General features: G+C 42.3%; 7 protein-coding genes, 1 long non-coding RNA gene and 1 pseudogene across 21 annotated transcripts in view; 3 read left to right on the top strand and 6 right to left on the bottom strand.

Annotated features, from left to right (window-relative positions):
• LOC138763107 (interleukin-17 receptor E-like) overlaps nucleotides 1-22802 on the bottom strand; it is an 88217-nt gene extending 65415 nt beyond the window's left edge. The window contains exons 1-3 of the mRNA XM_069936764.1: nucleotides 22423-22802; nucleotides 3939-3954; nucleotides 789-932 (exon numbers count right to left, since the gene is read on the bottom strand). Of these exons, the coding sequence (XP_069792865.1) occupies nucleotides 789-932; nucleotides 3939-3954; nucleotides 22423-22539 (277 nt within the window). The 5' untranslated portion in view covers nucleotides 22540-22802. The remainder of the gene's footprint in view (nucleotides 1-788; nucleotides 933-3938; nucleotides 3955-22422) is intronic.
• Nucleotides 22803-49093: 26291 nt separating this feature from the next.
• On the bottom strand, nucleotides 49094-60652 carry LOC138762624 (uncharacterized). Its single transcript, XR_011356979.1, has 3 exons — nucleotides 60436-60652; nucleotides 49311-49435; nucleotides 49094-49183 (listed from the first exon to the last, which is right to left on the bottom strand). It is a non-coding gene; the product is annotated as an uncharacterized lncRNA (long non-coding RNA).
• Nucleotides 60653-74446: 13794 nt separating this feature from the next.
• On the top strand, nucleotides 74447-87783 carry LOC138765276 (lipid transferase CIDEC-like; annotated as a pseudogene).
• Nucleotides 87784-88015: 232 nt separating this feature from the next.
• On the bottom strand, nucleotides 88016-116092 carry LOC138763106 (mitochondrial mRNA pseudouridine synthase RPUSD3-like). The gene is made up of 10 exons (XM_069936763.1): nucleotides 115974-116092; nucleotides 112125-112253; nucleotides 109323-109483; nucleotides 103291-103335; nucleotides 99289-99379; nucleotides 97448-97555; nucleotides 94136-94220; nucleotides 90935-91061; nucleotides 89786-89925; nucleotides 88016-88689 (listed from the first exon to the last, which is right to left on the bottom strand). The coding sequence occupies exons 2-10, from the start codon at nucleotides 112250-112252 to the stop codon at nucleotides 88462-88464; spliced, it is 1113 nt and encodes a 370-aa protein (XP_069792864.1). The 5' UTR covers nucleotide 112253; nucleotides 115974-116092; the 3' UTR covers nucleotides 88016-88461.
• A 4191-nt stretch (nucleotides 116093-120283) lies between these two features.
• ttll3 (tubulin tyrosine ligase-like family, member 3) lies at nucleotides 120284-197830 on the bottom strand. 6 transcript variants are annotated; one of them, XM_069936746.1, is made up of 17 exons: nucleotides 197773-197830; nucleotides 178465-178603; nucleotides 175277-175397; nucleotides 172942-173058; nucleotides 169014-169112; nucleotides 166110-166214; nucleotides 163458-163567; nucleotides 157967-158153; nucleotides 155515-155573; nucleotides 154434-154553; nucleotides 148579-148693; nucleotides 144815-144940; nucleotides 141646-141835; nucleotides 138375-138523; nucleotides 134252-134495; nucleotides 130733-131168; nucleotides 120286-123367 (listed from the first exon to the last, which is right to left on the bottom strand). In XM_069936746.1, exons 6-17 carry the CDS (start codon nucleotides 166180-166182, stop codon nucleotides 121763-121765), a joined length of 3414 nt encoding a protein of 1137 aa, XP_069792847.1. In that variant the 5' UTR covers nucleotides 166183-166214; nucleotides 169014-169112; nucleotides 172942-173058; nucleotides 175277-175397; nucleotides 178465-178603; nucleotides 197773-197830; the 3' UTR covers nucleotides 120286-121762. The 6 variants fall into 6 exon arrangements, with proteins under 6 accessions (XP_069792851.1, XP_069792849.1, XP_069792850.1 ...); XM_069936745.1 differs by lacking the exon at nucleotides 197773-197830 and adding an exon at nucleotides 197031-197352; XM_069936748.1 differs by lacking the exons at nucleotides 163458-163567; nucleotides 197773-197830 and adding an exon at nucleotides 197031-197353 and having other exon boundaries at nucleotides 120285-123367.
• LOC138763104 (uncharacterized) lies at nucleotides 197199-200231 on the top strand. The gene is made up of 3 exons (XM_069936760.1): nucleotides 197199-197398; nucleotides 199091-199616; nucleotides 199696-200231. The coding sequence occupies exons 2-3, from the start codon at nucleotides 199103-199105 to the stop codon at nucleotides 200103-200105; spliced, it is 924 nt and encodes a 307-aa protein (XP_069792861.1). The 5' UTR covers nucleotides 197199-197398; nucleotides 199091-199102; the 3' UTR covers nucleotides 200106-200231.
• Nucleotides 200232-203252: 3021 nt separating this feature from the next.
• Nucleotides 203253-206907, bottom strand: LOC138765275 (putative nuclease HARBI1). Its single transcript, XM_069942326.1, has 4 exons — nucleotides 206894-206907; nucleotides 206037-206146; nucleotides 203908-204014; nucleotides 203253-203799 (listed from the first exon to the last, which is right to left on the bottom strand). The coding sequence occupies exons 1-4, from the start codon at nucleotides 206905-206907 to the stop codon at nucleotides 203383-203385; spliced, it is 648 nt and encodes a 215-aa protein (XP_069798427.1). The 3' UTR covers nucleotides 203253-203382.
• A 481-nt stretch (nucleotides 206908-207388) lies between these two features.
• arpc4l (actin related protein 2/3 complex, subunit 4, like) lies at nucleotides 207389-220448 on the bottom strand. 2 transcript variants are annotated; one of them, XM_069936762.1, is made up of 6 exons: nucleotides 220425-220448; nucleotides 217294-217409; nucleotides 212990-213101; nucleotides 212382-212477; nucleotides 211352-211522; nucleotides 207389-208870 (listed from the first exon to the last, which is right to left on the bottom strand). In XM_069936762.1, the coding sequence occupies exons 1-6, from the start codon at nucleotides 220425-220427 to the stop codon at nucleotides 208865-208867; spliced, it is 504 nt and encodes a 167-aa protein (XP_069792863.1). In that variant the 5' UTR covers nucleotides 220428-220448; the 3' UTR covers nucleotides 207389-208864. The 2 variants fall into 2 exon arrangements, with proteins under 2 accessions (XP_069792863.1, XP_069792862.1); XM_069936761.1 differs by lacking the exon at nucleotides 220425-220448 and adding an exon at nucleotides 220210-220411.
• Nucleotides 220233-270677, top strand: tada3l (transcriptional adaptor 3 (NGG1 homolog, yeast)-like). Of its 8 annotated transcripts, none has more exons than XM_069936752.1 (10): nucleotides 220637-221031; nucleotides 226896-227085; nucleotides 239288-239522; nucleotides 242577-242827; nucleotides 244014-244119; nucleotides 245535-245670; nucleotides 251254-251351; nucleotides 257056-257165; nucleotides 265331-265516; nucleotides 268729-270677. In XM_069936752.1, exons 3-10 carry the CDS (start codon nucleotides 239316-239318, stop codon nucleotides 268919-268921), a joined length of 1287 nt encoding a protein of 428 aa, XP_069792853.1. In that variant the 5' UTR covers nucleotides 220637-221031; nucleotides 226896-227085; nucleotides 239288-239315; the 3' UTR covers nucleotides 268922-270677. The 8 variants fall into 8 exon arrangements, with proteins under 8 accessions (XP_069792856.1, XP_069792858.1, XP_069792859.1 ...); XM_069936754.1 differs by having other exon boundaries at nucleotides 239285-239522; XM_069936755.1 differs by lacking the exons at nucleotides 220637-221031; nucleotides 226896-227085 and adding an exon at nucleotides 220233-220561.
• Nucleotides 270678-277216: the final 6539 nt, after the last annotated feature.

Genomic DNA, 277216 nt, shown 5'->3' with positions numbered 1-277216 from the left:
CATCCCGAGCATCACCCCTCCCCCCAACCCCATACAATGGTGGTGATGGAGGGGGCTGGTGTGGTTTCTGAGCAGAGTGGGGGTGATGTAATGGCAGCACTGAGCAGGGTGGGGAGGGGTTAATGCTGGTGCTGAGTTGGGGAGCTAGTTTCGGCTCTGAGCAGGGTGGGGAGTTAATGTCGGCACTGAGTGGGGGTGGAGGGGAAACAATGGCGCTTTGAGCAGGAGGGTAGTGACACCAGTACAACATGGCGGCCACTGAGACCAGCTCTCGCGAGAACGCCTTGTCGCTGTTTATTTTGCTCACTACTGCCACCTTAATCCTGGTCAGAAAATTCGTGCACTGGCTTCTTCATTAAACTTTGCAGCAGACGGAATTATCGCAAGACGGAAGGTTCAGAACGCCCCCTTTTTCCACCCTGCCCCCTGACTGTCACCTTATCCTTCACCGCCCCCTTAGATCTTTCCAGCACCCAGAGTGGGGAGGGGAGCACCCACTTTGGGAATCACTAATATACAGTCTCATTATAATACATCTTAATCCCAAGTGGAGATGAGAAGACAATTGATTTATGCAAGTTGTACAAACTTCTCTGCCAGAACATAATTAAATTGCAGGTAATGTTTCCAGGCCGTATGTTAATATTTTAAATATCACTAATATTTTTGAGGCTCCTAAAATGGAGATCAAAATATTCCAAACCAATCATTCCTCAACAACATTGAACATATGGGAATATAAGATCCCAGACTCAGACAAGGACGTTTACAGACACGTCAATGCCTACCTGTGCAGTTGAATTTAATAGCCACCCGGACACAGGGCATGCATTGTGATGATGGGCAGTACGATACTGTGGATATCAGGAGCCTGGACGAATTCAGATTGTATCCAGCAGGAGCTTCCACTTGCTTGTAATACATGAAGTTCTCTATAAGAAATGCAGGAGAACAAATTTGCATTTAAATCTTGCTGGAATTTTCAGGAGGGAGAGAAAGCACAACGAGCAATCTGAAAACCAGGCTGAGAGTAAAAACAGGACCATGTACCTGTGGACGAGGCCAACTGGGTTGTGTAGGATGGCATTGAACAGGAGACAGACACTGCCATCATCTATTCTACTAGGGCAAAGGCTGAATGGAGGAGGGGGGAAAAAAGCCATGGCAAGAAAAGACCGAGAAGAAATCCATAGCAAATCCAAATGAAAGAAACTGGAAGAAGACAAAATGCAGTGCACAGCAATGGAGTATCAGTGGAGCTGAGCTCAATGGCAGCCATGTCATCCACACCCACCCCCCGATAAAAAAATGCAGCTGTCTCTTATGGTGGGAGAATCTCCAGCGAGGTTACAAGTTTGGAGGGTGATGATTTCAAACTGGAGTGTTCACAGACTTCTTCCAGTGAGTGTATTTTTAGAATTCTCTACCCAACCCCCCCCCCCCCCCGCCCACCCAAACCCCGATGGGGCAGTGGAGGCCAGATCACTGTGCATATTTCAAAAAGAAGTCCATATATATTTGAACGATCTAAGAATTGAGGAACATGAGCTGTCAGAGGTGGAGGGGTGAAGATTGGAGCAGTGCAGTGATCTCAAAGCAGGCACAGGAAATTCCATCGGGTCTATCAGGAAATGCCTTCTTCCCTCAGGCTGTGAGATTGATGAATGATGTCCTGTAACCCTGGGCTTCACAGAAATGAAATAAGCAGATTATTATGAAATATTTACATATTTATATTAAATCTTCAAGGTATATATATATATATGATTATTACATGCTGTGTATTTTATGTGAGTATGTGTGTGTACCGTGGTGCAGAAGGACACTGTTTTGTCTGGCTGTACATGTTGATGATCAATTTCAACGAACTTTAAATTAAATCAAAGTAAGAGCTTTAAAACGGGATGATTTCCAGACCAGAATTAGACAGAGGGGTGAATCATGGAATCCTGATCACACAACATTCTGATTTGAATGGGAACAGCATTAGCTCATAATCACAGCATTAATATCCAGGAATTACTGAAATGATGTCATAAAGATCATTGCAATAACATACAATTACTACAATTTACTTGGTGAACATTAGGACACAGCTTGTCAGGGTCATCAAACCCTCAGAAAAAATCCAATGTTTTTCCATTAAAAAAAAATCAATTATCGATTGGGGAAAAAATGAATTCCATGATGCTTTGACTCAAGACCACATTACCATTAGAGGAAATAATTTTCGTTTCTCACCCTGTGGAGATCTGAAAACAGCAGCAATGAGCTCTTCGATAGACCAACAATGTAAATCTGGAGGTTTGATGCTTTGCCCAATTTGCAATGTTTTATTAGGACAACTGAAAATTGGAGGGGTGCTTTGTGGGTGGTCTTGCTGTGAGCAGGGTTTATGGGTGGAACTTTAAGAAACCCCATTATATCACAAAGAATTCCAGAACCAACTTAGATTTGATGGGGCCAATCTACTCCCTTCCTTAATTGTGTAAAGCAGGGGCGGCCAAACTGTGGCCCCCCCCAGGTTAACTGCGGCCCATTGTCCATTTCGAAGTGGCCAGTTCACGCTGCCAGAGCCACTGGTATGGATCGGCAGAGCACGAGGAGCAAAGTCTCAGCCCTCCCCAGTGGGGTCCAACCGCCCAGTCCAACTGCCATCGGCTCTGTACAGGCTTTAAACGGCACATCAAAGGAACCGAATGAGGTTGAAAACTGCTGGGCTTAATATTGTTTGGCTTATGGCTCCTGACATTTTCTGGTTTGTGGCCCACAAACGAAAAGGTTTGCGCACCCCTGGGTAAAAGTGACATTAAATATACGAAATGAAGGAGGAAATATTAAGCGAAAGAGAAATGAAAATGTAGTAGTAGTGAAATAGGACTGTCTTCAAGTATCCCGATACTATCACATTCAGGTTTAAATTCTAGAACCACCACTCCAAACCATTCAGAAAAAAATACATTAAAGTGAACTGTTTCTTTTAAAGACGTAAAAACTGCTGGAATCTGGAATGAACGAAAAGCAAGTGGAGGGATTCAGCAGGTCTGGCAGCCCTGGATAGAAATGCTTCTTCCATCCTGCTTGGGGAGTTGGGAAGCTGGATACATTTCCTTACCAGCCATCATTGTATTTGACCGCAGTACTTCTGATCCCCTCGTTCATGCATACGTACTTGGGTCTTACAAGATTAAATCCTGGGAGGAAGACTGCAGAGGTGATGGCAATTCACATAGCCCATTGTGTCTGTAACCTTTTGTAATTGCAGTTAGTGCCAGTGGTGGATCTGCGCCCACAGGCGCTGTGGCTACAGTCCACCAGCACAGCAGCAATGCAATAATGGCAACCAGCAATACAGATCTCGAGTGGACACTAGCCTGGGAGATTGAACAGGGGTTAGCATGCCCTCCCGAGTGTTTGGGCAGAAGGGAAGCCTGTTTTGTTCATTTTCATCCCCACATGCTTCTGAGCGAGGACATTACTCTTTCCAAGGTAAGGTGGCTGACCTGGGCGATTCCTGGTTATTGATGCGTTGGGAAATTTAGCGGCTCAGAGATCACTCTAAGGTGGGACAGACAGTTCTCCTGACCTGCTGGCAGCCCTCAAGTTGGATGTAAAGCCTCCACTATTTCCCAGATGGTAATCTGCCTCTGCTTGCACCGGCTTCCTCATGCCCTCCTTTCTCCACTCTGGGGGAAATCACTCATTTGGATGTAGGCAACCCTCTCACCCTCCATCTCTCCACGTCCTGCGTTCAAAAGCTGTGTGAAATCATCAGTCCTGATGCAGGATCTCAACCTGAAATGTCAGCTAGCCCTATACTGTAGTGCCTGACCAGCTGAGAACCTTGTCTATTGGCATTTATAATACAAAACAAAGTTAACAAGAGTAATAATTTGAGTGAGGAAATGAACAGAGAATAAAGTGAAATAAGTACATACCCATGTCCAACTCTTCCTGTGGAAAGAGCAGAATATTTGCTTTAATCAATTTGAGATGACTCATTATCCAGACATGAGAGCAACTATAATCAATGTCTGATTTATTTTACCATATACAATACTTCAAAAGTGATACGTGTTTGTGCCTATTTATGAAACCATCCTGTCAGGGAACCTGACTGTAGCCTGCTCCACCCAAGACTGCAAGAAACCGCAGAGGGTTGTAAACGTGGCTCAGTCCATCACACACTTACACACAAAACCCTCCCCCTCCCCTCCCACTTTTAACTCCTGCAGCCAACGTGTTAAAAACTCATCACACCCCAGCCACAATCTCTTCACCACCCTCCTCTCAGGATGAATATTCACAAGTATGAGATCGTGCATTTCTGGATTCAAGTTCAGTTTCTTTCCCACTATTATCAGACCCCAAAATAGCTTCCTCTCTCAGTAACTCCACACTTTTGAGTTTTTGTACTGTCTTACTCGTTGTACTAGGTATGAGCTGTCTACTAGTCCACTCACAAAACTAGCTCTATCACTGCATTTTGATGCATGTGGGAATAAACTTGAATTTGAGTTTGTATGCTTGATCTTTATGTGGGTGGGAGTGTGGGGGGTGGGGGTGGTGGTGTACACAAATTCTCTTTCCTCTTACTTACTCTGATCCTTACTGTAGTACAGAATCACACACAGGGCTAAGTCTTAAGGAAATAATCCTGATTCTGCTGAGTGAATCAGAAGCCCCAAGCAGTTACAGTACTCACCGTTTATTCACTTTGTGCTACTAAAAATAAACCAAAGCACTTCACAACACAACATGAGAATGGCCACAATTATGACGCAGAAACAATTCCTGAAGCTAAATGTTAATTTCACTGGTCTTATTGAACTAATTTGGCAGGTTCCTACTGCCACTGTAATCATTCTGGAACGTTCAAACTGTTTAACAAGGATACACTCGCTTGAGGCAAAAATGCAGCTGGGAAGCTAGATGTAAAAAGAGGAACTATTCATAAGGTCAGGCAATGTTGATGAAGGAGACACAATTAATGTTTCAGATCAATGGCTGCAAAGCCAGTCTTGAAGCTGGGAGCAATTGGGCCAAACCTGGATAAGAAAAATAAACAGCTCGAAATGGATCCAATTTTGAGTAGACTCTGTCCAAAAGTAAGATCATGGAGAGGGAAGCACAACCAGGCTGTGTTTTCTAGGATAAAGCAAGCCAAAGAAAAGGAAAACTGGCTGCATTTCAGTCATCTGCTCGGAAAGTGTTTGGCATGGAAGAGAAGGGTCAAGTTGGCCTGTTTCTATGCTGTAATTGTTATATGGTTATTCATGGTTATAAAATGGTATGGATAAAACACTAAAGTTTATTAGTCTTAATATTAATGGGTTAAACAAGTCAGTGAAAAGGAAAAGGGTTGTGGCATACCTAAAGAAATTAAAAGCGGATATAATCTTTCTGCAGTAAACTCAACTTACTGAATTGGAACATGATAAATTAAAGAGGATGGGAGGGACAAATAATATCGTCTTCCTTTTGGTTCAAAGACCAGAGGGGTGATTATTCTAATTAATAAAAATACACAAGTGTTAATAGAAGACACTTTGATTGATCAAGCCAGAAGATATGTAATGGCACATTGTAAAATTTATGGAGAAGTATGGATGTTTATGAATATTTATGCTCCAAATTATGACAATGAAGCCTTTATTAGGGGTATCTTCTTAAAAACAGCATAGGGAATATATTGGTTGAAGGAGATTTTAATTTTTGCTTGGGCCCAATACTAGATAAATCTGCAAGAACAATAATGAGGGCAAAAGCAGCAAAAACCACAATTTCATATGTGAATTAATTCTTTATCAATATATGAAGGCAATTAAATCCCACAGAGAGAGATTACTCCTTTTACTCAAGGGTGCACAACTCACATACAAGGATTGATTTATTTTTAATGTCTGACCAGTTAAAAAGTAGAGTGATAAAAACAGAATACTTTGCGAGGCTTCTATCAGACCACTCACCACTAACATTAACTATTGCAAAAATGGAAAAGCAAGAAAATGTATACAGATGGCGTCTTAATACCACACTACTTAAAAGAAAATACTTCTGCAAGTTTACAAAGAGACAGTTAGAAATATTTTTCAAAACAAATCAGCTGTCTATTAACAATAGCTTTTTGATATGGGACACACTCAAAGCATATTTGAGGGGACAAAAAGAATCTAAACAAAAGAATCTTCAGAGAGAATATATGGCAGAAGTAAACAGCTTAGAGAAAGATATTTTTGAATTAGAAAAAAAAAAATCAAAGAACAGGATTACGAGAAGAAATGGATTACTGGAGAATAAAAAGATAAGATATAATACAAACATATAGGACAGAAAAAACTATATTTAAACTAAACAACAATATTACAAGTTGGGTGATCAGTCACATAAAGTCTCATCTTGGCAGATTAAAGCAGAGGAGTCATCAAAAATTACAAAACACTATAAAAAAAATAGACAGACACTCTAGTATACAAGAAAATGTAAATCATTGATATCATTAGATAATATTACACTAAATTTTATAAATCAGAATTACTAGATGAGAATGAAATGGAAGAATTTATGTCAAATGTTGAACTTCTAAAACTAGAAGAGAGAGAAAAGATAGAATTAGACACCCCCTTTACAAGAGAAAAAATTGAAAAATCCCTGGGCACCTTACAGGCTAATAGATCACTAGGGGAGGATGGATTCCCACCCGAGTTTTACAGACAATTCAAAGAATTATTAATGTATCTGTTAATGGATATTCGAGGCCAAGCAGTAGAAATACAGACCCTCTTGGAATAATTCTCAACCATGATTATTAGTGTTACCAAAAAAAATAACCCATTAAAAACTTTGTCATTTAATCTCTCTGTTAAATGCCAATTATAAGATGCTAGCAAACGCATTGGCTAACAGATTAGGACAGTATCTACCAAAATTGACACATACAGACCAGGTAGGATTTGTTAAAGGAAAACCTACTTCAAATAGTCTAGGAATACAATACACATGGCAAAATTCAAACAAATTCCAAATTTAACAGTCTCCCTGGACATGGTAAAAGCATTTGACCATTTGGAATGGCCATTTTTATTTTAAAAACTGGAAAAATTTTGGCATAGATAGAACATTTATAAACTGGATAAAAACCTTAGATCATAAACCAGAAGCTAAAATTATGACCAATAATCAGGTGACAGCAGTGTTTCCCTTGAGTACAACGAACAGACAGGGATGCCACCTGTCCCCAGTGGTTTTTATTTTGGCGATTGAACCACTGGCAGAGATAAGAAGAAGGGATTTGGATATAAAGGGCTTCAAAGTTGGACAAGAACATAAAATTAATCTATTTTCCAATGACATGCTTCGATACCTACCAGACCTGGCTAAATCTTTGGAAAGAGTACAAGGAACACTAGAAAAACATGGAAGAATATCAGGTTATAAAATAAATATGGATAAAAGTGAGATAATGCAATTGACACATTTTGAATATTAAAGATACCAACAAGGAAGAAAATTTAAATGGAAGATAGATGGAATAAAATATTTTACAATAGCAACTGATAACAATTTACAAAATCTGTACAAACTACTTTCCTCTTTTGAGAAAGATAGAACAAGACCTGCAGAAATGGAGAGGCTTACCAATTACTCAAATGGGAAGGGTTAACTGCATCAAAATGAAAGTGATGCCAAGACTGCAGTATCTTTTTCAATTGCTGCCTATTCCATTATCTAAGAACTTCTTTAAACTACTAAACAATCACATTAGACTGTTCCTATGGAATAATAAGGTAGCAAGAATTGCATTGAAAAACTAACATGGGCTATGGGCTGGGAGATTTTTTTTAAATTACCTAGCTGCACAAGTTCGATTTCTCACAGCCTTCCTTGTGGAAGGCAGCCCCCCCCATTCTTGAGTTCAAATGGGAATGCACTCAATGGAGGAGGGGGAAGCAAAGGATTTTATCTATAAATGGAGTGTCAAATCTCTAGAAAAAAAGACAGATAATCCCATATTAATATATATATATATATATATATATATATATATATATATATAATCAGAATGTGGCAAGAAATTAATGAATGTGGGGGCATGGAAAGATGGCGTAAGGATCAGATGTGCCTTCCAGTCCTCTCCTGACTCTATCTTATTGTTTTGTCTAGAAATGCCCGTTAAAATTTTTTTTAAAGTTTAGATAATTTCAGTGCTGTTAATTTAACTTATGATGGTACAATTGGTGAAAAAGAGCAAAAAAACATGACAACAGATCATCAAAAAACTACATTTTCCAAAAGTTCAAGTTTGGAGCCTACCCACAGGAAAGACACCGGGACTCAGCATGAAATGGATCCCAGGAGAGAGGTACAGTGTTCAGATGTAGAGCTCTATGTTACATCGGTAGAGCCCCCTAAAGAGGGCACCAAACAGCCTTTAGAACAAAGAGTTACTCAAAGGCATTTGTCAACTGTAGAGGTGGCGCTGCAAACTGCACCTCTTGAGATAGAAGAACCTATACAACTTGATGTACTGGGAGAACTTAATATATTATGGACTGGGGAAAACCCCAGCCAGCGTCCTCCAGTCACTGCTGGAGAGGCTGTGGCTGGGGTTTCCACACGCAGTCATACTACAAGGAAGGCAACTAGAATGAAGGAAGGAACAGAAGATCCTTTGGTTATGCAGAAGAAGCAGGAATCTGTTGAGCCAAAATCTCTTCCAATTGAAAAGATTTTTGTGAATCTTGAATCTAAATTATCTTATACAATGCAGGGATTATCCAAGATTATGACTGAACTTGGTACTAGGTTTAATATTCTGGTGAAAATACATTCTCAACAGATGGCTGAGTTTGGAGCTTTTAAGCTTGAAGTGAGAGATAAATTTAATTCGTATGAAGAAGATATAGACAAAATACAGGATCAAGTTTTTGATGTGACCAAAATGGTCGAAGACTTACAAACTCAAAATAAAAATTTGGTGAAAAAGATTGATTATTTGGAAAACCAATCCAGACGGAACAATATAAAGATTATTAGTTTGCCGGAAGGTATGGAGGGACCAGACCCAAGAAAATTTTTTACTGAATGGATTCCACAGGTGCTGGGTCAAGAACATTTCCCGGAAGGTATAATACTGGAACATGCTCACAGAGCCTTGCACAGAAGACCTATTTCAGGTCAAAGTCCAAGACCTGTTTTGGTTCGTTGCTTGAATTATTATGACAGAGAAATAATTTTACGAGTGGCTATTAGAAATGCACAACAGAGAAAATCACCCTTGATTCAAAATAATCGAGTTTTCTTCTATGCGGATTTGAGTCAAGAAGTTATGTTCCAACGACGGGAATTCAATCCTGCTAAAGAGTTGTTGTGGAAGAAAGGTTACAAGGCAACCTTTAGATATCCAGCTGTTTTGAAGGTTTTTCAAGATGGTTACCAACCAAAGTTCTTTGATTCTCCAAAGGAAGCTATAGCATTTGCTCAAGAGCTGCCAATTACTCAGTTTCAACAGAGACATAGTCCGCCGCGATCTCTAAGGAGACAAGAGATGGAAGAAAAGAGCCATGCTCCAAGAAGGAATGGTTGTAATGGTGACTCGGCAGTTGGAGCTGATTAAAAGAAGAGTTGTCCTTTTTTTTTCTAATGTTTTTTTTTAAAAAATAGGGATATTAAATAATGACGATGTTAGTTTAAGATGAAGTGAGAGTTGGGGGAGAGAACTGGATAGGCACTATTTCCTGAAAGTCATCTGCTACGTGTGAGTTATCTCACACCCATTTTTTTTGGGAGTTACCGCATTGCGCGGTTTAGATGGGAGGGGGTATTTTTAACCTCCTACCAGTTTTTTTTCCTTTTTTGTATTATTAGATTAAAGAGTGAAGGGGTTTTTTTTGTTTAAATATAAAAATAAAGCATAAGAAAGTATTTGATTGTTTAAAAAACTATAAATTGATGTGGTTTTTTTTGTAAAGTTTATTCAGTAGATAAGGAATATCTGAAATTTAAATGTGAATGGGATGGATAAGTTTTTTTTATTTTTTCTTTAACTTTAAGGTGAAAGGAGTGGTAATTCTGGTGTATATTATTTTGCTATTTTAGTTATAGAACGAAGGGAATAATGGTGAAAGTTATAAATTGAATTGTACAATTCTTAATGAGGCTTGAATTTTGTTTGTGGTTTATGCTCCATTTGTTGAAGATATAGATTTCGTTGTAGATGTGTTTTTATTATTTGGATATCTGAATTTTAACGTAATGATTGGAGATATTTAAATGTGGTATTGGAGCTTTTATTGGATAACTATTCAAGAGTAAAAGGGAAAAATGGTGGAAGAGTACTAAAATTGAATTGTACAATGCTTAATGAGGTTTGAATTTTGTTTTAAGATGGTGGTTTGTGACTAATATGATGATAGATGTGAAGTTAGTTGATATTTGGTGAAGGTTTATCTCTATAGAGAAAGTTTTTTTTCATCTTTTTTTTCATGCTACAATTTTTTTTAAAGAATTGATTATTGTTTAAGAATTTTTGATAGATAATGTTACTAACTTTACTAATTTTTTTAATATTAAGTTTGAGTTAAATATATGTTTCATCTTAACTCCGTTTGTTAAATATATGCATTTAAGTTTGATTTAAATATGTTTTTTTAAGTCTGATATCTTTGTATTAATTACTTTTCTTTTTGTTAGTATTTTAATTGGTTATGTTTTTGTTTTTTTTTGTAAGTGGGTTTTTTTCTCACATATATTATTCACTTTATTAATTCTTCACTCTTTATTTTGGGGGGAAAGGGGGGGTTGGACTAATTTGAGTTGGGTTATTAATGTGTAATAATTATTGGGGAGGGTATAGTTTATTTAGATTACTGATACTGTATTGTAATTTTATTATTTTATTCTTAATTTTTTTAAATGTAATCCTTTATGTTATTCATGTTATAAAATCTTAAATAAAGTTTAAACAAAAAGAAATTAATGAATGTATAGGAAAAAAGTAGAGATATCAATAAAAGCACCATTGTGTAAAAATATGCTATTGCCTTTAAAATAGGAAATAGAATATTAAATTTGTGGTCTGGCAAAGGTATAAGATGAGGACTGTTACACGAAAGGAACTCTCATGTCCTTTGAACAATTAAAACACAAATAAGGAGTGGCCAATGGGACCTTCTTCTGTTTTCTCCACCTTAGATTGTTCTTAAGAGAAAGATGGGAACCAATGTTGACCCCACCTAAAATTAGTGAAACTGAATGAATGGTCTGGGTGGGAAATACACCCAAATTTATAACAAAAATGTACTACGCCCTCCAGAGGAAAAGTGCAAAACCAGGGTTGCAGAGATGAAGGGAAAGATGGGAGTTGGACTTGGGTGTGGCAATTTCAGAAAGAAGCTGGTCAGATTGATGGAAGGACAGCATGACATCAATTATAAATGCAAGATATAATTCAGTATAGTTTAGTATAATTTTTTTAAAATACTAATTATATCTCACCCTTCAAAAGTTACACAGATCAAAAGCTAAAATTTTAGAGACGTGTTTCAGATGTGGGATCGAAACAGGAACTTTTCTACATGCCATTTGGTCGTGCGTGAAGGTGAGACCATTTTGGCAAGAAATCGCAGAAAAATTAATAAGGATAACAGGAGTGGCCTTCACGGGCAATCTGGAGCTATATCTATTAGTAATTTCCTGGAAATAAATGATGAATTGACCAAATATCAAATCTCATTTATAAAAATAGCACTGATGGTAGCGAAAAAAATGTGTTGCGATCACTTAGAAGTCTGACTTCCCTCAACTTGTAGCATAACAGACTGTGGAAATGAACAGCTGTATACCTATGGGGGAAAAAAAAAAATCACAAATAACTTAATAAATATGTCACTTTTTTTTTTAAAAAAGGTCTGGCAGCCAGATGCAGTAATAAAAAAAAGGATATTAAATGCAACTACTATAATTTATTTAAATGTTATTTCCCCAATTGTATTCTATATATTGAAAAGATATGCAAGATCTGATGGTGTGCAGATTCGTATGTATGGGGGGGGGGGGGGGAAGGGAGGGAGGGACTGTTTTGTTTTTTTTTGTTTGTTGTGTTTAAGAAAAATTTAATATATTGTGATATTGAAGATGTTATGTACATTTTTGAAAAAAAAATCAAAGAAACATTCAGTAAAAGGAAGGTGCAACAGCGACTGCAGTTCCTGAGAAGACTGAAGCAGGCACGACTACCAGTCACCATCATGTCAACCTTCTATCGAGATCGTCCTAGCAGCAGCATCACCGTGTGGTACAGTTGCTGAAGAGGAATTGATTGGAGGTTCCACAGAATCATAAGAGCAGCAAAGAGGATCACTTTCCCTACAATCGACATGATCTACCAGGATTGTTGTCTGAAGAGGGCACACAAAATCATTGAGGACCCCTACCACCCTGCACACAGCATCTTTCAGCTGCTCCCATCAGGGAAGAGATACAGGAGTACCAGAGCCGGCACCACCAGGCTGAGGAACAGCTTCTTCCCTCGAGCAGTGAGATGCTGAACGACCAAAGGAACTGCTCCCACTAACCATCCGAGACTTTCATGTTCACAAAATAATATTTATTTATTTTTCTATATGAAAATTTGCCCTGCTTATGTATTGTTGGTATGTGTATTATGTCTGGTTGTGTGTCTGCGTGTTTTGCATTGTTTCATCGGGTTGTACTTGTACTATCAGATGACAATAAACTTGACTTCACTTGATTGACTGATGTGGTGTTCGTGAGTCACCAATTTTCATGCTTAAGAGGGAAAGGCATTTAAAACTGAGATATAAATTTAGAGCATAGCTGAGTTGTAAGCAAATTAGGCAAAATCTCTGGTTCTTTACAGTTCATCTGCAAGTTACATTAATGTGTAATGTAACTCCATTTGTACATTCATGGGGCTTTTATCTCTTCTGCCTTATTAAGGAGGAGATTAAAGAGCTTTATTGCTCTGTAAATTTTGTCTCGAGTCAAAAAGTTATAGGTTTGACACCCAGTGCAGAGACTTAAAATTGACACTGTGGTACTGTGGAGAGGGAGTGGTGCATTGAGAAAGGAGTTGTTTCCAATGAACTCAGAAGAATGTAAAAGATCCACTGCATTAGTTCAAAGAAGTTATTCCTGATTTTTTTCCTAATTTCTGTTCAACAACCAACCTCTCAAAAAACTGGCCATTATCAGTGTTGTTTGTGAGAATTTGTTATATTAGAAGATAAATCACTACAACAGCACAGTATAGGCCCTTCAGACCTCGATGTTGTGCCAACTTGTATTCCTAAAAAAAACCTACTAAACGCCCTCCCCCCACCCTGCAACCCTCTATTTTTCTTCCTTTCAAGTGCCTGTCTAAGAATTTCTTAAATGCCACCAATGTTTCTGCCTCCACCACCATCCCCAGCAGGCACCCACAACTCTGTGTATTAAAAAAAAGCACCCTTGATGTCTCCCCTAAATCTCCCTCCCTTAACTTTGTACATACATCTGCTGGTGTTTGCTGATCCTGCCCTAGAAAACAGGTGCCAGCTGTCCAACCTATCTATGCCTCTCAATCTTGTAGACCTCTATCAAGTCTCCTCCCATCCTTCTACATTCCAAAGAGAAAAGTCCAAGCTCTGCTAACCTTGCCTCATAAGACAGGTTTTTCCAATCTAGGCAATAACCTGGTAATCTCCTCTGCACCCTCTCCATAGCTTCCACATCCTTCCTACAATGAGATGACCAGAACTGATTACAATACCCCAAGTGTGGTCTCACCAGAGATTTGTAGAGTTGCTACTTAACCTCTCTACTCCTGAATTCAATCCCGCTATTAATAAAGCCCAGCATCCCATAGGCCTTCTTAATTATCCTATCCCTGACCAATAATGCTACTCCCCTCCCCTCTCTTATCTCCCATCCTATTCCTTTTAAAACTTTTAAACCCCGGTACCTGCATCACATTTCCAACATTACCAAAATGGCTTTTAAATAACCTTAACCTCCTGAGCTTGTGAAAGTTGCTGGATAAATTCAAGTCTACTTTGTGCTCTGGCATCAGTTGCGATCTTCGTTAATACACAGAGTTCAGTGTTGAAGGCCCACTCCAGGAATTGAGCACAGACGGGGGGAGAGCTGCATGACGAGAAAGGGTGATACACTGATACTTCATCTGCCTGTTCTGGTAGCGCACAGTGTATGAATTAAATTATTTAGTAAGAAAGTGGGTGTTTTTCTGTTGTTTGCACCTCAACTAACACTACAAATAAATATTAATACTACCAAACTTCATGCAAGTGTGTTCTAAATTTAACTAGACTCTAGTGAACGGCCTTTAAAAGAAACTATTAACTGCAGAGTGCTATGTAAAATTTAAAAGGAATAAAATATATATAACTTTCTTACCAAATTCAGCATATCAGCAAATCAATTTCTCTCTGGAGGCTGAAGGGCATATATTGGCAGCAAATATATAAGCAAAAGGATAGTGAGAGGTAAAATTGGTCCCCTAGAGGATGAGAATGGACAGCCATGCGTGGAGCCAAAGGAGATGGGGGGAGATTTTGAACAGTGTTTTTTCTTCAGTATTTACCACGGGGAATGATATTGATCTGTGGGAATAAGTGGGGTCATTATGGAAACGATGATAATTAAAGTAGAAGTCTGGCGCTTTTAAGGAATATAAAGGTGGATAAGTCTCCAGGTCCTGACAAGATATGGCCTAGGACCTTGAGGGAAGTTAGTGTAGAAATAGTAGGGGCTTTGATGGAGAGATTTAAAATGTCTTTAGTAAGAGGAATGATGCTGGAGGATTGGAGGGTTGTTCACATAGTTCCATTGTTTAAAAAAGGTGCTAGGAATAAATCTAGTAATTATAGACCTGTGAGTTTGACGTCAGTGGTGAGCAAGTTAATGGAAAATATTCTTAGAGATGGTATACATGAATATTTGGATAGGCAGGATTTGATTAGGAACAGTCAACATGGATTGTGATGGGAAGATCATATTTGGCAAACCTTATCAAATTTTTTGAGGTTACTAGGAAAGTTGATGAGGGCAACGCAGTGGATGTTGTATATATGGACCTTTGATAAAGTTCCTCAGGGAAGGTTCAATCATTAGGTATTAACATTGAAGTTGTAAAATGGATTCAACAATGGTTGAATGGGAGATGCAGAGAGTAGTGGTACATAACTGACGGTCAGATTGGAAACCAATGACTAGTGGTGTGCCGCAGAGTTCAGTATTAGGTCCATTACTGTTTGTCATATAGATTAATGACCTGATGATGGGGTGGTGAATTGGATTAATAAGTATGTGGATGATATGAAGATAGGTGGAGCTGTGAATAGTGAAGAAAGGTTTCAAAGCTTGCAGACGGATTTAGACCAGTTAGAAGAGTGGAGCAGAAAGATGGCAGATGGAGTTTAATGCATTCAAGTGTGAGATGTTACATTTTGGTAGGGCTAATCAAAATAGGACATACACGGTGAATGATAGGGTATTGAAGAATGCAGTAGATCAGAGGGATCTAGGAATAATGGTACATAGTTCCCTGAAGGTGAAGTCACATGTGGATAGGGTGGTGAAGAACGCTTATGGCATGTTGGCCTTTATAGATCAGGAGCTGGGATGTTATGTTAAAATTGTAAAAGACATTGGTGAGGCCAAACTTGGAGTATTGTGTACAGTTTTGGTCACCAAAGTATAGCAAAGATATCAACAATTTGGAGAGAGGGCAGTGAAGATTTACTAGAATGTTGTCAGGGCTACAGGGTCCAAGTTATAGGGAAAGGTTAAATAAATTAGATCTTTATTCTTTGGAGCGTAGAAGGTTGAGAGGGGATTTGATTGAGGTATTTAAAATTATTGGGGTATAGATAGAGTTGAGGTGGATAGGCTTTTTAAGAAAGGGGGAGATACAAATGAGAGGACACAAGTTGAGAGTTAGGGGGCAAAAGTTTAGAGGAAACATGAGGGGGGACTTCTTTAGTGATATTATCATGCCACCAGGAGGTGTAGAGAGAATGTTAACAAGGCAAAAAAAATTGCAAAATAATGCAAGTTATGTAAGTGCTAAGAATAACCACTCCTGCTGGAAATGCTAACACGATTACAACAAAGCATTTGGTTTTTAGGAGCTCCATGCGGTTGATCAGCAGAGTAGAGGTGCTCGTGTTTCAAGCAATGGAACGTGTTTGACTTCTCACTTTGGTCAGGGCATTACAATTGTGGTTAAACCTGCCTAACAAAGTGTGATTTAATTTTTTTTAATATATGTAGACATACAGCACCGTAACAAGCCATTTTGGCCCACGAGTCCATGCCACCCAATTAATCAACAGCCCTAGTACATTTTTGAAGGGTGGGAGGAAACCGGAGCCCCCAGGGAAAACCCACACAGACACAGGGAGATAGTACAAACTCCTTACAGACAGCGTGGGATTTGAACCCCGGTCCCGATCACTGGTATTGTAAAGACATTGCGACAACCTTTACCCAGGTGACCTACAGGACCAAACCTCTGTCATGAAATTTCACCCTGACCACGGCGCCCCACATAACCAAGCCTCCATCACTGCCCTCTCTCCCTTTTCCTTCTCACCAGGCCCCTGCCTGAAATTGGCTTATATCCAAAACATCAATAATATATCTTTACCTCCTATGGACACTGTGAGACCTGCAGAGTTCCTCCAGCATTCCCATGTTTTTACTACAATCATTGCATCTGCAGATTTTCCTCTTTCACTTTCTTGGAACTGTTCAGCTCCTTGGGGAAACCAGGCCTGTTGTATACAGTTTTTTTTCCTCCTTCCCTTCGAGGTTTCACAAAGGGAGTGGAACCAAGGCCCACTGGTCCAATTCCACAGTTGGGAGGTCTTCCTTCATTGTTTCTTTTAAGAATATCCATAGGTGTATCTAGGGTATGCAGGTGGGGCACAGAACCGGGCACCATTTACAGGGAGATGCCACTGTCCTCGCCTAATATCAAAATCCTTAGCCCAACAATGAATCTTCATCCCAGGAATGCAGTGCTGTTAGGGCTCCCTTCAGTGCCTTGGAGTGCCACTCCAGGCTGGCATCTCATCAGGCTGCTTCAGGGCTGCTCCTCATTTAGTGCAGGATGAATGGGCAAAATGGCCATCTTCCTTTCCCATAATCCCCCATGAGGCTGGAACCGGTTCATCCCACATTGAGCAGAGCTATGGTGAATGGTAGCGATGCTGGCGCATGGACAGTGAATGGTAGACATGAGTGCAGAGCTCTCCACGGCAGCTGGCTCCCCACTACCTTAGGCAGTGGCATCAGTGGACAAGGCGGAAGTGCCGGCAAAGAAGCAGCAGCAGAGGCCGGGCAGCACAAGATGTTTGGCTGCACGGTGGCCGAGCAGATCATGAAGGCAGTGGCCATGACCAAGATGAGGAGCGGCGTGGGCTGTCAGTGGCTGCCATGAAGAAGATCCTCACAGCCAGAGGCTATGACCTGGAGAGCCACGATTCCCGGGTCAACAGATGGCTGGCTGCTGTACCTCGGGCTCAGTCAGGCTCGGCAGCCACCCGGAGGAGTGGGCCTCCCGCCACTTGGTGTGGTGCCGGAGGCCAGGCAGCCGGTGGGGCTACACATCTCACCCCAGCCATGTGCAGACAGTTTCGCCAATTTCCTTGCAGCCAGCACATTGTCACACAGCTTGCTTTGCCCTCTGAACGGCTGGCTTCTGAGGATTGGTGCACGGAGGGAGCTGCCAAGAGATGGAAGCCAGCAGGCTTTGGAAATGTTTCTGGGGCAATGATGGGGTGGCTGCTGTCTGTGTAGGTTAATGGAAAAGGAAGGGGGTGGGGGGGGTCAAGGTGTGGGGGGGGGGTTGTTGATTGGATTGCTTGGGGGAGGGGGGAATAAATGGGACCACCAAAAATCTTTTCCAGGCAAGCAGCATGGTTGTGAAGACTGGCCTCCTGCCGCATGTCCCACTCCTCAAACAGACTTTCATCGCCAGTATGTGGGCTCCCAGTGACCAGGAGGAGGAAAAGAGTAAAGACCTCTCGCAACCTGTGTGTGATGGGTGCTTAAAATGGAAACTATATTGGGCAGCAGTGGTACTGTTGGTGTGTGACAGTTTTTGGTGACTTTTTTTTAAATATATAATCGGCGCAGGTGCTGATGTCAGTGGCAACCCTAGTGGGCCACTTTACATAGAAATGCCACTGTGCACATCTCTTGAACACCTTCCTCCTGCATGTTCTCATTGAGCTCCAAATTACTAATCTGTTTCTCGTTTTTTTGTTCATTGTTGTGTGAAAGAAGTATCAATGGAGTTCTTATTTTGAACTTTAATCCCAACAAGAGGGTGCATGAGAAGGGTTGTGGCTGTCACGTGACAGCATTATCCTGTAACTAGTCAGAGGACACACCAGCTATCAAGGTTTGGTCTTTGCCATTGACCCATGTAAATGACCTGTACTGGACTCTCCAGTCTGCCTGTACTTGGACTTGGGCCATTGGCTGTTGTAATTGGATTAACCCTCCTGGCACGGAGTCATTTTCTCTGCTAATGTCCTGGGCTGGTACATACAACGATGAGGTAAAAATCACTATGATGCCCCCACACCCCTTGACTCAGTGCAGGCACGGCTCTATGCTACAAGGGACAGTAAATGCCCCCGCCTTCCATTTTTGGCCTTACAGGCTACCGCTCATGGCATAAAACCATATTGGATAAAAACAGGATGACTAACAGAAAAAGGAGGGGTCCCTAAAGAAACTTTGTACCCTCTGATGAAATCCCTCTCAAAGGCCCTGCGAGAACGTTTCCAATCCATCTTCGTATGTGTCACAAATCCACTCTTCCTCGACGAGTGTGACTTGCTAACCTTTTAAGGGTCGCATGGTTGATGTAGCAATTAGCACATCACCTTTACAGCGCCAGCGATCGGACTGGGGTTCGAATCCCATGCTGTCTATAAAGAGTTTGTACGTTCTTCCTGTGTCTGCGTGGGTTTTCCCAGAGGGCTCGGGTTTCCTCCCATGGTTTGAAATATACCGGGGTGGGGGTGGGAGGGGGGGCAGGTTTATTGGGTGTAAATTGGGTGGTGTGGACTCATGGGTCAAAATGGCCTGTTACAGTGCTGCATGTCTAAACTTATTTTAAAGTCCTTATTTTAATAGGAATAACATTTGTTCTGTTATTCAGAAGTGAAGTTCTCAAAACCACACACAGTATTTGCAAAGTGACCTTACGTTGTGCATTTCTTTCTCCCATGATGTATCTTTATTCAACCTTATCTTGTAAGTTTTCACGTGGTCTCCTCCTTCCTGTTTTCTGACAATTTCCTCACCGTGACATTGCCTCAGCCCACAAAGCTTTTGCTGATTTTGGTAAATGCCTCTTTAAATATTTCTAAGTGGCATTATTCAACGTTTTAGTTCATTTTTTCCTTCTCTTCACTCTCACTCTGGTAAACAAAATTTCAAACCTTCTGTCTTACTGTAGGGCAGTGAAGCCTTACAGTTAGCAATATTTAACCACGATCAATGCAAATCTATTTAAGCATGCCTTGACTTTGAACTGTAAAATACAGTGTATGCCTCCAGGTCACACAGGAAACTTTCACACTCTTTCCACCTGCCTCCAATCAATGAACACTGGGGAAGTCTTTAATTATTTAATGATTTTACAGAGCATCCTGGTTTTGGTGAAGGTTTAAGAATCAAGTTTAAGCTTTTGACAACAGAAGTTACAAATTTTGGGTTTTTGGCAAAATGTGGCCAAGATTAGTGGAGTGAATTTGATAGAGGTCAGCAAGAAAATGTGTTTTCAATTAGAATGCGATTTGGAAAGAGGACAAATCTTGGGAAAAGACTCTAAGCAGAAACATTGATGTGGGTCTATTAAGGTAAATAGTTTGTTTCTGTGCTGTCAGTACCATGTATTATATTTTGTAATAATACACAAAATTCGTCAACTTTTGCTGCCACAAATATGTGTAATGAGGCATCATTAATATCACTGGCCACCGTGACAGAGGTGCACCAAAGAAAAGGTACAAGGACTGCCTAAAGAAATCTCTTGGTGCCTGCCACATTGACCACCGCCAGTGGGCTGATAACGCCTCAAACCGTGCATCTTGGCGCCTGACAGTTTGGCGGGCAGCAGCCTCCTTTGAAGAAGACCGCAGAGCCCACCTCACTGACAAAAGGCAAAGGAGGAAAAACCCAACACCCAACCCCAACCAACCAATTTTCCCCTGCAACCGCTGCAATCGTGTCTGCCTGTCCCGCATCGGACTGGTCAGCCACAAACGAGCCTGCAGCTGACGTGGACTTTTTTACCCCCTCCATAAATCTTCGTCCGCGAAGCCAAGCCAAAGAAGAAAAGAAAGAAGAAGAATATTGTTCAGCACTCCTAATGATGAGAGAGAACCAAATGAGTCCCTTCAGAGACACTGAGTGACTGGATTTACTGCAAAGCTTCCCTGATCCATTAGTGAATCAGAGCTCCCTGATCCAAACTTCCGATTCAATCAGAAAGTTTCAGCAGTCAAAGACCCTTTTTGTCCTCAGCTCCCTGTCATGTCCCAATACCTGGTTACCCCCAGCCAGTCTGTGTCAAGTTTGAGTCCTTCAGCTACCAGTCTTCAGTCGTCCACAGCCTGTGTGGGTCCTTCAGCTGCTGAGTTCCTCACTGATCTGCTGTCCTTGGGCATGAATCTCCGAGGTTATCAAGGTGTTTTAAAAAAAATACCATTAGCCCATTTAACAGACTGTTTAAGGTTTGTACAGGGCCGTCAGGAGTACAACTGGCCAATAGGACCTCGCGAAGGAGCTCTGTATTTCCATTCCCTGATCTCTTGGATCCACACCACCAGCAGCAGCACAGCCATTACAGCATTGTCTACGTCTGATTCCACCTGCATTGAATTCGCCCATCATATGCCTGAAGAGGGTGCACAAAAATCAGTGAACCGGTGCGGACTCGAAAGGCCAACATGGCCTGTTTCCGCTCTGTAAATGGTTATATGGTACATGAATTTCTTCATTCCTTTAGCATAAGCTTCAGAACATTCTTTAATGTTCAAAGAATTTTTTTTGTTATTTATATATCACACACCATCACATTCCTTTAATATTGAAAGCAGAGTTTGATATTCCCTCAACAAACACTGACAAATTCCTTTAATGCACATTCCATTTCTTTAATATTGAAAGGAGACACTTTCTTCTGAAATCTGTTGAAGGACCACCCTATTGCTTCAACGTGCATAAGAACCTGTCTTATCTCTTGAATGAAGAGTTTTTCTCACCTCCAAGTATTCAGCAGTGGTTCTCAACCTTTATCCACTCACATCATGCTGTGCCATGGATGCTCTGGGATTAGTAAGGGATTGCTTAAGGTGGGATGTGAGTGGGAAGAAAAAGTTTGAAAAATACTGTTTGAATCGTCCCTCATTGACTCGTTATGTGCACAGTTTCAGAACTCCAAAGGAAAAGGGCCAATGACAATTTTTCTCAAGCAAACTATTTCAGTCACAATTGTGTTTCAAGCAGTGGTTCTCAACCTTCCCTTCTCACTCACATCCCACCTTAAGCAATCCCTTACTATTCACAGAGCACCCATGGCATAGGGATTACTTAAAGTGGGATGTGAGTGGAAAGAGAAAGGTTGAGAACCACTGGTTTACAGGATTGAAAGACCTTTCATCATTTTTGCCTCTGTGGATTTTCTCTTCCGCCTACACAACCCCTCCCAGCCGTTCATTCACCACACATCTGGATCTCTTCAACAACTGTCTTAACCAAAATTTTTGACTCAGTGTGATTTTTGTTTGCTTGTCCTGTACAAGTGTCTGGGGGAGTTTCATTACACCAAGTTTTTCCTGTGCATACAGATCTCTCTTTCCATATTATTCTGTACATGCTCAGGAGAGCCCCCCCCCCCCCCCCCCCCCCTCAATAGCAGAGATGAGATTATCCCATGAACTGAAGCCACATGTGTTTTTTTTAATCGTGACACAATATCAATGCAATGACTGTTTTAAAGAGTCATTCCATGTCCTATTTTGTGCAGAAATTGAGTGGAAATTCGGAACATGCGTGCAGAAGTGATTCTATCGCCACAAAAAGAGAGCCAGAAAGTAAAACACAACCAGAGGGGAAAAATCGCCAAATCTGCAGCTATTTGAACAAACAGTGACCTGCTGCAGGATCCCAGCGGGTCAGACCACATCGGCGGGTGGAGCTGGTCAGGGTCAACTGCTCAGGTCGGGAGCTCGGATTCATAGAGGGTCCCGACCTGAAAAGGTAAACTGGCCATTTCCACCCATGGACGCTGCTCTCCTCCTGATAGAATCAATCCTGGCCAAATGTTTCCCGGCGCTATTGTCGCTCCATCATTTGCTGCACCAAGTCAGAGCTTACCTTGTGCCCCGCCAAGTCGCCAAAGGCTCTCGTCTTGATCACCCTTCTCATGCCTCCGCCACTGAGGGCACTGCTGACCAAAAGCAGGGAGACCAGCGCTCTGGAGGAAGAACCCATGGGTTTTAGAAGCCCCCGCTGACTTCGGGTCAGGCTCACTTGCAGCTCCACGGAGTCTCGGGAGAGACTGAAGAGCAAAGCCTCGGGGCAGTTCTGCTGCGAAAGTCGAGAAACCTGAACTTAGCACCTGGTCATCAGTGGGCGGGAGAAAAAGTTACACTTGCCACCAACTTTATTTTTAAAGGGGCACCACTCGGCTGAGAGCGAGCCCTTCAAACACAACTGTCCAACTAAAGAAGGAAGTCAGCTCAGAAGCTTCTGAATGATGGTCTGAACGTGGGATGAATGAATCATCGATAATCAAGGGGTGTAACTCGGAAACTGGGGTTAGAGGGAACATTTTACTTAAAGGAGAAAGTCAGCTCTTCAGCAATTTTTTTCCATTCTTTAAATAGAGTGGATGTTTGTTTTATCCTTTTCTTTTTCATTCCTGCTCTTCATTCTAAAGTTTCCCTTCTTTCATTGCAGATGTCATCAAGAAAGGTGGTTGAGGAGGAAATAGATGATAGATGAGGAGAAGGGGCAGAGAAGTGGCCGATGGGGAAAGTGTACCGTCATCCATTTGGTTGGAGGAATAAAAAGGTGGACTATTATTTGGATGGGGAGAACATTCAATTTTCGGAAGTGTAAAGGAGTCAGTGTGCAGGCGACCCAAAAGGTTAACCATCCTGCATCCATCAGATCGAGTTGGCGGTGAAGAAGGCAAATGCAGTGTTGCCATTCATATCAAGAGGAGCAGGAGACAAGAGCAGGGATGGAATGGCGAGGCTTTCTAAGGCACCAGTGAGGCCTCACTTGGAGTACGATTTGGATGTGCTGGCATTGGAGAGGGTTCAGAGAAGATTCACACGAATAATTTCCGGAATGAAGGGATTAGCTCATGAGGAACGTTTGATGGCTGTTGGAGTGTGCTTGTTCAGAAGAAAATGGGGGGAGGGGATATTATAGAAGCATTTTGAATGCTGCAAGGCCTGTGCAGAGTAGATATGGCAAAATTGTTCCCCATGGTAGGGGAGCCTGGGACAAGTGGGCACAATGTCAGGATTGGAGGGCGTCCATTTAAAACAGAGATGAGGAGGAATTTCTTAGCCGGAGAGTCTAGAATTTACTACCATGAGCGGTTGTGGAGACCAAGTTGTTGGGTGTATTTAAGGCAGAGATTGATAGGTATCTGAAGAGTCAGGGTATCAAAGGTTATGAGGAGAAGGCCGGGAAGTGGGGCTAAGTGGGTGAATTGGGCAGCTCATGATGCAATGGTGGAGCAGAAAGATGGGCTGAATGGCCTACTTCTGCTTCTATATCTTATGATCTTAATTGAACCACCTGACTTGTTAGGTGTAACCCAACAAAGTTATTCAGCCTTCCCCACCCCCCCCCCCCCCCTCCTCCCCATTCCATTACAGAGAGAGAGAAATTCACAATATCATGGTACTTTAACATTGCTTTGTCTGGAGGCAACCAGGTATTTGTGTGAGTGAGTGAGTGAGAGAGACAGAGAGAGAGAGAGAGAGAGAGAGAGATTGCACATGTAAGTGTCTGTGTGATTGTGTGTGCATACGCATGTGCATTCCTGTAATGTCTGTGACGGGGTGTGGTTCATATGTATGCATGTCCATATATGCATGCACGTGAGCAGTGTATGTATCAGTGTGTTACAGCTTTAAGGAGAGACGGGGAAAATGTTGCTAAACACCTCCAAAGCAGAATAGTGGGAGAGAACCAAACATTAACTCATAAAAAGCCCAATGTTCAAATCTCATGAGTAGGAACAAAGCCACAGACCTCAACAGGAAACCTGGTCGCCCAAGAACTATGGTAAAAAGACCAAGTTTGCATAAATCAGGTCACAGTTTTAAGTGACTGCTGGAACTAAAAGAAAATGTAAGATCATTTGAAATGTGTAAGAAAAAAATATTATCACATTATTTCAGAGTTTTGGATTTTGCTCACCATAATATCATTGACATTTTTTTAAAAAATTCCACAAAGTTGTGCAGCAATTTTCTTTTATGCGTAGTCAATGAATGCAAGGCCTAAATTTTACTGCTGAGTGGTGAATTTAATTATATCCCTATGCCCCAGATATTGCTGTAGAAAGTGTGCTCCGAAGGAACATGCCGAGCAGCTCTCTCATGTTAATCCTAACGAGTCTGACTTTGCTGTTCTGTACGGACTGTTCCAAGCAGTGTAGGCTATTTTCTTTGATTTCCCGACTTTCCTCCCAAACAAATAAGCTGTTTTGCCAAGAACAGAAAAAGCTGGCAATAATAATTAAGCATGCAAACTGTTTTCAGCTTTTATTTCAGATTTCCAGCTCCTGCAAATTTTGGCTTTTTCCTCTTCTCCAACTTCCTCCCTGTGCAACCTGCGGAACGACTATCGACCAGTAGCATTTACATCAACAGTGATGAAGTGTTCTGAAAGGATGGTGTTGAAGCGTATCAGCTCCTGTCCAAATTGTATCCATGGATACGTTCCAGTTCGCCTATAGCAGTAACTGGTCTATGGCAGATGCCATCTTACTGGCTCTACACAAAGTCCTGGAGCACCTGGACAGCAAAGATGCTCTTTGTCGACTACAGTTTGGCATTTAACCCCATCATCCCCTCAAAACTGATCAGCAAACTCCAAGACCTGGGAGTTAACACCCTCCTGTGTAATTTGATCATGGATTTCCTCACCTTGAGGCCACAATCAGTGAAGATTGATAAGAACTTCTCCTCCACAATCTCCTTCAGTACCAGAGCACCACAGGGCTATGTTCTTAGCCCCCTGCTCTACTCACTTTCCACCTCCAACTGTGTGGCTTGGTGTGACAGTGACACCATCTATAAATTTGCCAACAATACCGCAGTAGTGTGTTGAATAAAGGATGGGGATAAATCTGCAAACAGGATAGAGATTGAAAACTCAGCTGAATGATGCACCAACAACAATCTTGCACTCACTGTCACAAAACTAAGGAGATGATTGTTGACTTTAGGAAAGGAAAGCCAGAGGTTTACAATCCAGTGATCATTGGGGGATTATGGGTGGAGAGGGCAAGTTCTGGGGAGTCACTATCTCAGAGGATCTTTCCTGGACCCAACACACCAAAGGCTTCATGAAGAAAGCACAGCAGCACCACTACTTCCTCAGGAGTTTGCAGAGGTTTGGTATGACACCAGAAACCCTGGCAAATTTCTACAAGGGTGTGGTGGAAAGGGTTTTGACCAGCTGCATCATGGTCTGATATGGGGAACACCACTACCCCTGAGTGTAAAGCCCTCCAAAAAGGTAGTGGACACAGCCCAGGACATCACAGGAAAAACCCTCCCCACCATCAAGAACATCTACAGGGAACGCTTCTGTCAGAGAGCAGCAGCAATCATCAAAGACCCGCACCACACAGCACACGCTCTGTTCTCACTGCTGCCATCAGGAAAGAGGTATAGATGCCACAAGACTCGCACCACCAGGTTCAGGAACAGCTGCTGCCCCTCCACCATCAGACTCCTCAACGACAAACTCAATCAGAGACTCATTTAAGGACTCTTACTTGTCCACTTTATTGATTTTATTTTTGTTCTCTCTGTATTGCACAGTCAGTTTGTTTACATTCATTATCTGTTTATATTTCTTTTAATTATTTAGATGTTCACGCTGTGTACAGTTTATTTTTTGCACTATCAATTAGTGGTAATTCTGCCTCACCCACAGGTAAAAGGAATCTCAGGGTTGTATGTAATGTCCTGTATGTTCTCTGACAATAAATCTGAAATCTGAAACATGGAAGTAGGAAGAAAAAGCACGTCTTCCTGAGGTGCAGTAAATGCAATGCATCCACAAGGGCAGCTTCGTTGCAGCTAATCCCAACCTATGGCTGCTCATGCTAAGGAAATTCACCCCTGCGCAATTCACAAATCACTAACTAAAATTCTGAGATGAAGAATAAAATTCACTCTCATGGGATTTGCGGGTCAAAATTTTAATTTTATTTTCAGATCTCATTTCTTGCCGCATGTGCCAGTGATGTGGTTTTGCACTATGGGAAGTCTCAAGACGTGGTTTTCTTGGATCGCATCCCTTTCGTAGGCAAGGATTAGGTAAACTAAAACTGGAATTTATGCAGATATTCCAGCCAGTGAATGCTGGCACCTTTGGTGTTTGATCAATTTTTTGCATTTTAGAAATTGAGGAGGAGGAAGACCATGTCCCGAATCTGATGGATGCAGGATGATTAATATGTATATTCCTTTACTGTCTTCTCTTTTGTAGTTACGGTAGCCGCTTTTAAATTGCAGCACCTGGGTAGTCCTCCGAGGATCCAGATGCGATTACTGGGGCAAAGGTGCTGGAAGCACCTTTCGAGTTGCATGGGGATCTACCCATTAAATCACCAACCCGGCGATTTAAAGGGGATCCTGCCCCCGCGATGATTCATCACGTACTCACTGCATGTACTGCCGGCTGTTCAGATGCCTGCAGTTCAGTGACGCATGCACGTAAGCGCTGATGTCACTGGAAGAAGCAGGTCTGCCATTTTCATTTTCAAATTGCCTGTGGACGCAACCTAGGGAAGTTTAACTGGGTTTCCCGACTATCTCTGAGGTAGGTCAGGGACCTGGTTGGGTTCCGACGGGGTTGACCGGGTCAGATCCTTTCTAACTGTTGTGTAACTGAATGCTAACTGAGCAAATTGCCAGGTTAACCCCAGTTTACACGGCAGTTTGAAAGGTCCTAATCACAAGAGTCACAATGTTCAGACCCAGTGACTGGTTTGTCTGGTTACAGGTACTTTTTTTCTCTCTGAAGAGTAGGTTTTCTTTGAATTAAATCTTGCTGTTTCCAGATCATTCCATGAACCCTGATCCTAAATAGTCTTCACGATAGAAGTCCCTGAAAGCATCCCAATGCCATGGATAAAAGAGGATGAAATGGGGAAAAAGAGGATGAGAAGCCCAAAACTATTACAGTGGAATGCAGTGAAGTAGAAAGATCTCGGAATAATGGTTCATTATTCCCTAAAGGTAGGATCTCATGTGGATAGAGGGGTGAAGAAGGCTTTTAGTATGCCGGCCTTTATAAATCAAACCATAGAATACAGGAGTTGGGAAGTGATGTTGAAACTGTTCAAGGCATTTGTGAGGCCAAATTTGGAGTACTGTGTGCAGTTCTGGTCACTGAACTATAGAAAGGATATCAACATCCCACCTTAAGCAATCCCTTACTAATCACAGAGCACTGATGGCATAGGGAAGACTTAAAGTGGGATGTGAGTGGAAAGAAAAAGGTTGAGAACCACTGGTCTACAGGATTTCTAGAGGAGCTCTATCAAGAATGTCCTGATCGGCTGCATCCCAGTTGCTGCAGTGCATTGGATTGGAGGTCTATCCACAGGGCCACCTTCATCATCGACGTGATCTACTGGGATCGTTGTCTGAAGAGGGTGCGCAAAATCATTGAGGACCCCTTCCACCCCATATCTTTCTGCTCCTCCTGTCGGGGAAGAGATACAGAAGTATCAGAGCCAGCACCGTCAGGCTGAGGAACAGCTTCTCCCCACCAGCAGCGAGACTGTTGAATGAGTGGTGAATGATCAATCAATCCCTCAAGACTCTATCATTTATTTATTTTTATATATGTACAGCATATAAATCATTTGTAAATATATGAGCTATGTCTGTATACCTCAAGTATATACTTGTGTAATAGTCAAGCTTTTTGGACCCATTTTCAGGTCATATTAGGTAGGGAGGTGTTGAAGTTGACATGGGTCATGTTTTTGACCACAGTAAGTACCTGTGTCATTTAAGGCATTGGGAGCTTGGCTGGACGGGACTGGGTGGTAAGTCTGCATTTGGGGCATCAGAAGCTTGGGTGGGTGGTAGGGGCCTAGGAAAGATTCTGTGGCCGGGGCATCAAGAGTTCAGATGGGTGGGCAGCCGGGCAAAGATCTGTGGTAGAATGTTGAGAGCTCAGATGGGTAGGCGGTCATGATGTCGGGAGCCTGGATGGGCAAGTGGCCGTGGTGTCGTAAGCTTGAATGGGCAGATGGCCATGATGTTCGGAGTTCGGATGGGGGGGGGCGACCATGATGTCGGGTGCTCAGATGGGCAGGCGGCTGGGATGAGGATTCCTTGTCGGGGCATTGGGTACTCCAATGGGTGGGCAGCTGGGGGGAGGATCCACAGTCAGGTGCTCGGATGAGCGGGTGGGCGGAGCATTGGGAGCTCCAGTGGGCGGGCATCCGGGGCAAGGATCTGCGGTCAAGATGTCAGGAGCTCCAGTGGGTGGGCAGCCAATGCAAGGATCCGTGGTCGGGGTGTCGGGAGCTTGGATAGGTGGGCAGCTGGTGCAAAAAATTGGTGGGGGGGGAGGAAAAAAAAGAGATAAACTTTTACACATCATATGGCCCAAAAAAGTAGGGTCAACTATTACACTGCATTGACTATTCAGGAATATAAGCGGTATGTGTCTGCACATTTTTACACCAAGGACCAAAGAACAGTGTTTCATCCATATGTTCTTATATAATAGGATGATAAAAGTAAACGAACTTGGAATCGGAAGGAGGGCACACAGGATCAAGAAAAGCAGGAGTGACTCAGAACTAGTTTTTAAAAAATATTTTATTTAAAATCAACACATAACATAACATAAACATAACATAACAATTACAGCACGGAAACAGGCCATTAGGCCCTTCTAGTCCGCACCGAACCAAACACCCCTTTCTAATCCCACCTCCCTGCACAATGCCCATAACCCTCCATCTTCCTCTCATCCATATACCTGTCCAACCTTTTCTTAAATAATACAATTGACTCCGCCGCCACTATTTCTCCCGGAAGATCATTCCACACAGCTACCACTCTCTGAGTAAAGAAGTTCCCCCTCATGTTACCTCTAAACCTCTGCCCCTTAATTCTTAACTCATGTCCTCTTGTTTTAAACTTTCCTCCTCTTAACGGAAATAGTCTATCCACATCCATTCTGTCTATCCCTTTCATAATCTTAAATACTTCTATCAAATCCCCTCTCAACCTTCTACGCTCCAAAGAATAAAGACCCAATCTGTTCAATCTCTCCCCATACTCCAGATGCTTAAACCCAGGCAACATTCTGGTAAACCTTCTCTGCACTCTCTCCACTCTGTTTATATCCTTCCTATAATTAGGCGACCAGAACTGCACACAGAACTCCAAATTAGGCCGCACCAACGTCTTATACAATCTCAACATCACCTCCCAACTCCTATATTCCATGCAATGATTGATACTAAAAGCCTTCTTCACCACCCTATTCACGTGAGTTTCTACCTTCAGGGAACGATGTACCGTCACTCCTAAATTTTTCTGCTCTTCTGTATTCCTCAATGCTCTCCCATTTACCACATATATAACCATATAAACATTTATGGAGCGGAAACAGGCCATGTTGGCCTTTCGAGTCCACACCGGTTCACTAGAACAGCTCCACTAGCTCAAACCTCCTGCTCTCTGCCAATAACCCTCCAACCCCCTCACCTCCATGTACACATCCAACCTTTTCTTAAATGTATGGAAGCAAAGGGTAATCAATGATTTTGGCCTTATGACAGTTATGACAATTAATAAATCATAAACCACAATAATAGTTTACAAATATATGTTGATTAATATATGATAAAGAAAAGAAAAAAAGAGAAAAACCCTTGAAAACCCAAACTAACCCCTCCCCTCACCCCCCCCCCCCCCCACTCCCTAACCCTTAAAATCTAAATCTAAAATACACGATAATATATTGATTCAGTTGCTTCGGAGGATGGTCAAGGATCTCAAAGAAAACATCTTTCTAACAAAGCCCTTATTCATTTTGTTAGTAAAAACATCATGAGCTGGGAATGTAGAGGGAGTCACCCAGTGCTGGGCCGTAACAAGATGCAGTTGTGACCTTGTACTCTCAAGATAAGAGTCATGGTATGATAATTTACTAAGTACGTATCCTAAGGTATATAAAAAACACCACTTGCTGATAACGGCAGAATGCGCCTTCTCCAACTAACACTGTTAGTTGCAAGTGTTACAATCCGGCAATAAAGAACAAAGAACCTTGATTTCGACTCAGTCTGGTGTTTGACTCACTCATTCATGAACAAAGCAGACCTAACAATTTTCAGGGAAAACTTTACCAGTTTGGCAGATTCAAATAAACTATTTATAATTTTAATCCCATTATTTGAACATACGGGCTCCAAACTTGTAAAAATACAAATTATTTACCCCTCAAATTATATGTATTTTTTTCTCTAAAGGGATACAACTTTGAATCTCTGTTTGCCATCATCCTAATGTCAATGAAACATCTGATTTCCAAGTTACAGAAATATATTTCCTTGCCATCATCAAAACTAATTTAACAAATTTCATTTGAAAATCTGATAAAGAATGGAATTTTTTAAGTTTAAGGTTTTGAGTAAGTTTGGTTTTGGACCAAATTTTGTAAATTGGATTAAAGCTCTGTATAAAAACCCTAAAGCCAAAGTAATAACTAATGGGCAGGTGTCCCATTCGTTTAACTTAACCAGATTGAGGAGACAGGGATGTCCCTCATCTCCAGCTCTGTTTGCTCTGGCTATAGAACCCCTTGCACAAAGGATTCATACTGATCAACAGTTGAAAGGATTTGTAATATATCAGATTGGACATAAGATTAGTTTATTTGCTGATAATGTGTTACTTTATTTAACTCAGCCACAATTATCATTACCTAGACCTTATCGTCCATCATTATTGAATGAAGATCTACCGGGACCAATGCCTGAAGAGGGCGCACAAAATCAGTGAACCAGTGCGGACTCGAAAGGCCAACATGGCCTGTTTTCGCTCCGTAAATGGTTATATGGTTATGGTTATATGGTTATAAGCAGTAGTTGAATGTGGAAAAGTTTCAGGATATAAAATAAATTGGGATAAAAGTGAAGTAATGGAATTGGTACAACTCACAATGTCGAAAAGTTCGATTTAAATGGACAGATAAGATTAGATATTTTGGTATACGTACTGATAATAATTTGAAAAATTTATATATAATTAAATTATATTTCATTATTTAAGAAAATAGATGAAGATTTTAAAAAGGGGGTACATTTACTTATTATTATAATTGGAAGAATCAATTGTATTAAAATGAATATTTTCCAGGAACTAATTTTCTTGAGGGTTGTGTGAGAGGGGTGGAGGGAACTAAAGATACTGAAAATGGACCTTTTTTTTGTCTTGAAGATGTGAAGATGACATTTACTGGGAGCATCCTGTAAATAGGAATTATTGAAGACCCCTTCCATCCAGTGCACAGTCTCTTCAACCCTCTACCAGCTAGAAGGAGGAACAGGAGCATCAAAATCAGGACTGCCAGGCTAGGAATAGCTTATTCCTACAGGTGTTTGGACTGATGAACAATATCCTGTAACCGTGAAAATCATATTGTGTATTTTTGTGCGTGCAGCATGGTCTGGCCTTTTCCTTTGGGTTGTAGCCATACAATGAGATGATAATGAATTTGAACTTGGAGATGGAACAGCACAGGTACCTGAAATCCTAGTGGGGGCCAAACTGGGAGGCCTGGAACTAGAACCAAATTGGGCAGCCTTGAGGAAGGGCTCAAGCCCAAAACATCAGTAATATATCTTTACCTCCGATGGAGTCTGTGAAACCAGCCAAGTTCCTCTAGCATTTCTGTGTTTGATCTTGAACTTGAATTATGTTAATACTCATGCAGGAGAACCCATGATAGTGTTGGACGGCTGAATGGCCATAAACCCAAAAGTTCCATTTCCTGCCTGTCATTTTTACAAAAATCAACTCATTACTTGTAAAATGCAAAGAATAATGTTGAATTATATAATTTACAGTTCTTTCACAATTTTACATGAAAACAGAATGTTCTTCAGCCAAAGAAGTACTTTTAAAATATACTTAATTGCAATTTGTTGAAAGCCCTTGGTTAGACACACATTCTGACTCAGCAGCAGTTTTGGAACCTACCACCCATTCTGAGCTTTGGATAATTAATTTAAGCAAACAAATCACTCTGTAACTTTTTAATCAAATACCTCCAATTATCGTAAATGAAATATGGTTAATGTAAGAAATGAAAAAATATTTACTTCTTGGTAAATATCTCTTTGCCAATTCAATTAGGTACTACAAATGGAAATTACAAAACATTATTTCCTATGTGGGTTATAATGGAAACTTTCATTCAGCATTTAAAAGCTGATTTTATATAGTTAAACTACACTTGACATTTGATGCTACATTATAAAATTTCCAATTTGGTTTATCATGGTTCTTATCACAATTACCTGTGTAACATGTTCAACCTACTTATCACCAATAATGTAAACTTTCCAATATCAATGAGATCTGGAGCACCTTAAGGGCAGAGCTACAAGCAAAACATCTGACTCAAGATGTGGTCAGTAAAAAGAACTGCTTTTGTCAGTTTTACGGGCAACTTATGGCACTTCTGGTTTGGCTGTCCCAAAACCAGACATGGTGTCACGACGCTCCTGATGCATTCCCCAGTCTGCTAACTTAGCCACCGAGATGAAGGGGGTCCAGCACCATCTTAGTCCAGGGGCGATTCAAGCATGAAGTCCCACCCCTCAGCTGGAACCCCGGGGGCGAATCAAGCATGAAGTCCCACCCCTCAGCTGCCGCTACAAGGTCTCTCATTCATGGCCAGTATGTCTGATCAGAGGGCCTGTTGCAACATTTAATGCATTAAGTTCTAATGGAACATTCTTATTGATCAGGAAATAAATTAGGTATTTGAAAATAGATTATTATCATTTTCAGCTCTGGAGAATTTGATAATTCCAGGAAGATACTGGGATCAACCTTCCAACTTTTATTGGATGAACAACACTGGGAAGGAGAGGAATGAGCAGGCACAACTCAGCACCTGCCACACAAAAACTATTCTAAATATGGAGCGGCACAGTTGGCGTGGCGGTTAGCGCAACACTTTTACAGCGCCAGCAATCAGGACTGGGGTTCAAATACTGTGCTGTCTGTAAGGAGTGGTACGATCTCCCCACGTCTGCGTGGGTTTTCTCCGGGGGCTCTGGTTTCCTCACACCATTCAAAACGAAGGTCAATTGGGTGTAAATATGGCAGCACGGGCTCATGGGTTGAAATGGCCTGTTACCGTGCTGCATGTCTAAATTTAAATTTTACATTTTTTTAAAATTTAAATTTATTCCAGTGTCATACTTTTTCCCCTGCCTTGCGTCACTTCACAAAGAATTAGTACTGCCTTTTTTTTTAAAAAGTTTATTTAAAATTTTACAAAATACAAATATAAAATACAAAAACCCATCTAAGTCTACCCCCTATCCTCCCCCACCCTCCACCCTGATATCCCACCCCCTACTATCCCTCCCCTCAAAGCTTAACATACACAAAGAGTATTTATAAACAAACAAAATGGGTGAGGTTGCAATATATCAATTTAACAATTTAAACAAGAATTTAAAAAATTACTTAATATCTAAATTCATACATTTCAAATATGGTGTCCTCATATTTTTTTAAAAAAGTAATTATTTTGCAAATTATATGTAATTTTCTCTAAACATTAACATAATTGAATTTCATTATGCCATCTGTGTATACTCAACTCTACATAATTTTTCCAGGTTACCGCTATACATTTCCTAGCCACTGCCAAACTTAATCAAATAAATGCAATCCGAAATTTATCCAAACGCGCTGTTAATGGATTTATGTAACCTAATACACACAACCATGGATCCATATATAAATCTATTTGGAATAAATCTCGCAAAAAGTTTATAATCTTTTCCCAAAAAGGTTTAACCTTTACACAATCCCACACAGAATGAACAAAAGTACCTATCTGATCTCCTCACTGAAAACACAAATCAGAATCACTAAAACCTCTAATTTTTCAGGAATTAAATATAACTGATGTAGAAGATTATAATTAACTAAACTATAGCACGTTAACTAATTTTGTAACACTATGCAAACACAGATTTGACCATTCTTCCTCAGAAATAGAAGTAGATAACTCCTGTTCCAATTTATCTCTTATTCTCAATATGCCGACCTTCATTTTTTCCTGTAGCAACGAATACATTTCAGAAACAAACCCTTTCTTTCCCTTATCTGAAAGTAATATTTCAAACTTCAATTGTGTTGGTAATATCATTTCTCGACCAAAACTATTCATTAAAAATTCACTAACTTGATAATAAGCAAACAATGCATTTTGTGATATTCCAAACTTCTCTCTAAGCCTATCAAATGAAAGAAATAAACCTGCCTCAAAACAATCTTCAATTAATACCAAACCCTTTAAATCCCATTCCTTCAAATCAGGATTATGTATAGAAAAAGGAATCAACTGATTTTGATATAGGGAAATTTTAATTGAACATACAACCTTTGAACCTATAAATTGACTCCATTTACTCCATACTTTAAACAAATGACTCAATAAGAATTAGCACTGTCTGTTATATTTTTGATTCATCCTTGATTCTGCACTAAACGACATCAATCCTTCTAACAGACTGAAGAAACAGATGTTCCACTATTGATGCTATAGCCTTATGTTTCTGCTCCATCCTGTCCCACCTGGAGAATGACGCCTCATCCACCAGGCTGCTATTCATTGACTTTAATTCCCCAGAGGCTGGTGGAAAAGCTGTCCTTGCTGGGATCCAACATCCCACTCTGTAACTGGATTCTGGACTTCCTAACGGAAAGAGCAGTCTGTCTGGGTGGGCAGCAGAACATCAAGCACCTCAAGGGTGTATGCTCAGCCCACTCCTGTTCACGCTACTGACCCACAACTGTAACACTAGATCCACCTCCAACAATATCATCGTTTGCAGGTGACTCAACAGTGGTTGGAGACAGCAGCAACAACAATGAGTCACACTACAGAGAAGAGGTGGAAAATCTCGTGAAATGGTCTCAACGGAGTCAAGATGAAGGAGATGTGGACTTCAGGATGACTAGGAAGAACCACCCTCCATTACACATCAACAACTCTGTATTAGAGAAAGTGGAGAGCACCAGGTTCATTGGAGTTCACTTAACTAGTGACCTCTAGTGGACACTCACTTGTCAGGAAGGATTGATGTGGGCAAGGTTACCAGCCACCCTTCTATCAACTAACTTTCTGCAGGAGCTCTGTCAAGAGCATCCTGCCAGGCAGCACCACTGTGTGATACCGTTGTTGTAGAACATTGGATCAGAGGTCAATCCACAGGACCATTAGAGCGGCAGAGAGGATTGCTGTAGTTATCCTGCCTCCCATCGACATGATTTACCAGGATCGTTGTTTGAAGAGAGCTCGCAAAATCATTAAGGACCCCTTCCACCCTGCACACAGCATCTTTCAGCTGCTCCCATTGGGGAAGAGATACAGGAGTATCAGAGCCAGCACCACCAGACTGAGGGACAGCAGTAGGACTGCTGAATGACTGAACGAACAGCTCACACTAACCCTCTAAGGTGCAACTATTTATAAAACAAGATTGTCTGTATTTGTGTTGTGTCTGGTTGTGTGTTTGCATATTTTGCACTGAGGACCAGAGAATGCTGTTTTGTCCTTGTACAATCGGATGATAATAAACTTGATACTCAAGGTAGAAAGCACAAAACTCCAGTTTCAATGTCAAATTCATCCTGCTGTTATTATAGCCTTAAGTGGACCTCTCATTGGTAAAAGATCACAAGATAAAGGAACAGAGGAAGACAATTTAGCCCATTGAGTCTGTTCCACAACTCCATCCTGAGCTAAACCATTCTCACATCTTGTTCTAAATTCTGGCCTTTTCCCCAGATCCCTCGATACCCTGACTAACCAGAGTGCTTTAATTAAATGGCACCCTTGCACTGCTTAATTGTACTTTTCTCTATAGTTTGCAACTTCTGTTATATTGTGGCACCGCCTGCTGTACTCAGGGCTGGATTGTCTTTCCTGGATAGCACGCAAAACAAAGCTTTGCTCTGTATCTCAGTATATGTGTTAATAAAAAAATCAATGAAATAAATGCACAAGTGATACAATTATAGAGCAGCAATGGAAAACAAATAAAACTGTAAATGCTGAAATTTGAGATGAACCCCAATGCCCAAACCTATTCTCTTAAGTTTAGATCCACCTGTCATGGGGAAGAATCATCTAATATTTGTCCTTTCGATGCCCTTCCTAATTTTTGTACATCTATATAGGTACCCACACCCCTCCACACACTCCAACTGCCTCCTCTGCTCAAAGGGAAAGAAACACTACCCATGCAGTCTCTCCCCAAAACTAAAACCTTATTAATGCAACTTGTTGGGCTTTGTCCTTGTAAGTAAGTTTTTAACACATCCCAGATAATAAACTTATCTTCTGTTGAATGTAAATTTGTATCACAAAACAATTCTATATTTTGTCTTATAAAAGAACAAAAATCTTCCCTTATCAATAATAAATTTAATCTCCATCTAAATACTGAGTGTTGTTTTACAGCAAGTTCCAATTCAATCAACAATAGATAACATTCTTGTTTTATAATTGATATTCAAAACTCTTGATTGATTTTGAGCTGAAAGCAAAAAAAAAATCAATTCTAGAATATGTATCAAATCTATTAGAATAAAAAGAATAATCTTTGTCTTTAGGATGTATCCTTTTCCATATATAAATTAAGTTTAAATCCTTCATTAAATATAACAATGTTTTAGTTGCTTTAGATTTGTTGTTCTTGATGATTTATCTAATAAAGGATCCAAACAAAAGTTAAAATATCTTCTGACTAAAATATTTTCATGGACATCAGCTAAATTCAAAAATATATCTTGTATAAATTTCTCATCATCTATATTTGTGCATATATATATTTATCAAAGTCTACTCCTCTGAAAATATTTGACAATTTACCATTATATTTCTACCAGATGGATCTGTAATCACATTTTGAATTTTAATGCAGATTTTTCTGAAATAAAATTACCACTCTTCAAGCTTTAGAATTAAAATGAAGAAAAATGATTGGTTTACCCAGTCTCTTTTTAATTTTAAATGTTCTTTTTCAGTTAAATGAGTCTCTTGTAAAAAAGTGATATCTGCTCTCAGTTTCTTAATATAAGACAAAATTTTCTTTGTTTTTATTTGTTAATCCCATTAATATTAAAACTCATAATTTTAACTGTTTTATTCATCTTCCTTATTTAAAAATTTTGCAAAGTTCCTTTCCATCACTCCTATCCAGGAAGAATTCCCACAAATTAATTTAGTCCTGAACGTCATCATTTGCAATCCAAAAACATCAAAATTATTCAGAATAAGTACATCATAATTAATTACTAAAAAGAAAGGAAGAAAAAAGAAAAGTAAAACAAAAATCCCTCCCCGAGTGCTAGAAAAACTAGCACTACCACTCTCTATTTTACGGGTCATGGACAAACCACGAAAACACATGTAGCTGCCAGAAATCAAACAAACACATCCCCTGACCCCCGCGTGAAAAAAAACTTTTTGTCCAACCAACAATTCCATCTAATTTAAGAATTCTTCATCCATCAAGGAGAAGAAAAAGGGGATAACATTCCCTCTATACATCAGATTAATTGCAACAAATCAGTGCCCTCTATTATTTGAATTTTAGACAGATTCTCAGCTACTCTTCGGCTTGTAAATAACTTGTAAACATTCTGTTGAACTGATACAAATATTTTCAAAGTAGCTGAATAACGCAAAACAAATCTATAACCCTTATCATATAAAACTTTCTTAATTGGATTAAATTCTCTCCTTTTCTTCAATAGATTTTGACTCAAATCTGGATTTTAAAACAATCTTATCCCCTTCATAACTCGAAGGTCTATATTCTCTAGCTCTTCTCATCGCTAAACCAAGAAGCCTCTCTCTATCCTGGTAGTTCAAAAATCTGACCAGGATAGATCAGGGCCTCTGGGATGGACCCAGTTTTGGTCTCAGAGCTCTCTCAATTAAAATCTGATCCTCAAAATGTTCTTCTCCAAATATCTCCAGTATCCATTCTTGAAAAAAACAAATCATATCCTGTCTTTCTTTGCCTTCAGACAGTCCCACAATTTTAACATTATTTCTTTTGCTATAATTTTCCAGAATATCAACTTACTCCAACAGTTTTTCATTAATAGAGATCAAATTGGTCGTCGTATCTTCATTCACATTAGACCACTCTTCAATACGTTGTACTTCGTGATATCTTGAATCTTATTTTTCAATTTATCAACTCTCTCATCCTAAAGACAACCTCGGAAGGAGGTTGAGAAGCAGGACCTCCAGGATTGTAATCTCGGGGCTGCTTCCTGTACTGTGCGAGGGTGGGGGCAAGAATAATAAAATCAAGAGGTTAAACGTGTGGCTGAGGGAATGGTGCAGAGTGCAGGGATTCAGGTTCATTGACCATTGGGATCTCTTCTGGGGAAGACGGGACCTATACAGGAGGGATGGTTTACACCTGAATGCGAAGGGGGCCAATATACTGGCAGTTAGGTTTAATAAAGCTGTCGGAGCTGATTTAAACTAATTTGGCAGGGGGAAGGGAACAGGACTGATAGGGAAGTAGATAGGAGAGAGAATATAGGGGTGGTTCCGATAGAGGGTGAAACAATAAGGAATAAGGGAGCTAAAAGTGATAGGAGAATAAGAACGAATGCACCAAGAACCAAGGTGGAGGGAGAAAGGAGGTATGGCATCAAGGTATTGTGTATGAATGCAAGGAGTGTAAGGAATAAAATGGATGAGCTTGAGGCGCAAATGGCAATGGGAGGTTACGACATTGTCGGAATAACGGAGACATGGCTGCGGGAAGGGCAGGATTGGGAAATAAATGTTCCAGGGTACACGTCCTTTAGAAAGGACAGAAAGTTAAGAAGAGGAGGTGGGGTAGCTCTGTTGGTAAGAAATGAGATTCAGGCGTTTGAAAGGAAGGACATTGAAACAGGTGAGGTAGAGTCTGTTTGGATTGAATTAAGAAATTGCAAGGGCAAGAGGAATATAATGGGGGTCATTTACAGGCCTCCGAAAAGTAGCTCAGATATCGGTAGTAGTATAAATCAGGAATTAAGAGTGGCATGTCAAAGTGGTAGCAATACGGTAGTTATGGGGGACTTCAACATGAAGGTGGACTGGGATAATCAGACGGGGGCAGGAACACAAGAGAGCGAGCTTATAGAATGTCTACGAGATACTTTCTTGGAACAGCTAGTGGAGGAACCTACCAGGGGGAAGTCGATTCTGGACTGGGTGCTGTGCAGCGACACAGACTTAATAAGTGTCCTTGATGTAGGGGACCCATTAGGGAATAGTGACCATGGTATGGTTACTTTTAAGCTGCAATTAGAAAGGGAAATGGAAAGGAAGTCAAAAGCATCTGTACTTCAGTTAAATAAAGGGAATTTTGCAGCTATGAGGGAGGAGCTATCCAAAATAAAATGGGAAGATACACTAGCTGGGAGGACAACTGGGGAAAAATGGCAGGTTTTTATGGACATTTTTCACAGGATTCAGGACAAATTTATTCCAAAGTGGAGGAAAGGCTCTAGGAGATGCAAATGGCAGCCCTGGCTAACTAAGGAAATCAAGTGCATTATCAAGTCCAAAGGGAGTAATTATAAGATAGCGAAGCGGAGTGGGAAATTAGAGGATTGGGAAACCTTCAAAGAACATCAGAGGGTAACTAAGAAAGCCATAAGAGATGGGAAAATGAAGTACGAGAGGAAATTAGCAGATAATATTGCGGAGGATAGCAAAAGCTTTTTTAAGTATGTGAAGAGGAAGAAATTGGTTCGGTCTAAAATTGGCCCTTTGAAAATGGGCAAGGGTGAAATTATTACCGGAAACAAGGAGATGGCAGAGGAATTTAACAAATACTTTGCAACTGTCTTCACCAAGGAGGATATAGGTTATAGTCAGTTTGGGGGTAGTGGTCATGTGGTACCAAGAGACTTGGGGAACTTTACTGGGGAGGTAGGGGATCTAATGGATATCCGAATCCAGAAGCAGGAGGTTATGAGTAAATTGTTGGGACTGAGGGCTGATAAATCCCCAAGGCCTGATGGGCTGCATCCTAGGGTGCTTAAAGAGGTGGCTATGGAAATTGTGGAGGCACTGGTCGACATTTTCCAAAGTTGCATAGATTCCGGGGAGGTCCCTGAGGATTGGAGAGTGGCTGATGTGGTGCCGCTTTTTAAGAAAGGAGGGAGGGAGAAAACGGGAAATTATAGACCGGTTAGCCTGACATCAGTGGTGGGGAAGATATTGGAGTCCATCATAAAAGGAGAAATAGCAGAACACTTAGTCAGTAATAATAGTATAAGGGCTAGTCAGCATGGATTCCTTAAGGGTAAGTCATGCTTGACTAACCTTCTGGAATTTTTTGAGGATGTGACAAAGAGGGTGGACTCGGGAGAGCCAGTGGATGTGGTGTATTTGGACTTCCAGAAGGCCTTTGATAAGGTACCGCACAGGAGTCTAGTGGGCAAGATCAGGGAGCATGTTATTGGAGGTAAGGTGCTGACATGGATAGGAAATTGGTTAAGAGATAGGAAACAAAGGGTTGGAGTAAATGGGTCTTTTTCAGAATGGCAGGATGTGACGAGTGGAGTGCCTCAGGGATCGGTGTTGGGTCCTCAGTTGTTTGTAATTTATGTTAATGATTTGGATGAGGGGATTATAAATAACATGAGCAAATTTGCAGATGACACTAAACTGGGTGGCGGTGTGGGGTGTGAGGAGGATGTAAGGAAAATGCAGAGGGACTTGGACAGGCTGGAGGAGTGGGCGGCTAAATGGAAGATGAATTTCAATGTGAACAAATGTGAGGTTATTCATTTTGGGGGAAGTAATAGGAAAGCTGAGTATTATTTAAATGGAGACAAGCTAGGGAGTGGAGAAGTGCAAATGGATCTTGTTCACCGGTCACTGAAGGCTAGCATGCAGGTTCAGAAAGCTGTGAAGAAGGCAAATGGAATGTTGGCTTTCATAAAGAGGGGATTGGAGTATAGGAACAGAGACGCCCTTCTGCAGTTATACAGGGCCCTGGTGAGACCCCACCTGGAGTATTGCGTCCAGTTCTGGTCTCCAAACTTGAGGAAGGACATACTAGCTATAGAGGGTGTGCAGCGCAGATTTACAAGGTTAGTTCCAGGGATGGCAGGGTTGTCATAAGCAGCAAGGCTAGAAAAACTGGACTTGTATCCATTGGAGTTTAGAAGGATGAGGGGGGACATGATTGAGGTATACAAAATTATCAGGGGGATAGACAGGGTGAAGTCGGATTACTTGTTCCCAATGATTGGGGAGACAAGGACTAGAGGGCATAGTTTAAGAATACAGGGTAGGCCCTTTAGAATGGAGATGAGAAAGCACTTTTTTACCCAGAGAAGTGTGAATCTGTGGAATGCTCTCCCACAGAGGGTGGTAGAGGCAGATTCGCTGACTATGTTCAAAAGAGAGTTAGATAAGACTCTTGTGGGTAACGGAGTTAAGGGTTATGGGGATAAGGCTGGAAAGGGGTACTGATGGTAATGATCAGCCATGATCTAAAATGGCGGTGCTGGCCCGACGGGCCAAATGGCCTACTCCAGCTCCTATTGTCTATTGTCTATTGTCTATTGTCTAAACGTTATTTATCACCTTTGTTAAATCTGTTTTAACTTGCTTCAGTTCTGCTGCTAACAGTTTAAAAATATTCACCAAAGCGTCAGAAAGTACATCTATTTTAGTTTCAATTTTACTAATTTCTTTCTTAAAAATCTTGTTCTTGCCTCTAAATCATTCCTCTTCTGAACTTGACATTTCTTCTTCACTCTCATACTCTTTTGAAGTTTCCTCCACTGAAGAAGTGTCGCCTTCTTGCTCAGAAGCCGAAAGGCAGGACTGCCCCTTAAAGAGACTCGTTTTTTTTTTTCATTCTGTAGTGCGCATGCTTGACTTCTTGCGCATGCACGATACAGTTTTAATTTTTCCTCCGGCGCCATCTCTATAGGGCACTGCGAAGAGCTTACCTTGTGCCCTGCCAAGTCGCCAAAGGCCCTTGTCTTGGTCACCTTTCTCATGTTACTGCTACTTGACAACCTGATGAAGACGTTCTCCCTTTCGTCTATCATTTAGCAAAGACAATCCTGGGCATTCCTTCCTTTCTATGAGGCTGTTTCAAAAATAATTGCAGGGTTCATTAACATCTGTTCCAAGGCAGTCTTTGCAAATTCTTCATAGAAGGTAAAGGTGCCATTACTGTCGCATAACACTACATTTAGAATGTAAGATACATGAAATTCTTCAACTTTTGTCCACCATAAGGCAGACAGAGAGTCTCCACTTAGTCCAGCACCCCTCACAGAAACCTTAAGCACCTGGTGTTCCTAGGCGGTCTCCCCTCCAAGTATTGACCAGGCCTAAGCCTGCTTTGCTTCAGAGATCAGACAATCCCAGGTGTCTTCAGGCTAATAGGCTTCTGGAGCATTGTTTTAGCCACAGTGGATGATTGGGTTAACTTCTTCCGGTCCATTGCTGGCACAATACCTCAGTTGGTAGACCCTCTTCCTCCCAGCAGAGATCCTCGATTTCAATCCTAACCTCAAGGGCTTTCTTGGTGGAGTTTGCACATTTGCCATGCATTTCAACCAGATCTCTGGTGTCCTCCCACATCCCGAAGATGTGTGAGTTACGGCGGTTCTTTGCCCTCTGTAAATTGTCTTTAATCTGTGAGAGACTGGTAGATACTAGGGAAAGTTTTAAATTTTTTTAGATTAATTTATAGATGCAGCACATTAACAGGCCCTTCAGTGACAGAGGCCTCCAAGTAGCCAACCATTTCAGTTCTGTGTCACTCTCCCATACTCCATGGTCTTATGTACCTTATGTACTGTCCCACCCTGACCACCCTGCAGACTGGAGGAACAACAATGGTTCTTTCATCTGGGCACTCTCCAGCCAGATGGCATGAACATCAACTTCTCCAGTTTCTGCTAACTTGCCCTCCTCTTCCCCCACCCTCAACACCCCCTTCCCTCTCCATTTTCCCAGCCATCCCTCCTCCCCTTGCTTGCTACTCTTCCCTCCGTACTCTCTTCCACCTACTACCTCCTGCCTTTGTGACCACGCCTTCACCCCAACTTTTTTTGTTCGGACGCCTGCCAACATTTTCCCATATCTTGATAAAGAGCTTAAACTCGAAACATCGGTTATGTATTTTTACCTTTTTCTATAAAGGACACTGTTTGACCTACTGAGTTTCTCCAGCGTTGTGTTTTTACAATAACAGGCCCTTTCGGATCACCAGCTGCCCAAATGCATACGTGACCAATTGACCTTCTAAACCCATACCTCTTTGGAACATGGGAGGAAACCGGAACACACAGAGAAAATCCACGTGGATATGGGGGGGGAACATACAAACGCCTTACAGACAGCAGCACAGATCGCTGAAGCTGGAACAGCTTTGAGATAACCGTGACACTGTGACACTAACTGTTCCACCTTAGTTAATGGGAAGATTTGGAGAATAAAATGGAGGCAAAATATGAAAATGGGTTGTTGATGATTGGCACTGACTGAATAGGCTGAAGGATTGATTTCCAAGCTCAGTTCTTAATAAGCACCTGGGCAGTTCAGGGTTGGGAGACAATAAATTGGAGGCCATGCCAGGGAGATGTCTGGGCAGTTCAGGGTTGGGAGACAATAAATTGGAGGCCATGCCAGGGAGATGTCTGGGCAGTTCAGGGTTGGGAGACAATAAATTGGAGGCCATGCCAGGGAGATGTCTGGGCAGTTCAGGGTTGGGAGACAATAAATTGGAGGCCATGCCAGGGAGATGTCTGGGCAGTTCAGGGTTGGGAGACAATAAATTGGAGGCCATGCCAGGGAGATGTCTGGGCAGTTCAGGGTTGGGAGACAATAAATTGGAGGCCATGCCAGGGAGATGTCTGGGCAGTTCAGGGTTGGGAGACAATAAATTGGAGGCCATGCCAGGGAGATGTCTGGGCAGTTCAGGGTTGGGAGACAATAAATTGGAGGCCATGCCAGGGAGATGTCTGGGCAGTTCAGGGTTGGGAGACAATAAATTGGAGGCCATGCCAGGGAGATGTCTGGAAGTGATGAGTTCAGGGATGGATGCAGTGGTTTGATGAGTTTTGGTTGGGTCCTGTTGGAGGGGTAAGTAAGAGGAGGTGTCTGAGGGTTGTCGTCTGGCTTCAGCCAGATAGAGGTTAGTGCGCCAGACCACGACAGCACCACCCATGTCTGCGGGTTTGATGGTGAGGTTCGGGTTGGTGTGGAGAGAGTGGAGGGCCAGGCATTCCGAGGGTGAGATTGGAATGGGTGAGGGGAGAAGTGAAGTTGATACAGTTGATGTCATTGGCGGCAGTTGGAAATATAAAGGTCCAGGGCAGGCAGAAGATCAGAACGAGGCGTCCAGGAGGAGGAAGAAGGTTTAAACCAGAGTGGGGTGCTGGAGAATCATGGTTGTAGAAATGGGAACAGAGACGAAGTCGATGTTTTGCAAGTCATTTGGGGATAAATAACAAAGTAAGTGGCAGTGTCACTTACTTTTGATGAGATGAAAATTTATTGTCAATGTACAAATCACAAGATCACATGATAAAAGAACAGAAGCAGGCCACTAGGCCAATCGAGTCTGTTCTGTGACTCTACACTAAGCTGAACTATGCTTGCCCCTAGTTCCAATTTCCAGCCTTTTCTCCCTATCCCTCGATACCCTTACTAATTAGATATCATTTTCCTGTTTAGATTTTCCCAGTGATCTGGCCTCCACTGCTGTATGTGGCATCCTTCTGACTAAAGAAGTTTTTCCTCCTCTCTGTTTTAAATGGATAATTTCTAATTTTAAGACTATGACCCCTTGTCCTCGACTCTCCCATCAAGGGAAACATCTTAACTACATCCACTCTGTCAAAATCTTTCAATATTCCAAATGTCTCTGAGATTTCCCCCCTCATTCTCCTATACTCCAATGAATACAACCCAAGAGCTGCCAAACGTTCCTCATACGTTAGCCCCAGCATTCCAGGAATCATCCTAGTAAATCTCCTCTGCACCCTCTCCAACAACATCACATCCTTCTTAAGATAGGGGGCCCAAAACTGTACACATTAATCTATATAGGGTCTCACCAGTGCCCCATAGTGTCTCATTAATCCCTCTCTACTCTTATACACTATTCCTCTTGAAATGAATGCCAACATAGCATTCGCTTTCTTCACTACCAATCCCACCTGGTCATTAACCACTCAGGTCCCTTTGCACCTCTGAGCTTTGAATTTTCTCCCCATCCAGATAGTTCTCTGCCTGTTTATTTCCACTGTCCAAATGTAGAACCGAACACTTCTCAATATTGTATCTCATCTGCCATATTTTTGCCCAGTCTCCTAATCTGTCTATATCCTTCTGCAACTTTATGGTTTCTTCAACACTCCACCACCTATCTTGTTGTCATCTGAAAATTTGGCCACAAAACCATTCATTCCGTAACAAATACTCTAAAATTCTTGCTTCCCAAAACCAAACAGATATGCAAAATAAATCAAGGGTATAAATTAGTTTACTATGATATGCCAAGATAGAAAACAAGATAATAAATATGAAAGGATTAATAATAAATACTCACAGTTGTAGATAGTGCAAGAAAAACAGTGATGTTTTAATAATACAAGCAAATCTTTGGTAGTTTTGGTCTAGTACATGGTTCAGGGAGGTAGTTCAAGAGCCTGATGGCTGTGGAAAAAAAACCTGTTCTTGAACCTAGAGGTGCTGGACCTCAGGCTTCTGTACCTTTCACCTGAAGGTAGCAGCAAGAGGAGATTGTGACCATGGTCAGGGGGTTTCTTCAAGATGTTGGCTGCCTTCTTGAGGCAGTGTCTCACATAGATGGACAGGATATCAGCGTCCATGATGGGCTTGGCTAGTTTTGCCAGTTTCTGCAGCCGTCCATCTTCCCTGGACACTCAAGTCCCCAAGCCAAACCATATACAACCTGTCAGTGTACATCTCACAGTGTACCAGTAGCAGTTCAATAGAGTATTCAATGACATACCATATCTACTCAGACCTCTTAGAAAGTAAAGACACTTTATGTGCCTTCTTCACAGTTGCCTTGAATGAGGTGGCTCCAGGAAAGATCCTCTGATATGTGGAATTCTCTGCCCAAGGAAGCATTAGAGGATGCTTTATTAAACATATTTAAGGTACATATTAGAGGAATTAAGGTTTACAGGGAAGGGTAAATGAAGTTGAGTCCAAGGCCAGATCAGCAGGCTCGACGGCCAGATGGCCAATTCCTACTTCTGTTTCTTATGACTCCCTGGAATGATATTTGACAATAAACTCTCATTTTATCTCATTTCCTTTATTAAGGAAAGGGCAGCATGGATGGCATAGTGGTTAGTGCCATGTCTTTGAATCCCACGTTGTCTGTAAGGGATGTCAACGTTCTCCGTGTCTGCATAGGTTTTCCCCGGAGGCTCCAGTTTCCTCCCACTGTTCGAAATGTACCGGGGGTGTAGGTTAATTGGGTGTAAATTGGACGGCACAGACCTGTGGGCCGAAATGGCCTATTAACGTGCTGTATGTCTAAATTTTAAAATTTTAATTTAAAATTTAAATGTAAATGAGGTATTGAATACAAGAGCAAGAGGATTATGCGAGAGGTGCTCACAACATCATTTAGACTGTACATTGAGTACTGCTCCAGTTACAGAGGAGAGAAAGGTTTGCAGAGGAGATTTTTGCAGAGTTATACCAAGAGTGGAAAATTTTGGTGACAGTAAAAGTGAATCAATTAATTAAACAATAAAATCAATGCGTTCGAGGGCAATACAAAAACAGTGCTGGAGAAACTCAGTTGGTCACATCCAGTGGCAGTTTAACCATTAGACTGAGTAGGCTGAAGTTTAGGGGCCCGGAAGGTAAGGGGGCCTGTCACACCAATGTAATGGAAGTACCACATTCACCTGTCAATCAGGAGCAGGGTCTCGGTCCCATCTATCAATTCGGCCTCCGAAACTATCCTGCGAGTGTGTGTGTGAACAAAATCTGGCATCCAAGGCACTAAAGCTCAAACTGTAAGTCTGTTAACAGACTTACAGCAAGGGAAATTTGGTTTAATTTGGTCAACACAAACATTGAGCATGCGCCCTTCTCTATGAACAATGAGTGTGCGCGGTGGGTTCACAGTCGGTGCTGGGGGGGGCATTCACAGGCACAGCCCCTCCTTGTGAGGTGCTGCACCCCATGCTCTCATGGCCATCGCTTGCTGTCAGACCCACCACCCACGTCAAGCTTGACGCACGTTAGTGGTTCTCCATGCAATAAAAGCAGCGCCTTCGACTGCTACGTCAGAGGGACAGAGAAGGTTTATGTCCACTCGGCAGTAGACCACCACCTGCACCACACCCCCCCCCCAATTAGGGTAACCAGGTGGGGTGCAGTCCGGACTGCACCCCACCTGGTTACCCTAATCCCCTCCTCTAACACTAGTTCTTCTGCCAACCCTGGGCGGGTTTGAAGGAAAGAAACGTGCCTTGTAATAATGTTATACGTGCTGTGATTAATTCACTCCCAAATGCTCTGCCCTGTCATTGAAATCCCATTGGCAATGAATGAAAATACAAATCCCAACCCAGTGAGCTGGGAGGATCCAACACGGACAGTCCAATGAGCCGGGAGGTGGGTAGGGGAGGGTCGATCTTTCTGCATTAATGAGACCACATGGAAACCTCACTGACTGGAAATCCTCAGGTAAAAGAGATTACAATGCTATTGAGAGAAATCAAATGAAGTTAAAAAAAACCAGCAGAGCTTGAAATCAGCAATGGTATTCCGAAGTTTGATGGGGAATAAGTGTCTTGCACTTTTACTGGTCGCACTGTGGTCTGGCCAGGTTACAGGCAGGAGTTGGCTTTACTCAAACACCTGCAGCAGTGTGGCCACTGAACAACCTTGGGAGAAGCCTCCTCTTCTGCTCTATGGCAGAGCAGCCGAGACCTCAGACGCTCGTACCACCCCTGGCAGCTCTGCCTCAGCACTTCAACCAGCCACCACTCAATTGACAGATTAATGCTCCATCTGGAATTGGCGGAGAGCACTCAGCGAGCCTGGCCACACACGTGAATGCAGTGGGAGTGGACTGTCCAAACCAAAGGACCCAGTCCCGTCCCACTGAGAAAGAATGAGCCAGGATCCAGAATATGCACAGAGGAATGAGATGGCCAACTCTTCAACAGAGCCGGAAAGGAGATCTAGGAGATTTGGGCTAACAGAACCCAAAATTAGAAAGTACACCAAACCGCCAGGGCTACTCAGGATAAATCTAGAATATGTGAGGGCATCATGCCAAAGGCCCAAAATGGAACAATTTGACTTTATTCTATTCAATGAAGGGTGGGGGACATGGGGCAGCAGGGGCAAGGTCAGGGGAGGGGTGGAGGGGTGGTGCTAGGGCCTGGGAGGTAATTATTCCATCACTGGTCACATCAATGGATAAACTCACCGTTTCCTTTGGAAAGTAAGATGATGAGAAGCCCAGATGATAAAACTATAAATGATCTAGCAGAGCGATCAAAAGATGGATCTGGATCTAGTAACCCTGAAAAGAATGAGTGGGTAGATTATAAAGACATGTTTTCAGTCCCAATGTGCAAGGAATTCATTGTTCAAAGGGTGAAAGAGCCAGAAATTGTCATCAGTTTAAAGGTGTCTGAGTGTGCACTTACAGAGCTGCCCCACCGTTAGCTGGAAGGTGGGAAGAAGCTGGGGAGTTCTTTTTTTGATTGGCAGAAGTTCAACAGGCCAAATATCCTCCTTCTTCTTTGCATCATTCTCTGATTTTTTTTAAATTCTGGGAAAGGGAAAAGTTCCAGAGGTTACCTCTTAACCACAGTCTGCAGCAGGTAGGACTTGAGGTATCAAATTCTTGCGCAGGACTCTTCAAATCAGCAAATCTCAATCTCCTGCAAGTTCACAGACAAAAAAAAAGGTCATTTTCTATTTCACAGTGACAACCCTGCCTGATTGGAAATTAAAAGTTCAATGGCATGAGTTGTTTGGATGGACATTCATTACTGCTGGTTTTAATCTTGACGGCCAGCAAGTTGCACCCCACTTCTGAAATCAGGGAATATCACAAGGCAGGGGAGAATTTCTAATAAATGTAGCTAAAGTTTGGGATTATTAAGGAATCATAATGTAACAAAATAATGCATATGTACAATGTAGTTGGAGGTCATTTAGCCCACGCTCTTCAGGGTGAAGCCTCTAGCTTCTTAGCCTCATGGAAAGGAAGAAATGCCCAGGATTGTCTTTGTTAAATGATAGACGAAAGGGAGAACATCTTCATCAAGTTATCTCGCTTCTCATTGCAAATTAGGCCAAAAAAAAAATAGATGTTCTCAATAAGCCAACGAGCCTCGGGAGAGGGAAGTGGAAGAAGTGCAAGTGAGTTGCTGTATCACCTGAAGTCCGTAGATGGTGAGAAAGGACGCGATAAAAGGCAAACATTGCAACTCTCACCACCGTGTGAGAAGGTGGAGGCAGTGTTCAAAAAGAAAAATGTCCCCCCAGCAAGCTGCAAGGAAATCGGGTGCAAAAGAATATCGGATGGTGGAATCTCATCACAGGTGGTGTCCTGGAGGAAAAAGGGGAAGTCTCTTCTTGCTTTGGTTGTGAGAAGTGGGGGGAAAAGACAGAAGTGTAGTGAACAGATGGGATGTGGTTATGAGTGGAGGGGAAGTCACAGTTAAGAAAAAAAGGAAGATATCTTCATGACACAACTTCAAATAGTTCACTACAAGAATGATGTTGGCCAGATAAATATGGAGAAATATATGGAGAGTGGAGGGGTATAGTTGAGCCTTTGCTCAAGGGGAAAGCAGAGGAATGGAGATGTATTAGAACATAGATCAACATAGGACAGTACAGGCCCTTCAGCCCGTGATGTTGTGGCACAGTACAGGCTCTTCAGCCCACAATGTTGTACCAACCCATATATTCCTAAAAAATGTACTAAACCCTCCCTACCCTGTAACGATCTATTTTTCTTTCATCCATGCACCTGTCTAAGAGTCTCTTTAATACCCCCAAAGTTTCAGCCTCCATCACCATCCCCAGCAGGGCATTCCAGGGACCAACAACTCTCTGTGCAAAAACTTCCTTCCCTTAACTTTATGCACATGTCCTCTGGTGTTTGCTGATCCTGCCCTGAGAAACAGGTGCACCCTATCTATGCCTCTCATAATTTTATAGACCTCTATCAAGTTTCCTCTCATCCTTCTACACTCCAAAGAGAGAAGTCCCAGCTCTGCTGTCCATAGCTTCCACATCCTTCCCATAATGAACACAATACTCTAAGTGGGGTCTCACCAGAGATTTGTAGAGTTGCAACATGACCTCTCTACTCCTGAATCCAATCCCCTATTAATGAAGCCCAACATCATATAGGCCTTCTTAACTATCCTATCAACCTGTGTGGCGACCTTGAGTGATATATGGATTTGGAACCTAAGGTGTTCATCCACACTCTTAACTAATTAACCATTAACCCTGTACTCAGCCTTCTGGTTAATCATTCCAAAATGCTTCACCTCACACTTATCCAGATTGAAATCCATCTGCAACTTCCCTGCCCATCTCTACATCCTGTCTATATCCTCTTGCAACCTTTAGCTCCATCCATAACTCCTCCAACCTTCATGTCATCCACAAACTTACTGATCTATCCTTTTGCCTCTTCATCCAAGTCATTCATAAAAATCACAAAGAACAGGGGTCCCAGAACAGATCCCTGCAGCCAGGCAGAATACTTTTCTTTCACTACTTCTCTCTGCTTTCTTGCTACAAGCCAATTTTTATCCATACAGCTAATTTTCCACTGATCCCATGACTCATGACTTTCTGGATGAGTCTCTCATGGGGGACCTTGTCAAATGCCTTGCTAAAATCCACATAGACCACAATGACCACCCTACCTTCATCAATTTCTTTTGTTACCTCCTTAAAAACTCAATTAGACTTGTGAGGCATGACCTTCCCTTCACAAAGCCATGCCAACTAACCTTGAGTAGACTGTATTTCTCCAAATGCTCATAGATCCTATCCTTAAGAATCCTCTCCATTAGTTTATACAACACTCACGTAAGACTCACTAGTCTATAGTTCCCAGGATTCTCTCTATTACCTTTTTTAAAACAAGGGGACTACATTTGCCATTCTCCAATACTCTAGGACCTTCCCTGCAGTCAAAGAGGACTCAAAGATCATAGCTACTGTCCCAGCTGTCTCTTCTCGCACTTCCCACAGCAGCCTGGGGTATTTCATGACCAGCCCTGGGGACTTATCAATCTTTACGTTTTTAAGAAGATCCACTTCCTTAATCTCCACATGGCCCAGCACATAGGCCTGTTCAATTTTGACCTCACTGTGATCAAGGTCCTTTTCTCTGGAGCATACTGAAGCAAAGTATTCATTTAGGACCTCCCCAACCTCCTCCATCTCCAGACATATGTTGCCTCCTTTAACCTTTAGTGGCCCCACCTTCATTCACGTCATCCTTCTGCACATAGAATGCATTGGAGTTCTCCTTAATTCTACATGCCAAGGCCTTCTCAGGGCAGATTTTGGAATGGTGCAGGAAATACAGGGTTGTAGTTATGGATGATTTCAACTTCCCTAATATTGACTGGTCCCTACTGACTGTAAGAGGAATAGATGGGACTGACTTTGTCAGATGTGTACAAGGATTCCTGACCCAGAGTGTGGACTGGCCGATTAGAGAAGAGGCCCTACCAGATCTGGTTCTGGGGATTGAACCTGGTCAATCTAGAGGGCATGGTTTAAGATTGAAGGGGCGAAATTATAAGGGGAACATGAGGGGAAATTTCTTTACGCAAAGGGTGGTAGGGATGTGGAATGAGCTTCCGGCAGTCGTGGTCGAGGCGGGATCATTGGTTACATTTAAGGATAGACTGGATAGTTACATGGAGAGGAGAGGACTGGAGGGGTATGGACCGGGTGCTGGTCAGCGGGACTAGGAGGGTGGGAATTTGTTACGGCATGGACTAGTAGGGCCGAACTGGCCTGTTCTGTGCTGTAAGTGGTTATATGGTTATATGGTTATAGGTGGCAGACCTTTAGATGGGGGAGCATTTTGGTGAGAGTGACCACATCTCCATGAGCTTCAACATGGCTATGGAAAAGAATATAAACAATCTAACTGGGAAAGTGCTTAACTGGGGAAGGCAAAAAATGAACATTACAATTAGAAAGCTCTCTGAGAGATTCTAGTCTCATTCCAAAAGGTTCAAATCAACAGCAAAAAAATCACAAAAGTATGAATTAATGCATTCACTTGGATGTACGTATCAAAGATTTCCAAAATCTATTCATCAGCCCACAGAGTGATATTGTCAGCATAATTAACAGTTTGCCTGAATAAAGAAAAATAGGTGTTATCGTTAGACTACAGTCCAGCTGGAGATGCAATATGACCACTAATGTGCTCATGAAACTAACAGCTATCATTCCATCAACCACCTCCTTACTGGAAATGAAGCAGTATTTCCTGTAGAACCATCTCTTAGAGGTACAATCCATGCTTTAAATATCACGGAGTGATTCAATGAAAATACAATCCTCACACCCAATAATTATGATCTTTAAGAGTGACATAATTTCCATGGAAGTTAGGGAAGACCTCATGTTAGGGGACCATCATTCAATGATCATTGGATTTCACCTTGTGCAACAGACAAAAGTGAAAACAAATGAAGTGAGCACCATTTCACAGTAAAGATAGGCCATTTGCTCTGCAAGCTTAACTTTGGGTCAGACTGGATTCTGCTTCACATCAGTGCAAAAGCAGGCAGGTTAGCTTTGAAAGCCCCAAGAGAAGTAACATCTCAATGCTGCAGAAGGGAACTTAAATCCCATTGAATGTCAAAGAAATAACTGCAAATACTGTTACCCTGCAAAGAACTGCTTGAAAAACACAATTGGCCAAGCAGCATGTCAGGAAAGAAATATCAAATTATTTTTGCAAGTTGAAGGTAGTTTGCTGGCAGAACATTTTCAATGTGAAATCTCAACCTGCAGGTAATAGATACTTCGAGCTTTTTTTTCTGAACCCTCTAGTTTGAATTCAAATATTAACAATTCTCTTTCTAATGTCCCCAAATAAAAGAACGTAATTTTTGATGGATGCCATTCCTTTGAATGAAACCTGATACAAAGGCAGAAGAACTTAAAGCGTGGATTGGCACGTGGAATTATGACATTGTGACCATTAGTGAAACTTGGCTGCAGGAGGGGCAGGACTGGCAGCTCAATGTTCTGGGTTTCTGATGCTTTAGACACAAGAAGGAAGGTGGGCAGAGGGAATGAAAGGGGGAGGAGAGGTAGTGCTCATCAAGGAAAATATCACAGCTCTGCTCAGGATGAACAGACCAGACAGCTTATCTACTGAGGCTATATGGGTGGAACGGAGGAATGGGAAAGGTATGACCACACTCATGGGGTTGTATTATGGACCGCCCAATAGTCTCTCTGTAGAGAGATAGCAGACAGGTTCAGGAAACAAAGTTGTGATAGTAGGAGATTTTATTTAATTTTCCAAATATTAACTGGGACTCCCAAACTGTAAAAGGGCTGGATGGCTTGGAGTTTGTCAAATGTGCTCAGGAAAGTTTTCTAAATCAATATATAGAAGTACCAACTTGAGAGCATGCAATCCCGGATCTCCTATTAGGGATCGAGGCGGGACAAGTGACAGAAGTATGTGTAGGGGAACATTTTGGGTCCAGTGATCATAATGCCATTAGTTTCAAGTTAATTATGGAGATGGTAGGTCTAGGCCTCAGATTGATATTCTAAATTGGAGAAAGGACAATTTTGAGGAAATGAGAAAGGATCCAGAATGCATAGATTGGGATAAGTTGTTTTTGGGAAAGGATGTGTGAGGTAATGGAGGACCTTCAAAGGTGAAATTTTAAGAATAAAGGGTTCTTATGTCCCTGTCAGCATTAAAGGCAAGGTTAGCAGGCTAACCTTGGTTTTTGAGGGATAGTCGGGATCTATTTCGAAAGAAGAGAGAGGTGTTATGGCAGGTATCGGCAACATGGAGCATATGAGGTACCTGAGGAGTATAAAAAATACAAGAAAAACCTCAAGAAAGAATCAGGAAGGCAGATAATGTGAAGGAAAATCCTAGGGGTTTATACAGGTATATTAAGAGCAAAAAGATAGTAAGGGACAAAATGGGTCCCCTTGAAGATCAGAGAGGTCGGCTTTGTATGGAGCCAAATGAGATGGAGGAAATATTAAATGTTTTTTCATCAGTATTCACTCAGGAAACAGGCATAGAGTTGTGGGAAGTAAGGAAAACAAGCTGTGAGATCATGGATTCTACACAGATTAAAGAGGAGTTGATGCTTGGTGTCTTAAAGCAAATAAGGGTGGATAAATCCTAAGGGCTTGATAAGATATTCCCTTGGACCTTGAAAAGTGTAGAAATTGCAGGAGCTCTGGCAGAAATATTTAAAATGTCCTTAGCCACGGGGGAGGTGCCAGAGGATTGGAACAACACGTTCTGTTGTTTATAAAAACTCCAAAAATAAACCTGGAAATTAAAGGCTTGTGAGCCTGACATCAGTAGTAGGTAAATTATTGTAAGGTGTTCTAAGAGATCGGACATATAATTATTTGGATAGACAGAAATTAATTTGGGATAGTCAACATGGCTTTGTGCATGGTAGATCGTGTTTAACCAAACAAAGTTTTTCGAGGAGGTAACCAAGAAAGTTGATAAAGGAAAGGCTGTGGATGTTGTCCACAAGGGCTTTAGAAAGGCCTTTGACAAGGTCCCACATGGGAGGTTAGTCAGGAAAGTTCAGATATTAGGTATTCATGGTGAAGTAGTGAACTGGATTCGGCAATGGTTGGACAGGAGAAGCCAGAGAGTGTGGTGGATGATTCCTTCTCAGACTAGAGGCCTGTGACTAGTGGTGAGCCTCAGGGATCAGTGCTGGGACCATTGTTGTTTGTCATCTATACCAACGATCTGGATGATAATGTGGGAAATTGGATCAGCAAGTTTGCAGATGACACTAAGATTGGAGGTGTTGTGGACAGTAAAGAAGGTTTTCAAAGCTTGCAAAGGGATCTGGACCAGCTGGAAAAATGGGATGAAAACTGGCAAATGGAATTTAATGCAGACAAGTGTGAGGTGTTGCATTTTGGAAGGACAAACTAAAAAAGGACATACATGGTGAATGGTTGGGCACTGAAGAGTGCGGTCGGACATAGGGATCTGCGAAAACAGTACATAATTCCTTGAAAGTGGTGTCACAGGTGCATAGGGTTGTAAAGAGAGCTTTTGGCATATTGGCCTTCATAAATCAAAGTATTGAGTATAGAATTTGAGATGTTATGGTAAAGTTATATAAGACATTACTGAGGTCAAATTTTGAATATTGTGTGCAGTTTTGGTCACCTAACCACAGGAAAGATATCAATAAGATAGAAAGAGTGCAGAGAAGATTTTCTAGGATTTTGCCCAGACTTCAAGAACTGAGTTACAGGGAAAGGTTAAACAGGTTAGGACTTTATTCCCTAAAGTGTAGAAGAATGAGGGGAGATTTGAAAGAGACATTTAAAATTATGAGGGAGATAGACAGAGAAAATGTAGGGAGTAGGTGAGATACAAACCAGAGGATGTAGGTGAAGAGTGAAAGGGAAAAAGTTTAAGGGAACATGAGGGGGAGTGATGGCAGTATCGAAGGAGTTGCCAACTGAGGTGGTGAATGTGGGCTAAATTTTAACATTTAAGAATTTGGACAGGTAATAGATGGGAGAGGTACGGATGGCTATGAACTGGATGCAGGTCAGTGGGACTGGGCAAAAAAAATGGATTGACACAGACTAGAAGGGCCAAAGGGGGCTAGTTTCTGTTCTCTAACGTTGTATAGTTCTAGATAGCTTGTCAATGCACTTTACAAAAATAATGACTCTCAGGTCACTTACGGATGGGTGAGGGCAGATGATCAAAAGAGATAGGTTTTTCGAAAAGTGTTGGGTTTTAAGAAGATTTAGGAAGGGAATTCCAGAACTTTGGATCCCAGTATGGTGATTAATTGTGGATAAATAAAATTTGAAGTTGATCAAGAGGTATGAATTGACTGAGTGCAGAGAGCTCAGAGGGTGGCATAGATTGATGAAATAGACAGGAATGTAACCACAAGAAGGAAGTGGATAGAAAGGGTGAAATGTTGACTGATGTGGAACTAATGTAGGTCAGCAGACACAGGGTGTTGACTGAATGTTTCCTCTCCCACTGACTTCATGCACTGCTCACTGTTCATTAACCCTGGACTTATCCTTGAGGTGCTATCAATAACTCAGAAGGCTGGAGTTACAGAACAAATGGCTTTTATTTACAATAAACTTGAAGGTCATCTTATGCTGTGACCCAGGCTTTCTGGGGAGGGGTTTATGGTATTGGAACCTTTATACAGGGTCAAGTGGGAGGAGCTATGGGTACAGACACAGAACGGAGCAGAGCCAGATAAACGAGTGCACCCCAGTTCTCGACAACCCTATTATTCATTAACCTTTTCCACCCGTCCTTCCCCCATTCTCTCTACAACCTAAAGCCACTTGTTCATGTTCTCTCTCTCCTTCCCCTTCGGTCTCCCAGCCAAATAGTACCTCCAATGATGCACAGCCTCTGCTATAGCCTGTGCCTCCTTCTCAAAGTTGAGAAGCGGCGAGCGGCATCAACCAGCTCTTCATCCTGGGCGATGCCATTTTATTCAAACACAACTTTATTCAAACAGCTACTACAAGCAAAGCCTGACCAAGGCCCTCTGCTGGCTGAATATTCGCTCCCATCTTCACCAAAGGTTTATGTGCTACTTCAGAGAACATTTACTTCCACAATTTTAAACTTGTCCCTATTTTAAATTTTAAACTTTGACCTATTATTTATTTTCCTCCATGTTTTTGTCAGTTGCTTGAATTCCACACAGCAGGGGTTTTACTGTAATAGGAAATCAAGTGTTTTCTAAGCAAGCATTGGTTTAAGATGCAAGGGGAGAACAGGGAGCAGAAACACAGTCCTGCTGCCCAGTCCCACTGCTGATGGCTCCATACAGGCTTTAAACAGCCTGTAAAAGGAGCCGAGGGTGTTTTATTTAAGATCCTGCAACCACAGATCTAGACCCAAGATCAACAGTGGCCACGAGGGGTTGCAGTCTCCAAGGGAGCAGCAGACTGGCGCGGGGCACTGGTAGTGGGCAAAGCACTCCCTGTTGAGGAGAAGCAGAGGAGACGACCCAAAGGATGGTGACAAACAGTGGTGGACCAGCAAGGGGCTCTGCGGCTGAAGGATACACACAGACGGCGGGTGAGGTGATGGCCGCTTGCTCAAAAGGAGGCCGCGTGCTGCCGGAGACTGGCTCATGAAAATCAGGTATCGGAACCGGGATTCGAGAAGAAGCTGAGGGCAAGGAGGGCTCCCAAAGGGTCTACCGTGTCGGACATTTGGACCTGGGCTTGGGTTGCCGATGGTTTGAACTGACCTGCAGTCTATGTAGCTGCAGAGGCTGAGGGAGCACCGGAGGTTAATCCACAGATGCCCAGTGACTCTGATGGGACTCTCTTTCTCTGACTGTAAGAGGTGCCGGGCAATACTAATGGGGATTCTTTGTCTTGCCTATGGCAGAGTAAATTTTACATAATATTATATTTCCATTTTATTACATTACATGAAATGTTTGATAGATTTTATATCTACAGTCGTTTCTTTGGCCTGTTTTTAAAAACATAGTAAAATAGGTGCAGGAGTAGGCCATTTGGCCCTTCAAGCCTACACCACCATTCAATATGATCATGACTGATCAGTACTCGTTACCTGCCTTCTCCCCATACACCTTGATCCCCTTAGCCACAAGGGCCAAATCTCAACCACTCTTAAATATTGACAAGGAACCGGCCTCAACTACTTCCTGTGGCAAAGAATTCCGCAGATCCACCACCCTCTGAGAGAATAAATTTTTCCTCATCTCAGTCCTAAAAACTTCCCCCTTATCCTTAAACTGTGACCCCTGGTTCTGGTTTCTCCCAGCATTGGAAACAACCTACCTGCATCTAGTCTGTCTAAACCAGTGGTTCTCAACCTTTTTATTTCCACTCACATCCCACTTTAAGTGATCCCTATGCCATCGGTGCTCTGTAATCAGTAAGGGATTGCTTAAGGTGGGATGTGGGTGGGTGGGAAGGGAAGGTTGAGAATCACTGCTCTAGATCCAATTGTTACTGAAATATTTGGCTTGAGAAAAATTGTCGTTGGCCCATTTCCTTTGGAGTTCTGAAACCATGCACATAACGAGTCAATGAGGTACACTAAAACAGTTGTTTTCAACCTTTTTCTTTCCACCCACATACCACCCTAAGCAATCCCTTACTAATCACAGAGCAACAATGGCATAGGGAATACTTAAGGTGTTATGTGAATGGACTTCCAGGCCAAACAGCCTGAAGAAAACTGAGGTCCTCCATCAGCTAGCTCCCCACCATGACTACCAGCCCCCCCACATCTCCATTGGGCACACAAAACTCAAAACGGTCAACCAGTTTACCTATCTCGGCTGCACCATTTCATCAGATTCAAGGATCGACAATGAGATAGACAACAGACTCGCCAAGGCAAATAGCGCCTTTGGAAGACTACACAAAAGAGTCTGGAAAAACAACCAACTGAAAAACCTCACAAAGATAAGCGTATACAGAGCCGTTGTCATACCCACACTCCTGTTCGGCTCCGAATCATGGGTCCTCTACCGGCATCACCTACGGCTCCTAGAACGCTTCCACCAGCGTTGTCTCCGCTCCATCCTCAACATCCATTGGAGCGCTTTCATCCCTAACGTCGAAGTACTCGAGATGGCAGAGGTCGACAGCATCGAGTCCACGCTGCTGAAGATCCAGCTGCGCTGGGTGGGTCACGTCTCCAGAATGGAGGACCATCGCCTTCCCAAGATCGTGTTATATGGCGAGCTCTCCACTGGTCACCGTGACAGAGGTGCACCAAAGAAAAGGTACAAGGACTGCCTAAAGAAATCTCTTGGTGCCTTCCACATTGACCACCGCCAGTGGGCTGATATCGCCTCAAACCGTGCATCTTGGCGCCTCACAGTTTGGCGGGCAGCAACCTCCTTTGAAGAAGACCGCAGAGCCCACCTCATTGACAAAAGGCAAAGGAGGAAAAACCCAACACCCAACCCCAACCAACCAATTTTCCCCTGCAGCCGCTGCAACCGTGTCTGCCTGTCCCGCATCGGACTTGTCAGCCACAAACGAGCCTGCAGCTGACGTGGACTTTTTACCCCCTCCATAAATCTTCGTCCGTGAAGCCAAGCCAAAGAAGAAGAAAGATGTGAATGGAAAGAAAAAGGTTGAGAACCACTGCTCTAACCCTTAAGAATTTTATATGTTTCTATAAGATCTCCCCTGTGTCTTCTAAATTCCAGAGAATACAAGCCTAGTCTATCCAACCTTTCTTCATATGTAAGTCCTTCCATCCCTGGAATCAGTCTAGTGAATCTTCTCTGCACCCCCTCCATGGCGAGGATGTCCTTCCTCAGATAAGGAGACCAAAATTGCACGCAGTGCTCCACATGTGGTCTCACCAAGGCCCTATACAGCTGCAGCCGGATCTCTGTACTCCTGTACTCAAATCCTCTTGCTATGAACACCAACATAGCATTCACCTTCCTCACCGCCTGCTGCACCTGAACACCCACTTTCAATGAGAAAATTACATGAATAAAACCAAAGGGAAAAAATTCTGACCTGAACACATCACTAACACTGGATGATCTCAAATCTCCCAACATTTCCAGTAAATCTAAATAATCCACCTCCAAGGGAAGAAGTACACATAGAAGGAGCCAGGTATTGTTACATTGTCCACACAATGTTCTGATCAAGGATTGGAGCAAAATGAATGCACACGTGGCTGCTACTGGACTTCCAATGAAGACAACTGCAGTTTTAGATCTTCAGCGATGTGATCAAATGGATAGCAGTGGATGAGGCAATTCGATTAATCCGTAAAAGCAATATTGAAGCTGTTGAAATCACTTGATTGAGCAACTGCTCACGTGACAAATTCAGCATTGCTTTCCTTTAGAATCACATTCTATGTTTCTCACCCATTGAAATCATAACTATGCAAAACCCAGAATCATGTACGTTGCAGAGGTGTCCCGCTGTTGGTTCTCCCAAATCACCCCCTGTCATTGTTGAAATGTCATGAGTAAGTTTTCAGGAAGTCAACCTACTTATTACATTGATGGATTTCCCGTTGTGACACCATTTCGTAGAGGATATTTCTCATAAGGATTCAATCTGTCATGACAGAAGAATTCAGATGATGACTGGATCTGCAGCCTGGGTAACTTAGAAAATATTGAAGGTGCACTTACAGAAAAACCCCTGGTATCTGCAAGTCAAGCAACTGGCAAAAGAAAGGAAAATTTAAAAATGAAATGAATGAGAATAAAATTAGAGGTTAAAAAATATGCAAGTTTAAAATTGTAAAAATACATTTTTCTGAAGTAACACTTAAACCTTTGGTGAGGGTGGGAACAAATATTCAGCCAGTGGAGGCCTTGGTTGTGTTTTGCTCGTAGCAGCTGTTTGAATAAAGTTATGTTTGAATAAAATGCCGTCACCCAGGATGAAGAGCTGGTTGATGCTGCTTGCCATTGGGGTGACTCTCTTAAAGGGTCTCCTTATTCCTGCTTAGTAAGAGACATCCCAGTCAGAGGCTTTATCTGTAAACTTGGGGGCGAGGGTGTAATTATCTATAACGTTATTGTTCATCTTTCGGGTGGCTCCATAGAGGGGGAGGAACCTGCAGATGCAGCAACAGTCAAATGTTTTCAAAGAACATGACTAAAAACAAAGTAAAATACTTAAGGTTTATATATTTGTGCAAATGACGTTTGCACGTCAAAATACAGTATGGTATTTTTTTTAAAAACACTGAAGTCTGCAGCTTGAGCACTTCATCAAGGTATGGAAAAAATGTTGGCAGGCTTCCAAACAAAATAGTAAGGGGAGGAGCACGGTCCCAAAGGCAGGAAGCAATAGGTGGAGAAGGGAGGGAAGGCACAGCAACAAGCGGGGGAAGGATGGATGGCTCAGTGAATAGAGAGGGAGGGGGTGGAGAGCTTAGGGAAAGACAGAGGAAGGGAAAGAAAATTGGAGAGCAGGTTAGCAGAAACTGGAGGTCAATGTTATTGCATCTGGCTGGAGGGTGCCCAGATGGAAAATCAGGTGTTGTTCCTCCAATTTACGGATGGTCTTGGTGGGACAGTACATCAGGCCATGGACAGACATGCGAGTGTGGGAGTGTGACACAGAATGAAATAGTTGGCTACTGGGAGGTCTCTGTCACTAGTGTGGATGGAGCGAAGGTGCTCAGCAAGGCGATATCCCAGTCACTCCGATGTAGAGAAGGCCATAAAGGGAGCACTGGATGGAGTGCTTTCAAGTGTTGCTTCACTTGAAAGGCCTGTTTGGGGCCCCGGACTGTGGTGAGGGAGGAGGTGTGGGCGCAAATGTTGCACCTCCTGCAGCCGCAGGAGAAACTGCTTGGGGGAGGCGATTGGCGGGGAGGGATGAGTGCACGAGGGAGTCATGGAAGGAACAGTACCAACAGAAGGTGGAGAGGGGAAGATGTGTCCAGTAGTGGGATCCTGTTGCAAGTCCCAGAAAGTCTGGAAATTCTGGAGTATAATGCCTTTTGTATTTTAAACTGTTTATTCTTAATGCAGGTATTAGTTAGTTTGGCATTGAAAGAGCAAGTCTCAAGCAACCAGAAAAAACATTGAACCAGCATCTACCAATCCCCATAGGTGCCGGATACCAGGGGTTTTTACTGTATTTTTAATTGTCATTCCAATTAAATGAGCAAATAACCTCAAAAGTTGACGAATGAGCTTGCTGGAGTTAAAATGTTGCCCCTCTCAGGCTTCTCCAATTTCTCAAGTACTACAATTCATCAGTCAATGATAAAGATAGATCGCTCCTTTCTCCAACAGCAAATACTCACCAGTCTACCTGGTGAACTGAGAGAGTGACTGAAAATGAGATCACTGCCTTCCAGTAAGCTGTCAGTCTGCAGCTGTGAGATATACTCACTGAGGTTTCCTGGTTAAATATGGAAGTTGATGACAAGGACCCCACACAGGAAGGTGTGTGGTTACCAAGGCAGATCAATGCCACCATGTGTGGGTAGTATATCCCTTTGCCTCCACAGACACCACCCTACTTACTGAGTCCCTCCCTATGCTAAAAACCTCAATCAATCCAGGCTAGATATTCTCTTCCGACTGTCCTCAACACTGATTTCTCCATCATCTGTCAACCACTCCCTTCCCCACTTCCCCATGCAAAATGAATCTGCAAAATGTGTGATCCTACAGGCCTTGGGGAACTCCTTCCTGCTTGATAGTTAAAGAGGGAGAGAGATTTGCTTTACACACTAGATTTTTGCAAACTCACAGAAATTAAATGTTTAATAATGTTGACTATTTAACTGCAAAAAAAAAACACACATACATTTATAAACTTTCTTTGATCCATTAAAAACATTCCAACCAGCTATTATCAAGAGAAGACTTGGTCTATAAGAGATCTAAAATAGGTGAGGCAGTGTTGTGTTGGAAGGAGTATCAGGTTCTGTGGGTTCACAGAAAGACAAGAGTAAAAACACCATGCTGGAGAAATTCAGCAGGTCAAGCAGGATCCTTTATGTAGCAAAGATAAAGATACAGAACTGATGTTTCGGGCTTGAGCTCTTCAACAAGGTATGGAAAAATGTCGGCAGGTGACCGGACAAAAGAGTTGGGGGGAGGGGTGGTCGAAAAGGTGATAGGTGGAGAAGGGAGGGAGGGGACAGAAGCAATCAAGGGGAGGAAGGATGGCTGGATGAAGGGAGGAGGAGGGGAGGGAGGAGAACTAGAAAGGGGGAAGAGGAGAGCAGATAAGCAGAAACCAGAAATGTCAATGTTCGTTCCATTTGGCTGGAGGGTGCCCAGTCAGAAAATCAGGTGTCGTTACTCCAATCTGCAGGTGGTCTTGGTGGATGTGGGACGTGTGGGTATGGGACTGGGACACAGAGCTGAAATGGTTGGCTTCTGGGAGGTCCCTGTCACTGTAGGGGATGGAGCGAAGGTGCTCACCGAAGCGATCTGTCAGTCTCCGATGTAGAGAAGGTCCACAAAGGGAGCTCCGGATGCAGTAAATCAGTCCTGTGGATAGACAAATGAAGTGTTGCTTCACTTGAAAGGCCTATTTGGGCCCCGGACCGTGGTAAGAAGGTGTGGGCGCCACCTCCTGCAGCCACGAGGAAATGTTCCAGGGTGGGGGTGAGGAGGGATGAGTACACAAGGAATTCACGGAGGGAGTGGCCCCTACGAAAGGCAGAGAGGGAAGGAAAGGGGAAGATGTGACTGGAGGTGAGAACACCAGACACCAGGTTGCTGTGCTCGTGTTCTCTTGTCTGCCACAAGTGCCTGTGTTTAATCCTTGTAACGATAACCAGGAGTTGGGACTGAAAGTAGCCAATTTGTGATTTTCAATAAAAGCTCCTGAAGCCCCCACCCCATGAGGTGTTAGTTTCTGTGAATGGGAGGCCTGTCATTGTCATGGAAACAAAAAAGATACAATGTTCCTTTCTAGTGTTTGATCTGTGCTGCTCTACCTAAACACGGTAACTTTGAATCTGTAACACTTAACGAATTGTAACTTTGAAACAGCGAACTGTAACTCCAGTCCCTGAGTGAACTTAAAGACATTATTACTACAGCTCAGGGTGATTAAACACGAGAAAAACAACAAGGTCCATCTGCACCTGGAATGCACATAAAAGATGCGATCGAATGTCCAATGCTGAGGTGTAGGTTTCTATGGCAACACCTCTTGCCTGTCATCCTGAGAGTTCTTTGCATCATAAGTGACAAGGCCTTCTTGCTGGTGGCTGGAACGGTGCAATGGCAGGAAGACTGCAAAGACCAGTGAGGCAAATCGCAGCAGTCTGTGGCGCAGAAAAGGTATTTGTTCGGCAGGGTGGTCTTCCACATCGTCGAGCGGTCTTCGTCCGGCAGGGTGGTCTTCCGCACCGTCGGGCAGTCTTTGTCCTTGCAGGGTGGTCTTCCACACCGTTGAGTGAACTTGTCCTGCAGGATGATCTTCCACACCGTCGAGTGGTCTTCATCCTGCTGGGTGGTCTTCCACACTGTCGAGTGGTCTTTGTCCTGCAGGGTGGGTGGTGGGTGGGCAGAATTTTTCATTCCTTCTTGGAGAGTTTATCCGTGTTGTGGAAGTAAGCTCTCACCTCTGAAATGAAATCTGACTGCAAAATAGAACACACACCAAAACTATCTCTTCAAAACATGCAGACGTTTGTTATAAATGAGAGGGTGACTAATCAGGAGATGTCAGAAGCAGGCACCTTTCTGAAGTCTCAGTTCTCACTTCAAAAATACAGAGGTGTGCTTCTATATTATACAATTATAAATGAGTAAGGGGCAAAACAACCCTCACCCTTAATGTTACATCATTCTATATTTTTTAAAGAATTAATTTTCTCACCCTGATATCTGACTTTTTGGTGTTTAACTTTCACAAGTGGAATGGAATGTGTTATGCTCTAGCATTGCTTCAAAAAATACAAAATTAATGATGTTTATGCTAGTTTTAATCTGTACCTCTAATTATGTTATGCGAGCCATCTTATCTGTTCTATTCTCACAGTATGCTTGCAAGATCATATTTGCAGCTGTCTGTTTTCACCCATCTTATGACACACCAAAGGTTTGTCAACCAGCTTGTCTGTCTCTAAATTTTAAAAGCAAAATCTTTAGCATTGAGATATAAACAATACTTCCACAGAGTGATATCATATTAATGCAGTTTCTCCTGGGAAAGCAACCCACTGAGGGCCTCCTGATCCCCAAGTGACCACTTCTCCCTTTCTGGGCAGACTTGTGGCTGCTGCACCCATACCCTACCAGACTCCTCAGGGCCATGAAGGTCAACCTCAACCAATTTTTGATGTGCCGATGTGGCCAAATGTCTAGAAAATGGAACCCCACCCTCCGGCCTCCTTGTGCAGTGGGGCATGAATTGAATTAGCCCACCGCTTCTTGCAGTACACTGAGCCAGCCCCTGAATGTGCTGTTGGGTGTCAGCATGCATGTCCATTGCTTGAGGAGACCGTTCATGCACTCTGTTAGCCCTGAAGCTTGTAGGTGGTAGGGTATGTGCAGCATCCATGAGAAATCAGCCTCTGTCGCCCAGTTTTGTTCCTTAGCCCCAGTAAAATGTGAGCCCTGATCAGACTGAACCTCCCACGGTGTTCCATAAATTGAAGAGAGGTATTTCAGCCTGTGAATGGTGTGATCTGGTCAGCCCGCTCACAGGGCACTGTCACCAGGACTCCAGAGTAAGGATACACTGTTGTCAGTAGGCAGTTTTCTTTTGGCATGGAAGAGAGCCAACATAGTCTACTTGCCAGACCTGGCCTGCTCCCCTACCGTGCTGAATGTGCCCTGGTGATCCCATCAGCTAGCCCCGTGGTTTATCCTGTTGACATATGGGGCAATTGTCTACCATTGTCTGCACCTGATCTTGGGGTAATGTCACCCCTAAACCCTCTGCCCTCCATCGCGTTCAGTCTGACCCCAGGTGGCTGATCTTCCTGTGAGCCCATGTGTCAGACATTGGCAGATTAACTACCACCCGGGCCCTTGGCCAAGCTTTAGTAAAGCCCCCCCTCAACCTTGCCCCCGCCTCCACCCCCACCCTTCGTTGAATAGAATACAGTGAAGTTGTTCCATTTATTAACCTTTGGGCATGATGCCCTCACATTGTCTAAATGTGTCTGTCAGGAGCATGCTGGGAATACACCAGTTGGTGTTTGGTTGGAGGAATGTGCCAAATCTGAAGTAATTTAGTTGAGTACTATTAGTAACTCTGATGGTGTTAGAATGGAGAATTGAAGAATTGTAATGAATGCAAGGAGTGGGTCAGCAAGCCGCAGTTCACAAAAAGTCACCAAAATCCAGCACCATTTTCCTAATCCTCTGCGCAACTTGATTGTCACTCAACCCCTTTTTTTTCTCACCCATTTGTCAAACTCATCTTAGATAAATCTCCCAATTTGAAAATAATTGGACAATGAATATAAATAGAACACAATCAATTCACTTTCTCCATCAGAAATGGAGGCCAGAGGTGGAGATGGTGAGTACATTTAAATTTTTGGGAGTCACTATCTCAGAGGATCTTTCCTGGACCCAGCACACCAATGGCATCGTGAAAAAAAGCACATCAGCACCTCTACTTCCTCAGGAGTTTGCGGAGGTTTGGTGCGACATCGAAAACCCTGGCAAACTTCTACAGAGGTGTGGTGCAGAGTGTGCTGACTGACTGAATCACAGCCTGGTATGGGGGCAGCAATACTTCAGAGTGAAAGCCCTGCAAAAGGTAGTGGACACAGACTAAACCCTCCCCACATCTCCATGGAACCCTGAGGTCAGAGATCAGCAGCAATCATCAAGAATCCACTCCATCCACCACACGCTCTGTTCTCGCTGCTGCCATCAGGAAAGAGGTGTAGGTGCCACAAGACTCGCACCATCAGGTTCAGGAACAGCTTCTACCCCCCACCATCAGACTCCTCAACAACAAACTCAGTCAGGGACTCATTTAAGTCCTCTTACTATCCATTGCATTTATTACTGAATAATTATTTTCTTTGTTGCATAGTCAGCTTGTTTACATTTCGCTCTTTTGTATATGTATCTTTTCTCAAGTGGTTATTTTGCACTACCAATTACTGGTAATTCTGCCACACCAGCAGGAAAAAGGAATCTCAGGGTTGTATGTGATGACATGTGTGTACTCTGACAATAAATCAAAACTTTCTATTGTCTCGGAGATAAGCATCAAGCTGGCATGACCCAGACTGAAGACAGAATATTAACAATGTTAAGTGAGAGTAAAGAAGTCTGAAAGCAACCAAGGAAACAGAGATAGAAAATCCACGTTAGTAGCACAACACCCAACAAGGCTAATCTAAAATGTGTCTTTAAATTATTTCCTTTTTAGAATATAAAAAAAATTATTTTAATAACGTGCAACCATTTTTCTTTCATCTGGGATTACTCTTCCTTCCAATTTTCTCCTGCAAAAATTGACATCTTTTTGTGTTCCTTGCTTAGCGCACGTGTTGGCTGGAAATGATCACCTGGAGCATCATCCAGGATTTTTTGGAGACAATTAGCTGGAGAGTAAATTTCAAGAGACTATTGCATAGTGACAGGAATTTTCAGCATGGAATTCAACTATTTTTACCTCCTGTGCAAGGGCTTCTGAGATCATTTAGAGCAGTGGTTCTCAACCTTTTATTTTCCCCACTCTCGTACCACCTTGTAATCCTTTACTCACTACACAGCACCTATGGCATAAGATGCTCTGTGGTGAGCAAGGGATTACTTCAGGTGAGTAGGAAATAAAAAGGATGAGAACCACTGATTTATAGGATTCATAAATTTAATAACTCAGCACAAAACAGGAATTAAACTAGGGTTCTTTCAGGTCATTCCTTGGTAACAAACAGGTTCTGTTTTGTTTTACAGATACCCATTAGTTGATTTTGGACGCAGCAGCGTTCACAAACGACTTACTTGGTCACCATTAGCTGGAACTCTCTCCTATCCTAGAACCTATCCATCAACAAATTAAGATGTTCTCCAGCACATCCCAGATCATGTTCTAAGTTTAATGAAGATGTTACAAAGTTTTTTTGGATTTAACAATCTATTGGGGCACGTTTTAATGAATGTAATTTTTTTATTAACCTGAAACGATTGTTATGGTTAAATAATTATTATTATATAGGAATTATAATTTAATTATTTTTCGACTTTAATTTATCTACACTGACCACGACTTCAGGATCCTCGATGTTGAACGTCCCAGCGATTGGTCTGATACAGACCTCGCCCAATCCGCAGACCCCACTAATTGAGGCACGCATGGATTGCTGGTTTCAATTATTGGGGTCTGTGTGATAGGCTCCGTGGAAATGAGCGTCTGGCCATCATTAAATATGATCAGATGATCACTGTGCAACAGGAGGGGATCATTGCAAGTGAGTAGATCTGGGCTCTCTATAAAAGGACAAGGTAAGGCGTGGCTTGATTGCACCTAACTATTCTACTACCCAGGCAGTTGCTGGGTAAGTATTTCCCCTCACTATTAGAAGGGAGATTTGCTCTGGCCCACATAATCCTAATTCAGAGTCTGAGCTTGTGAACTATTCATGGCAAGATCCTTGTGCAATAAGAGGGGATCATTGCAAGTGAGTAGATCTGGGCTCTCTATAAAAGGACAAGGTAAGGCGTGGCTTGATTGCACCTAACTGTTCTATTACCCAGGCTCCACAGGTAGTCGGTGGGTAAGTAATTCCCCTCACTCTTAGATGGGAGATTTGCTCTGGCCCACATAATCCTAATTCAGAGTCTGAGCTTGTGAACCATTCATGGCAAGGTCCTTGTGCAATAAGAGGGGATCATTGCAAGTGAGTAGATCTGGGCTCTCTATAAAAGGACAAGGTAAGGCGTGGCTTGATTGCACCTAATTGTTCTACTACCCAGGCTCCACAGGTAGTCGGTTGGTAAGTAATTCCCCTCACTCTTAGATGGGAGATTTGCTCTGGCCCACATAATCCTAATTCAGAGTCTGATCTTGTGGAATATTCATGGCAAGGTTCTTGTGGGGTTCAGCGAGCGTAGTTCCTGTAGCAATTGTCGGAAGGGCGATCCTGAAACTAACTTTGTGGTCAGGGCTGAAGCAAAACTCTTAATTTTTTTTTCAGTAATCCTGGCTCCAGTTCCACTCCACTTTTGGTAAATCTAGGAGCTGGGATGAAAAGAGGATCCATTAGGAATTGCCGGCTCCAAATGTCCACGAGTTTACAACCGTGTTGTTTTGGGGGCAGCTCCATTTGAGAAAAAGACTCCGAAAACTTGCCGGATTCGCACACTTGATGAACGGGACTTTTTCCTGTGATGTGAATAAAGCCTCCCTTGAAAACTATTCATGACCAATTTAATTTAAAAATCTATCCACGCATCGAATCCACTTTTCAGTTCAACCTCTGTGCTGTGCTCCAGACCTCGGCTCAAGCCTCATCCACACAAGTGCTGGAGAAACTCGGCAGGTTGGTGGGAGGACAAGGTGTGATCTGAGCGAATGTGTTCTAAACCTCTGCAGACTCCCTTGTTTAAATCTGATGGAAACGAGAGCTTCCAGACTTGGTCCGGCTGGGAGATGGGAACTGAAGACGGGTTGGCTACCTCGAAGTGTCCATGAGTAACCAACCAAGCCTTTCTCTGTATCCCAGTGTGTTGTGTTTGTAGCTCAATAAAACCAAGCAACTCGCCGTGGGGTGAGGTCGACTACAGATCCAATTTGTTCATAGAATCCAAACTGTTTATCATCTCCATCCAGCTTCCCGCCCCACTGCTCCCAAATCTTTTAAAATATATTTTAAAATCAACACAATACAGTTATTGATTAAATACATGTCGATTTATATAAATAAAAAGGAAAAAAAAACTACAAAAGAACCCCTTCTACCCCCCACTAAAAATATTAACTGTTATATAGAGAATTTAGGTTAAAATGACTTAAGTTAAAATGTGATGATTAATCATAAAAAGGGAAGCCAGAACGGACAGGGAGCTTACTAGCAGCCAAGGACAAAAGGTTCAGCTGAATATGTTTTTTTAAACCTATCTTTTCATGGTCATAGTGAGAGACATGCAGGAGACAAAAGATTGATAAGAAGGGTGAGAAACAGAATTTAGTGTATGTAGAGTTCGCAGCGTACGTAATGAACATGATAATTAAAAATGCAGTTGTACTTAGAATGCTTTTGCAATACTAACCAATTAAAACAGTATTAATAAGTAGGGGAAGGGCAAACAACAAGGGTATAAAAATCAATGCACTGTATGTATCGGGGCTTAACTGGTGAGAAACCAGTTGAGTCCAACTCTGCAGACTTGTAAATAAAGCTTGTCGTGTCATCAGTTTTAAAGAGACTCATGTGTGAGAAGTTTTATTTCTGACATTAACTATAAAAAATCTAACTTATTAAAATACATAATGAATGTGATTGGATTGCTTTAGGAAACTCTCAAAGATTCCAAAAATATTTCACTAGAGAGCCTTATTTATCTATTAAAGGAAGATTTATCTGGTCTGGAGGATTCAAACAAATTATAAATTCAAACCCAATATTTGAGGGTAAAGGCTCAAAATCCATTTTTATTTAAAAAAAGGGTAGAATATTTATTTCTCAAATTGTATGTAATTTTCTCTAATGGAATTACATCTTTTAATCTGTCATCTTTCTGAGGTTAAAGAAACATCTGATTTTCAAGTGTCAACAGTACATTTCCTTGCTATCACCAAAGCTAACTTAAATTTCAACTGAAACTCTGTAGGAGTTGTATTTTCAAAATTTCCCATCAAAAGTAACCCAAGGTTCAAAAAAAAGCCTGTAATCTGCTGCAAAAACTTACTAATTGAAATCCAAAAAGGTTTAACTTTTGAACAAGACCATGAAAAATTGTTTAAAACGTTTATCTCAACAGCATATATGAAAGTACAAGAGAAAGCACCTAAATTAGGTTTATTTAAGTCGAGAAAGATGGGAACAAGATTTAAATATATCAATAGATCAACAAATTTGGCAAAATTTATGTAGAGATTATGCCTAATACAATTAGTGTAAGATATAGATTACTTCATTATAAATTTTTTAAACATGTTATATATTGTGCCTCAGAAATTGAGTAGATGGAAATCGAACAGCTCCTAAATCTTGTTAAAGACTTGTGGACTTGTAAACTCTTTACTCCTTTACAATAAAGAAATATTGATGTTGTAATATCTCCAACGAATTTGCATTTCTTCTGTGGCAGAATCATTGAACAAAGCTTGCATGTCAGGAGTTAAAATGAAGGGAAACTTATCCATTCTTGTTTAAAATATTCCACCAGTCATTCCCATTGCATGACACCTGTTCATCCAACTCCTATTTTCGTGACTATTGAATTGGGTCAAGTGTCAGGGTTCTCATTTAGAGGTGGCAAGTTTGTGTAGAGTATGTGAAGGTAGTGATTCATTTTAATGTTTTTTAAATAATTGAACCAAGTAATCCCATCCCCATATTTTCCCATTTGGATGTAAAGATATAATTTGGGTTTATTGGACTGGCCATCAAATTTGAACAATAACTGAACTAGGTTGTAACCCCTGCATTTTGATCTGAAGAGTTTTAGAAAAATTGCTTTGTCTGTCTGTCCACTTATCTTGTCTGCAGGTGTGAAAAATGTTACTGCCATCCACTCCAATTCATGGTGAATTAAGTGGGATGCCAATGTCCAAGTGCTTCATTTCACCCCTATGAAGCTCCCCACAAGGTGTACTCTAAATCAGTGGTGCTCAACCTTTCTCTTCCCACTCACATACCACTTTAAGTATTCCCTATGCCATTGGTGCTCTGTGATTAGTAAGGGATCACTTAAGGTGGGATGTGGTGGGAAGGGAAGGTTGAGAATCACTGCTCTAGACCCAATTGTGACTCAAATATTTTGCTTGAGAAAAATTGTCATTGGCCCATTTCCTTTGGAATTATGAAACTGTGCACATAATGAGTCAATTGGGTGGGATTAAAACAGTGATTTTCAACCTTTTTCTTTCCACCCACGTACCACCTTAAGCCATCCCTTACTAATCACAGAGCACTGATGGCATAGGGAAAACTTAAAGTGGGATATGAGTGGAAAGAAAAAGGTTGAGAACAGCTGCTAACTGATCACCAGTAAAGGTTTCCATCTGATGTTATAAAAATATGAGCCAAAGATTTTTGATTAATCATGAATACACTATATTTTCTGAAAAAACACCCCTACAAATGTGGTTGTGTTTAAAATCCATCCCATGAGGTTTAACTGGAAGGAAGTCTCCCTTACGAAATGCAGTGGTTCTGAACCCATTCGTCACCACACCCTCTGGTAACTGCGGAATAGGAACTTTGAGTCACTGACTTTGGCTGAAACGGAACTTTGGAACATAAGTCAGAACACATCATGTGGCATTTACCCATGTTACTTAAACTTGAAAAGAAGTTATTTTCACTATTAGGATCAACTAAAATGAGTATTATATTTTTTCGTTTGTCTGTTGTTTTAGCTACACATTGGACCTGACAGTGTTGTGTATCTGTACAAGTTGATTTGCTTTCTGTGATCCTTCAGTTCAATCACTCTATACGACTATTATCACAGGAGGTGATTTTTAACTTCCCTGTGGTTGACTTGGACTGCTATTATGACAAAGTCGTGGATGGGGTTGATGAGCTCTATCAATAACTCCAAACCTGTAGAATGAGGAACGATGGGCTTTAGTACATTTTAGATGGCCTGATTCCAAGTGCTTGAGCTCGGGGAGAGGGAGGTCAACCTTTATTTCAGGGTTGCAAGGGGAGGAGTTACCACAGGCCAGCTACTCTTCCTCTTTTAAGAGTCCTAGAGGCTCAGCCAGTCAGGTGGTCTCCTTTGCCTCTGTGACTGGCGCAGTTCTGCCAATGGTCGGCTCCATTACTGGTGTCTTGAGGCTGGGGAGGGAGGGCTGGCTCCATTGGAGCTGGGGCTTGGTTGAATGTGGGGGCAGTCGTGGTGGTCAGAGCAGTTGGAGCAGGGTCCAAGGTGTATGGCGTGGTGAGTAGTGGGGGGGGGGGGTCGATGACTTGCACTGAATCCCTGGAGGTGGGACCTGGGTTGAAGGGGGTGGGGAGTGGGCAGGGATCTCCGGCACGCGCTAGGTCATGGATGGGGACAATTTCCTCATGGCTATCCGGGCACACCACATAGGTATACTGAGGGTTGGCGTGCAGGAGTTGCACCTCTTTGACCAATGGGTCAGACTTGTGACCCCTTGCATGTTTCTGCAGCAGTATGGGTCCTGGGATGAGAGCCAGGGTGGTAGTATGGTTCTGGTCACCGACTTCTTGTGGAAGGAAAACGTGTTCCTGTGGGGTTGAATTGGTAGTGGTGCATAATAGAGATCACAGGCATGGAGTGCTTCTGGCAGGACTTCCTGTCAACTGGATACCACCAGGCCCATGGATTTGAGAGCCAGGAGGACAGCTTTCCATACTGGCATTTTCTCTTTCTACCTGGCCATTCCCCCTGGGGTTGTAACTGGTTGTCCTACTAGTGGCAATGCCTCTAGCCAACAGGTATTTCCACAATTTATCGCTCATAAAAGAGGACCCCCAATCACCATGGATGCAATTCAGGTACCCAAAAAGGGTAAATATGCTGCGCAGTGCCTTTATGACGATGGCCGAGGTCATGTCGGGATAGAGGATGGCAAAAGGGAACCTGGAGTACTTGTCAATGACGTTCAGGAAATATACATTCCTGTTGGATGAGGGCAGGGGCCCCTTGTCGGGCTGGAAGAATTGTGGTTTGCACTCTGCACAGTCTCAACAGTATCTGGTCAATGACCTGACATCCTCAATGGAGTAGAGAAGGTTCCAGGGTTTCAAGAAGTAGAACAAACTCATGATTCTGGGTTGGCAAAGGTTGACATGGAGGTATGCGCTAGTGCATGCTCCCTAGGATGGAGGTGGGGGGCGGGGGGAGGGTAGACGTGCCCCTCATATGGGGGGAGTGGATGCACCCAATAAATGTTTGTTGGGTGACTGGCTGGACTATTCTCTGAAGATCTGGTTTTAGTGCCAATACTTAAAGGATAAATGCATCAGTGGGCTGCATCTTTCCTCCGATAAAGGTCTGGAGAATGAAGTGTCATTGGGGCAGTGATTTAGATCCAGTCATCATAATTTGAATGGTTTTAAAATCATTATGGAAAAAGTTAGCTTTGCTCCACATGGTAAGTTAGGAAAAGAATAGTTTTGATGGCATTTGACGGGACTTACAATGGGTGACGAAGATGGGCTTTGCAAGTAAAAGGCGAATGGGTGGCTTTTGTAAGTGAGTTAGGAAAGATTTGGGGGACAGCATGTTCCTGTGAGACTGAAGGGCAAAGCTGACAGAACTGGAGAATCCTGCTTGAGGTATGTTGGTAAAAGGATATGGGTGTGGGGATCAAGTGGCTCCCTTGAGCATAGTGGATGTAGGAGTATGCTTAAGAGAGAACTCTGGAAAGTAAAAAGACTGTGGTGTTAGCAGATAAGGTAAAGGACAGTTCCTCAAGAGCCAAATTTTAAGAGCCAAATAAAAGTATAGAGCTCCTTAAAGATCAAAGTGGTCGTTTGTGTGTGGAACCACAGGAGATGAATTAGATCTTAAATGAATATTTCTCATCATTATTTCCTTATAGAGAAGGTAATGAAAGTTGGGCAATTTGGAAGAGAAGTGGAGAGTGAAATGTCTAAAAGAGGATATGCTGGATATATTTGAGGTGGCTAAATCTCAGAGTATTGCAAGACATTATGGGAAGTTTGGGGCTGTGACAGGTCTTTGCATTATTAGTCACCATTGAGGTCCTGTAAGATTCTACGATGACTAATGTTGTACCGTTCTTTACGAAAGATTGCAAGGACCGTTCAGATGCTGGTGGGAAAGATATTGGACAGGTAGCATCTAGTTGCATTTAGAAACAGAGACCCAGGGGTATAAATATGGTTCCCTGAGAGTGGCTACATGTTTGGCTCTTTTGCATTCATTGGTCTGTGCATTATGTTATGTTACAACTGTACGAGACATTGGCGAGTCTGCACCTGAGTATTAATTTGAAATGCATGCCAATTCAACTTCCTTCCAATTCGACTCCTTTCCCATTCCCACACTGACATCTCTCTTTCTCCTGGGCCTCAACCTCCTTGGGAAGTTCCACGGTGACCTTTGTATAAAATCATGAGGGGCACAGAATGATGAATGGTGAGTCTACAACTCAAGGGCATAGATTTAAAGTGAGAGGGGGAAGATTTTAAGGGGACCTGAAAGTCAATTTTTTTCCACATGGTGGGTCTATAAAATGAGATGCCAGAAAAAGTGGTGGGGTGGGTACATCAGTGGTTCTCGACCTTTTTCTTCCACTTACATCCCACTTTAAGTAGTCCCTATGCCATCGGAGCTCTGTGATTAGTAAGGGATTGCTTAAGGTGGGATATGGATGGGAAGGTCGAGAACCACTGCTCTAAACCCAATTGTTACTGAAATATTTTGCTTGAGAAAAATTGTCATTGGCCCATTTCCTTTGGAGTTATGAAACCGTGCACATAACCAGCCAATGAGGGATGATTACCTGGTTTGCAAACTTTTTCTTTCCACCTACATCCCACCTTAACCTAATCACAGAGCACTGATGGCATAGGAAATACTTACAAATGGTATGAGAGTGGAAAGAAAAAGGTTAAGAACCACTGCTCTATTCCCTTGACAGATTTTAATTTTATTATTTGGTTGGGGGGAGGGGTGGGGAGAAAAAAGATGTACAAAGTAATTTGAGTAAAAAATTTCATTGTGGTGCAGCCATACTAATCCAGACATTTCCTAAACTGGAGATTTTAAATGTGTCCACTTTTAACAGGTGTGCTAGGCATTTATAAGAGCTAAAAATGGAATATGCAAAGAAGTTCCTCAGCTTCTTGTCTTCCAGTTCCATCTCCAGGTAAGATGTCCACAGATTCTATGATCCTTCAGTGTCCTCTGATCCTGAGCTGGTTCTGACTATTGGATCTCCGTGATCCAACGCTAACTGTTCAGATGCTTGTATCATTTTTTTTTAAATTGCCTTGCAACATGGTGACCAATGTCTGTATGGTTCTTGCCAAGAACTGGCAAGGGTAGAACATTACTCAGGTTTTTCTGTGTATCTGCTGGACTGAGTGGATGTATGAATAAATCACTTTTTTGGCGGTGGTGGTGGGAGGGGGGGGGGAATTCCACTTAATTCTCTGGTATTTAAATCCTTGGATGTTGAACTACTAGCTGATTTATACTTTCCTCAAGTCCTTGAAATGGCTCCAAGTCTACAACAGAAGGCATTGCAGCTGCTAGAATCGGGAACAAAGACAGAATGATAGAAGAACTCTGCTGGTCTGTCACTGTTTGTGGAGGCAAAAGGTGTTTTGGGGTTGATACTGCATCAAATTGAGGGGGCAAAAAAGAAAACTAGCAGTTGGTGCTGATAAACTGGTCAGGTGCTAGGTAGGTGTAGATAGGATGATGGAAGATGGATGATAAGGGAGTGTGGCAAATGTGCACAAGGTGGGAGGAGAGCCCTGGGAATGGGGGTTCCCTGAAATTCCATCACTGTACTGACCTGATGGTCATCTATTTCTATAGAAGGGTTCAAATGGATTGAAAGAACATTTCCTATTCTGTTTGGGGAGACTGCAATGAACGATATGAACATTGGGTTTTCCAATTTCCGAATCAGAATTTATTGTCACGAACAAGTCATGAAATTTGTTGTTTTGCAGGAGTATCACAGCACAAATAGTTATATTAACCCCCTTACAAAAATAAATAAATAAGTCAAAGTAAGGCCATGTCTTTGGTTTATTGATCATTCAGGAATCTGATGACAGCGGGTTAGAAGCTGTCCTTCTGCAACTGAGTGCTAGTCTTCAGGCTCCTGTACCTTTTTCCTGATGGTAGCAGAGTGATGAGGGCATGGCCTGGATGGTGGGGGTTCTTGTGCATAGAGGCTGCTTTCTTAAGGCACCGCCTCTTGTAGATGTCCTCAATGCAGTGAAATCTGGTGCTCGTAATGTTGGAGGCCAAGTTAACAACCCTCTGAAGTTTTTCTTGTCCTGAGCATTTGCACCTCCATACCAGACAGTGATGCAACCAGCCAGAATGCTCTGCACAGTAGAAGTATTCGAGAGTCTTTTGTGACATACCGAATTTCCTCAGACACCTCACAAAGTATAGGTAAGATGCACACAGGATTCTCCCACATACTTCTTGTCCACCTCCCTTTTTCCCTTTTCCATCCCCTCCCTTTAGTTGGGATCATCTCTCCATTTGATATCACCTTCCAGCCTCTATCTTGTATGTTCCACCCCTATACTGTTACATGCTGGCAATCTCTCCAGACAGTCTCAAAGTTGGATTGCACTTTTTGCCTCTAAAAGTTCTTACTGCATTCTGTTGTTTTCCATTACATTCCTCCTTTGCCAGTTTGATCAATCTATTTGGGCAAGAAAATTAGGGTTTTGAATTTTCCATTAAGTTTTTTAAAAATTTAGATAGGTCAATTTGGCCCTATGAGTTTGTGCTGACCACTTTACACCCCAATCATCTACACCCAGTACATTTTTTAAAGGATGAGATGAAACCGGAACCCCCGGGGAAAACCCAAGCAGACACAGGGAGAATGTACAAACTCCGTACAAACAACACAGAATTCAAACCCAGGTCCAGCCCCAATTGCTGGCGCCATAAAGGCGTGGCACTAACCGCTATCACTCAATTGATTAAATGGTCTAGGCCTCTGGATTTCTTGTTTGTCACTTTAGAGATGGCAAGGGAACATCTGAGAATGAGGGAGATGAAGATTGTTCAGGAAATGTAACAGTTTTTGGAGCCGGCAGTTAGATTATTTAAAAAAGAACCTATTGGAACAAAGATACAAAACACAACAGTTGTCATCAATCTGAAGAGAATGCCTGAAATACCTAGCAGAATAGTGAACAGGGACAGAGTGGAGATGCTGAGTTAGTTGTGTTGATTGGGGGAGAAAAAACTTCCACTGGAGGAATTGGGGAGTATCTGTGGAGGGAAACAGAAAGGTGACACTTCCGGTCAAGAGACCCCATGTTGCATGTCTGACACACAGGAAAGATTCAGTGTTACAGCCTCAAGCAGGCCTTTTTAATGAAACTTGGACCAAGTTGTCCACCTCAGCTAGTCTCATTCGCTTGCATTTAATAATTAAAAAAAAATTGGACATACAGCATGCTAATAAGCCATTTCAGCCCACAAGTCTCTTGTGCCTAATTAACCTACACCCCCGGTACATTTCAGACAGTGGGAAGAATCCAGAGCCCCTGGGGGAAACCCATGTAGATACAGGAAGAACATACAAACTCCTTATAGAAAGCGTGGGATTCAAACCCAAGATCCGATCGCTGACGCTGTAACAGTGTTGCACTAACCGCACAACTGTCCTGCCCTCTATACATTTCCTATCCACGTGACAGGCTAAATATTTTTCACACTGCAAATTGCACTTGCCTGTACCACTTCCTCTGACAGCTTGTTGGACTTGGCTATTATGGAAAAGGCCCCCCTTCCCCCAATAGTCCCTTTTTAAAATCTGTCCCCTCTCTCATTTAATCTGCTGTCTTACCTCAGTCACTCTGACCCTGGGGGAAAAAGCCCATGGTTATGCTCATAATTTTATAAAACTCTGTAATATTTATTTCTTCTCACACCTACGCTTGTCTTTTTAATTCAAGTTTGCCAGACCTGGTGATGTTCTCGGATATCTTTCCAGGTTAATGGCATCTTTCCTGTAGCTGGGTGACTGGACTGGTTGTATTTTTTATATATAGCCTCTAGTTTCTATTACAAAGGATGCCGTTATTTGGACAGCATTTTTTTGAGTGGCTTGCTGGAACCTACCTAGACTTGTCAGTAATTATTCCATGTCAAGAAATCAGAACAGGAGTCTTTGCACATTCCTATGTTAAGATCATGCCTTTGTAGTCACCAGAAAGGCCAGAAAATGTAACCACCCAGAAATCGGCCTATTCTGCTTTCTTTATTAAGAAATGTTGAGTTAATATAAAATTTGATACATATTTTAACAGTATAGATTTTATTCATTCTTGCCAATAAAACTTGGATGAACATCTGAAATTTTTTTAAGGTGTGTTTCTGCCAGTGTATCGGTGACCTCCCATCTGTTGAACAGTGTTCCACACCGAAGACCATTTAAAGTGTGTAACTGGGATCAGGGTGTGAAGAAAGGCTTCATTGCAGAGAGTCTTCAGGATGTATCAGACAAGGCGTCATTGCAGAGAGTCTTCAGGATGTATCAGACAAGGCGTCATTGCAGAGTCTTCAGGATCTATCAGACAAGGCGTCATCGCAGAGGGTCTTCAGGATCTATCAGACAAGGCGTCATTGCAGAGAGTCTTCAGGATCTATCAGACAAGGCGTCATTGCAGAGTCTTCAGGATCTATCAGACAAGGCGTCATTGCAGAGAGTCTTCAGGATGTATCAGACAAGGCGTCATTGCAGAGAGTCTTCAGGATCTATCAGACAAGGTAAGAAGGGTTTGCTGAACATTTAAATTTTTAAAAATGTAGACATCCACCACAGTAACAGGCCCATTCAACCTGTGCTGCCCAATTAACCCACACCCCTGGTACATTTTATTTTGAAGGGTGGGAGGAAACTAGATTCCCCGGGTGTGGTGCTACCACTGTGCATAGATGTATGTATAGGCTGGCTGGCCCGCCCCTGAACCTGTGACTCCTCCCTCCTGGATATCCCCGTAAAGGCTGTTACACCCAAACCCCTCCCTCACTACCATCTTGGAACTGGGTCAGCATCATGCCAGCTGTGCTGACACTTTAAAGTGATTAAAGCCTATAAATCACGACTCAGTCTGATTGTGGTCGATCGGTAGTACCCTGGGGAAATCGTACGCAGATACAGGGAGAACAAACTCCTTACAGCATGGGATTTGAACCCCTGTTCCAGGGGTTCCTGTTGTAACAGTATCACAGTGACCGCTACACCAACCGCGCACTGCAAATGCTCCAATTTCTCCTAATGCTTGTACTGAGTTGACATTGTTCACACATAATGAAAACACTCATGGCTGGTTGTTCCTATGATCCAGAACCTGGTTGTTATCTCTGAAGTGTACAACAACAATTGTTATCATTTAAAAAATATATATTAAAATTCATGTGTTTCTAAGGTGTGGATTATCTGGTTTTATTCATGTCCAATTGATTCAAATGGGTGCTTTATTTGGATGGGGCTGCCAGGGTCACTTTTATTGCAAATCCTAGGAATTGAAATAAGGCTTTAGATGCCCACAGTCCTTGTGCTAATGTGTGGTACTTCTGAAATCCTATCTATTGGAGGAAAATGACCTGATACTAAAGTATTTTGATGAATGGCTTTGTCAGTTGAGTCTCCATGATACTGTTCTTGATGGAGAAAAGTTGGGGTCCAGGAATTGCCATTTCCCTAGTATAGAAGTCATTTTGAGTCCATTTTCTAGTGCAGAAAGGAGTCCTTGGCCAACATGTCCACGCTGACCAAGTTGTCCACACAAGCGAGTTCCATATGCTTTCATTTGGGCCACATTTCTTTTGATGCATGTACTTGTTTAAATGTTGCCTTTGTATTCTTCTCTGAAATTGCTTTGAAGTATGAAGGTGACAATTGAATTGATGCCATTACATCAGCTATGAGACTTGCAGTTTGATGTTTGCTGTTAAATAACTTTGCACTCTTTCAGGTCCAAGAATCACTGCACACAACATCCAGGGTATCACTTCTACTGGAGGAGGATGGGACCTTCATTGACACTGTATTAGATAACACCCTCCTCATGGTCATTGAGGAGGGTCAGAAATGGACTGCACCAGAGGTGTGGACTCTGGCATTTATTCATTTGTGAATTCTGTCATTTTCAGGCATAATTTGAAGTAGTTTTCAACTGTGAATCCTTCCCACCAGTTTAGATGGTGGAAGATTGGTTTAATCTAGCTCAGGTTCTATTGGTTCTGAGTTGTAAATATATTTCCCACATGACTTATTACAAAAGTGTGACCAAGCAAACAGCTCTGGAGAGGAATGTTCAAGTGGGATAATACAGATTTTTCTGATGCAGAGTAAAATTACAAGTTTGTTTTTGAAACAGAATGTTGGCTTTCATGTGGGTTTCCCTGACAAATTACGCAGAAGGTGTTGCCAGAATAACCTTTTACCTCTACAAAGAAAATCCTCAGGATTTCATTGGCCACCTTAACGTAAAGGTGACACTCTATGGGTCATATTCTCTATCATATGATGTTCAATGCATGGGAGCAAAGAAAATAATGAGGTAAGAATGGATTTCTGAAATTCATTACTGCTCAAGAACTAATTTTAGTTCAAAATTATTAGTAATTCAGTGTCAGTTTTGGGGTTAAAACTTTCCATCACCAACTGTCAAGCCATTCCAAAGGAAATGTGTTGTGGATCTACTCAAATGCTGGGAAAATCTTAAATGGTATTTATTAACATTGGGCGGCACATTTGGCGTAGCAGTTAGGGCAACACCTTTACAGCGCCAGTGATCAGGACCGGGGTTCGAATCCCACGCTGTCTGTAAGGAGTTTGTACGTTCTCCCCATGCCTGTGTGGGTTTTTCCCGGGGGCTCTGGTCTCCTCCTGTCGTTCAAAATATACCAGGGGTGTAAAATGGGTGGCACAGACTCGTGAGCTGAAATGGCCTATCAGCGTGCTGTATGTTTAACACCTTGCAACTATATATTAATTTGAAGAATCAACATTCTAATTCGACATGTTACCTGATAGGCTTAGATTATAAGAATCTAATTTTTGGACGAGACATCTTTTGATTCAGACACCCTGCTCTGACCTGATCACTAAAATGGAAGAAATCTTGCACCACCACTGACCTTTTTAAAAATGATCTTCTGTTCCAGTACTAATTTGTTCCATATCCCCTGCAAGTGACAGAAATTCTAGTTTTCTACTTCACTTCTTTAAATCACCAGGGTTTTTAACTAATCCTGCATGGTTAGCCTTAGTGGTTACAACAACAACTGATACAGCACCAGGGACTGGGGTTTAAATCTGGAGCTGTCTGTCAGGAGTTTGTACATTCTCCCCATGGGTTTTCCCCAAGGGCTCTGGTTTCCTCCATCTGTTTGAAATGAACTGGGCTTGTAGGTTAAATTGGGTGTAAATTGGGCAGCAGGGCTTGTGGGCTGAAAGGGCCTGTTACCGTGCTGTCTTTTAAAAAAAATCATAAATTCTTAAATCAGTTTTTCATTAACCACTTCCCATTTCCATGATCTTTCTTCCCTTCCATGCTAGAGCACATAAAATCCACCAAAATATTTCCTTGCCAAACCTATCTTTACACTTTGCATTCATTAATTTCACAAACTTTTCATTGCCACTGTATCAGCATCCAGCGGAACTTTTGCCATCAAATGCATGTTTCACCTTCCTATTGTTTAAGTTCTTGCCAACTCCCTCTCCACTCATTTTCTTATCAAATCTCCCTCGGCCTCCTGTCTGCAAGCCACCTATAAATGTACTTTCCTGTCAGTTTTTGTTGTCATGGAGAGATGAACCATGAAAATGGGCCTTTGGCCCAACAAGTCTGCATCAAGTGCCCATTTGCACCAATCCTACAGTAATCCTATTGTTCCCTACATTCCCACCAACTCTTCTCCCCATTATCAGATCCTACCATTCCCCTTACACACTAGGGAAACTTGCAGTGGATATTTAACGTTGACCCACAAGATTTTTGAGATGCAGGACAAGACCAGAACACCACACAGGCAACTGTTATGGTCACGTGCAAGACAGCTCCAAAGATCGGGATAGATGCTGAGCAGGTGCAACCAGCTACACCACTGAACTTCCCATATGGAGGTGATCTCTTTAATTGAGTCTCATCAGCTTTCACACTTCCAGGTATGATTGGGCTGGTGTGATCAAACTTGTGTCATTGCAAATGCACGTTTGCAGAACTAGCCATATCCAAACTTGCTCTAAGATACTGCAAAGAGAAAAAGGGGACAGGAAAGAATTCTGGTTTCTAGTAAATCTTAAAAGGTTCTTGACTGCAGTGCAGAAAACAAGGACTTATTTACATGGTGTAAATCAATGGTTCTCAATCTTTTTCTTCCCACTCACATCCCACTTTAAGTAATCCCTATGCCATCGGTGCTCTGTGATCAGTAAGGGATTGCTTAAGGTGGGATGTGAGTGGGAAAGGAAGGTTGAGAATCACTGCTCTAGACCCAATTGTGACTGAAATATTTTGCTTGAGAAAAATTGTCACTGGCCCATTTCCTTTGGAGTTCTGAAACCGTGCACATCACGAGTCAGAGGTACAATTAAAACAGTGGTTTTCAAACCTTTTTCCCCCTCCCCACATTCCACCTTAAACAATCCCTTACTAATCACAGAGCCCTGATAGCAGAGGGAATACTTAAAAGTGGAATGTGAGTGGAAAGAAAAAGGTTGAAGCACTGCTGTAAACGTTCTGAGTATAACATATGGACTTGCCTGTGTACCAATAGTGTTCTATTAATCTGATCACTTCCTGTTAGGGAGGCCTTGCGTTTGACAATGGTCACCATGCAAACTATGGGACACATCTCCATCTTGAATGAATGACACTTGCCCTTTGACTATTCATGGAATATCTCAATGACTTTTTCATATAAACCTTGGTTACATATTAATGTGCCGAAACCATCAGATGTGCTTGTATTGAATATTGAAATGGTAAAGAGTGCAATCAGCTGACTTTGAATGATCTGGTTCAACTCCAAGGAAACTTGCAAAATCCTGATCACAGAACCACAGCACAAATGTGTGCTTGTAAAACATGGCACACGTGTGTTTTAGTGGAATAACTAACTATGCATTGATGGAATCATTTCCATGTAATTAGCAGCGACCTCCACATCACTGTACTTGATAAATTTGAAACCAGATTAGTATTTATAATTTTGGACTGTTTTTTTGTCTTTCCCTTCTGTTTGGGTAGTGCACAAATGTCTGTTTCCTTTGGACTCCACTTACAGTAAATGTCCTCAACCACATTTGTGCTGCTTTGCTTAAAACTTGTATCTGTTGTCTCCCATTAGATTATATATTCACAAATGTTTCACTTGAGTCTGCAATTGCAATGATTTAACCATAATTTATTTCTGCCTATTTTATTAATTGCAGAGATTTCTATTAATGTGAGGGACCACAGTATTTGATAAATTGCAGATCATTGGACTTGCTGTAGTTAATTTTCAAGCCGTTCAAAAGTGTCTGCTTTAGCAAATCTAAGGTTTCAGTGACAAAGATGGAGTAATCTAGGCTCGTCCAACTGTAGTTATAGCAGGAGTTCTTCCCCACCCCATCCCCCAAACCCCCAGAAAAAGAATGATTAAATGCAATTTAATTAAGCAGTTGTATGAAAATATTAAACTTGTACATAAATGTGCCTCTAATTATAGAATATTTATCTGAAATCCAGTCTTATTTCTTTCTAACGAAACACGAGATTGTAGTAAAAACACAGAAATGCTGGAGGAACTCAGCAGGTCTTGCTGTGTCCGAAGTGCTCAGGCCCAAAATGTCAGAAATACCTCATGGTTGCTATGAGACCTGCTGAGTTCCTCCAGCATTCACGTTATTTTTCTGGTCTGGCTATAGTTATGTGGCCTGGTACAATGGCAAAATGTAGACTGTTTTCAAAGTGTAAGACTACAAGCTAGTCCTTTCCCAGCAAAAATAAAGCCACTTTCCATTGTTTTAAACTGTTTGGCAATGTGCAGCGGGTCAGGCAACCTGGAAAGAACAGACATTTCTGGCCTGGCACCTTTACTAGTCGTGGATCTAAAAGGTAGACCTTTTCCTCCTTGTACACGCTGTTTGGTCCACTAGTGTTTCTAATACTTTGTGATTTCTAATTTCCAGTAGTTATTTTTGTGATTTGCAGTATTTATGAATTTGATTTTCCCCAGACTTGTCTACTTCAAAAATTTGTTCTTTTTAAGCACAAAACCCCGATTGAATACAATGCCACCACTAACTAAATTTATTTCACATTGTCATCTCTCCAAATATCAAACTCTAATTACTTCTGTTGTCACACCAAAGAAACTAAATTATTAAGCCTCAGTCGTCACAAAACTATTTGGGTGTGACAGGTACGGAGGTTTATCTTCCCTGGTGATTAAAGTAAAGCTTTCCAGCCAGATTTGTGGTGTTAGCATTGCCATTGTGCCACCTTGCACTATTGGTTTGCCTTCTACCACGCAGCTCATGCTACAAAATACAAGTCATTGACAGAAAACAAATCCATATGAAAATGCAGATGGATCACTTCATCACATCAGAAACTTATCGCCACTTTGAGTCACAGCAGAGGTTTAGCTACCTGGGGAAACAACCCTGAGCTGAACCATGGGTCCTTCTCTCCTTTCACTTTGAAGATGTAAGTACATAAAAACCATTGGAACAAAGTAGTTTCAAATCTCCAACACATGTGAAATTGAGTTTCCACAATCCTGCCACAGCTGCTTTCGTCGAACGAACCATAAAGTAAGAGTTGCCTTTTGAACTGGCACTCTTTGGTAAGAAACTTGCAGCTAAAGTACCCAAAGTGCTTGATTTTATTTTTCTCTCCTGTTCACTTTGAAGAGCAATACCAGGATGTTGGCTATTTCTGTTTCCCTCTCCAATGGCCTCTTTCATGTGCAGATCCGATTAATTTTATTTAAAAAAAACTTGTTGCCAATGTAATTATATCTGCATTTGAACAGTTTCTACAGGTGTCGTAGCATATTGTATTTCAGAACCAGGATACAAGTCGCATGCAGCCCTTTACTGTGTTAGTCAGCCAGTTCGATTTGTCAATAAGCAATGAAATCTCCCTGGCTTTACCTTGTAACACAAGTCTGCCTGTACAGGTCTAAGCTTAGACAAAATGTGCTGCCAAGCTTGTGTCATCACTTCAAACTTGATCACGTTCTCATCCATGTCTCTGTAAGCACATTGTTAATTGAATTTGGTTAACTATTAGATGTATTTGGGAGAAATTGGTAAAATTAGAGTAGGTTACATACACGCACTTTAAAACAGATCTTATTTAAAATATTGAAGAATTCATATTCAGTAACTTTACAGAAACTATGGAGGAAGCTGTGCACATTTCACAAGTAGGTGCTAATTGAAATGATGTCATTTAAAGCAACAAGCAGGAGACGCTCTGGCTGTTAAAAGCTCTTTGCAAGGGTTTTGACAGAGTGCACAGAAAGGTCAATCCTGGGTTTTCAGGGGTTTTGCAAGTGAGTCATATGGGCTTTCTGGCAGTTGGAGAGAGAGACAGACGGACAGCTGAAACAACTAGGAGAAGCTTGTTGGAAATGAAACTCCAGAGTGGTGGATGGCTGGAAGTGCTATCTGTCTGATGTTTATCTTGGAATAAGTGGAACAGAAAGGAACTCTGATAGCCTGAAAGAAAGACATTATCTTCTGGAGAACTCTGATGGGGTAAGTTTAATCAGCGAGACACTGAGGTGACTAATGGTGGTTCCTCAGTTGTGGAAATCGTGGAACCACAAATCTCTCTTTGCAAACCCTACGAGAACCTTCCTGAGTGGTAACCATTCACCTTTCGAGCACCAAAGCCTGGTGAACTTTATAGATGTTAAATTCTGTGCACAATATGAGAATTGCCTGCAACCAGAGAACTTGGGAAAAATGAGAAGTGAGAATGAACTGTGAACCAAAGAACCTTTCTTCAATTTACACACACATCATACACGGGTGCTTAGAATTAGAAGGGGGTTAAGTTGGGTTTAGTTAAGTTAGATTCTGTTTTCATGTTTAATGATGATTAAAAACCATTTTTGTTTAAATATCCATTTGTCTTGGTGAATATCTACTGCTGCTGGGTTTTGGGGTCCTTAACAATTTTGAACTGCTGATACTGAAAAATACCTTTAAATATTTTCTGTTGTGTTCAATTTTTTTTTAGATATAATCTATTTTTGTGATTTCCTGTCTACTTCAAACATGCAAAACCAGCAAGTGCAACATGTTATTGAAAATTCATTTTCTGCATTCAAACTTGGACTTAACTTGGTGCAGTCAGTGATGAACATGATGAAAGGTTCACCATGACATTGCAACCATGGAAAAGGAGCATCAGGCCAACTGGAATCCATCAATGCTGGCCAATTATTGTTGGACGCTGAGACGAGATGCTGAGTACAAATGAAAATCAGTGGCAAAACATTTTTGGGTCTATTAAACTAATGTCATTAAGCGATTAAACATGCTAAATTCAATAAAAGTTAATTGAATGTTTCTTCAACTTCTATGTTATACAGCAAATCTGAAATTATCTTTGTATTAAGCTTGAAGTTGTCTATCATAATCTTCAAATTTCTTTCCAGGAAGTAAACCTTTAAGGGGAAAAATTGTGCCATTTAAAAGTGGGGGAAACCTTGAAATAGAAGCCTAAAATGCTGGAAAACCTGGCCAGGAAGCATCAGCAGGGACAAAAACAAGAATGTCAGGTCAATGACCATCAGACTAGTAGCCTAATTTTATTATCCTGAATCTAGGACCAATAGAATGTGGCATACCAAGATTATATTTGGACAAAATACAGTGAAATCCCTGCTTTCTGGAATTCAAGCAACCGGCAAAAATAAAAAGGTTTTAAATTGGTGTGCCTTGGTGTTAGTTCCCCATTCGTGCATCAGGCAGTCTCAAGCAACTGGAAAACTTGCTTATCTGGCATCAGGAGTTTCACTGTATTTGTATTTATTATATCCATTCCTAATTAACAGATGATTGACATAATTGTTCCAGAAATCTGTCTATGATTTTTGCCAGTTGGAGTACACTTCTATTTCCAAACATGTCTTCATCTTGAGTTTCTGACATTTGGATTTTACTCTGAAGCACACAGGAGTAATCTGTGTTCTAGCTCAGGCAATCCCTGAATGTATATCTTCATTTCCTGCTCTTCCTTGTACTGTCTTCCACAAATCCATTTGTTGTTAAACCCAAAAGTTCAAGTGTCCGGATGAAGTACGCTGGCGGAGCAGCTGTAATGACAGTCTCTGATTTCTTGGTTCCAAATGGTGGAATTGTAAGTTTTTGTAAGTGAAGGTGAATTGGTATTTTCCACATCTGGCTCAGGTCCAAATGCAACTTCTGCAGCAAAGACTTGTCCAAGACCTAAAACGTAAATAGTGTTAAAAAGCATTATGCAATAGGAAATTAGATGCGTATAGTCCAAGCAAGAATCGTGATGGCGGGACCGAGATGTAAGGAGTTCTTCCTTTGTCCATACAGGTTTCCTCCCACATTCCAAAGACGTACAGTTGGGTTAATTGGTCAAAAGGGTGTTTTTGTGAGGCATGGGCCAAAAGGGCTGTTACTGTGCTGCATCTCTAAATTTAAATTTTTTAAAAATTTAAAGAATTTAACACCAAAACAGACTTGGAAAATGGTAATGAATTGTAACACCTATTGTCTTGTTTACTTAGGATGCTGGAACATTATCACAACAAATAAATTAAAATGATATGAATCAAAGTGATGAATGGGGTGAGGGTAAAAGTATTTGAGTTACATGTAACTCCACTTCTGTCTCTGTCAACTGGGAATAAAACAGCCAGTTCCCTTGTTCCAACGAAAGGTCCTCAATTTTATTTTAGGCATACAGCTCAGTAACAGACCACTTTAGTCCACGAGTCTGTGTCACCCAATTTACACCAAATTATCCTTCACAACAGGGGTGAAAGACACACACACTGGACTAAACGACACACTCGCAACCACTCGCGGGTAGAAGGCTTTACAATCAAGTTACCACACAAGAAACCCACCACCCCTTGCTATCCCTGGCAGTAATGGCTCTTATTTAACTACACTATGGACACGAGGTATTAAATAATACAGCTCCCAACCCTTTGTCAGAGCACGCCTTACCAACGATCCCCCAGGAGAACGTACAAACTCCTTACAAACAATGGAGGATTTGAACCCCGGTCCTGATCGCTGGTGCTGTACAGCATCGTACTGATTGCTACGCCAACCATGCCATCCTCAAATCTGAAATATTGACTGCTTCTCTTCCTGCAGATTCAACTTGACTGGCATAATTCCAGCATTTTGTGCAGTTTGTTTTAGATTTCTAGCATCTGCTGTTTCCCATGTGACCTACTTTACCTGCCCAGTGTCCTCATGACTTTCACCTTTACCAGCTGAACCCCACTCTACTCTGGCCTCAGCCTTCCCATTAGTGGCATCACATCCCGTTTGTACTTACCTGAGTTTGAGGAATGACAGACTCCAATGGAAGGCAGAAGGGAACTCCAAGAACCTTGCCCAGACGCGCCGAATATACATGATCACCAAGAACAGCACAGAGTTTGACAGAGAGGTGCACTTGCAACATGCTCTCAAAGGCTAGAAGGAAAATGTATTTAAAACAAGGAAAATAACCAGGAATATAATAACCACCTGACCCCATTGTAATTTCAGAGAATGCACTTTAACAAGTCTTTGCAATCACTGCAACTGTTACAAACTGACTCAGGCTAAGACGGGCTTACAAGTGAACTTAAATAATAATAGATTTAGCATTTTCAAACTTTATAAGTTTGAAACTTCAACTTTAGTAAGTTGGACCTTGGAAGCAAAGCTGAATCAGTCTAAGAAACTTTTTTTTCTCCAGTTATTAAACTTTTTGCAGTGAAAATCTATCAGAAATTACTCTTCCATCTCTGCCAAAAGCAGTATGATGAGAGTTTATTGTAACACATAAGTATAATGTATTGCTGCACTGTAGCCAGATACACAAGACAGATCAACTAGAATAGTATGTATTACATTACCTTACACAATAAAGATAATCAGCGGAGAAACACCAAGCCGAATGCCTCCAGGTATAAGCTTTAATAACAAAACGATAAACCCACAGTTTTTTGCAGCCGATTCCAACTGCTAATCTCATGGGGTCTTGAAACATTTCAATTTTTGTTTTACATTAAATTTAGACATACAGCACGGTAACAGGCCCTGAAAGACTTTTACGTGCCATTAACTTACATCCTAGTACATTTTTGAATGGTGGGAGTGCTCGGAGAAAACCCATGCAGACAGGGGGAGAACATACAAACTCCATACAGATAGCACAGGATTTCAGCAGTGGTTCATTTCGGTCATTGATCGTCTTCCTGAAAGGTACAGGTGTCAAATGCTTACTTTCACCTATATTGGGTGCTTAACTACGGTAAGTCAGAATTAGGTAGTTCCATTCCATTTTACATGGTCACACTCCCCACCCAACTATGGGTCACTGTTCCTATTTGTTTTCTCTGCTTTCTCCTGCATTACAATTTGCAGGACCAGATGGTCTATTTCCACATATCAATGGACCAGCAACATTTTCATAGTAAATATCTGAAAGACTTACTTGTAAGAGGCAGGAGCTGGACTAAAGCACAACCATTTGCAGCATCCAGTACTCTGTACCGTGTAATTGCTTTCTTTGCTTCTTTCCGTTTAAAGTTTCCAGGAGTAGGGTGAAACACAGGAACCACCTATTGCCATAACAAAGTATGCTAACACAATTTCACAGTATGTATACAAGTCTAGTCCAGTGTTAAAATTGGAAAATGCACACTGATTCTACCATTCACCTCTGGACCAGGGACAATTACTTTACAGAGGACAGCTGAGCTACCATCCCACACATCTTGGGATGAGGAAGGAAACTAGAACACCATGAGGAAGCTCACAGGGAGAACATGCAAACTCCACACATATAGTACCAGAGATTAGGATTAAACCCAAGGACACTGTAGCTGAGGCAGCCACTGTGCTGCCCATGTATACCACGGAATGGCATCATCTGCTGGTTTACCTTCCAAGTCTCTGTTGTGTGTGTGAAACCAGTTTGATGGGTCCCAAGGGTAACGAGTCTGAACAGTAGTGTTTTATTTCAACGTATAGGGGAGTCACAACAGGGGTGAAAGACACACACACTGGACTAAACGACACACTCGCAACCACTCGCGGGTAGAAGGCTTTACAATCAAGTTACCACACAAGAAACCCACCACCCCTTGCTATCCCTGGCAGTAATGGCTCTTATCTAACTACCCTATGGACACGAGGCATTAAATAATACAGCTCCCAACCCTTTGTCAGAGCACGCCTTACCAACAATCCCCCAGCACTGCTCACAGATCTCAACCTGGATTGGAGCTCGGGTTCGTCCCAGGACAAAAAGAGCATATGACCCGTGGGCAAGGTGTCACCTTGATTGAAAGGTGAAGTAACTTCCGATCAGGTTACAGAAGGAAAGGCTACATGCCCTCCACAATACACACTCCCACCAGGCTCCAGATAGAGAGGCCATGTCCCTCCACAATCTACACTCCCACCAGGTTCAAAACTGAGAGGCCACGTACCTCTACAATCTACACTCCCAACAGGTTCCAGACAGTGAGGCGACATGCCCCTCCACAATTCCACCATGTTCCAGGCGGAGAGGCCACGTGCCCCTCCATAATCCTCAGTATCACCAGGTACCAGACAGAGAGGCTACTTGTCCCTCCACAATCCACACTTCCTCAAGGTTCCAGTCAGAGAGGTTACATGCCCCTCTACAATCCACACTCCCACCAGCTTCCAGATGGAGAGGCCAAGTCCCTCCACAATCCACACTACCACCAGGTTCCAGAAGAAGATGCCACATTCCTCCACAATTCACACTCCCATCAGGTTCAAGACTGAGAGACCACTTACCTCTACAATCTACACCCCCACCAGGTTCCAGAGAGGCGACATGCCCCTCCACAATCAACATTCTCACCAGATTCCAGAAGGAGGCAACATGACCCTCCACAATTCACACTCCTATTAGATTCCAGAAGGAGAGGCTGCATGTCTCTCCACAATCCACAGTCCCACCAGGTTCCAGATGGAGAGCCCAAGTCCATCCACAACCCACATTCCCACCAGGTTCTAGATGGAAAGACTACATCCCCCTCCACACACCAGGTTCCAGATGGAGAGGCTACATACCCCTTTACAATCCACTCTCCCACTAGGTTCCAGACGGAGAGGCTACATGCCCCTTTACAACCCACTCTCCCATCTGGTTCCAGAAGGAGAGGCTACATACCTCTACAATCGACACTCCCACCAGATTCCAGACGGAGAGGCTACATGCTCCTCCACAATCCACACACCCACCAGGTTCCAGACGGAGGGCTCACATGCTCTATAGTCCACACTCCCATCAGGTTCCAGGAGGAGAGGCCACATTCCCCTCCACAATTCTCACTCCTACCAGGTTCCAGACGGAGAGGCGACATGCCCCTCCACAATCCACCAGATTCCAGACGGAGAGGCTACATGCTCCTCCATTATACACACTCCCATCAGGTTCCAGGTGGAGAGGCCACATGCCACTCCACAATCCACACTCCCAACTGGTTCCAGAAGGAGAGGCTACATGCTCCTCCACAATCCACACTCCCACCAGGTTCCAGAAGGAGGCTACATGCCCCTCCACAATCCTCATTCCCACCAGATTCCAGACAAGAGGCTACATGCCCCTCCACAATCCACACTCCCATCAGGTTCCAGAAAGAGGGCTCACATGCCCCTTCACAATCCACACTCCCACCTGGTTCCAGAAGGAGAGACTACATGCTCCTCCACAATCCACACTCCCATCAGGTTCCAGACGGAGAGGCCACGTTCCTCGACAATCTACTCTCCCACCAGGTTCCAGACAAAAAGGCAACATTCCCCTCCATAATCCACACTCCCACCAGATTCTAGATGGAGAGGCTACATGCTCCTCCACAATCCACACTCCCATCAGGTTCCAGGCGGAGAGGCCACATGCCCCTCCACAATCCTCACTCCCACCAGGTTCCAGACGGTAAGGCGACATGCCCCTCCACAATCCACATTCCAACCAGGTTCCAGAGGGAGAGGCTACATGCCCCTGCACAATCCACACTCCCATCAGGTTCCAGGCAGAGAGGCCACATGCCACTCCACAATCCTTACTCCCAACAGGTTCCAGTCGGAGAGGCTACATGCTTCTCCACAATCCACACTCCCACCAGGTTCCAGACGGAGAGGCTACATGCTCCTCCACAATCCACACTCCCACCAGGTTCCAGTCTGAGGGTTCACATGCCCCTCCACAATCCACACTCCCATCAGGTTCCAGTCTGAGGGCTCACATGACCTTCCATGATCCATACTGCAGTCTCACAACACCAGGATTGAGAAATGCACTGTTGTTGTTCCTTCTTTGTCAATAGATCATAATTCTGGAACTCCCTACCCAGGTATAATGGTACTATCTTCACCTCAAGAACTGCAGCAGTGCAAAAAGCCAGTTTATCATCATCTTAACATGAGCAATTAGGGTTAGATAATAAATGCATTTGCAGAAAAGACTAGCTCCCAAAGACAATGGTTCAAGTGGATTGACAACCTCTTTCATACAAGCTCCTTCCAATGATGGAGAATCACCTTAGTCGAAGAATAATAAGAGAATATTGCTCTTATTATACTTTGACGTTTTCTTTTGGTGTATGCATTGTGTCATGGAAATCAGAGGGGTGTATAACAGCCAGAAACTTACTAGCTTCTTCTCACCAATATTCTGTAGTTTCAGGGCAACACGGATTTCACCCTCTGTAGGTTCTGGAATACCCACCGTCACTGCACTGTTAGGGAACAAAAGTACAGAAAATGCACAATCTCAGGAATAGAGTCACTGGTGCACAGAGCTCTGGAATAGTCGGGTTTATTTACACCACCTTCATATGCCATGAAATTATAATTTCAACCTTATACTATAATACAAAAGAATCAGGTACAATAACATTTTGAAACGGTTACAAAAAATATCTTGGGAGTTGAAGAGAAAACTGTAGATGATGGATATTCTGAGGCAGCTTCGGGTGGCGCAACAATAGGAGTAGAAAGTTTGACTCAGGGCAGCAGAGACCCAGGTTCAATCCTGAGCCCAGGTGCTATCTGTCTGCCTGTTTTCCCTGTGATTATCTGGGTTTCCTCCGAGTGCTTCAGTTTCTGATATCCCAAAGAACTGCAATGCTTGATAAATTAGCCACTGTAAATAGCCCCTGGTGTGTAGTGGAATAGTTAACTCTGAGGGTAACTGATGGGAATTCAAGGAGAATAAAAACATTGGATTAACACAGTGTAAATTGATGGTTAATGGTCAGTGCAGGCGGATTGGGCCAAAGAGCACAGTTCCCTCCCTCTGTATCTCTCTTTAAAATTGTCATAAAACTACGATGTGCTAATGTTTCTAGTTACTTTTCAAATACTATTACATGAGTTGAGAAACTTAAGAATCATGGATATAATTCTTAAATTGTTCAAAGCCTAGAAAACAAAGGGAATTAGTTTACTGACATTCCTTCACACCTCCTCTTACAAAATGAATGACACACAGCTCCTTAAATACATTAATTTTCCTTGCAACTCATTTTACACTTTCATATCTTTGTTCAGTCAATGTGGGTTTATTGTCAAACAACATACAGATGGACTAAAATTCTTACTTGCTGCAGCCAATCAGCACACAAGATACATCAGCTAGAATAGTAAAAAATAATTCCACAAATGCAAAGACAAAAACGATAATAAATATCAAAGGATATTTAGTTAAGTATTCACAGTTCTTTCTTGCACAGAAAGTTCTGACCATGAGTTCTTCCACTATCTCTCAACCACACCTCTATCCACCATTCAAATCTGGACATAAGAACGTAAGAAATAAGACCAGGAGTCAGCCATCTGGCCCGTTGAGCCTGCTCCGCCACTCAATGAGATCATGGTTGATCTGATAGGCTCATCTCCACCTACCTGCCTTTTCCCCATATTCCTTTTTTATGTAAAAATCTATCTAACTGAACCTTAAATATGTTTAATAAAGTCACCTCAACTGCTTCCCTGGATGGAGAATTCTCTCTCTGGGAAAAACAGTTTTTCCCCATCTCTGTCTTAAATGTACTCCCCTGAATCTTGAGGCTGTGTCCCCTAGTTCTGGTCTCAAATACCAGTGAAAAAAATTTTCCTGCCTCTATCTTATTAAAATTACACTCATTCTTCTGAATTCAAGTGAGTATAATCCCAGATGATTTAATTTCTCCTCATAGGTCAACCCCCCTCATCTCCGGGATTAACCTGGTGAACCATACTCTGCCTCCACAGGTGAACCACAGACTGCCTCCAAGGCCAGTATATCCTTCCTCAAATATGGAGACTAGAACTGCACACAGTACACCAGGTCCGTCCTCACCAGTACCTTGCATAGTTGTAGCATGACCTCCCTGCTCTTGAATTCAATTCCTCTAGCGAAGGCCAACATTCCATTTGCCTTCTTAATAACCTGTTGTACTTGCAACCCAACGTTTTGTGATTCAAGCACAAGCACTCCCAAGTCCTTCTGCACTACAGCATGCTGCAGTCTTTCACCATTTAATTAATAATCTGCTCCTCTATTTTTCCTACCAAAGTGGATGACCTTGCATTTACTAGCGTTGTACTCCATCTGCCAGTCCTTTGCCCACTCACCTAACAGCTATATCCTTTTGCAGCCTCTCCACATCCTCTGTATAATTTAGTATCATCTCCAAACTTGGCTACACTACACTCTGTCCCCTCTTCCAAATCACCAATGTAAATGGTGAATAGCTGAGGGCCCAGCACCGACCTCTGTGGCACTCCACTTAGTTCAAGGCATCATGTTATTACATGAGAATAATTATTTAAATTTACATTTTTTAAAAATTATTGCTTCAAAACAAAATTGATGCACAACACATTTGAAACAGGTGAAAAGCAGCCTGCTTTGACACATGCTACTTACAGGACAAACAGTAAAAGTCCTGTCACCCTAATGTCTAGTGATATTCAGTTTATGAGAATCCCTTGGCTGTACTAATTTACAAGTTGTGCCAGTTGTGTTCTTTGTGCTCAGAAGCTGGACTTTTCAATATTTAAGTTGTAACAACCTGCCATCCTCTGTACTCATAACATAAACTGCTTTCAGGTGCATTCTCCACCATGAATGTGCCTGCAGAAGTGGATACAGCCCTGTGGAATGGTCTTTCAGGTGGCAGCCCTAAAAGCGATGTGCTGTCCACCTGAAAGGGACAGCTGTAGGAGGGAAGCCTTGGAGCACACTCCGGGCTCCTGTCAGCGCAGGATGTCAGGGCTGGGGCGGCCAGCGTGGGACGTCAGGGCAGGGGCAGTCAGTGCAGGACTTCAGGACAGGGGCAGCGGGGCTGTCAGGTGCATGGACGGGGGGCTGTCAGGCGCGGGGAGGGGGGCTGTCAGGCAGCGGGGATTTGGGTCGCCAGCTGATTGTCATCAGCCCGCCCCCAAGCAGCCACTTTCAAGCGGCTGCATTCAGGTGCCTCGGGGAACTGCTCAGATGCGGAGATTATACCTCCTGGAAGAGGGTTGGTGAGTACTCTTCTGAGCTGCATCAGGCTCTTTCAGGTGGCCTCCTGACAGCCGCATTCGGGTAGAATATGCGGCTTTACATCGGGGTATTCTGGCCACCTGAAAGCAGCTTTACAAACAGCAAAACTCCTTGCACTGATTAATACTTAATTTGTAATAGTTCTATTACCCCTGTATTTAGTGATCCTGTTTCTAATAGTCACATTGTGGCACTTAATCAGGCTATTCTTTATGAATTAACTTTCATATGTTGCAAGTATATTGTAAAACAACACTAATGAACGATATCAATTTCAACATCTCTCAAAATCCCAATCATAAAGCTGATTGGTTGATAGGTACTGTCACAAGGAGTTGTTCTTTTGATCAGTTTTTATGAACAAGAACCCAAGATTTGATAAGCAAAGTTTTATTTATGAGCTATTTAACATATGCATAATAATTTAGCTGTTACCAGTAACTTGTAAATGTTTCCTTCTTCCTGCGTGCCTGGATGAAGGCATCCTCAATGTGTTTGGTGGTTTGGTGACAGGTGGAAAGCAAAACCAAACCAGAATAGTCCCTGTGAATAATGCAGAACTGTCAACTGCAAGTAAGGCTGTTTAATGAAGGTTAACTGACATGTTTCCATTCAGGTTATGCAGCCCACTCATTTACCATGTGCAAATTACATCATACAACTGCACGTTATTAATGTTGAAGAATTTGCAAAAATTAGGATTATTTCAGCAAGATACTTTGCTATGTGAGGCTCCTACATCTGGTTGCAAAAATGGCATGTAGTCAATATTGCTTATCACTGGTATTACAGGTAGTCCCCAGCTTACGACCACAATTAGGACCTAAGGATCGGCTGTATATTGGAATGGACGCAAGTCAGAATCTCGTCCACGCACATGGAGCACGAAGTCTTAAAGATAACTTTTTAATCATATGTTTTTTTCATTGTAGTCTTAGGTATTTGACAAACTATAACAGGGATACAGGGCACATAAGAGCCAAAATGTGCATACTTACCGTGTTAGTCAGTGTTCCGAGGTCCATAGGCTGGGCGCAGCCATCTTTATTCCTGTGCGCATGTGTGAGTCTTCATTGGCGTATGTGTGGTGGGTTTGTGTACTGGAGTTCAGTTGGCATATGCGTGGTGTCTTCAGGTACAGGAGTTCGGTTGGCGTATGTGCGGTGGGTTTGCGTATCAGAGTTCAGTTGCTGCATACGCAGTGGGTTAGTGCATTGGAGTTCAGTTGGCGTATGCGTGGTGTCTTCGGGTACTGGAGTTCGGTTGGCGTATGTGCGGTGGGTGTGCATATCGGAGTTCAGTTGGTGCATGCACGTTGTGTTTGCGTATTGGAGTTCAGTTGCCTCATGCGTGATAGGTTCATGTATTGGAGTTTGGATGGTGCATGCGTGAGCGTTAAGGGCGGGAATTAATATCATCAGGGTGATTAACTCTCGCACATGCACCAACCAAATGCTTGGTTTCCTCCCACCTTTCAAAATGTACAGGGATATAGTTAATTGGGGTATTAGGGCAGCATGGGCTCAGGGGCCAGAAGGGCTCATTACCATGCTGAATGTCAAAATTAAAAAAATTAAAAATAACAGGTCTACTTCAAAATCTTCTCTCATATGTAATGCACCATAGGATTGCAAACAGGCTAACATTGCTCGGTCATGTACTTCATATCAGCTTCTGTAGGTGTTCACACTACTTCAGCATGTATTCTGAACCTGTGTCTAGCTGTGCAGACAACCTGGTTCTGGACCTGTGTCTAGCTGTGCAGACAACCTGATTCTGGACCTGTGTCTAGCTGTGGAGACAAACTGGTTCTGGTCTTTTGTCTAGCTGTGCCAACAACCTGATTCTGGTCCTGTATCCAGCTGTGCAGACAACCTGGTTCTGGTCTTGTGTCTAGCTGTGCCAACAACCTGGTTATGGTCCTGTATCCAGCTATGTAGACAACCTGGTTCTGGTCTTGTGTCTAGCTGTGCCAACAACCTGGTTCTGGTCCTGTGTCTAGCTGTGCAGTCAACCTGGTTCTGGTCTAATGTCCAGCTGGCCAACAACCTGGTCTTCTTTGGGTATCTGCCCTACTCCAATCTATATTTGGTCCTGTCTGCATTTTTGAACTACTCTGGATGTACTTTGGCCCTGAATAAAAATTATTACACACTGATTCCGCATATATTTTGCAACCTCTAAATTCCATTCCAATTCTGTATGTACAACCAGTTTATTATCTTGCAGTATCGTTCCACAAGGATAACTAATTTTTCCATGAAGAAGCTACCTACCTGTGACTTGCTTTTACTATATGGAGCTCTTCAGAAAGCTGCAGTTTCTGCTGAAGATCTGGAAGCATTGAAGTCAAACAAAGATCTCCACCTGACGTCCATTGAGGGAGAGAAAAATGACATGCTTTATGTTGGTATGGACATAAATAGGAGGAGAAAGAGGACACTCAGTCACTTTGATCTTCTCTGCTATTGACTAAGATCATGACAGATATCATTTCAATTTAATGTTCCCAATTATTTCCAATCCCTATTATCCAAAAACATTTTTGTTTCAGCCCACATTATATTTAAGGCATGAGCTGCCATAGCTCTCTAGGAAAGATTCATAACCCACTGAAATAAGAAATTCCTCCTCAATCAATCGAAATTGGATGATCCCTTTCTAAGACTAAGACATCCTGTTCTCAGGCATTAACAGCATTTACTTTTTCAAGTCCCCTCTGAATTGCAACATTAAAAATCTCCCCTTTATTCCACTCCAGGGCAACATTGCCCTATCTTTCCTAATAAGACAACCCTTCCATTCTAGGAGTCAATCCAGTGAAAGTTTTGTGCCTCACCTCCAAGGCAAATACTTCTTTGTTAAGATCTGTCCTGCTGCAGCAAGCCTTCCTTGCATTTCAAGTCCCTTTAAATGTAGGCCAATGGTCATGACCAGAATTACACATACTTAAGCAAAGATCTGGACCCACTGCAATTCAGTATGAGGAGAATGGGTATGCCACCGAAGATTCTCTACAGTTGTACCGTGGAGAGCATTCTGGCTGGTTGCATCACTGCCTGGTATGGAGGCGCCATCTTTCAGGACAAGAATAAACTCCAGAAGGTTGTTAACTCGGCCTGCGACATCACAGGCACCAGACTCCGCTCCATCGAGGACATCTACATGAAGCGGTGTCTTAAAAAAGCAGCCTCTATCCTCAAAGATCCTCACCATCCAGTCCATGGCCTCTTCACTCTGCTACCATCTGGGAAAGGGTACAGGAGCCTCAAGACGTGCACTCAGTGGCACAAGGATAGTTTCTTTCCTGCTGCCATCAGATTCCTGAATGATCAATGAACCAAAGACTCTGCCTTACATTTTGTGCACTATTATTTTTATAGTAATGTTGTAAGATGGTTATAATATGAATGTTTGCCCTGTGATGCTGCCATAAAACATCGAATTCCATGACAATAAATTCTGATTCTGATTATCTAATTTTTTTTACGATTTATTGCATCTGCCCGCTAACTTTGTATTACTTGGAAAAGATAGCCCTGATCTCTCTGAGCACAAATAATTTAAATACTGTGCTTTTCTATGCTTTCTACCAAAGTAGACAGCTCCTAATTAGAATAATACCTAGTGTCGCCGAAAATGTTCTCCCAGAATCACAGTGCGGCTTTCGCGCAAACAGAGGAACTACTGACATGGTCTTTGCCCTCAGACAGCTCCAAGAAAAGTGCAGAGAACAAAACAAAGGACTCTACATCACCTTTGTTGACCTCACCAAAGCCTTCGACACCGTGAGTAGGAAAGGGCTTTGGCAAATACTAGAGCGCCTCGGATGCCCCCCAAAGTTCCTCAACATGGTTATCCAACTGCACGAAAACCAACAAGGTCGGGTCAGATACAGCAATGAGCTCTCTGAACCCTTCTCCATTAACAATGGCCTGAAGCAAGGCTGCGTTCTCGCACCAACCCTCTTTTCAAACTTCTTCAGCATGATGCTGAACCAAGCCATGAAAGACCTCAACAATGAAGACGCTGTTTACATCCAGTACTGCACGAATGGCAGTCTCTTCAATCTGCGGCACCTGCAAGCTCACACCAAGACACAAGAGCAACTTGTCCGTGAACTACTCTTTGCAGACGATGCCACTTTAGTTGCCCATTCAGAGCCAGCTCTTCAGCGCTTGACGTCCTGTTTTGCGGAAACTGCCAAAATGTTTGGCCCGGAAGATCCTTGCACCATTTCATCGGATGCAAGGATCGACAACGAGATACACAACAGACTCGCCAAGGCAAATAGCACCTTTGGAAGACTACACAAAAGAGTCTGGAAAAACAACCAACTGAAAAACCTCACAAAGATTAGCGTATACAGAGCCGTTGTCATACCCATACTCCTGTTCGGCTCTGAATCATGGGTCCTCTACCGGCATCACCTACGGCTCCTAGAACGTTTCCACCAGCGTTGTCTCCGCTCCATCCTCAACATTCATTGGAGCGATTTCATCCCTAACATCGAAGTACTCGAGATGGCAGAGGCCGACAGCATCGAATCCACGCTGCTGAAGATCCAACTGCGCTGGGTAGGTCACATCTCCAGAATGGAGGACCATCGCCTTCCCAAGATCGTGTTATTTGGCGAGCTCTCCACTGGCCACCGAGACAGAGGTGCACCAAAGAAGAGGTACAAGAACTGCCTAAAGAAAGCTCTTGGTGCCTGCCACATTGACCATCGCCAGTGGGCTGATATCGCCTCAAACCGTGCATCTTGGCGCCTCACAGTTCGGCGGGCTGCAACCTCCTTTGAAGAAGACCGCAGAGCCCACCTCACTGACAAAAGACAAAGGAGGAAAAACCCAACACACAACCCCAACCCACCAATTTTCCCTTCCAATCACTGCAACCGTGTCTGCCTGTCCCGCATCGGACTTGTTAGCCACAAACGAGCCTGCAGCTGACGTGGACATTACCCTTCCATAATCCTTCGTCCGCGAAGCCAAGCCAAAGAACTTACAAACCCAGGTATGTTTTGAACAGTGGAAGGAAACCAGAGCCCCAGGGAAAAACCCACGCAAACACAGGGAGAACTTAGAGACTCCTTACAGCTGGCGCTGCACCGGCATTGTACTCACCGCTACGCCAGTGGTTCTCAACCTCTTTCTTTCCACTCACATCCCACTTTAAGTAATCCATATACCGTCGGTGCTCTGTGATCAGTAAAGGGTTGCTTAAGGTGGGGTGTGGGTGGGAAGGGAAGGTTGAGAATTACTGCTCTAGACCCAATTGTGACTGAAATATTTTGCTTGAGAAAAATTGTCACAGGTCCATTTCCTTTGGAGTTATGCAACCCTGTACATATCGAGTCAATGAGGGATGATTAAAACAGTGGCTTTCAAACTTTTTCTTCCCATCCACATCCCACCTTACGCAATCCCTTACTAATCGCAGTACACCCGATGGCCTAGGGAATATGTGAGTGGAAAGAAAAAGGTTGAGAACCACTGCTCTATGCTTATCATGATGAAGGGGCTCCAGCCCGAATGTCAGTTATGTATCTTTATCTTTGCTGTAGCAGTGCACTGTTTGTCCAGCTGAATTTCTCCAGCATTGCGTTTTTATTTTATAACTTTCAGAACTATATCCTGATTGATGATTTTCTCTCCCTCCTGGCTCCCTTTAACTGTTTCATGGATGGAGTTTTGCAGTGTCGAGCATCCTCCCATCAAATGATCGCTATTTGTCAATGAGCTTTTGCTTCCTCTGTTTCAATCTACCTGAAGGGACACCTGATTTAATGGCCCCTTTAGCTGCCACACATTATCACCTCCCGGGATTATGCTACTTCTTTTCATTCCTTTCTCCCCTTGGCAATGAAGTCAAGGGGATTAAATAGGCTTATTTATTCCTTTGCATGTAGACAGTGTTAACAGTCTATACACTAGTTATGCCACTAACGTTGCCCTTTAACGTCTTATTACACTGCAGCCAATGAGGAGACGAGCTAGAAATAAATTTCCAGAAACCCACAAATCAAAACTACATCAGAGGGAAGCTCTACTTTAATTTGCTGCTGCTTCTTGGCGGAGGACCAAGTATGCTGGTTAACAAATCCGAGGTTAAAGGCTCACTGGTAAGTGGAACCCTATGTTAGACACTAACTTTTCTGGAAGCACAATGTCCCGTTGTACCATTCATGATACAGTATTATTTTCAATGTACTTATTGATTCAAGCGTGTTAATGAAAAGATGAAAAGCCTCAGATCAGGATTGCATACATCATTACCTGAGATGGAGAGTCCTGGAGGTTTATTAATGGCAAATAGAGGATCTGGTTGAGAAAGAGATAAACAATAATTTGGAATTATATCACTAAAAAAAAACACAGCAGAAATTCTTGCAGAAGTTTATATCTTTCATATGTTGCAATGTCCTAAAAAACATGCATCAAATATTCCTCTCTTGATTGGTCATGAGATATTATGTACATAAACAATCATTGCAGCAACAACATCAAAAATATTTACTGCATTGAATAATGAAATATTATAATGTCCTTCCAATCTTTGCAAACAAAAGTTGTTTCTTCCAAAGGGATTGTATTACAAATATTTCCACCATACATTTTAACCATTGGGAGTTAGACAAGTTCTTCCAATCCACACAACTGTTACTGTATATTTACACAAGGTGGGCCACACTAATGGGACCAGCAATTATTATCTGTTATCAATTATCATCGATTATTATGTGTAATAAGTAGGTGCAGTTGCTGACAGGTCCCGTTGGCGAGCCCTGTGCTATGAAGCCTCCACCAGTTTCGAAGACAGGCGCTGCCAAAAACAGATGGAAGGCCGTGAACGGCGTCACAAAGCAGCAGCCATAGTTATTACAACAATGGACTTCCAGTGCCCCCATTGTGCTAGACTCTGCGCTTCCAGACTGGGACTGCAAATTCACCTTCGTGTCCACAGATGAACTCCACAATAACGTGATTTCTTCAAACCAAAGGATGACCAATATATCTATAAAACCCACAGACCTTAGCTCTGGAATTTCAAAGGAAAATGTCATATGCTCTTAACTCTCACAGCCATTATTATAGATCCAATGTGGGAGCTCGTTGTGAAAACAAAGTGACTGTTACATTTCTGGTATCACAACAAAATCTATTTCCTTGGCCATAAAGCTCCAAAATGAAGCCAAATTAAATAAATGTGAGACTTACATTTTTTGTACCCTCAGATTTTATTTGTTGGGCCAGTCTTTGGACACACTATTCCTTTAAAGTAAACCACATAATCTCATTTCATAGCAAGGTTGGCATAGCGGTTAGCGTAATGCCTTTAAAGTGCCAGTGATAGGGACTGGGGTTCGAATCCCGCGCTGACTGTAATGAGCTTGTACGCTCTCCCCATGCCTGCATGGGTTTTCTCCAGGGGAACTGGTTTCCTCCCACCGATAGAAACGTGCTAGGCGTGTTGGTTAATGGGATGTAAAATGGTTGACACAGAATCTTAGGCCAAAATAGCCTATTACCTTGCTGTATGTCTACATTTTTAAAAATTCATGTATGCTATTCATGAGGGTTAGGGAAATAAACAAAAATTGCAGACACCATAAGGTCCTCTCCTTGTACCCAATACACTCTAGAAATAAACAAATATGCCTGGTAATATCCTAACATAACTGGTGCATCTTAATATATATTTAAAAGAAAACTGGCTAAGAAGTGACTTGGAAGTACAGGTAGTCAGAAGTGAAGCACAAATGTCTGCAGACACCGTGGTTGAAGTAAAAACACAATGCTGGAGCAACTCAGGAGGTCAAACAGTCTCCTTATAGTCATGTGCCATATAATGTCCATTCAGGCAACACCCGATCATAGATACGTCCGTAATCCAAAAATTATTCAGTTACCACGAGCAAATCCTCAGCAATTTAGAAAAGGCAATCGCTAGCTATAGGTAATTGTACACTGTATACTCACACTGATCCCACTGCCCTGCTCTCTGCCCACAGCCTTGTGTTAGTACCCACATTGATCCTACTGCGCTGCTCTCTCCCCACAGCCCTGTGTTGGTCTCCACACTGATCCCACTCCCCACTCTCTCCCCACACCCCCATGTCAGTCCCCACACTGATTCTACTGCCCTGCTCTCTGCCCACAGCCCCATGTCAGTCCCCACACTGATCCCACTGCCCTGCTCTCTCCCCATAGCCCTGTATCAGTCTCAACTAATCCCAATGCTCCCCTCTTCCCCCACAGCCCTGTATCAGTTCCCACTCTGATCCCACTGCCCCACACTTTCCACACAGCCCTGTATCAGTGACACATGACTTTAAAGCAAAGATAAAATTACATAACTGACGTTTCGGCCTTAAGCCATTCAACCGGAATGGAAAAATGTTGCAGTCATCCAATCAAAAAATAAGGAGGGAGGCATAGGGGGAGGACTATTGTAATAAAGGCAAGAGGTAATAGATGTAGAAAGCTAGGCAGGAGGGATGACTAGATGAAAGGAGAGGGAAGGGGGTAAAGAGCTGAGGGACAGAAGACTGAGTGAAGGTGATGGAGGGGAAGGGAGAGCAGGTTAGTAGAAACTAGAGAAATCAATGATATTGCCATCTGGCTGGAGGATGCCCAGATGGAAAATCAGGCGTTGTTCCTCCAATTTACATAAGGCCATGGATAGACATGTGAGTAAGGAAATGGGACACAGAACTGAAATGGTTGACCACTGGGAGGTCTTCCATCTCTGGGCCTAATTCCACAACTGTGACCCTCAACTCCCTCTCCCCCCCACCCCCCTCTCCCCCCCCCACCCCCCCCCACCCCCCTCCCCCCCACCCAAGACCCTTTCTCCCACTTTAAGCCTTCTTCCTTCTCATGGACACCTTGTCCTGGCCAGCTGCCTGTTCTGGACCTTTTTATCTCCAATTGCCACCAAGACATCAACTGTCTCAACTTCACCACTCCCCTCTGTTGCTCTAATCTCACCTGCTTCAAATGCTCTACCCTCCACTATCTCCGCAACAATCCTAACCACATTAAATCCACAGACAAGGGTGATGCTGTGGTGGTCTGGCATACTGACCTCTACCAGCTCTCAGACACCTCCTCCTATTGACCCCTCCCAAAGGACTGCAGCACGGTTCATCTCCAACCTCATCACCTCTGGTCACCTCTCCCCCACAGCCTCCAACCTCATTGTCTCCAATCCCCGCATGGCCCATTTCTACCTTCTACCCAAGATACACAAACCTAACCGTCTGGGCAGACCCATTGTTTCTGCCTGCTCTTGTCCCACTGAACTAGTCTTACCCAGGGCCGGTGCCAGAGTATTTTGCGCCCTAGGCAATGCCAACAATTTGCACCCCACAAAAGAAAATTAAAGTCCTACCTGCGAATTTTCAGAGGGTTACTGCAGGAATCTTAACAATCCAACCAGGGATTGGTGCTGAACAGGAACTCTGGGGTTGGGGGGGAAGCAGCAAGGGAGAGAGAGGGGGAATGGGGGCGGGGTGGAAGCAGGAACCAAGGAACAGGGGGGGAGGGGGGAAGAGCAGGGACCAGGTAGAGAGGGTGGGGGGAAGTGGGGACTGGGGAAGGAGGGGGGGAGTGGGGATCATGGAGGGAGGAGGGAGGAGAGCAGGGACTGGGGTGGGGTAAAACATGTAGACAGCAGGGAGAAGCGGGGACCAGGGAGGGAGGAGTGGGGACCAGGGGCAAACAGAGCAGAGACTATGGGGGAGGGGTAGGGGAAACAGACAGGCAAGGTGGGAAAGAGGGAAGGATGCACTGGGCTCCATCGACCCAGCACTGAGCCAATGTATGAGGGCACTTGAATCCCTCCCCTGCCCTCAGGGTGTCGCTATCCCGTTGCCCTCCCCAAGCCCCTCACTCACTGGACAGTGCCCCTCCCCCCAAAAAAATTAAAGCCTTACACGACTGTTGCCTGTTGGTCAGGGTACTTGAGCTGAACTTGTCCGACCCTAAATGCACCCCTCCGTGGCTTAATGGTAGCACTAGCCCTGGTCTTACCTTGGCTCTATCTTTTTTCCCCTGGTCCAATCCCTCCTCACCTACATTCGTGACACCTCACATGCCCGCCTCATCTTCTCAGTGGCTTCAGATTCTCCGAATCGGACTGCCTCATCTTCACGATGTTCAATCCCTTTATACCTCTATCCACCACAGAAGGTCTGAAAGCAATTTGCTTCTTCCTGGACCAAAGACCCAAAAAGTCACCCGCTATCACTACCCTCCTCTGCCTGGCAGAACTCGTCCTCACTCTAAATTATTTCTCCTTCAATTTATCCCATTTCCTCCAAATCAAAGGAGTAGCCATGGGTACCTGCATGGGTCCCAGCTATGCCTGCCTGTTTGTGAGCTTTGTGGAGTGATCCATGCTGCAAGCCTACACAGGCAAGATTCCCCCCAACTCTTCCTCAGGTATATCGACAACTTCATTGCGGCTGCCTCATGCACCCGTGAAGAGCTTGTCAACTTCATTCACTTCGCAGACAACTTCCACCCAGGTCTCAAACTCACCTGCTCCATCTCCGAAAACACTCCCCCCTTCCTGGATCTGTCTCCATCTCAGGAGACAAGCTTTCCACCAACATATACTCACAACTAAAGGATTCCATCCCCTTCTCTCAATTTCTCCATCTCCCCCACATATGTTCCCAAGATGAGGTCTTCCAATCCAGATCTTCCGAAATTTCTGCCTTTTTCCACAAACGTGGCTTCCCCTCCACCACTATCGACTCAGCCCTCACCCACATCTTCTCCATTTCCTGCTCATCTGCCCTGGCCCCCTCTGTCCCCATACACTTGTAGAGTCCCCTTTGTCCTCACCTACCACTGCATCCAACACGTTATCCTCTGGAATTTCCAGCACTTACAACAGGATTCCACCACCAGACAAATCTTTCCCTCTCCTCCCTTCTCTGCTTTGTATAGGGACCACTCCCTCTGTGACTCCCTCGTACACTCATCCCTCCTCACCAATCCCCCCCCCCCCACCCTGGCAACTTTCCCTGTGGCTGCAGGTGGTGCCACAATTGCGCCTATACCTCTTTCCTCATCACAGTCCAGGGTCTCAAATGGGCCTTTCAAGTGAAGCAACACTTCACTTGTGTATCTGCAGGACAGATTTACTGCATCCAGAGCTCCCTTTGTGGCCCTTCTCTACATCAGAGAGACTGCTCGTAAATTGGGAGATCGCTTCGCTGAGCACTTTCGCTCCATCCGTGACAGACTTCCCAGTGGCCAACCATTTTAGTCCTGTATCACACTCCCACACTCACATGTCAGTCCATGGCCTTATGTGCTGTCCCACCAAGACCACCTGTAAGTTGGAGGAACAAGTGGTTCTTTTGTCTGGGCACACTCCAGCCAGATGGCATTAACATCGACTTTTCCAGTTTCTGCTCACCTGCTCTCCTCTCCCTCTTCCCTTACCTCAGCCCTCCACTCCCTTCCCTCTCATTTCACCGAGCCATTCCTCCTCCTCCACTTGGTGCTGTGCCCTCCCTCCCCTCTCCACCTATTACGTCCTGCTTTTGCTACCATGGTCCTCCACCCACACCTCCCTCTTTACTTTCGGATGCCTGCCGACATTTTTCCACACCTTGATGAAGGGCTCAAGCCCGAAACGTCGGTCATGCATTTTTACCTTTGTTATATACACCGTTTGATCTGCTGAGTTACTCCAGCAATGCGTTTGGACTTCGAAATAGTGATTGGTTTTGAAATCACATCATACTGTGTAATCAAAGTATGTTCCTAATTAGAAAAGTAAATAACTGGGAAGAACTTGACAGAAGTGGCCTGGTAACTGATCACTTTATCTAAATGATGAGTGGTTCCTCAATGTGTGCAGGATATATTTGTTCAAGAAAAATCAAAACAGGCCTCTGAGCTCATGAGCATAAAGAACCATGGAGGCAAATTTATGCATAACATGGAGTGTATGTAATTTTAAAATTTAAATTTAGACATTCAACACGGTAACAGGCCCTTCTAGCCCATGATCCTGCGCCGCTCAATTACACCCAATTGACTCATAACCAGTACGTTTCAGACAGTGGGAGGAAACCAGAGACCCCGGGGAAAACCCACATAGACACAAGGAGAATGTACAAACTCCTTACAAGACAGTGTGGGATTCGAACCCAGGGTGCTGGTGCAGTAACAGCTACGCCAACCATGTCGCCCAATTCTTGACGGAATCCCCTTCCCAAAATACCACATACATCTTTTGCTTGACATCAAATTATGAAGCTGATTTTACTGAAGTGAACACTCACGTTCTTGGTATACCACACTGGTTGCTATCAGTTTCACAAGCTCTTGTCTGGTCAGCTTCCCAAGCACCAGGATGCCTGGATCCTGGAGGATACTAACAGCTTTATTTCTTTTCACATTCTGCCTTTGTTTGTGTATCTGCACCTTCGGCTTTAGGTTAGACCTGAGTCAGAGATGAGAAAAGCAAAGCTAGACTCCATATCATTGTTATGTCTGCACTCCCAGCACCATGCTGCTCAGAGCCACTGCAATGCTAATAACAATACCTTCAGTCACTCCATTCGCAATACCATTTACAGTTATTGAACAAACATCCTAAATGTATTATCCTCGGCAGATTTTTAGCATAATCCAATTCTGTTGCAAGTTTAATAGTAGTTCTTGATCCAACAGCCAAGAACCCTGTCTTTACATTATTTATTTGCGACTCCAGAACACATAGCCACATCAGTAATAATAGAGAGAATCATATACAGTTATAATTATTAACTAATCATAGTAATAATCAATTTATAGCTTGAGTTCAGTTAAAATTGTTATAACTGACCACACTGCATGTAATCAATCTAATCACCATGCAGTTATTATCGAAACACACAATAAGCTCAGTTACAGACCATCTGCATTACTGCACTGAAATAATAATAAGGTATGAACCCTTAAAATATTAGAAGCTTTTTAAAAAAGCTTGTTGAAAGTCAGTCACAAGGAGAAGTGAAAGGTTAGTAGCAGCACTGGGTTCAGGGGCTCTCACAGACTGATACTAACTGGAGTAAGCATCCTGACTGTGCCTAAGGAGGGAGTCAAAGCAGAGTGTAGGAATGTGAGGAGATAAGGGGTCCTGATGTTGTCGCTGTGTCTGAATTATGTAGCCATCCATTTGTTCTAACAACATTTTTCAAATTTGATGTATAATCATGGAGACTGCAGGTTTGGGGGATAGGAGTGGGGTTTGCTGCTTGTCCTACTTTGAGTATGCTATAATTTTAGATCAGGTGAGTTTGTGACTGATGTCACCTTTCTCTAAATTGCTTGAATGTACAAATACTTGATCCATCCCTTTGTTGGGCGGAGTCCCTAGGAGACTGCTTCAAGTTTGATAGCAGGAGAAAGGGCTCTCACAGGTCGCTGCTACCTAATAAAGCATTAACCCATAGATTTCTGTGTGCTGTGCCTGTTTACCTCAGGAGCGACGAAAACCAGAACCACAGCAGGACACTTTTTTTGCACCTGGATTACTGTGAATATTTATTATCTATTTATTTTATGTATTTATTTGTCTCTTTTAATTCAATTAAGTTTACTGTGATAGATCCCACCCCCACCCCCGGACCTTTTCAGCTGCAACAAGTCTGAATTTCAGTGCATTTTTAAAATGTCTATGACAATAAACTCATTACCATTACTGTACATTTGAAGGGTTCAGTTACAATAATTTAACATAACATAACAATTACAGCACGGAAACAGGCCATTAGGCCCTTCTAGTCCGCACCGAACCAAACACCCCTTTCTAGTCCCACCTCCCTGCACAATGCCCATAACCCTCCATCTTCTTCTCATCCATATACCTGTCCAACCTTTTCTTAAATAATACAATTGACTCCGCCGCCACTATTTCTCCCGGAAGATGATTCCACACAGCTACCACTCTCTGAGTAAAGAAGTTCCCCCTCATGTTACCTCTAAACCTCTGCCCCTTAATTCTTAACTCATGTCCTCTTGTTTTAATCTTTCCTCCTCTTAACGGAAATAGTCTATCCACATCCATTCTGTCTATCCCTTTCATAATCTTAAATACTTCTATCAAATCCCCTCTCAACCTTCTACGCTCCAAAGAATAAAGACCCAATCTGTCCAATCTCTCCCCATACTCCAGATGCTTAAACCCAGGCAACATTCTGGTAAACCTTCTCTGCACTCTCTCCACTCTTTTTCCATTTTAAGTGTATCCTACATTTTGAGTCAAATCTCATCACCTTTCACGTGGGCATTTTAGCTGGAACTTGCAGAGTTCTCAACCTTTTTCTTTCCACTCACATCCCACTTTAAGTAATCCCTATGCCATAGGTGCTCTGTGATTAGTAAGGGATTGCTTAAGGTGGTATGTGGGTAGAAAGAAAATGGTTGAGAACCACGGAGGTTGACCAAGTATCTTTTATCATCAACTCCGCATGACTGATCAATGATCTGAGTTTATAATAGGCCAGGCAGAGAAGGGCACAGTACACTTTAAAAAAAAGTACAGAGAACTCAGAGTGGTGATTGAGAGGGATTTGAGGAGTCTCATGACATTTAAGTATCTGGACAAGCACTTGGGTGTTCAAGACTACAGACCATGTGCTGGTGAATGGGACTGGTGTAGATGGGTGACTGAGTGCCAAAAAAGTCTGTTTTCAAGCTTTAGGACTCTAACTCTAAAGCCCAGCACCAAAAGAAGATGACAGCACAGAAACAGGTCACTTCAGCCCTTCTAGTCTGTGCCGAACCATTTTTTTGCCTAGTCCCAGTGACATTCACCCAGCAGCAAATCGAGTGCTGTTTTGTAATAGTCATACTATGAAGGCTCCAGGATGTCTTAGCTCACCATTAATTTCAAGGACAATTAGAGATGGGCCATACATTTGATCACATCTTGCCAGTGATACCTAAACCCAAGAATAAATAGGAAATCAAAGGTTTTTACTGGTGACGCAATGAGTTTTGTGGACTATTTTCTAAAGTAACAGCTGAAACTGTTAAATATTAAGATGTGTTTGGATATACTAAAATATCTTCATTTTGGAGAGGAAAAGAACACCCACCTGGACACCGCACTGAGACACGAGGATGGGTTGGTTACAAGCCTTCGAATAAGGAAGCAGGACTGTTCCTGTACGACATTGGTCAGGGTCGCACTTCCTATACATACTTGTTTCCATATGTGGTTCATCCTAAATTAAAATCATATCTTCAATCACCATAAAGTTGAAGGAACTCACTGGATGGGACAATGCACTCCCAATAATTCTGTAGGAACCCACAGAAAACACAAATCAGCTAAATTATCCCATTTGTCTGCCAAAATAGCTGAGAACAACTAAACTGATTAGCTGTGGTGAAGTCTTCACGGACAAATGACCTCCAGCTCTGTTGTCAGAATCAGAACTTTTCTCTTAGACATGCAGCATGGTAACAGTCCATTTCGGCCCACGAGTCTGTGCCGCCCAATTCCACCCGATTGACCTACAACCCCCAGTACATTTTGAAGGGTGGGAGGAAACCGAAACCCACACAGACATGGGGAGAACATACAAACGCCATACATACAGTGTGGGATTCGAACGCCGGTCTTGATCACTGACATAGTAAAGGCATGGCACTGACTGCTACATCAACTATGATGCCCCATGAGCATATCACAAAATTTGTTGTTCTGTCTGTTGTATTATAAAGAACAATAAAGAATAAAAAACTGATTTTCTATTCTCATACTTTCACTGACAAGAAAAGCTGATGGCACCATCAATTCCAAGGGTGTCTTCTTCTCAATTCAACTGTGAAACAATGATTATTTCCAATACAAGGTGGCCATGGTAATGGAATTCTTGATTCTCACTTGTCAACATGTAAGAATGGACACAGGCTCAGACTTATCAGATAAATGTTTTAGATGTGGTAAAGAGATAGGAACATTTTTACATTTTACCTGGTAATTTTCTAAAGTAAGGCCTTTTAGGGTGGATTAAGGATTTTTTTTAGAGTAAATTACAGGGACAAAATCCAGTTTATTTTTATTGGGAAATATAGAAGGAGCAACGCCAAAGTTAAAATGATCAATGTGCCAAAAGAAATTTATGGAGGCAAGGAAGTGTTTCGCAGTGACTTGGAAATCAGACGCATATTTAGGTGTGGAGAGATGGAATGCAGAAATTCAAAGTTGAATTCCTTTGGAGAAAATTACATACAATTTAAGAAATAAGTATGTTACCTTTTTGCAAATTTGGAGCCTGAATATGCAAAGTTTAGGGGTAAATATGTAAAAATGCACTTCTAGCCTCTTAAGAACTGTGCTACTCTCCTTTCCCAAACACTGTAGGACCCCAGAGTGCGAACTGACCCATAGAGCAATCCAGGAAACTATTTTCCTCTTTTTATTTCTATATTTCATATAACTATATCATTTATATCTTTCATATAGTTTTTGTTTGAGAGGGAGGTTAAGGGTGGGGTAAAAACCATCATGTAACCATTATAATTTTTTAACAACCAACACCAGTTTATTTAAAAGTATTTACATATATGGAAAAACTTTAAATAAAATATTTAATAGACACAGACGGAAGGAAGTGATCTCATCAGTAGTTTCTTGAACACAATTTTTTTTGTTGGTTAATGGTACAACCAACTTTATCTTTAATCTGTTGGCTGTGCATAGATTGTCTCCTGCAACTCCACAAAAGAAGAACTGAACTTCAAAATGTTTAGCACTATCCAATGAGAGCTGAAGGAGCAGTCATTAACACATCATAAAAATACAAAACCTTTCTTAATAATAAAGATTATTGGGTGTATTCAACACTTGAAAACTTTCTAACATTAAGATTTTGGGGCAGCACAGTTGGCATAGCGGTTAGTGCAATGTCTTTACTGCGCCAGCGATCGGGACCAGACAAGGGTTCGAATCTGTAAGGAGTTCCTACATTCTCCCTGTGTCTGCGTGGGTTTTCCCCAGGGACTCCAGTTTCCTCCCACCATTCAAAATATACCAGGGTTGGAGGTTAATGAGGTGTAAATGGGGTGGCACGGATTGGTGGGCCAAAATGGCCTGTTACCATGCTGTATGACTACATTTAAATTATAAAGGGGCTGGAATTAAATAAAGAATGGGAAACGATTTAAAACACAGTTTGTAGATGCTATTTAATGCAAGCAAAATAGCTTGCCTTTATAATTAGCACCCCAAAACATTTTTATCTCCTTCTGAAGTACTAATTGTTCTAATGTTATGCACAGCAAATGATGTTGTGATAATACCCGAATTAAAGTTTGCTAACTTTGGGTGGCACGGTTGGTGTAGTGTTTACAGCGTCAGCAATCAGGACCAGGCCAGGATTCAAATCCTGCCTGTCTATAAGGAATTTGTACATTCTGCGTGGGTTTTCTACTGGGGGTCCAGTTTCCTCCCACTATTCAAAACGTTCTGGGGGTTGTAGGTTTATGGCCTTTTACCTTGCTGTATGTCTACATTTAAAAATTAAATTAACTCTGATTGCTAAATACTCCCTGTCCCCTTCCCACCATCTATTTCATGGTATATCTTACGTCCACCTGACAGAATAATCCACGTTTGGTTTACATTCAGTGGTTCTCAACCTTTTCCTTTCCACTCACATACCATTCCCTAGGCCATTGGTGCTCTGTGATTAGTAAGGGATTGCTAAAGGTGGGATGTGGTCGAGAATCACTGCTCTACATCCTTAATATTATACCTAAGTGTCAACGTGCCCGAAACATTGGTTACCCTTGACTTCCTCTGGAAGCTGCAAGACCTGCTGAGTTTCTCCAGCACTTTTGTGCATTGCGCTGGACCCCAGCATTTGCTTTTAACTCCATCCAGGTGTCATTTTATGCTTTTGCAAATCTGATTCCAGCAGAGACACGAAGAGTCGAGAAGTTACTCAGCAGATTTGAGTTTAGTTAATTCTTTCCAGTCCATAACAACAGACTCGCCAAGGCAAATAGCGCCTTTGGAAGACTACACAAAAGAGTCTGGAAAAACAACCAACTGAAAAACCTCACAAAGATAAGCGTATATAGAGCCGTTGTCATACCCACACTCCTGTTCGGCTCCGAATCATGGGTCCTCTACCGGCACCACCTACGGCTCCTAGAACGCTTCCACCAGCGTTGTCTCCGCTCCATCCTCAACATCCATTGGAGCGCTCACACCCCTAACGTCGAGGTACTCGAGATGGCAGAGGTCGACAGCATCGAGTCCACGCTGCTGAAGATCCAGCTGCGCTGGATGGGTCACGTCTCCAGAATGGAGGACCATCGCCTTCCCAAGATCGTATTATATGGCGAGCTCTCCACTGGCCACCGTGACAGAGGTGCACCAAAGAAAAGGTACAAGGACTGCCTAAAGAAATCTCTTGGTGCCTGCCACATTGACCACCGCCAGTGGGCTGATAACGCCTCAAACCGTGCATCTTGGAGCCTCACAGTTCGGCGGGCAGCAACCTCCTTTGAAGAAGACCGCAGAGCCCACCTCACTGACAAAAGGCAAAGGAGGAAAAACCCAACACCCAACCCCAACCAACCAATTTTCCCCTGCAAACGCTGCAACCGTGTCTGCCTGTCCCGCATCGGACTGGTCAGCCACAAACGAGCCTGCAGCTGACGTGGACTTTTTACCCCCTCCATAAATCTTCGTCCGCGAAGCCAAGCCAAAGAAAAGAAGATAACCTGCTCTAATAAGAGCGTCACCTTCACATTATTGCATTCTTCCCCTGTTCCTGGGCTTCGCAGAGCTTTCCCTGCATTTTCTATTCTATTTTACATTTGCTACAACTGCATCTTATTTCTTCTTGGGTTAAGTCTGAAACAATGCAATTCCAAAGTTTAAAAATGATCCTTGCAATTGCGAGTGAACAGAGAAGAGGGATCATTACTTGCAGCACGGGGGAGGGATGATGAGGTTGCTCCAGGCCTGCGCTGGAAGTGGTCGGCCCTGCAAGCGGCTCTTCGGTTTCCCGGGACTCGGTGCAATCTGCTGCTGCCGCCGCCGCTTTCCCGGCTACTGTTTACCCCGCTAATTCTCCCCTTTACCCCCGCGGCCCTGGAACACTTCCTTTCCACGGACCTCGCCACTCAACACGCCGTCCAGCACTTCCGGTCGGAAACCGGGGCTTCGAACATTGGTTCCGGTCCTTGTCCAGCTTTTCACACAGCCCCGGGTGGTTAAATCTCATGTCATCTTGCTGTTCGATTCCATAGATTCAGATTTTTGTCCCCTCTGAATTGTTTTTTGAAAATATTTTCCTCGAGCTGAAAATATTTAAAAAAAACTTTATTGGAAACTGCAAGAACTGATGGCTAATCGATTGGGGCTCTTGCAATTTTCCAACATTCAATTGATCAGGGAAAAAAGACGGGAATTCTTGAATAATTTTTAACATCTGTTTAAAAGTAATGCATTACACCGATCAACGAGAAAGGGACCTGTCTTTTGTATATGTCACTTCACTTGGAGCAGATTGTGAGATCTGTTCCTGTTTTCTTGAATTTCCATCCCAATGCCACCTTGACTGTATGCCTTGAGGGCAAAAGTCCTGGATAATACATGCTAGGCTACGAGATGGTCAAATGACGTTCACACCAAGTTATTTTGGTTAAAATATATTCAGGGCAGGAAAAAAAGGAAGTAAAAAATCTGCTGGAACCTCAACTGGACTTTTCATTTGAAGGTGGCCGATTAATAAGAACGTGAGAATCTGGTCCAGTGAGCTTCCTCTTTACTAGGCTGATGTCATATTTCAAGATATACCAGGTGGCAGTGGCTGATTAGCCATTAGGTTGAGTAGGCTTAAACATTGGGAGGGGGACCCAGCAAGAGCAGGTACATCAGACTCCTGCCAGGAGCAGAGACCTTGGGCTCTACAATTCTTTCGTCCACAAAAGTTCAATCCCCCTGCCATTTATCGACTCCTTCGACCCCTTGATTAGTCCCATCGACCCTCCCCTAGGGTTCGATATCGACCACTTTGAAGGCTCCTAATATGTTATTTAATGTAACAACATCACTTTATTCTATTCAACGGAGGGTGGGGCAGGGTGGCAAGGTCAGGGATAGCCTTACTCAAGCTCAGTCTAGGGCACTGCTTGGTGGTGAATCTGAAATGCAGTTCTGTATATGTGGTGATATGTAATTACACAACTAGATCACCAGGGGTCACCCCGGTGACTTTGTATATAAAGCGGTCCAGAGCTACAGCCTAGCCTTCCAGGTTGGTCTTGCAGAGACAAGACCTCTTAGTGTACAGATTAGTTTATTAAAGCTGTCTTATACTCGCCCTGCTAGTGTGGCTATTGTCAGTACAATTTAATAAACTAATCTGTACACTAAGAGGTCTTGTCTCTCTGCAAGATGAACCTGGAAGGCGAAACTGTAACTCTGGACTGCTTTATATAACAGGTCACCAGGCTGACCCCTGGTGACCTTCTTTTTTTCTTTCTTCTTCTTTGGCTTGGCTTCGCGGACGAAGATTTATGGAGGGGGTCAGCTGCAGGCTCGTTTGTGGCTGACAAGTCCGATGCGGGACAGGCAGACACGGTTGCAGCGGCTGCAGGGGAAAAATGGTTGGTTGGGGTTGGGTGTTGGGTTTTTTTTTTACAGAACTAGTGTTGGACCTCTTTTTTAATGGTAATGATAGAAATTTATTGTGCTATGAAGTTATGGATTGCAATCCACTTCAAATAATTCACAGCTTCTCGCGTGAATCATTCTGTGCGACTAAATCCCTGCTAAATCAGTTCCATGCATCATGATGGCAATGACACACAATATTAACGTATCGTCAGTGTGATACAATAGAATTAGCAAGGATTGGGCTAATCCTTCTTGTCGTCCCTGTCATAGACAAATATTTTGGAGACTAACATGAGCAACAGGCCAGGTGGCTCCATGACTAACTGCTGCAAGCTATAGTGGCAATAATAACTCCAGTCCTTGAAGAGTACAGAAAATGCAAGAAAATACTCAAGAAATAAATCAGGAAGGCCAAAAGAAGACATGAGGTTGCTTTGGCGGATAATGTGAAGGTAAACCTGAAGGGTTTTTACAAGTATATTATGAGTAAGGGACAAAATTGGTCCCCTAGAGGATCAGATGTGTGGAGCCTCAAGTAATGGGGAGTTTTTTTTTAACATCAGTAAAAAATAGGACTGTAAAGAGAGCTGGCATAGTGGAAAAGGAAGGGAAACAAACAGAAGTGTCATGGAACATATGGAGATTGAGGTGGAGAAAGTGCTTGCTGCCTTACAATGAATAAAGGTAAATAAATCCACCAGGGTGGATATTTCCTCAGACCTTGAGGGAGACAAACGTAGAAATTGCAGGGGCCCTGGCAGATATATAAAAAATGCCCTTAGCCACAGGTGAGGTGCCAAAGGATTGGAGGGTAGCTCATGTTATCCTGTTGTTTAAAAACGGTTCCAAAAATAAACTAGGTAATTATAGGCCAGTGAGCCTGATGTCAGTATTAGGTAAAATATTGAAAACATTGTTCTGATAGACAGGTATTTGGACAGCCATGGGCTGATTAGGGACAGATAGCATGGCATTGTGCATGGTAGGTCATGCTTAATGAATCTTGCAGAGTTTTTTGAGGAGGTTACAAAGAAAGTAGATGTTGTCTACATGGACTTTAGAAAAGAATTTGACAGGGTCCACATGGGAGTTAGTTCAGAAGATTAAGACACTAGGTATCCATGGAGAGGATTCAAAATTGGCTGTGTGGGAGAAAACAGAGTGGTAGTGGATGGTTGCTACGCAGACTGGAGGCCTGTAACTAGTGGTGTGCCTCAGGGATCTGTGTTGGGACCATTGTTGTTTGTTGTCTATATCAATGATCTGGATGATAATGTGGTAAATTGGATCAGCAAGTTTGCTAATGACACTAAGATAGGAAGCATTGTGGACAGCAAAAAAGATTTTCAAAGCTTGCAAGGGGATCTGGATCAGCTGGGAGGATGGTCCAAAAAATGGCAGATGGAGTTTAATGCAGACAAGTGTGAGGTGATGCATTTTGGAAGGACAAACCAAGGTAGGAGATATACAGTAAATGGTGGGGCACTGAGGAGTATGGAGGAGCAGAGAGATCTGGGAATACAGATACATTGTTCCCTGAAGGTGATGCCGCAGGTGGACAGGATTGTAAAGAAAGCTTTTGGCATCTTAGCCTTTATAAATCAAAGTATTGAATATAAGAGTTGGGATTATGTTAAAGTCATTTAAGACATTGGTGAGGCCACATTCAGAGTATTGTGTGTCTAGTTACCTAACTGCAGGAAAGATTGAAAGAGTGCAGAGAAGATTTACTAGGATGTTGCCGGGTCTTTAGGAGCTCAGTTACAGGGAAAGATTATTCCTTGGATCAAAGAAGAATGAGGGGAAATTTGATAAAGATTTACAAGATCATGAAAGATATAGACAGAGTAGATGTGAGTAGGCTTTTTCCACTTACATTGGGGGAGATAAATATGAGAGGTCATTATTTTAAGCTGAAGGGGGAAAGATTTAGGGGGAACATTAGGGGAAAGTTCTTCACTCAGTGTGGTGGGAGGGTGGAATGAGCTGCCATCTGATGTGATGAATATAGATTCAATCTTGAGTTTTAAGAATAAATTGGATGGGAGAGCTCTGGAGGGTTATGGAGTGGGAGCAGGTCAGTGGGTCCAGTAGAATGGTGGTCAGCACAGATGTGAAAGGCTGAACGACCTGTTTTCTGAACTGTAGTGTTCTATGGTTCCTTGATTAGCTTTTAGCGTAGGTTTTCTATGGTAATTTCAGTGATTCTTAACACCGTTCAATATAGAATTGCAGGGATCCATGAGCTGCTTGGGAATAACAGATGGCAACCACCTGGTAAATTGTTTGCTTGTGTTTGATCTAATGCAGTGAAATTTAATGTGGTCTAGAGTCAATGCTAAGGACTCCCTTATGTCAAATTGGCAGGACGAGCTCTGGAATGTGATAGATATGTCATGTTGGCTGGAACATATGATTCTGTGACTACAAGCATACCAGTGTGGTCCTGTTACAATGATAATTTCAATAGGATATTATGAGAAGTGTTAGAACAATACTATGATAGCAACCAATCAACAGGAATTGAAAACAGAAAATGGATTAGATGGTGTCAGGTCTATAAATATTTGCTGCATGCAACACTATGTTAGATTTCTTTTTATTCTGTTACATTTAGTATCAATCATACCTATTTTGTTATTTAATAATTAATATTTTGAGTTATTTCAATGTTTTCAGTTATGGATTACTATTTATATAGACAACCATAGAACAGTGCAGCACAGAAGAAGCCCCTTCAGCCCATCTAGACCATGCCAGACTATTTTTCTGCTCAGTCTTATCAACCTGTACCCAGACCATAGACCTTCCCATCCATGTGCCTATCCAAATTTTTCTTAAATGCTGTAATTGAACCCGCATCCATCATTTCTGCTGGCAGCTTATTCTACACTCTCACCACCCTTTGAGTGAAGAAGTCCCTCCTCATGTTCCCCTTAAACATTTCACCTTTCACTTTGAGTCATGACCTCTAGTTCTTGTCTCAACCCACCTCAGTGGACAAAGCCTGATTGCAGTTACCCTATCTATACCCTCACAATTTTATAAACCTCTATCAAATCTCACCTTATTCTCTGACACTTCAAGGACTATTCAACTTTTCCCTTCAACTCAGCTCCTCAAGTCCTGGCAACATCCTTGTAAATGTTCTCTGAACTCTTTCCATTGTATTGATATATTTCCTGTAGGTAGGTGACCAAAACTGCATACAATACTCCAAATTTAGCTTCACCAATGTCTCGTACAACTTTAACATAACATTCCAACTCCTGTATGAATACATTGATTTACGAAGGCCAATGTACAAAAAGCTCTCTTTACAACCCTATTTTCTGTGATGTCTCTCTTTCAAGGAATTCTCCATCTGCATTTCCAGACCCCTCTTCTCTCGCACTCCACAGTCATTTACTATGCAAGTCCTACGCTGGTTTGTCCTCCCAAAGTCCAACACCTCACACTTCTCTGCATTAAATTCTGTCTGGCATTTTGCAGCCCATTTTTCCAGCTGGTCCAGATCCCACTGCAACTTTTGAAAGCTTTCCTCACTGTCCACTACACCCCTAATCTTCGTATCAACAGCAAACTTGCTGATCCAAGTTACAACATCATCATCCATATTGTCGATGTAGATGACAAACAACAATGGACTCAGCATCGATCCCTGAGGCAGACCACTATTCAGAGGTAGAATCTTGATAAGATAGAAACAAGGCAATAACATACCAAGGATAACATGTCTTATTCATTATTACAATAGCTTTCAATTTACCAAATACAACTTAATCACTATTACAAAACGTTATCTTTCAAAAGAAACAAATTGCTTTTCAAAACGGGTGTTTTCTAATAATGTAAAATGTCTATAAGGTAAAAGCTCTTTTATATAAAAATGATTTTACAGAGAACTTGCAGAAAGCATTGCCCTTGTTCTGGTGAGTAACTTGGAAAGAATGCATCAGCGAAAATCTCTCCTTCCATGGAAGCTGTGCAAAGAATCTTCTGGCAGACCTGGAGTTACTGGAAGAGCTGGAGAGGATCTGCCAGCCCAAACCTTGAAACAACTGGTCGGGATAGACCAGCACAGCAACTGGGCTACTGGAAGAGTGGAAAATAGCTTATCAGCAGGTGCCGGTCCGTTAGACCGATGGTTGCATTCTGTTGAGTTTCTATATACTTGTTGCTGAAGTCACTTGAAGATTTGCACTGAGGCTGCAAGCTAGTAATATGAAGCTGTGGAATATTAGTGTCCGTTAATTGTAACCTTGGTGTATTGTATGAGTAGCGCAATGGAATCGACTTTTCGTGGATTACTTTAATTTCGTTTGCTTCTGTGGTAGTTGAAACTCTTGAGTGCTGGATATCTTTAAAGTTCAACACATCTAAACTTAGATATTTCAACTTCACCCGGAAAGGGTCTCTGAATAACTGTTGACCAGGCAAGAGGAGGCGCTTTGCAGATGTGTTCACCGGTGAGAATTTGCTCTTAGATGGCAAGGGCTGCTTTCCATTCCCTCTCTTTCCTCCTGCTGTGCTGAGCTTTGGCATTTCAGGTTGCTGTTCCACTTTGTCACTGGAGTCAGGTTTGAAAATGTTTTTGGTTCCACCATCCTGAGCCAAGTCAACAATGTTATTTCTTATTTCCTCAATTCCATCCCAAGTCTTTGCAAACTGTGAGCCTAGACCATTGTGATTGCTTGAGTCACTTGCCATCTTATTGTTGTGAGCCCCCTGAGCTCTTATTTTGTGCACATTTTTAGAAACAAATGAATTCTTTGTCTTGCTGTGATTTTTGGAAATGTGAGTTTTCTCATTTTTATTACGATTGGGACTGCTGTGATCTTGGAGGATATTGATGGAATCCTGGGAAATCTGATTCTTTGAAATAATTGGATTGGAGACTATATTATTTACATCACTAACATTATTGGAATTAAAAGGATATTTTGATTTGCTAGGCTTAATGGGAAAGGGAGAATTGTTTGTAATGCTAAGTTTATTGTTTTCATTGGAGGGAACTGAGGAATTTAATGGTTTTGCTGTTCTTTTAGATTTGTTGGCATTTAATGAACTAATTGCAGTGTTTGAATTTATGGAATTTAATTTATCATTTGTGATCCTGGAATTAGCAACATTTATTGCATCTTTTGTAATGCTGGAATAAGTGCTATTTAGCATCTTTAAAATGCTTGGTCTATGTTTTGTAATGCTGGAATTCTTAGGAGTTAAATATTCAGCACTATGGGAATTATTGGGGGTTAAATGGTCTTTTACATCGCAGGAATGAGTAAGTTTCAATTGAACTTTTCGATTCTTGTAATGATTGGCAATTAAGGATTTTTTTCCATTGCTAGAAATGAAAACAGAAGAATCCTTTGTTGTAATGAAATTAGGAATGAAAGGACAGTTTGCAAATTCATGTCTTCTTTCAATAAAGGAGTGGGTTGGTTTGATGAATACTTCTGAAGCATCTTTGTTTTTGGCATTTTCAGGATTCGCTGATCTGTTTCCATTATAATTCTGGGAATTTTGGCAGTTCAGAACTTTGGCTGTACAATGTTTTTGTGCCATTTGGGACACCTGGGAGATGTCGTACATCGCCAAGCTCTTGTTCCTCTGACTGAACAAGGGGGGTTTCTTGATGCTTGATCCTTCAACCAGCAGATTTATTCCAAGGTACAGAGGAGTATCTGTTGTATTCTGTTTAAAAAGATGAGAATTAATCAAATTAGTGAATAAAATAAGGCAAAACTGTACAATTGTATGGTTCTCTTTCAATCTTTTTATTGAGTTTTGTAGTACAAACACACAATGTATAGAGGACACAAGGTTACTGATGCACCATCAATAACTCCAAAACACCGCAAGTTATGTAAAACTGATAGGCTTTTATTAGCAATAGTATGGAGGAACGTCCATGAACTGGGGAGGGGCTGTGGAAGAGTCACCTTTATTCAGGAGACTGTAAGAGGAGCCACAGGTACCATTGGCCAATGGGTGTGCACAGACAGTTAAATATACAGACAGTGGTTTACCAGTGACCAAATGTGAAGAATATAAGTAAATTTCCAAACATAAAATAATAGCCCTTCCCCATATAATTTTATCAGAATAACAAAAAAAATGAAACCTAAAGAACGCTAATCCCCTACCGAAAATAAATTGCACGGCTATTGTAAATTATTTAAACAAATATGCCTTTTGGAGAAAATTTGGGAGATTTTCTAGTTTTAAAGAATTTAAAACTAGAAAATTTTAAAGAATTTGTATTTAACAGTAGTTCTAGTGAACCATATAACATGCCATTTTCTTGTCAATCACTTTTCATTGACTCCATTTGCAAAATTCACTGATCTTGTCCATTCCCATCAGGTGAATTCAGCAGAGAAGGCAAATTATGTTGATAAGATCTCATGTCTTATTCCCAGGTCAGGGACATTAAAAAGTCTTGAGCCACTAAGTTTTTTTTAAACAATTATGCACCTTCATGAATGCTTGGTCAATTCAGTTCTCTAATCAGATTAGTTCACACTTTATAGTAAAGGGAAGTAAATCCCAACTTCTGCATACATAATCTTGCCTCTATAATAGACTGGATTATGAAGAATATCCCCTTGGAATGACCAATTTACAGTCTGTCTGTAAAGGTAATCTAGATTGTTTTATCATGAGGTACTCTCTCAACAACACCACAAGGTCAGCAGACTTTAGACAAAAAATATCACCACTAATTTACACATTTATGAGAAGCCTGACTAGATGGGCATGAGCCAAGAAAGATAAGATTGGCCCTTTGCATCCCATCCAAGTACGTTCCTCCCAGAATGCAGATGATACAAAATTGCCCTTTTCTCCTATCATGCAGAGGAAACTCTGAAATGTAGTGAATTGTGAGATGGAGGGTGACAGGCGGGCATGGAATAATAGCAAGTCATTGGGTAGGAATTTAATACAGAGAAGTTAAACATATATTTTAGCAGAAAGAATGAGAAGACCCAATGTGAAGTAACCATTCAACTTTAAAGTGGGTGCAAAGCAGAAACTTGGATGTTTGTATAAACTTTAAAGAAGAAAAATAAAGTTAAGAAGACAGTTAAAATGGCTTGCATGAGTGTATCAAAGGAACAAAATACAAAAAGAAAGTTATGTTAACTCTTTAAAATATTGGTTAGGTATTAGCAACAAAATTATGTTGAATTCAGAACACCCTACTTTAAGGATACAAAACCAACATCTTGGAGAGGATGCAAATATTTACTGAGATGGTATAGAACGTGGGGGTGTTTGCCTGAGAACAGAGAGGGCTAATAAAACATTTTATGGAGTTTTATAAAATCATGAAAGAAGCAGAAAAAGCAGTAAAAAGAACCAAAACAAGCAAGAAAAGTTCAGATTTATTGTCAGATTTTTTAAATTCATTGCGGTGGCATGGTTCGTGTAGCAGTTAGCACACAGTATTATAGCGCCAGCAACCTGGCTCCAATTCGCTGCTGCCATGAAGGAGTTTGTACATTCATGACAGCGTAGGTTTCCTCCCACATTCCAAAGATATCCATGGTTGGTAGGATAATTGGTCACATGTGTGTATTTGGGAGGGATGGCTCATAGGCCTTAAGGTCCAGTTAGGTGCTGGTTCTCAAAATTAAATTAATTAAAATCCAGAACACAGTGGCCTACAGTACACCACCGGCCTACTGCAGGGGGCAACCTCTGTACCTGCAGGAGTGTAAGGGGACAGGACAACACCTGGCCGGCTGCCAATCAGCCAGCCTGAATGAATCAAGCCCCACCCAGTCGGGTGTCAATCACCCTCTGGGCTATAAGCCTGCGCCGGTCTCCCGAGTCCTCACTCAGAGTTGCTGCAGCTACAGCCAGCCTGGTTCTGTGGAAGTCTTTGTGGATTAAAGCCTGTTGTACATTCTTTACCTTGTGTGTGTCTGATTCTGGCTAACAGCGCACCACAATTTAATCCACAAAATTTTCCCACAGCTGCCATGGAAAAACTCCTGAGCACAGGGAGCCTCGAAGTCGACCCACGCCACCCGGAAGCCCAGACATGCTTCGAGATCTGGCAGCACGCGGTCGAGGCAATCATTGAGGCACATGAAGGCGGCATCCTGGACTCAGATCGGAAGAGGCTGGTCCTACTCCGGTCAAAGTTGAGTCCCCACACCTTCCAGGCAACCAAAGGCTGCTTCACGTACAAGAGTGCAATGGACACTCTCGAGAACTTGTACAAGCCCCCCATGAATGCAGTCTGTGCAAGGTACCTCCTCAAGACCCGAGCCAAGCAACTCGGGGAGACAGCTGAGTCTTACCTGCGACACCTGCAAGAGTTGGCCCGACCGTGTCTGGCTGAACCCGGGGTAGGCACTGAGGGCTATGCTTGAGGGCCATCTGGCAGAAGCTGCTGGAAGATAGAATCTACGCCTTGATCAAGACACTGGAAGTGGTCCGAACCCTGAAAACTGCAGCCCTGCACATCGAAGCCTTCGATTCCAGGTTCCCTCAGGCTCCCTCATGGCCCTCTCACACTGCAGCTGCAGCCCCAGACCAAGCTGGGGAGGAGAACGTCGCTGCAGCAGGTGCCTGGCACCCCTGTAAGTACTGTGGGTCCTGGTGTGGGTCAGACCGACGATAGCGCCAAAACTGCCTGGCTAGGAACCCGTACTGTTCCCGATGCGGCAAGAGAGGCCACTTTGCTAAAGTGTGCCTCTCAAAACCAGTCGGCAGCTTAGCAGCCCTCTATGACCTCCCCTGTGGACCCCTCCACATGCGCATGCCGGGTGGTGCCATTGTCTTTGCTACAACTTCCTCCTTCCCCAATTCCAACGGTACAGCATCCGGCTCCACCAGTGATGATTGCAGCATGTACCTTGAGCACACGGACCAGCACCCGCCCTCGCCAGCGCCGCTCGCCGAGAACTACAGCGACATCACTTCCGGCAGACTTAATGACATCACTTCCCTCGGCGCAATGAACACGACTGGGAAAGGAGACCAGCGGGCCCCCACGTACCACCGCCATCTTGGGCCAGGCAACAGCCAACATGGATGGCAGCCAATGACGAGGAGAACAACGTGGTCAACATGGGCGATGACCAGGCCACCCTACCGACACTCCCCACACCTCTGGACACCATCGGCTGCCGCATGCCACACCCCATGACCGACGTCGACGTGGTCAACACGGGCAATGACAGGCCGCCCTACCGACACTCCCCACGCCTCCGGACACCATCAGTTTCTGCACACCACACCCCATGACCGACATCGACGTGGTCAACACGGGCGATGACCAGGCCACCCTACTGATGCTCCCATGCCTTTGGACGCCATAAATCACCATGCACAACCAGAGAACGATGACTTTGACCCAGAGACAGTCCTGGCTGCCACCATGCTGACCAGGGACATCCCTCACGACCTTGGGCTCTTTTCGATGGACGTGCAAGTCAACAGGCAGGTAACAAACTACCTGTTCAATAGTAGCAGCACCGAGAGCTTCATTCACCCGAGTGTGGCTCACTCCCTGAGATTAAAACCCCACCACCTGCTTGATCATCCCCAAAGATAAGACTGTTAGTACTCTCGGGCGCTGCTCGGCCGATATAACTGTGGGAGGGGAGACTTACACGGGGTTCAGGCTCCTGGTCATGCCCAAACTCTGTGCCCAGTCCTCCTGGGCCTAGATTTCCAGTGCCACTTGCAGAGTGTCATCCTTCAGGGGGCCCCAACCTCCACTCACGTTACACAGCCTGCCAACCTACCAGCTTCGGCCAATCTGCGGCCTCTCCACACTACGCATAAACCTACCGGCGCTCTTCCTACATCTTACGCCAGGCTGCAAGGCAATTGCCACCAGAAGTAGTCGCTATTGCACCGCAGAAAGAGACTTCATCAAGGCAGAGGTGCAGTGACTCCTGGTGGAAGGTGTCATACAGCCCAGTAACAGCCCTTGGAGAGCCCAAGTCCTGGTGGTCAAAGCAGAGGATGGTCGTGGATTACAGCCAGACCATTAACTGGTACACTCAACTGGATGCCTACCCCTGCCTAGGATCACTGACATGGTCAACAAGATAGCCCACTACCGGGTTTTCTCCATGATTGACCTGAAGTCGGCATATCACCAAATCCCCATCCACCCAAAGGACAAGCCCTAGACCGCCTTCGAGGCAGATGGGTGCCTGTACCAGTTCCACCGAGTTTCCTTTGGGGTCACAAACGGGGTCTCCGTCTTCCAGTGGGAGATGGATCGCATGGTAGACCGGCACAAGTTAAAGGCAACATTCCTGTATCTGGATAACATCACTATCTGCGGCCGTGACCAGCAGGACCATGATGCTAACCTGGAAAAATTCCTCCAGACAGCCGGGGAGCTGAACCTCACTTACAACAAGGAGAAGTGTGTGTTTAGCACCACCCGTCTCGCCATCCTGGGGTACATTGTGGCCCATGGGGTTGTCACCCCAGATCCAGAAAGGAGGTGCCCATTAATGGAGCTTCATCTCCTCCCCATGCTAGAGGCCCTCCACAGGTGCCTTGGCCTATTCTCCTATTACTCTTGCTTCTCGGACAAGGTCCACGCATTGGCCCAAGCTACAACTTTTCCCCTCCCAGCTGAGGCACAGGCAGTCTTCATCTGCATCAGGCAGGACATCGCGGATGCCATGATGCAGGCCGTGGATGAGGACTCTCCCTTCCAGGTGGAGAGCAATGCCTCCGAGGTAGCCCTCGCTGCTACCCTCAACCAAGGGGGGGGGGGGGGCGCGCCCCGTCGCTTTCTTCTCTAGGACCTTCCACAGCTCCGAGCTAGGGCATTCCGCCATTGAAAAGGAGGCCCAGGCGATTGTGGAAGCAGTCCACCACTGGTGCCACTACCTGGCCGGCAGGATATTCACTCTCCTCATGGACCACCGGGCCATTACCCACAAGAGCAAGATCAAGAATGACAAGATCCTGCACTGGAGAGTCGAGCTGGCAACCTACAGCTATAACATCCAGTACCGCCCTGGGAAGTTTAACGACTCCCCCGATGCCCTCTCTCGGACCTGCACATCTATGCACGATGACAGGCTGCAAGCAATGCATCAGTTCCTCTGCCATCCGCGTGTCACCAGGTTGTTCCACTTCATTAAGTCCTGGAACCATCAGGGACGTCAAGGACATGACTGAGGCCTGCCGGGTCTGCACAGAGTGTAAACCCCATTTCTTCCACCCGGTCCAGGCCCATGTCGTAAAGGCCACTTGGCCCTTCGAGTGTCTCAGCATGGACTTCAAAGGGCTCTGCCACAAACCGAAACGTCTACTTCCTCATGGTAGTGGGCAAGTACTCACGCTTCCCTTTCGCTATACCTTGCCCGGACACCTCCACGGCCACCATCATCAGGGCCCTGGGGCAGATCTTCATCATGTTTGATTACCCCGCTTTCATCCACAGCAACCGGGGGACTAGTTTCATGAGTGACGAGCTGCGTCAGTACCTGATGTCGAGGGGGATCGCAACTAGCCGCACGAGTTATAACCTGAGAGGCAATGGGCAAGTGGAACGTGAAAACGGGGTGGTCTGGAAGACAATCCTCCTGGCTCTCAAGTCGAAAGGGAGGGTCGTTGAGTATTGGCAGGACCCCCTGCCTGATGTGCTCCATGCCATTCGGTCACTGCTATGTACGACTACCAACGAGACCCCTCATGAATGTCTGTTCAAATTCCCCAGGAAGTCGGCGACTGGAATGTCCCTCCCAGCATGGCTCATGTCCCCGGGGACCAGTGCTCCTGCGTAAACACGTACGGGCACACAAGGCCTAACCCCCGGTCAAGCAGGTCTTCCTCTTACACGCGAACCACAACTAAGCCTATGTTAGGTTCGGCAGTGGAAGGGAGGACTCAGTCTCAACCAGGGACCTGGCACCAGCAGGCGCACCCACCACTCCACAGCATCCTTCAGCCCAGGACATCGCTGACTGGGCATATATCCCCGTCCCCAGGCAGCTATGGGGTGCGCAGGACCTCCTTGACCACCAGGGGGCCGCTTCAGTCCTGGGGGACGAACCTGCCCCCCCACCCATCCAATACGACTCAACCCTGGCCCCCTTGGTCACCTCTCCGTGCGGCACCACACCAGATACACAGACCCCTGCCGCCAGCCCCCCCCCCACTGCCCCTCCAACCAGTGACCAGGAGCCAGTCCTATGACTGTCACAGAGACCCCGCCTGCTGCCGGATCGTCCCAATCTGTAAATATTGTATTTTGTATAGCGGGTACAATTCCTTGTTACTGCCACCCCCCCCCCCCCCGGGACAATTTTAAAGAAGGGGGTGAATGTGGTGGTACACCACTGGCCTACTGCAGAGAGCAACCTCTCCACCTGCAGGAGTGTAAGGGGACAGGACAACACCTGGCCGGCTGCCAATCAGTTGGCCTGAATGGATCAAGCCCCACCTGGTCGGGTATCAATCACCCTCTGGGATACAAGTCTGCGCCGGCCTCCCGAGGCCTCACTCAGAGTTGCTGCAGCTACAGACAGCCTGGCTCTGTGGAAGTCTTTGTGACTGTTGTACAGTTCTTACCTTGTGTGTGTCTGAATCTGGCTAACAGCACACCACAGTGCTCAAAACATGTAGTGGTACGAGATTTATTAGTACCATTTAAAGGACAAATAATTGAAGGAAAATTAATTACAGGACCATAGAAAAAGAGCAGGGTACAGGAATCGAATGAAATAGCTGCTGAAATAGTGAAATAATAACCTCTCTTTTGTACAAAAACTCAGGGTGGGAGTTATTGTCTCTTTTACTTCCACTAATTAGTTCCCTTTCTTCACTAACAGAAATGAAAATGGTGGAAACACTCAACAGGGATGAAGCATTGGTGGAAGGAGAAAATCGAGTTAAATGTTCAACGTTTTCTTGTTCTGATGAAATGTGACTCTGCTTCTCTCTCTCTGCACATGCTGCCTGACCTTCTGAATGTCTCCAGCACCTTTTATTTAATATTCCAGATTTCCAGCATCTCAATTTCTTACTTTTGGAACATTTCCTTTCTTGCTGCAAGTTTTACATTACCTGTTTATACAAAAGCTCAAATTGGCCTGTGTCGCACGTCTTCTCATTCTTCCGATCGATAACCACTTTAATAGCATCCTCTTGAACGTTGCTGCACAGTGCCGCTGTCACTGGTGTTGAGGCTGACATAGTGGGGCTACAATTAATTTCAATCAGCCAAGGTTTGAAGTCTTCCCCTAACAGGAAATCAGCTCCATATAATTCAAAACTGTTCTTGCGGGGTTTGACAACATCCTGCATAATCTGCATGGTGTTTACAATTGCCTTTTTCATCCCAGGTGATATTATATCCTCCCAGGCACTTGTAAAGCCGCTTTTGTTCAAATATTCCTTGAACTGGTTGCTGGACCACATGTTATCTTTAGGAACTAGTGGGTGTCGGCTGGAGGAGGCTACATAATGTTTTTGAATAGAGTTATTGCACAAGTGAATGGCTCTAAAGGATGCAAAGAAAAAAATGTTATTCTCAAAGTGATTGATTGGAGTTATTTTTAAGGTTTGTGTGCTGTTACCTGCAGGCGACCACATTACAATATGACCTTTGCTGGTCCTTTGCAAATTTTACTACAGTATACTTATCTAAAATAGGTTCACACTCCTGTCCATTGAGTGCATTTATTTATGATTTTACACAGGAGTCAAATCATTGGGAGGAAGTGGACAGATAAATAGTACAGGCATAAAGCTCTACTTTGCTATTTGGCAACTGAGAGTAGTGTTTAAATACTTTAGGGACTTTTGTTTTGAAAGATCAAATATTATCAAATAAAATTTGAATGCTTTGTCAAAATGTTGGCTGTGTTGTTATAAATGATCTGATTACTTTTTACTAATTAAGTATAAATGGAGGACAGATTATTTACTGTCCATCAATTTTACACTTTATCAGTTTGTTTCCCATCAGACTCCTAATTTTGGATTAGGAATGAGCAGCCTTTTCACTTTCTACACGCAGGTTTGAAGTTTTATGAAAGAAATTACTTCTGTGGAATGTGGAGCAATGGTTCTGTCCCTGGGTTGAATGCTGCAGAAGTGGAATTTTGAGTTTAATGCTGAAATTAATTGGTTATAAAGGCACTTGGGAACAGAAGGGAAGTGCTGTTGTTTGGATCTTTGTTTGATTTAACTGAAAATATTATTAGACAGGAGAAAATTCATTGGCAATTTCAGTCTGAAGAAAATTTGAAGAGATCAATCTAACACATTCAACAGCCCAAAACAACACAATTCATTTTGTACAGATTTAAATGGGCACATGACAAAATGCAACGTGACTTTAACAGATCATGAAATCAAGTCACAAATTACAGATGGATGTGTTTTGCAAACTTTTCATGAAAGAATCCAAGAGAAAGATTTCAACTTGCTTAACTGTGGAATTGGCCAAATATCATGCACTTGATATGAAACTTGTTCAATAAGCCTCTTAAAAATGGATAAACAAAGAGCAACAACTGCACTGCATATCTCACCTATGCATGTTTAAGACCACAAGTTGAAACTAGGCTCCCTCCTCTCGTGGGTATGGCTTTAAGTCCTGGCATGTGTCAAAACACATAGTATGCCTACTGAGAGGGGTGAAACCCATGTGTCATTAGAATACCATTTGCCAGCTGCTCAAATAAAACAGCTGGGATGTCACTAGGAAGCAGCTACTGTATATGACCATTATAATTGGGCGACATTGATGACAACTGGTGGGGCCTAGTGGCACAGACCCGAGCAGAACTATTAATAACATTGAATAATCCCAGGGCAGAGGCAGCTTGAATTTTCCTTATTTCATGAAAGGTGCCCTTTAGCATTTTTATTATCACTCAACAAAACCTATACTTTAAAAAAAATGTATCTTACTTAAAATCTGGTATTTTAACCTTTGATAAACCCAATCTGTTTATTTATAGTGTATCCCTGCAAGATGGGCCAGAAAGTTGCACCTGGGTAGGGTAAATCAGGTGAACAGTAAAGCTCTGAGAAGTTTTGGAGAATAATGTGAATGGTTGGGCTCTGGGAAGTTTTGTAGAACAATGTGAATGGTTGGACTCTGGGAAGTATTGAGGAACAATGTGAATGGTTGGACTCTGGGAAGTATTGTAGAACAATGTGAATGGTAGGGTTCTGGGAAGTATTGTAGAACAATGTGAATGGTTGGACTCTGGGAAGTATTGTAGAAGAATGTAAATGGTAGGGTTCTGGGAAGTATTGTAGAACAATGTGAATGGTTAAGCTCTGGGAAGTATTGTAGAACAATGAAAACATTAGGGCACCGAGTAGAGACATAGAGTTTGAGACCATGGAAACACTCACTTCAGCACAACTTGTCTATGCCAATCTGGCTAGTCCTATTTACCTGTGTTCTGCCCATATATCTCTAAAGCTTTCATAATCATCTACCTGTCTAAATATCTTTGAATATTATATTTGTCCCTGCTTCTATCACTTCCTTTGCCAGGTTGTTCACTCTTTTGGTGAAGAAGGTACCTGTCAGATTCTTTTGAAATCTTTCCCTACTACCTTAAATCTATGCCCTCTAGTTTTAGATTCCCCTGTCCTAGGGAAAAGGCTATGACTGTTCACCATATCTATGCCCCATGTGACTTTGTAAGGTCTCTGTGGTGATATGGCCAACAGCCTAATGCAGGGGGTGATCTCTGTACCTGCAGGAAGACCAACTAAGGGGCTGACTCCACCTGGCCAGCTGTTAATCAGCTGACCAGAATAGACCACCTAAGGGCCTGACTCCACCTGGCCAGCTGTCAATCAGCTGACCTGAATATAAACCTGAACTGGCCCCTCCTGAGCCAGTCACACAGGGAGCCACCAAGGCTTATACTGGAATAAAACCTGTTGTACGGTGTTTTAGTTTTGTGCTTGTTTGCTGCTACCTCAGTGAACTACAGCCTCTTCTTAGCCTCCTTATAATTCAGGGAGGAAATTCCAGCCTTGTATTTCAATCCCTCGAGTCCAGCTAACATTCCTGTGAATCTTTTCTGCATCCTTTCGAGCTTTATAATATCTTTCTATAGCTGGATGACCATCTGTGCAAACTACTCCAAGTGCAGTCTCACCAATATCTTGTAGAGTTGTGACATGTCATCTCTGCTCTTGTACTTACAACAATGTTGCTTGAACTAGTAGGCTTGAACAATGAGAGACTGGGATGGCTCCATGTTGTAGGACGAATGTATATGTCTGACGGGTTTTCAAGAATGGATACAAGGTCACATGTAGTGTCATAATCTCCATGACTATGGATTTTTTCTTAACAACAAACTTATGTGTGGCGAAAGTAGATGTATGTGCTGAATGGCTTCCTTTCATGTTGCCAATTTTTATGTTTCCAACTAGTGATTAGAGATTATTGCAGGAAACCTCGATAAAAGTAATGCATTCCTTGCATGTAGTTTGGATCAATGTACCTACTTTTGCACTTTATAATTTGTTAATTCTTGCATTTAATATGGAATTCTAAGGAAGTTTATCAATCAAAATAAATGTGACAATGGAACTGATACATACGTGTCTAGATTCTCCAAGGAGAATGCTTGGGTTGAGAACCGCAGATAACAGTCTTTATAGAACCAGATAGTCATAGGGTTCCAGTCTGTCACTAGGAACCACTGACGCATGTCAAATTTAGTGCCATAAATAAGTAGCGGACGTTCAATGTATTTTTGCACTACCCATTTTCCATCTGTGATGAGGGTTGGGTGGCCATAAACTAGCTTCATGATTTGCTCCAATCGGTTCATGCAAGTAATTCCTGCAGAGAAAGGCAAACAATCATCTATTTTTCCAATTTACAGTTACCTTTGGAGTGATAGTTAGATTGAGGGCCAAATACAACTGAGGAGACCAGTAGGAGACAAACTTGATGAGTTCCCCAAGATACATTAATAGTATCCATTGTACAACACTGGGCCCACATTGTGCCTGTGCTGGATACGTCTGAAGGCTATTCAGTAGTTAATCCTACTTCCTAGTTCTTTACCTGTAAATCTATAATTCTCTTTTGGAAATTATTTTTGAACCTGCTTTAATTACCTTTTAGGCAGTGCATTCTAGATCCCAATAAATCATATTAAAAAGAAATAATCTTTCTCATATTGCCTGTGATTCCTCATTTTGACTCCCTGCTTCTCATTAATAGCCCTTCTACCATAGGGTTAATTTATTTTTATTTATTCTATCTACTACTCATTTGAACACCTCTCATCTTTTCTCTTCTGCTTTTGTAAATTTAATGCCAAAGTTCTCCAGTTTCTCATACTATTGTAATAGAATCTCTCTGGTAGTTTAAAGACCAATTGGCATTAGCAAAGTGTGGTATCCAATGTATCGCTGCATTTTAATCTGAGGTTAATGGCATATTAAATGATGAACAAATCTCAATTTTAATCTCATCTTTAGTTGATGAGGACTGGAGAAGGCCAACCTACCCACTAGTTGTTTGGTCATTTAAATATTGTAATAAAACTGCAGGCCTTAATTAATCACTATTTTTTAATCTAAACATGGTTGGCTGTGTTTTCTAGGTTTCAGGATTCTTGTCAGTTAAAAGGAAGTAATTATATATAACCATATAACCATATACAGCACAGAACAGGCCAGTTTGGTCCTACTAGTCCATGCCCATTGACCAGCACCTAGTCCATACCCCTCCAATCCTCTCAGCTCAATGTAATTATCCAGTCTTTCCTTAAATGTAAATAACATCCTTGCTTCAACCACCTCTGCCGGAAGCTTATTCCACATCCCAACCACCCTTTGTGAGAAGAAATTTCCCCTTATGTTCCCCTTATAATTTTCCCCCTGCAATCTCAAACCATGGCCTCTGGTTTGAATATCCCCCACTCTTAATTGAAAAAGCCTATCCACGTTGACTCTCTCTGTCCCTTTTAAAATCTTGAACACCTCCATCAAATCCCCCCTCAATCTTCTACACTCCAGAGAAAAAAGCCCCAGGCTGCTCAACCTTTCTCTGTAACTCAAACCCTGACATCCTGTCAACATTCTCGTGAACCTTCTCTGCACTCTCTCTATTTTGTTTATATCCTTCCTATAATTCGGTGACCAAAACTGCACACAGTATTCCAAACTTGGCCTCACCAATGCTTTGTACAATTTCATCATAACATCCCAACTCTTGAATTCAATACTCCAATTTATGAAGGCCAACATTCCAAATGCCTTCTTCACCACTCTATCTACCTGAGAATCAACTTTGAGGGTACTATTTACCATAACTCCTAAATCCCTTTGTTGCTCTGCACTCCTCAATTGTCTACCATTCAATGTATATGACCTATTTAGATTTGCTTTTCCAAAATGCAACACTTCACACTTATCCGTATTAAATTCCATCAGCTATTTCTCAGCCCACTCCTCTAGCTTTCCTATATCTCTTTTTAAGCTACGGTAATCTTCCTCACTGTCCACAATACCACCAATCTTTGTATCATCTGCAAACTTACTTATCCAATTTACCACCCCTTCTTCCAGATTGTTAATATATATAACAAACAATAGTGGACCCAGGACCGATCCCTGAGGAACTCCTCTAGTCACCAGCCTCCAATTTGACAAACAATTTTCTACTAGTACTCTCTGACACCTCCCACCCAACTATTGCTGAATCCATTTCACAACCTCCTTATTTATACCTAATGCCTCCACCTTTTTTCCTAACCTCCTGTGGGGAACTTTGTCAAAAGCTTTACTAAAGTCTAAATAGACAACATCTACAGCCTTCTCTTCATCAATCTTTTTTGTAACCCCCTCGAAAAACTCTATAAGGTTTGTTAAGCATGATCTACCCCTGACAAAACCATGCTGACTACTACCTATCAATCCCTGTTCTTCCAAATATTTGTAAATGCCATCCCTCAGAACACTTTCCATCAACTTGCCCACCACAGACGTCAGACTCACAGGTCTATAATTTCCAGGCTTACATTTGGACCCTTTCTTAAACAGCGGAACAACATGAGCCACCCTCCAATCCTCTGGCACTACCCCCGTGACCAGTGACATCCTAAATATCTCTGTTAATGGCCCCACTATCTGTACACTAGTCTCTCTGAGTGTCCTTGGGAATACATTGTCTGGACCCGAAGATTTGTCCATCTTTATCTTTTTTAACACTGCCTTCACTACCTCCTCAGTTATCCTTATATGATTCATGACCTCCCCACTATTTTTCTTTTCTTCAGCTGGTACAATATTTTTTTCCCTAGTGAATACTGAGGAAAAGAAATCATTTAAAATTTCCCCCATCTCCTCTGACTTTTCACATAGCCTACCCTCCCTATCTACAAGGGGTCCAGTTTTATCCCTCTCTAATCTTTTACTTTTAATGTACCTATAGAAACCCTTTGGATTTATTCTTACTCTGCCTGCCAAAGCCTCTTCGTGCCTCTTTTGGGCCTTTTTAATTTCTTTCTTAAGATTTTTTCTACACTCCTTGTAGGCCTCTTTCAATTCCTCATCACCCTGCTGTTTATACCTCTTGTATACCTCCCTCTTTTTCCTAACCAAATTTCTAATATTCCTCGAAAACCAAGGCTCCCTATGACTTCCAGCCTTTCCTTTGATCCTCACTGGGACATATCTACTCTGTACTCTCAAAATTTCTTCTTTGAATATTCTCCATTTTTCATTTACATCCTTTCCTGAAAAAATCATGTCCCACTCAATACTCCCCAAAGCCGTTCTCATTCCTTCGAAATTTGCTTTTCTCCAATCCAGAACCTCAACTTTAGGCCCTTCTTTGCTCTTCCCTAAAACTACTCTAAAACTAATAGAGTTGTGATCACTTGACCCAATTTGTTCTCCAACATTAACCTCAGACACCTGACCTATCTCGTTCCCTAACAGGAGATCCAGTATTACAAACCGTCCCGAGTCGGTTCCTCTACGTATTGATTAAGAAAATTATCTTGCACACATTTGACAAACTCTAGCCCATCCAGCCTTTTTACTATATGGATATCCCAACCAATGTGAGGGAAGTTAAAATCTCCCATGATCACTACCTTATGTTTATTACACATATATGCTATCTCCTTACAAATTTCTTCCAATTTTCTTGGCCCATTTGGTATTTCTGTCCCTGCACTCCCTTAACAGTGTAGCATTTAGTTTATATTGGCAAACCTCATTCTGCTTGACAAACTGTATCACTTCAGTTGGACCATGTCTGCACCTGTCCCTTATCGAAAAGTTTGTGCAGTTAAACAGGCAGTCAACTGCGCAGAATACCCTTGAACTGGTGCAGGAAAAGAAGAGGATGGATTCTGTCAATGAAATGATTGTCAAGGCCATTTGTCAGAGTGATTCTTTATCAGAACGTAAACATGCTCCAAGGCCTTTTTTGATTGGTGCAAGAAGGCCCCTCCATATCAGACGCCTCGAACATAGCCTGAGTCTCAGCACGACTGCATGCTGCCTTGGAGGTTGCTTTTAATGTACCATATAACTGATTCCTTATGAAATGTTTGATGTATATTAATAACCTGGAAATGCTTAAATTAAAACTCGCTTTATTTATTTTCAAAGTTCTATTTGAAAACCCTACAAACTGGATTTTCAGCTTTGTTTCAAGCTGTCCTAGTCATTTTGATCACTGATTTTGTACCCATACCTCTACCACGAGACTGGGCTCCAGGTTTCACTATCCAGATATTACGCATTCCTTCCATCTTCAGCTGTGTGTTCACCTTCTGTAGCTGCTGCAGCATATTTTCACATAACTCAGCGTAAATATTCCAATTTTGAATTGTTGCTCCCTCGCTAAGACAAAGGCACATGACAATACAATACAAAAATACAACTACCACAAACCAATTCAGGTAGACATCAAGGTAGTCTACAGATCTAGATGGTTTTAAATTGAACATATTTCTGAAAGCAACAGCAAGTTATTTATTTGAATAGTTAATAAGATGAAAGATAAAGATTTTTGTAACCCATTGAGTGGTTAGGACCTGGAATAAACTGCGAGAGGCTACGGTGGAGGCAAATTCAATTGTTCCTTTCAGAAGTGAGCAGGATAAGTATTAAAAGTAAATAATATTCAAGATGACTGGAAGCAGGTGAAACAAAATAGATTGCCTTCGTATAGGGCCAGTATGGACTTGATGGATCAATCACTTTCTTACTGTAACCATTCTTTGCTTCTGTGAATTTTACATGCAAGATGGAATGTGATGATTTAATGAGCACATTAAAAAATTGGTGTCTTTTCCTTACAATAAATGATGTGTGTCTTGATTTCTCCTCTGAATGGAGAAAATGATGTTACATAAACTAAACACTAGCCAACATTTTTTAAAAATCAAGCGGCGCAGATTTGTGATAGTGCATGCTATTACAGCACAAGCGATTGGGAGTCTGTAAGGAGTTTGTATGTTCTCCCTGTGTCTGTGTGGGTTTTCCCCAGGTACTCCAGTTTCCTCCCACCGTTCAAAATGTTCAGAGGTGCAGGTCATTTGGGTGTAATTGGGAGGCATGGGCTGAAATGACCTGTTACCGTGGTGAATGTCTAAATTTTAAAAGATCAATTGTATTAAATGTCAGAATGCTCTTTCTCTTCTTTGAATTCTTTATGTGCTAAATTCTCTTTCTCAAAGGGTCATATGATTATATGATTTTTGTTTCTGGAGGTACAGGGGAAGCATTGCTACTTGGCCCACATATGGGTCTGAGAAGGCACTTCCATGATCCACCTAGTAGCTCACATGTTGGTTCTGGTAATGCTAAAAAACCCGGCAGCCAGCATTGAAGCAGGGGTAGGGGAGGAAGGAATCCTCGGTCATTTAATAGAGGGATCTGACTCAGGAGCAGTGTGATCTGGTAAACCCACAGTAGTAATCACCAGAAATCAGTGAGTTTGATGTAAATGGGCATTGAATTTTTTAAAAAATTCAAAAAAAAATCACATTTTAAATTTGACCATGTTCAAACATTAAAGTTACCCTCAAAATAGCTATTTTTGTGTTTTTCTTATATAATTAAAAATTAGTAAAGTATGTACAATGAGGTACATTATTTCAACAAATAATTATTCTGGAATTAAAGAATCATTATACACTTGAAAGAGGCCACTTGGCTCATTTATTCTCTGCTGGCTCTTTGTACCTCAATGCTCATAGTTCCAACCCTCTCTATTTCCCCATAGCTCTGCAAATTATTCTTTCAAGTGTCTATCAAATATAATTTCAAAAGCCCTGATTGATTCTTTCCTTCACCCAACAAGCATTTTATCATAGTTTGAGATGTAACTGTTTATAATATACTTATACTCAACTTATAACATCTGAGTAGTTAAAATGGACCTAAGGTGTTCCAATATAAACACAAATACAGCTGCAAAAACAAACTTTTTAATCACCTTGCAAAGTGTAAAAACTCTGTTACAGCAAGAAACAGCCACGAGCTGATAGCTTATTATAAGGGAGATTAAATTTGTGTCTTACAAAATCACTTCATTTATAGTTTCTAATCTCTAGTTTCTGGAGCATTTGAACGGGTTGCTCCACATAAGTACATATTTCTTAAAATTCTCTCAGGACTCATCAATTAGTCTCGCACCATTCTACCAAATAAGAAGCTTCTTATCAGCTTCCAAGATGATAACAGAGAAAGGAATGCAGCCCACCCTCTTTTCCCTTCCAGTTACCATTTTAAAACTTCCAAGTACCATTTTAAACTTACATTTTATTATATTCTAAAATTTACTTTCTCAAATACAGGATTGAAATTGATGCATTATCTAGCTGTATGGTCATGGGAATGATAGATAAAGCATATTAGGATTTTCTTGCTTAGACCAAAGCACAAAAAATACAGAAGTAATGTTGCATCTTGGATTACAAGGCATGGAAGAAATCCTCAATTCAGTAAGAATAGTGAAGCGTTGTGATTTTTATTCTTAACTTTAAATTTAAATTGAACTATCACCTAAAATCTCATAGAAGGAGACTGGTAATGTGGAATTTGATGCTTGCATTATTTGCTTTTGTATTACCATATAACATGCATGTTATATGCATATTTTACAAACCAGGCAATTTATATCAGACGTTGGAATATAATAGTGGTATTGAAAGAATGTGCACATTTAATAGCAGCCATGGGAAATATGCGCTGGCAATTTATAGCGAGCGTGGGAATATTATAGCGAGTATGAGAATGACAGGAGGAGTGTGGGTATGACAACGGCTCTGTATACGCTAATCTTTGTGAGGTTTTCAGTTAGTTGTTTTTCCAGACTCTTTTGTGTAGTCTTCCAAAGGCATTATTTGCCTTGGCGAGTCTGTTGTCTATCTCGTTGTTGATCCTTGCATCCGATGAAATGGTGCAGCCGAGATAGGTAAACTGGTTGACCGTTTTGAGTTTTGTGTGCCCGATGGAGATGTGGGGGGGTTGGTAGTCATGGTGGGGAGCTGGCTGATGGAGGACCTCAGTTTTCTTCAGGCTGACTTCCAGGCCAAACATTTTGGCAGTTTCCGCAAACTGCAGTTAATGCATGTGCGCTTTATACAAAAATATTTTTACACAATTTATGATTTTATGAGCGTTGTGTGTGTGCGCGTGTTACACGAGTGAAAATACAGTATATTGGAGGATGTCATACTTAAATCAAATGATCGATGGTTCATGGATGATTGCATCAGGAACAATAACAATTTGCTGTAATGAGATGCAATGTCTGCATTATATTGTTATTAAATGATTAGACTATTGCGATTATTTGCTGCCAATGTGTTCAACTTCATCACAATGGAAGCAACATAGATTTTTATAGTTGGTATGAAATGACCCAAAAATTGTATCAATATTACAGTTTTATCAGATGTGTTATTGAATGTTTCCAACACAATGTCACAGCCAGATGAATCAATTGTACTTACTGAATAACTTTATAGTACTGCTGGATAGTCTCCTCCCAGCACTTTTCGGATATTGCTGGTGGAGTATCTGGACTAACATCAATATCCTTGTGATCTATGGTGTTGAGATACTCTTCACAGGCACGGAGTGATGTCTCAATAAGTTTAACAGAAACAAATCCGCCTTTTTTTGGAGGCTGTTTTTGAAAAGCTGAGAAGAAAAAAAATCAGGACATCCTTCTGTGTGATATTAACTACTAATTTGAGGATTAAATTTACCTAAAATAGCATTGTATTCTTTCCCATTTTTATTTCTAATTTCCTTCATTTGGGGAAACTGGTTTAAGGCACCAAAATCAGGCAATAAATGGAATAGTGTGTGATATGAGATAAAATATTTTTTTTTATACTTCCTCAAATCTGTCTTAGGATCTATGTCAGACCATTCTAGTTTCTTAGCAGAGTGCAATTTTCCATGGAATATACTGACAATCCTGGAAATATGGTGATCAATTCATTTTGTGAAAGTGGTGGGAGAGGGGTCTGCTTGGTATTTAAATAAAGGATAGAAGTAAATAGAAAATGACAATAATTTAATCATGATTTAAATATTGATTTAACTATGGACATATAATTAATGTAAGAATGGAGTAGTGCATTTAGGGTAAGAAATTAATGAGAGCATACCTAAAAGGGCAGTGTAGAAAAAATACAAGGTTTGTTGGACATTTGAAATTTACTGCCATGAGGGAATGGAGGACTGCGTGCGTAGGAAGCAAATCCAACTGACCAAGCTCAACTTTAAGACAACCTAGCTTGAAGAGCAAGAGAAGCTATTGAAGAGTGTCAGGGAAGCTGAACATTTCTTGGATTATATATTGCAAAAAGTGGCCACTGTGCAACCAGGGGGAGGTCAAGATAATAAGTGGCTAGGCACCTGAAACTTCTAAGACTGTTAACTCCTCACAGACCGCGGAGGAGTTTTATTCTGAACAATCCATATGAGCAAAGGCCTGCAAAGGGAAGAGCAAAGCCGAGAAATGAAGTAGTCATAGAGAGGAGAGCATTAGGTTGTAATGGCGTTTCTTCAACTTTCTGCGTCCTACCTGGCATGTCCATTCCCTGATACCAGGATAAAGGACATCATTCTGTGCAGCAGCAAGGGAATGAGCAACAAGGTTTGGAAGACTGTTATCACAATCATATATAGACAAATAAATGAGAGCATGCAGATGTATTCTTAAGGAGTTTTGAAAAAGATGCACATAGTTTTAAACTCTAGATTAATCCTGGTGTTACAGACTCCCAAAAATAAATAAACTTTATTCACAATAAATTATTTACAAAGGAAAAACCGTTCAGAATCTGTGATCCCACCCTTAGTTACATATCCATACATTCCCATCACTGTACATTGTTACATTCAATTTTATTTACACCATTACCACCCCTGTGACACCTTGTGACTCCCCCCCCCCCCCCCCCCCCATTGTTTGGGTTTTGGTCTCAGCCCTTCAGTCTCTGGTAATGGAAGGGCCCTAGACTGTGGTCCTTCCCCACAGCACCCTTATGTTGGCTGCACCAAACCTCAGTGTGTCCCTCATCACATACTCCTGCAGCCTAGAATGAGCCAGTCAGCAGCATTCCCAAACTGACATCTCCATGGGCTGAATGACCAACAGGTTTCAGGCAAGCTTTCACTGAGTTTATGGTTTTCCAGCAGTTCTGGCTGTCTGACTGTGTGTGTGTGTCAGCAGGAAAAGCCCATAAATCAGAGAGATCTCTGTCATGCTGCTGCTGGGGATGAACTATTACAAAGACCCTTGTATCCTTCTCCACAGTGAATCTGCATTCTGCAAAGAGGTGCATGACTGTCTCCACTCCTCCACAGTCATCTCGGGGACAATGTGTGTGGTCAGTGATTTTCTCTACAGGAAGGATCTGACTGGGAGGGCTCCACTCACCACCAGCTAGGTCAAGTCCTGGTGCTTGTTGGTGAGCCCTGGTGTTGAGGGAACCATCCCACCAGGTCCATCGAGTCCTCATCTCTCGTTCCGCGCTGACCACTGCCTGATGGCCTTGAGGTCAAGGGTGTTAGCTATCCTTTGTGGTAACTTGGGGCAGTTCAGAAGGAGGGAAAATAAAGGATTGACATTGCAGCTAAACTAAGCTGGGATCAGTGGCTTCAAGGATGGGTTTACTGATGCACTTTAGGGAAAGTGATTAATTAATTTGGGAAGGGGATGGGCCCCAAGAAAATAGTTTTGGAAAACAGAAAAGGTCAGATATAGATGGTGTTGGGACAAAAAATATTACAAGGAGAGGCAATATAATTTGAAAACAGAATTCTAAATGAAAGACAGAAATGGAAGGATTTGGGGGTATGCCAAATTATGTGCAGTCTTTGTGCTCTGAACTCAGTCAAGAGAAACTGGATTAAGAAGATTCAATCAGAGCTATTATACTTATCACTAGCCTCTTTTAAACTGCAGCACCTGGTTAAACTTCCTGGGACCTGGGCGCAATTACTGGGGCAAAGGTGCCGGAAGTACCTTTTAATTTGCAGGGAGATCTCCCATTAAATCACCAACCCGGCGATTTAAGGGTATCCCACCCCCATGATGATGCATCACATACTCACCAGAAGTACTGCCAGATGTTCGGATGCTGGTTGCCTGGTGACATACGCATGCAAGCGCTGACGTCACCAGAATGAGCATGTTAGCCATTTTTGTTTACAAATCGCCTGTAGATGTGACCTAGGTAAGCTTAACTGAGTTCCCTGACTACCTCTGAGGTAGGTCAGGGACCTGGTTGGACTCTGACGGGCTTGAATGGTTTAGACCTTTTCGAACTGCCGCATAATTAGGGCACTAACTGGGCAAATTACCTGGTTAACCCCATTTTACAGGGCACTTTGAAAGGGCAAATATAAGGGAGGATGGAATTGAAGAAAACCATCACTTTTTGCTTAGTATTTCAGTGTTTTTCCACTTTGAAGTTATATATCAAAAAATAGCATTTTGGATCATAAAACATCCTGGCTCTGTAATCTTGTTCCATCGTAAAAAGGCCTCCCTCTTTCTTTGCCTCATATCACAGTGAAATCAGGAATTACACTTCTCTTCCACATTGTGCCATTCCTACAATATTTAGAAGAATTAATCCATGGAATCTCTTTCTGCTCTACCTTCTTTCGTAGAAGACCTTGACGCCGTCTCTCTGATTTCATGGTCCTTTCGCGAACTGGTTGTTGTCCTCTTCAGTTCCACAACCCACTTCAGAATACTTCGGGCTGCTGTCAGTCTGAAATCCTCTGAGGAAAATGATTAAACTAATTTATTTATTAAATAGGGAACAATTAAGAAGCCACAAAGTGTCACATTACATTGCACTGTAATCTTGGTAAACCATCACGGTGCACAATTGAGAGCTTTCTTTGTACAAAATACATTTTATAAAGATAGAATGTAATGGCGAGGGCTGAATCAGAAGGTCTTAGTTCATGTGCCAATCAAAAGAGGCTGATTGATAGTCTAGTACTGTATTAAAGGACTGTCAGAGGGCAATCCTTTAGGGAAGGTGTCAAAGCAACTCCAACCTGTAAAGCAAAATATTAAAGAACATCAATGGTGTTATCCACTGTATTTTGGTAATGTTTATTCCTTGACCTCTAAATACTGTTGTGATATTACAAAATCAGTGAAAAATGCACTTTTATCTGTTCAAAATTTGCTGAACTTCCAACACTAGGAGGTTTTCATAACAAAATGCTGCAAACTGGCTTATCACAAGATGCAGAAATACATGCTAAAGGCCCATTGATACACAATACATCCAAATATGGAAAAACCATAGTTTAATGTTACGATCCCGGTACAGTTAATGCATCGCTGTTTCCGGGTTCAAATCTGAATGGAGTTCTTCCAGTGTCTGCGTGGGTTTCCTCCAGGTGCTCCCATTTTCTCCCACCCTTCCAAACATACTGGAGCCATAAGTTAATTGCGGGTGGAATAGTTAGCATAGCAGTTAGCACACAATTGTTACATCGCCAGTGATTGGGACCAGGGTTCGAATACCTTGCTGTCTGTAAGGAGTTTGTATGTTCTCTGTGTCTGTGTGGGTTTCCTCCGGGTGCTCCAGATTCCTCCCATCCTTCAAAACATACCAGGTTTGTAGTTTAATTGGATGTAGTTGGGTGGCACGGACTCGTGGGCTGAAAGGCCTGTAACTGTGCTGTATGTCTAAATTTTTTTAAAAATTAGAATTTAATGTACTCCCACCAGTGACACTCAGGGCTAGATCCTCTGTAAATACTTCTTTGGTATGACTCATTGAATGTATGCAAAAGATAAATTGGTGTCATGTAGATGTAACATATCTTCCAGCTATCCATCCCACAGGATGTTGATGGTTCCTTTCAGTCAGTTTGTGGGGTTTGATATGAGGATACCCCACTCCTCAGAAAGGAACAGCATGTGCATGAATGGATTTAGGTGAGTATGGGTTGCACAGGTCCAGACCCATCCTCTCAACATCCCCTCCGGATCCAGTGGCATGATGAGGTCCAAGACAGCTGGGAGAAGTTCTGTGGCAGTGAATGGCCAGACCAAGCTTCAGTGCAAGGGCCATGTTTGCTAGACAGCCATTGACACAATGAGAGGGCTTATCCGCCCTTTGGATAGGTCTTGTTTTTCATCCTGCAGGGTGTCTAGCCACCGTCCACACCTGGTGGGGGAGCCAGTTTAGTTGCTGACCATTCGATCATGAGACAGGTAGTACTGGGTTATATGGTACTAGTAGCACTCAGACGAGTGACCTGACCTAACATAATCTTGTTAGCAAATGGATCAATGTGGATAGTACAGTGAGCAGTTATATTTGAATATTCTGTATTATGCATTTATTGATTTGTGTCTTATTTGTGTTTGATTTCTTGTTAATGAGTCATATTGACAAGCATTAACAAAATCAAATTATGTATTCAATTGTAGTCTTTTTTTTCTGTTGCAGCAAGAAAGAATTTTGGCTCATAAACACATTATACAATGTCATGACTCATCATTATTAATATGAAAAAAATCATGAGCCAGGATGCCTGTTCTGTAACTGTAGCAACAATGATTAGTCAGTTTGCTTTTCACGCAACCAATATTCCTGGATTATATATCCCTCCTCTGCCCAAAATATAGCAAGCTGCTGCTTGGCGTCCATCAGTACATCTCATGGAATCAATTTTGTTTCAACTTTTCCAGAAATTCCAAGAAATGAGAGCAGTCCCAAGTTTCTTTCACTACCTGAGTTTCTTGCTTGTAGCTCCATTGTCAACAATGCATGAGGTAGGAAACAGAATATATAGCATGAAGAATGATTTGCATGTGGACCTAAGAATTCTGAGTAGATCTCTGAAGATTGCAGTGAACTGTCTATGGGTAGATTAAACGACCGGCCCTTCCTCTTGGCTCCGCCCCCATTGGTCCTGTTTTCTGCCTTACCTCCAATTTACTTGAAAACCATTGTAGATACTGGCCGTTAACTGTAAGCTAATAAAGGTGTGTATGTGCTCCACACAAGTCTCTGGGTACTCTAATCACATTACAATTTTATTAGCTTACTTTTGAAGAGGGGATGGAAATCCTATTGAAGCCAGGCATGTTCTTGGTCAACCCTCTGTATCCAGAGGCCCCGGAAGAATTTGTCTACTGGTTGGAGTGTTTCCAGTCTTACCTAACAGCCACCCAAAAAGTCTTCCACTCCAACAGCATCGGGAGATCGGTCCTCCTCTCCCAAGTCGGCCCCAAGGGATACAGAGTCATCAGGGACTGCGTGACATACGAGACGGCCATCGAAGGCCTGAAGGCCCATTACATGAGGCCTCAGAACGATGTGCTGGTGAGACACCAACTCTCTCAATGTTGGCAACGACCAGGTGAATCTCAGGAAGACTCTGGGAGAGAGTGCTCGTCTTCAAAGAGTTACAAAAAGAATTTGTATACTTAAATGGTAAACTTGTATTTCCTGTACTTCAGAAAGCCAGTGGATAACCCAGTGGTTCTCAACCTTTCTCTTTCCACTTACTTCCCACTTTAAGTAATCCTTATTCCATTGGTGCTCTGCGATTAGTAAAGGATTGAGTGGGAAGGGAAGGTTGAGAATCACTGCTCTGGACCCAATTGTTACTGAAATATTTTGCTTGAGGAAAAATTGCCATTGGCCCATTTCCTTTGGAGCAATGAAACCGTGCACATAACGAGTCAATAAGGGACAATTAAAACAGTGGTTTTCAAAATTTTTCTTTCCACCCACAGCCCACCTTAAGCAATCCCTTACATTAGAGCGCCTATGGCATTGGGAATACTTCAAGTGGTATGTGAGTGGAAAAAAAAGGTTGAGAACCACTGGGATAACTTGATTGTAATTTTCTAGGTAATAAGGGGGAAATGATCACATCAAAAGAAACTATTACCAGCCCAAAGCCAACTGTCTTGGCCTGCCATATTACTGCTCTATGACCCTTTTTTTTTTAAAAAGATATTAAAAAAATACTTTTCTGTTAATTCTAATAATAATTTTCATAATGATAAAAACAATTTATTAAAAACTTTTTGCCTATTTTGGTGGTGTTTCTTTAAATCTGGAAAGAAAGTTGTGAAGGCAAAAATTACTGATTGCGATCAATGAAGATGTCATCTATTCAGGCAGAACTCCGAGGCATTGCTGGAAAGGAATAAAGCAATATAGGAGAAAAAGAGACTATTAACCCTCAAATTCATCACTAAATGAAACATTCATCCATTCCCATCCTACTTCAATGATAATAAGAATGTTACTTAGTTAAACTTACAAAAAAACCTCATTGAGTCTAACACAATTTTGTGTTCCTTAAAAATAAAGTTAATTAATATGATAATTTTGGAATATTCTGCCTTGGAGACAATTGACTCTGTAACATACCAATGAATGATTGCTTTTCCTCTTCCACTGCAATTCTATAACATCGTGGGAAAAAACTCTCTGGATTCACCCCATTAAACCACTGGAAGTTTCTGAGATTTACACAAAGTCCAGCCTGGAAAAAAATACATGTATGAATCATGGACACACAATCTAAAATATATCACAACTTGGTGAAGCGAGAACACAAGATTACACGTTAAAATACAAAACTAATATGGAACAAATGGTTTAAGCAGTCTCATTACAAAGCTCTACAGTCTGTTTCATCTGGTTGTGAATAGTGATAATGAAAAAGAGAATGAGAAAAAAAAAGAATATGGGAAGAGAGGGAAGAGACAGCTAGGGCAGTAGCTATGATCTTTGAACCTTCTTTGGCCGCAAGGGAAATGCTGGAAGATTGGAGAATGGCAAATGTAGTCCCCTTGTTTAAAAAAGGTAATAGGGAGAATCCTGGGAATTATAGACCAGTGAGTCTTATGTCAGTCAGTGGTGTGTAAACTAATGGAGAGGATTCTTAAGGATAGGATCTATGAGCATTTGGAGAAGTACAGTCTACTCAAGAATCGTCAGCATGGCTTTGAGAAGGGAAGGACATGCCTCACGAGTCTAATTGAGTTTTTGAGGAGGTAACAAAATAAATTCATCAGGTAGGGCAGTGGATGTGGTCTACATGGATTTTAGCAAGGCATTTGACAAGGTCCTCCACGAGAGACTCATCCAGAAAGTCATGAGTCACGGGATCAATGGAAAATTGGCTGTATGGATTTTAAAAATTGGCTTGTAGGAAGAAAGCAGATAGTAGTGGAAGGAAAGTATTCTGCCTGGAGGAGTGCTGCACGGATCAGTTCTGGGACCCCTGCTCTTAGTGATTTTTATAAATGACCTGGATGAAAAGGCAGATAGATGGGTCAGTAAGTTTGTGGATGACACGAAGGTTGGAGGAGTTGTGGATGAAGCTGAAGGTTGTCAAAGGTTTCAAGAGGATATAGACAGGATGTGAAGTTGGGCAGAACAGTAGCAGATGGAGTTCAATCCGGATAAATGTGAGGTGATGCCATTTGGAAGTTCAAACCAGAAGGCTGAGTACAGGGTTAATGGTCTGTTAGTTAAAATTATGGATTAACAGCGGGACCTTGGGGTCCAAATCCATACATCCCTCAAAGTTGCTGCACAGGTTTATAGGACAGTTAAAAAGGCCTATGGGATGTTGGGCTACATTAATAGGGGTAATGAATTGAGGAGTAGAGAGGTCATGTTGCAACTCTACAAATCTTTGGTGAGACAACACTTTTTGTATTCAGTTCTGGTCACCTCATTACAGGAAGGATGTGGAAGCTATGGAGAAGGTGCAGAAGAGATTTACCAGAACGTTGCCTGGAATGGGAAACAAGTCTTATGAGGCAAGGTTGGCAGAGTTGGGATTTTTCACTTTGGACTGTAGAAGGTTGAGAGGAGACTTGATAGAAGCAAAGCTAAGGTGGATAGCCAGCACCTGTTTCCCAGGGCAGGATCAGCAAACACCAGAGGACATGTGTACAAAGTAAAGGGAGGGAAGTTTAGGGGATACATCAAGGGTATGTTTTTACACAGAGAGTTTTGGGTGCCTGGAATTCCTTGCTTGGAACAGTAGTGGAGGCCAAAACATTGGGGGCATTTAAGAGTCTCTTAGACAGACACATGGATGAAAGAAGAATAGAGGGTTATGGGGTAGGGAGGATTTAGTATTTTTTTTAGGAAGGGATCTATGGGTCAGCTCAACATTAAGGGCCGAAGGATCCGTACTGTGCTGTAGTGTTCTATGTTATATAAAAATGTTCCACTTTCACTAATATTGGAGGCTAGCACATAAGTGGTCAAAATAAATCTGAATCATAGAACCATAGAACACGAGAGCACAGAAAACAGGCCATTTGGCTCCTCAAGTCTGAACTGACCATCATCTCCCTAGTCCAGCTGACCTGCTCCCATTCCATAACTCTCCAAGCTTCTCCCATCCATGTACATATCCAATTTATTCTTAAAACATACAATTGAGTCCAAATTCACCACATCAGATGGCAGCTCGTTCCACACTCCCACCACTCTCTGCGTGAAAAACTTCCCCCTAATGTTCCCCCAAAACTTTCCCCCTTCAGCTTAAAACTATGACCTCTCATATTTATCTCCCCCATTCTAAGTGGAAAAAGCCTATTTGCATTCACTCTGTCTATACCTCTCAATCATTTGAAACAATGTCTAATCAGAAGTGTTAAATGGAAGGTCCTTCTTGACTATTTTCTAAGATATCCACCATCACTAAAGCTAGTCTTCAGACAATTTACAGTAAATCTCTGCATGTGGTATCAGGAAATGGCTATGGGACCAGACAACATCCTGGCTGAAGACCCATATATGCTCCAGAATGTGACGTGGTTCTTCTTGTATGGTTACTAACTATAGCACTAACCTCACAATAAGGAAAATTGCCCAGGTAGGTTCTATCCACAAAAATAAATGAATATAACTAATTAGTATACTGAAGGTGCTGTTCAAAGAACTATCAAGTAGAAATTACTCACCAATAATCTACTCACCAAGGACCAGTATGGATTTCAAAAGAATCACACCAGATCTTATCTTGACCTTGCATCAAGCATGGGCAAAAAGCAGAATTATGGGGAACTGAGGAGTTAGAAGCTACAAGTTCACTGGGAAAATGTTGCCATGGGAACAGATTATAACTAGGCCTGATAAAGATGTACTTAGAAAGCATTCTATATGCAGAGCAGTGAAGACATCTTTTCCAAATGGAACTGATGCCTAGACAATTAAAATGATAATTTCTGATATTTATAAATTTTCACTTAATCTCAGGTATAAACAGATATGATGTAAAGGTGTATTGGAGTTACATCACAGATCATCTATGATCTCAATGAATGAGAGACAGTTAAGACAGGATTAAACTTCTTGGTCCAAACAATTTATTGCTGATGTAGAATAATCTGTGCAATTTGACAAATCAGAAAAAAATGGAAAGGAAATAAAAGGATGACAGGTTAAAAAAAAACTGAGTTATAAAAAGATAGAAAATTCAAGATTGAGTTCTGAAGGCTGTCTTTGAATGTGTTAGACTTTGTTAAGTTAGTGCAGAAGGCCACAGTCAGGCAGGCAGATTGGAAGTGAGGTGGCTACTTAAGCTGGCAGGCAATCAGGAGCACAGGGTCATCCCTGAAAATTGGATAACAATTTACGAAAAGACAGGTGCTTATTTTTAGTTAGCATCACTGTGAGCTCCTCCTGTGTTCCAGGCACAGAGAAGGCCCAAGCTATTGAGTCATACTGCACGGAACAGCCTCTTCAGCCCAATTCATTCATGCTGACCAAGTTGGCATTCTGGGCTCGTCTCTTTTGCCTGTGTTTGGCCCATATCCTTCTAACTCTCATATTCATAGATTCATAGCCAAAAATCACTTTCAGGAATGTGAAATGCAAAAAGGAATATAAATAAAAATTAGAAATGGCAATGTATAGCATCTTTTTTAAGCAATCACAACATAAAATTTGATTTTAACTGGAGGGATTGCATGAAAGACGATTTCAAATTAATGTCACGCCAATCGCAAATTGGACTGGATACTTAAATGTATGGTTCATTTTGGTGCTCCTGCTTTGTTCCTAGCATCGACATCATTAATTTGTACTGCATGTTTATATCTATCCCCAGGTTTTTGTGTCTAGCTGTGGTGAGATAACATTCTTGATCTATTAATCCTGAGGATATGGTGAAGGCTTTTGCATCTAGCAAGTTCAAACATGCTAGGTTGATCTGAGGAGCCCAGTGAAAATGGGCTTCTTCCACCTCCAGGAGCAGAATGGGCAACGCTGTTGTATAAAAAAATGTAAAACATGTTGCAGAAACAGTGATAAAATATAAACATGACGGTGTATTCAGGACTCAGTAGTCCATGGCTCATATAAGGATCATTACTGAGGTGAAAATAAAGTTATTAAAACTCATTCACTAAATGAAAGTATGGATAATGTATAAAAATAGCAAAAGTACTCAAGACACAGCACAGATAAGAAACATTGGCTTAATGTGACGTGTGGGATCAGAAAGATTAATTAGATGATGAGGAAAATCTCTGTTGTATTCAGGATGATGGCTTTGCTATCCTTTTGAAGAAGGGAGTTGAATAGACCTGTTTAAATGCAAGCCCATCACCAGCGAGGTAGACTGAGAGGGAAACATCTCCATATGCTGGTCCAATGTTCCTATAAACCATAGTGATGTAGACAGTGATGGTGTTGCCAAAAGCTTTCTCAAAGTATAGACATGAAGGTAGAATTACTACTGCCATTCTGAGCATTGTTTTATTATGTTTCTTAGTGTCTGATTGGTAATTCCACCCTCTTTCTATAGTTTGCTTTTTTCTGAGAACTATTAACAACCTTGATCTCCTGCAGAGCTACAGAAATGTAAAAAGTGAAAGATAACTGATAGCGGGAGAAAAGGAAATGCACAGAAATTAAACCGATATTTTGTGTTTGGCTTCATGGAAGAACACATAGAAATTCTCTCAGAGGTTGTGGAGAATCTAGTCAATGAGGAGGCGAATAAATTAGCATTGCTTAAATAAGTACTGGAGAAATTAATGGAATTGAAAAGCAATATATCCTTTGGACTTTAGCCTAGGGTTTTGAAAAAATCAACTTTGGAAGTAGCGAATGCAGAGGTTGTCCAAAATTCCATACATTCCAGCCACGGGGGAGATTTCAAACATTTTACATGCCACAGGAACTGAGATTTGTTTATATGGTGAGTTGTGGTCTTGGAAATGCTGTCTGAAGGAAATTCAGAGGGAACATGGGATTCTGTGAAAGGCATGACACACATGCAGAGGACACATTACAAAAATCTCCAACTGCCTTAATGGTGCGCAAGACATGATTACACTTATTTATCGGGTGATTAATGAAACTCCATTGTACAACACTGAAAATAACGTGTTCCATTTTGGAATTGTTTATTTATTCACTTTTATAGATCTTGCTGCCACTATCAAGAACCCTACATTTCTGACTCATGCCTTGTAGATGATCAAAAAGCTTTGTGTTACAAGGTTAATCACTCATTGCATGACACAATTCTGACTTGTCCTGTAGCTGCTGTATTCATGTTGACTTGTGGGTCCCACCTAGCACATTAGTGATAGCAGACTCAGAGATGGTAATACCATCAGGTATACATGTTTAGACTTTGACTTGCAGAGGTTGGTTATTGTGTGGCACTTTTAAGATACAAAAGTGTTTTAAAGGCATTTGGGCAGGTACTTGGATAAGAAAGGATATGGGGCTAATGAAGACAAATGGGATAAGTGTAGATAAGAAACACAGTTGGCATGGATGTTGGGCCAAAGGGTCCTTTTCTATGCTGTATAATGCTATGACATTCATGTACAGTTCCTACTCTTTTGAATGAATATTGAAGCTATTTTCCTCTCTAGCCAGTATCATAAACTACCTAATTCTTGCACATCTTCAAACAATTTCATCAGCAGATCTTACCTTTACTGCCAAATTAACAAGCTGCAATACAAATGGACATTGACTTTCATGGTGAAGAGAATAATCACAATGAAGTGGAGATCCTATGTTTTGATATTAATATGGAAAGCCGTTCCTTACCTTGCAAGCCTTCATTTTAATAGGCAGGTTTGGTGGTAGTCAGCAATGTAACTGAGATTCTATGTTTGTGATGAAGGAGTTTGTTATGTAATGGAATTTATACTTTGTATAGAACAGCAGTCGTCACAAATGGAAGAGTCCAGTTTGTGAAGAAAGAGTCAGTCTTATGAGGCATAGCTTACCTTTGTGGTGAAGGAACCAGCCCCAAAATAATGGTTGAAAATCTGATCTTTTTGCAGATTCTGCCCATCACTTCCATTTGTCCAGAGAAAATATGGCATTTCGTTCTTCAACAATCGAGACTGCAACATTAAACTAAATTTATTTTTACTTTTATTTAATAAATATACAAATGACTAACAGAATTTCTTTATAGTAAATACATTATTCATACATGCCGATGAAAATCACAAATAAAATGTTTCACCCTTTTTGCTGGGTCTCTCAAAGAGCAATTAGAAAATGTTGCAACACATGCTCTCTGGTCCAATAGATCTGCAAATTTCTCCACAATAATTTACAGTCCCTTTCTTTCCACCAACTATTTATTTCCCTTCAAAAAGAATTCAAAGATTTTTAAACAAAAATGTCCAAATTCCAACTACTGCGAAAATATCTCTAATCTCAATTGAATCAATTATAACAGCTTAATACTGTCTTGGATCCACTTGTTCCTCTATTCAATTACTTATTAATCTGTGAAATCCTGTGGGAAAGAAGTTTCCCATCACTGTACCTTCTTAATTTAGTGAGAATAGCCTATCAACCATCAGGATTCTGACCGTGGTAACATCGAGGTGAATCTCCACTGGAACTTTTCTGGGTTTTTTTTAGCCTTTCAATGAACGTTTGAAATTTAGTTTATTTGCCTTTTACCTCCATATGCAGATTTTTTTTTAATGTTAATGCTTAAACCTCAAGAATACTTCCGATATTACTGTGCTATCATGACTCTGCGATGACAGAAGGTTTCCCTAGTTGACCCAACCCTCAAACCAAGGTCTAGTTATTCAAATTCCGTTTTGCAGTCCTGGTCACGATGGATACTTTCACTGAAACAGTGCATGCTTTTTGTAGTTCATATCAACCAAGGAATCATGGTCAAATATACCTCTTGGTTTAACATGCTGTCATTAAAACTGTATTAAGTGGCACTGTCACTTTGAAATTGATTATTTTCTGGCCAATTATTATCAGGATACTCTCTCTCTTTCTTCAAAGTAAGTACCATTAACAATAGGTCAAAAATTATACAACACTAACCACAATGTCATGGATGTTATCTGGATCATCAGAGATGTCTTTCTCATCATCCATTTTGTCTGCATTGCAAAGTAAAACATCACATCTTAATGTCAATCCCATGTAAACTCTAAGAATTTGAATCAACTCGTGGCTTTACAGCAATATATTTAACAAAATAAGCTTCAGGTGCATGGTTTAGTATTAAATATCATGTTTTTCAGGATGTACCATTCCCCTTTTCTGCCATGAATGTTGATTGTGGAAATGCACTCCATGCAAATAAAGCAGAATTATTTTCCTTAATTTCAAGGATTTTATTTGCATGAATAAGATTACATGCTCCATTAATAGGTCAGTAAGAATGTCCAGTGATTACCTGCACTGTGCTGTCTTGGACATTTGATTCCTGCTTTCTGCTGAACAAGCTGAATATTAGGCAGGAATACTAATCACTTCTTCAGCAAGAAATGTGGGGTCATATGGAAGTTGAGTGAAGGCAATGACCAGCTTTATAACACTCCTTTGCTGAATCAATCAGAAAGGCTGAGTTAAGAGAAGTGATGTCGCCAGACAGTGGAGGCACTCAGGTCAAGGCCTCCCTGTACATGGACGATGTTGTTGTCTTCTGTTTGTACACAAAATTGGTTTGCAGACTGATCAGCATCTGTGGTAATTTTGAGTCTGCATTGGTACCACTGTAAACACAAAGAGCGAGGCAATGCTCTTTGGTAACTGGTCCAACTGGTCCACCATCCCCTTCACAATCAGGTCAAGGTGTTGGGGGATCTGGTTTGTAGGGGCCGAGGCATGCAACAAGAATTGGTCAGAGTGGATTGCAAAAGTCCACCAGAAATTGGGTCTGTGGGTGCGGCAGTCTATCTCAATAACAGGCAAGAACCTGGTCATCAGGTGTGAGGTGTGCTCAGTACTGCTGTATGTGGTGCAGGTATGGCCCATCCCCCACACCTCTGACCTAGTGGTCTCCAGAGTAATGTTCTGGTTCATATAGCGATCCAGGATGAAAAGTATCCAAAGGGATGCCATGTACAAGTAGTCAGACAACTGAGTCAAGGGTGTACTCAATGTGACCCTTATCTGGCAGAATGCTTCATTGCAGTTGCTCACAAACAAGCACCAGGACTTGGCATGGCAGGGGATAAGAGGAGCCCTTTTGGTCAGACCCTTCCTGTACAACAGGGACATCACCCACAATGTATGTTGTCCCTGGGACGACTGCGGTGAAGTGGAGACCAAGAGAAAGTTCCTCATACAACAGAGGGGGAGTAATAATGACAAAGTGCCATAGAGGTGTAAGTAGAAAATGAATGAAACAACGTACAGAGATGGAAATGTACGGAATGAAACAAAGAGTGGGAAGAGACTTTGAGCGGTTCTGCTTTTGTAAATAATTTATTGTGAATAAAGCTTATTTTTGGTAAAAAATACTCACTAGTAAGGATCACATGTGGGTAACATTTTATAAGGTGTTGGAGGACATTATCAAAAAAGAGTTAAAGTCTTTTAAGAGGAAAAGAGAAGAGCAAATTGGTGCATGGAGAAAAGAGGATTTGAAAAACTACATACAGAGGAAATGTTCAGCAGAGGTGAACTCAGGACAGGAGGAGGTTAAATCCTGAAAAATCTGAACATGCTAGGAATCTACCTCTGATCTAATAATATGGAGGGGGATCAATAGGTAGACAGCAACTGGGAGACAATCAGCATTTGCAAATTCCTTAATGTTCAATTTTAAAATTTACATTTAGACATACAGAATGGTATCAGGCCTTTTCAGCCCACAAGACTGTGCTTCCTAATTGCACTCCCAGTATGTTTTGAACGGTGGGAGGACTCTGGAGCATCTGAGAAAAACCAGGGAAAAACCTATGCAGGGGAGAACATACAAACTCCTCTCAGACAGTGCAGGATTTGAAACCCAGTCCCGATCGCTGGCGCTGCAAAGGCATTGCCCTAACTGTTATGCTTTGCTGGGACTTCTGTGTAACAATCTGTGTAACTTGCTTTGTGACATTTTATGATTTCAGATGTCAAGGATAAACCTCTGGGTTTCCTGACCAAAACTTGTACTCCCCTCCTATCTGTGTAACCCTGCATGCATTAGCATACTGCAAGTGTATTCAGAATACAGAGTATATGAAGCTTTATGGTTCTGAATTGTGTTTATGGATGTTCTAGATGTTTAAAGATGCTAAGGTGTGTGTTAGAATCCATCATATTTGTTTAAAAAGAATTCACATGGTCATTCAACTGCATATAAATCATTAAGTTTGAAATATCCACATAATGATTATTTTGTTTGATTTGTATTAACATGTTTTGTGTACAGAATGCTGTGCAATAGCATATGGTGGCATAAAATCAAAGTAAATATGCTAAAAGTCATATCGACACAAATTGCTGAATCCAGATGGGTATTTTCCTCCAGCTTTGGAGTGAAAAGTATGCTTACCATCAGAATCACCAACTCCATCAGAATCACCAACTCCATCATCTAGATCATTTTCCACAATGATTATCTTCTCCTTTTTCTGAAGATTCTTTGGTGGTTTGGACATTTTCTTCTCCAACCAACCTCTATTGTATAGACTTTGTCTGATCACTGGGTATGGTCCAAATACGGTAAATATTTTTTTTACCTAAGGAATAAGTGCATTGTTCTTTTTTTTTAAACTTTATTTAAAATTTTATGACATGAATAAAATAAAAATTACATTTAAAGAAATAATAAAAAGTAAGATAATAAAAATTAGAATACTACATCATTAAACTACACAAATTAACCCCCCCAATAATTATAACACAACATTAATCATCTAATTTAAAATTAGTCCAACCCTCCCCCCAAAATAAAGAGTGAAGAATTAATTAACAATATTGTAAATAAAATAGAAAAAACCCCACTTACAAAAAAAGGATAAAACTTAACAACAAAAAAAATTACTAACAACAAAAAAAATATCAATACTAAAATAATACCCTTAAACATATATTTAAATCAAACATAATACATGTATTTAACAAATGAAATCCACTTTAAAACTAAGTTCAAATATTAAAATCATATATCAACCACATATCTGTTATTCAAAAAAAATCATAATTAATAATACAGAATTTCCATTAATACCAAGTTTCCTTTATAATTCATTGAGAGAACAAAATCATCCCTTAAAAAAACAATCAGATAAACTTTTTATTCCCTTCCCCTCCCCTTATATAAAAAAAGAAAAAAAAGAAAAAAGTTCAAACTCTTATAAAATTCTCCATATTCTTCATTTATAACATCTTCAAAATTCTCTATCGAAATTAACTTAATTTTATTAAACTCTTCTCCCTCAATGCATTTGTACTTAATTTTCTTCTTTTTCTTCTTATAACCTTTCCCCTCATCTTCCTCTTCATCTAATTCAACACCTCAATTTTTGACTTATTATCTTCTGTGACATCATCCTCTTAAAAAAGAAAGAAAAAAGAGAAAAAAAAACCCCAAAAAAAAGAGAAAAAAAAACCTCCTAATTCCCTCTCAATTACAATCAGAAAACAAAAAGAGTTTTAAAAAAAATATTTATTTAAAAAAAAATAAAAAAAACCTTCACTTCTTAACCCAAAAATTAAAAAGAAAAAAAAAACAGGTCAGAGGTCACAACTACCTCCTCCTGTTTAAACTGCCCAAAGCGGTAACTCCCCCAAAATATTGGGTATGAGATAACTCACAGGTAGCTGATGACTTCTGGAAACTAGTGCCCACCCAGTTCCCTCTCCCAACTCCCATTTCATTAAACTATCATCATTATTTAAACTATTTAAACTCTTCTCAAAAAAAAGAAAAAAGATTTATTTTTTTAAATCAACGTTACCACTTCGGTCACCATTGCTTCCATTTCTTTTAAAAAACTGGATCCCACCTTACATCTCTACTCTCTTTGGAGACCTTGAAGGACTACATCGTTCCTGAAACTGCATGATTGGTAGAGACTGAGCAACGTCCATAACCTCTTTAGGATTGTCAAAGAACTTTGGCTAATTTCCATCCTAAAAAATCTTCAGTACTGCAGAATACCTGAATGTTCCCTTATGTCTTTTTTTCCACAACCGTTCTTTCACAGAATTAAATTCGCGTCGTTGAAACATAATTTCTTGACTCAAATCTTGATAGAAGAAAACAGGATTATTCTGAACCATCAAAGGAGATCTATTTTGCTGGGCATTTCTAATAGCCGTACGTAAAATAGTCTCTCTGTCACAATAGTTTAAACAACGGATCAAAACAGATCTTGGATTCTGTCCTGAAAAAGATTTTCTTCTTAAAACTCTATAAGCACGTTCCAGTATTAAACCTTCAGGGAATTTATCCTGTCCTAACACTCGTGGAATCCATTCAGTAAAAAAATTTTCTTGGATCTGGTCCTTCTATACCTTCTGGCAAACCAACAATTTTCACGTTGTTCCGTCTAGATTGATTCTCCAAATAATCAACCTTTTTTGCTAAATTTTTATTTTGGATCTGCAATGTTTCAATTATTCTATTTTCATCTTGCAGTTGATCCTGTGCATCGACTAAACCTTGATCACACATTTCAAATCTTTCAATGGTTTCAAGCTTAAAAGCTCCATTAATGACTTCCGCCATCGCATTAATCTTGGAAATAAACAGGTTCACAAAATTAGCTAAGTGACTCGATACAGAATATATCTTATCTTCAAGATCCTTAACAGACATTTCAACAGAAGTAGATTCAGGCATAATGGGGTCTTGCTGTTCCTTAGAGACCACGGGATCTTCTGTCCCTTCCCTTAATTTAGTATCTTTTCTAGCAGTTTGACTTCGTATAAAAATCCCTCTCAAAGTCCCCCCAGCAATGCCAGGAGACTGAAGATCAGGGTTATCTTTAAGCCAAATCTCTTTAATCATCTTCACTGAATCGATGTCTGGAAAAACCGTTGTAATTGAAGATGCATTTTGCAGCGCCACCACTGTAGCAGTCGAATGACAACTCTTTAACTCTCCAGCTGGTGGCGCCCCAGCTGATTCAACTGTCAAAGTCTGAGTAACAGCACTCACAGTGGCCGTTGTGTGAAATACTGGCACCCGTCCAGCTCTTTGGTCTGAAAGCTGTTGAATGCGACCTTCAAAGAGCCTCACCGGCTTAAAACGAAGCTTCAATGCCGAACTCTGCACGTCCTCCTCTAGATCCATTCTACGTTGAGTCCTGGCTTCTTGTAAACAAGTAGGTTCAGACAATTTCGGAAAATGTAGTTTTTTAACAGTCTGTTGATATTTTCTTTTACCTCATTTTTTGCATATAAACCATTAGGCACTAATCCAACACCTCTTATTATTTATAAACTTTTAAAAGAACTTTAACGGGCACTTAAAGACAAAACAATAAATCAGAGTCAGGAGAGGTCTGGAAGACACGTCTGTTCCCTACGCCATCTTGCCATGCCCCCGAATAAGTGCATTGTTCAATTATGTTTTATTTAGTGAAATTAATTTTAACATTTTAAGCAAGTATTACATTGGAACAACCATTACATTGCCTACTGTGAGAGTATTGATGAAACTTCCCCCCCTCCCCCTTCCTCTCCAGATGCCCAGCATTCCCACTTCAGTTGGTTCCACATATATCATCTTACCAAGCAGTCTCCTCCCTCTCACTCACCCCATCCATTCTCTCAGTTCTGATGCACACTCACAACCTAAAACATTGACTAGCCTTGAGGTAAAAAGAAAGGCTGAATAAGCTAGAACTTTTTTTATCCCCCGGTGAAGGAAGCTGAAGGATGACCTGATAGCAGGGGTGGCCAAAAATGAATTTTAAATTTAAATTTTAAAATTTAGACATGTAGCATGGTAACATGCCATTTCAGCCCATGAGTCCATGCCACCAAAATACACCTAATTAACCTACACCCCCGGTACATTTCAAATGATGGGAGGAAACCGGAGCCCCCAGGGAAAACCCACACAGACACAGGAAGAACATTCGATCTCTTTACAGACAGCGCAGGATTCGAACCCTAGTCCCGATTGCTGGTGCTGTAACAGCGTTGAGCTAACCGCTACGCTAACTGTGCAACTTAACGCAAGAGCCACATACAATAAACTTCAGATGTTTGAGAGCCACAACTTATGAAAAAATATTACATGTACATTTTTACCCTTAAATTCACATTTTCTTATAAAAATTTTATATAAATGAAATATATGTACATAATATTTATTCATGTATGTAGTTTTTAAACTGCTAATTTGTATGTTTCAGTAATCAAAATGTACACGTGTAATTGTTGAATTTTGTGGTCCAATTTAGGAGGGTCGACTATTACATACCTACTACTTTTGACCGTGGTAAATACCTGCATCATTTGAGGTGTTGGGATCTTGGATGAGCGCGAAGGCAGCTGGGACTGGTTGTTGTCTGCATTCGAGGAGTTGGGAATTCTAAAGAGCTGGCGGGTGGCCAGGGCCTAGGTGAGGGTCCGCGGTTGGGGCATCAGGAGCTCACATGAGATGGCAATAGGAGCATCAGGAGCTTAGATAGGCAGGCGGCCGAGGCAGCAGGAGCTCAGATGGGTGGGCGCCCAGGGCCTGGGTGAAAGTCCGCAGTCAGGGCTTCAGGTGTTCAGATGGGAGGGTGATGGAAGCATTGGGAGTTTGGATGGGAGGGCAGCTGGGGCTTTGGGAGCTTGGATGGAAGGGCAGCCAGGACATTAGGAGCTTGGATGGGTTGGTGACCTAGACCTGGGTGAATGTCCATGGTCAGAGTGTCGGGAGCTTGGTCAGGCTGCTTGGGCCTTGGCAAGAGTGCGTTCAGGGAGTCTGGAGCTCAGATGGATGGGAGGGAGGAGCATTGGGAACTCAGATGGAAGGGAGGCCTGGATCACATTTCCACTGCCCACAACACAGCCATAATCATGCTATTGCAAGCCATGCCCACCAACACAGCCAATGTATCTCTGTGAGCCACACATTTATGTCAACGAGCCACATGACCATGATTTTGCCACCCCTCCCTTATAGTTATGTAAAATCATATAGAGATAAGGTGAAGAGTAAATCATGAGAATCTGTAGACACTGTGGTTGAAGTAAAAACGCAAAATGCTGGAGAAGCTCTTTTAGTTAAACAGTGTCCTTTATGTAGCAAAGGTTAAAATACATAACCGATGTTTCGGGCTTGAGCCCTTCATCAAGGTATGAGAGAATGCCGGCAGACATCTGAACAAAAGGGTGGTGGTGGCGGTGGGGGGTGGGGGGGGATGGTAAAGGCAGGAGGTGATAGATGGAGAAAAAAGGGAGGGGACAACAGCAATCGGGGAGGAGGGATGGCTGGGTGGGTAAAGGGGAAGGGAGGAGAGAGCTGGAAAGGGAAGGGGAAAGAAGGTGAGCAAGTTTAGCAGAAAGCAGAGGTCAATGTTAAGGCCATTTGGCTGGCAAGATAAGGGAAAAGAGAAAGAAGTATAGTGCATGATCAGTGTCTTTTCCCCAGGAAATAGGAGAAAACAAAATAAGAGGACATAGGTTTAAGGTGAGAGGGAAAGAATTAAAGGGGACCTAAGGGGCAACTTTTCTCACAAATGATGGGGAATGAGCAGCCAGAGGAAACTGTTGTGGCAGGCACAATTCCAAAGAAGTTAGAGGAGAAAATGGTTTGGATATAAGCCTAATACAGATAAATAACGTGAGGTCAAGAAGATAACTAGGTTGGCATGTAATGTAAAACAACCTCTTTAATGGAGCCTAACATTACTTCTATTCAGACGCATGCTGAATTAAGATTCTGGATTTATCCTAGAAAATCCTAGAATTTCAACAAAATAGAAAATGGAAGTAGTTATGCATCTGAATCAAAGCAAGTTGTAAATGTTCATTTTTGAGCTGATGAGTCCGACTGCCTGAACAAAAAGCAGCTTTAAATTCTTGATAAATATTTTTACCTTGATTGCTTTCTCAACGAGGATTTTGCAGTTTTTCAATCGATCAAATTTTATCTCTGGTGCAATTGTTTGAGAATTGTAGAATTTTATCTCTTTTGTAATGCATGACTCTGTGGAATTAAAGAAACTCCTGAGACTCACTTGTTTCCATTGTGGCAGCAAATCAGTTATATAAACCTCTCTGTTAGTGAATGAGAGTCATAAGTAATTGATACTTGTACTAGAAAATATCTGTTAATTTATGACAACTCATCTATTTTATGCTCTTTTAAGGAATGTTTTATAATCCCATTTGAGATATATTGAAAGCATATTGAATTGTGAGCTATTTGTAGCACTAAATGCAAAATTATAAAATATCACTTAACGATGAAAAACATCAAGTGCCCTCAAACTTGCTCCACTATTCAATAAAAATGATCACCAATTTAGTGTTGTGACAACCGACCTGACCAAAACCTGTATTGTCTGATTCCCTTGGTGTCCAGAAATCCATTGATTTCTGCTTTAAACATATTGAATAATTTAACCTCTTCAAGCCTCAAACGTAGAAAGGTCTAAAGATTTGCCATTCAATATACTAATTTCTTCTTATTTCTGTGCTTAATCAGCAGTCCTGATACAAAGTTTCTTGGTTCTGGACTCAAATAAACTGGACCTAAAGATCATACATGTTCATTTCAAAGAAAAATATTTTAGCCCACACACAAATTAGCACCTGCAATTTAAATGAAGAAGCATTTTGCAGTGAACTGTACACTCATTTAACTGGCTCCGCCCAATTCTCTGACTGTACCTGTGGCTCCTCCCTCTTGACCCTGTCTAAAGGCTCCAACATCATAACCCGAGGAGTCGAAGAGTCCCATGAGGAGTCCAGTAACTGAGACACGCCAGGAAGGCAGTGAAGATGGCCAGTCGCTGCCGAAGGTCAGTGAAGGTGGGCAGTTGGTGCTAACTTGATCGCCGACCCGACTATCTACGGGTCCCGAGCGAAGACCGGCATAGCAAACCATACCAAGGCAGTCCAAAAGAGAAAGAAGACCACCTGAATGCTTTAAGGACTATATGCCTTGATTATTCGTTCCCTTTTTTAATTATAATTACTCATGAGATGTATTCTAATTCTCACTTGTAGTCCTGAGACCGATGTAATCTTATTAGTTAGAAGGGGCCCAGTCAGCATTTACCACATGGGGATGGGGGAAAAGAGTGTTGGATAGAAGCCTAGCCTCTGCTGGATACCATGACGCCCACGTCATGATGTCACCCTTCCATATATATATATATATTATATATATATAATCCTGGGTCTCTGTAGCCATGTTAGTCTAATACAAGTAAAGGATGAGAAAGCATCATGTCTCTGAGTCTTAATTGTGTGAGTACAAACACAACAACCCCTCCCCAGAAAGCCTGGGTCACAGTGCAGGATGACCTTCAAGTTTATTATAAATAAAAGCCTATTGTTCTGTCATTCCAGTTTTTTTGGGTTATTGATAGCGCATCACGCTTCACCTCTGCTTCTATGTGAGGATGAAGTGGGACAACATGCTGGCTAATCATGGCAGATGCAGCTGAGGACAACAGATTAGGTAATCCTGGCCCAGTGTGAGTGGGTTTGTCAATATGTGCAATATGAGGATGATATTGGTACAAAATATGACAGTGAAGTGACTGCATGAAGACAATCAGGGAATAGTATGGGTGTGGAGCTCAAGAGGGACAATAAAAGATGATTGTTAACTGCACAGGTTACGCAAATAGCTTCTGAGGAAAGGTCATTGACTTGAAATATTAACACTCCACAGATGCTGGTTGACCTGAGTATTTGCAGCATTTTCTGTTTTTTTTTTAAAATGTAAGAATACCTTGTTGAATTGTGTGTAGCAGTGTAGGAACTATAAACAAGTGTGAGTAGTGTGAGTTTTAGTGATGGAGGTTTGTTGCATGTTGCAAATGTAATATGAATGCAAGCACACTGTGAAATATAGAAGTTACAAACATGAATATCATAGTCCAGTGGTTCTCAACGTTTTTCTTTCCACTAATATACTTCAAGTAATCCCTATGCCATCAGTGCTCTGTGATTAGTAAGGGATTGCTTCAGGTGGGATGTGGGTGGAAAGAAAAAGTTTGAAAACCACTGTTTTAATCGTACCTAAATGACTTGTTATGTGCACGGTTTCAGAACTCCAAAGGAAATGGGCCAATGACAATTTTTCTCAAACAAAATATTTCAGTAACAATTGGGTCTAGAGCAGCGATTCTCAACCTTCCATTCCCACTCACATACCACCTGAAGCAATCTCTTACTAATCACAGAGCACCGATGGCAGAGGGATTACTTAAAGTGGGATGTGAGTGGAAATAAAAAGGTTGAGAACCACTGTACTGGTATATTGCCCACAAAGCAACTGTTTTGATTAGTCCAAGCACATAACGAGTCAATGAGGCACGATTAAAACTGTGGTGCTCAACCTTTTTCTTTCCATTCACGTATCACTTTAGGTAATCCCTATGTCATATGCCAAAAGGGTTGAGACCCACTGTCAAAGTCTGTTCATTTAAAATACATATTTGTTGAGTAGATATACAGTGTGAATTTCAGATACAGTACAGATACCACAGTACAGCTGACACTTATTTCCTCACCATGTGACTTGTTTGTCCTTTTGGCTTCATTACACTTGGATTTTAAATTCTGTTTCAATTTGATTATTTCCATAATCTGAAATGATTCTTCTTGTTTCCCTGAAACTAGGCCAACAAAAGAGAAAATCTATTTAAAACACGAGTACACCGTGGGTTCTCAATTCTGTGAGATCTAAATCTGCCCCAGGGAAAATCATAATTTTTGTTTTAGACTTTTTGAATTGTAGCACTTCCTTGCAGATTACTTTAATCTATGAGGATTGAGAGTAGTACATTGTTTTGGCTGAGTTGTCTGAAAAAGGTACCCAATCGGATATAGTGTGCATACTAATGTAATTGGTGCCAGGGTAACCACACCATGTTTTCTGTATACTTGTTTGAGAACAGTTAGGCCACATGGATAGACTGAAAGGTTTCTGTGCCTTTGCTCTGACTGCCCACCAAATATAGAGATGTGGCCAGCACTAAAATGTTTCCTTTGGATTTGTCCCCATTCTGTTATTATAAGGAGAGAGTAATAGATTGCAACTCGTCAGCTGTTTAAATTTACTTTGTCATCATATCTGGAGTGAGCAGGAAGTGGATCCAACTGTTTAAGGATGGTGCAAGCAACCATTTCCCTGGCTCAGGTCCAACAAGCCCACAGACTGGATTAATCAGGCGTAGAATTCTTGTCTGGCCAAAATATCCCTTGAAACAATATTTTATTTTTTATTTTTAACATGTCCCATTATATAATTCTACTGTCAGACATTTTGGGTGACATCCCTAATTAGTTGTTCTGTTTCACATCAAGTCTCTGGCCTAAGATCACTAACTAAGTCAAAAAATGAACTACTCTAAGACTTGAAAAAGATAAGTTATGCTTGCTTTTACTAATAGAAAACAGAGAGCTTCAGGCAGTTTGTCCACGAGGAAGAGATGTCTGAAGAAGACTGTTGTGATAATCTCCCTGTGGTAAGACCCCTCAGTAGCTATAGTAATTGAATTTATCCTCTTTCCTCAAGGTGGTTAGGATTCTATCATCTCAATTCCTCTTCCATGTTCTCCTCTTCCCAGATGTAGGAAATGAGGCTGAGAATTTGTGTCTGAAGTTCCACACTTGTTCATTTATTTATTACAAATATCGCAAGAATGTCCATTAATGAGAGTCAGTGTGGAAGAGGAAGAGAACATTAGGATTTGTCATCCAGAAGAATAATACAATCTGAGTCATACTAGTTTCAGGAAGCTAAGATGAAGGAAGTAAATAACCAGCATCTTATGTGCATGTTCAGTGAAGGTTAAGACTCACTTTTATTGGTGGTTTGCTGGTGCCCTATAGAGTTTATTGCAACTAATTTGAATGATCCCAAATCATTCACAATTCTGGTTCAGTGCTGACAAAAATGCTCAATTCAAAATGAAACTGCATCCAAAATTGCATATAAAGAAATGGACGCATTTAACAATTTAAATTGCATCATGTCCTTTGAAATAATTTTTCTGTAGGATATTTTGGGTGATATTTGGGTGAACTATTGTAAGATTTGAAAAAGATTATAACATGTGCACGGTTGGTGCAGCGGTAGAGCAATACTGTTGCAGCGCCAGCGATTGGGACCAGAGTTTGAATCCTGCACAGTCTGTAAGGAATTATACAAGTCTCCCCGTGTCTGCATGGGTGTTTCCCAGGGTTCCAGTTTCTACCCGCTGTTTGAAATGTACGGGGTTATAAGTTAATTGAATGTAACTGAATGGGACAGACTTGTGAGCCGAAATGGTCTTGTTACCATGCTATATGTCTGAATTTTTTTTTAATGTAGGAAAAGTGTAATCAATGACATCCCATCTCATAAGAAACCTATTAACAGACTTCAAATTCTCCAGTCAATTCTCAATACTGTTTGGAATCAAATTACTACTTCTCATTGTATTAGAGGGTAGTTATTTCTCAGAAGCTTTCTATTTACAATCACCACTTAGTTTCATCACTTCCTTCTCACTCTGTAACTAGGTTTTCTTTTTTTCCATCTTGCTTCTTGCCTAAACCTCAACACATGAGCTTAAAATTTATGACATTTGACCAGTAGCAAGGCTAACAACAGTGTTGGACAAAGAACTCCAGAAAACAATGACAGTGACAGGAGAGTATGTTAGTTCCAAGTCAGATTTGTGCAGGAATAGGTTGAGAGATCTGAATATGCTTTCCCAACAAATTAGTGGTTATTGTAGGGGCACAACCCTACAGGTTCAAACACAGAAATGCTAGAGGAACTTACCAAGTTTCACACCATACATTAGAGAGAGAAATATTACCAACATTTCAGGCTGGAGCCCTTCTTCAAGGTATGAACAAAAAGTAGACAGGAGCCTATATTAAAAGGCTGGTGAAAAGAGAAGAATGGGAGGGGGAGGAGTACAGACAAAAGGTGTTAATTGGATATGATAAGAGTACAGGGGAGAGGAAAGGTGAGAATTGATTGGGGAGGTGTTAGTTTTTGGCTCTGTGAAAGGAGAGAGAGAGAGAGAGAGAGAGAGAGAGAAAACGGAAAGGAGACATTGAGAAAGATTTGGGGGGGGGGGATGTGGAACGAAAACTGGAGAAGTTGATGTTAAGGCCATCCAGTTGGAAGAGTGCCCAGACCAAATATGAGGTATTGTTAGGTATCAATCAGTCATGTTAGAATGGAGGCAGTGAAACATGAGAGTCTGCAGAAAGGAGGAAACAGAGATGAGTGCCAATTTGAATTATCACTGATTATGTTAAAATTGGAATGGCCTCCAACATCTATGCAATCTACGTTTAATTGGCTTAAAAAACCTCTCAATTTCCCATGGGGCTCTGCCATTCCAACCTGCTGGTTCTCTGTCTGCATTCTGAGAACAAATGATCAGCATGCACAATTTATAAAAAGATCTCACTTTTTAAATTCTTGAAAGATTGGCTTCTGTGTGTCTGGTGTTGGCGTCCAATATCTCAGCATTTCCTTTTATTTTCTCGTTTGCATACTGTCTAAAAATCTAAAAAATATTTATCTTTAAAATTACAAAACTATTTTAAGATAAAGCTTAATTCAAAAATGGCGGTGTCTCCAGAGCCACTGTAATTGCAGTGCTGCCACTTGTGTGAACCCGTGGAGAGCGAGAAGTGGAGATATAGCAAACCTGCGGGGTCCAACCGCCCATTGAGCTGCTGTCAGCTCTGCACAGGCTTTAAACAGCCTGTTAAAAGAGCCAACAGATTTATTTAAAATCCCGCGACCGTGGGATAGCAGCACCTCCGATCAGCAGCAGCCATGTGGGGTTGCAGTCTCGAGGGGAGCAGAGGACTAGAGCAGGGCACCCCAAAATGGGGAGGCCATCCCCATCTGAGAAGACAAGGCAGAAGAGATGACCCACGGGATGGTGACCATGGCAGAGGACCAGTGAGTGGGCTCTGCGACTGAAAGATCCATGCATGCTGTGGACTATTGGTGACACAAGGCAAGGAACCCATGGAAGCAGTGGGCTGCTGGTTACTCCTGTCAAGAGACTAGCGCTGGGCTGTGGACTGCTGGAGACTGGCTCAAAACTGGCTGAAGGGGTACCAGGTATCTGAACTGGAATGAGAGGAACTGCAGAAGCCACTGAAGAGCTCTGACTGTGTTGGAGGTTCAGATCTGGAGCTCGGGCTGCCAATGGTTTGGACTGGACTCTGTGTATCTGCAATGGCTGCGGAAGCACTGGAGGTGAATCTACAGTCATTCGATGACTCTGGAGGGACTCTCTTTTGCTTCTTTCTCTCTGACTGCATCTAACCGTAGGAGGCGCTTCAGGCAATTTCTGCCGATGGCGAATCTGTCTGCCTTACAGCAGGCAAAAACAATTTCATGTAATATGACACTGCTTTATTACAATGGCAATAAATTAAATCTTGAATCTTAATTTAACTAAATAAAATCAAAATAAATAAAAGTAATTTCATGACTGAATATTGCTTATTTTTTAGGTTGGATTTGAATGTTGATTTCTCCAGTTTTAAATGACCAACTACTTCTCAGTCCATTTCTCTCTCCACATCCACCAAGTTCCTGTCACATATATCATTTTTCCAAACATACTTCAACCCTTGTTACCCAGTTCCTTTTCCTTTCCCCAACACCCATCCTACCAAATCCCCTCCTCCATTATGCCAACAGGCCACAGTCTCTCCTTAATATTTTAACCCTCCCTCCCTTATTGTTTAATTTTGTCAGCTTCCACTTGCCTCTCAAATCCAAGCCACCTGAATCCAACTGTCTGTCATCCCTCATCCCTCCTTGGTCCATCTATCATCCACTGAACCATCCCCCCTCTAATACTGCCAATCTTCCCCTTCCTTTCTCCACCCTGAAACAGAGTTTCAACACGAAACGTCAACTGTGCACTTTCCCCCATAGATGCTGCTTGACCTGCTTATTCCTCCGACAGTTTTTTGCTCTAGTTTTCAGCATCTGCAGTCTCTTGTGACTCCTTAGTTTGCCTAATTTTAAAAACTAAAATCATCCCTGAAATATTATGGGGGAATTCAAACAATCAAAATGAGAAATGACGTGGACACTGTAAGTGATGAAGCCAGAGTGACAAAGTGGATGTTGACAGTATATTTTTTCTTGGCGGAGAACCTAGAAACAGGGGTCATCATTTAAAATAAGTGGTCATTCATTTAAGACAGAGAAGAGGCCATTTATTTTCCTCTCAGAAGCGTGCAAGTCTTTGAAAGTGTGAAAGCAGAGTTTTTAAATCTCTTTGAATAGAGGAAGATAGATTCTTGATGAGAGAGAGAAGAAAGGTAATTGATTAAAAATAGTGAAATGCAGTGTTGAAGTTACAATCATGGTGAATGGTGGTTCAATATCAATGAACCAGATGGCCTACATCTGCTGCTATTGCACTTGTTAATTTTAATTTAACCAGAGGTATTGATGCCTGTTCAACACTCCAATCTGTCTGACATCATATTTTCTTTATGTGTTGAAATAAGTGTTAATAATTTCATGCAAAAGCACAAAGCTGGAGAAACTCAGCAGGTAAAACAGTCTCATTTATATTGCAAAGGTAAAAATATATAACCGACGTTTCAGGCTTGAACCCTGAATCAAGGTATGAAAGAACGTTGGCAAGCGTCCAAAAAGGAAGGTGGGGGGTGGGAGAGAAGGCAGGAGGTGATAGGTGAAGAATGGAGGGGGGAACAGCAGTGATTGGGGGAGGAGGGATGGCTGTGTGAGTGGAGGGGGAAGGGAGGGAGGAGAACTGAAAAGGGTGAGAGAAAAAGAGGCGAACAGATTAGCAGAAAGCAGAGAGGTCGATGTTCATGTCATCTAGCTGGAGGGTTCCCAGATGGAAAATAAGGTGTTGTTCCTCCAATCTGCAGGTGGTCATGGTGGGATAGTACACAAGGCCAGGGACAGACATGTGAGCATGGGAGTGTGGCTCAGAATTGAAATGATCAGCTACTGGGAGGTCACTGTTACTGTAGTGGAGGGAGCGGAGGTAATCAGCAAAGTGATCTCCCAATTTGGGACTGGTCTCTTCAATGTAGAGAAGTTTACAATGGGAACACTGGATATACAAGAAGCTTTGCTTGACTTGAAAGGCCTGTTTAGGGTCTCAGGCCTTCATAAGGGAGGAGGTGTGGGCGTAAGTGCCAGATCTTATGTTAGAGGGGGGCATTAAGGCATTAGCAAGTTAGAAGGGCATTAAGGCATTAGCAAGTTAGAAGGGCATTAAGGCATTAGCAAGTTAGAAGGGGTAGGGACCTGGGGACCCACCTGTCGACCGGGGTGGGGGGGTGGAATTGGGGTGGTGCTAGCCGGAACCTGCCTACCCGCTGACCTGCCGTTAAAGCCAGTCACCCCTCCAACGTGGGACATGAGGGCACTCTTTTTATTGCGTCAAGCATCACTATTGATGCTTGATGCACACTAGTGATGCAGCAGGGGGTGGGTGGGGGATCACTAGCATGTGTCAACCTAGACGCTACTGATGCGGGAGGGAGTGGGGCGGGTCTGATGGCCAGGGATGGCTGCAACCGTATGAGGCTGCACAGCACCTCGTTTGGGGAGGGCAATGCCCACAGATGCCCCCCTAGGTGCCGACCCTTCTGCCACAGTGGAAGGTGCTGAGGAGGAGGGGGGCGCAATAGGTGGGGAGTGATAAGTGCACAAGGGAATCATGGAGGGAGTGGACCCTGTGGAAGGCCAAGAGGGGAGGAAAAGGAAAAATGTGTCTGGTGGTGGGATCCTGCTGTAAATTCTGGAGAATAATGTGTTGGATGTGGAGGCTGGTGGGGTGGTAGGTGAGGATGAGTATGATTCTATGTATGTTGCATGCGAGGCAGAGTGGGCCAGGACAGATGAGCAGGAAATGGAGGAGATGTAGGTGAGGGCTGAGTTGATGGTGGTGGAGGGGAAGCCATGTTTGTGGAAGAAGGCAGACATTTTGGAAGATCTGGACTGGAAGACCTCATCTTGGGACAGGTGCAGGGGAGATGGAGAAATTGAGAAAAGGGGATAGAATCCTTGCAGGGGACAGGGTGTGAGGAAGTGTAGTCAAGGTAGTTGTGGGAGTTAGAGGGTTTGTAGTATATATTGATGGAAAGCTTGATGATGCACGAATGTAATTGTATAAATGTGTGTGTGTGTATTAAAGTTCAAACCATTTCAGTTTAAACTTGAGTCTGAAAAGTTAGTTTTAAGGCCCAGTATTTTAAAATGGTATTGAACTTGAGTTCCAAAGTAATTACGAAACATCAAGTTTTTTAAAATTGTTGCTTCAAGCGGTAATGAAGTGTTTGTTAACACTGATTCTGTCCTTAGATGTTCCAACTCACAAATCTTGAGTTTTTTCCCCAGGAAGAAATTTCTTCTTAAACTCTCACACTGGTTTTCTTCACTCCCTCTTAGGTTTTTAAGAGTTCTGAAGTTTCTTTCCACGATGACACTGCTCTCTATAACAAAAAGAGACAGTCAGAAGTGATCTTGCTTATTTTAAAGCCACTTGAACAGCACCTCCTCCTTCTCCAGCAAATACTGTCAATCTTCTTCTTCTGGTCTAAAGATACCCCTTTGGATATATATATCTTTAAAATTATATGAAATTACATCACCAATGAGCTCAGTCTTAATTCCTGGAAAGCATGTTATTAATTATTGGAATTTTAAACAGGAATATGTTTTAAAGGTACAACTGGTGCATCCTGATTAGGGTTTAAAGGTGCCACTGTGCAACCTTGATTAGATTTCCCTGTAACTTGACAAGTGTGACATGTCTTACGAAATCTCTTTACATTTTTTCTTAAATTAGACCAATAAAATTATTTCATAATTTTGTAGGTAATTTACACTAAGGTGCCCACCTAAAGGTGTTTTTATGGGCTAAGGTCAAAATTTCACCCCTATAGGCTTTAGGAGCCTGCTGAACAACCGTCCTTTCTTCATTTGCAATGATCTCACATAACCTCCATTTTCTCATTAATAACCCTCCTTTGAAATAATATCCAACTGCACTTTCTTAATTCCCTCATCAGAGAGTGCTTCATCTTTAACTCCAACAAAATCAATATCTTCACTTTTTTTTTGTTAATTTTGATCTGGGTCTGTCAAATCCTTTTCCAACTGCAGTGAATGGTCACTACTTTCAAGTTTAAAATCAGAATCAAAATTTTGACTTAACAAAGAAGCATTTAAAGTGACTGGTGATTCATCACAGCTTACATGCTTCTAGATCTGACAATCTGCTTTTTGCTGTACTTGATCACAAGCTTTCTTGCCTTTTAAATTAAATTGTCCAGCATTTCCTTCACTGGCTAAGGTTTTAGGAATAGCTTTCAACTCAGGTTGCACAACATGTTCTACACTGGCAACAATTCCCCATTCAGCTTCAAACTTAATGAGATACTTCACTGCAGAGACAACATTATCACCTGACACAAAAGGTTTGCATTCCTTCCTCACTTTACCAACAATTTCAAACTCTTTCTTACTTCCCTGTTTTTCATCTGGTTCTTTCTTTCCCTTCATGGAAAAACCATCTGCTACCACATGACCAGCTTTCTTACAATAATTGTAAAATGAACCAAAAGGTTTCCCCCATCTATTTTCCACCTTATTTTGATACTACATGTTATCCTTTCGCAAATGTATTTTGGGCACAATTTTCACATTGTGATTCTTATCTGCAAATGTAATAGAAGCATGCCCCTTTTGAAAAGTTTCACTTGGCCTTAATTTAGGCTGTAGATTAAAATCATAATCATTTCTAAATTCTGCAAAATTACCATTTGCATTTCTATCATCTCCTCCTGTTTTTCCCTTCTTCTGCTGCGTAAAATCTCCTTTGCTGTTCTGCCTCCTCTAGCTCTAATTTCTTTGTTTCAACTCCATCTCCATCTTTCTCAGCTTTAACTGCTGCTCAAGAGATTGGTTTCAGGAAATGGTTTCAACACCTCATTCTTTTTAACCCTCTGCAAATCTGAAAAGTTTGGGGATTCCAAAAAGTTATCAAATTCCATTTGGAAAGTTTCACTTGGCCCATACTTAGTTTTGGGGGTTTAAAACATTATTATCTGCACTTTTTTGCAGGCTTTGACCAAGTCTCCACTTTCAAATCTACACAGACTGGCTTGGCCAAACATTTATCAAGACCCATTGCTGTTGTTTATCCACACACACAATAATTCTTTTAACTTAGCTTTCAACAAGAATTTTACATGAATAAATCAAATATTACTTGATCAAATAAGCTCTCATTAAGTTTAAATCTTTGATTTTATATTGTTCTATCCCTGATGATCCCCAATTATGTTACAAACTAAATGACCCCATGAGTACTAACACAGGAACAGCAATGGAAGATTCGCTAGACAGTTTTTTATTAAACTATTAACCACTTAACAGTTTCACTTAATTCTACGATGTGCTTAAACCCCACGATGCGTGAATGTAATGGTATAAATGTGTATATTAAAGTCCAAACCATTTCAGTTTAAACTTAAGTCTGAAAAGTTAGTTTTAAGGCCCAGAATTTTAAAGTGGGTTTAACTTGAAAGTCTATTAAATTGTAGTTCAGAAGTGATTATGAAATATCAAGTTCTTTTAAATTGTTGCTTCATGCAGTAATGAAGTGTTTGATAACACTGATTCAGTCCTTAGTCTGTTCCAACTCACAAATCTTGTTGAGTTTTTTTCCCCAGGAAGAGATTTCTTCTTAAACTCTCACATTAGTTTTCTTCACTCCCTTTTAGCTTTTTAAGAGTTCTGGAGTTTCTTTCCATGATGAGATTGCCCTCTAATAACAAAAAGAGACAGTCAGAAGTGGTCTTGGTTATTTTAAAGCCACTTAGAACAGCACCTTCTCCTTCTCCAGCAAATACTGTTAATCTTCTTCTTCTGGTCTAAAGATATATATACTTTGGATATATATACACCCCTAAAATCACATGAAATTACATGACCACTGAGGTCAGTCTTAATTCCTGGAAAACATGTGATTACTTATTGGAATTTTAAACAGTTGCCAATCCCAGTTTCTTTTCAACAATGTGATCTTCTAACTCTAGCTTGCAGATGTCACAACTCCAAAAGATTACCTCACTTCCGGTTCAGGAAGCTTAAGTATATCACTCAAATGGCTCTGAATTTAATTTCTCTCATTCAGGGATTTTAAGTGGTTGTAATTAATAACACTTCAGTTCCATTATGGTAATGTTCTTCTCGCCACTGCGACTCCAAACTGACACCTTGCTCTGAATGCAGTGATGTCCTTGCAAACGTACTGTGACCTGTGTGTAACTCTGTTCCAACCCCACTATATTACTAAAGACATATTTATAAGAAATATAGCTTAATCTTAAACTAAATATTACTATTAACACAGATCCATTACAGGAGAGATCCAGGAAGGGGAGACTGTTGTTGGAGGTGGACAAGGTGAGTTTGAGATTGGAGTGGAAGTTGGTCGCGAAGTGGATGAAGTTGACAAGCTCATCGTGGGTGCATGAGGTAGCCCTGATGGAGATGTCAATATACTGGAGGAAGAGTTGAAGGGTCTTGTCTGTGTAGGCTTGCAGCATGGATTGCTTCACAAAGCCGACAAACAGGCAAGCATAGCTGGGACCCATGCGGGTGGCCATGGCTACTCCTTTAATTTGGAGGAAGTGAGATGAGTTAATGGAAAAATTATTTAAAGTGAGGTCAAGTTCTGCTAGGCGGAGGAGAGTGGTGGTAGGGTCTCTGGTCCAGAAAGATGCAAAGTTCTTTAACGCCTTCTGTATGGGGGATGGAGGTATAAAGAGAGTTGGACATGCATTGTGAAGATGAGGCGGTCTGGCTCGGGGAATCTGAAGTCATTGAGACATGATGGAGGGCATGTGTGGTGTCGTTGAAGTAGGTGGGGAGGGATTGGATCAGGGGAGAAAAGATAGGGTTAAGCCAAGATGAAACTAGATAGGTAGGGCAAGAGCAGGCAGAAACAATGGGTCCATCTGAATGGTTGGGCTTGTGTATCTTGAAGGTAGAATTGAGAAGTGTAGGGATGGGAGACAACAAAGTTGGTGATTGTGGAGGGGAGGGAGGTGATGAGGTTGGAGATGGTGTTAGAGACAGTGGCTTGATGTATAGTGGTAGGGTCCTGTGGGAGGGGTGGATAGGAGGAGTTGTCTGAGAGCTGTTGACTGGCCTCAGCAAGGTAGAGGTTAGTGTGCCAGGCCACATCTACACCACCCTTGTCTGCGGGTTTGATGATGAGGTTGAGATTATTGCAGAGAGAGTGGAGGGCAGAGCATTCTGAGGAAGTGGGGTTGGAATACGTAAGGAGTTGTAAAGTTGAGATGGTTGACATCTTGGTGGCAGTTGGAAATAAAATGTCTAGAGCAGGCAGCTAACCAGGGTGAGGTGTCCAGGAGGAGGAGGAATGCTTGAAGTGGGAGAAAGGGCCTTGGGTGGGTGGGTGAAGAGTCACAGTCAAGGAAGTAAGCCCGGAGGTGGAGGCGACAGAAGAAGTGTTTGGCATCGTAGTGTGTGTGGAACTCATTTAGGTTTGGGTGGAGTGGGACGAAGGTGAAGTTTCTACTGAGGACTGAATGCTCTGTCTCAGAGAGGGAATAGTGAAGACCAAGCAGGGGTCAGAGTGGGAATCCATGTTGTGGAGGGTGTTGGGGGGGGGGGGGGTTTGAGGAGGTCCAAGGGTGGAGATGGAAAGTGGGGGAGGCTGGAGGGAGGAGATTAGCAGGGGGTGATCAGAGGGGGAAGGTAGGGGGTGGGGGGGAAGTCAGAGGGGGAGATGGGGGTGCGGGAGGTCAAAGGGGAGATGTGGGGAGATCAGAGGAGGGTAGGAGGTAATCAGAGAGGGGGAGAGATGGGGATAGGGTTAGGCAGTTGAGGAGAGGAGGGGGGGAAGAGGGGATGATGGGGTGGAGTAGCGAGAGGTACAAGAGGATAGGGAAGGAGTAGTGAGCGAACTGAGTGAGTGGGGTCCAAATCAGACTCCAGTAGCAGTCTATGACTTGAGCCACGTGGTTGGAGTTAGCGTGGGAAGCTCCAGTGTCGGGATCTCCCGCAGGACAGTGTTAAGAATTTCAAACGGGGAAGAATTGTAGAGTTCCCTGCTAGGCAGTTGGTCGTGTCTTAGAAAATGTTTAAAAAAAATGTTGGAGAAACTCAGTAGGTCAAACAGTGTCCTTCATATAGCAAAATAAAAGATGTCAGAAAAAAATGGGGTGGGGGAGGAGCACAGTCCCAAAGGCAAGAGGTAATAGGTAGAAAAGGGAGGGAGGGCACAGCAACAAGTGGGGAATGATGGATGGCTCAGTGAATAGAGAGGGAAGGGGGTGGAGAGCTGAGGGAAAGAAGACAAGGGGAAGGAGGGAAGATGTCTGCTGACATTTTTTTTCCATACCTTGATGAAGGGCTCAAGCCCGAAATGTTTGTGATGTATTTTTAAATTTAGACATACAGTATGGTAACAGGCCATTTCAGCCCACGATCCGTGCCAACCTATTAACCTACACCCCCGGTACGTTTTGAATGGTGGGAGGAAACCAGAGCTCCTGGAGAAAGCCCATGGAGACACGTGGAGAATGTACAAACTCCTTACAGTCAGCATGGGATTCGAACCCCAGTCCAGTCCCAATTGTTGGTGCTGTAAAGGTGTTGCACTAACACTACGCCAACCTCTTTGCTATATAAAGGACACTTTTTGACCTCTTGAATTTCTCCAGCATTGTGTTTTTACTTCAACCACAGTCTTTCATGTTTTACTTGCGTCTTGGAAAATGTCTGTTCCTGAAAAAGTCATTCCTTTCCTGAAGGAAGGAAACACCAAACTCAATTTAATGAAAAGAAAGGAGATTTTTTACCTGTGGTCAGAAATTAGCCAAAAAGTTCACTTATCAGGCATCCAGTACAGATTTGACTAGAAGATGTACTCTTCAATCACGGGCTCCAATAGATCCTTATGAAGTTTCATCTTGTATCCAAAGGTTTTTCTACAGTTTACTGTCCAACAAACAAGGAATGTCTGATTCAGTTTTGCTGGCTCTACTGATCATGTGTGCTATCTTGTTACATTATTTTCTATCTTATTACATGAACTATTACATCAAAACTTGCTAGTCATTGAAACATGTTAACAGGTATGGGAAGGGAGCAGGAATTTGGCATTGGGGTAAAGAATTAGCCATGATCATACTGAATAGTGGAGCAGGCACAAAGGAACAAATGATCTCTCCACAAACTTAACATTTTGGACGGCATGGATGGCATAGCAGTTAATGCACTGCCTTTCCAGCACCAGCAAATGGGACCTGGGTTCGAATCCCGCACTGCCTGTAAGGAGTTCTCTCCATGTTTGTGTGGGTTTCCCCCCAGGGGCTCCTGTTTCCTCCCACCATTCAAAACACAGCAGGGGTGTAGGTTAATTGAGTGTAATTGGGCTTTATGGACTATGGGCTGAAATTGCCTGTCTAAATTAAAATTTTAAATTAATTTTGGCCCATTGCTAACCTCCCATTATATATGTGCTTAATTTCTTTCTTGTTTAGTCCTTTTTTTTTAAAATCATTGCTGTTTATTAGTTCTTGTGTCTTTTTACATTTGGATTTACATTCATGTTCGGAATAATCTAATGGTAGTTGAGAGTCAGATCCACAGGCATCAATGATAACTGAACCACAACCAGTTATTTGCCAGTCTGTGCTCTGGGAGGTCATGATCTGCAGGCACCATGGAGGTTTTGACAGAGTTTTTCAGCTGAATGAATACTGCCTAGCAATTGCTCTATATTTTCTCTAGGGTGGAACTTGATGGAGGGTGTGGGGTTAATGGGCAGGAGGAGGCGGGGGGGGGGGGAGTTGGAGGGCATTTCTTACAGGGGTTTACAGGATGGATGCACAGAGGATGTGTCCCACTGGCTCAAGAGATGAGAAATTTCTTTACTCATATTCCAAACTCTGACAAGATGAGGAGGCTCAGCCATGGGGTTTATTCTAAACAGAAGCTGATAGCTTTCTGGATATTAAGAAAATCAAAGGATATGGGGATAGTGTGGGAAAATAGCACTGAAGATCAGTCATGATCTTGAGGAATGTGGCATCAGGCCCAAAGGGCCTAAATGGTCTTTTTTGCACCAATTTTTTAAAGTTCTTAACATTCTCTGGAATGAAGCTAATTAACTGGAGAAGCAGGAGACTGCTTAACATAGGTCACTTTCACTTGAGAATCAAACTATCCCAATATTTATCATCCGGCTGCTGGCTGTGTGTGTGCATGTGGATGTCATCAACTTGAATCTCATCATCCTGTCCAGGTTGGTAGCAGAACCTCGAGCACTGTCACGCTGAGCATCATCACACCTCAAGCAAATTTAAATTCCTGCCAGTCACCATCTTGGACCCAACACAATAATATCATGAAGAAAGCATGGCAGTGCATCTAGTTTCTCAGGATTCTGCCCTCTTCTCAAAGACAGCAAATGAGGGTCTACAAACCCAGATAAGGGTTAAACGGTGACCAAGCACAAAAATAGACCCAGCAAAATTCTGTCCTCTTCTCCAAATAGGACAGCAAAGTGGTCTTCATTAATTCAATAGCCACTGATTCTGTGTTCCCCTTCTTCCAAGAGTAACACACAACAAAGAGCACCTATTCTGGTTAATGTAACTTAACCCTGTCTTTCACAGGGTTTCAACCCCTGTACATCAAAGGGTTTTGACTTCTGTGAACTCCAAGCTGAACTGTTCCAAAACTGAACTCAAAATGTCTGAATTTGGTAATACATTTCTCCAAATCATGTGACAGTTACATCACAGACAAGGTGAGTCCCAATTCTTGGAAATCACATGACCATCAGTTTTATTTCTACCAAAATTCTGTTCTGTTTTCAAAACCATTCCATGTCCATAACAACTTCTGACCTCATCTGTTCAAGAGGCTTAAGTGGCTTTGATTATGTCGATAGCTTTCTTTAGCATTTCTTGAATAATTAAGACCCACTTGAAATTCATTAGCTCTGTCTGTCCAAGACACATTGACTCCGAGAATGAACTCTCTTCTCAGAAAACAAAGGTTCTCTATAAATGTGCTGCGACCTGTGTGTGATGCTGTACCAACCCACAGCTAACTTTACTAAGAATACAGATACAATATTTTAACTCTATACTTTACTTTACTAAGACATTTTTATAAAAGAACTACAAATTAAAATTAAAGGTTAACACAAATCTGTAACAGTATTACATCAAAATCCTTTGCAAACTTTTACAAATGCCCTCCCTGTACATCACAGGCAAACTCTCCCCACCATTGACAGAATCTACAAGGAACACTGCCATCATAAACCAGCAGCAATTATCAAGGATCCACACCACCTAGTAATGCTCTGTTCTCGCTGCTGCCATCAGGAAAGAGGTATAGGTGCCACAAGACTCATATCACCAGGTTTAGGAACAGCTGCAGCCCCTCCACCTAAACAATAAACTCAATCAGACTCATTTAAGGACCATTACTTTGCACATATTATTTATTACTGATTATTTTCTGTGTTGCACAGCTTGTTTACATTTCTCTATTTTGTATACTGTGTATACAAGATCGTGTTATATGGCGAGCTCTCCACTGGCCACCGTGACAGAGGTGCACCAAAGAAAAGGTACAAGGACTGCCTAAAGAAATCTCTTGGTGCCTGCCACATTGATCACCGCCAGTGGGCTGATATCGCCTCAAACCGTGCATCTTGGCGCCTCACAGTTTGGCGGGCAGCAACCTCCTTTGAAGAAGACCGCAGAGCCCACCTCACTGACAAAAGGCAAAGGAGGAAAAACCCAGCACCCAACCCCAACCAACCAATTTTCCCCTGCAGCCGCTGCAACCGTGTCTGCCTGTCCCGCATCGGACTTGTCAGCCACAAACGAGCCTGCAGCTGACGTGGACTTTTACCCCCTCCATAAATCTTCGTCCGTGAAGCCAAGCCAAAGAAGAGGACATAGTTTACATCAGGTACTCTAGTTTCCTCCCATGTTTGTTAGATTACTTGGCTGAATTGTTGCTTGTGAAAAGATACACAGAAACTAACTGAGAATGGATGAGAATAAAATGGGGCTATTGGAGGATTGGTGTAAATGGGTGCTTGATGCTTTGCTGGAGGGCCTGGTCTTATGGTTGATGTCTTCAACTACAGCTCACATAATCTTTATAAGATATATGGAGGAGAAAAGTAAATGGAGAAATGAGACAACCTGTCTACAGAATACTCTCCCCTTTCTTAATATCTTTGTCTCCATCTCAGAAGATAAACTTTCTACAGCCATTTTCTATAAACTCACATTCCCACAACTACCTTGACTCTACCTCTTCATATCCAATCCCTTCTAAGGATTCTATTCCTTTCTCCCAATTTCTCCATCTCCGTCACATCTGACCCAGGATGAAGTCTTCCAGTCCAGATCATCAAGATGTCCTTCAAAAAACTTGGCATCTCCTCTACCACCATCAACTCAACACTTATCTGCATCTCCTCCATTTCCCGCATATCTGCCCCTAAACACAATGACAGGATTCCCCTTGTCCAAACCTACCACCCCACCAGCCTTTGCATCCAACATATTATTCTCTGCAATTTGTCATATAGAACATGATCTCATCACCAGAGACATCTTCCCCTCTCCGCCTTTCGAAGGGATCGCTCCCTCATCCTCTCAATCATTCTCACTAATCGCTCCTTGGTACTGACCCTTGTGACCACAGGAAGTGCTACACTTGGACCCCTTCCTCCTTTCTCACCACCATTCAGGGCCCCAAAAAAACTTTTCAAAGTGAAACAACACTTCACTTGTGAAATTGCATTTGGTGCTCCCATTGTGGCCTTCTCTACATCAGAAAGACTGGACACAGATCATAGAACCATATAATACTACGGCACAGAAAACAGACCATCTGGCCCTTCTAGTTTGTGCCAAAACATCATTCTGCTAGTCCCACTGACCTGCACCCTTTCCGTAAACCTCCGGACCTCTCCCAACCATGTATCTGTCCAATATATTTTTAAGAGTGAGTCTGCATTTACCAAGTCAAATGGTAGCTCGTTCCACACTTCCACCACTCTCTGAGTGAAGAAGTTCCCCCTAAACCTTTTCCTTTTCACCCTAAAGTCATGTCCTCTTGTATTTATCTCTCTTAATCTGTGGAAAGAGCTACTTGTATTTACTTTGTCTATACCCCTCATAATTTTGTAAACCTCTATCAAATCTCGCCCTAATTCTTCTATCCTCCAAGGAATAAAGTTCTAATCTGTTTAATCTTTCCCTGTAACTCAGCTCCTGAAGACCCAGCAATGCCCTAGTAAATCTTCTCTGCACTCTTTCCATCTTATTGATATTCTTCCTGTAGTTTGACGACCATAACTGCATACAATACTCCACATTCGGCCTCACTAATGTCTTATACAACTCCACCATAACAATCCAACTCCTGCTCTCAATACTTTCATTTATGAAGGCCAAGATGCCAAAAGCTCTCTTTACAACCTTATCTACCTGTGACACAACTTTCAGGGAATAATGTATCTGTACTTCCAGATCTCTTTGTTCCTCCGCACTTCCCAGTGCCCTACCATTTAATGTTTATGTTCTACCTTCGTTTTCCTTCCAAAATGCAACACCTCCCACTTGTCTGCATTAATTTCCATCTGCCATTTTCTGGCCCATATTTCCAGTTGGTCTGGATCCCTCTGCAAGCTTTGAAAGCCTTCCTCGCTGTCCATACGCCTCCAATCTTAGTGTCATCAGCAAACTTGCTAATCCAATTTACAACATGATTATCTAAATCATTGATATAGACAATAAGCAACAAAGGTTCCAGCACCGATTCCTGAAGCACACCACTAGTCACCGGCCTCCAGTCTGAGAAGCAACAATCCACTACCTCTGTCTTCTCCCATTCAGCCAATTTTGAATCTAATTACAACCTTTCCGTGGATACCTTGCGTCTGACCCTTCTGAACTAACCTCTCATGTGGGACCTTGTCAAAGTCCTTACTAAACTCCATGTCGCCTTTCCTTCATCTTTCTTGGTAACCTCCCCGAAAAATTCTCTAAGATTTATTAAACATGAACTACCATGCACAAAGTCATGCTGACTATCCTTAATCAGCCCTTAGCTGTCCAAATACTTGTATATCCAATCTCTCAGATCACCCTCCAATAATTTACCCACTTCTGATGTCAGGCTCACTGGCCTGTAATTTCCTGGTTTACTTTTGGAGCCTTTTTTAAACAACAAACAACATGAGCTACCCTCTAATCCTCTGGCACCTCACACATGACTAAGAACATCTTAAATATTTCTGCCAGGGCACCTCCAATTTCTACACTAGATTTCCTCAAGGTCTAAGGAAATATCATGTCAGGCCTGGGGGATTTATCTACCTTTATTTGCTGTAAGGCAGCAAGCCCCTCCTCCTCCTTAATCGCTATATGTTCCATGCCATTACTGCTTGTTTCCTTTCCTTCCTGATTAAATACTGATGCAAAAGAACTGTTTAAGATCTCCCCCATCTCGTGAAGCTCCACACATAGACAACAATTCTGATCTTCCAAGGGACTAATTTTGTTCCTTACTATCCTTTTACTCTTAACATATTTGTAGAAACCCTTCGGGTTTACCTTCACATTATCTGCCAAAGCAACTTCATGTCTTCTTTTGCTCTTCCTGATTTCCTTCTTTTCTTAAATTTTCTATACTCTTCTAGTGTCTCATTTGCTCCTTGTTGCCTATACTTGCTGTACATCTCTCTCTTCTTCTTAACCAGATTGCCAATATCCCTTGAAAACCAAGGTTCCCTATGCCTGTTAACTTTGCCTTTAATCTTGACATGAACATACAAACTCTGCACTCTCAAAATGTTGCCTTTGAAGGGCTTTCACTTACTGAATACATCCTTGCCAGAAAACAACTTATCCAAATCCTTTCTTTCTTGATCCTTTCTCATTTCCAGAAAATTGGCCTTTCTCCAATTTAAAATCTCAGTTTGAGGGCCAGACCTATCCTTATCCATAATTAACTTGAAACAAATGAGATTATGGTCATTGGACCTTAAAAGTTCACCTACACATCATTCTGTCGCCTGATCTGACTGGTTCCCTAATAAGAGATCAAGTATTGCATCCTCTCCCGTTGGTACCTCTACATATTGATTTAGAAAACTTTCCTGAAATTATTTGACAAATTCCAAGCCATCCAGCCCTTTTACAGTATGGGAGTTCCAGTCAATATGTGGAAAGTTAAAATCTCCCACTATCACAACTTTCTTTTTCTTAAATCGGTCTGCTATCTCTCTACAGATTTGATCCTCCAATTCTCTCTGACTATTGGTCGGTCTATAATACAATCCTAGCCAATCTAGTTTAAATGCCCTGGAGCAGCACCAGCAAACCTACCAGCAAGGATGTTAGTCCCCCTCCAGTTCAGGTGCAAACTGTCCCTTCAGAACAGGTCTTACCTTCCTTGGAATAGAGCCGAATTGTCCAGAAACATGAACCCCTCTCTCCTGCATCATCCCTTTAGCCATGTATTTAGCTGCATTAACTTTCTTTTTCTAGCCTCAGTAACGGGTAGCACTCCTTAAATCGCAACCCTGGAAGTCCTGTCCTCAATTTTGCACCCAACTCTTTAAACTCTCTTTGCAGGACCTCCTCATCCTTCCTACCCATGTTATTGGTCCCTACATGGACCATGACACCATTCCTCCTGTGAATACTGAGAACTTTTTTTTTAAACTTTATTTAAAATTTTATGACATGAATAAAATAAAAATTACATTTAAAGAAATAATAAAAAACAAAATAAAAATTAGAATACTACATCATTAAACTACACAAATTAACCCCCCCAATAATTATAACACAACATTAATCATCTAATTTAAAATTAATCCAACCCTCCCCCCCAAAATAAAGAGTGAAGAATTAATTAACAATGTTGTAAATAAAATAGAAAAAACCCCACTTACAAAAAAGGATAAAACTTAACAACAAAAAAAATTACTAACAACAAAAAAATATCAATACTAAAATAATGCCCTTAAACATATATTTAAATCAAACATAATTCATGTATTTAACAAATGAAATCCACTTTAAAACTAAATTCAAATATTAAAATCATATATCAACCACATATCAGTTATACAAAAAATCATAATTAATAATACATAAATACAGAATTTCCATTAATACCAAGTTTCCTTTATAATTCATCGAGAGAACAAAAACATCTCTTAGAAAAACAATCAGATAAACTTTTTATTCCCTTCCCCTCCCCTTATATAAAATAAGAAGAAAAAGTTCAAACTCTTATAAAATTCTCCATATTCTTCATTTATAACATCTTCAAAATTCTCTATCAAAATTAACTTAATTTTATTAAACTCTTCTCCCTCAATGTATTTGTACTTAATTTTCTTCTTCTTCTTATCACCTTTTCCCTCATCTTCCTCTTCATCTAATTCAACATCCTCAATTTTTGACTTATCTTCTGTGACATCATCCTCTTAAAAAAAGAAAGAAAAAAGAGACAAAACCCCCCCCCAAAAAAAAGAGAAAAAAAGAGAAAAACCTCCTAATTCCCTCTCAATTACAATCAAAAGAAAAAGAGTTTAAAATTTTTTTTATTATTTATTTAAAAAATAATAATAAAAAAAACCTTCACTTCTTAACCCAAAAATTAAAAAGAAAAAAAAAACAGGTCGGAGGTCACAACTACCTCCTCCTGTTTAAACTGCCCAAAGCGGTAACTCCCCCAAAATATTGGGTGTGAGATAACTCACAGGTAGCTGATGACTTCTGGAAACTAGTGCCCACCCAGTTCCCTCTCCCAACTCCCATTTCATTAAACTATCATCATTATTTAAACTATTTAAACTCTTTTCAAAAAAAAGATATAAAAGATTTATTTTTTTAAATCAACGTTACCACTTCTGTCACCATTGCTTCCATTTCTTTTAAAAATCTGGATACCACCTTACATCTCTACTCTCTTTGGAGACCTTGAAGGACTACATCATTCCTGAAACTTCATGATTGGTAGAGACTAAGCAAAGTCCATAACCTCTTTAGGATTGTCAAAGAATTTTGGCTAATTTCCATTCTAAAAAATCTTCAGTACCACAGAATACCTGAATGTTGCCCTATGTCTTTTTTTCCACAACCGTTCTTTCACAGAATTAAATTCGTGTCGTAATAGCATAGTATTAAATCTCCATCTTGAAGCTTTCTGAACATCTTGTGAACTCAAATATTCTAATAATAATAATGAATGATCCGAAACCAATCTAACCTTATACTCCACAGATGTAACCCAATCCTGCAAATGTGCTGATATTAAAAAATAATCAATTCTAGAAAAAGAATTATGTCGCGAGGAATAAAAAGAAAAATCTTTCTCTGTAGGATTAACTCTTCGCCAAATATCAATTAAATTCAAATCTGCCATCATATTAATCACTTGGATTGCCATCTTAGACTTCTTAATTACTCTTGAATACTTATCCAATAAAGGCTCCAACACCACATTCAAATCTCCCCCAACATCACATTAGAGTTCGATTGTCCAAGTAATAAAGACATATCCACAACAAAAGCTGTATCCTCAACATTAGGAGCATAAACATCAAGCAAAGTCCATGCCTCATTAAAGATTGTACAATTTAATTTTAATAATCTTCCACCATTTTTCTCTTCACTCTGTAACTAAAATGATAGATTCTTATGTACCAAAATTGCCACTCCTTTTGCCTTAGAATTAAACGAAGAATAAAAAATGTGCCCAACCTATTCACGTTTGAGTTTCAAATGTTCCTTATCTATTAAATGAGTTTCCTTTGCCATTGCGACCACCATTTCTTCCATTTCTTCCAGAAATCAAATTCCCTTCTTGCAGCTCTGCCCTCTTTGGAGACCATGGAGGACTACGTTGTTCCTGGAATTGCGTAATTGGTAAAGACTGAGCAAAATCCATAGCTTCTTTAGGATTATCAAAGAACTTCGGTTGATATCCATCCTGAAAAATCTTCAGTACCGCAGGGTATCTAAATGTTGCCTTATATCCTTTTTTCCACAATAATTCTTTCACAGAATTAAATTCATGTTGTTGAAACATAATTTCCTGACTCAAATCCGGATAGAAGAAAACACGATTACTCTGAACCATCAAAGGAGATTTGTTTTGCTGTGCATTTCTAATAGCCATACGTAAAATAGTCTCTCTATCACAGTAATTTAAACAGTGAACAAGAACAGGTCTTGGATTCTGTCCTGAAAAAGGTCTCCTTCTCAAAGCTCTATGAGCCCGTTCCAATATAAACCTTCAGAAAACTTATCTTGTCCCAACACTTGTGGAATCCATTCAGTGAAAAATTTTCTCGGATCTGGCCCTTCTATGCCTTCTGGCAAGCCGACAATTTTCACATTATTCCATCTGGATTGGTTCTCCAAATAATCAACCTTTTTTGCTAAATTTTTATTCTGAATCTGTAACGTTTCAATTGTTTTATTCACATCTTGCAATTGATCTTGTACATCAGATAATCCTTGATCACACATCTCAAGTCTTTCAATAGTTTCAACTTTAAAAGCTCCATAATCAGCCATCTGTTGAGTATTGACATCCACCAATGCATTAATCTTAGAAGTAAGATTATTCATAGAATCACCTAAATGCATCATTGAAGAAAATATCTTATGTTCAAGACTCTTGAAAAGTATATCAACATCAGTAGATCCAGACATGGTGGGATTCTGCTGTTCTTGTGGAATCTGAGGACCTTCTATCCCTTCTTTTAATTTAGTAGCTTTTCTTGCAGTTTGACTCCGTGTAAGAGCCCCTGCCACAGACCCCCCCCAGAAGTGTCAGGAGGCTGATGATCAGGGTTATCTTTGATCCAAACTTCCTTTAAAAGCTTCGTTACATCAGTATCTGGAAGAGCTGATATAACTGGTGGTATAGCAGTCAAATAACAACTCTTTAACTCTCCAACTGGTGGCGCCCCAGCTAATTCAGCAGTCAAAGTCTCAGTAGACGTTGTTTGAAATGCTGGCATCCGGCCAGCCCTTTCTTCTAAAGGCAGCTGAAAACGACCTTCAGAAAGACTTACGGAATCAGAACGGAGCTCCAAGGCCGAATTCTTCGCTTGTTTTCCTGGATTCATTTCACGCTGAGTCGTGGCTTTTTGTAAACAAGCAGGCTCAGATAATTTCGGAAAATATAATTTTTTAACAATCTGTTGATGTTTCCTTTTACTTTTTTTTAAAGAAATGTACCATTAGGTATTAATTCAACATCTCATACTATTTATAAACTTTAAAAAAAAGTTTTAACGGGCACTTAAAGACAAAACAATAAGTTAGAGTCAGGAGAGGACTGGAAGGCACGTCTGTTCCTTACACCATCTTGCCACGCCCCAGAATACTGAGAACTTGATCCAAATATCACAGACCTTGGCACCAAGGAGGCAACTGACCATCTGGGATTCTCAGTCTCTCCCATAGAACCTCATCTGTCCCCCTAACTATCGAATCTATCGTCCCATAACATGACTGCCCTCCTCTTTTCCCTCCTTCCTTTCCAAACTGAGGGTCCAGTCTCGATACCAGAGACGTGACCACTACAACTTGTCCCTGGTAGGTCAACCCCACTAACAGTATCCAAAATGGTATACTTATTATTGCTGGGAACAGGCCACTGGGGTGCTCTGCTCTCTCTGTCTATTCCCCGTCCATCTCCTGACAGCCACTCAGCTACCTGTCTCCTGACTTTTGGGGTGACTGTCTCCCTGAAAATCCTCTCTATCACAATCGCTGCCTCTTGAATGATCCAGAGTTCATCCAGCTCTAGTTCCCTTATTCGGTTTGTTAGGAGCTGCAGCTGGATACATCTTTTGCAGGTGTAGTCCTCAGGGACAATTAGGCGGTCTCAGATTTCCCACAACCTGCAATCAGACTAATCCACTGCCCTAGCTGACTCCATTACCTACTTTCGTTAAAGGATTAAATTACCTCAGCGGGCCTTACCTCACTGGAAGCAAGTTCGTCTTCATCCTCTGTTTGCCAAAGCCTCAAAGCTCCACTGGGCCAGTAACACACTGGCTGCTCCTCTTCAGCTTTCCCTCCTTTTTTTTGTCCCTGCCAATTATCTCAAGTACTTCCTCCCACAAATCAACACTCTGTTTAACCCTTCAGTTGTCCTCCATGCTCCTTTTAAAGCAGTTCACTCACCTAGGCTGGTTCCCACCGCACACCGCTCCTCCTCTGTCAGGGAGATAATTTCCTTGAGCACCATCGCTCTGTCAGCAGCAATGGTGGGGCTCTCCCAGTGTCGAACCACTTCAATTCTGCGCTTCACTCCTACACTGACATGTCTGCCCATGGTCTCAGGCATTCCTAAACCAAAACCACTAATATTCTGTCTGGGCACTCTCCAACCAGATGGCATTAATATCAACTTCCACAGTTTCCATTAGGCCACTCTCCTTTCACTCCCTCTCTTCCCCATCCCTCAGTCTTCTTTCCTCCATCTCTCTACTCCCTTCCATCTCCATTCACAGAGCTATCCCCTCTTCCAATCTCCTCAGCTTTTTACTCTTGCTCCCTCCCATATCCACCTATGATCTCTTGCCTGTGACCCTGTGCTCCTCCTTCCATTTTATTCAGGTACCTGCCTACTTTTTGCTCATACCTTGATGAAGGGTTCAGGTCTGAAAAGTTGGTTATATCTCTTTATCTTTGGTACATGTAACTTGCTGAGTTTTTCCAGCATTTTTGTGTGAACTGATGGGATTATTTTCCTGTTGCATTTGGCACATGTCAAGTCATGCTCACATTCAATATATTAAATGAACCCCCAGGGTAAAAGAGATGCCTAAGTGAATAGTGCTGAATATTTAACTCTTATCCAACGATGTGAAGAGATTAAATTGAACACCAAGCCATCATGTGAAAAAAATACAACTCTAACAATCATAAAAAATGCATGCTTTAGTGTTGTTTTTAAACTATTGACACTACCGTTGCAGCTGATCCTCTGCATACAATTTAGATCCTGAAAAGTACAGTAAAGAATTTGACAGACAAATACCATTGACAAAATGGGTCATTTATGATTTGTGAACCCAAACTATGTCACAGATAAAGTACAAACCATGGAGCATCGGAACATCATCTGCTGAAGAATCTGCAAGGAACTTTGGTACACCATCTGTTGAACAATTTGCCAAGGTTTCAAGGAGCTATACGTTGGAAAGAACTGATTAAAGCAGTGGCTCTCAACCACTTTCTTTCTACTCACATCCCACTTTAAGTAATGCCATCGGTGCTCTGTGATTAGTAAGGGATTGCTTAAGATGGGATGTGAGTGGGAAGGGAAGGTTGAGAATCACTGCTACTGAAATATTTTGCTTGAGAAAAATTGTCATTGGCCCATTCCCTTTATAGTTGTGAAACCGTGCACATAACAAGTTAATTAGATATGATCAAAACAATGGTTTTCAAACATTTTCTTTCCACTCACATCCCATCTTAAGCAATCCCTTACTAATCACAGAGCACCTATGGCATAGGAAATAAAGTGGTACGTGAGTGGAAAGTAAAAGGTTGAGAACCACTGGATTAAAGTCTGTCAGCAAGTTTGCAGAACATTATGTTGGAAATGTTACCTTGGAAGCTTTGTATCAATTTGATGAGCGGACTAATAGGTTGTCAATCTTTTGCACCACAGTCCCTCACCCAACATCATTGTGCACGTGTTCATTCAGGAAATATAGATGGCTACATTCTTTACAATCCATAAATAGGCTATTTCGTTTATCCAATCCATTACTGTCATTTATCATCAACATCAACGAGAAAGCCAAACGAGGCAAAAGGGACCAAGATTCCTTCATGCTTGATTTGCAATTTGGTTTGGTTCATGGTCATTCTTACTGATACTAGCATTTAAACTAAACACATTTTCTTTCGTTCACTGAGATTGAATTATTGTGCAAGGAATGACCCAAATTGTTTTTTAAAATATATTCTTGCAATGCAAAATTTTTGCAAAAGGCAATTTTAAAATTTCATTCATTGACCAAAATAGTTTTTGAAACATATTACATCTGTTTCCTTTATCATTTTATAGTAATATTGCCACCAATATCATAGGGTCATACACCACAGAACCGAGTCTGGCCCACCGAGTCTGTGCTCAACATCTAACACTCAGTTACAGGAAGCCCATTTTATTGTCATGTTATGTTCAACGTTCCTTCTATTGTCACGTGACAATAAAAATGTAACGTACATGACATTTTAACTTTTATCTGCCACGTAGACGGTGAGAGGGGATTTGAAAGTGGTGTTTAAAATTATGAAGGGAATAGATAAACTAGATGCAAGTAGACTCTTCCCCCTGAGAGCAGGGGAGGTTGAAACAAGAGGACACAAGTTGAGGGTAAGGGGGCAAAATTTTATGAGAAACATTAGAGGATGCTTCTTCACTCAGAGAGTGGTGGCCAAATGGAATAATCTTCCAGACGAAAGAGTTGAGGCAGAGTCAATTCTTTCATTTAAGAGGAGGCTGGATATATACATGGATAGGAGGGGGTTGGAGGGTTATGGGCAGAGAATAGGTGGGGGGATCTAGCGGAGTTGTTTGAGTGAACCGACGTGGACATGAAGGGCTGAGATGGCCTGTTTCTATGCCATAAACTGTTATATGGTTATAAGGAAAACAAAGAGTCGCCACGAGCATTGACTGGTGCCCCTAACAATAAGAGAAAGAGAAGCAAAAGAGAGTCCCTTCATAGTCACTGGATGTTCCTGGTTTCATCTCCAGTTCTCCTGCAGTGGCAGACTCTCCCCTCCTATATTCTACACTTTATCTGCACTCAAGGAGTAATTTACAGCAGTCAGTTAACCTAGCAACCCACATGCCTGTGTGATGTGGGAGCAAACTGATGTACCTGGAGGAAAACCACAAGATCACGGGATATCATGCAAACTCTGACAACACTAGAGGCCAAGTTTGAACCTGGACTGAACTGGTGCAGTGAGGCAGCAGCTCTCCAAGCAGTGCCACTACACCATCACATTAGGTACTATGCTATGAGAGACATTGATCACTTCGCCTTGTTTGCAATTATTAAAGTGATAAACATGAATAATTTTAATCAAGATTCTATATCTTGCACTGTTGGAAAACACTTGAAAAATGTGAATTTGTTAGAGAAAACCAGCATAGATTTATTAAAGACAAATTATATTAATTTTTTGATGGAGTAGTGGAGAGTGTCAATGAGGGGAAATGTTTCATGTGGTATATATGGACTTCCAAAAGGCAATTGATAAATTACCACAGAATAGACTTATTATCAAAGTAAATACACAATGCTGGAGAAATTCAGCAGATCAAACGGAGTACTTGTATAGCAAAGATAAAGATACATAACCAATGATTTGGGCTTGAGCCCTTCATCAAGATAAAGAAAAATGTCAGCAGGCATCTGAACAAAACAGTGGGGTGGGAGGGGTAGAGGGAGAAGCATGATCGCAAAAGCAGGAGGTAATAGGTGGAGAAGGGAGGGAGAGCACAGCAGCAAGTGGGGAAGGAGGGATGACTAGGTGAATAGAGAGGGAAGGGGATGAAGACCTGGAGGAAAAAAGACAAAGAGAACAGAGAACAGAGATTTTATTAGCCTCAAACAATAAGATTGAAGCCTATAAAATAGATGGAATGAAGCAAAAAAGTTGGGAAGGGCTGTGATTGTAGTAAAATCACAGAAATGTTGGAGGAACTCAGCAAGTTTTGCAGCGTCCATAGAATTTTGGACCTAAGAAGGGAAGAATAGGCAGGGGGAGGAGCACAGACCAGCAGATAAAAAGGTGCCAAATAGATAGGACAGGAAAACAGGAGGGAGGAAAGGTGAGAATTGATTGGGAGAGGTTTGTTGGAGGGGTGGCTGTTATTGACTCTGTGAAAGGAGACAGAGAGAAAAGGGGAGAGTGAGAGAGAGAGAGACAGAGAAAAGGAGACATAGGGAAAGATGGGGGTGGGGTCTAAAGGAAACAGGAGAAGTTGCTAATGCCATCCCTTCTCCCAAGCCTTTTAATTCAGGCCTGATTTTTACTCATACCTTGAAGGAGGGCTCAGGCCTGAAACGTCAGTTATATATCTCTATGTGCTGCAAAAGTTGCTGAGTTCCTCTAGCATTACTGTGTTTTTAGAAAATAAATTGGACCACAATAGCATGAACAGAAAATTAACATCAACTAAATAACAGGAAACAGGACAATAGCAAAAGCACATTTATTGTATAGAGGAAAATGTACCAATCTGCAGGTTTTCCATGTTCAGTACTAGGACCATGCTTCTCTTAATATAAAATGAAGGCATGATGAATTGTGAAGAGGATATTAACAGACTTTAAGGACACATGGAAAGCACATGGAATAGTCAAATTGTGGAATATGAAATTTAATGCTGAACAATTGACAATATGTTTTGATACAGAGAATGTAAGATATGACAATGTAAATAAAAGAGAACAACTCTAAAAGGCATACAGGAACAGAGAGATGGAGGAATACATAGTCCATTAAAAGTAGCAGATAAGTTTAAGAAAGTTCTTAAAAATCTATACATGATGGCATAAAATACAAACATTCACAATGAACTTGTAAAATACTATAGTAATTCAGCAACATCAGAGATTTACTGAACTAATTTCAGGGTCTTCTGTTATGTGGATAGTCTGGAAAAGATAGAGTTGCTCATCTTGGAATGGACTACATCCATCTATTTATATATTTAAGAGTACAGTTAGAATACATATAGAACAACATAGCTTAGGCCCTGGAATGGAGAAAACTATAAACATAGTCAGGTCCATCACAAGGCTCTGACCTGGACCCCATATCCCTCTGCACTCTCATGTTTTTAACAGTCCTGTCATTAACTGTAGACATTCCCCTTACATTTGGGCTTGCAAAATGCAACATCTCACACTTGCCCAGATTAAACACTTTATCTGCATTTCTTTGCCCATATCTGTAACTGATCTATATCCTACTTTATTCATTCAGAGCCCACTACACTGTCCACAACTCCACCAACTTTAGTGGCAACTGCAAATTTACTAATTCATCGACCTTCTTATTCATCATTAAATTCAGGAGTCCAAACACTCATCCCTGCAGAACACATTGGTCATGAGGCTCCAAGCAGAATTCCACCACACTTGGTCTACTATGGGCCAGCCAATTCCGTATTCAAACTACCAATTCATAATTGATCCCATGCAATGGTACCTCATCAAATACCTTACCAAAGTCCATGTGGACAACATAAACTGTCCTACCCTCATCAACCACTTTTATCTTCTCCTCAAAAAACTGAATTAATTTGGTAGGACTTGACCTGCCCTTCACAAACCTATGTTGGCTTTCTGATCATGATTTTCCAAATGTTGCCAAGTATCCTTCCCAATTGTTTCTTTACTTATTGACATGATGTTTACCAGCCTGTGTACATCCTTATTTCCTTTCTTGAGCAAAGGCACATTAACTACGCTCCAGTTCTCCAGGATCCCACCTGTTGTTAGTAACGATGCAAAGATCTTTGCCAAGGCCCCAAAAGCTCTTGCCTCTTTCCAGATAGAGACTAACCACAATGTGTCAGAGTCAAGGACCAGGAGACAAAGAATGAGGGTGATTAGCAAAACAACACAAGCTTCAAGAATGACAATCTTTGAGCAGTTAAGGCTGGGTTGCACTGATGCAGACAGCAATAGAATTCACAGACCTATTCAAAAAAGGGAAAAGCTATGGACTGGGTGCAGGTCAGTGGGACGAAGCAAAAAAAAAAGGTACAGACTGGAAGGGCCAAGAGGGCCTGTTTCTGTGCTGTAGTGTTCTATGGTTTGGGGACCAGCTGGATTATACTTATGGTCCAATGTATTGAGGGGTTAAATACACCTTAGAATTATGTGATTCTGTAGTAACTGGGGTAATACAGCAAATGCTAATGATCAAATATGCTATTATATGGTTTGACTCCACTGTTGCCAGAGCCACTGTAGTGCTGTAGCGGCAGTGCTGCCACTGGTGTGGACCCACGGGGAATGAGGGAGCAAATATGCAGTGCTCTGGTAGGGTCCAGCTGTCCAGTCAACTGCCGTTGGCTGTGCGTGGACTTGGAAATGCCCATTGATGGAGCCGACAGTGGTTTTAGTTGAAATTCCGTGACTGCCGGGTCTGTGCCCGAGATGGCAGTGCCTATTAATTAGTAGCAACCACAAGGAAGCGGAGGACTGGAGCAGAGCACCAGAGGACGGGAAGATCACACTCTGTCGGAGAAGGAGAAGCAGAGGAGATGACCCACGGACACAGTGACCATGGCGGCGAACCAGGGAGGGGGCTCTGTGGCTAAGGGACCAGTGCATGCGGAGGGCTGCTGGCAAATCGAGGCGAGGAACCCGTGGGCTGCTTGAGACTGCTGCTGGGAGACTCGCTCTGGGCTGTGGACTGGGTGAGACCAGTTCGAACTGGCCAGAGGGGTGCCTGGTATCAGAACTGGGATGCCAGGAGGTACTAAGGGTGCCAAAGGATCGGTGACCGTGTTGGAGGTTTGGATTAGTGCTTGGGTCGCCAATGGTTTGGACTGGACTCAGGGTGGCTGCGGGAGTGCTGGAGGTGACTCGGGAGGGGGGCGACGCTCGGTGACTCGGGAGGGGGGCGACGCTCGGTGACTCGGGAGGGGGGCGACGCTCGGTGACTCGGGAGGGGGGCGACGCTCGGTGACTCGGGAGGGGGGCGACGCTCGGTGACTCGGGAGGGGGGCGACGCTCGGTGACTCGGGAGGGGGGCGACGCTCGGTGACTCGGGAGGGGGGCGACGCTCGGTGACTCGGGAGGGGGCGACGCTCGGTGACTCGGGAGGGGGGCGACGCTCGGTGACTCGGGAGGGGGGCGACGCTCGGTGACTCGGGAGGGGGCGACGCTCGGTGACTCGGGAGGGGGGCGACGCTCGGTGACTCACGGGGGACACTCGGTGAGGGGGTGGGAAACTTGCTTTTCTCTCTCTCTCTCTCTCTCTGACTGTCAGTCTGTAAGAGGTGCTTGGGCAATTCCTGCTGGTGCCTTGCAGCAGACAAAGGAATTTCATGTAGTAGGGCACTGTTTCATTACTATGACAATAAATTGAATCGTGAAATATTACCCTGGCTGGACAGCAATGATCTTCCTAAGCTACTTTTTGTTTTTTTTTAAGAATGAGAGGTCCGGCCTCAAATAGCAGACGCTCACCCTTTGAAGGGAAGGAGCCGCAGCCCACACCATGACCTCGTCCCTTGGCCGTGTCTCCCCTCCCCTCCCTCCATTTCATCTCCCACCCATACTACTCACTCTTCCTGACGGCTCTTTACCGCTGCCTCCCCTGCCCATCAATCCGTCGCGTTCGCTTTCTCCTTCTCTCACGTCGATCTCTCGCCCCGGCTCGGGGGTTACCTCCCGCGCAGGCGCAGAGGCAGGCGGTTGACGGTTGCCGTGGCGACGACGTCGCGCGCTCGCGTGCGTGTGTGCGTGCGCGCGCGCGGGGTTGGGAAAGGACCAGTGACTGCAGCCTCAGGTCGCTCGCTGAGCCCGTTGAGGGCTTGATTTTGGAGCGGCGGTTGGGAACACACAGGCCTTTAGCTCTGGCCAGTTCATAAAGGACTGCTGCGGCCTTCATTTAGCGCGGCGAGAACCATCCTGCTCGACGGAGATGTGGGACGGTTAGTAGGAGCAGGAGGGCGAAATATAAACACCCCCCCCCCCCCCTAACCCTAACCCCGGGGCCCACAGCCCGAAAGACTTGGACCACTCCGCATCCTCAGGGTGGGCCTTGCAAATCTCTGAGCAACCAAAAAAGTCGGAGCTCTGAGAAGTTCACAGTGGGTCAGGGCCCCTCTGCGAGGAAAGCCGGTGGGTGGAAGTTTCAGTAGGTGCTTTCAAACTGCCTTGTGAAATAGGGTTAACCAGGCAATTTGCCCGGCTAGCGCCCCACTCACAAGGCAGCTTGAAAGGGTCGGACCCGGTCAGCGTCGAGCAACGTCAACCGGGTCCCTGCCCTCCCTCGGAGGTCGTCAGCGATCCCAGTTCAACTTACCCAGGATGTGTGGACCGGGGGCTTAAAGAGCCAAATGGCTTGTGCGCTGGCATCACAGGGAAATCCCGGCTGAAGTGGAGACTAGTTTGCATATCGCGTCACTTACCGCGCCATCATGGGGCGGGATCCCCCTTAAATCGCCGGGTTGGTGATTTACTGGGGCTATCCCCCTTCAGCTTAAAAGGTGCTGGAGACACCTTTGCCCCACTATTTGCACCTGGGTAACAGGAGGGCTACCTGGGTGTTGGAGTTTAAAAGCACCTAGAGGCTCTAGATGTTCGATTTCACACTGCTAATAATGTACAATGATGACAATAAATGAGGGTAGTCCTCGAAAGGGAAAAAGCAGATGGAAACAAACCTAAGCATATTATTAAATGGGTGTGTAAAACAGAAGAAATTTGTGTGGACTAAAGTTTGTCAGCTTTGGAAAATTGAAAGGAGATGCTATGCCATTGCCCTGTGCTTAAAATCTCCTGATTTTGACAAACCATTTTCTTTAGCAGTGGATGCAGTGAGGGAGCAGCAGGTGCAGTTTTATTGCAAAAGCATAATGAAATTGACCATCCAGTTGCCTACTTTTCAAAAAAAATTTAATGTTCATCAAAGGAACTATGCCACTATTGAAAAAGAACTGTTATCTATCATATTTGCTCTGTAGAATTTTGATGTATATCGTGGTACCAATTGTGATATTCACTGACCACAATCCTCTGGTGTTTTTGAATAAAATGAAGAATAAAAACAGAAGATTGTTAAACTGGAGTTCAATATTACAAGAATATAATCTGCAAATTAATCATCAGAGGTATAAATAATGTGATTGCAGATTGTTTGTCAAGATGTTAAAGTTGATTGTGTATAAAAATACTCTCAAAATTGGGTTACTGTATTATAACATTTTATATATATTAAGTATTGTTATCTCTTTAGTGATTTTTAAGACAGGTTTGTTATAACTGAATTTTAACTCGAGTTAAAATTCCTTTAAAGGGAAAAGGTGTGACAGAGTATATAGAGGTGTTTGGGAGATAAATTGGGAAAGGTTCGTTAGAGCAGGTCACACACAAACACTAGGCACTTTCAGGTGGCCAATTGCCCCGCATGTAAAGCCGCATGTTTAGGCAATATGCGGCTGTTTTGAGGCCACCTGAATGTGCAGGAGGTGCTCGAGGCAAGCTACGTAACCCTCCTCTGAGAGGGATAATCAGCTCAGCTCAGTGGCTCCCTGGCCACCTGAATGCAGCTGGCTGAAAGCGGATGTTGAAGCACATTGTGCAGGCAGGCTAGTACAGATTCAGTTGTTTTGTTTTAACAGTGCATTGGAACAATGGCTCCAAGAAAGGCTTGTAACTGGTCTGAAGAAGAGATAAGACTGCTTCTAGACCATCTGACTCAGGAATCCCAGGAAAAGGAGCTCACTGGAACAGTTAGGGATGGTCCCATTTTTGAGCGGCTGTCGGGAGTGCTCGCAGCACAAGGACACAAGCGCAGTAAAAATCAGGTGGTCACGAAGCTGAAGAGCATAAGGAAGAAATTCCACGCAGTCCTGGACCACAACAGGAGGAGTGGCAGTACTTCGACCAGTGCCACACTCTCTGTGGGGGCTAGCTGTTCAGCTACTCCCTTGAATGTAGCCAGCGCTCTGAAGACCCCTGAATCCCCAGCGCTCATCCCTGAGGGATCTCAGGGTTCACACAGCAGCAATGGAGGAGACATGCCAGTCCAGGAGGAGGCCACTGCCGAGGACCCGGCAGCCATGGATTCGGATGCCTCTGAGAGAGGAAGCGCAGAGGTCACTGTCCCTGGAAGTGACGAGGCGGCACTCTCAACAGAGAACACAGGTACAGTAGCATTGAGATTGTGTTTATGGAGAAGCACTTAAGTTCAATGCTGATGCACTTTTCCTGTTTCCACCCATAGCCTCTGGTCCAAGACGCAAGCACCAGCGACTGATGAAGGGGCAAATTCTCGCGAAGGAGCTGCAGGCGATGATGTTGGCACTTGACATGGAGGACAGTGAAAGAGACCGCCAGTGTGCAGAGGAGGTACTGGATCACGAGAGAGTCATGGTCGCCGACCAGAGGGAGGACAATGAAGCAACATACTGCTCCGAAGTGGAGAAGCATGCCCAGTCGACGTCTGAGTTTGCAGCTTCCCTGCGGGCACCGAGGGCCGCAATGGACAGTTATCTTCAACAGATTGGTCACGCGATTGGAGGCCTCCCCAGCCCCATTCCCACAGTCAGCCTCATCCCATGTATCTGGCTCCTCCATCCAGCATGCCATTTCATTCCACACCAGTGCATCACAGTAGTGGACGCTTTGGTATAACTGAGATGCTGGGGTCTGGGACAGGTTTCTCTTCCTACTCCCCCCCCCCCCCCCCCCCCCACCAACTCATTCCTCTCAATGCTGGAATTAGGTTTGTGGCAGAATAAACATCCTAAATGCTGCTAACTCACTGTTCACTTTTGTTATTCATGAAGCCCCTCATAAGTGCAATATTATGTGTGATACTTAAGGATGTAAACATTCAGCAGTGAGATGCTATGGTGCCGGGTGGTTGTGTTTACTGTTTTAGTGTTTGATCTGCTGAGTTCAAGTGTGGAGTGGATTTGCACTGTTATTTGTCCATTCCATGGTTTCCTTCAAGTTTAAGAATGATGTCGGCAAGTGCAACGACAACGGGCGCCTCCTGTTGGAGCTCTGCGGCTTGTCATTACAAACACCCTTTTTCAGGAGAGGGACAGCCTGAAGACTACCTGGATGCATCCCGATCCAAACACTGGCACCTCCTGGACTACGTCCTGGTACGAGAAAGAGACAAACGAGATGTGCTCCACACCAGGGTCATGCCCAGCGCGGAATGCCACACTGACCACCAGCTGGTTCGCTGCAAGCTCAACCTTCATTTCAAACCAAAGTCCAGGAACAGTAAAGCCCCCCAGAAAGAGGTTCAATGTTGGAAACTTGGAGTCAGACGAAGTGAGAGGAAACTTCCAGGCAAACCTCAAAGCAAAGCTCGAGGATGCAATCCGCCTCACGGACCCGTCCCCTGAAACCCTCTGGGATCAGCTGAAGACTGCCATACTGCAATCCACTGAAGAGGTACTGGGCTTCTCCTCCAGGAAAAACAAGGACTGGTTCGAAAAAAACAACCAGGAAATCCAGGAGCTGCTGGCAAAGAAGCAAGCTGCCCACCAGGCTCACCTTGCAAAGCCGTCCTGGCCAGAGAAGAAACGAACCTTCTGTCGCGCATGCAGCCATCTTCAGTGCAAACTCTGGGAGATCCAAAATGAGTGGTGGACTAGCCTCACCAAACAAACCCAGCTCATTGCGGACATTGGCGACTTCAGGGGTTTTTACAAGGCTCTAAAGGCTGTGTACGGCCCCTCACCCCAAGTCCAAAGCCCGCTGCGCAGCTCAGACGGCAAAGTCCTACTCAGCAACAAGATCTCCATCCTCAACCGATGGTCAGAACACTCCCAATCTCTTTTCAGTGCCAACCGCTCAGTCCAAGAATCCGCCCTCCTCCAGCTCCCTCAACAGCCCTTAAGGCTGGATGAGGTCCTCACCCGGGAAGAGACTTATAAGGCAATTGAACAACTGAAAAGTGGCAAAGCAGCAGGTATGGATGGAATCCCCTCAGAGGTCTGGAAGGCTGGTGGCAAAACTCTGCATGCCAAACTGCATGAGTTTTTCATGCTCTGCTGGGACCAAGGAAAGCTGCCTCAGGACCTTCATGATGCCATCATCATCACCCTGTACAAAAACAAAGGCGAGAAATCAGACTGCTCAAACTACAGGGGAATCACGCTGCTCTCCATTGCAAGCAGAATCTTCGCTAGGATTCTCCTAAATAGAATAATACCTAGTGTCGCCGAAAATGTTCTCCCAGAATCACAGTGCGGCTTTCGCGCAAACAGAGGAACTACTGACATGGTCTTTGCCCTCAGACAGCTCCAAGAAAAGTGCAGAGAACAAAACAAAGGATTCTACATCACCTTTGTTGACCTCACCAAAGTCTTCGACACCGTGAGTAGGAAAGGGCTTTGGCAAATACTAGAGCGCCTCGGATGCCCCCCCAAAGTTCCTCAACATGGTTATCCAACTGCACGAAAACCAACAAGGTCGGGTCAGATACAGCAATGAGCTCTCTGAACCCTTCTCCATTAATAATGGTGTGAAGCAAGGCTGCGTTCTCGCACCAACCCTCTTTTCAAACTTCTTCAGCATGATGCTGAAGCAAGCCATGAAAGACCTCAACAATGAAGACGCTGTTTACATCTGGTACCGCACGGATGGCAGTCTCTTCAATCTGAAGGCACCTACAAGTTCACACCAAGACACAAGAGCAACTTGTCCGTGAACTACTCTTTGCAGATGATGCCGCTTTAGTTGCCCATTCAGAGCCAGCTCTTCAGCGCTTGACATCCTGCTTTGCGGAAACTGCCAAAATGTTTGGCCTGGAAATCAGCCTGAAGAAATCTGAGGTTCTCCATCAGCCAGCTCCCCACCATGACTACCAGCCCCCCAACATCTCCATCGGGCACACAAAACTCAAAACGGTCAACCAGTTTACCTATCTCGGCTGCACCATTTCATCGGATGCAAGGATCGACAACGAGATAGACAACAGACTCGCCAAGGCAAATAGCGCCTTTGGAAGACTACACAAAAGAGTCTGGAAAAACAACCAACTGAAAAACTTCACAAAGATTAGTGTATATAGAGCCATTGTCATACCCACACTCATGTTCGGCTCCGAATCATGGGTCCTCTACCGCATCACCTATGGCTCCTAGAATGCTTCCACCAGCGTTGTCTCCGCTCCATCCTCAAAATTCATTGGAGCGACTTCATCTCCAACATTGAAATACTCGAGATGGCAGAGGCCGACAGCATCGAATCCACGCTGCTGAAGATTCATCTGCGCTGGGTATGTCATGTCTCCAGAATGGAGGACCGTCGCCTTCCCAAGATCATGTTATATGGCGAGCTCTCCACTGGCCACCGAGACAGAGGTGCACCAAAGAAGAGGTAGAAGGACTGCCTAAAGAAATCTTTTGGTGCCTGCCACATTGACCACCGCCAGTGGGCTGATATCACCTCAAACCGTGCATCTTGGCGCCTCACAGTTCGGCGGGCAGCAACCTCCTTTGAAGAAGACCGCAGAGTCCACCTCACTGACAAAAGACAAAGGAGGAAAAACCCAACACCCAACCCCAACCCACCAATTTTCCCTTGCAACCGCTGCAATCGTGTCTGCCTGTCCCGCATCAGACTTGTCAGCCACAAACGAGCCTGGAGCTGACGTGGACATTACCCCTCCATAAATCTTTGTCCGCGAAGCCAAGCCAAAAAAAGAATGATGTGAAATGTTAACATTGAGATATCTTACCTCAGATATTTATGAAGCGTTGTGATTTCTCAAAGAACGTCTTTTATAAAATTTTTGACAAGCACACAAGTCACAAGTTTCATTTATATTCACCCGTTTATTCGCAAGAGCACATTAACATGCCAGGCAGCAGGCTCATTTCACCACATAGGGTGGAGGGGGGTACAAGTCATGGAAAATGGGGAGCTGGGTAGCAGGGACATACCCTTACAGGATGGACATGATGGCAGAACGGATGGCCTGGTGCCCATGGCCCTGCTGATCAGCACAATCTGCGCTATTGGGTGCAGGATCATCTGCTTCTACCAATGTCCACTCTGAAGGGAAGTCTTCCTTGTTAACCTCACATATATTGTGCAGTACACAGAAGGCAAACACAACATCTGGGACTAAGGTGGTAGAGATATCTAAACGCTCGGACAGGCACTGCCAGCGGCCTTTTAGATGGCCAAATGCATGTTCCATCACTATCGTTGCTGAATTAAGGGCCTTGTTAAATCTTTGCTGATCCTGATCCAGTACTTGTTGCTGTGTGAACCCCTTCATCAGCCAGCTTCGTAGGGGGTATGCCGCATCACCCACAAGATGTGCTGGAACCTCCACTCCCTCAACATCCTTGGACACCTGCAGGCACAACGATGCAGAAATTTAGTTAATTCATGCACCTGAACGTTGACACAGCAAGCATGCATAACATATTGAAACACGGAGTTTTGAAAGGTGAACACTCACGTCATGTGGGAAGAGGTATCCACCCTGGTCCTCTGCTTTTCTATACAGAGGAGAGTTGGCAAGCACTCGGGCATCATGCGTGTGGCCCGGCCACCCCACAAACAGATCTGATAAGCGTTAACATAAATGGAAGTCACAGTGGAAATCACACAGTGAAATTATAGTCATAGGAAATGTGATGTGATGTACATCAATAGAGGGTTAACTCTCCAGCATCTGTGGTCAACCACTGCTTGCAAAACCCCCACCGAATGTTGTAGGCTGCAGCATCCACGCTGGGTGTGATAATGGGAATGTGTGACCCATCAATGGCACCAGCACACATTGGGAATCCCCTTTGGGCGAAGCCATGAATGGTCTCCTGGAGACGTGTTCCACTTGGCAGGGAGATGAAACGTTTACCGAGGAACTTCAAGGCGGCAGTCACCTCCTGCACATTCCAAACTTGCTACTGATGGATCGATACTCACAAGGGGTGGCATACCACCACAAGGCTACAGCTAATCAAAGTCCGGTCTATGTGCCTTCAGGTGAGGTTCTGACAAAGTGAAAGGTGCCAAGCAACATACGAAAGTATCTGCTCCACTCAGCATCATCAAATTTGGTGAGGACATTACTCCAGAACTCATCACCCTGTGGTCGTTTCAACCTCCAGAGAGACTGATGTGTCACTATAGCTAATTGACTGACCAGCAGCATTCGCCTTCATCTGCGGTGCTTAAGCTCCATGTGCCTTTTGACTGCTAACTGCTGTCTTCTTGCCCTCAATCTTTGCAGGAACCTTCTCCTGATTGCACCCATGTGATTTTCAGATCTCAAGGACAATTGAAGAGCTTCAACAGCACAAATAGCCTTACCAAGGATCTGCCCTATCTCATTCTGAACACTCAAATGCTGAAATCATCATCATGTCTCCTTCCTGCACAGGCTCTGCCATTGTCCCATGTTCAAAATGACATCACGTCAGTGGGTGAGATCACAGCTGACACTGGGCAGGAGCCAGAGTGTGCTCAGAGCCGCATCCTGTTCAGCTGTGTCCTTCAGGTGGCCAGCGTTGCACTTTAAATGCTGCCTGCCACCTGAACGGCAATGTAAAGGGCCGCTTCTGCTTCTTCAGGTGCATTCTTAGTGTAGAATGCACCTGAAAAAGCCTCCTTTAAAACAGAATTTTTGCAAGAATGCTCACTCGTGATGGATTGTCATTTGCAGAAAGGACAACAAATGTAACAACATGCAGGGCAGCTTTGCCTGGAAAACAATTTGCTGTCTGAAAGGTCACGTGATCTTTGCAGGAAGAGGTCAGGGAAAAAAAAAAAGCAGGTTTTGCTCTCAGAGGAAGGAGTGAGAGAGAGGAGACATACCTGGCCCTGAGGTATACTCACCCAACCCTCCTCGGGGAGATATAATCTCCGCATCCGAGCAGTCCCCCGAGGCACCTGAAAGCAGCAGCCTAAAAGCAGCTGCTAGAGGGTGGGCTGATGTCAATCAACCAGCAACCCAACTGCCCGCACCTGACAGCCCCCCTCCCCGTTGCCCCTGTCCACCAGCGCGGGATTTCGGGGATGAGGTGGCCAGCGCGGCACATCAGGGCAGGGGGAGCTGGCACAGGACGTTAAGGCTGGAGCGGCCCGCGCTGGCTGCCCCTGCCCTGTAGTCCCACGCCGGCAGCCCCTGCCCTGTAGTCCCACGCCGGCAGCCCCTGCCCTGTAGTCCCACGCCGGCAGCCCCTACCCTGATGTCCCGCGCTGGCTACCCCTGCCCTGACAGCAGGTGGGACTACAGCCACAGTCGACAGGAGCCAGCGTTCGCTCCAAGGCACCTCTCCTGCAGCTGACCCTTTCGGGTGCCAGAACAGCACTTTCAGCGCTGCCACCTGAACATCTATTCGAACACATACGCATTCGCTTCTGCAGGTGCATTTCTGGAGCGATTGCACCTGAAAGCGGCTACATTGGTTCCAGGGGGACAAGCTGGCAAGCTTTGGAAAACAGCCTGGTCAAAGGAAAGGTATGGCTGTCTGGTGTTTCCCTTGGAGTAGGAGAAACAGAAAGAAACTCTGTGGTGACCTGAAACAAAAAAAAACTTTCCCTGAAGACCAACAAGAACCCTTCTGAGTCGTAACAATTTACCTGTTAAGCACCAAAGCCTGGCGAACTTGATCAATGTTAACTTCTGTGCACAGTACAAGAACTGCCTGCAACCAGTGAGATTGGACTGTGAACCAAAGAACTTTGCTGAACTGACACACACAGTTCACACACGTGCACTTAGAATTAGAAGGGGGGTTAAGTGAGTCAATAGATACAAGTTAAAGTTTGATTCTATTTTCATGTTCAAAGATAATTAAAAGCAACTTTTGTTTAAGTAACTCGTTGTGGTTCATATTTATTGCTGCTGGGTTTTGGGGTCCTCTGGACTCGTAATAGGATGGGTAACAATAGGATGGGCTGAGTGCATTTCCCACAATTTAAATTGGTTGATTTAGGGAGAGGAAACTCTTCCTGAAATCATTGGCTTTTTATTTGGATGCCAAGAGCCTTCTCGTACCTTACCAATATGTTCCATCTGCACCCAAATTATTTCCGTGACCCAATATGCTGATTTCATTCTGACACCAAGAGATGGTCGATTAGTAGTCCGAACATAAATTAACATCATTCTGAATAGCGTACAAAAGGGGAAACCCTTTTGTTGCTGTATGATGTGTTCCATCAGATTGGGGCTTTTATAAATATGTCCTCGCTTACATAACTGGTGTTGTTGACGTTATTTTAACTAGTGCCTTTTTTTCATTACTACGCAATTGATATCGTTTTACCATGTGTGATGGATCATAATCAAATTTCAATATTACATCTTACAACCAAGTCAATCAGACCTTGCTTCTAAATTCTAACATCTAGGGGTTTACTTGCAATGTCCACATCTTGCATCTAGTTCTTTTAGTGTTGTCTCACTCGACAGTCTCTGCCCTTGAATATCTTACCTGTTATTGATCATGTTTACTTCTAAAAATTACATTTAAGTGAAGAAGTACTTAAATTGTGGGTAACTACTGTTCCAATACCACTTCAAGGAAACCAAAAGGTGTGACTGAAATTTCTCAGTTCAATATCACAAATTTCAAAAATATTATTCTACTTTTACAGAAATTTTAATCATTTAACTTACTGATTTTTTTCCCCAATTACAAAAATAGGAATAAAATATATTAGAATGAATGTGACTCAAAAGGAGCCCTATATCAATGTGAGCACTATTGGATTCAAAAACAAAGTTAAATTGGAAAGCTTAATTGTCAAACACAAGTTTCTCACTGGGCATAAGGAGGAGGGTGTGAGATTCTATTGCTAATCAGAATTTACAAATGATCTTGGAGCTATTAAACTCAGGTCTAATTTGATGCTACACGGTAATGAAAAACCAGGTTGTGCGATGCAGAGTTAAACGGAAAACAATCTGAAGGAAATGATTGAGTAGATGAATTGCAAAAGATTTTTAATATTGAGAAGCATGTCAATATACATTAATTGCAACAACAGCAGTAAGATTATGTATTTAATTATTCTCATTCAATCTACTTTTAAGAGTTTAGTTTCAACTGAGAACTCATCAAGCACATGCAGGAGCCCACATCTGACCTCAGTGGGCTGCTTTAGAATGCGTATGTTATAGGAAGTATTCTACTGACCAAAATAAAAACAGAGGTGCAGTTTCATTACCAAAATGCTTTGGGTCAATACTGCACTGTTATCATTTATGTCAACTACAACCATAAAAACAGTTAGAAGCAACAAAAATCTACACCCACTTGTAATTAAAACCAGAAAAATTAGGAAAATACTCAGCCTAATTTATGGAGAACCAGGGTTAACATTTCAGTTTGATGACCTTTCATCAGAAGTGTTCTGATGAAAGGCCATTAGTTCTTTCACAAATTGATCTGAAACTGAGCAAACAATTCAGATCAATGAACTTTCATCCACATCACTTTGATGAAAGGTCATCAAACCCAAAATGTTAACTCTGTTTCTCAGGTACAATCTGATCTGAGTATTTACAGCATTTTGTATTTATTTCAGATTTCCAGCATCTGCAGTATTTTGCTTCTGGATAAACCCCTATTATTGACTCCAGTAACAATATTACATTTGACAAAAACTCATTTAGAAACTATTGATAGAATAAAATATAGAAATAAAATAAACTGGGGTGGCCCTTCTGATTAATTGACAACATGGGAGATTATATAAATGATTAATTACTCTGACTCAGTTTCAACCAATTATAACCAGTGATAGAACAAGTACCAGTAGAATGCAAGGAACATCAAACCAGTCTAGAAGCCTCTGGAGAAAAGATTTAATGTTATTGACCAACAATTCTGATGAAAGGTCATCACACTTTAATTAACCAAAGCATACATCTAATCTGCTAAGTTTGGTCAAAATGTATTATTTACGATGCCCAGCATCTGTAATATTTTGCTTAGTTTCACAAAGTAGATTTTTTTGCTCCTGTCAAGAACCTTGGGCAGCAGAGATAGGTTTTATTGCATCATTTAAATCCTTGAAAAATAAAAGGTGAACTATCACTTAAACACATGGATGAAGAGCCAAGCCAGAGATGCTACGACACAAACTATGAATGAAAAGTTTTATTTTTCAAAATACAAATGTCTTAAACTCGGTCCCTTCAATTTGTGAAAGAACTAATGACAGCAGATATGCTGTTGTAAATACAGTATCAATTGAAAAAATGATTTGTTAATATTAAAGCCAGCAATCTGGTTGGGTTATTTTACAAGCTCCTTCCAGCAAGCTGGTCAGGATATTGTGAGCCCCTTTTCAGCAGATGATTACACCCACCCTTGCCCCAAAGCTTCTTTCCAGCAGTGCAGTTTCACATAGTTCATCTTAACCTTGGTCTTGATAGTTGAAAGCAAACACAAGCAGCATCAGAACTGTAAACAGAAAAGATCATATTTAATAAATTTCAGAGCCTGGTGGGAAAGCGCTTTTAGTAACAGAGCAATGCTACTTTTATTTATCATATCCTGTTAATGTCACATCAAGGGAATAGTTTCCAGAACCCAGATTACTGCAAAAATAATATTTCAAAGTAGAAACTGTCTATTTCCCACCACATAAATTAATGAGCAAACCAAAACTTTGTAAGTAAAGATAACTAAATCTCCCAATTTTTCCTTTAGAAAAGCATAGTGAAAACATGGTTTCTGAAACTCACAACTTCATGGCAATCTATATTCTTGCAAATCTGTGGTCCCCTTATCATGGTATTAATATAGGTAAGAAGCAAACCAAGATGGCCAAGTTATTTGATCATAGGGGAATGAGGATGGCAATAAATAGCAGAAAGTAATACTTTAAGTCAGATTGAGTGGAAACATGAAGAAATATAAAGGTAGGTTGGTGGGGCAAAGGACAGAATGGAAATGAAAGAATTGAGGAAGGGTTAGGAAAGAATGAAGGGAGATTGGCGGCACAGTTGGCGTAGCGGTTAGTGCAACACATGCAGCGCCAGTGATTGGGATCGGACCTGGGTTTGAATCCTACGCTGTCTGTAAGGAGTTTGTACATTCTCCCCATGGCCGTGTGGGTTTTCTCCAGGGGCGCCGGATTCCTCCCACCCTTCAAAACATACCGGGGGTTGCAGGATAATGGGGTGTAAATTAGGCGGTACAGACTATTATCTAACAGGCCTATTCTGCCTGTTAGAGTGCAGAATGTCTCAATTTTTTTTTGAAAGAGGACAATTAGGATGGAGGAAGAGAGAAGTGTGGAATGGAGGGAACAGAGAATGCAAAATATCAAAGCAGCTTTGCAAAAGCAGCCAATCCTACTGATGAAATAGATAGTTTAAGAGCCAAGAAGCAGAAGAGCACAAGGTGAAGACAGAAAATAAGGAGTGCAATGGCTGGAACCACTTGGGACCAAGATTAGTTGGTAAGATCCCCAGCCATTAAATGGTGCTTCTTATTGCCAGATCCATTACTTTAACTCGCTAACCGAATTTCTGTCCACATGACCCAATTTGGAATGTTCCCCAGCTACTTTAAACATGAAAAAGTGAACAGCAAGAGAGAAGAAAATAAAACTGCAACATGCAAAGTAAAATATGGCAAACAAAAGCAAAATATTTGAAAGGTAAATGGAGTCAATAGCATGACAGCACACAAAAAAACGATCATCATGGGAAATGTTTTGAGAGATCCAATGACAGAACCTATATATTAATGTCTCGTATCTGGTCCGATTAAATTGTAATCTTGTGGAATTGTATGTCCACAAAAGGTATACACTATTCTTCATGTGTTAATCCTCAATCTGACTAGACACCATTACACTTCAGCACATTTTGTGTTACACTCAGCTGCTACTTAATACCATGTATGAGACAGTAAATTGGACCAGTGACCTCACAAATGCAAGAATCTGGGAATACAACAATTATCCTCTTAATATGCTCATCGATCATCTACAAAGTCACAAGCCTAATCAAACTCATCACTTGTCTAGATGGCTAAAATTATCAAAACGTTCAACGTTCATTACACATTTCTAAACAAAAATCATCAATGTCAAAATCTATTTCCTACATTAGTTCATAACTGTAAAACGAACTATCTACAGTAACTAAAATTTCAAAGCAGATTCATAGATCTGAGTTACTGAAGATAGTTCATTTTACAGTATGAACCAATGAAGGAAATAGGCCTGGCCTCAAGTTTTTTTTTGGAATTCCCTAACCAATATGATTTGAGAGAATAATTACCAAAAGACTGCAATATCACAAAATAGTTCATTAACATTATCTTCTCAATTTGGCTCTACACAGGGATGAATGTTGTTAATTACAATAATAGCCATAGAACAACAGTGAACATTGGGCCAAATTTAAATTTAGACATACAGTGTGGTCACTGATCATTTTGGCCCACCAGTCCATGCTGCCCAATTTACCTACACCCCCAGCACGTTTTGAATGGTGGGAGGAAACCGGAGGCCCCGGAAAAATCCATGCAGACACGGGGAACTCATTACAGACAGCACAGGATTCAAACCCAGGCCCCGATCACTGGTACCATAAAGGCATTGTGCTCACCGCTATGCAAACCGTGCCACCCCTGTCAAAATACTTCCTTTTGAGCAGTATCCCCACATATAGAAGTAATGTTCAAAAGCATCAGTTTCAACTAAAAGTCAAATGGCAAACACATTTGAGGAACTCATCCCAATAAGAAGTAAAAACCACAAACTGCAAAATAAAGCCAACACTGAAAATAAAGACAGACTCAGCAATAATTTACGCAACACTAACTAAGCATCAGGGGTGCAATTTTCAGGCTTCCTGAATGGTTTAGCAACGACTGTGATGCTAATTTCCCATTTTTGGGAAGAGCAAAGGAGCATGGAAAACTCACATTTTTAAGGAACTCCTCTGCAACAATGCGAGCTCTAGCATTTAATGAGAGTTTCATTTCACTGACTTCTTTATCTATCTCCTCCATGAAGTGGATGACAAAATCAACCAGCTTGTGTTTGTACATTTGTTCAGTGTGGAAGTTGGTGATCAGGAAGCTGATATCATAACCCTGCCAAGAGAGGAAACAGTTTAATTTATTACAGTCAATGACATGGTTCATCATCCAGCAACTCAGAGGACAGTGTAAACAATCTCTAACAAGCATTTTCATTCAATCTTTTCACCCGATCCAAGCTAGAATTCTAGAAATTTCCTATCAGAGAGCCCTACTATTCAGACACTTTGTTAACCTCCTTGATTAATTTTATGCTCATTTATGAGGATCTTTATACCATTACTTTTGGCCTGAAATCCATTTCCTCAGGATGAGAAATTAGCCAGCCATGCAGTCCCTTCAATAAAAAGATCACTTTGCATGCAAAAAGATTCATCACTTCAACAAGTAGAATACACAAAGCCATCTGAGATATTGCAGTCCTGGTTTCAAATCTTACATTAATTTGCAGTGCCAGGACAAAGATGATGACCAGAAAGACATTCAAATCATTTATGACCCACCAGGTTCAGAGTGCCCACTGTCTCATAGAGAAAGCCCAAGCAAAACAGATTCCTGGCAGGTCCTCAACATATATGGAAATGCATTTCTTCTACAAAATAGAACATGATTGGCAGGAATAGGTGGGATAAATAACATTCATACTCAATGTTCAGGTTAAACGTCTCTGTACATTTGAGGAGCTGAGAACCTCCAAAGACGAGTTTAGCAGCCTAGTGCAATGTGCATGGACTTCCTGAAATGTCATCGAAAGAAGTCAAGAGATTAGGGTGGAGGATGAAGAATTAAAATTCAGGGAAATGACAAAAAAACAGGATAACTGCTGGTCTTCAGTCTTGAACTATTTTGTCAATCTGACATGCACCACTGAAATGAAACCAAACGAAGAGCAAATTTTAGACAGTATTATTACCTCAACAGCTTTTCTTCGGAGGATGAAGAAGTTCTCTGCCCGCATCATCATAAATCTCATGAATTTATGACAAAGAATCTTTTCAATCTCATCAGCCTGAAATTAACAATATGAGATGTTCACAAGTACAAACTTCAAAGAATTTAGTCATATCTATAGGAGGATAATTTATGAATCAAAGGAGACAAATTAAGGCATTTATGGTAAAGTACAGAAAATCACTGTTTAAGAAGTGGCTAAAAACATTCTTACTCTTTTGTTAAAGATGTGTTGTCTGGTTCTGAACAATGAAGTATCAGTGAAATGTGCCAAGGTTAAAAAAATAAGCATTACACTGCCCACCACCACCCACCCCCTCATACACACAGAGAAAGTTAAAATAACGGATATTTTAAGCCATATTGCCAGATAGGAATGCCTGCACACAAGAGAAATTGGCAAACAGGGCACATTATTGCTATTGTCAACGTATACTTTACTGAAAGTGAGGTGATCCAGTTGTGTATTATTAGAAAGAAGGTCTGTTCACTACTTAATTAGGAAGCAAAAATTAATTTCTAACCAGTTTAATACTTCAATTACAATGCCAAATGTGCATAAACACTGACCTGCTTGATTGCAATACTGACTCGTACAGAGTTTATAGAACCTTCAATGAGGACCTTCTCCTTCTCGTTCCTGCTGATGATCAAAGGCTGCAGTAGCAGCTCTTTACTGCTCCTGTTTTTAGCCCAAGTAAAAAGTTGTTTGTTATTATTCACAATCAAAGTCATCCCATGATCCCCACCAACTATTTTTATACTTTTATTTTTGAGAGTGCTGATGTTAAAGGATTGCAAGTGGGAGGTGTGATCACAGACTTTAGGATTCTTCAGTTTTCTAAGAAGCAACTCCAAGACTTAAGAGTTAGCTTTCTATTTAAAAGGGAAATGCCTCAGAAATTACTTGAAATAGCAGTGCACCAGTATAGAACAGACACGTCATGTTGATAAGACACCTCCATTCCTGACAGAATACCATGTCACTATTTCAATAAGAGGACAAAATTTGCACACAAATAAATTCTCAGGGGAGTAAAGGATGCCCGTGGCTGACAAGGGAAGACAAGGACAGTATAAAAATAAGAAAAAAAGTATTAAACAGCAAAGATGAGCAAGAAGTCAGAGGATTGGGAAACCTTTAAAGAGCAACAGAAGATAACTAAAAAAGGCAATAAGATGAGAAAAGATGAAGTAGAAAGGTAAGCTAGCCAAGAATATAAAAGAGGATAGTAAAGCTTTAGGTATGTGAAGAGGAAAAAAATGAGTTAAGATCAAAGTTTGGTCCTTGAAGAGAGAAACGTGTGAAATTATTATGAAGAACAAGGAAATGACAGATGAGTTGAAGAGGTACTTTGGATCTGTCTTCACTAGGGAAGACAAACAATCTCCCAGATGTAATAATCGAAAGAGGACCCAGGGAAATGGAGGAACTGTAGGAAATTCACAAGGCAGAAAATAGTGTTAGGTAAACTGATGGAACTGAAAGCTGATAAATCCCTAGGCCCTGATGGTCTTATTCCCAGGGTACTTAAGGAGGTGGCTCTAGAAATGGTGGACAAATTGGTAATAATTTTCCAATGTTCTATAGATTCAGGGTCAGTTCCTGCAGATTGGAGGGTAGCTAATGTTGTCCCACTTTTTAAGAAAGGAGGGAGAGAAAAAGGAGGGAATTATAGACCAGTTAGCTTGACATTAGTGGTGGGGAAGATGCTGGAGTCAATTATAAAAATGAAATAGGGGCACATTTGGATAGCAGTAACAGGATTGATCCGAGTCAGCATTGACTTACAAAGGAGAAATCAAGCTTGACTAATCTTCTGGAATTTTTTGAAGTGAAAAGAGACAAGGAAGAGGCAGTGAATGTAGTGTCCCTGGACTTTCAGAAAGCCTTTGATATGGTCCCACATAGGAGAATGGTGGGCAAAATTAGAGCACCTGGTATTGGGGGTAGGATAGAAAGTTGGTTGGCAGACTGGAAACAAAATGTAGGGATTAACGGGTCCCTTTCAGAATGGCAGGCGGTGACTAGTGGGGTACCACAAGGCTCGGTGCTGGGACCGCAGCTATTTACAATATACATTAATGATTTAAATGAAGGGATTACAAGTAACATTAGCAAATTTACAGATGACACAAAGCTGGGTGGCGGTGTGAAATGTGAGGAGGATGTTATGAGAATGCTGGGTGACTTGGACAGGTTGGGTGAATGGACAGATTCATGGCAGATGCAGTTTAATGTGGATAAATGTGAGGTTATCCACTTTGGTCGCAAGAACAGGAAGGCCGATAACTATCTGAATGGTGTTGTAATTGACTCCAGCATCTTCCCCACCACTGATGTCAAGCTAACTGGTCTATAATTTCCTGCTTTTTCCTCTCCCTCCTTTCTTAAAAAAGTGGGACAACATTAGCTACCCTCCAATCTGCAGGAACTGATCCTGAATCTATAGAACATTGGAAAATGATTACCAATTTCTAGAGCCACCTCCTTAAGTATCCTGGGAATAAGACCATAAGGGGATAGGGATTTATAGATCAGTTCAGTTCCATCAGTTTACCTAACACCATTTTCTGCCTTGTGAATTTCTTTCAGTTCCTCCATTTCCCTGGGTCCTCTTTTGTCTATAACATCTGGGAGATTGTTTGTGTCTTCTCTAGTGAAGACAGATCCAAAGTACCTCTTCAACTCATCTGCTATTTCCTTGTTCTTCATAATAATTTCACATGTTTCTCTCTTCAAGGGCAAAACTTTGATCTTAACTCATTTTTTTCCTCTTCACATACCTAAAGCTTTACTATCCTCTTTTATATTCTTGGCTAGCTTAACTTCTTACCTCATCTTTTCTCACCTTATTGCCTTTTTTAGTTATCTTCTGTTGCTCTTTAAAGGTTTCCCAATTCTCTGCCTTCCTGCTTATCTTTGCTATGTTATACTTCTCTTTTATTTTTATACTGTCCTTGACTTCCCTTGTCAGCCACGGGCACCCTTTACTCCCCTTAGAATTTATTTGTGTACGAATTTTGTTCTCTTATTGAAATAGTGACATGGTACCTACTGTCAGGAATGGAGGTGTCTTATCAACATGACGTGTCTGTTCTATACTGGTGCACTGTTATTTCAAGTAATTTCTGAGGCATATCCCTTTTAAATAGAAAGCTAACTCTTAAGTCTTGGAGTTACTGCAGAAATATAATGTACTAATTTTGAAACATTTATTAGAAATTTGGACTAAAAGGAATTTATTAATAGGATCAAAAGGTAGTTTATCAGTTCAAACCCCAATATATCAAAATAAATTGATTCCTTTATCTAAATTTTTCTTGAAAGCATCCAGAGAATTGGCTTCCACTGCCTTCTGAGGCAGAGCATTCTACAGATCCACAACTCTTTGGGTGAAAAAGTTTTTCCTCAACTCTGTTCTAAATAGTCTACCCCTTATTTTTAAACTGTGGCCTCTGGTATTAGACTCCCCCAACATCGGGAACATGTTTTCTGCCTCTAGCATATCCAATCCCTCTCATCCTTCTAAATTCCAATGTGTACAAGCCCAGTCGTTCCAATCTTTCAACATATGACAGTTCTGCCATCCTGCGAATTAACCTCATGAACCTATGCCACACTCCCTCAATTGCAAGAATACCCTTCTTCAAACATGGAGACCAAAAGTGCACACCATACTCCAGATGTGGTCTCTGGTACCAGGGTCCTCTACAATTGCAGAAGGACCTCTTTGCTCCTATACTCAACTCCCCTTGTTATGAAGGCCAACATGCCATGAGTTTTCTTCACTGCTTGCTGTACCTGCATGCTTAGTTTCAGTGACTGATGAACGAGGACACCAAGATCTCGTTGTACTTCCTCCTCTCCTAACAACATCATTCAGAAAGTAATCTGCCTTGCTGTTCTTGCTACCAAAGTGGATAACCTCACATTTATTCACATTAAACTGCATCTGCCATGAATCTGTCCATTCACCCAACCTGTCCAAATCACCCAGCATTCTCATAACATCCTCCTCACATTTCACACTGCCACCCAGCTTTGTGTCATCTGTAAATTTGCTAATGTTACTTGTAATCCCTTCATTTAAATCATTAATGTATATTGTAAATAGCTGCAGTCCCAGCACCAAGTCTTGTGGTACCCCACTAGTCACTGCCTGCCATTCTGAAAAGGACCCATTAATCCCTACATTTTGTTTGTTTTATTATTAGACTACTTATTCTGTAAAAGTCTGTTTATTTTTATTGAAAAAATACTAAATAAAGTTAAAAAAAAAGAAAAATTTATAAAGCTTGTAAAGATAGTGGAGTCAAGGGATATAAGGAGAAGGCAGGAACAGGGTACTGATCAGCCATGATCACAGTGAATGGCAGTGCTGGCTCAAAGGGCCAAATGGCCTACCCCTACACCTATTGAAAAGAATACTATCCCAGGCATTTGTAAAAAGTTGTACAAGTACTCATTTGGGGGTGGCATGGTTAGCATAGCAGTTAGTGCCACATAGTTACAGCACTTTGAATCCATTGCTAGAGTCTGTACGCTTTTCCCATGTCCGCATGAGTTTCCTTCCACGTTTCAAAGACATACAGGGTTAGTAGGTTAATTGGCCATATTGGTGTATTTGAGTGGCAAGGGGTTGTTAGCTGGGAGGGCCTATTACTGTTCTGTTTCTTTAAATTAAAACATCACCCATAACATATAAGGATTTTCAGCTTTCTGTAATATTAAACTATTTCATCCAGAGTCCACCAACAAGTTTATTCACATTTATCTCCAAAAACAGAGGACTGCATTGCAATACTACTCTATTGAAGAAAGCCTCATCTAAATAAAAGAAAGCTAAATCTGTCATATTTAGAAATCCTACCTCACTTCCACCTCTGGTTTATTATGGCGCTCCACCACCTGTGATGAAAAGTTTTCCAGACACAATGCTGCCTGCAGTGTGGCACGAACTGCATTCAGGTATGGCCGAAGTGTTGCCTTTCAAAAGGAGAGGAAACCAAAGTCAAAATAAAGCAGTGCAGCACCTTTAGATGTGATTTATGACTCTAAAGAGCCTGTTTCAATTTTGGAAAATACACCTGTTTTAGTTGGAATTGGAAGAACACCTCAAATTCTGTTTGGGCACTCTCCATTCAGACAGCATTAACATCTATTTCTCCAGATTTCATTAGCCACCCCCCCACCACTCCACTCCACTCTTTTTCCCTATCCCTCTGTCTCCTTTCATTTAGCCATGTTTCTCGCTCTTTTCTTCCAACTTTACTTTCACAGACCCATACCCCTCCACTGATCAATTCTCACCTTCCTACCTATCCATGTCCAATTATTGCCTTTTGCCTGTTGGGCTGTGCTCCTTCTTTCCCACACTTTTTAATTTGGGCACCTGCCTGCTTTTGTCCTTCATTCCTTGATGAAGGGCTCAGACCCAAAACATTGTTATATATCTTTACCTCTTATAGGCAGTGTGAGACCCAAGTTCCTCCAACATTTGTGTTTTTAACTACAATCACAGCATCTGCAGACTTTTATGTTTCACTCCTGTTTTTGTTTATATGTTTCGATATATTTATATATTTAATTGGACAAGATCACTGTTGTGAAGTCAGAGCCATTCTCTCCATTTAGCTAAGGAAATCTGGACACTGGAAGCCCTTAAACAAAATGATTAAAGGGAATTCAAACAAGACATACAATTGAATAGTATAGAAGCTAACAAGATACATGGATACAAAGCTAATTTGATTATTTGGATAATTAAGTGAAGAGAGTTGTTTTGGGGTGATCAATGGTTAGATGATCTCTGGTTTAGAAATGGCTAATTTAATATTAATTTAAAATTAATATACATTAATTAATTTCCCCCTTCTTTTGAAGGTGCTGCCCATAAGATTATTCAAGAACAGTTAAGACCCAAAAAACATTGATGGAAGACTGATGTCCCAATTGTTTTTGGCAACTTTAACTTTTAGTGGCACAAGATTTACTTTTCAGGTTTTTTTTTTAAACACCAATCTCAAATTCTCAAACTTTACTTTTCAGGTTTTTTTTTTAAACACCAAACTCAAATTCTCAAACTTCAATAGTGGAATTTTTGGTTATGTTAGTGACACAAAATCCAAGCATGTGGATTACATTGGGAAAATTTCCAGATATTCATGCAACACAAGTTAATCAATTAGTCTCAAGGCCACAATTTCAATTTTAAAAACTCAAATAGATAACAAGTATTGTACTACATGAATAAAGTATTTTAAAAATAGTTAAAAGCTAACAACTGAGTATCAAACCTCATCATTTTGCACCTTAGCAAAGAGGATTGTTCTTTGAAAAATAAATGACAGCACTGCTGGAGCCGCTGCAATGGCGGCACTGCCACTGGTGTGGATTCAGGAGACCAGATTGGGAAGTGAAACACGAAAGTCTGCAGACGTGGTAATTGGAGTAAAAACACAAGAGATGCTGGAGGAACTCCGCTGGTCTTTCAACATCCGTAAAAAGAAAGATATATTGCCGACGTTTTGGGCCTGAGCCTTTCTTCAGCGAATAAGCAGAATAGCGCTGCTCCAAACGGTTCAACCACCTGGTCCTAATGCCAGTGGCTCCATACAGGCCTGTTTAAGGAGCCAGTGATGTATTGAAACTAAAACCCTGCAACCACGGGTCTATCCTTGGCAGCAGCCACAAGGGATTGCAGATGCCAGGGAACAGCAGATATGTGCAGGGCACCAGAGATAAGGAAACAATCATCATTGAGAAGGAGAAGCAGAGAAGACGACTCCACAGGACAGTGACAATGGTAGAGGCTCAGCAAGGGTCTCAGCGACTGAGGGACTCACACAGGCTATGGACAATTTGCGGTTATGACACCTACACAGGCTGCGGGAGACCGGGTCATGGGTACCAGATATCAGAGCTGGGATTCGCGAGAGCAAGGACCTTGGGCCCTCAAGCCTTCCTGATTGTGTCAGAAGTTTGGCTCTGGAGCTACGGTTGCCAATGGATCAAACAGGAATCTGTAACTGCCAAGGCAGTGAGAGAGCTGGAGGTGAATCCATGGGCACACAGTGACGGGAGGGACTCTTCTTTGCTTGTACTGGAAGGGGGACAGCTTATGGTGACTTTTGTTTATCTTATGGCAGGCAGAAGGCAATTTTGTGTAATATTTCATGATCTGTACTATTACATGACAATAAAGGAATCTCGAGAATGAAGTTGAAAACCTCTGTTGAAATATATGGCCCAAATAATACTCACACTAATAAATTAGAGATCCCATAATGACAAATTCTTATTCAAATGTACAACTGAAGCAAAGCTCCATATTTTAAGATTTATAAACCTGAAACAAATCAAAGTAAACCACCCTCCCTTTCCCGTTTTGTCTTCCCCCTTCTCTCTCTTTCCCCAACGAGGCTTTACAGACGAGTAGAAAATGGTTCCCAACCCCACACAGATGTCGAATAGGCAACATAATTGTTGAGAATGTTATAACAAAGACCTTGATACTCTCACGCAGAAACCGATGAGCCCAGCCCGACCCAAATCTCAATGGCTTGAACACGGGCTCAATGACAGCCTCAAACAGGAAAGGCCGGGTGGGGAGCGCTCCTTGCCCTCGGGACACGGGTGGGGCCCCCGCCAGACTCTTCCCGCCCGTTCCCTGTACCCAGTGAAGCGCACCCGACCCTCCCTCCCTTACCCCGAGCTGGACGCCACGCCACGCTCCGCATCCCCCCCTCTCCCCAACTGGCACGGCGCTCGCTGCCCCCCTCCTTACCATCTTGTCTCCCCGGAAGGCGGAACCGTCCCCGGCGCATGCGCGCTCTCCCCGCCGGCTCCCCTCGGGCCGGCCAGCCCCCAGACGCGGACGCGGTGCACAGGGACGGGGCCGGCCGGTGGGCGCGACCCACCCTCACGGGACAGCGGAGTGAAGAGCCAGCCGCGGCCCCGGAGATGCTGGTTTGATGTTGCCCGCCTGTGCCCGGAATGTACCATTTCTACATGGAGACGGGGCGCACCGTGCTCATCGACACTGCTCTCCTCGAACTCACCCCGTCGCGTCCATTTCACAGGTCGAAATGCAAGCGTGGTACCGCCACGACTGATGCAAACATTTCAACGGCGCCCCGGTGAGACCTGCGGCGCCCCCCCCCCCCCCCCCCCCCACGTGAGGCGACTTTGGTCCGTCCGAAGCGCCGGAAAAGGCGGCGAGCTCCGCCGGGCGCTTCCATCGGGCCGGGCCCGGGGGGGGGGGGGGGGCGGGTAAGGAAAGGACGATGGGCGAGCCCGGCGCCACCGGGTCACCTCGGGCCCTTCTGCCGCGCTGCCCTTCAATTACTAGTGCCAACAATACCGCACGGTAAGCACAAGGCGTGGAAGCGATGGCCGAGAAGGCGGAGGGCCTTGGTTGCCGTGTACCCCTTTAAAAGCCCTTGCCCTCCCTCGCCCAGGCCGCACCGCCCGAGGCGGCCGGTGGAGCTGGTCCGCGCGTCCCTGTAACGTTACGGCGTTGCCACAATGTGAGGGATCGCGGCGGCGCCCTGGAAGGACCGGCTCTTCCCCCTCATCGCCCGCGCTGGGCCACGGCTGGCAACCACAGGTACGTTCACCGCCGAGCACTGGGCCTGCGTCCAATTGTCTGGACAAAACTCTTCCACTTCTGCTGGGCTCACCCGAGGGTGCAATAGGCACCACTTTCCTCACACACCATCCCTCTCTGGTCTCAACTTCTTGGATGGCCAGACGAATGATGTGGTGAGGCTAAGTTTTTGAACTGCAACTGGAAATGCTTTGAGAGGAGCCAAACCTCTCAAATGAAGTAAAAACACAATGCTCCAGAAACTCAGCAGGTCACTTTAATTTGGCTTAAACTGCCTGGCCCTCCTCTGTCAATTTATTTTGCTTACTTAATCATAGCTTGTGGAGGTAATAAAGTTATGGTTATTCCTATCCTTTTAAAGCTGAGAAAACTCCTCTCTTCAGAAAGTAAAATGATCGAATTACTTGGAACAAAAACCCACACAAATGCTGGAGAAACTCAGCAGGTCAAACCGTGCCATTATGTAGCAAAGGTGAAGAAGATGCATCACCAACGTTTCAGGCTCCAACCCACCTGATGGAGGGATCCAGCCTGAAATATTGGTGATGTATTTTCACCTTTACTACACAAAGGCATCACGGACAAGTTTCTCTTGTGTCTTGGTGTGAGCTTTCCCAAGATCGTATTATATGGCGAGCTCTCCACTGGCCACCGTGACAGAGGTGCACCAAAGAAAAGGTACAAGGACTGCCTAAAGAAATCTCTTGGTGCCTGCCACATTGACCACCGCCAGTGGGCTGATAACGCCTCAAACCGTGCATCTTGGCGCCTCACAGTTTGGCGGGCAGCAGCCTCCTTTGAAGAAGACCGCAGAGCCCACCTCACTGACAAAAGGCAAAGGAGGAAAAACCCAACACCCAACCCCAACCAACCAATTTTCCCTTGCAACCGCTGCAATCGTGTCTGCCTGTCCCGCATCGGACTGGTCAGCCACAAACGAGCCTGCAGCTGACGTGGACTTTTTTACCCCCTCCATAAATCTTCGTCCGCGAAGCCAAGCCAAAGAAGAGAAGAAAGAAGAAGACACAAAGGCATTGTTTGACCTGCTGAGTTTCTCCAGCATTTGTCTGGTTTTTCACCTAACCACAGTGTCAACAGAATCCTGTGTATTACCTCAAATTACTTGGGTGGATCCAAACTTTGAGTTGTTTACTGTGTCTGCTTGTGATTACAATTTGTTTTCCACAAAAATCAAGGAAACATAATTGGAAAGTACTAATTGTTCTTTTCACATTAACTACAATTGTGCTCTTGCCCTCTTACTTATCTGTAGGTTAGAATTGATTTGTTAGACTGCTTTCAGAAGAACCCTTGTCACTGGTATAATTTGAAAGATTTTTGAAAAAGTGTATCATATCTCTTATCTGTCCCATTAACAAAGTTGACTTGGCTTAGCTCCATCACAGCCAGCCCCATCCACATCAAGCCCTCCTGCCACTTTCTCAGTAACTTAAAATTGCTTTTTTACTTTCACAGTTCTGCCAAAAGAATCTTTGATTGAAACAGTAACTGTTTCTCATTAAAAAGGTGTTTGCAAACCTGATAGTGCTGGCATTTTCTGGTTTTATTTTAGATTTTCACCAGCTACACGTTTTATAATTTTTTCATTCATCTGAGTTGTATATATTTTTTAAATTGCACATTTGATTTGATTAAAATCCTAGATTTTTTAAATTGAGTGACCAATACATGTTCTTGAGCCTGAAGTGTTGAGTGTATAATCTATCTCTGCTTTCTCCTGATATCCCTCCATCACAAAAGCCAGTCCTAAACCAATTCGATTCACTTCAAGATCATTGACTTGAGCAAAGGCCATGGGACAAAATTGAAACTTAGGTGTAATACTGATGACTTGCATTCTAGAACTAGCTGTACTTTAATTTGAGCTGGTACATCCCTAACAATGTGGAAAATTGCCCAGGTACATAGTGGCATTTAAACAAAGACTGGACAAGTGTATTTAGCAAATTACCACCCAAATGCTCAGTCAGCAAAGTGACACCTCATTGCCAATAACTAGCAAACTGATCCCCAATTTTGATAATAACCAGGACCATTATCACCAAACTTCATAGAAACATAGAAAATAAGTGTAGGAGTAGGCCATTTGGCCCTTCAAGCCTACACCACCATTCATTTTGATCATGGCTGATCATCCACTCAGTACCCTGATTCCCCCTAGTCACAAGTACTCTCTCTTAACTATAGCTATGGAACCAGCCTCAATCACTTCCTGTGGCAGAGAATTCCATCAATTCACCACCCTCTGAGTGAAAGAATTCTTCCTCATCTCAGTCCTAAAGGACTTCCCCTTTATCCTTAAACTGTGACCCCTGGTTCTAGACTTGCTCAACATTGGGAATGATCTTCCTGCATCTAGCCTGTCAAATCCCTTAAGAATTTTGAACGTTTCTATTAAATCTCCTCTTAATCGTCTAAACTCCAGCGAGTACAAGCCCAGTCATTTAACCTTTCTTCATATGCAAGTCCCACCATCCCTGGTATCAATCTGGTCAACCTTTTCTGCACTCTCTCCATGGCAATGATGTCCTTCCTCAGATAAGGAGACCAAAACTCCAAAACTGAACACAATACTCCAGGTGAGGTCTCACCAAGGCCCTATACAACTGCATCAATACCTCTCTGCTCCTGTACTCGAATCCTCTTGATATGAACGCCAACATACCATTCGCCTTTTTTACTGTTTGCTGCACCTGCCTGCCCACTTTTAATGACTGATGCACAGCAACACCCAGGTCTCTTTGCATCTCCCCTTTTCTTAATTGGATACCATTAAGATAGTACTCAGCCCTCCCATTCTTTCCTCCAAAGTGGACAACCACACACTTATCCACATTATAATGCATCTGTCATGCATTTGCCCACTCACCCAACCTGTCCAAGTCAGCCTGCACACACTTAACAGCCTCTACACAGCTCACAATCCCACCCAGCTTCGTGTCGTCTGCAAACTTGGAAGTGCTGTTTTCTATTTCCTCATCTAAATCATTAATATATATCGTAAATAACTGGGGTCCCAGCACTGAGCCTTGTGGGACCCCACTAGTAACTGACGGCCATTCCGAAAAGTATCCGTTTATTCCTACTCTTTGCTTCCTATCTGTCAACCAATTCTCTAGCCACCTCAATACCATAGCCCCTATACCGTGTGCCTTAAGTTTGTATAGTAATCTCCTGTGTGGGACCTTATCAAAAGCCTTCTGAAAATCCAGGTAAACCACATCTACTGGTTCTCTCCTATCCACTCTACTAGTTATATCCTCAAAAAGTTCAATAAGATTAGTCAGACACGATTTTCCCTTTATAAAACCATCCTGGCTCTGACCAATGAATTCACCACTTTCCAGATGTGCCACAATCACATCTTTAATAACTGACTCTAACATTTTCCCCACTACCGATGTCAAGCTAACCGGTCTATAATTCCATGATTTCTCTTTCTCTCCCTTTTTAAAAAGTGGAGTTACATTAGCCACCCTCCAGTCCTCAGGAACTACTCCAGAATCTAAAGAGTTTTGAAAAGCAATGCATCCACTATTTCATGGGCTACTTCCTTGAGCACTCTGGGATGCAGACCATCTGGCCCTGGGGACTTGTCTGCCTTTCATCCCTTCAATTTATCCACACAACCTCATAACTTACACTTATTTTCCCCAGTCCTTCCGTCACATTAGCCCCATGGTCCCCTATTATTTCCTGAAGATTATACATATTTTCCCGTGAAGACCGAACTAAAGTAGTTATTTAATTGGTCTGCCATGTCCTTGTTCTCCATGACCAATTCACCTGTTTCTGACTGCAAGGGACCCACATTTGTCTTTACTAGTCTCTTTCTCTTTACATATCTATAAAAACGTTTGCATTTGCCCACTCACCCTGCAAACTTTCTCTCATAATTTCTTTTGCCTTTCCTGATTTAATCTCTTTGTCTTCCTCTGTAGAACTCTGAATTTCTCCCAATCCTCTGGTATTCTGTCTTTCCTGGCTAGTCTATACGCTTCCTCTTTACACTTGATACTCTTCCCGATTTCCCTTGTTATTCAAGGATGTACTACCCTCCTCGAGTTATTCTTTTTCCAAACCGGGATGAACAAATGCTGTATTTCATCCAGGTGATCCTTAAATGCTTGCCATTGCCTTTCTACAGTTAATCCTGTAAGTAACATTTGCCAATCTAACTGAATCAATTCGGGTCTCATACCCTCAAAGTCACCCTTCTTTAAGTTCAGAACATGAGTTACAGAATTAACCCTGTCACTTTCCATCCTAATGAAAAATTCCACCATATTGTGGTCACTCTTGCTCAAAGGGCTTCGCACAACAAGATTGTTAACTAACCCTTCCTCATAACTCAGAACCCAGTCTAGAATGGCCTGTTCCCTCGTTGGTTCTTCAACATACTGGGTTAGAATACCTTCTAAGAAATCATCCTCATCAGTACCCTTACCAATTTGATTCATCCAGTCTATATGGAGATTAAAGTCACCCATTACAACTGCCTTGCCTTTGTTGCACGGATTTCCAATTTCCTGTATAATGCCATCCCCAACCTCTCTACTACTGTTAGGTGGTCTATATACAACTCCCACTAACGTCTTCCGCCCCCTTGCATTTTGCAGCTCTACCCACATTGATTCCACATCATTCAAGCTAACATCCTTCCTTTCTATTGCTTTTAACTCCTCTCTAACCAACAATGCTACCCCACCTCCTTTTCCTTTCTGTCTGTCCCTCCTGAATATTGAAATCCATGAATGTTAAGCTCCCAGCCTTGATCCCCTTGAAGCCACGTCTCTGTGATCCCAACTATATCATAGTCATTTACAGCTATCTGCACATTCAACTCATCCACCTTATTACGAATACTCCTTGCATTAAGACACAAGGCCTTCAAGCTTGTTTTTACCAGAGCCTTAACCCTATCACCATTATGCTGTAAAGTGGCCCTTTTACATTTTTGCCCTGAGGTTACCTGCCTGCCTCTTTTGCTTTTCATCCTCCTATCTCCGACTTCTTCCCTCATGCTAAACCCCTCCGTCTCTCTACTCCTGTTCCCATCCCCCTGCCACATTAGTTTAAACCTTCCCCAACAGCACTACCAACCACTCTCCCGAGGGCATTGATCCCGGCCCTGCCCAGACGACTGTCCTGTTTGAACTGATCCCATCTGCCCCAGAACCGATTCCAATGCCCCAAGAATCTGAATCCTTCCCACCTACACCACTGTTTAAGCCACATATTCATTCTATTCATCCTGCAATTCTTACTCTGACTAGTTCGTGGCACTGGCAATAATCCAGAGATTATTACCCTAGAGGTCCTACTCCTTAACTTCCTTCCAAGCTCCCTGAATTCTGCTTGTAGGACCTCATCCCGCTTTTTTCCTATGTCGTTGGTACCAACATGGATCACGACAGTTGGCTGTTCACCCTCCCCATCCAGAATGCCCTGCTGCTGCCGCTCCGTGATATCCCTGACCCTTGCACCTGGGAGGCAACACACCAACCAGGAGTTCTGTTTACGGCCACAGAAGCTCCTGTCTATTCCCCTTACAATTGAATTCCCAATGACTATTGACCTACCACTCTTTTTCCAGCCCTCTTGCACAGCAGAGCCACTCACAATGCCCTGACCCTAGCTACTGCTGCCTTCTCCTGATGGGCCATCTCCCCCAACAACATCCAAAGCGGAATATCTGTTTTTCAGGGAGATGACCACAGGAGACTCCTGCACTACCTTCCTGTTCTTACTCTTACCCTTGGTCACCCAGTCCCTATCTCCCTCAACTCTATGAAGCTGTGGTGTGACCAACTTGCTAAAGGTGTTATCCATCAAATCCTCAGCATCCCGGATGCTCCAGAACGAGTCCATGCGCAGCTCCAGTGCTGTCATGCGGTCAATCAGGAGCTGCAGCTGAACACACTTCCTGCACACGTAGTTCCCAGGGACACTGTCAGTCACCCTGAGTTCCAACATAGGACAAGAGGAGCATGGCTTTGGTCTAAGCATGAACCAAAGAGCAGACTTTCAAAGGTGAGGTCATAGTGCTTGCTATTGATGTCAAGGCAGTATTTGACTGATACTATTTTAAAAAAACATCCTGGTAAGAGTGAAATCAATGGGAATCAAGTGTGAAGCAATAGCCCCTTTTACACTTGCATCCCACTAAATTGGCCATTCAGTGTCCTGGGATAGGAATGGGGGTTTGGCTTTTCATACTTGACCACTCTTAACTGCTACACTGAACATTTTCACACTTGCAAGGAGCCATCCTCAAAGTTAGGATTGTTCTACCTTCTACTGGTGATGTCATGATATATTGAGCAATGGGGGACTTTCCCTAAATCCTGATCAATGTATTATCTTCTATTTGAACAAAATTAATTATGCCTAATTATAACATAATTAATCTTTATGTACAGCACAGTATGAGCCCTTCAGTCCCTGTTGTGCCAACCTATATAAACCTTTATAAGGGACCGTGGGAAAGTGCTAGCAATAAATAGCAATAGCGGACAATTTTTTTAACAGCATGGGAAAGTTGGTAGTGCTATAGCACACAATTTATGTAGCATGGGAAAGTTGGTAACTTTTCCCCCACTCTCTTGACAAATTGTGCGTTGTAGCGCTACCAACTTTCCCACGCTTTATAAATTGTGTTCAATTTATTATCTCTCTTCTTCCCCCCCCCCCCCCCCCGCGACTTTCCCACAGCAAAGTTTATGTCTTCATTTTAATCTTTTCTTCCTTCATATCCCTACACTCATGCAAAATCTTGGGTATTGGGTAATTTCAATCCCTCAATGTAATTACCGATTCTACACTTGCCTGATTGCAACACTGGCTTCTACATATGCTGGGGATTGTACTAGGAGTCAAGGCTGTGAATTCCTGGAAAGAGATGACATCATCTGATGCTGGGATTGAGAAGATTTTCCTTTCACACTAAACACTTTAAAGGTCATTTGGCGTTTAATTTCTGGGATCACTTACAAGTATGAAAGGGGCTAAAGATCCAAGTTTATCTTTAATTGCTCTAAATTGAGAGCAGGTGATGGAGGCATTTAGGGTAGTTGAGTGCACCTATTGCAGGATATGGGAGGTCAGGGATAGTGCAGATGTTCCTGATGACTACACCTGCAAAAGGTCCATCCAGTTGCAACTCATGGAAGACTAGGTTAGGGAACTGGAGTTGCAGCTGGATGAACTGCGGATCATAAGTGAGGCAGTGTTAGATAGGAATTTATAGGGGAGGCAGACACCCCCCAACAGTCAGGAGTCGGGAAATGGGTGACTGAAGAAAGGGAAAGTTTGGGGGGGAGAGAGACAGGCTGTGCAGAGTACCCCTGTGTCTGTTCCCCTCAACAACAAGTATACTGCTTTGGATACTGTTGGGGTGACGATCTACTGGAGACAAGTCATGGAGGTCGGGTCTCTGGCTCAAGGGGCTGGACCCTTGGCTCAGAAGGTAAAGGGGGGAAAAGAGTAGGGCTCTTGTAGTTGGGGACACGCTGATTAGGGGAGAAGATAGGAGGTTTGCTGGATGAGATCAGGATCCCAGGTGCCAGGGTCAGGGAAGTCTCTGCTAGAGTCCACAGAATTCTGGAGGGGGAGGGTGAGCAGCCAGAAGTCTTGGTCCATGTGGGGATGAGGTCCTGAAAAGGGATTACCTAGAGTTAGGGAAGAAGTTGAGAAGCAGGACCTCAAGGGTGGCAATCTCTGGATTGCTGTCTGTGCCACGCGCTAGTGAGGGTAGAAGTAGGAAGTTGTGGAGGATGAATGTGTAGCTCAGGAGCTGATGCAGGGGTTTAGATTTCTGGATCATTGGGATCTCTTCTGGGGCAAGTCAGACCTGTAAAAAAAGGGATGGGCTGCACTTGAACTAAAGGGGGAACCATTATCCTGGTAGCCAGGTTTGCTGGAGCTGTTGGGGAGGGTTTAAACTAATTTGGCATGGGGGTGGGAATCAGATTGAGAGTACGGAGTGAAAGTAAGGTAGTTGGTAACAAAAGGAGTATATGTGGAGGACAGTCTCTCAAGTGCATGCATTTTAATGTAAGGAGCATAATAAATAAGGAGGATGAGCTTAAGGCTTGGGTGGCCACATGGAAATACGATATTGTGGCCATCAGTGAAACATGGTTGTAGGAAGGGCATGTTTGGCAGTTAAATATTCCTGGATTTTGTTGTTTTAGGCATGGGGGGGATAAAAGATGGAGGAGTTGCATTGCTTATTAGGACATTATAGCAGTTTTGTGGCAGGATGGTTTGGTGGGATCAACCAGCGAGACTATTTGGGTAGAATTGAGGAATGACAGAGGCATGAATACATTAAAATGGGAGTGTATTATAGACCAACAAATGGGCTGAGCGAATTAGAGGAGCAAATTTGTAAGGAGATTGCGAATATGTGCAATAAACATAAGGTGGTAGTTGTGGGAAATTTCAACTTTCCGAACATTAACTGGGACACCTATCCAGCAAGAGGCTGGCTGGGGTAGAGTTTAAGTATGGTCAGGAAAGTTTTCTGAATCAATATGTAGAAGAACTAGAAGGGTCAGTATTGGATCTCCTATTAGGGAACAAGGTAGGTCCGGTGGCCAAGGTTTGTGTTGGGGAACACTTGGGTCTAGTGATCACAATATTATTAGTTTTTAGGCTGGTAATGGAAAAGAATAGAGGCGAGCCAAAGGTTGAGATTCTTGAATGGAAGAAAGCAAATTTAGAGGGGATGAGAAAAGATTTGGAGACTGTGGATTGGGATAAGTTATTTTCAGGGAAGAATGTAGCTGATAAATGGAGGATATTCAAAGGAGAAGTTCTGAGAGTGCAGAGTTGGTACGTCCCCATGAGGATTAAAGGAAAGGTTAGAAACTAGGGAGCCTTGGTTTTCATAATGGAACTTGATTTGGAGGAAGAGGGATGTTTACAACAAGTATAAACAGCGAGGAAGGGATGAACTGCTTGAGGAATACAAGCAGAGTAAAAAAAACTTTAAGAAGGAAATTAGGATGGCTAAAAGGAGATATGAAGCTGCTTTGACAGGAAAAGTAAACATAAATCAAGAGTTTCTATAGGTACATTAAAAGTAAAAGAATAGTGAGGGATAAAATTGGAGCCCTTGAAGATGAGGGGAGTGGGATCTGTGAGAAGCCAGAGGAGACAGGAGAAATTTTAAATGATTTTTTTCTTCAGTATTCACTATGGAAAAGAATATTGAGCCAGATGAAGTGGTATGGAGCTCGTGGATAATATAAGAATTAATGAGGAGGTACTGTTGGCTACAATGAAAAAGATCAAGGTGGATAAATTTCCAGGTCCTGACAAAATATTCCCCAGGACCCTGAGGGAGATTAGTGAACAAATAGTGGGGTTGTTGACAGAACTATACAAAATGTCACTGGCCTTGGGAGAAGTGCCAGAGGACTGGAGGGTGGCTCATGTGCTGATGTTCAAAAAAAGGATCCAAAAGTAGACCTGGTAATTATAGGTCTGCACTTCTGACGTCAATGGTGGGTAAATTAACGGAAAGTGTTCTTAGAGATATTATATAGACGGGAAACACAGGAAGCATGGCTTTGTACGTGGTAGATCATGTCTCACAAATCTTAGAGTTTTTTGAGGAGGTTACTAAAAAGGTTGATGAGAGGAAGGCGGTTGATGTATATTTGGACTTTAGTAAGGCTTTTGATAAGTGTCCCCATAAGAGGTTACTAAGGAAAGTGGAAGCATTAGGTATTAATGACGAAATAGTGAAATGGATTCAACAATGGTTGGATGGGAGATGACAAGAGAAGTGGTGGAAAATTGTTTGCCGAATTGGAGGCCGGTGTCGAGTGGATTGCCTCAGGGATTGGTACTGGGTCCACTGCTGTTTGTCATATATATATATATATATATATATATATATATTAACAATCTAGGTGATAGGGTAGCAAATTGGATTAGTAAATTTGCAGATGATACAAAGGTTGGTGGTGTTGTAGACAGTGAGGAAGATTATCAAAGCTTACAGGGTGATTTAGGACAGTTAGAAGAGTGGGCTGAAAGATGGTAGATGGAGTTTAATTCTGATAAATGTGAGGTGCTACATTTTGGTAGGACTAATCAAAATAGGACATACATGTTATATGTTAGACAATTGAGGAGTGCAGTGGAACAAAGGGATTTAGGAGTCGGTACATAATTTTCTTAAAGTTGAATCACGTGGATAGGGTGGTGAAAAAGGCATTTAGTATGTTAGCTTTCATAAATCAGGAGAAGGGATGTTGAAATTGTATATGGCAAGTGTGGGGCCAAATTTGGAATATTGTGTGCAGTTTTGGTTGCTGAATTACAGGAAGGATATAAACAGTATAGAGAGAGTGCAGAGGAGATTTACGAGAATGTTGCAGGGTTTCAAGGTTTGAGTTACAGGGAATGATTAGTCAGGCTGGGACTTTATTCTCTGGAGCATAGAAGGTTGAGGGGTGATTTGATAGAGGTATTCAAAATTATGAGGGATGGATAGAGTCAATGTTGATAGGCTTTTTCTACTGTGAATGGGTGAGATTCAAACAAGAGGGCATGGAAGAGGTTTAAGGGAAACGTAAGGGGATGTTTCTTCACGCAGAGGGTGGTGAGGGTGTGGAATGAACTTCTGGCAGTGGTGGTAGAAGTGAGATCAATGTTAATATTCAAAGATAGGTTGGATAGATATATGGACATGAGAGGTGTGGAGGGTTTTGGGCAAATGTGGGTCAGTAGGACTAGGTGGGAAATGATGTTTGGCACAGACTAGAAGGGCCAAATTGGCCTGTTTCTGTGCTGTAAATGGTTATATAGTTTTACCTAACGTGGAGGAATTCTACTTTGGTGCAGGAATTTCTTTTGTCCTGAGCACAAGCACCTTCAGGTGTTTCATCAATACTTTTCTTCCACCTTGATGTTAGAAATGATGACATCTTTTGATTGTGTTATTTTCAACTCCATTTGCAGCTACTCAGAAATTGAAGATCTCTATGCCTGCCAACACACTGATAAGTTGCAAAAATAAAGTTCCACATAAGTATTAGTCATTGACTATTTTTTTTAAATTTTTTTATTTTTCACACCATAAACCACACTGACCAAGATACATACATTTTCCTTTTCAAATATATACAGTGTCATTTTCTCCCCCCCCCACCTCCCTCCTCCCATCCCACCCTCACATTTGGTGATGGTGAGGTCACTTTCCCTCATTGACTTCCTGGGAGTTGTGTTCAGAATAGGTTCAATCAGTTCAAAGAAAATCAGCTTACAGGGGAATTCACAAAAAGGGCACACACTGACAGACTAATGTAAACAGCACACAGGTCCAGAATAATCAAAAAATAAGGGTTTAACCTGCTCAGCACCCTCCACCCACAGGCACAACACACTTATAACAGTAACAAATAAACAAGTACATACACATAAACCTGGTCTACCCCCTGTGGGACAGGCCCATTGCAGTCAGCCCTCTGGAGCTGCCTGCAGCTTGGGCTTCAGAGCATATGAAAAGAGAGATAGTGCAAAGCCCCTCCATGTGACCTGCAAAGACCAGCTGTGCATTAGCCTCACCTTGGGCAAATCTAACTGGAGGCCAATTGCACGTCAGCTGCCTCACAAGTGGGTAAATCTAACCCTTGATTGGCAGGTGAGGTGACTTTTGACTAGGATCCAGCCAGAGAGGCCACATGACTCCACATTCCCACCAGGTTCCTGATGGAGAGGTCACATGACCCTCTAAACTACACACTCCCACCAAGTTCCAGAAGGAGAGGCCACATGACTCCACAATCCACACTACAGAGGTCTTCAAGTATTTTAATCGTTTTAAAGTGAGAGGGGAAAGATTTAAAAGGGATGTGAGGGGCAACTTGTTCACAGAGTGGTGCATATATGGAATGTGCTCCTGATTGTCTGCGTGTCGACACTGGAGCTGTGTATGGATTCACTTTGGAGCATCCGGGATGCTGAGATGCTGGTGGATAGCACCTTTAGTGAGTTGGTCACACCACAATTTCAGAGGGTAGAGAAAGATAGGGACTGGGTGACCAATAGTAAGAACAATATTAGGAAGGTAGTGCAGGAGTCCCTTGCAATCATCTCCCTGCAGAACAGATATGCCACTTTGGATATTGTTGGGGGAGATGGCCCACCAGGAGAAGGCAGCAGTAGCCAGGATCATGGCACCGTGAGTGGCTCTGCTGTGAGAGAGGGCAGGAAAAAGAGTGGTAGGGGAATAGTCATAGGGGATTCGATTGTAAGGGAAATATTCAGGAGTTTCTGTGGCTGCAAACAAGACTCTGGGCTGGTGTGTTTCCTCCCGGGTTCAAGGATGTTTCAGAGTGGCTAGAGGACATTCTGGAAGGAGAGGGTGAACAGTCAGCTGTCGTGGTCCATATCGGTACCAATGATATTGGGGGGGAAAAAGGGAGTTCCTGCAAGATGAATTTAGGGAGTTAGGAAATAAATTCAGGAGTAGGACCTCAAAGATAATAATCTCTGGATTGTTCCCGGTGCCACGAGCTAGTCAGAGAAAAAATAACAGGATAGCTCGAATGAACATGTGGTTTGAATGGTGGTGTAGGAGGGAAGGCTTTAGATTCTTGGAACATTGGAACCGGTTGTGGGCAGATGGGACTGGTACAAACAGGACGGTCTGCATCTGGGCAGGGCCGGGACCAATGTCCTTAGGAGTTTGTTTGATAGTGCTGTTGGGGAAGGTTTAAACTAATTTGGCAGGGGGATGGGTACCAGTCCAGAGAGTCAGAGGGGTATAAAAAGAAGATAGAGGCAAAAGATAGCAAGGTGAAAAACAATAGTGACAGTCAGGTTTCACCAGGGGGAAAATCAAAAAGAGGTACTTATTTACGTAATGGTAAAAGGGATAAAAATGTGGCTAAAGTAAGTTTGAAAGCCTTGTGTCTCAATGCAAGGAGCATTCGTCATAAAGTGGATGAATTGAATGTGGAGATAGTTGTTAATGACTATGATATAGTTAGGATTACAGAGACTTGGCTTCAGGGGGATCGTGACTGGGAGCTCAGCATTCATGGTTACTCGACATTCAGGAGGGATAGATGGAATGGAAAAGGAGGTGGAGTAGCATTGTTGGTTTGGGAAGAGGTGAATGTGATAGAAAGGAAGGGCATTAGCTTAGAAGATGTGGAATCGATGTGGGTAGAGCTGCGAAACATATAGATTGGGTGAACCAAATTGGTAAGGGTAAGGAGGAAGAGGATTTCTTAGAATGTATGCGGGATTGTTTTCTAAATCAGCATGTCGAGGAACCGACGAGGGAACAAGCCATTCTAGACTAGGTACTGAGTAATGGAGAAGGGTTAGTTAACAATCTTGTTGTGAAGAACCCCTTGGGCAAGAGTGCCCACAATATGGTGGAATTCTTCATTAGATTGGAATGTGACAGAGTTGATTCAGATACAAAGGTTCTGAATTTGAAGAGGGGTAACTTTGATGGTATGAGATGTGAATGGGCTAAAATAGATTGGCAAATGGTACTTTAAGTACTAACGGTGGAAATGGCAATCATTTAAGGATAGATTGGAGCAGGTACAGCAGATGTATATCCCAGTTTGTAAAAAGAATAAATCAAGGAAGGTAGTGCATCCGTGGCTAACAAGGGAAATCAGAGAGAGTATCAAATCCAAAGAAGCAGCATATAAATTAGCCAAAAAAAATTCCCGATTATTTGGAAAATTCAGAATTCTGCAGAAGAGGACAAAAGGATTAATTAGGAAAGGTAAAAGAGATTACGAGAGGAAGCTGGCAGGGAACATAGAAAATGACTGTAAAAGTTTTTTATAGATACGTTAAGAGAAAAAGGTTGGTTAAGACAAATGTGGGTCTGTTGCAGACAGAAACGGGTGAGTAAATCATGGGGAACAAAGGTATGGCAGACTGTCTGAATGACTAGTTCTGTCTTCACCAAGGAGGACATAACTAATTTTCAGGAACTTGTTGAGGATAGGGGACCTAATGTGAGGGAGGGTATAAAGGAAATAATTGTAAGTCGAGAGGTTGTCGTAGTTAAGTTGCAGGGATTAAAGGTGGATAAATCCCCAGAGCCGGATGGTCTGCATCCAAGAGTGCTGAAGGAAGTAGCCCAGGAAATAGTGAATGCATTAGTGATATCAAACCTCTTTAGATACTGGATTAGATCCTGATAATTGGGGTATATCTGGACTTCGGTAAGGCATTTGATAATACAAACTTAAAATGCATGGTATAGGAGGTATGGTATTAAGGTGGATAGAGAATTGGTTGATGGACAGGAAGCAAAGAGTAGGTATGAATGGCAGCCAGTGACTAGTGGGGTGCTGGGGCCACAGTTGTTTACAATATATATCAACAATTTAGATGTTGGAATAGCAATATTTCAAAATTTGCAGATAATATGAAGTTGTGTAGCGGGGTTGGCTGTGTTGAGGACTCTTGGAGGGTGCAGAGTGATTTGGACAATTAGGCAAGTGGGCCAAGACTTGGCAGATGCAATATAATGTGGATAAATGCGAGGTTATTCACTTTGGAGGTAAGAACAGGAAAGAGGACTATTATCTAAATGGTATCTGTTTAGGAAAAGGGGAAATGCAGCGAGACTTGGGTGTGGCTGTGCATCAGTCGTTGAAAGTGGGCATGCAGGTGCAGCAGGCAGTGAGGAAGGCGAATGCTATGTTGGTGTTCATAGCGAGAGGATTTGAGTACAGGAGTAGGGAGATCCTGCTACAGCTGTACAGGGCCTTGGTGAGACCACACTTGGAGTACTGCGTGCAATTTTGGTCACCTTATCTGAGGAAGGACATCCTCGCCATGGAGGGGGTGCAGAGAAGATTCACTAGACTGATACCAGGGATGGAAGGACTTGCATATGAAGAAAGGTTGGATAGACTAGGCTTGTATTCTCTGGAATTTCAAAGATTGAGGGCGGATCTTATAGAAACATAAAATTCTTAAGGCTTTAGACAGACTAGATGTAGGTAGGTTGTTTCCAATGCTGGGAAAAACCAGAACCAGGGATCATAGTTTAAGGATAAGGGGGAAGTATTTTAGGACTGAGATGAGGAAAAATTTCTTCTCTCAGATGGTGGTAGATCTGTGGAATGGTTTGCCACAGAAGTAGTTGAGGCTGATTCTTTGTCAATATTTAAGAGTAGGTTAGATTTGGCCCTTGTGGTTAAGGGAATCAAGGGGTATGGGGAGAAGGCAGGAACTGGGTACTGATCAGCCATGATCCTATTGAATGGTGGTGTAGACTTGAAGGGCCAAATGGCCTTCTCCTGCACCTATTTTTCTATGTTTCTAAGCTGTTTGGATATGGCAGCTAAAGGAAAGAAACAGCAAGAGATAAGAATATTATATAACCATATAACAATTACAGTATAGAAACAGGCCATATCGGCCTTTCTAGTCTGCAACTACTTCCACCTACATACTCCTTGCCCATAAGCCTCCAACCCCCTCACATTCATGTACTCATCTAACCTCTTAAATGCCGCAACTACCTCTTCTGGAAGGTCATTCCACTCAGCAACCACTCTCTGAGTGAAGAAGCATCCTCTTGTATTACTTCTAAATTTTGTCCCTTAGCCCTTAACTTATGACCCCTTGTTCCAATCTCCCCTATCTTCAGGGGAAAGAGCCTATTCACATTTACTCTATCTATTCCCTTCATAATTTTAAATACCTTATCAAATTCCCTCTCAACTTTCTATGCTCCAATGAATAAAGACCCAGTCTGCTCAATCTTTTTCCGTAGTCTAGATACTGCAATCCAGGCAGCATTTTAGTAAACCTTATTTGCACCCTTTCTTCCTTATTTATATCCTTCCTATAATTTGTAAATAAAGATACTAAAAAAATTGAGGAAGAACAGCCTACCATCCAGTTGGAGCCAGAGCCTCAAGTTCCAAAGCCCCTACGACTAACTCGAGCGAAAACAACTCACTTTCAATCAAAGCCAGCACCACCTCTTGTGGATACCGGGGAAGATAGTGCCAGATCAATCCAGTTCTCCTCTGAAGAGTATACTAACCTGATGCACATGTGCAGAGGTTTACCTCCACGCAGGCTTGAAGAGGAAGAATATACTTTGGAATGGTTGCTTCATAGAGCATTCCCAGTAGTGTTGGTGGAGTGAAGGAACTGCAGGCAGATACACCAGATGCACCAGAACATTCAGGAGTATCTGCAGTTTTGACAGCTGGCGATCAAGAGAAGAAGGGAGATCAAGAAGAAGATGATCAAGAAGATGGAGAGGAAATACTGGAGTTTTCGGGTTTTGGAAAAAAAGAATCAAATATGAAAGATCTTTACTTGCTAATAATGGGTCAATATTAAGTTATAAGGGCTGATAGTAAAGATATTAGATCTGATATGAAGGAGGTTAAAAGCGATGTGCCATATCGTGGCAAGAGCCAGAACCCATATGGTAGAGGGAAATAACACTTTTTGGGGATCTTAAAATATTTTTAAGTAATATTTCTTTTGTCAAATTATTAATGAATTTTTTCTTTTTAAATTTTTATCTTTTTTTTTCTTAAAGGACAGATTATACACAAGAGCCATTTAGAGTTGATAAAGAGACTTGGGAGAACAGGATTGGAAGAGGCTTTGATTTGAGATAATGGATGATAATTTTTTTTAGTTTAAATATTAATGGGATAAACAGTTAAATGAAAAGGAAAAGAATGTTTAAATTATATATTCCACTTTTACAAAAAAACTCATTTGGCAGAAAAAGAACATTCTGAATTAAAAAGGAATTGGGTGGGCCAAGTTGTAGTTTCATCTTTTAATTCTAAAGCAAGAGGAATAGCTATATTAGTTCAAAAACATTACCAGTAAAAATTTTTGATACTATAATGTATCCTGTGGGGAGATAGGTTTTGATTAATTGCCTGCTTATTCTGAAATGTAGGCACCAAATGTAGATGATGAAGATTTTATAAAGAATACTTTATAAATTTATAAAGAATTCTTTTTATAAAGAATACTTTTCTACTTTGGGGGGTAGCGCAGGAAAAGGTTTTAATAGAAGGTGATTTTAATTGCTGTCTTGATCCATTATTGGATAAATCAACTAAAACAATATTAAAAGCTAAAGCAGCGAAGGCTATATTAAGTTTTATTGTGAAAGGTTCAATAAATGTGAGATATCGATTAGTTCCATATATTTAATACCACAAAAGATACATAATAAGAACTATATTTATTTAGATTTATGTTTTAAATGTGGACAAGAAGTTGGGTTTTTTTTTGCATTTGACTTGCCAGTGTTCCACAATTAAATGTTTTTGGCTTGATTTGGGTGATTTATTAGAACAAATAACTGGAGTAAAATTCCCACAGTGTTATTCCCACAGCACAATGTTATTTTTACAGGGAGACATTAGTGGAATTAAACCTAAATCAAAATTGAATATGTATCAAGTTAAATTTGTTCAGATTGTTTTGGCAACAGCTAGAAAATGTATTGCTATAACTTGGAAGTCGGATGCTGATTTGGGAATGGAGAGATGGCATGCAGAAGTTCGGAGTTGTATTCCACTTGAGAAAATTACTTATAATTTAAGAGATAAATATAACATTTTGTGAAATATGGAGCTCATTTTTTACAAACTGTTGGTATTAAAATTTAAATGAATCTCGAACATTCCTTTTCTCCTATAGGTTTATATGTTTAAAGGCATCAGGAAGTGAAGTGCTCCTTTTGTGTTTTTTTTTGTCCCTCTTTCTTTTTTTTAGTTTGTAGGGGATTAAGGGGAATTAATAGGAGGATTTTCTTTTTATATAAATACCACATGTACTCTGATTAAGCTGAAATTTTATAATGTTTGCTTAATGGTTTTATTTTAAATAAAAGTTTAAAAAAAAAAAATTAAATGCACTGTGATTACCAACTTGGGCTTTTCTGACAACACTTCTAAAATATGATCTCTCAAACAAGAGCAGTAATGGGTAGAGGGCCACGGTTATCTAAAGGTTTCCCTCCTAGCCTTGTGTCATCTTGTCTTGGTCTTTCATTGTTTTTTGGTTCTAAATTTTGGACCTCTTTATAATTTTAGAGGATTAGCTTCATTAGAATGATGTGAAGACTTTGAGGACACTCGCTATTGCCTTCTTGAGGGCAGTTAAGGGTGGGTGATAAATGTCAGCATGCTTGTATCATGCAAAAAAAAGGTTAAAAATTGATTTGCTTTGTTTTTAGCAGATTGTAAACAGAAGTCCACTGGTTCAAAATGAGTGAACTAAAAGATTGCCCACTGCAATTCCATGACTTCAAACCAGTGGACCATGCGAAGATGTGTCCACGCTATGCTGCTGTGCTATCTCGTTCGGAAGATGATGGGATTGGAATTGAGGAACTGGACACATTACAGTTGGAACTGGAGACGCTGTTGTCCTCAGCAAGTCGCCGATTACGCATCCTCGAGACGGAGACACAGGTAAGAATGACATTGTTATGTCAGGCCTGATTCATTCCTTGCATGCGTTCAATAAATATTGCATGAAATAATTAATTTCATGCTCCTTTCAGAACAAAAAGAAACAATGTGTGCATTAGCAGTTAAAGTGATTTTTTTCAATTCCTGGCCTATTGTAAATAAGCGTGGTACTGCTGGACATGTTTTTATTGAAAACTTTATTTAAAATTTTAAAACCACAATACATTCAAATAGAATGGATTATGTAAAAAGAATACAAGTGGTATATATACCAATCACCCCTCCCCTCCCCTCCCCCCCACAAACCTCCCACCATATTACTCACTTCCTCCCTCCACCCCAACCCAAACCCCAAAGAAAGAAAGAAAAAGAAGAATGAGATTCAAACCATCACTAACATAACTAAATAACTCAGAGTAACACCACCACAACGTGTCTTAGGAAATTCAACATTTTAAAACCATATAATTCAAATATGGGCTCCATACTTTCCAAAAAAAGATAATTATCATGTAAATTATATGTTGCTTTTTCCAGTGGAATACATGATGTCAATTCCATATGCCATAATTGCAAACCCAAGACGGTCTCATTTTTCCAAGTAATCGCTATACATTTTCTTGCTATAGCCATTACTAAACTTAAAAACTCAATTTCAAACTCAACATTTTAACATTATCTAATAAGAATAATGGGTCCATTGGTTACTAAGTCTTTAAAATTTTCTCGAAAAATTCCTTAAGTCATGTCCAAAAGGATTTAACAGTATCACATAACCACGTCAAATGTAAAAAAAGAACCTACTTCCTTACAACATCTAAAACATAAATCTGAAGAAGTTAAATTATATCTCAGACTGCTAGGCTGCACGTATACTCCCAGCCTGGACCTGGCTGAGAACCACGCTGGAGGGCGCTGACGTCACCTGAGCGTCACGTGGTCCCCCAGCGCGGGCTTCTGAGTCCTGTGCTGTGAGGAAGGGAAAACTCCTGACGGCGCCATTTTGGCCGGCTGCCATGCCGCGTGGCTTACAAGCGGGACTGGTTCGCCTGCCTAGTGGTGAGCCGCCCAAAACCGGCATCAATGTCTTTTATTGTCGGGTGGCCTCGCTTCTTGGGCTGGGCTATGACCACAAGCTCGGTGGGATCAAGGTGCGCTGGCTTCAGCCTGTCCACGGTAAACAGCTCCCGCCTGCCGCCAATGTCCAGTGTGAATGTAGAGCCGGAACGCTGTACAACCCTGTACGGCCCCTTGTACGGTCGCTGCAGAGGTGCCACGGTCAGGCCCTGCCAAACGAAAACGTACTCCCCGGAAAGCAGTTCGCTGGGCGGGTGCCATGCCTGGGTGGTGGTGGGGGTTCGAAAGAGTCCAAGCATGCCCTGAGGTGAGGAAGTAGTTTGTGCGGCGACCGCTGGGGATTGTGAGGTGCGTTGACAAACTCACCAGGTAGTGCCAACGGCGCACCGTAGACCAGCTCAGCTGATGACGCCTGCAGATCTTCCTTGGGAGTGGTGCGGATGCCCAGGAGCACCCAGGGCAGTTCGTCCGCCCAGTCGGGACCGGTGATGCGGGCCATGAGTGCCGACTTAAAGGTGGCGGTGCAGACGTTCGACCAGTCCATTGGCCTGTGGGTGGTAGGCTGTGGTGCGGTGTAGCTGGATCCCCAATCTGTTGGTGAGCTGTGCCCAGAGCGCAGATGTGACGTCCCGATCGCTGGTGAGCAGCAGGAGTCGGTAGAGGCGTCTGGCATCAGGATCGCCTCAGGCCAGTGAGTGGTATGGTCCATCATGGTAAACAGGTAACGGTTGCCCCGGGAAATGGGTAAGGGCCTGACGATGTCCACGTGAATGTAGCTGAACCATTCCCGGACGTGCTCAAACTTCTGTACGGGCACCCTGGTGTGCCTGTGCACCTTGGACGTCTGGCAATGGGTGCATGTTCTGGCCCAGCCCACGATCTGCTTCCGCAGCCCATGCCATACGAACCATTCTGCCACCATCCAGACCGTGGACCTGATGGATGGATGTGAAAGGTCGTGGATGTGACAGAAGACCTGCCTGCACTAGTGCTGTGGAACCACTGGTTGCGGGGTACCCATGGAGATATTGCACAGGATGGTGTCTTCGCCGCTCGGAGTCGGGAGGTCTCGGAACCGCAGGCCCGTGATGGCAGTCTTGAAGGCCCTTGTCTCCTCATCAAACTTCTAGTCCTGGGTGAGCTGGTCGCTGGTTCCAAGCGAGCGTTTTGTGCTTTGCTGCAATGAGGGCGAATAGTGGCTGCATGATGTGCGCAGCACCCGGGATGAAGCGGTCATAAAAGTTGACCATAATCGGGAACTCCTGCAGCCCCTTGAGGCTGTCCAGGCGTAGAAACTCCTTGATAACGGCGACCTTCGCAGCGGCTGGTGTGGCTCCTTCAGCCGTGATGTTATGGCCCAGGAACTGCATGGACTCTTTCCCAAACTGGCACTTGGCTGGGTTGATGGTAAGGCCAAAGTCGGCCAGCCGGGGGAAAAGGGTGCGTAGGTGGGCCTTATGTTGTACCTGGTCCTTGCTGGCGACGAGGATGTCGTCCAAATAAATAAAGAAGAATCCAAGTCCCTGCCCACAGAGTCCATGAGGCGCTGGAAGGTCTGAGTGGCGTTCTTGGGCCTGAACGGTATGCGCAGGAAGGCTGTGTAAAAGTGTCCTAAAAGTGCCCCTGTGTAAACGACCACGTTGGTACACACTGCAGGTAAGTATTTTCTGTGTAAAAATGTCAATTGTCTGCATTACATTAGATGAAAGGAAATTTTATGACAATAAAATAATCTTGAATCTTGAGGTGTTGCTTGTCCTCTGGGTGGCACTCTTCTTAAGCTGTTCCGTCCCATATGCAATCATTGCTGCTTTTTATCTCAAGGTTTGTGACCTGATCTCAGGGTATTCCTTGCACTTTCACTCTGACAGTTCGAACTTTGGCATTTTTTTGTACTTTGAGGAAATGCTGATACCAGATTGACAAGCTGTTTTATTGAAGATTTATTTTAAAGAGGTGTTAAACTATTGATTTCAGATCCTCACAGACTGGCAAGATAAAAAAGGAGATAAGAGACTGCTAAAATTTGGGAAAGAACACGAACATGGAACTCCACAGAAGCATGGAAAGCCCAAGAAGCAGAAAATAGATGGAAAAGGCAGCCATGGAACTGGGCCTGGCCCTGGGCGCCCTAAATCAAAAAATGTGCAGCCCAAAATACAGGAGTATGAATTTACAGATGATCCCTTGGATGTTCCCAGAATTCCAAAGAATGATGCTCCTAACAGGTGAGATCTCACCTACCAATCACCTCCAGTTTTGTCAAGTGAGCCCTATTTGTTGCAAAAAGAGTGATATCCTTAGTTCTTTTGCCTTTACATCTCCCATCAGATTGTACTCGCCCAAATTAATTCATTTGCTGAGAGAAGTGAGTGAGCTGAAGGAAAAAAAAATGGAAGAAATAAAATAATAAATTGCTTTGACCTTTTCCTCCCACTACATTTTCCCCAAACCCCTCTCCTTTGTCCTCATCCAAGTGCCTGAAGATTAAATGCAGCGTAACAGTTGAGTCTGAAGATCTACCTGGCAGGGATAGTCTCAATGTGCATGAATCTGGGCACTCACTGTGAACACATTAAAGGAAAAGGAATGTTTTATTGAACTGTTTACAATTATTCCAGGGGCAGCGTGGTTGGCGTAGCTGTTAGCGCAACGCCTTTACAGCACCAGCGATCGGGACCGGGGTTCGAATCCTGTGCTGTCTGTAAGGAATTTGTACGTTCTCCCTGTGGATTTTCCCTGGGGGCTTCAGTTTCCTCCCACCATTTAAAAACGTATCTGGGGTGTAGGTTAATGGGGTGTAAACAGCATGGGCTCGTGGGCCAAAATGGCCTGTTACCATGCTGTATGTTTAAATTTAAAAAGGTAAGTGTATTTCCTATTAAATGACCATCTATATTATTCGTATTTTAACTATTTGTAAAATCAAATATTTTTTTTTCCGTAATCTAATCAAAATTCTCTGATTCTGCTGCTAGTTTTAAAACCCTTGATGCTCTCCTTGTAGCTATTTTTGGAAAGCATTTGTTGACAGAAAATCCATGAGAGACACTGTTAATACATTGTTGACTCTGCCACTGGTAAGCAGATTATTTGAATTTGTTTACACTTTACAATCTTCTGATGCATGCATCTGTATTTCAGAAATCTTAAAGCATTAAATCGCAGCTGCAGGATATCTGAAATAAAGACAGAGCATGTTGAACATACTCAGCAGGATGAGCAGCAGCTGCGGAAAGGAAAACTGAATTAACATTTCAGTGCAAGGCCACTGACAGTAATCATTAACTCTTCTCTTTCAAGGTCTGCTAACTGATCCACTGAGTATCCCCAGCATTTTCAGATTTAATTTTTGCTGCACGTTTACTGGTTGCCAGCAGTGAATTGTATTGAATTGACATCTTCTGCATGCAGATTTTGGGCATCAGTGGAACCATATTGCGCTGATATAACCAATGAGGAGATACGTATCCTTGAGGATCTTTTGAAGCCTCCTGAAGATGAAGCAGAGTATTACAAGGTGAATGATGAACATTGACCAAGCAGGAGAGTGACAGTGAAGAATGGGTAATGAAGAATAAGAACAACAAGGGGGAAATGTTTTTGAGAATGGCTTGGATTTGCTCTTGAGAGAAGGATGAGGAAGATCTGAAGCTGTGGTATGAGGCATGATGCCAAACGTGTGTCTGCATTTGTGTCCATAATTGCTTATTTGACTGACAATGCTACTGGACAGACCTGCCACAACTTCAAGCTTACCAAAGTAGTATTTCCAATAACCCCGATGTAACACATAAGTTGATCCATGTAGATTCTTGCCATTGAATTTTAATTGTTGGTTGAAAACATTTCAAACAATTGGCATTAAACTTTTCTCTATTATCTGTTTGGTGATTGTATTACTGGGGCAAGCAATAATGGAACATAATTAGAACATTAATTGTCTTATTTGTATTCACTATGTTCAACTCATTGGCATGAGATCCTTGACTAATAGCTGTCAGTATTTTAAAGTAAGCATCAAAATGTGAAAGGAGGTGGTGTCCTCCCTTTCTCTCCCCTCTTTCTTTCACACATTCTTCTGCCTCTCTTTCCTTTGCACTCTTTCTCTCTCCCTTCTCTTTCCTTTGCACTCTTTCTCTCTCCCTTCTCTTTCCTTCACTCTCTCTCTCTCTCCCCTCTTTTGCACTCTCTTTCTCTCCCCCTCTTTTTCACACTATATTTCTATCTCCGGCACACTCTCTCTTTTAAAATTCCCATTGTTGCCATGTGATCAAATGTTAAAATTATTTTGGCCTGGTTTGTTGAAAGGGTGGAACAATACCATGGAGTGTAAAGCTCCATCCTCAGTCCCCATATCCTGACCCCTCTTGATCTGAATTGCAATCTTGGCATTGCTAGAAAGGCTAACATTTTGCCCAACTCGAGCTGCCCTTGGGGAGGTGATGGCATTCCCACAGTGCACAGCCAATCTAATGTAACTGAACTTTCCATGTCTTTTTGGAAACAGTTGAGAATTTTGTGTATAACAATGGTAGATTTACTTTCATAAAGATATCGATAAACCATTTAGTAACTTAAACAAAACAGGAGTATTATAGAACTCCTAACAGAAATTAGTAATTTTATTCCAGTTTTAAACCAGTTTGTTTTAAACCCCCCTGACACAGCACAGCTCAGTTTTTAATTCTTTTTGCAATAGGAGAGAAAATGGAACAGCCAAACACATTCATTGGAAAAGCAGGAAGATTGAAATAGTGGAGCACAAATACACTTCAGAAAGAGTGAGATTCCTTGACAGTGCTATGCAGTACAATGGCTGCATTTGATGGGAAAGTGTAGCAGTGAATGTTATGTGGAAGTGAAAGGAGGTCATCTTCAACCATTTATCTCCTTTTCATTTCAATCTTTCTTCATTGTATTCTTGTCCGGTAGATCCCTCCTCTGGGGAAACATTATTCTCAGCGTTGGGCACAAGAAGACCTACTGGAGGAGCAGAAAGAAGGCGCTCGTGCTGCAGCAGAGAAGAAGAAAGGCATGCTTGGAGCTTTATCTGAGCTGGACTCTAAAGGTGAGCTGGACTTCACTTGAGTGCAATGCATTTTACTGTGTTGTTTCTCTTCATAATGTCAGCGAATTGAACAGTCCTGCAACATCTTGTTTAGTTTACTTCTTGGATTACATTTATTCATTTAAAGTTTGTTTTCAAGAAAGCTCTCTGCAGAATTGCCTCATCAAGTTTATGAATTGGGAAAGATCTGCTCATTGCTAAGTAGCAAAATGTTGAGTTCATTTGGGTAGAGATGGGAATAGTAAAGGGGGGGAAAAAATCACTGGTGGCAGTTGTCTATAGGACACCCAATAATAACATTGTAGTGACACAGGCAATAAACCAAGAAATATTGGATACATGTAAGGATGGAACAGCAGTTATTGTGGGGAACTTTAACATGCTTAGAGACTGGGTGAATCAGGTTGGTCGAGGCAACCTTGAAGCTTTCTTTCTCGAACAGCATGTCAGCTTGCAGGTAAAATTGGCGATCTTGTAGTTAGGGGTCTTCGTAGTATGATTGAATTTCTCATACAAATAGAGGATACAATAATGTGTTATGCCTAAACAATGGTAACTCCAAGGGATGAGGGAGGAGTTGGCCAGGGTAGTCTGGGGGAATACAGGCTATATAGAAGGAGGGTTGAGGAACAGTGGAAGACTTTCAAAGAGATTTTTCATGATTTCAACAAAAGTATATTCCAGTTAAAAGCAAAGACAGTAAGGGCGGGGACAGCCAGCCTTGGATAACTCAGGAAATAAAGGAAGGCATCAAACTAAAAGATCATGTGTTCAAAGTCACCAAGAGCAGAGGGAAACCAGAAGATTGGGAAACCTTTAAGAAGCAACAAAGAACCATGAAGCAAGCAATAATGAAAGGGAAGGCAGACTATGGGAAAAGATTAGCACAAAATATAAAAACTGACAGTTAAAAGTTTTTATAATTGTATAAACAACAAAAGAATGGTTAAAGTGAAGGTTGGAGGATGAGAAGGGAGAATAATACTGAGTAATGAGGAAATGATTGAGACTTTGAACGACTATTTTGTCGGTATTCATGGTAGAGGTTACATCAAACATGCCAAAAACAGGTGTCATTGATGTGATGGGAGGTGAGGACCTGGATGTAATAGTTATCACTAAAGAGGTCGTAGTCAGAAAACTTGAGGGTCTAAAGATAGATAAGTCAAGTTTATTGTTATCTGATTGTACAGTCTTTGGTGTAAAACTTGCAGACACTCAACCAGACATAACGCATGCACACAGACAAACAATACATATGCAGGACAAGTATTTTATCTATAAAAATAAATAATAAACATTGTTTTGTACAAATGAGAGTCTCAGATAAATCCCCTGGTCCTTATGGAATGCATCCCAGGATACTGAAAGAAATGGCAGAAGTTATAGTTGAGGCTTTAGTGATAATTTACCAAAATTCTCTTGATCTGGGCAGGTGCCGGTGGATTGGAAGATGGTGAATGTCACACCACATTTCCAAAAGGATGTAGGTAGAAGGCAGGGAACTATAAGGCAGTTAAATTAACATCTGTAGTTGGGAAAATGGTTGAAGCTATCATTAAAGAAGAAATAGTAAGGCACCTGGAGTGAAATGGATCCATCAGGCAAACATAGCATTGGTTCAGCAAAGATAGGTCCTGTTTGACAAATTTACTGTAGTTCTTTGCGGTAAACAGAGAGGAGCAGGTTGATGTTGTTTACCTGGATTTCCAGAAGGTGTTCAGTAAGGTGCCTCATAAAAGACTTGTACAGAAGGTAAGGATGCATAGAGTTCGGGGTGATATTAGCATGGATAGAAGATTGGTTAACCAATAGAAAACTGAGAGTTGAGGAACATGGGTATTTTTCTAGTTGGCAATCAGTGGTGAGAGGTGTGAGGGGGTTGGTGCTGGGCCCGCAACTGTTCATGATATACATAAACTATCTGGAAGAAGGGACAGGGTGTAGTGCATCCAAGTTTGCTGATGACACTAAATTGAGTGGAGAAGGAAATTGTGCAGAGGAACAGAGAGTCTGCAGAGCGATATCGATAAGTTAAGTGAATGGGCAAGGGTCTGACTGATGGAGTACAATGTTAGTAAATGTGAGGTGATCTATTTTGGAAGGAAGAATGGAAGGCCAGAATATTATTTAAATGGCAAGTGATTGCAGCATGCTGCCGTGCAGAAGGACTTGGGAGTGCTTGTGCATGAATTGCAGAAGGTTAGTTTGCAGGTGCAGCAGGGTGTCAACCAAGCAAATGTAATGTTGCTGTTCGTTGCTGGAGGGATGGAATTTGGGAGCAGAGAGGTTATGCTGCAACTGTACAATGTACTGGTGAGGCCACATCTGGAGTACTGCATGCAGTTCTGGTCTCCTTAGTTGAGGAAGGATGTACTAACTTTGGAGATGATGCAGAGGAGGTTCACCAGGTTGATTCCAGGGATGAAGGGGTTAGCCTATGACGAGTCATAGAGTTGTCTGGGACTGCACTTGCTGGAATTTAGAAGGGACCTTATAGAAACATAAAATTATGTAAGGCATAGATAAGTTAGAGATAGGCAAGTTGTTTCCATTGGTGGGGGAGATCAGAACTAGGGGAAATCGCCTCAAAATTCAGGGTAGTAGATTTAGGACAGAGGTGAGAAGGAACTGCTTTTCCCAGAGAGTGGTGAATCTGTGGAATTCTCTGCCTATTGAAGCAATGGAGGTGACCTCAGTAAATATATTTAAGGCACATTTAGATAGATTTTTACAAATTAGGGGCGTTAAGGGATATGGGAAAAAGGCAGGTAGGGTGGAGATGAGCCTATCATCAGATGAGTCGTGTTCTCATTGAATAGCAGAGCAGGCTCAATGGGCCGGATGGCCTACTCCAGTTCTTATTTCTTATGATCTAACTGACAGATGTCCACTGGCTGAGCAGGGGTTAGAGTAATTCTCATCACAATTACTGGCAACCCAGCTTGACCTTTTAATCCACCCATCTTCAAATCTTGCTACCTTCACTTTATTTTGTTTTTAATAGTTTTTTATTGGTTTTTATACGAAATGCAATACATCATTTAAGAAAGAGTTGGAAAAGTATATGGATGGGAGGGGGATGGAGGGATATGGGCAGAGTGCTGGTAAGTGGGATTAGAGGAGGGTACTTGGATCATTGCGGACTAGAAGGGCCAAATTGGCCTGTTTCCGTGCTGTAATTGTTATATGGTTACTTGGTTAATGAAGGAAAGGGAATGAAACTGAAAATTTAATATTACTTGTGTATATTTATGAAGATAATACTTCACTATAAACTTGGTTCCCCCCTCCACTGCAATGGGCTAAAAGAAAAAAAAAGAAAAAAATATCAAAAGTATTATATAAAAACTCCACCTAACCTACTCTAATGAAAAAGAAGAAAAAAGCTGAGCAGCTTATCCTGGGGGTTACATATACAGTGAAACCCCATTATAACATCATAGTTTGGGTCCAATAAATCGCATCGCAATAAAAGTGGGGTTGCGCTAAACTGGGGTTTCAATAAATCATTGTAATTACAGTTGAAATTAAAACACAAATGAATTTTTAGTGAATCTTTCGTCACCGCTCACCGCAGCAGCCCAAGGTTCCCCCTCCCCATGACAGACCGAAGTCCTGGCAGCAGCCCGAAGTCCCCGCTCCCCTCAGGAGCTTGAAATCCCGGTGGCAGCCCAATGTCCCCACTCTCCTCAGCAGCCCGAAGTCCGGACGGAAACCTGAAGTCCCCGCGGCAGCCTGGAGTCCCTGCTCTAGCGGCAGCCAGAAGACCCAGTACTCGTGCCCGGCGACAGCTTGAAGTTGCCACTCTTGGCGGTAGCCTGATGCCCCAGTCCAATGACTCATCACATTATATCTGGATTTGCGTTAAATCAGAGTTCCACTGTATTTTGTAGTTTTTGGTTCCTACTGTAAATCAAAAAGCAAAGGTAAGACTATATCTAATCACATTAGAAACATTTACATCAAATGAAGAGAAGACATAAAAGGTCGCATGTATCTTCAAATTTCACCAATGAGTAAAATACTTGATAACTAATTTTTTCTAGGCTTAAATAAGAGAGAACCATTGGAGGTCTAGAGTCTTTCCATTTGAATAGGATGGCTCTTTTAGCCAACACTGTAGAGAGGGCCACAACCCATTGAACAGATACAGAAAAACTCCCTATGTCTGGGTCAATAACCCCAAAAAGAGCTGTTAATTGGATTTCAGATTTGTGTCTATCACAAATAGCATTAATATTAGAAAAAATACTAGCCAATTTAGCTTTGGATATTTGAACATGATGCACCACTTTGAATTGGATTAATGAATGTCGGACACAAAAAGATGTATTCACCAGTTCAAAAATTTTGTCCCATAGATCTTCAGTAAGTTCCAGTTCCTAAGTCTTTTTAATCTTCTCATGAAGCACTGCTACCGTTGTTGGAAAGGAAACCAGAATAAATACTGCTGTGGTTTTGGCAATAAACATACTACTCCATCATGTAAAAGATTGTGCTTTTCACCCTGAACTTGGAAAGATTCCATGTGTTCATTATCTCTAACGTAATTAATCTGCCAACATCCATGCAAGCAGTTAAAACCCCAAATTTGTAGCAAAAAGTCCCTTCATAATCTTGATCTATCTTTTCTCCAGGGCAGTGCTGACTGTTTTTAATTAGTACATGTCTGGCAAATTATACTTATTTAGAGAATGTAGGCAGAAACGGACTTAAGAGGTGTTTGTAAGCAAATTCCAACAAGGTTGATGCTTAAATGGAAAAAAAAAGAGCTCTAATAATCATGTTTAAAATTGTGATGAATTAAAACAAAATAAATGAAGAAAAACTGTTCTTGTGCCTGAGAAGGTTCTTATCAGGGGTTACAATTAAGATCCTGGCTGGTGAGGTGAAATATGGATAAACATTATAGACTACAGTGGATAGGATTTGGAATACCCTGCTTGATATATCCAGATTTACCCAGGAGGGGCGATGGGGTCTGGATAAATATTTTGAGGAGAAAACAAATAGCAAGGGTATGGGAGACTAAAATTTGTTGGAATATTCTTTGAAAATGCCAGCCTTACACATTGAGTTCTTTGGCTTCCTGAACTCAGAAACGACACATTTAGCACCAGTGACCCTGTTTGAATCTGATGCTGTCTGAAGGAGTTTGTACATTCTCCCCATGTCTGCTGGGTTTCCTCCAGGTGCTCCAGTTTCCTCACACCCTTCAAAACATAGGGGTTGTAGGTTAAATTGGGGCATTTTGGTGACACAGGCTCCTATGGCGGAAGGGCCTGTTACCCTGCTATATGTTTAAATGTAAACATGAGAAAACTTTTTTTCTCGAGGATACTTAGATGAGAAGTTATTCTTGCACTGGTCTCATCTATCATCAACTTCTGCTGGGTGAAACCTATCATTGGATTTCCCTTCCTACCTATCTGTGTACTATTTCTTGAACCCTGTCTCCTTGACCACATTTATGGATACTCTCTTGTTGGCTCATTTTGTAATTAAACTTTTATTGACAAGCTGCGCACGAGTTTTGGGTGGAAACTTCTCTACTTGTTGAAAGTGGGTTTCTTTTGTTAGATGTGGACGCACTGCTCAAGAAAGAGCAACATGATCAGCCTGAAGATAGTTCTCCTTTTGGACCCCTCACACAGCGATTGCTCCAGGCTTTGGTGGAGGTGAGAACACATATACTAAACTTCTTCAAGATTGTTCGGACTTTCAGTCATTTTTTTTGTTATTTTGTACACTTGTGAAAATACCCAATGTCCATTCAGCTCCATTTAATGATGGGTATTTAGGACGTACCTTTGGTCCCTCGGTACTACCAAAATATTGCATTCACCTACTAAATGTTTGTGCCAGTTGTGGAGTGGCAGTTTGGTTATGGTCCATGTAATTAGGTCCTGTAAAGAGAGTGGTCATCTACTGCATCAGGTACTCCCGTTGTGGTCACCTCTACATCAGAGAGGCTGAACTCAGACTGGGAAGTCGCTTGGTTGAGCACTTGGCTCTGACCACTGTAATGGCTTGGATCTCCCATTTGCCAGCTATTTCAATTCCCCGTCCCATTCCCTTGCTGACATGTCTGTGCATGGTCTAATGCACTGCCAGACTGAGACCACCCACAAATTGGCCTCATCTTCTGTCTGGGCACCCTCCAATCAGATGGCATTTACATCAACTTCTCTGATTTTTGTTAAACCTTCCCACCCCCACAATCTTCTTCCCCTATCTCTTATCCTCTAGTGCTCTCTCTCTCTCTCTTCCCTTTTCCTTCTCTCTCCTCTTTCACAGAGCCAAAATCAATTCTTTCCTCTTATCATATCCAATTCACATCTTTTGTCTGTTAATCTATATTCCTCCCCTCCCATTCTTCACTCTTTCATTCTCTAGACGCTGTGTTTCCTCATTCGTACCTTGAAAAAGGGCTCAGGCCAAAAACGTCAGTAAATATATTTTTTGCCACCCATGAACGATGCAAGACTGGCTGAGTTCCTTCAACATTTCTGAGTTTTGTGCATGGTAGGTTGTGTTTAACAAATTTTGTGGATTTTTTAGAGGAGTTTACCAGGAAAGTTGAAGAAGGAAGGGCTATGGATGTTGTCCATGTGGACTTTAGTAAGGCCTTTGACAAGATCCCACATGGGTGGTTAGTCAGGAAGGTTCAGGCACTCAATGTTCATGGTGAAGTAGTGAACTGGATTTGAAATGGCTTTATGGAAAAAATGGAGTTGTGTATGATTGCCTCTCTGACTGGAGGCCTATGACTAGCAGTGCTCTTCAGAGATAGATGCTGGATCCTTTGTTGATTGTCATCTATATCACTGATCTGGAAATTAGGGTGGTAAATTGGATCAGCAGGCTTGCAGGTGACACAAAGATTGGAGGTGTTGTGGACAACAAAGAAGGTTTTTAAAGCTTGCAGAGGGATTTCAACCAGGTGGAAAAGTGGACTACAAAATGGCAGATGGAATTTAATGCAGACAAATGTGAGGTGTTACATTTTGAAAGGTCAAATCAAGAAAGGACATTAGCTGTAAGACACTGAGGTGTGCAGTAGAACAGAGGAATCTGGGAATACAGTTGCACAATTCCCCTAAAGTGGCGTCAGAGGTAGATACATATCAAAGGAAAAGGCTTAAGGGTGAAAGGGAAAAGGTTTAGGGGCAACACAAGGAACAATGTCTTCACGCAGTGAGTGGTAGGAGTGTGGAACAAGCTGAAATGGTGAATACGGGCTCAATTTTGACATTTGAGAAGAATTGGGATAAGTACGTGGTCAGGAGAGATATGGACTGAGTGCAGGTCAGTGGGACAGGGCAGAATAATAGTTGGGCACAGACTAGAAGGGCCAAGGGGCCTGTTTTCTGTGCTGTAATTTTCTATGGTTCTAACAAGTCTATCTATATCTTTCAATCGTATATACTAATGTAACGAGTTGCCTCTCAGTCGCTGAGGCTCTGGAGAAATCAATCCAGGTTTGTCCAGCCTTGTAGCCAGTATATTCTAATCCAGGCCACATCCTGGTGAACCTCCTCTGTACCTTCTTCAGTCTCTGTCTGTATCATTTGTATAATGTGGCAACCAAAACTGCACACAGTAATCCAAATGTGGCCAAACTTTCTGATTCTGAAACTAAAGTAATCAAAGCATTATTCTGTGAGATCACCTGATGAATTAAAACTTAAGCAAATCCATTTTGTTCTAAGAAATGATGCTGTAGCATCTGCTCAAGTAAAATATCTTGAGGGATGGTTACCAAATTTTCAGAAAGTGAATAAAAAAAAATAAACTGCGGACATTATAGTTGAGAAAAAAATGAATCTGGTTAATGCAAATCTAATATATATTTGTGCATCTATGTCTTTGTTTGTCTGTTCTCCATGGAAATCAATATGGAGCACTTTAGAAATGTCCAATGAGGTTCAGTAGGGGTAACATTTGATGCTGAATGTCATGACCACATTGAATTTAACCGTTAAGGTCATATGAAGTTCAAATGTGTTTTTTGACCAGCTTGCACTGACTTGCATTGCTATTTCTTATACAAATATTTACTAGTACTGACTTACATTACTGTTTCCTATAATTGTGGTCACATTTGATGCTGAATGTCATGACCATATTGAATTTAACCTTTAAGGTCACATGAAGTTCAAAAACAAAATTTGAACTTGCACCAGGGACACTTCAATGAGTTACAGTGCTGTGTATCAATGTACATTCAGAAACCAAACCCAGTTCAATATGGGCCAAAAAAGTGAAGCAACATTGGCAGAAGCTCTTCACAAGCCCGTAGAGTTCGACAAAGGAGTAATCAACAACTGAGTGTTTTATTTCCCAGGCAATGCCGGATATCCTGCTAGCTTGAAATCAGATGATACAACTCTGGGAATACTTTCTTACTTCAGGTAGTATCTATGGATCGAGGATTGGTGATAAGTGACAGGATTGCAGTGGACTTGCCCGCTCCCCGTATTCTCCCTTATGGTCTCACTTGTTCCTTGTGGCCATACAACTCCCAACATCCTGCCAGCCTTGCTTCTGTGGCTGTTCCTCAAATGGCACCTAGGCTGGTAGCAGCAGAAGATGAGATCCTGGCAATGGATTGTCCTAAAGGCTAACATTAAGACAGCCTTTTCTGTCAGTAGGACCATTTCAAAGTTTAGAAACACTTGAAAGCAATTGCATTTAGAATTTTTTTTAATTAAAAGTGTTGCTAGTTATAGAGCTGTCCAGCCCAGAATGGGACCCTTTGGTCCAACTCATCCATGTCTGACCTCCATATTAACATTTGCCTGCATTAAATTTGTATCCACGCTCTTCCTATCCAACAGTTGCATTAAAATCCACACTTGTGTAAATTAGAAACATAGTTAAAATAAAGTTGCAAGAAAAATCTGCATTCACTTACCCAATTAGTGAACTCCATTTCAAATGAAAGGATCCTCAACATATTTTCAAGTGAAAGGCTGTCAACCTGAAATATTAGCTCTTTTCCACTCTGGATATTCAGCTATCCAACCTGCTGATTATCTTCACCATTCACTTTTTATTTCAGATTTCTGACATCTGAATTTAATGTTTTGTGTTCTGCATCAGATGGACCTACTGTGGTTGCCAAGTGCCGAAGCCTGGAGTGTGCTAACATGTGCTCTGTCAATTAGTCACCTGCGTGCCCAGCCTTTTATTTTTGCAAGGAATAATATGCTTCTGGAACTGATTGTCAGGATTGGAATGGCACACTGCCAAAAGTGAACTATGAATTACAGAGGGATTTATAATTTCCTTTTCCAACCCAATTCCACATTTCCCTTCTTTTCTGAAGCTGTCATCTTGCAGGAATACAGTACTTGGCCTTGAATCATCCAAGTAGTCAAATATGACCCAAAATTATTACTTGGTAGGATTGTTCACAGGGTCATGAAGTTGTACCCAATCACCCCATTTCCCAATGGCTAATCTGTATCTCTAATTTGAAATGCTGTGGTCAATTGTATCATCTCTGACACCTTGTCACTCTCTCGGTACAGGCTGGGTTTAAGATTAGTTAACCAGCAGAGTTCTTGAGAAAGGAAATGAATCCAATCTTGTAATGACTGTCATACAAAAAAGGAGTAGATACCTGTGCTGCCCTTCCCTCTAGAATGAAGGGACTAGGATAGCATTAATGATAATATTAAGACAGAGCTTTTCTTCTTTTTGTTCACTTCTCCCAACTGGTCACATTCTCTTCTTGCACTGTTGTACAGAAGATGCAGAAGCCTGAAGATCTGCACCTCCACCTTCAAGGATAATTTTTTTAAACAGCAATATGGCTTTTGAACCACCTTGTTACACTAATCATCGACTGCTCTGGTACCACAAAAGATTTCCTTGCACTAGGAAATCTTTGAATGATTATTATTGTAGTTACGCTCCCAGTGAACAAGCAGAGACTGAAGACCACAGTACCAGTGGTGGAGATGGTGAAGGTATGGTCGAGAGAGGCGGAGGAATGTCTGCAGGACTGCTTTGAATCGGTGGACTGGGCTGTATTCAAGGAGTCGTCTCCAAATTTGAATGAATACACCGCAGCTGTTACCAACTTCAACAGGACTGGTGTGGATGAACGTATGCCTACGCATATATACCATGAGTACCCCAACCAAAAGCTGTGGATGAACCAAAGGATTCGCAGCCTGCTGTGGGCTATGATGGTGTTTAAGACCAGTGATCCCGATCTCCACAGGAAGACCAGGTATGACCTACAGGGTTATGTTAAACAAAGATTTCAACATCATCATCCCCTCAATACTAGTCAACAAGATTCAAAACCTGGGACTCTGCACCTCCCTCTGCAACTGGATCCTTGACTTCCTCATTGGAAGACCACAGTCAGTACGAATTGAACACATCTCCTCAATGATGATCAACACAGGTGTACCTCAAGGATGCGTGCTCATTCCCCCTGCTCTTCTCTCTCTATACCTATGACATATGGCCAGGCACAATTCCAATGTTACAAATTTGGCAATGACACCATGGTTGTGAGCAGAATCACAGATGGCAGTATGGAAGCGTACAGAAGTGAGATAGATCAGCTAGTTGAGTGGTGTTACAACAATTACCTTGCACACAGCATCAGCAAAATTAAGGAATTAATTTTGGCCAGGAGAACACAAAAATAGTCCTCATCGAGGGGTCAGTAATGGAGAAACTTCAGATTCCTAGTGTCAACCTCTCTAAAGACCTATCCTGGGGCATCATGTCGATACAGTCATGAAGAAGGCATGCCAGCGAATATATTTCGATAGGAGTTTGAAGAGATTCGGTATGTCACCAAGGGTTCTTGCAAATTTCTACAGGTGTACCGTGGAGTGCATTCTGAGTGGTCGCATCACTGTAAGGTATGTAGGTGCCAATGCACAGGATAGGGACAGGCTGCAGAGGGTTGTAAACCCAGCCAGTATCATCATGGCCATTAGTCCACTCCGTTAAGGACATCGTTAAGAGGCGGTGCCTCAAGAAACACACACTCAGTGTTACAAAAACAGCTTATTCCACTCCACCATCAGATGTCTGAATAAACCACAGACACTACCTCACATTTTTCTCTTCCATCACTATATTTTTAAATCTTGTATTTAAGGAACTGCAATTTATAGTAATTTTGGACCTTGTTCTGCTCAATACTGCTGTTACAAAGCAACAAATTTCATGACACGTTCATGACAATAAACCCGATTCTGATCTATTTTTGTATTAATTATCTCTTTTCACTCAAATTGTTCATGGCATTGTAGTCTTTTTGAACAAATTCCTGTTTGATTGCAGTGATTAAGAATTTTGGTGCAAATATACAATATATATTAACAATGAACTCATTATCCTTCTCAGGAGAACATTATTTCACCCATGGAAGATTCTCCTATTCCAGAGATGACAGGGAAGGATGCAGGTACTGATGGAGCAAGCACGTCTCCTCGAAGTCAGAGTAAGGCATTTAGGTGAGCTCTCTGGAAGATGTTGTGCTAGATATAAATAAAACCACACAATAAACAGATACCTGGGAACTTACAATGAAGCTGTCCAAATTTCAAATTCAGTTTCTCATGATCACATTGGCAGTTGCCTGGAAGTCTGACTCCTACCTGAGCATTAAGCATTGGAACACAGAAATGCATAGCAGTGTTCCTCTGGAGAAAATTACCCACAACCTAAGGAAACAATACAGCACTTTCTCAAAGGTCTGGCAGCCCTACATGGGGGCACAAATGTAGTGTGGGCCACCATGCCTCGCCACCCTTCCCAACCCTCTTAATCCACCCCTCCAATTGGCGGGGATGTGGAGGGGGCTCATCCCATTCTAAGCTATGGAAAAAAAAGAAGGCAGTCTACGCGCTGACTGCTTGGAGTTTGAATGGAAAAACTAAAAATTAAAAAAAAACCATATACCTCAGAAATGTGAGGTCCTGTTATGAGTCGAGAGGTCTCCAAAAACCAACAGCAACAGACATTCACCAAGACGATGGTTACGTAAACAAAAATGTTTTTAATTTTCTTCAAGCATAATAATATCAATATTTAAATTGTTTTTTTTCTTCTTTGGCTTGGCTTCGCGGACGAAGATTTATGGAGGGGTAATGTCCACGTCAGTTGCAGGCTCTTTTGTGGCTGACAAGTCTGATGCGGGACAGGCAGACACGGTTGCAGCGGTTGCAAGGGAAAATTGGTGGGTTGGGTGTTGGGTTTTTCCTTGTCTTTTGTCAGTGAGGTGGGCTCTGCGGTCTTCTTCAAAGGATGTTGCTGCCCGCCGAACTGTGAGGCGCCAAGATGCACGGTTTGAGGCGATATCAGCCCATTGGCGGTGGTCAATGTGGCAGGCACCAAGAGCTTTCTTTAGGCAGTCCTTGTACCTCTTCTTTGGTGCACCTCTGTCTCGGTGGCCAGTGGAGAGCTCGCCATATAACACGATCTTGGGAAGGCGACGGTCCTCCATTCTGGAGACGTGACCTACCCAGCGCAGTTTGATCTTCAGCAGCGTGGATTCGATGCTGTCGGCCTCTGCCATCTCGAGTACTTCGATGTTGGAGATGAAGTCGCTCCAATGAATGTTGAGGATGGAGCGGAGACAACGCTGGTGGAAGCGTTCTAGGAGCCGTAGGTGATGCCGGTAGAGGACCCATGATTCGGATCCGAACAGGAGTGTGGGTATGACAACGGCTCTGTATACGCTTATCTTTGTGAGGTTTTTCAGTTGGTTGTTTTTCCAGACTCTTTTGTGTAGTCTTCCAAAGGCGCTATTTGCCTTGGCGAGTCTGTTGTCTATCTCGTTGTCGATCCTTGCATCTGATGAAATGGTGCAGGCGAGATAGGTAAACTGGTTGACCGTTTTGAGTTTTGTGTGCCTGATGGAGATGTTGGGGGGCTGGTAGTCATGGTGGGGAGCTGGCTGATGGAGGACCTCAGTTTTCTTCAGGCTGACTTCCAGGCCAAACATTTTGGCAGTTTCCGCAAAACAGGATGTCAAGCGCTGAAGAGCTGGCTCTGAATGGGCAACTAAAGTGGCATCGTCTGCAAAGAGTAGTTCACGGACAAGTTGCTCTTGTGTCTTGGTGTGAGCTTGCAGGCATCTCAGATTGAAGAGATGGCCATCCGTGTGTTACTAATAACTTAACCCCCTTCTAATTCTAAGCGCACGTATATGCCATGTGCATGTGTTCAGGAAAGTCCTTTTCTTCACTGTCCAATCATTCACTTTTCACTTCTCCACATTCACTGGTATCAGGCAATTTCCACACTGTGCACAGAATTTAACATTTATGATCTTCACCAGGCTCTGGTGCTTTAATTTGTTACTGCTTGGGACGGTCTTTTTTGGTGTCAGAGACACACACAAACTGATCTCCTTCAATCAGCCACTTCAGTGTCTTGCTGAAGAAACTTTCCCCCTCGTGGGTTTTTCCAAAAGATAACCTCTTCTTCCAGGTTACCACAGGGAGTTTTTCTTTTACCCATATTTCAGGAGAAACACATTAACCAGCCATAGCCTCTTGTAGTTGACTTCAAGGGTTTAGAATAGGCTGAACTCAAAACACAAAAGCAATCTTCAAATGGGGTCTTATAGCAGGCCTGCAAAACTAGCAGGTCCCAACACCAACTCCTGTTGTAAAACTGACCGTCTCTCCCTCTGTCCAAAGAGAATAGTGTGTTTTTTTCACCCTCTGTTTGCAAAACCACATGATCCCTCTTCGAACAGCAACCAGGAATTTAAACTTCCCGCACCATTCTTTAACAGCACCAGGTTTTCAGTTCTTGAGCCCAGGAATTGTGTAAACATGGTGATCCATTAACTTGTCAAACTGTCACAAGTACTCTTCCATTATCTCAGCAAAGTCTATTGGACACATGAAGGCACCACCTAAACAGAGATCTTGCATGTTAAATGAGATGTGTTTTGTGAAATGTTATTGTCTCTTGTGGAATGTAAATTAATATCTAAACGAAACCCCTACAATCTATACCATTTTGAGATTTATCATAATTTTATTAAATTATTCCGTAACAGTGCAAACTTTGCAATCTTAAGTTTTTTCTTTTTTTTCTTTGGCTTGGCTTCGCGGACGAAGATTTATGGAGAGGGTAAAAAGTCCACGTCAGCTGCAGGCTCGTTTGTGGCTGACAAGTCCGATGCGGGACAGGCAGACACGATTGCAGCGGTTGCAGGGGAAAATTGGTTGGTTGGGGTTGGGTGTTGGGTTTTTCCTCCTTTGCATTTTGTCAGTGAGGTGGGCTCTGCGGTCTTCTTCAAAGGAGGTTGCTGCCCGCCAAACTGTGAGGCGCCAAGATGCACGGTTTGAGGCGATATCAGCCCACTGGCGGTGGTCAATGTGGCAGGCACCAAGAGATTTCTTTAGGCAGTCCTTGTACCTTTTCTTTGGTGCACCTCTGTCACGGTGGCCAGTGGAGAGCTCGCCATATAACACGATCTTGGGAAGGCGATGGTCCTCCATTCTGGAGACGTGACCCATCCAGCGCAGCTGGATCTTCAGCAGCGTGGACTCGATGCTGTCGACCTCTGCCATCTCGAGTACTTCGACGTTAGGGATGTAAGCGCTCCAATGGATGTTGAGGATGGAGCGGAGACAACGCTGGTGGAAGCGTTCTAGGAGCCGTAGGTGGTGCCGGTAGAGGACCCATGATTCGGAGCCGAACAGGAGTGTGGGTATGACAACGGCTCTGTATACGCTTATCTTTGTGAGGTTTTTCAGTTGGTTGTTTTTCCAGACTCTTTTGTGTAGTCTTCCAAAGGCGCTATTTGCCTTGGCGAGTCTGTTGTCTATCTCATTGTCGATCCTTGCATCTGATGAAATGGTGCAGCCGAGATAGGTAAACTGGTTGACCGTTTTGAGTTTTGTGTGCCCGATGGAGATGTGGGGGGGCTGGTAATCATGGTGGGGAGCTGGCTGATGGAGGACCTCAGTTTTCTTCAGGCTGACTTCCAGGCCAAACATTTTGGCAGTTTCCGCAAAGCAGGACGTCAAGCGCTGAAGAGCTGGCTCTGAATGGGCAACTAAAGCGGCATCGTCTGCAAAGAGTAGTTCACGGACAAGTTTCTCTTGTGTCTTGGTGTGAGCTTGCAGGCGCCTCAGATTGAAGAGACTGCCATCCGTGCGGTACCGGATGCCTAAAGCATTGCTAAATTAACATGGAATGAAAAATATATATTCTTTTACATTTAGAATGAATCGTATATAATTTTTACTAAAGTTTTATTAATTTGGACATACAGCACAGTAACAGGCAGCCCAATTTACACCCGAGGGAAGGAAATCTGATCCCCTGGGAAAAACTCATACAGACACGGGGAGTACGTACAAACTCCTTACAGACAGTGTGGGATTCGAACCATGATCCCAATTGCTGCCACTGTAAAGGCGTTGCGCTAACCATTATGCCAACTGTGCCACCCAAGTTGTTGATACAAAGTACCACTTCATTCACTGAACTTTCTGCGAATAGCTTGGAATATTGATGATTTGAGCAAATAACATGGATTCCAAAGAGTGTTTTGTTTTCCTGCAATGTGAAGAAAAATGATGGTAAACTCATTCCTCTTTGGTCTTTGATTAGCAATTAAACCACTTTGTAGTCACAAGTTTGTGAATGATCAAATCTTGCTGCTAATTAAAATAATTTGATACAGAACTATTGTATAATATTTCATCTAGCTTTTTCACCCTATGTAGTTACTTTGACAGAAACCTGGTCATCCATTTTGGTGAGTCCAGTGTTTATTAACTGTGAGCCTTTGTGATGGCCTTTTTAAATAGAAAGCCCTTTCAAGCCAGGAAAACACCTGTCCATAAAGGTGGAGGTTCTTCACCCTTGCACCTAAAGAAGTACCTCTCTGAATTCGCCATGGCCGGCTCCGAGGCACCTATTCCAACCCTCCTCAGGGAAGGATAATCGGCGGAGTGCTGTGCTCCGCCTCCTGACCGGAATGTACAGCTGCTGCAAGTGGCTGGTTAGGGGTGGGCTGATGACACGGTCAGTCTGCGACCCATCTCCTCACTCATCCCTCTCCCTCCACGACCCCCTCAAGGCAGGGGTGGCGGGCGGGAGGCCGTCAGGGCAGTGGGAGCCAACAGCAGGGGCTGCTGCAGCAGCAGGAGCCAATGAGGCAGCGGGAGCCGTTTGGGCAGGTGGGGCAGCGGGTGCCATCAGAGGGGAGTGTTAGAGCAGCGGGAGCCATCGGGTGATGGCCGGTGCGGTCTGAGACACCATACTGGGCCACTTCGGCCTTCAGACTGCTCTCTATGGCTTAAAACTTGGCAGAGCAATTCCAGCTGCATGGGGGAAGATGGCCATTGTACTGCCACACATTTATGATGGGTGCTGCTGTGGCGCCAGTTGCCCCACCTCCATCAGATTTGGAGGGCGCTACGAGGCACCTCTCGATATGAATGAGTCGCTGGAGCAGCCTTTTAGGGCTGCTGTCTGAAAGATGTTTTTTTTTAACTTTATTTAAGATTTTATAACATGAATAACATATAGGATTACATTAAAAAAAAATTAAGAATAAAATAATAAAATTACAATACAGTATCAGTAATCTAAATAAACTATACCCTCCCCAATAATTATTACACATTAATAACCCAACTCAAATTAGTCCAACCCCCCCTTTCCCCCCCAAAATAAAGAGTGAAGAATTAATAAAGTTAATAATATATGTGAGAAAAAATACCCACTTACAAAAAAAAACAAAAATATAACCGATTAAAATACTAACAAAAAAAAGTAATTAATACTAAGATATCAGACTTAAAAAACATATTTAAATCAAACTTAAATGCATATATTTAACAAACGGAGTTAAGATGAAACATATATTTAACTCAAACTTAATATAAAAAATTAGTAAAGTTAGTAACATTGTCTATCAAAAATTATTAAACAATAATCAATTCTTAAAAAAAATTGTAGCATGAGAAAAAAAAGATGAAAAAAAACTTTCTCTATAGAGATAAACCTTCACCAAATATCAACTAACTTCACATCTATCATCATATTAGTCACATAAACCACCATCTTAAAACAAAATTCAAACCTCATTAAACATTGTACAATTCAATTTTAGTACTCTTTTTTACTCTTGAATAGTTATCCAATAAAAGCTCCAATACCACATTTAAATATCCCCAATCATTATGTTAAAATTCAGATATCCAAATAATAAAAACACATCTATAACGAAATCTATATCTTCAACAAATGGAGCATAAATCACAAACAAAATTCAAGCCTCATTAAGAATTGTACAATTCAATTTATAACTTTCACCATTATTCCCTTCGTTCTATAACTAAAATAGCAAAATAATATACACCAGAATTACCACTCCTTTCACCTTAAAGTTAAAGAAAAAATATTAAAAAAAACTTATCCATCCCATTCACATTTAAATTTCAGATATTCCTTATCTACTGAATAAACTTTACAAAAAAAACCACATCAATTTTTAGTTTTTTAAACAATCAAATACTTTCTTATGCTTTTTTTTATATTTAAACAAAAAAAAAACCCTTCACTCTTTAACCTAATAATACAAAAAAAAAGGAAAAAAAACGGGTAGGAGGTTAAAAATACCCCCTCCCGTCTAAACCGTGCAATGCGGTAACTCCCCAAAAAAAAATGGGTGTGAGATAACTCACACGTAGCAGATGACTTTCAGGAAATAGTGCCTATCCAGTTCTCTCCCCCAACTCTCACTTCATCTTAAACTAACATCATCATTATTTAATATCCCTTTTTTTTTAAAAAAAAAACATTAGAAAAAAAAAAGGACAACTCTTCTTTTAATCAGCTCCAACTGCCGAGTCACCATTACAACCATTCCTTCTTGGAGCACGGCTCTTTTCTTCCATCTCTTGTCTCCTTAGAGATCGCGGCGGACTATGTCTCTGTTGAAACTGAGTAATTGGCAGCTCTTAAGCAAACGCTATAGCTTCCTTTGGAGAATCAAAGAACTTTGGTTGGCAACCATCTTGAAAAACCTTCAAAACAGCTGGATATCTAAAGGTTGCCTTGTAACCTTTCTTCCACAACAACTCTTTAGCAGGATTGAATTCCTGTCATTGGAACATAACTTCTTGACTCAAATCCGCATAGAAGAAAACTCGATTATTTTGAATCATCAAGGGTGATTTTCTCTGTTGTGCATTTCTAATAGCCACTTGTAAAATTATTTCTCTGTCGTAATAATTCAAGCAACGAACCAAAACAGGTCTTGGACTTTGACCTGAAATAGGTCTTCTACGCAAGGCTCTGTGAGCATGTTCCAGTATTATACCTTCCGGGAAAGGTTCTTGACCCAGCACCTGTGGAATCCATTCAGTAAAAAATTTTCTTGGGTCTGGTCCCTCCATACCTTCCGGCAAACCAATAATCTTTATATTGTTCTGTCTGGATTGGTTTTCCAAATAATCAATCTTTTTCACCAAATTTTTATTTTGAGTTTGTAAGTCTTCGACCGTTTTGGTCACATCAAAAACTTGATCCCGTATTTCGTCTATATCTTCTTCACACGAATTAAATTTATCTCTCACTTCAAGCTTAAAAGCTCCAAACTCAGCCATCTGTTGAGAATGTATTTTCACCAGAGTATTAAACCTAGTACCAAGTTCAGTCATAATCTTGGATAATCCCTGCATTGTATAAGATAATTTAGATTCAAGATTCACAAAAATCTTTTCAATTGGAAGAGATTTTAGCTCAACAGATTCCTGCTTCTTCTGCATAACCAAAGGATCTTTTGTTCCTTCCTTCATTCTGGTTGCCTTCCTGTAGTATGACTGCTTGTGGAAACCCCAGCCACAGCCTCTCCAGCAATGACTGGAGGACGCTGGCCGGGGTTTTCCCCAGTCCATAATGTATTAAGTTCTCCCAGTACATCAAGTTGTATAGGTTCTTCTATCTCAAGAGATGCAGTTTGCAGCGCCACCTCTACAGTTGACAAATGCCTTTGAGTAACTCTTTGTTCTAAAGGCTGTTTGGCGCCCTCTTTAGGGGGCTCTACCGATGTAACATAGAGCTCTACATCCGAACACTGTACCTCTTTCCTGGGATCCATTTCACGCTGAGTCCCGGTGTCTTTCCTGTAGGTAGGCTTCAAAACTTGAACTTTTGGAAAATGTAGTTTTTTGATGATCTGTTGTCATTATTTTTTGCTCTTTTCCACCAATTGTACCATCATAAGTTAAATTAGCAGCACTGAAATTATCTAAACTTTTAAAGAATTTTAACGGGCATTTCTAGACAAAACAATAAGATAGAGTCAGGAGAGGACTGGAAGGCACGTCTGATCCTTACGCCATCTTGCCACGCCCCCAAAGAGATGAGTTTTAAGTTTTAGATCTGCTCTTGAAGCTGGCATCCAGGTGGAGGCCTGACATGAAATGGCCTAGAGATTACTTAGAACTATAGAACATTACAGCACAGAAACAGGCCCCTTCGGCCCTTTTAGTCTGTGCCAAACCATTTTATTTTTGCCTAGTCCTGCTGACCTCCTTACCCCTCCTATCCATGTATCTGTCCAAATTTTCTTAAATGTTAAAATTGTCAATGTTTTTCTGTAAAGCTTTTAACATCTCTTATGTATCTGTTGCAGTGTTCCTCACACAAAGTCTCTAGAAGCTCGAATTAAAGAAGAACTCATTGCGCAGGGTCTTTTGGATTCTGAGGATCGCCCAACTGAAGATTCGGAGGATGAAGTTCTAGCAGAACTCCGTAAACGTCAGGCAGAACTGAAAGCCCTCAGTACCCACAATCGTGCAAAGAAACAGGAGCTTCTCAGGTAGCATAACTTGGGCAAATTAGCAATTCTGGATGCTAATGCTAAGTATGGACTGAAAAATAGGATTTGTATAACATCTCCTCCTATCTACCCCTCCCACAGGATCCCACCACAGCACAACAAGCCACTTTCTCTACACACCATCTCCAATTTCATCATCTCTGGTCACCTCCCCTCCACAGCTGTCAACCTCGTTGTCCCCCATCTGCACACTGCTCATTTCTTCTTCCTACCCAAGATGCACAATCCCAACCACCTGGGTAGACCCATTGTTTTTGTTTGCTGTTGTCCCTCAAAACTTGTTTAATCTTACCTTGACTCTATCTTTTCTCCCCTGGTCCAATCCCTCCCCATTTACATCCACAACATATCATATGACTTCAGATTCCCTGAACTGCACCGCCTCATCTTTACAATGGATGTCCAATTCCTTTATACCTCCACCCCCCCACACAGGTCTTAAAGCACTTTGCTTCTTTCTGGACCAGAAACCCAACCAGTCACCCTCTACCACCACCCTCCTCTGCCTGGCAGAACTTGTCTTCACTGTAAATAACTTCTCCTTTAACTCATCTCACTTCCTCCAAATCAAAGGAGTAGCCATGGGTACCTGCATGGGTCCCAGCTATGCCTGCCTGTTTGTGGCCTTTGGAGCAATCCATGCTGCAAACCTACACAGGCAAGACCCCCACCCCCCCTTTCCCCAACTCTTCCTCGGTATATTGACAACTACATTGGGGCTGCATCATGCACCCACAATGAGCTTGTCAACTTCATCCTCTTCATGGTTAACTTCCACCCCGATCTCAAACTCACCTGGTCCATCTCCAACAGCACTCTCCCCTTCCTGGATCTCTCTGTGTCCATCTTGTGAGACCAGCTTTCCACTGACATATATCCACTAACTCCCACAGCTACCTTGGCTATACATCCTCACATCCTGTCCCCTGCAAGGATTACATCCCCTTTTCTCAATTTCTCCATCTCCACTGCATCTGTTCCCAAGATGAGGTCTTCCAGTCCAGATCTTCCAAAATGTCTGCCTTCTTCCACAAATGTGGCTTCCCTTCCACCACCATCCACTCAGCCCTCACCCACATCTCCTCCATTTCCCACTCATCTGTCCTGGCCCCCTCTGCCCCCAGATGCAACATTGAATCCCCCTCATCCTCACCTACCACCCCACCAGCTTCCACATCCAACACATTATTCTCTGGAATTTTCGGCACATACAACAGGATCTCAACACCAGAAACATCTTCTCCTCTCCTCCCCTCTCTGCCTTCAGTGACTCCCTCGTGCATTCAACCCTCCCCACCAATCATCTCACTGACACCTTTCTCTGTGGCAGCAGGAGATGCCACACTTGCACCACCATCTCCCCCCACACAGGCCTTTTAGTGAAGCAACACTTGGCTACCGTATCTGCAGGACTGATTTACTCCATCTGGTGCTTTCTTTGTGGTCTTCTCTACAGCGGAGAGACTGGGTGCAGACTGGGAGATCACTTTTCTGAGCATCTTTGCTCCGTCTGCACCTGTGACAGAGACCTCCATTTCAGTTCTGTGTCACACTCCCACACCCACATGTCTGTCCATGGCCTTATGTACTGTCCCGCCACAACCACTTGCAACTTGGAGGAACAACTCTTGATTTTTCTATCTGGGCACTCTCACACCAGATGGCATTAACATCGACTCTTCTGGTTTCTGCTAACCCCCTGCTCTCCTCTTTCCCCCCCCTTCCCCTTTCCAGTTCTCCTTCCTCCCTTCCCCCTCCACTCACCCAGCCATCCCTCCTCCCCTTGATTGCTGCTGACCCCTCCCCATCACCTCCTGCCTCTCAACCACCACCACCCCCCAACTCTTTTGTTTGGATGCCTTCTGGCATTTTTCTATATATTGATGAAGGACTCAAGCCCGAAACGTCGGTTCTGGATTTTTACCTTTGCTATATAAAGGACACTGTTTGACCTGCTGAGCTTCTCCAGCATTTGTGTTTTTACTTCAACCACAGTGTTTGCAGATTTTCGTGTTTTATTTCAGGTTTGAATAACACATCACCGAATATGTATGGCAAGGATGCCTTAATTTGAACCATATTGTGAAAATGCTACCTGAAGAATAGTCGCATAGTCCTGCAGGGTCTATCTGCTTTTGTCAGTCTTTAGGCACCATGATACCTCTATGGCTGCACTCCTCAATTATTCTGCTCTAGCACTAAAGGAAATGATAGCTGAGGGGTGACTACACTGGACAATTTTTTCAGTTTTGACTCCTGAAAAAAATGGGGATTATGTGAGACCACTTTAAGCTGAATACAAAAATAATTTCAGATTTGCCAAATCACGTAGCGTGTTCAGTCGCATAATGATGCTGACTTATTGCATTTGTTCCACTGATCTAAAAATGTTTTGCCCCTGATTTTCGCTTGTACTCTGCATCTGATGCCTTTCATGTCAGTGTCCAACAAGTCGGCCAACTTTGATGGACTCCAGTTGGCCTGATACTGCTTTTCCACGGTCGCAATATCCTGGTGAAGCCTTTCACCAATGTTCATCACTGGCTGCACAGAGATCAGAAGGGAAGAAAACTGAGTGCAAATGCAGAAAATGAATTTTAAATGATGTGTTGCAATTCAGGGTTTTGTATGCTTGAAGTAGACAAAATATGAAAGGAAATCACAATAATAGGTTATTTGTAATAAATGGTGCTTGAAAGTTTCATACTGGTTTTCATGATCAGCAGCCCAAAATCCATAAAATACACCCAAAAATGTTCAGGAAGCAAAATCTTCATTGTCCAGTGTCATTGGGCCCTCTGACTATCTCTCTAACAACCAACGGCACTACACTAATCGTAAAGCCCTGTCTGCACTATTGTAACACTATTTTGTCTTGCACTGCAGCAAGTCAGAATGTGTGTGTGTGTGTGTATATACATATAGATATATATATCTATATGTATATATATGTGTGTATACATATGAGTGTGTATGTCTGTGTATGTGTATATATATATATATATATAAAATATATGTATATGTGTGTGTTTTTATATATATATATATATATATATGTATACTATGTGTATATGTTTTCAGTGTGTGTAAGTATATATATCTATATGGATACTGTGTGTATGTATACAGTATGTGTGAGTGTATGTATGACAATAAACTCACTATTATCAACTGCATTTTTGTTTAACCAGACTTGCCAAAGAGGAGTTAAAAAAACAGGAGTTACGGCAGCGAGTGAGGATAGCGGACAATGAAGTCATGGATGCCTTCCGGAAGATCATGGCAGCGCGTCAGAAAAAGCGCACACCTACAAAAAAAGAGAAGGATCAGGCATGGAAAGCACTGAAGGAAAGAGAGAGCATCTTGAAGTTGTTAGACAATTAAAGGCAACCGTTCCAACATACTGCATTCTGTTACGTCAGAAATACCAGTGAAGCATTTGTCGTTCCTGAGCTGTCTGGACTTGAACTGATTGGGGATAAAAATGATGTTGAGACCTCTTTTGAACTGGTAACATTCCATCATGGCAAGCTGCCTCTGTTGCAGCTTGCTTGTCTAGAATGTTGAAGATGGATGTCTGTCATTTATAAATCTGAATGTTGTGCTTTGGTAGTTTGGGTTTGTACTGGATGTAAGAGTAATGTTACTACCAGGTGTTCAAATAAGAGTGTAGCATATATAGATGGTATGCTATGCCAGTCATTTAAAAATGTGATGTTAACTGACACTTTATTGTTTTTGAGCAAGAATATCCCTAACTCATTTACCCACCAGTAACGTTTTCTGGAAATGATGTGTGGGGTTATCTCCATGACCCAAAACATCTTCATTATTTCTTAAGCTATTTTTTTTCTTTGTTCCACTCCCCTTTAAATCGAACGCACATTAGGTCTCTTGTACTATTTTCAAATCTTCCCGAATTTCCTCTCAATCATGCAATGCTGTGTGAAGAGTATCAAAATGCCACAATTTTCTATTGTCCAAAGATTTGTGATTGGGGGGGGAGGGGTGGAGAATGGGGTGGAGAACAAACATTTCCCAGGACTTTGTATTGGCTTCCTTTGCATTTCAGGTCTTGATGAAGTGCTCCAACCCAAAACATTGACCATTCTTTTTCTCCCACTGATGCTGCTTGACCTGTTGAATTCCTTCAGCAGAGTGTATTTAGAGGCAGAAAGGAAGGTCACGAGGTTTATATAACCTGTACACAATTGGTACCGTTCCTGTGACTACTCCCAGGACAGCATTGATGGGATCCTGTTGGGCATTTGGTTAAACATTTAGTCTGTGGTCTCCTTGGCAGTTGAGACTGGAATGATCCCTGGTTCATCCTCCAGTGGTAGCTATTAGCAGTTCAAGATCTTTGATGCACCTGCGGTTAGTGATGACTTAATTAACTGGTGTTTCTACATCTATTTGATGGGATTCACCTAACTTGCTGAATGTCTTCTGAGATGCTTGCTGTTTTAATTTTTATTGTTGCATTCATTTGGATGGGTGACATTGTGCAGTTTTTGTTTGGGAACAAAATGGAGGAGTCTGATAGTGTATCATTTATGGATGATCTTGGCCATGTGGCACACGCTCATCTTACATCTTGGAACTGGACTGTGGGGGAGGGGGCTAGGTTTAGCTATGTTAGCCCTTGATTCTCAAATGATAATCTGAAACTTTGATGTATGGTGCAGGACCATGTTGCATAAGATAACAAGGCTGCTGATGGATGAAACACATTGAAGAACAAAAGAAATATGGACAAAGGGTGTCCTATAATATTACTTTACTATTGTATGAAAAAAACTGAATAATTATACTGCTAAATGTGCCTTGTTATTTTGAGGAGCCATGCTGTGATTGAACATATAATCACATTTTCTGTTCTGCAATATCAGCACTGATCACCTGTCCGTCGATAGGTTGAACAAGTCTCATCCTCATGCACAGTCGATACTAAATCACTGATCTGAATTCTAATGGCATCTGTCAGTAATTGAAATCCCAAACCAGATGTCCTCTTGCTAAATTATTGCATTGTATTTGAAGCAATAGCAGTTCTTATCATTAGTGATATTAAATCTTCAATAGTGTACTGGTCCATAACTGGGACTGTAATGAATTTTCAATAAATGTCATCTGATCATTTCGTGTGAATTGTGTATTAAATAGGCAATTCAGTGTATCGTCAAAAGATGAGATGTGCGTCTGAAAGTGCACCTGCAACACTGATGACAAATCAAAGAAAATTCTTGGCTTTGAGCTTTGGACTCCCAAAATAGGAGTATCCTCTATAGGAGGCTCTCAAATCAATGGTTTTCTAAAAAAAATTCTGCCTTCTCATGTAAATATTTTGTACTTTCTAATTACTTAGTTGTTTCCATGAGAACGTGCCTGTTCTTTGCAACTCAATCAAGCGCATGTAATCAGACCTCTATTAATAACCACTGAGCTACTCCAACCTTCCTTTGATAGCTCGACGAAAGGCTCAGGCTTCCTATAGACGCTACATGACCTGCTGACTTTCTCCGGCACTTTTGTGTATTGCACGACAATCCCAGTGTCTGCTGACTTCCCAGTTTAACTTCCTCCTATACAATGTGACCACTCATTTATTGATTAAAAATACAATGCGTCTATGTCAGCCAAGAGTGTGAGGTAGGTCCAGGTTTATGACCAGGTTGACAGCAAGATATTGATTATATATCACAATTAAATTCAGTCAGAAAATAGTCTGCTGTGAATAAAAAAAGTTAATGGGATAAAATAATTTACAGCACTTGCCACATTGTGAATGCCAGATTTGATCACTGGGAGACTACCCATATACTCACTCAGGTTTGAAATGGTGTTTCATGACCTACAATTTTCAAAATATGAGTCCCTTCTGGTTCTTTTATCAGACATTCAGAGGTCTTGCATTGGAGATCCAAGTCACTGATTCATTGAGACTGTGTATGTGTCACAATTGATACTAAGCACAGTATTTTTTTTATACTTGCTAAACTTCCAATATGCGAGATAAAAATTAAGTAATTTTGTGATGTTTTACCAGTATCATAATACACTTGTCAGAGTGCAACTGGTACCTGTTGCTTGGTCGGGTGGTTGGTGACTAAACTGGCTCCTCCACCAGGCCTGCCTGGTGTGGAGGTTGGCTAGACACCCTGCAGGATGAAAAATAAGACCTGTCAAAGGGCGGACGAACCCTCTTGTAGGGTCAGTGCCCGTCTAGCAAACGTGCGTGAAACACGGAAAGAGCATCCCTTGCATCAAAGTTTGGTCTGGCCATTCACTACAACAGAACTTCCCCCAGCCATTTTGGTACTCATCATGCCGCTGGATCTGGGAGGGGTCGTCGAAAGGGTGGGTCTGGTCCTGTGCAACCCCCGAATCACCTAAAATCCATTCACGCAATTGCTGTTCCTTTCTGAGGAGTGGGGCGTCCTCGTATCAAACCCCACAAACTGACTGAAAGGAACCACCATCATCCTGTGGGATGGAGAACCAGAAATAGATTAATACAAAGAGAAAAGTGAATAAATGCTGGGAATACTCAAACAAGTAAGTTTCTACAGAGAAACTGAACATTTTTGGCTGGTGGCCTTTCATCATAACAAAAAGATGTAGAGATGTTATAGATTTAAACAAGAATAAAAGCCAGAAAAGGAGGGAGGAGAGTTAAGAAAAAAACGGCTGGAAAGTAGGAAGCAAAATGAGATGGCAAAGAAATGAGTGGCAAAAATGGATGATGATGGAATAGAAAGATTAGTGCTATATCTGGGCTTGGAATGTTTCACAGGAAAGAAACATGCTGGGTGTGGGATTGCCAAGGTATTGCAACAAGAACAGTTCCTTTGGCATTCGAAGAGAAAGGAAGGCGGATTTTACTAAAACATTAAATACCTTATAGTGTTTTTTTTTTGTTGCCATTGTTACCCTTTCAGTGTCAGAAGCAACCTTGGAATAACAAACCATCTCAACATCCAGAAATACAAATTAGATGGTTATCGGGGTGGCACGGTTGGTGTAGCGGTGAGTGCAGTGCTGTTACAGTGCCAGTAATTGGGTCTGGGGTTTGAATCCTGCACTGTCTATAGGGAGTTTGTACGTTCTCCCGTGTCTGTGTGGGTTTTCCCCAGGGGTCTCTGGTTTCTTCCCACTGTTTGAAACATACCGGGGGGGGGGGGGGGGGTGGAGAGGAGGGTGTAGGCTAATGGGGTGTAAATTGGGCGGCACGGGCTCGTGGGCTGAAAAGGCCTGTTACTGTGCTGTATGTCTAAATGTAGAATTTATAAATCTTTTAAAAACTATAATTGGATTACAGACTAAGGATAATCAGAAAAAATAACATGCTAAGTGTTGAGATGAATAGTTAATTTTTGTACCCAAGACTTCCAAAGCATTACTCAACTGCTTTGAGCATTATTTTGGTGTCCATTGCTGTGATTAGTTTGAATCAAAATCAGGATTTATTGTCATGGAATTCATTGTTTTGTGGCAGTTTCACAGTGTAAACATTCATATTATAACCATCTTACAACATTATATAAAAAAAAATAACAGTGCATGAAAAGTATGGCCGTGTCTTTGGATCATTGATTATTCAGGAATCTGATGGCAGTGGGGAAGAAGCTGTCCTTGTGCCACTGAATGCTCATCTTTAGGCTCCTGTACCTTTTCCCTGATGGTAGCAGAGTGAAGAGGGCATGGTCTGGGTGGTGGGGGTCTTTGAGGATGGAGGCTGCTTTTTTAAGACACTGCCTCATATAGATGTCCTCAATGTCTGGTGCCTGTAATGTTGCAGGCCAAGTTAACAACCCTCTGGAGTTTATTCTTGTCCTGAAAGTTGGCGCCTCCATACCAGGCATTGATGCAACCAGCCAGAATGCTCTCCACAGTACACCTATAGAAGTTTTTGAGAGTCTTCAGTGACATAACAAATCTCCTCAGGCACCTCGCAAAGTATAGGTGCTGGCGAGTCTTCTTTGTGATTCCATCATGTGGAGGCTCCAGGAGAGATTCTCAGAGATGTTGATACCCAGGAATTTGAAGTTCTTATCCCTATCCACCTCTGAGCCCTCAATGAGGACTGGGTCATGTTCCCCTGACTTCCTCCTGAAGTCCACAATCATCTCTTTGGTTTTGCTGACGTTGAGCATGAGGTTGCTGTCCTTACACCATTCAGTGAGCTGATCTGTCTCCCTCCTGTACAATTCCTCATTGTTCTTAGTAATTCTGCTGACAATTGTGCTGTAATCGGCAAATTTATTGGAATTGTGCCTGGCACACAGTTATGGGTGTGTAGTGAGGAGAGCAGTGGACTAAGTACGCATCCTTGGGGTGCACCTGTGTTGATGATCAGTGAGGAGGAGACATTGTTTCCAATTCGTACTGACTGTGGTCTTTTGATGAGAAAGTCAAGGATCCAGTTGCAGAGGGGGGTACAGAGGACCAGAGTTTGTAGCTTCTTGACCAGCATGAAGGATAATGGTATTGAAGGTCAATGAAGAGCAGCTGAATGTATGAGTTGCTATTTTCAAGGTGATCCAGAGGTGAGTGGAGAACCAGCAACATTCTGTTAGTTAGTCGTTAGTCGATAGTAGTGAGCTACTTTTGCAATGTGTGATGTGAGTTGCTGGATAGTAAAAGGCAAACCTGTTCGACCTTGGGTTTTTTAAAATTGTTTAGGAGTTTCAATGTCTCTGTCAAAGCAGTTCCAGTGTTTTTGATGTCGGGGCAGAATGTTAGTAAATTTCCCACAGCTCCCAATATAGTATAAACCATAGAACTGGGGTCATCACTTTTTAATCTTCTTTCGAACATTCCAACAATTTGTGGTGCAAATATAGTGGTGGAATGCTTGAAATGGTTCACATGACTTAGAGTAGGGGTCTCCAAAGTGGTTGATAGGACCATCCGAGGGATCGATCAATATCAGGGGGTCGAGGAAGAAGGGGGGGTTGAAAACAGTGCCTATGAAGGGTTGGCCAACCACTCGTGAGATTGGGTCTTGGTGGCCGATGTTGTATTTAACTTCGTCCTTTGAATTTGTTTAGAGTGAACAGGAGGACGGAAAGAAGTTTGTGTTCTATGCTTTATACTCATGTAATCGTCAAATTTTCTGACCACTTTTTGGAGCAAAAAAGGGAGGATGGATTTTACACGGGTCAACCTTTTGATTTCAGGCGTACCTGAGTAGTACAAGGTGTCAGGAGCTCAGGGCCGGGAATGGGTGGTAAGTTCATGGTTAGGGTGTCAGTAGCTCAGATGGGTGGGCGGTGGGATAAGGATCCGCAGTTGGTGAATGGATGGGCAGGCGGCGGTTCAAGGATCCACAGTCAGTGAATGGGTGGGCAGGCGGCGGCTCAAGGATCCGCAGTCAGGAGTTCGGATGGGCGGGCAGTTGAGGCCAAAAATAGAAAGGTTCTACTTTTACCCGGAATCAACTATTACTCAAGTATATACGGCATCTATGTTAGCCCCCCACCCCCACCCCCGGTCCAGCACCAGGATTCCATGACTGGGGGGTCGATGATCTGAAAAGTTTGGGGACCCCTGACTTATCTTTGGTCTGGTCACGCTACAACCTTTTGGGCTCAATGTTGAATTCATCAATTTCAGATAATCACTCTTTCCAGATTGGATTGGAATTGGCCAGTTCTGGAGTAAGAGCAGGGAATAGTTCACAGTTTAAACACAAGAACAAAAGAGAGATGATCTTGTCTCTTCGAGCCAGCTCCACCATTCTTCTATATCATGGTTAATCACATTATAGTGGCCCGCTAACCAGGATGCGACCCGGTACACAAGATGGCTGATGAACGCGGCGACTGTGTAGATTCCATGTGGGGGCAACAACCTTTGGCCCAGGTGACACCCTTCCCGGTGGGAAAACAAGAAGCAACGGAGGGAACGCTGACCAATCTGACGCTGATGCTGTTGTGATGTCACTCCTGTTGGCAGCAGCAGGGAGAGAATAGAAGCAGATTTTGGATTGGAGAAGAGAGGAGGAGGAGTGACAAGAAGGATGACCGGCAAGAAAATATACAAGTGAACCGGTGCGGACTCGAAAGGCCAACATGGCCTGTTTCCACTCCGTAAATGGTTATATGGTTATATATAGAACTGCCAGTGCAATAAACCAGTCTCCTACTCCAACACCCCGTGTGTGCATCTTCTTTCCACACTTTGCGTTGTCCCACATGCTACAACAAAACCACATTGTTATTTTCCTGTCCTATCCATGTATCTGTAAAAATCCTGAAAGCTATTTCTTTGGGGGGAGGAGGGGATGAATTCAGTGACCCTGCCTACCAGGTAGAATGATAAATAAAGGAGATATAAAGGAGAGTTGTGCTCTCTGACGATATCTTCATCTTAAAACAGCAACTTAAATGCTGAGAATGCTGCTGCATGCATCACCTCTGGAGAGAGCAGCAGAAGGGATGAAAAGACATTGCTGAACTCTTTCTTCACATCGTCCACTATAAGACAAAGTACCTGGTCATTCTGAGGAGAGGTGGTCTTCTCTGCCACATCATTTTTCACCTCAAAATCCACATAAAAGTCGTTCAGTGCTTCTGGGAGAGAGGCATCACCATCAAAGGCAGATGGCGCAGTCTTGAGGTTGCCCTTCCACAGATGTCATATGCCCTTGTTGTCCAAGAAGTGACGGTGAATGCACTAGGTATGTGCTTCCCTGATACCTTGGCTTTTGCAATAGCTCAGGGTACATTGTTGTAGAGCTCGTCGAAAGAACCAAAGACTTGTTGATCCAAACCAAGGCTTTTATTAGCAAAAGACCGGAGCTCTTCACAGGTGGCCGACCAGTCCGGAATGATCCGACCTGGCTAGGGACACAACCCTTTAAGGCCCAAACAATAGGTGTGGCTTAGCTCTCAGCCAATCGCTGTAAGCACAGTCTAGATACAGTAACTATATACACTATGTACATTGGTGATAGATCTGTACTATCACATTCACCCCTTCTTGGAGAATTGACCCTGGGAAAAAAAACAAAAACGAGGGAGAGAATGAAAAGGAAGGGGTAGGTCAAGGACTGTAGCGGTCAGGGGGTCTGACCATCCGGCGTGACCGCCGTGGTGCCGGGATTGGGGTCGCTGGAGTGGTGTCGCCAGCGGGCTCATCGGGTGCGACTGCTCCGTCGCTCAATTCCCCAGTCGTTTTGTCGGCAGGGTGGCCCGGGTCATTGGGGTGCTGTTGGTCCTTCTGTTGCGGCACGGGGCCTGGAGCATAAGGAGTTGGGGGGTTTGCTGGGTCTACCGCGTCCTGAGCTAGGTCCCGCACCGAAACAGTGTCCTCCCGCCCGTCTGGGAACTCCACGTATGCGTAATGTGGGTTCGCGTGGAGTAGAGTCACTCGGTCGACCAAGGGGTCGTTCTTTGAGTGCCGGACGTGGCGTCGCAAAAGGACGGGGCCAGGGACGGTGAGCCATGCCGGTACAGTGGTTCCCGATTCGGATTTCCTCGGGAAAAGGAACATCCTTTCGTGGGGGGTGGCATTTGTTGCAGTACATAGGAGGGAGCGGATGGAGTGTAAGGCACTAGTGAGAACCTCCTGCCAGTGAGAGGTGGGGAGACCTTTAGACCGGAGAGCCAGTGTAACCGCTCTCCATATGGTGGCATTCTCCCTCTCGACCTGGCCATTACCACGTGGGTTATA

This window comes from Narcine bancroftii, chromosome 5 (assembly GCF_036971445.1).
Source record: "Narcine bancroftii isolate sNarBan1 chromosome 5, sNarBan1.hap1, whole genome shotgun sequence".
Taxonomy (NCBI): domain Eukaryota; kingdom Metazoa; phylum Chordata; class Chondrichthyes; order Torpediniformes; family Narcinidae; genus Narcine; species Narcine bancroftii.
Note: the sequence above shows the minus strand (reverse complement) of the source record. Positions and strands in the feature narration are given on the sequence as shown.

Bases quoted from the DNA above. Each gene is read 5' to 3' on its own strand.
- LOC138763106 (XM_069936763.1), bottom strand. From the start codon at position 112,252: ATGAACCACATATGGAAACAAGTATGTATAGGAAGTGCGACCCTGACC. The intron at 91,062-94,135 runs GTAAGTTTCTGG...TTATGGCAATAG, and splicing joins ATATTGGTGAGAAGAAGCTA to GTGGTTCCTGTGTTTCACCC. The intron at 88,690-89,785 runs GTAAGTACAAAC...TTTACGTTTTAG, and splicing joins CTGTCATTCCTCAAACTCAG to GTCTTGGACAAGTCTTTGCT.
- ttll3 (XM_069936746.1), bottom strand. From the start codon at position 166,182: ATGGAAATAATCAAATTGAAACAGAATTTAAAATCCAAGTGTAATGAA. The intron at 158,154-163,457 runs GTAAAAATATTT...CTTATTCCTTAG, and splicing joins TCGTTGAGAAAGCAATCAAG to GTAAAAAAAATATTTACCGT. The intron at 144,941-148,578 runs GTATGTTACAGA...CATTTTCCTCAG, and splicing joins GGAAAAGCAATCATTCATTG to AGGATTTCAGACTGACAGCA.
- LOC138763104 (XM_069936760.1), top strand. From the start codon at position 199,103: ATGGCTCCAAGAAAGGCTTGTAACTGGTCTGAAGAAGAGATAAGACTG. The intron at 199,617-199,695 runs GTACAGTAGCAT...TTCCACCCATAG, and splicing joins ACTCTCAACAGAGAACACAG to CCTCTGGTCCAAGACGCAAG.
- LOC138765275 (XM_069942326.1), bottom strand. The intron at 204,015-206,036 runs GTAAATTGTTAC...AACGCTTATCAG, and splicing joins CAGGCTTTGGTGCTTAACAG to ATCTGTTTGTGGGGTGGCCG. The intron at 203,800-203,907 runs GTGAGTGTTCAC...TTGTGCCTGCAG, and splicing joins GATACCTCTTCCCACATGAC to GTGTCCAAGGATGTTGAGGG.
- arpc4l (XM_069936762.1), bottom strand. The intron at 213,102-217,293 runs GTAGGATTTCTA...GGCTAAAAACAG, and splicing joins AAACCAGAGGTGGAAGTGAG to GAGCAGTAAAGAGCTGCTAC. The intron at 212,478-212,989 runs GTCAGTGTTTAT...TGTTAATTTCAG, and splicing joins TCAGTATTGCAATCAAGCAG to GCTGATGAGATTGAAAAGAT.
- tada3l (XM_069936755.1), top strand. From the start codon at position 239,316: ATGAGTGAACTAAAAGATTGCCCACTGCAATTCCATGACTTCAAACCA. The intron at 239,523-242,576 runs GTAAGAATGACA...TATTGATTTCAG, and splicing joins TCCTCGAGACGGAGACACAG to ATCCTCACAGACTGGCAAGA. The intron at 251,352-257,055 runs GTGAGAACACAT...TATCCTTCTCAG, and splicing joins TGCTCCAGGCTTTGGTGGAG to GAGAACATTATTTCACCCAT.